At 42.9% G+C, this 260,844-nt stretch overlaps 5 protein-coding genes across 6 annotated transcripts in view; 2 read left to right on the top strand and 3 right to left on the bottom strand.

The window, feature by feature from the left end:
- stk32a (serine/threonine kinase 32A) overlaps nt 1-2,437 on the bottom strand; it is a 158,473-nt gene extending 156,036 nt beyond the window's left edge. Inside the window, exon 1 of the mRNA XM_056285080.1 lies at nt 2,386-2,437. Coding sequence (XP_056141055.1) covers nt 2,386-2,437 — 52 coding nt within the window. The remainder of the gene's footprint in view (nt 1-2,385) is intronic.
- A 16,337-nt stretch (nt 2,438-18,774) lies between these two features.
- On the top strand, nt 18,775-24,551 carry zmp:0000001268 (CYTL1 domain-containing protein). Its single transcript, XM_056284291.1, has 5 exons — nt 18,775-18,927; nt 19,410-19,454; nt 20,118-20,264; nt 21,780-21,822; nt 24,184-24,551. Exons 1-5 carry the CDS (start codon nt 18,775-18,777, stop codon nt 24,549-24,551), a joined length of 756 nt encoding a protein of 251 aa, XP_056140266.1.
- Nucleotides 24,552-32,930: 8,379 nt separating this feature from the next.
- Nucleotides 32,931-132,595, top strand: stk10 (serine/threonine kinase 10). Its single transcript, XM_056284548.1, has 20 exons — nt 32,931-33,368; nt 59,493-59,657; nt 78,454-78,502; nt 82,563-82,712; nt 90,788-90,860; nt 93,053-93,247; nt 96,611-96,692; nt 105,628-105,762; nt 109,794-110,150; nt 110,500-110,949; nt 117,212-117,342; nt 121,509-121,632; nt 123,240-123,419; nt 124,019-124,111; nt 124,918-125,047; nt 125,678-125,802; nt 126,674-126,862; nt 128,507-128,632; nt 129,561-129,674; nt 130,559-132,595. The coding sequence occupies exons 1-20, from the start codon at nt 33,210-33,212 to the stop codon at nt 130,697-130,699; spliced, it is 3,168 nt and encodes a 1,055-aa protein (XP_056140523.1). The 5' UTR covers nt 32,931-33,209; the 3' UTR covers nt 130,700-132,595.
- A 4,415-nt stretch (nt 132,596-137,010) lies between these two features.
- On the bottom strand, nt 137,011-211,520 carry sh3pxd2b (SH3 and PX domains 2B). Of its 2 annotated transcripts, XM_056284564.1 has the most exons (14): nt 211,077-211,520; nt 205,124-205,204; nt 187,497-187,572; nt 169,625-169,701; nt 160,609-160,700; nt 152,246-152,271; nt 151,378-151,413; nt 149,833-149,964; nt 147,609-147,710; nt 145,872-145,989; nt 143,612-143,790; nt 141,064-141,110; nt 140,737-140,862; nt 137,011-140,596 (listed from the first exon to the last, which is right to left on the bottom strand). In XM_056284564.1, exons 1-14 carry the CDS (start codon nt 211,146-211,148, stop codon nt 139,058-139,060), a joined length of 2,703 nt encoding a protein of 900 aa, XP_056140539.1. In that variant the 5' UTR covers nt 211,149-211,520; the 3' UTR covers nt 137,011-139,057. The 2 variants fall into 2 exon arrangements, with proteins under 2 accessions (XP_056140539.1, XP_056140540.1); XM_056284565.1 differs by lacking the exon at nt 151,378-151,413.
- Nucleotides 211,521-225,406: 13,886 nt separating this feature from the next.
- LOC130117291 (leukocyte cell-derived chemotaxin-2-like) lies at nt 225,407-242,300 on the bottom strand. The gene is made up of 5 exons (XM_056285501.1): nt 242,239-242,300; nt 233,787-234,092; nt 233,429-233,519; nt 232,334-232,479; nt 225,407-227,008 (listed from the first exon to the last, which is right to left on the bottom strand). Exons 1-5 carry the CDS (start codon nt 242,276-242,278, stop codon nt 226,842-226,844), a joined length of 750 nt encoding a protein of 249 aa, XP_056141476.1. The 5' UTR covers nt 242,279-242,300; the 3' UTR covers nt 225,407-226,841.
- Between the last annotated feature and the right edge of the window lie 18,544 nt (nt 242,301-260,844).

Raw genomic sequence — 260,844 nt, 5'->3', positions numbered from 1 at the left:
CTATCTATCTATCTATCTATTTCTGTCTGTCTGTCTGTCTGTCTGTCTGTCTGTCTGTCTTCTATCTATCTATCTATCTATCTATCTATCTATCTATCTATCTATCTATCTATCTATCTATCTATCTATCTATTGATGTCTGTCTGTCTATCTATCTATCGATGTCTGTCTGTCTGTCTGTCTATCTATCTATCAATCTATCTATCAATGTCTGTCTCTCTCTATTATCTATCTTTCTCTCTCTCTCTCTCTCTCTCTCTCTCTCTCTCTCTCTCTCTCTCTCTATCTATCTATCTATCTATCTATCTATCTATCTATCTATCTATCTATCTGCCTAGCATGAGGATGGATAGATAAGGTTGAAGTGTTAAATCAGTATATCCGTGTGTGCGTGTGAGTGAGAGAGAGAGAGAGAGAGAGAGAGAGAGAGAGAGAGAGAGAGAGAGAGAGAGAGAGAGAGAGAGAGAGAGAGAGAGAGAGAGAGAGAGAGCAGAGAGACGTGACATGGACTGCTGTAGTGCAAAGCATGATTCAGTGACGGACGGAGATGACTGTCGCTCACTGACATTTGCTGCAAAGCATACCATAGCAGACTACACTGTAAAAAACAGATGTTTTTACGGTTAAAAAAAACAAAAACTGGCAGCTGCGGTTGCCAGAACTTTACTATAATATTTACTGTAGAACTTTTTCTATTATTAGGGTAAAAGGATTGTACTCGTTTTTATGGTAAAAAACAAAACTGAAACGGGCGGTATATTTCTGTTATAAAAACAATGCAAGGCTATCTAACGGTGGAGTAATGTATTTTTCCAGGAAAAGGGATGTAAAAATTATTGTTTTGGCTGATATATATATTTACTGTGTCTCACTGAGACAGAAGCTTCACGGTCTTTTACTGTCAGGGTTTGACAGTTTTTCACAGTAAAATCGACATACATTTTTTACAGTGTAGTTAGAGACAAGAAAGGAAAAAAAACAAGAATAACTTCTTTACTTCTTCCTGAAAGAGTTCCTACCACAAAGAAAATATAACAGATATAGCTTTTTTTTAAATAACAGATTTAGCTTTGCAGTAGTTCCAAACAGTCCCAGGGTGAGATGTTTTGAGACGTAAACAAAATGATAGAAGATCATATTTTGGCTGACAGACAGTGAAGTTTGACACCAAAAGGAGTCACGATGGCTGGATTGATACTACACTTTCACAACACAGCAGGAAAGCACCAAACTACTGTCGGAATATTCCCCCTGGGTAATTTGGAAATTTCAGAAGCCGCCGAGTTCTGCAGACATTACACCACAACTCTCCACATCCCTAACATGGAACAAATCTCTACTCATCCATAATTCAATATAGGCTACTAAGTCAGGGGGGAAAAAACTAACAGATTTTGGAATAATTTGGAAATAAATTTAAAAAAAGAGTGAACTTGACACAGCCGCGTGTATAACTTGGTTATGTAACTCTGACTTATTCAAGGTCTTTGCAGTGAAACTGGCATCTCTCCCAGGTCAACTTGTTCATATTACATTTTGTTATTAAAACGCTTCTCAACAATCACCGCAAAGAAAAACTTTGATATTGAGGGTAGGAACCCCTTTGATGCTGACTTTGATGCTCAATAACTAAATTAATAAATAAGATAAAGTTAGGCAGGGCAGCCAAGCCTTCCTCAATAAAGGACCTAATTAGAAACATGTATTCTGACTTCAGCGAGGAAGCAAAAGTGAATTCCCCTGGGACGTTTTGGAGGATAAGAGCAGAGAACCTGGAGAGTCAAAGCTACCGCACGGTTACTCTATTCTATTCTATTCTATTCTATTTGATGCCATGCGGCGCTGCTATCGAACACTGCTATGATCCAAGAGCATTTCAACCTTATGGGTTTTGAAAAATGGCTCGACAATATTGTGAACACATCCAAAGTGACTGTACAACTATCAGAGCAGCAGAGGGGAACCCTGCTTCTGCTGCGGGGAACGTCTCGGGAATGTCATTGTCTTGAGGCAAATCTGGAATTTGTAATATTGGGTTATACCAATAAAATTGACTTGACTTGACTTGTGCCCAAACTAAATACCATTTAATTTTCCCACTTTAATGCTATTGGTAATGCTTTGAAATATAAAAAAATAAATGAATTTTTAAAGAAAGGATAAAATAACACCAGAGCGAATTTTAGAGAGGAGGGTCATCTTGGTGCCTCGTTGAGAAGTGCATATAGCATCTAAGTGCCTCGCTCTCATAAATTCAAAACCCATTCACAACCTTTTTTTCCCCCCACTGACATTTCCGTTCACCTCCACTAAGTGTGATAAAAACGAGACAAACAACCGCATAGACATACTGTCATATTGTAAATCCACGTATCCTACACTCACCCTCGTCGGAGTCATCGGTGACGGGAGCCTTGCTGGACTGTCCGAGCCCCATGGCTGCTCCTCTTCTCTCTGAACACCTCCTCTTCTGCTCCTTTCAGATCAACTCAGCATCGGACAGCTCCGTCGCTGCGCTCATAGCCCGTCACACGCACGCACGCACGCACGCACACACCCACGGCACTCTGCTGCGTCCTGCGCGGAGCCCCCTTTATACCTCTTAAGTCTTCACCGTGACACTGTCAAACATTTTTGTTCTCTCTCTTTCACACACATACACGCGCACATGCACGCACACGCACACACAATAATAACCCAGGGCCCCTTGTCCGGATGAATGTAAGCGGACAGGTGCCTCTCGGGTCCCGGGAAAATGTGTGTTGATACGACTCGGTGGCGGCGCTAGCCTCCACTCACTGGATGTCTAACCTATGAAATGAGACAGGGACAACGTGACACCGGAGGGGGGGGGGTGAGGGAGGGACGAGAAAAGGAGAGTTGGAGCGGGAGGGGGGCAAAGTGAGAAAACATGCACGGGCATCAACTGATAGCCTCTCGTCTACCATCGACCCATAGACATTTGAAAAACAGTCCAAATGCAACCTTAAACTGAAGGAAAACAAATGGACCGAAACTTTAAAAGCCCCCAACCTGTATCTGATCTGATCACAACTTAGGTAACGCAGCTTTAAAACGCAGCTGTCTAAACAAGCAGGAAAGGGCCGCATTCACCTGCCGCCGCAACGCAAGACGGAGTCTGTGCCGTTGGGTCTATTTAGATAAACAGTCCGATGACGTGAGGGGGGGGGGGTCACGTCCCTAAAACTGCTCTTTGGCTCGGGCAAAAAATGTAGAAAACGTCAAACCTGATGAGCTGCAATGTACAGCTTTTTATCCCCCGGGACAAAAATCAAGACTGTCATGGGACACGTTCATAAAGCAACAGAGCAGGACGAAGCTTTTCTAAATCCTCCAGCTGTTTTTCTCTTATCATCAGAAGGCAGTATGTCATATGGTAGACCGCAACATCTGGATAAGAATCCCGTCACATCCTGCGCGATAACGACGTCTTAAATACCTAATATAGTTGCCGAAAAGGGGAATTACTGACTGAATCCTGTTCTCCAAAACAAGCTCACTGTTTCGCCCTGCGACTCATGGTAAGGTCACCCTATAGTCGGGGTGAATATAACGACCGACACATTCAAACTCCTTCCAGTGAGCGCCCGAGTGAGGAAGCCGCATTGGCGACTCCCGTAGAGGACATTCAGATGTGAACCAACTGGTGAAACCTGCGCTGCATAGAGAGCAGACACCCTCCGCACCCGCACGCAGAGCAGACCTACCTCCCGGACGCCGACGGCTACTGAATGAAAACCAGTTCCCAGCCCCTCCGGAGATGGAGAACAAAGCAAACGGCGCAGTCCGGGGGCGTCTTGTCCGGACGAGCCGCGGCGGGGACACCTACCTGCCCGTCAGAGAGACAGGCTCAAATACACTGAAAGACTCGCCGGGACGTACCAACACCGATGTGCGACGTTGAAACTCCTTATTTCTTCAGCTCGTGCGGAATAGAGAACTGTTGTTATGAATGAAAAGCCAACAGTTCACGCGATACGACACATTGTTGCGGGAGACGGCAGGCGTGAGCGTGCTTATCTGGGGGGGGGGCACGGTTCCGCTTACATGCATACGCACGGGAGATCCATGAAGCCGTCAGGTGGTATTTCACTATTAATGTTCGTCAAGAGCGGCTATCTCGGACTTGACGATCCCAGCCAGATACCCCGAGCCCCCCACCCCCCCACCCCACTTCCCCAAACACGTGGGCTCGGGCAGGTTTGATCTGTCGTTATAATACGCTACACAGCCAGCCGCAGATATGTCCGCGTATTAACGACGCCTTAAGCTTGTTGCTGCTACCGTGGACAAGTATTTTTTTTTGAAGAGCCAATATTGGAATATCGCTAATGTAGCATAATAACATCGAGTTACACGGCAATCAAATTCATGCGCGTCACCTTGCATGTATGTACCCTTATTTATGTCTCCATAGGATATGCTTCTCTGTTGACGCACAGGAAATAGACGAGTGTGGGCCGATAAACATCATACTGTAACTTCTCCCCGGCACTTACAACTAATGCGACGGCCCCTCCCCACCCCACCCAAACACACGCACGCACGCACGCACACACACACACCACTACTGAGTGGGCCAAGGTCAAATAACTATATTAACACCCAAGTGTGTGTGTGTGTGTGTGTGTGGTGGGGAGACGATATGCTTACAGTGCACACTGCACATTTTCCTACCTCGTGCCAAAACACTGTCGGTCCGGGCCATCAATCTCCATATGACATTGGGAAGGAAGGGAGTTGTACAAGGGATGTTCCTAATGCACGTTTTGTGGTGCAGGCCATTTTCCTTTTTACAACATTTGACAGCGATTATGTTACAATCTGAAATGGGGTGAGCGTACACCTGCAGGGCTGCGTCACGTACAGGTGGTCCACTTGGTGCGTCGCCGCTGTCCTACTCTCGTCGGTGAGGGGTGTTTTAGCTTGCAAACAGAATCGGTCCTGGTTAAGTATGTCGCCGTACATTATACAGACTTGAAATAACGCAAGGCCACTCGCAAATTCTCTCAACCGAACTTTTACTGTAGGTTACCCACTTTGGAGATCCTCAAGGAAGTGAAAAACGGCACTCTGGGAATCTAGCCCCACCCTGTGGACAAAATAACAAACTTCATCTTCTCCACAATCAATGAGGTTGCATTTTACATAGCGCTGCACGTATATATATAGCAATGCCCTGAGAGAACTGAAATTTAGTATATCTCACTAACCACGTCCACACCCATTTTGCACGCACTTACATGCGAAGACAATCAATCACACACACACACACACACACACACACACACACACACACACACACACACACACACACTTTACTTAAAAGTGTTTACTTTGCGCGGATTAAAGGAAAAAGAATTTTTAGTTACAGCATTGTGTTGTAATTACATCTTTGCTGATGGGGCGGCACAAGGGCTCAGTATTTAGCACTGTCACAACATGTTTGTGTGGCTGTGTGACGTTCTCCCAGTGTTTTTGTGGGTGTCCTTCGGGTACTCCGGTATCCTCCCACAGTCCAAAACAGACGTCTCAGGTGAAGTGGAAGCGCTAACTTCCATTTAGGTGTGAATTGTGTGTGGGTGACTTAGGTGTGTGGGCCTCAAATGAACCGGTGATCTATCCAGGGTGTGTCTCTGGCCTCTGCCCAGTGCCTACTGGGATAGACTCCAGCTAAAGATAATGGATGAATCGGTGGATAACATTGCTGATTTTACTAATGTTAAGATCCTGAATCCCATTGTGCTGAGTTTCCCAATGAAGGATAACATGAATGAAAAGATGGATTATCAGATCGCCTGTGGCACAATGGAATGTGCACAAAGGATATTTGGTAGGTGAGATGCTCTTGGATGTGGATAATTACCCAAATCAACATTGTTTGGAGGATTTAGGAATTCGCATGTGAATAGCTAGTGTGTAGAATCTTGTTTTCCTCACACTGGATGGGAATGCTTTGCTTTATCTCTTATCTTGCAGCTTTATCTCTTAGGGCTGGGGTGGAATCTCATAAACGAATGACAATTTGTCAGCTCTGTTTGTATGTGATTGTGATGACTAAAATCCCTATTAGTATGCTCCCTGCATCAATACTTTACTGGCTGAACTATACCAATTTCATGTCAAAATACTGAATTATAAACTAGTCGGATTGCTTGACAGGCATGGGTGCAAGTCCATCAGTACTGGGATGGCATCCAGGAAGGGCATCCAACATAAATTTTGCCAAATCAGTATGCAGATTGAAAGGACCATACCAGATCGGTCAAGGCCTGGGTTAACAGCAGCTGCCATTGGTGCTGTGCCCTCACAGGGTACCGATGGAAACTGTAAAATCTGCTGTGGCGACCCCTGAGAAACAGGGAACAAGCCAAAAGAAGGAGACAGTCAGATTGCTCTCTTTGTAGACCAAATTGAATGGCGATGAGCCTCAGGAACTCCTCAGTTTGTTTTCAATCAATGTTTAAGAACATGATATCTCTGCCATGCTGAGAAAGTCATGAGCCAAGATTCTGCTCCGTGATGACTCATGCAGTTTTATGTCAATTCGATTTGAGTTTGGTTATTTAACACAAAATCCTAGTTACAGTCTCAGTGGGCTTTACAGTCACACAGTGAAAAACAGTTTAGCTACAGCAAATTACAATGGATGACACGCCAGAGAATTAAAATGAAAACTCTCTCAGTATAAAATGGGAGAAACCACAGAAATTGTCCCAAAGATGCATCCATCCAGCCATTATCCAAACCACTTATCCTGCTCTCAGGGTCACGGGGATGTTACAGCCTGTCTCAGCAGTCACTGGGCGGCAGCCGGGAGACACCGTGGACAGGCCGCCAGGCCATCACATGAGGCCCACACACACACACAACTAGGGACAATTTAGTATGGCCAATTCACCTGACCTACATGTCTTTGGACTGTGGGAAGGAAACTGGAGCACCCAGAGGAAACCCACGCAGACACAGGGAGAACATGGAAATTCCACACAGAGGATGACCCGGGATGACCCCCAAGGTTGGACTACCCCGGGGCTTGAACCCAGGACCTTCTTGCTGTGAGGTGACCACACTACCCACTGCGCCACTGTGCCACCCCCGAAGATGCATGCACTCAAAAATACTTCAGGTACAGAGTGAAAGAAATCAAAATGGATCAGAGAAACAGGACTCACACACTAAATCAATTGCTCCAAAACAGATTTGTTCCAGCATGGTCAACATTTCAATGAAACAGTCTTCAGTAGAATCTATTTCAATTGAAGACTTCTGATGAAGATTATTTAGTCGAAACATGAACTGTCCTGGAATGAATATGTTTTGGAGCATTTGATTTACTGTGCAAGTCCCATTTCATTGAAACCTCAGGAAGGGCATTGGAAAAGGCATCCCTCTCCCATGACAGAAAGATTATTAAGAAATAATTCACTTAATGAAATCATTCAATAACAACACTTAGTGTTAACGAAAAAATCAAAAAAGAAAGGCAGATGCCGAGACAGGACTGTGTGCAGAAGTGCATGACCGTGAAGCATTGTCCCTTATTGTTGCCACAAACGTGCACTGTCCCATTCAGTATCATCATCTGAGTGTTAGAGAGCCCTGGGAATAAAGACTAAAGCTGTCTCACACACACAGCAGGCAGACCCAGACACATCAATCACACAGACAGAGAGAGAGAGAGTAAAGAGCAAAGATGATGCGTGCAACCAGAGCTGCTACAAATGGTGAAGAAGCAACCACGAATGAAAGAAAAAACAAAAGGCAGACAGTCTCCAGAGAGGCCAGGGCCCGGGTCAGAGAGAATGGAGGATGTAGTGCAGACCGGAGTCTCAGCCCAGCTGTGACTGTACTGCTTTGGACCAGCACAAGTTCTCGTGCTGAAAAGAGAGAACAAAAAGAAAGAGCCTAGGTACAAAACAGGGATCAGAATCAACTTTATGGGCCAAGTATGCCTATGCACACGAGGAATATAACTCCAGTACACAGCAGCTTCTATCAAATGCAGACATCACTCACACACAAAAAACAAAACAAAACGACAACAAAAAGAAAGATTCAGAAGAAATTAATGCAACAACAACGGCACACCGGAGGCAAGCATATATGTACAACAGGTATGTCGCTACTATACAGAGTCTTGATATGGTTGAGTAATTATCAACCTGTGCTCATACCTTATGCCAAAGTGCTTACATACTACATTGCCCATACACTATACCATAAGTCATACTACAATGCCATCATGCCAATATATAATGCTATCTACTCCCATTATATTACACTATATTTTCTTATGTACCATAAGTATACACTACATATTCACCTACTATCCACCTCATAACTACATACTATATTATATACCTATATTACAACCACAACAATAACAGTAATAACTATTATTGTCATTGTGGTTACAATTATAATTGTAACCACAATTATAATTGTAACCAGCATACAGCAGTTGTAAGTGTATTTACAAATGTACATTTGTATTGCACAAACATTTGTATTGCACATCTAGTTTAAAGAGGTAGCGCACGCACATTGTAGATTTATGTAGGTGAGACATCTTGACCAGAGGGGGTTATTTACAGTGTCATATTCACAAAATAAGTGCCAATTCCTGCACCATACTGTTAAGTGTTCATGACAGAGTTGGCCTGTGGGAAAAAAACTGTTCCTACGTTTGGTGGTTTTGGTGCACATCGCTCAGTAGCACTTGCCAGAGGGTAGGAGTTCAAACAGACTGTGTCCTAGGTCTGTGTGTGTGTGTGTGTGTGTGTGTGGGTGGGTGGGGGGGTCTGTGCTGATTCTGTCCACCTGTTTCCAGGCTCTAGATGTGTACAAGTTCTGCAGGGTGGGCAGGGGAGTGCCAATAATTTTTTTTCTGCTGACCTTATTGTTTGCTGCAGTCTGTTCTTATCCTGTTTTGTTGCAGCTCCAAACCAGACTGTGATGGATGTGCACAGGACAGATTCAATGACTGCAGTGTAGAACTGGCTCAGCAGCTCCTGTGGCAGAAAGAACATCCTCTGCTGGGCCTTTTTGAGGATGGAGTTGATGTTGGTCTCCCACTTCAGGTCTTTGGAAATGATAGTTCACAGAAACTTGGAAGTTCTCCACGGTTGACACAGGGCTGTTGGATACTGTGAGGGGAAGCAGAGCTGAGGGGTGTCTCTTAAACTCTACTCTCATCACCACAGTCTTGAGCATGTTTAGCTCCAAGTTGTTCTGACTTCACCAAAGCACCAGCCTCTCAACCTCTGGCCAATATGCAGACTCGTTGCCATCCTGGATGAGTCTGATGACCGTAGTGTCGTCTGCAAACTTCAGTAGTTTAACAGCTGGGTCCTTGGAGGTGCAGTCATTGGTGTAGAGAGAAAAGAGCAGTGGGGAGAAGACACATCCCTGAGAAGCAACAGTGCTGACTGTCCATATACCAGAAGTGACTTCCCCCAGCCTCACCTGCTGTTTCCTACCTGTCAGGAAGCTGGTAATCCACTGACAGACGGTGGGGGATACAGCGAGCTGGGAGAGTTTGGAGGAGAGGATTTCTGGAATGATGGCATTGAACACTGAGTTGAAGTCCCAGGCATGACAACGGGTCAGGGGTGAATAAGGTGAGAAGGATAAGACCCTCTAGGGGGGTCCGGGGGCATGCTCCCCCGGAAGAAAATTTTGAACATTTTATATTTAAATTCATCAATCTGGTGCACTTTGAGAGAAAAACCAAGCATAATTACAAGACAGTATGTATATGTTCACATTATGCTGTATAAGAAACGAGACTGACAACTTCTCTCATGAAATGCGCAAGAACGCAGCTTTAATATAGGGTAATAGTGGCAAAACAAGATAGGAATACTAACAACATCTGTATGGGTGTAGTTTATATCTTTTTGGCAGAGAATGCACTGTGCAAATCCTTGTTTATTGATCTTCCGGAAGACATCTGACAGATGGAATGAGAGCTCTTGTTCTTTCACTCTTATTTTCCCTTCTAGTTTAAGCCACGACCAATTCCAGCTGCATTTGATGCCTGCATCCACTTGTTTTACAAGAAGAGCATCTTTCTCTCCAAACACACTCATTCTGGAAAAACAATGTTAACGTTAGTAGGGTTAACTTCTAGCTTAATTGATAAGTGGTGGTTGTTCACACTTGGATCTGACATAACATGTTATACAGATATCTGTCCACTTGAAATCAGATGTGTAAACGAGTGTTTCACAAGTTCAGATAAGTAACTTGGACTATAGGCCTAACGTTACCCTAACCCATAGAGTAAAATTGAAAATTGTTTCACACACAACGTTAGGCCTACATACATAGTTGGATTTCAGATTAAAAGGTATCCGGTATTTACAGTTACAATATAGTAGGTTAATAAGTAACATTACGTCCCTTCCACTGACTAACATTACTCAACATAATTCTGTGAATGTAAACTTACACGATGTATTTCGCTACGCTCGCCTGCGCTTTAGCGTGATCCTGGAACAGCCAGGCACTAGAGAGCCCCCAGGCTTGCGCCACTCATAAATCGACGGTTACAGTCCAGTTTTTTTATATAAGCCTATCCTGTGACACATACACATAGGACAGTGAAATTATGATATTGTTAACGTTCGCTAACGTAACGTTAGCTAATTTGTTGACTCAAGATTCTACAATGTGAGTTAGCTAACTTAGAACACAAAAAGCTAGCTAACATTAGCTAGCTAGCGTTAACGTTACCTCAGCCTCCCACCGCACCAGTTCCTCAGTCCACACGTAATGAAATGGGTTTTAGAGATTTTGAGAATTAGCCAACAGTTAACATTCGTCGTGTTTCTTTTTGTGGGATAACGTTAGCTATACAACCTAGTCTGCTGCGTATACGGTGTAAGCTAACGTTAGCTAACGTTACCCTGCTAACTAGCTAGCTAGCTAGCGAACAATTTTCCAAAAGACGCAATTCTCTCCACCTGTCTGTGTGGAATATATCTAATGTATGCGTCGATGGCACGTGGATTCTTTATTAAATCTCTAGCTAGTGATAGATTGGATACCTGAAATCCAGGGCTACCAAGTCTCACCCTTTGGGAGTGAGAGTCACGCAATTATGCCTCTTCACACGCTCACACGCCACACTTGCTATTTCACACGCTCATAAACGTTTTCCCTTCACTTCTATATAATATTTCCACAACTTGCTATGCTGCTTGCGGCTTGCCGTAGTTCGGGTCCGTCACTGGCTTTCCAGGGTGAGCTCGCCCTATTCTGCCTCTGATTGGCTGACCCAGATATTCTTACCCTAACGTTGACCAATCATCAGTCCTCATGCCTAAATCTAACCAACCCAATCAATGAAAGGCAACCACGAGTATCAACCAATCAGAGGCAGAGTAGGGTGGGTCATAGCGTCAACGCCACGAAATAAAATAAAATAAAAGAGCTCCACAAGAAGAAGACCCCACTGAAGAAGAAGAAGAAGAAGAAGAAGAAGAAGAAGAAGAAGAAGAAGAAGAAGAGGAAGAAGAGGAATAAGAAGAAAGAAAACGGTAGGTAACCGTTTCATTTTGATCATACGAAATAGCAAATATGTTAGTTTTATAGAATAAAATGTGTTATAGTCACTCAGTCCGAGCAGGAGTAACGTTACACAGGCTGCTGTGATATCTCGCAGTTAAAAAGGAAAATATTCGAACAGTCACTTGTCAGAAATCTGTAGAAGAACAATAGCTTTCTTTTTTGGTGAATGTCCTGTTTTGGTTTCTATTATACTTGGTTCACGGATAAATCTCTGAATGTGTTATTGAATGAAATTGATCTAATAGTTCTTGACATGAGTGATGATTTTTCTTATAAAAACCAGGATGTGATTTAGTTTGCCACATAGTCTAAATCTAAAATTCTAAACTTCTAATTTTCCAGAGCAGAAGTTTAGCTCAATGTCTGTGCCTGTTAGAACATTTGAGATCGGGTATGTCAATGTTTGTTGAAATGACCATTATGTCATTTGGTGGGTTTAACTAGGGTTGTCACCCATCCCCCAAAAAATCCAGTTTGCAATTAGTATATGGAAAATATGTCATATTTCATGTTTTTCTCATTAAATAATTGTGGTTTTATGTTCCCAAAAAGGCATTAAAGGGTTAAAATTACTTAAGAAATACATGTAAATTTAATAGTTATGATCAGTGAAGTTGGTCAAAAGATTTAATGCATTGAAAGTGAAAAAAAATATTCATGTGTAATATTTTTATAGCACTTTTAAGGAACTGAACATTTTTTGCATCGAGGGTAAAACGTCATGATTTTCTAGAGGGGTGCCCAAGGGTTAAAGGAACTGCTTGAATTCATAGTTTGAGCCTTGTGCTCTGAACAAACAAAGAAATGCACTTTATTTTATTTTTTATATTATTGTTCTGGTTCTGTATTCATTGACATTTTATAAATAAATTTATTTTATTTGTCTAAATTCTTCTTGTTACAACTGTTTTAATTTCTACTTGTGCTGGTCAATTATGAACACTATATAAAATAGCAGGAAACTGGTTTTTAAGTTGCACAAATAATTGGGTTGAGAGGAGCTCCCTGAATACAAATGACAGAATAAGACTGAATAATGACATCCGACAGTCTAATTCTAATGTAGGCTTGGACTCTGTGTATTCTATTCTTTCTAGCAATTGACAATATTTCGTATGTGTTCACTATTCCGAGTAAAGAGAGAGAGCATGAGGAGGAGCCCAACATCACATTACAACATCACAACAGTCTAATCCTAATGTTAATTTAAATTCAGATATTCCTCTAAATCCACCTTAAAAAAGGCCAAGTTTTTTTTTGCGGCAAAAGTCCCCTTGCCAGAGTCTCACTCTTAACTTTTGTTGAAACTTGGCAGCCCTGTGAAATCATGTAGGACTAGGCTATGTCAACAGAGCTCCTGAGTAACGTTATACATCAGAAAATATTGAAATGATTGAAACGCTTACCAAATTCAGTCAGGCAGGCATCAGTCAGCTAACGTTAGTCCAAAGAGTCGTCTTCCCTCAGCCCCGCGCGCTCCTCCATCAATCGCTTTTATTCAGCACAAGCACTCACTGCACGAGCACTTCACGAACCAATCGGGTAGCGGTACCTTCCCAGAGAAGACTGGTGACGCGAGGCCCCTCGCACTCGTAGGGGGAATATTTTGGTCAATGAAAAAGGCGAATTCGAATTCGATAGGCCAGCTCACCATGGCTCCGCGCTCTCGTGTATAACTCCATGTCCGGTCCATACAACCCCCCCCCCCCAAATATTTTTTCATCGGATCTACACGATTCACGTAGGTCACCTACCAAAATGGCGAATTTCGCTGAAAGGTGAGTGATTTTTATGCCTGAGTCCACAAACAGGATCCTTGCATATGTCGCTGGGCAGTCAAGGTGTTGCAGGATGTAGTGCAGTCCTATGTTGATTGCCTCATCCGCTGACCTGTTTGCCTGGTAAGCAAACTGCAAGGGGTCCAGCAGGTGTCCTGTGATGTTCTTCAGGTGGGCCAATGCCAGTCGTTCAAAAGACTTCATGACCACAGACGAGACGACAGAGCAACAGGCCTGTAGTCATTCCGTTCTGTGATGGAGGGTTTCTTTGGGACCAGGCTGATGATGGGGTGTTCGAAGCAGGAGGGGACTTCACATAGCTCCAGGGATCTGTTGAAGATCTGCATAAAGATTGGAGCCAGTTGGTCAGCCCAGGCTTTAAGACAGGATGGGGATGGGGAGACGCCATCTGGACCTGGTGCTTTCCTGGTCTTCTGTCTCTGGAAAAGCCGGCTCACTTCTTCTGAGTATTGGGGGGGGGAGTTGCCAGAGGTATGATGGGGCTGTTTTCGTTGGGCTGGAGTGGGTTGAAGGTGTGAATTTCTCTCTCTCAAACCTGCAATAGAATACATTCAGGTTATCAGCCCTGTCTTTGTTTGCCTCAGCATGGGGGGGGGGGGTCTTATGTAGTTTGTGATGTCTTGCAAGCCTCTCCACACTGACATAGGGTCATTAGCTGAAAACCTGTTTTTCAGCTTTTCAGTGTAGCTTCTTTTAGCCACTCTGATCTCCTTTGTCAGTGAATTTTTTGGCCTGCTTGTACAGCAAGCAAGTAAAATTTTATTTATATAGCACTTTAAAAACACAGAGTTACGAAGTGCTTTACACTCAATACACAAAATACGAGTAAATGCATAAATAAATTCAATGAATATAAAACATGGCATAGGGCGTAACAGACCAAGCTAAAAATGAAACAAAACAGAAGGCAGGGGTGGGGATCTATAAAAAGGCTTGCCTGAAAACACCGGTTTTTAGAAGCCGCTTAAAACAGTCCAAAGACTCAGAAAATCTAATGGATTGGGGAAGATTATTCCAGAGGCTTGGGGCTAAAATTCCAAAGGCAGTCACCTTTTGTTTTGTAGTTGGAGTGAGGGATGAATAAAAGACCGAGGTTTGAGGATCGGAGTGGCCGCAAAGTGGAATGAGAAGATCAGAAAGGTAACTAGGGGCAAGATCATGCAGTGGTTTAAATGTAATCAATAAGATCTTATAGATTGTTCTGAATTTTATGAGAAGCCAATGGAGGGATGCAAGAATAGGGGTAATATGGGACCTACGGTTAGTACTAGTTAGTAGTCCAGCAGCTGCATTCTGAAACAACTGTAGATGATTTAAAGTAGCTTGGCTGAGGCCAGAGTAGAGGCAGTTAAAGTAATCTAGACGGGAGAAAATGAAAGTGTGACTTAATGTTTTGATATCCTTAAAAGACAAAACAGTTTTGATTTTTGCAATATTTCTTAGCTGAAGAAAACAGGATTGGACAAGTTTAGTAACATAGTGATTGAAAGACATATTCTGGTCAAAGATGATACCAAGATTTTTAGCGGTAGGTTTGATGTTTGAATGAAGTGGACCAATAAACTGATCAACTGCAGTGGCAAAGTTCTCAGGACCAATTAAGAGAACTTCAGTTTTGTCAGGGTTTAGATGGAGGAAATTAAGGAAAATCCAGTCCTTGATGGCAGCTAAGCAATCATGGAGGGAGGACAGTTGATTCAGGTTATTGGGTTTGGCAGAGAAATAGATCTGAGTATCATCGGCATAACAGTGGTATGACATGTCTTGAAAGTGACTAAACAAATGACCCAGAGGAAGCATGTATAAAGAGAAGAGGATTGGCCCAAGGACAGTCCCCCTGAGGGACTCCACACAGTAGGGGAGCTGACAAGGATACAAGATTGTTAATACAAACATTAAAATATCTATTAATCAGATAGAGTGAAACCAATTTAACGCTGTAACCGAAATGCCAACCCAGTTCTCCAACCTATCAAGTAAGATGGCATGATCGATGGTATCAAAGGCAGTGGTTAAATCTAGGAGAATAAGAACAGAGAATTCACTTTTATCAGCATGCATAGAAAGTCATTGGACACTGTTAGTAATGCAGTCTCAGTACTATGCTTGTGACGAACAGGGCTCTATCCCCAATACTGTAGGCATCCTGCTTGGCTGTGAACCATGCCTTGTTATTGTTGTATATGCAGAAGGTCTTGGTAGGCACACACGTGTCTTCACAAAAGCTGATGTGTCAGTTAGTTCACCCAGGTTGGCAGTTGCAGCTTCAAATACACTCCAATCGGTGCGATCAAAACAGTCTTGCAGTTCCTGCTTTGTTTCACTGGTCCACTTCTTCACTGTTTTAACCACAGGCTTTGCAGATTTTAGCTTTTGCCTGTAGGTTGGAACAAGATGAACCAATCAGTTATCAGAGTGCCCCAAAGCTGCACAGGGGACAGAGTGATATGCATTTTTAAGAACTGTGTAGCAGTGGTCCAGTGTGTTATTTTGCCTGGCGGGGCAATTAATATGCTGTCTGTATTTTGGTAGGTTCATGGTTTAATTTTGCTCTGTTAAAGTCCCCAAGGATTATGAAAAGTGAGTCCGTATGGTCTGGGGTGGGATGTAAACACTGACCAGGATGAAGAATGAAATCTCCTGCGGTGAATAAAATGGCTTGCAGTTTATGAACAAAGTCTGCAAGTTCGGGCTGCAGTATTTACTTAACACTGTGACATGTGCATACCAACCTTCTTTTATGGAGAAGCAAATTCCTTCTCCCTTCGCTTTTCCCAATAGTGCCATAACGCGATCCTCTCAGTGTAGGTGGAAGCCCGGCAGATGTAATTCGCTGTCGGGGGTGCAGTCACTCAGCCAGTTTTCAGTGACCAAAAGGCTGCAGAATGTGCAAAGTCCTTGTTCATCCCGTTGAGGAGAAGCAGCTTGTCCATTTTATTGGGCATGGAGCGCAGATTCCCCAGGTGAATCGCTGAGAGTGCAGATCGAAATCCCAACAGTTGGAGCCTCATCAGCCCACCAGCCTGCTTCCCCCATCTGCATCACCTCCATGGCTCACAGAGAGCCGCTCTTCCTCCAACTAAGATCCCCAAGATACTTTGCGGCTTTACGAAAACTGGTGAAAAACTATCTGGAGTTAACTGCCTAATGTTAAGCAGTTCTTCTCTAGTGAAAGTAATCGGGTTTGAATAACCAGACGCACAGAGGCTAAACTAAAACAAAGTACTAGAGAGCGCTGTACCGAGGCTGCCATCCACGGCGGCATCTTGATAACATATTCTCATCCATTCATCCACTCACAGCAGCCATGCAGACAAACAGGTGGGCCAGAAGCAGTAGTCGGCTGGTGTCTGGACTAGCAGGAGATGTCTACTTTCTTTCTCTGTATCTGCTTAAACCAGTTTATTGTTGTAGGGAGGTGGCATCAGGTTGTGAGTGGAAGACGGCTAGAATCCCTGGACAGGTCACTAATTCTTCACAAGGCTGACACTCTCAAAGAAGCACAATCACACCTATGGAGAATTTAGAGTTTGAACCCTGGGAAAAAATGGGAGTATGCAAACTCTACACAGGAGGGCAATGCTAACTACTTAGCAACTCTGCCACCTTTCAATTTCTCAATATTGACTTAAAATCTATTTATATCCTTCACATGACCCAGTATGACCCAGTTTACCTACAGTGTTTGATAAAGTTCTTATCTTATCTTTTCAACTCGTTCCAGTTGGAGCAATAAGTGAAAGAAAGTGAAAATGTCTAATTTTGCTTTCTTACTCATGGCAACTGGAGATAGTTAATAATAAATTAAATGTATATAGCACTTTTCTAATACTCAAAGTTGCTTTACAATAAACGGCAGTGAAACAAGACAACAGATAAACATAGCATAGACATACAGGGGTGGATGGGAAGGGGGGGCTACGAGAGGGAGAAGCGGCAGCCACACACGACGCCAGCAGTACTCTCCAACTTAAACAGATACAAAAGGGCAAGAAAAACAAAAAACAACAGCACTGTGCATGTAGATTTTCTGTAGGAGTTTACCCCCGTAGCCTATTCCTCCCCCAAGGTGTCCACCAGGCAGTAGCACTATTCAACCCATAGCTGGGGGCTGGTTCGTGGGCATCAGGGAAAATCCCTTCACTGGTGGGGCTGCGTACCGCACGTCTAGGGGCCAGACCTCCTCCGAGTTCCTTGTAGTTCAGCCAGGGTCCAAGGTGTACCCAGTTACCGTGTGTCGCCACGAGGAGGCACTACATAGGGCTTGCTGTTGGAGAGGCTATGTACTGGCAGGGAGAGACTTACGTGCTCGGCTCTCCTGTTCACATTTCTGCTAGCCAGCGGTAAAGGTTGAGAGTGAGACGTGACAGGCACAGAACACTACACCAGCACACAAGATGCTTCACAACAACCCCACTTCTTACACAAGAATGTCAGTTGTAAATGTCTTCCCGGTCAGGGAACTAAGATTTGGGCAGCATGGTGGCCACGTGGTTAGCGCTGTCACAGCAAGAAGGTCCTGGGTTTGAACCCCGGGGTTGTCCAACCTTGGGGGGGTCATCCCAGGTCGTCCTCTGTGTGGAGTTTGCATGTTTTCCCCGTGTCTGCGGTGGGTTTTCTCCGGGGGCTACGGTTTCCCCCACCATCAAAAGAAACATGCAGGTTAGAGTTCATACTCCTTTCTGTGCCCCTGACCAAGGCAATGGGAAAAGAACTGGAGTTGGTCCCCGGGCACAGAATGAAGGTGGCAGCCCAATGCTCCTTGCTACACAGATCACAGCTAGGATAGGTTAATTTGCAGTCACTGAATTTCCTCAAGGGGATTAATAAAGGAAACGTAATTAATTAATTAATCAATGTTCACTATAACTGACCGATTTATTTCAAAGTAAACCAATACCTTATTTGTCAGTCACAGTTTAAGGGTATTCACATTCTTTCTTTAAAAACAAGTATCATGTTCTTCTGAATCTGCCTGTAGTTGACAAGAGTTGAGACAGGAGAGAGAGAGAGAGAGAGAGAGAGAGAGAGAGAGAGCTTATTATCCAGGTCTCTGTCTGCCTGTCTGTCTCTTGCTCTCTCTCTCTCTCGCACACACACACACACAAACACATACACACACACACATACACACACACACACACACACACACACACACACACACACACACACACACACAAAAAGATAAATCAATTAACAATAGACAGAAAAACAGACAAAGAATGCTATTCTTTTGCTATTGCATAATCCATTTGGAAGTAAACATGGGCATGTCTGAGTTTGTGTACATGCATTTTGTGGTTGCATGCCTGTGTTGATGACATATAAAACCAGATCTGCCTCACTGAGACAGTCTGCCACAAAGTATCAGATGGTGATGGCTACTTTAAAGCATTCACTGCTGGTTCTGGTTTTGGTGCCGTTGGTACTGGGCCTGCCCTACCATCCACCAACATGCTACACCAAGGTACTCAACATGGCACGAGAAATCGCCCAACGAGCAGCAGAGTTAAAGAGCAACCCTGAAAATGTAAGTCGGAGTGTGATGTTGTTCACAACAACGTTTGTTTTTGTTTTTTGTTCTTTACAATGACTTAGAGCTATTGGGCCTGGATGCTTTCATATGCACTGTTAATTGTGCAATTAAGTGTATGTTTGTAGCTTGCATTGACTGTCAAATTTGTTCAGCCAGGACCACATTAGAAATGTCTTTTTAATTCATGTGTATGCATGTATGATGTTATAAAATGCATATTGCTGAATCAAAATAAGAAAACAAGTCAAAATGCTCAACCATTACAGGGGGGCTTAGATGCAATTCATTTTAGTTAGGTTTTGCTTTAGTCATGCGTGACATGATTTTTCACGAGATGCTACAGAGCCTTTTGTTCTAAAATATCCAGTGCCAATTTCTTACGAGGGAGGACAATGTTTCAAAGAGGGTTTATGGTATGATCTTGCCACTGACATGTTTGAAAACCACGTTTTATACATATTGGTCTTGCCTTTCAGAGAACCTGTCTGAGACACATTCCAGATCTCTACATGGACATCCATGTAAGTAGGACTACTTCATGGTTTTGTCCAAAATTACTGCTACCATTTTCATTATGATGCAATAAATGATTATATCTTTCCTATTTCTATCCTTTTCTATGTCTATCCTTTTTCTATTTTTCTGTTTCTATTATTTTATTTTATATTTATTAAACCTAAATAAATATTATATATAATGTTATATGATATTATAAATATTATTAGATTAGTATTTAGGTTTATTTATTTATTATATTTTCTATCCTTTTTCTATTTCCATCCTTTACTAATGTAAAGACCAGATTTGGTCATTGTAAACAGCAGTACAGAGATGGTAGACCTGTGAAGATGAGCATGATAACAGTTAATTTTTTTTTTATGTTGACAAAGCCATATCAGCCAAATAAAATGTTTTCCTATATTTTTAAAAGACATTGTGACAATCAGTATTTTTGGTGTTAATGGCTATGTATGTCCAGACAGTCACGTTGCTATGTATTCCTTTCATTGCACCCATTGTGATGCCAAGATTTTGATGCCAAGCGATGAGATGCCAGATCTGGTAGATGTTAACAGTTGCACTGTGTGACCTGCGAGAAACACATTTAGTTTCATTTGAATTGTACGCCTGTATGACTGCAACGACCATACTGCATAGATGCTAACTGTTATTCATCCCGGCAGAATGAGTGTGTCATGTCGAAGATGAGGACCTATGTCTCCCAGTTGGAGGCCCCGCGGGTACGACGCTGTTCATACACACTGGAGGTGAGGAAGCTGGCCCTAACCGTGAGACAGCTCTTCATCATAATGTCGCAGAAGTGCCATGGGGTAAGACCATAGATGCAATGAACAGCATACAGTAGCATAAAATAAACCAGACTATACAGGAATAGGAAGAATTTTACTGCTGAATATAAATTATTAGGTTGGGCTATATGTTAAACAGGAATAGAATAGAATATATTTATTGAGGGTGTCTCCCTGCACTCTGCTGAGCGCTTGTTGGGATAGACTCCAGCCCCTAAGGGCCCTGAATTGGATTAAGTTTGCATATACTAGAATGAATAAAGAATGAATGACTGAATAATGAATATTGGTAAGTCTTCATGAAATCTGAAATAGCATCTTTTTTATGGAGCACGCCATTTTCCTCCATGAATGAGAGACAAGGTCTTTGCTTACAAGTTTACCTAAACTGTGGCAGTCAGTCTAAAAGATCATTGCATAAAGAGTCTGCAACCTGGCTAGCTGGATGAATTATTGAAGGAATGAGTGAGCAAAAAATAAATAAAGGAATGAATGAACTAATGAATGAATGAATTATCGAACTATCTAATGAATAAATTAATGATTTCTACGTGGATTAGCTAATTTTTCTTTCAAAATTACCTAACTGAACGTTCTTCTCTCAGGTGCAAAGACTGTCTACAGAACAAACAGTCCATTAATTCAAACTTTCTGTCTCCATGACCTAGCATGCAACAGAATTGGGAAAACAGGACAGGCAGGCTGGCAGGCAGGCAGCAAGACAAGCCTACATCCCAGCAGAATAAAACACCATAAACAAACTAACACTGATGAGATGCACTCACACAGACTGATGTTTACTGGGTCAGCCAGTGGGTCATTTTGGGGGATTAAAGATTATGATGCAGATTATGAAAAATGCTGAGTGCTTTCTGGATGTTTGGTTCCGCGTCACCTGAATACAAATTCGTGGTGATAGTCCCACAGCATAATGCCATGACTTGCCTTAGCCCCTATGCCCATAATATCATCCAGGGCTGATGTTCATTCACTTCCATTACATTCCATACCAGGAAAGATCCAATAATTGAAATAGGCCGCACTCTAATACAGGTGAATTAGTGATCGGTTAACAACTAGAATTTGAGCTCATTGGTGAGAGAAGATTCATATTCAATCAGTAGATGAGCCACACTGGGTAACTTTTTACTGTTGACCTATATGATGATGATGATGATGATGAAGATAATGATGATTATGATGTTGATTATTGGTATTGTTTTTGTTGTTGTTGTTGAGTTTCCAAATGGTCTAATCTCCAATTTGAAATGGACTCCATCCAACTAGTTCTGATAAAATAAGTCTATTTTATTCAGCTTACATTTGTGGAGCAAAGGTATGATGAGTAATCATACCTTTGCTCCACAAATGTGTCTGTATTGGGTTGTTGTTTGGTTGACTACGGAAATGTGCATGTGCATGCATATGCTAGACAACACACACATGTTCACACATACACACATACACACAAACACATACACAAACAAAGCACAAACAATTATCATATGGTACACTCACATCTTTTTCTCCTCATAGGACCTGGTGTTCACAAAGAATGACTGTGGTGCGCTGGAACATGGTCATGTTGGAGCCTGACTAGACAATATTACCCATCCACCTGAGGAGGGTGGGGAACAAATAAAGCGAGAGAGAGAGAGGAGAGAGAGGGAGCGAGAGAGAGAGAGAGAATCAGTGCTTATACATACTGCTAACGCCTGGAAAAACAAGTTTCGTATGTTACAATTGAATAAAGAATTAAATGACATATTAATATAACAATTATACATTCAAATATATGGATGCATTTCACATTTGAATGAGAGAACATTTTCATCTTCTTTCAAAAGTGCTTCTCATGTCTGTATTAGCTCTACACGTTGCTTGCAACAGGAAAAAAAACCTGGTCATGTTGGTGGGCTGTGTATCGGCAAACCCTTGGGTTTTATGTTTGGAATTTCTACAGTCACTAAAAGATAGTAAGAGACATTGCTGGTGTCTTTAACGGGTATTTCTGTTATAAAATGGACATGAATTTCATTTGTAAATTGCAGGTTACAAGGAGTCTCTCAAGTGTGAATGTGTGGCAATCCAGTTTTATTCAAAATTAAAAAAATAATTTTATAAAAACAAACTAAGCATAATAAATGTTTGCATTTCCTCATTGGGTTCAATAAAATGGATGATAGGGCAGTGGTGAGAGAGAATGCAACATGGTGGGATCTGTGTAATGAATTCCTTCAGTTAAAATACCCCCCCCAAATGCAAACAGTAGCCCAATTGTCTTTTGTACATTTTTTTTCTTCACGTTCACTGTATTCACAATGTGTTTTGCTTGTGTCCGTGTATACAACATTTCAAAATATATAAAGTATATCCAATAGTGAAATGCGTCAAAGCAAAACTACCTTTATCAGAGATGTAACCTATGAAATGTATCTAAATAGAATTACATCATCCATCCATCCATTATCCAAACCGCTTATCCTGCTCTTGCAAAAATACAATTATAAAAATTCACATTCTTTCCTATTCTATTCACTCATTTGTAATTCACTACTATGCTGAAATCAGTCTAGTTGGCTTTATAACTTCGGTGTCTAAACCATTCTCGCTGTTTTGCACTTGCAAAATGGACTCACATTTACCGTAGAGTACATGTAGACAAGGCTATCGCACTGACGTCGCTGTTTTAATAAAATGGCGAACGACCTCCCTTGGCCGGCAGGCGCTAGCATAGGCTGACTAACTAACACTTAATCCACGCTATCTTTCAGTAATATATAACCCACAGGTGTTGGATGAAATTACCTGTTAAAACATACTGATTCGATTAGCAAGTTTATAAAAACCACCATATAAATGAACTGGAGCTGTAGACAGTAGTTAGCGTTGTGTATGAGCCCACGAGCCACACCTGTCGCGTCTGTGGTTGCCGCAGTAAGCGCGGCAGTTTTACGACAGGCTGCCGAAAATATGCTTGCGGAAAAAGACGTAAAAAGAGCGGTTTACGTTTTTTTTTTTGTGAAAAGGAAAATACTTTTATTGGGGTTATAATTTACAGAGGATGGGCGAGGAAAGGGGACGGATGGGGCGAGTGTCGACTCCATACATCATGTTTCCATATTTTTCTGCTTCTGCTGTGACTGATGCTTACTTTGTGTCTGAATATCAATCTACTGTTGCCCCCACCCAAGCCCCTACCCTATCATAATGCGTGAAGTAGTGATGTCATCTGTAGTCGCAGGACCCCGAGCACATCCGGTATGGCGAGTAGATCAAGTACCGACAACGGCAACAGACGGGTGAGTCAGTCCACCTTTACGTAGCCGACCTAAGGGGCCTTACCATCCTCATTAAGTTTGGGGAACTCGAGGATGAACTAATAAAGGACCAGCTAGCTGAACACACTGATAACCTTAAACTCAGGAAGAAACTTCTAATGTCCCCTGATGATTTAATCCTGGCAAAGGCTGTTGAAATAGCATTTCAACTTGAATCTGCGGCTGGTTTAGAGTCGCAACTAGCACCTTCCAGCCCATGCTACTGACATAGACGGTGCGGTCATCCACCGGGTCTCCGAGCCCAGGGTGGCCCCGGAGGACAGCCCCGAGGTGAATTTTGTCAGACGCCAGAGTGCAGCAGCACGCCGGACCTGTGGTAATTGCGGCTCCTCATCGCACCCCACCCGAGCCCCGACCTGTCCTGCCAAGGGGCAGAGGTGTCAACGCTGTGGCAAAGAGATCCATTTTGCCAGGGTCTGTCACTCTGCCCCCCAGCCGCCAGGCCAGCGCCACATTCACTTGGTCCGCCAGCACCAGTGACCATTCATTCGGTGAGCGCCACCTCCCGGCTGTTTAAGTGGTGCACAGTGGGATTAGATAGGGTGTGCCTGCCTGCCACTACTCCTGGATATGTGAGCTTCCTAAGCCGTCCTGCCCAGCTCAACTGGCATACGCCACAACCACTGCCCCACTACGAGAGCTCCTGAAAAAGGATGCAACCTGGACCTGGACTCATGCCTGCTCTGCCTCTCTTCGCCAACTGAAGGCACAGCTCACCTCACTGCCCATGCTTGCACACTTTGACCTGGCAAGCCCCACAATCCTGACTTGTGATGCCTCCAGTACGGTGGTTGGAGCTGTGCTGTCTCAACTCCAACAGGGCACTGAACGCCCAGTGGCATTCGCCTCTCGGTCCCTCACCTCAGCTGAGCAGAAGTACTCAGTGGGGGAGCGGGAACCACTGGCTTGTGTCTGGGTGTGTGAGCAGTGGCACATGTATGTGCATGGACGGCACTTTACACTGTGAACGGACCACCAGGTCCTCACAGTCCTGCTTGCTATGACTGGGTTGGGGCACAAACCACTGAGGATCCACTGCTAGTCGGAGAGGCTCCAGTAATACAACTTCACCATACTGTTTACTCTCGGCAGAGAGAACATGGTGGTGGACCTGCTGACCTGCTCTCTCAAGCCGCCCCCAACTCCACACCAGACCCAAGCCCAGACACAACAGAACCGGAGCTTATCCACATGCTCCACACCTCACTCCAGGCCGCAGTCTCCCTTCAGGACCTCCAGCTTGCATCAGCGCCACGCTCCCCAAGCTCCGCACCTTCATCCGGGAGGGGTGATCCTCGAAAGTCCCAGAAGAGCTCGTGCCTTACCATCGAGTCAGGGACGATTTGTCTTGCTGGAACAATGTCTGTGTGGCCCAGGGACTCGGCACAGTCATCCCCAGCACCCTGAGAGCGTGTGTCCTTTCTATGGCACACAAAGGTGACCTAGGCATTATGAAGGTGAAGCAATGCTGCAGAGGCTTAGTGTGGTGGCCGAGTATTGACAGAGATATAGAGACTATGGCAAAAGACTGCACGGCCTGCCTTGCCAGTCGGAAGACAGGCCCACTGCCGCTGCCACCTCTGCAGCCTTTGCAGTGGCCACCCACACCTTGGAAACACATCCAGGTGGACATCTGTGGTGAGCTCCATGGCGTCCACAGTATCAGTGCTTCCTCATGGTAGCCTATGACCGCCATTCGAAGTGGCCGGAGGTGGTTGCAATAGGGTCCGTTACAGCTCGGGTGGTCACAGACTTTCTCGCGTCTGTTTGCTTGGTGGGGCATCCCTGACACCATCACTACAAATAATGGCCCTCAGTTTGCACCCTGCTGCACTACCGGGCAACACCACACTCCACGAGTGGCAGCTCCCCAGCCTTTTTGATGATGGGATGTGAGCTGCAGCTTCCCCTGGATTAGCTGCAGCCACCTGCAGCGTTGCAGTTGTTACACCAGCAGCAGCACCCCAACAGAGCAGCAAGGTCACAGATCATCAGCGTAGAATGAAACAGCAGTTTAACAGGAGACGGAGGGTGAGACCAGCTCTCTTTGCTGTGCTTGACTGGTTCCGGGTTCGCCGACCCAGCTGGAACCATAGACTGCTCTCCTTTTGGGCCACACTGATGCAGGTCACCGATCAGTTGGGGCCAGCCACCTTTTGCCTGTCTAATGGATCACGGTGACATGCAAGCCGACTTCGGAAGGTGGCACCGCCCCCCTATCACAGACCCAGGGACTAAAGAGGACTTGGGTTCTATGGTTGGGGACTTCAATTTCCCAAGCTGAGCAGCTGCAGGCTCCAGCTGGATGCCCACGTGAGTCAGCAGAACCCCTGGCTGACCCAGAAGCCTATCTGGCCTGAGTCCAGGTCAGGCCAAGTTACCTCAAAGACTATGTCACAGACTTTTGACTTCCTACACTCGTGCTCAGAGCATAGTCTGTCATGTAGCAGATTAATCCACATGGCTATGCTGGTAACTGGCAGTCTACCTGATTCTCTAGTTAGTTTGGGTTCAAGTGCAAGCACAACTGTGTTGTTTCAGTGGTTTCTTATGGGGGGTGGGTGGAGAAACATTGTGTATGAGCCACACTAGTCGTGGCTGTAGTTGCCGCAGTAAGCGTGGCAGTTTTATGACAGTCTGCTGAAAATAGGCTTGTGGAAAAATACATAAAGACGGCGGTTGAAGTTGTGATGTGCAGCACACAATAAAGTTGAAGTGTTCCAAATGAAGTTGCGGTCCACAAGTTATTCAGCATAACAGTTAGCTCTGATTAATTTGTTAGAATGAGTAAAAGGGCGTCATATCCTGATCTGCTCTGATAACATTGCAACAATTGCTTGCATCAATTGTCAAGAAGCGGTCTGCTCTTCGATCTGCTCATGCACCAAGTGTCATTTTGGATTTTTTTGTGGGCCTACAGTCATCTAACTATCCTTGTCAGCATCTCACATCCAGGGCAGGTTTAGCTGGACTATTGTGAAGAGGGCAGCCCTGAGTGACGGATTGATGAATTCACTCACAGGTTGGATAGTTGGAAAGTTGATTTGGCTTAATCTCGGGCAGACAGACGTCACAGTGGTATTATTTTCTGAACAACAACCCTCTTTGGGGCACAATGTCCAAGCTTACCATTGGCCTGAGGCCCAGTTCAACACTATCCCGCCTTTCCCCCTGTTGCAGCAAGGCCGAGGTGATTTTGGTGGCCCTGAAATTGGCTGTCCAAAATGTGGTTTGTTGGCCTACACTGGGACCTACTGATGCAGGCGGGTGGAAAGATTTTTCACCTATTCTCCGAAAAATGGAAACTAGTTGCCACCTTGCCTCTGAGCAGGAGTGTTTGTACATTATCATCTTTCTGTGATTTCCTTACCTGGATTATTGAGCATGCATAAAGACATTTTGTACATTATAGGTGTAAACAAGAAAAGGAAAAATGCTCCATTATTTCTACATTTTAGTCCCTGTGAATAATGATTTTTAAACTTAATTTACGAGAATGGATGCTCCATTTAAGGGCTAAGCACGGCAATAGCTCTGGTACGTATGACATGAAGATGTTAATGAATATTTGACTGTACGAGAATGGACGATAAACATGTAAAGAGCTTGGGTGTGGCTGACTGTTCCAAAAAGGGGTCACAAGACTTCAAACAGCACGGTTTGCAATTGAAAGTCAGATGCCCTTATTGTGTTCACAACCACCACCACACATACAGTTTGTCTCTCAGTCAGGCGGGAGCCTCTGTGTATCATCACACTGGCAGAAAAGATAAAAACAAAATTATTGTCAAGACAATTCCAGTTTTTGTCTCCTCCTTACTTCTGTACATAAACATCAAATTAAATTACAAGCTGATCAGTTACAAGCTGATCATTAAAAATCACAGTATACATATTGCCTTGTTCAGATTTTCATACACATGTAATGCTGAAAAAGGAGCGGAGGCATAAAGCATTTGGCCAGGCTATCGTAAATAAAAAGGAGCAAGGAAAAAAAAATCAAAAGGAGAAAATAAAGAAGACACTGGCAGAGTGGTGAGTAATCTGACAAACTTAAAAAATCGGGAATCAGGAACACTTTATTTGTAATTTCATTTCATGCACTTGCACACATGAAATGAAACAAAACATTTCCCCCAGCCCACAGCAGTGCAACACAAAGACAAAAATACACATCCAAAAACTACAAGAATTACAAGAACACATATATCCAAACTAACACATATATCTAAACTAACATATCCCCAAACTAAAAAACTAAAAAACTAAAACAATCACTGTCCAAGAGAACAAACGCAGGAGGACTGTCAGGACTGCCGGTCTGCATGGGCTAGCAGTTAGCTCAGCCTGCCCTGCTTCCACGTCCTGTCAGACCGCCCTCGGTGTTTCCTCTTTGGGCGCAGCTCTGGGCAGGGCCGTGGTCCTTGGGCCCTCCGGACAGGCAGACCAGGCTCCCTCAGCCGAGCCAATGCTAGCTCTCCCAGCCAGACACCTTCGACTCACCTCCCCACACTTCACACAATGACACTACAAACAAAGCCAAGGCTAAGCAAGGCCGCCGCCAGACCGCCCTTGGTGTTATCAGAACTGTGGGTCTGCGTGGGCCGTTAGCTTAGCGTGCCCCGCTTCCGCATCCTGTCAGACCGCCCTCGGTGTTCCCTCTTCGGGCACAGCTTCAGGCAGGGCCATGGTCCCTGGACCTACAGGATGCAGCAGACCAAGCTCTCCCAGCTGATCCAGTGCCAGCTCTGCCAGCCATCAAATGAAGACAAATTTAGATGCAGATGTGGACAAAGACACTGCATGGACGGTACTGGGTGAGGCCACTGCAAACGTGAATTCGCGCCCCCATCTTCCCACACTGGAAGCGGATAAGACCACCCAGTGAACAAGAATAAAACAAGACAAATTCACCCCTATTACAAAAGCATCGGCCTTCGGTCTTCATATGAAGTGATTTGGTGGGCCTCCTCTGTATAACAGGGAAGTGAATCTGTCATTGCTACATAGCTGCATCCAACTGACCTTAATGACAGAGTCGGAGTATTGAACTTGGTCGAAGTCAATAAGCTGCCTTAAAGGGATACAGCGCCATAGTTCCTGAACTATTAATAGCTTAAAAGTTAAAATGCTAAAAAAAATAAATAAAAAAAAGTGTGGTTTGCAATTCAAAAAATATGCCGGATAACAAAGTTTGGTCTTTCCTTGAAATTACAAAACACCACAATGGGTAAATTTGGTCTTAAAAAAATATTACAACACAAAATCACATTGCAGGTTACTGTACATAGACTGTGGTCAGCCTGTGCAGCTACAATACAAAGAAAAATTCTGCAGTACTTATCTATGAATTCTTTAATAATGTGCCTTAAAGTTGTAAGAGAAGAACTATACGATTATTCTGAATGGTAGATCTATCTATTATTTGCTGTATCTGGACAACATTGCAATTTGAACTCAATGTTACAAACGTCGTTCTCTATGATATTATGCTGCTCTACCTGTACAGCCCACATGTTGCTGCTCCATTGACAATGAATTATTTCTAATGCTACGTTACTGCACTAGAATTTGCACAGATTTGCTATTTGATTTTTTTTCTTTATTTAGTTTACCTTTGTATTTTTCATTTCATATTTTACACGGTCATATCTACTTTTTATGTGTTACTTTTTATCTTAAATCTTTATTTCCATCCTATTTGGAGAGCATCGGTAAATAGGTTTTTCATTGTTTCTGGTTTCACTGGTTGCAAACATCAAGAGAACGTCAAAACTATTCAACAATGCCCCTGATACTGTTGAATGAATGAAAACCTTTATTGCCCCTAGGGGAAGTTGCTTTGCACAAAGAGTATAAAAGAATATCAAAAAACATCAACAACCGTACATGACAGCACATAATGAAACATAAAGCTTCTTCTTTCAGCTTGTTCCCTGTTTCTCATGGGTCACCACAGCGGATTTTAGTTTCCATCAGGACCCTGTGATGGCACAGCACTAATGGTGGCTGTTGTTAACCCAGGCCTCGACCGATCCGGTATGGTCTTATCAATCTGCATAATGATTTGGCAAAATTTTACGTCGGATGCCCTTCCTGACACAACCACTAACCCTATGGGCGAGGGCACAGATAAAGCGCTGGATACCATCCCAGTATTCATGGACTTACACCATGCCTGTTGCCATACATAATATAATAAAGCATAAGCATTTTACAAACATCATAAAAAAGTATCATTGCAGAAATTGATAAAGGACATTAAGTGCAAGTACAAGAAGTGCCAGAAAGTGCCAAATTCAGACCATGTGATCAGAGCTTGTTAAGCAGCTGAATGCTGTGTGAGAGAGACATAGGATGCAATGCCTCTTGTAGTCCGCATCCTGGGCATGCTATACCTTCGCCCTGAAGGTAAAAGTACATGTTCACACCACAGACTGTGCAGTGGATCTGCTATGACCTCATGAGCTAAATTCACAGTGTACTGGTCTGTCATGTACGTAATACTGTACATCGGTTCCCCAGTCATCTTGTCACCCAGTTTAACAACCTGTCTAGTTTGTTCTTGTTTTGTACAGACAATGCCCCCCCCCCCCCAACACTGAATACAAAAGGTCAGTATGCCCTGAATGAAGGTCTTGTAAAACAGTGTCAGCACAGTTTGGTCTACATTAAAACTTCCAAGTGTCCTTGGAAAGTAGAGATGTTGTTGTGCCTTTGCAAACCTAGCACCGGTGTTAGCATTCAGTATCAGTTTGCTATCAATAATAGTGCCCAGGTACCTGTACTCTTGTACACTTTCAATAGTTACATGGGACAGAGTGTAGTTTCTTCTGAAGTCAATGATACTTTCTTTGGTTTTCTTTGTGTTTAAAATCAATGAGTTGTCTGAACACCAGTTGCAGAAGTGGTTAATTTCAGCTCTATAGCTGGTCTCATTGTCGGTTTACCAGAGCCACATCATCTGCAAATTTTTATCATTGTGCAATTATGTTATGCCAAAGAACACTGTTGCTACCTATGAAACACATATTACACGACATGCATATTTGATGTGCTCAATTTCAACATGTAAAAAAACATGTTTTCAAAACAAAATTAACAATTATTTGTGAAACCCATATTTGTTTGTTGGGATGGTAGAAGTCTTAATATTGGAACTGAATATGACATGGTAGCACTCAATTTTCAGCAACTAACATTAAAAGAAATGTAAAAGTTTCTGGAAAAAAAGATTAGAACTCAATTAGAAAAGGTAATTTCTATTTCTGTTTTTAGATTGAAATGTAAGCTTATAATATTGAAAATCTCTCTCTCTCTCTCTCTCTCGCTCTCTCTCTCTCTCACACACAGACACACACACAATCAGACACACAGACACAGACACAGACACACACACACACACACACGCATGCACACAGACACACAGTGACTAAGTAACACATGGCTTTAGGCTCAGTGTGTATCAGTGGGGCACCCTGTGGATTTCTCATGGACTTGCATGAGCTTGTCCTCTGTTGAAAATTAGCCTCAACAGACTCTGGACTGTTCCCAAACTCAGTCAAAACAACAGGTAACTGCAGTAAAACCCCTTCTGGTGTGCATAATCTTATGTACGTAAAACATTTTTCTATATTAGATGTTCTTAGTTTTGTTCTATTCAAAACATTGCACTCATGTCTTTGTTTCTTTATGTTGAGCATCCCACCAAGACAAGTTCCCAGTATGTGCAAACTTACTCAGCTGTCACATAAACCCACAAACTTCAACTTGAATGTTAGGGTTAGAGAGACGGTCTCAGGGGGACTTCAAAATGAGACCATAGGGAATATAAAGCAGCTATGTGTGACAAACGGCTACCCCTGAAGTCAAGTGATCATGTAGATACAGATTTCAAAATGGGTTTTGGGCTTTTGATTAAACTGAAAGTTCTGAATCAGTGGAAAATAGAACTTGGTGACATCAAAAGGTAAAACAATATTCATTCATTACCAGAGGTACTGTCATAGATCCCTGTCACTTCCCATCTAATATTACCCCACTTTTCAATATTACCAAGCCCACAAGCAATACATTTTGACCTCTAATTATGTTTATTGAAGAGAGAGAGGTGTGGCAGGTGAGGTCAAGACAGAGATGCACTTCCTCCTAAATTGTGAGAAATTCCAGAACATAAGAGAAAAATAGCACGAGAATTTTGAAAATCAGATTCCAAATTTTCTACTCCTGGATGAGAAAGAACAATGGCCACTTATTTTAGGAGAGGGCCAAAGTGCACACCTTGCGGCACAACATGTGTGAGAATGCTATAGTCTAAGGGTCAGTGAGTGACCAAAACACTCCCAATTAGTCAGTTGCTTTTCAAGTGCTGTTCTGTTTCTGCCAGTTCTATCCCTTTTTCAATTTTTCTTTTTTTTTTGGTACTCCGTTGACCTGTTTTGCTGTCACCTGCTTTGGCATCATTGTAATTAATGCAATCATGCCAATAAAACACCATTGAATTGAATTGAACTGAGAGAGAGAGAGAGAGAGAGAGAGAGAGACAGACAGACAGACAGACAGACAGAGAGAGAGAGAGAGAGAGAGAGAGAGAGAGAGAGAGAGAGAGAGAGAGAGAGAGAGAGAGAGAGAGAGAGAGAGAGAGAGAGAGAGAGAGAGAGAGAGAGAGAGAGAGAGAGAGAGAGAGAGAGAGAGAGAGAGAGATACACAGACATTGACTAGTAACAGCAAAATGCCACATTGGGCCTTTCATACAGGGTTACTGTGCCACTAGGGGGCGATATAGCTCTAACTACAGCCATGTGAGCCACTGCGGTAAACAGGCTGCCGTTAGTGGAGAAGAAACTATGGATAAACTACGCGAAGGCTGATAAACATATAAATTTTATGGTATATGTGAGACCTCACAGGGTGGAATGTCAAGCGAAGAAACATGCAGTGTTTGTTTAATTTTGGTTCTTCCGTGTTCTGCACTGACACAACGGTTGATCAAATTACTATTATTCCCCACGTCTCTGTAGCCATTATCATAACTTGTCACACACGTTGGAGGTAAATGGTTGACTGGCGTGTTTTGTCATTAGATTACCTTCAGCATGGTAACGGCCATCTACATGAAGTTAAGGGAACACGCCCCCACATCAACACGGAAATGAAGTTTTGTTTAATGCCGTCATCCCTTGAGAAACAAAGGATTCATCTTACAAAAAGACTACATTTCCATGAGGGCAGCGGCAGGGCTGTGAGGGAACAGGGTGGGGCTTTTGACAGAGACGTGACCAGGAGCAACAAGTTAGAGGCAGCGTCTAATAGTTGGCTGTTTCCAGCGGCAGGTGGTCGCCGTGGGTCCAGCGCTCTTGATGAACGGGGGCACGACTTCTTTCTGATATCGAAGCCGTCGGGGGTCTTCGAGTTGAAATGGACGGTGTGGAAAAACTTGACTGAAGTCGATTCTTTTGATTTTTGTTGTGGATTTTTTTTCTTTTTCTTTCGCAAGGACGTTGAAGTTGTCTGTTAATTGGCGGACAAGTGTTGACGGACCGCGCTTCGGACACGCGTCTCCGGTGTTGCGTGGGAGCGCCCGTTTTTAGTCGAGTTTCCCCAAGTTTTGAGTTGACACTGAACAATGGCATTCGCTCGATTTAGCAAAATACTTCGCCTGCCCTCTCTTGACATCAAAAAGAAGGTAAAGCAATACGAACACGTTCATCGGGATATCAACCCTAACGACATATGGGAAATCGTCGGCGAGCTGGGCGATGGAGCGTTTGGGAAAGTGTACAAGGTAAGCTCCGCCAGGGTGACGCGAGATGTGCGCGTTTTGCCGCTCATGTCTTCGTTAGTAAGCGTTTCCTTCCTGCTACTAGTGAGTTTTGTTACGATGACCGCATGGTGACAACACAATGCTGTGATATAAGACGTCGTTATTGCTGCTGCGGTCCCCCCCCCCCTTAAAACGCACCTTATGAAGGGAGGAAAAAAAAAACGAATTCCTGTCAGTCACTCTTAGATTCAGATATGGCAAAAGCTTGATGTTGTGGTTGCTGTTTTCGGTCAGGTTTCATTTGCCGTTTGGAGTCTCCCCCCCCCCCTTCTTTCTGTTGTCGCTAGTGGCTCTCTGGCTGCCACTGGGTCATAGTCCACTGTAGAAGAACCAGCTGGGAGGGTCACCAGCTGCAGGTACCATTGAGTAAGATGGTTGCCACACTCGATGGAGAGTGAATGTACCTGCACGAAGAGGATTAAATGAGTCCGCATTCTTCTTTAAATCTCACTCTGAGGACATAAACATTTCCCATTTTTTCTGTCTAGGCAAATCAACTGTCAGTTTGTTGACGGATCGTTAACTTTAGTGTGCATCCACGCCAAAAGTAGGCTATGCTTTCTGTGTTTTCTGTTAATGATACTAACTGGGTACAGGCTACCCTGCTGAAGCGTTGCCTCCGTTCCCTAGTTCCTAAATATGGTAAAGTTTAAGCAGCCTCTTACAATTTAACGTTTTCCTTACTTTTTTTTAATAAAAATCTTAAAATAAATTGAAAGGAAAATGGCACGTTGAGTTGATAATAATGTAGTTATGACGAACAGCCTTCTCCCCCTGAAAAAGCACTCTGAAACCACTTAGACCATCAGTTATCAAACTGGGGTCCAGGGACCACAAGGGCTCATTGAAGGGGTTCCAGAGGGTCCCCAGAAAAATGGGACTATTTTAATTTCACTATTTTTTCATTGACTAGAAGTTAGCCTAATGAGAGAATATATAAGAATGACTATTCAGTTAATAGGTTTCAGACTCGTGACCGTTAATCTGCCAATCTGCAGTATAGACCGTTATAGAATAACTCAGTTTTATCAGATGGGGATCCCTGAGACTAAAATATGGGTCCATGGCCTGATGTGTATCAAATTTTTGGGGGGGGGGCAGTCCTTGACACCAAAAAGGTTGAGAACCACTGACTTAGACTGTGGTGTGTGAAAGCACATTTTATTTTCAGAGCAAGCCTCTCCCTGTTTCAAATGAGCTATTTAACCTGGATCTCTGCTAGTTGGCCTCCTCTGTGTAGTATGCAGAGGTCTTTGCTGTGCCCACTGGAGTACAGTGAGTGTCTTTGACTGTGGACACACCAGCAGCCTCTATGGAAGAAATGATTCCTCACTAGAGGTCTGTGTTAAAACAGAAAAGGCACTCTTTCTCAAGGGGTCCACCATATTTAGGTATTTTGTTTTTGTTGGAGAGTACACATGTGCCTGTGGGAATGAACGGAGGATACAGGCTTGGGAGAGAGGGATGTGGCAGTTTAGCACAGTTTAAAACTCCTGTGCTCACAATATGGGTGCTAAACAGGTATAGAGGATGGATGGATTGATCTCTAATTTGAGGTGAAATCTGAGATAAATGCATATTTCCTGATCCCTTACACAGGGCTCCCTCTGTCACACAATTTATTGAGTTGTATTGTATTGAAATATAATTATACTCGTTAAGTTAATCATTTATGTCAATGGTATTCATGGCATGTTGATTATTTCATTCAGTCTTAAGCTGCAGAGCTCATAGCTTGTTATTTATCAATGGGACATCAATAGCAGACAAGGGTGCAATGGATCACAAAACACAGTTTGGATCGTATCACGGTTTTGAGTAATGGATCTGGTCATTTTTCAGCTCAGCAAAAAAAAAAGAGACAAATGAAAATTTGCTTTTCATTTATTCTGTAAAACACTTAAAGCAATACACTTTTGCTCATGGTCTTAAATGAAAACAGCATTCAAGATGTCCAATGTTTAAGTTAAATCTTAAAACATATAAAATGTTCAACACTCAATTGCTAAATTTAAGTGCAATATGAGGCATGATTCTTTCTTCCCTTAAATGATGCGGGAGGCTTTTCAAGTTCTTCTGCTCCTCTGCCATGACTGTCACTGCGGTTTTTGCAATGCAAGCAGCTCCCTGATTGATTGCTGGGATTCAACATGCCCTCTTCACATGAACACACAATGGCTTATTTTGCATAATCAACCAATCATTGCGCTTCACAGTAAAACACAGCACGCATTCGTTTGTCTATATTTACCCTGCTATTCTGCATTGAGATTTAGGGCATTATTATTTATTATTATAACAGCTGCAGTAAAACTGTATCGCACTATGATGGTTAAATTTTGCAATTAATCCATGGTTCACATGCGTGCCGAACCGTGTAGGGGAGTTGGCTTGGATCACAGATCAACTGCGTTCCATTACACCACTAGCAGACAATATCTGGTGACAACAGAAAAAATTAAAATTCCCCTAAATCTCATTTTGAGAACATTTACATTTCCTTTTTTTTTTTTTCCTGTTTGGGCAACTTAACTATCAGTATTTTCTGAAAAGAGTAACTGAGTACTGAGTGAATATAAGCTACTTTGCTAAAGCAAAGCATGAAATGTAATGTTAAGACTTTGCCATGGTGTAAAAAACAAGGGTTTCTTATAATCCTCTAAAAGTAAATGGTTATCTTCTTTGTAGAAATGGGATCCTTGGCTCAAAGCCAATGCAGTCTAATGTATTACAAACTAGATTGCAACACTGTTCTGCAATATTGATTCTTTATCCAACAGAAGCATGGCCACATTGGCATAAGAATTCAATCTTTTATCTAACTGGAGTTGTACATGTCTGCTGCTGCACCAGTGTTCATGCGACCCGGTCCTAGGTTTCAATAGTGATTTACTATCGATTGGATTTTTTGGATTTACGATTGGCTTGGAGAGGGTCTCCAACTATGGTAAAGATGCCAGTTAGTATTTGGTAACCTGACCCCATGGTCCAGGATAGATAAAATAATTATTTATTTATGGAGATAAATCCCAGATTTCAACTTAAATTTTGAGCAGCATATTGAGCTGTTATACTGTAACTACTTGAAATTCGTGAATATGTTCAAAAGCAACTAGACCCCGTGCCACTTTTGTGAGTTTGCTACCATATAAAGGGGAAAAAACATCTGTAAATGACAGGCTGATTTTGGGACCAAGTGATGTAAGCATAGCAGGATAAACACAGCTGCAGCTTATAACATTAATGATGGCTCCATTTAATTTAGGTGCAACAATGAGCAAGTATTGCCAAAACTGACTGCTGTCAATGATTGCTCGTTGCTACACCTAAATCAAATGATAACTGATTATAGATGATAGATGGTTTTTCACCTTTAGAAACATGGCAGTGACTTCAAATACAGGATGTGTTACACATAATTAGCAAGTCAGCTTTTTGCAACAGGTGTGTGTAAGTTCAAACTTAGCCTAGTTTTAATGTAAATTCTTACTAAGTTGTGATTTATGCATTGCTAATATAAAAGTGTAAAAAATAAACGAGTATAAAGTTACAATGTAACTCTAAGTAACAACTAAATAGTTACACTTATCCTAGGGTAGGTGTAAATCGTACAATGTCAAAGAATTATGCTCAGTAACAGTAATACAGCATTTTTCTGCCACAGCATAATTTTTTTAATTAATTGCATGCCATTTTGCAACACAGTGATCTAGTAGAGACCTAATTTATTTTAATATATTTGAATATTGATCTAGCTTACTACGACATGCTACTATGACAAGTGGCTCATGCCAGCCACCAAGCTAATGCATATGGTAACATTATAACATTACAACAATGTTCAACACGCTCATAGTTATTTTTAGTATGATGGCACAGTGATTAGCACTGTCGCGTCACAGCAAGAAAGTCCTGGGTTCGAGCCCCGGGGTTGTCCAACCTTGGAGATCGTCCCAGGTCATCCTCTGTGGAGTTTGCAAGTTTTCCCCATGTCTGCATGGGTTTCCTCCAGGTGCTCCGGTTTCCTCCCACAGTCCAAAGACATGTAGGTCAGGTGAATCGGCCATACTAAAATTGTCCCTAGGTGTGAATGTCGGCCCTGTGATGGACTGCCAGCCTGTCCAGGGTGTCTCTCCGCCTGCCGCCTAATGACTGCTGGTATAGGGTCCAGCATCCCATGACCCTAAGTTGGATAAGTGGTTTGGATAATGGATGGATATTATGTATTAAATATTATTAAAATTGAATATTCCATCCATCCATTATCCAAGCCACTTATCCTTACCCATGGTCGCTGGGATGCTGGGGCCTATCCTAGCAGTCATTGGGCGGCAGGCGGGGGAGACACCCTGGACAGGCCGCCTCTCCATCACAGGGTTTATGAAGAATAACCACCCATCCATTATCCGAACCGCTTATTTTGTGCTCAGGGTCACTACTAAGCTTTAAAAATTAAATAGAATTATATATATTTACAAAATGTGATTTACATATTTTGAAGTTAGGCCTTTGTGTTGACTTTGATACCCCAGTGATAGAAATAATGTGATATCTTCAGGATTGCAACTTTAACTTGAATATCTTCATTGTAATAAATAAGCTTTTCAGTATTCAGCTTGAACCCCTGGCAACCATACTTGTTACTGACAATTGCAAGAGAGAATCCAGTGTCTCACCTCTGTTTACTTCTTCTTGCCTTCATGTCCTGTCTTTCTTCCGCTAATCTTTTGCTCTCCATGAGTGTGGAGGAGTAGGGCTGAATCACACCTGCAGTTGTCAGGGCCACTTAAGCCCAACGTAAGGGAGATAAAGTGGGAGCAATGGGTGGGGAAGAGCAGGAAGTCGTGGGCAGGAGGTAGGGGACAACTTCCTGAATAGCTCCCAGACGTCAAATCTAATCTGCTTGTCTGTGGGAGGGAGAGGCCTCCAAATGGTGATAGAATCTCAGATGTTTTTCTAACATTAAGGTTCTCCTCCCTCTTCATAGCATTTCAACAGTCAGTTCAAGTGTCTTGCCCAATTAATCGGTGGAGCAGGTCTGAAGAGAGGATCCTTGCAATTTTCATTTCCTACATTTCCCACGGAGAGGTTTTTTTTGTTTTGCCTCTCTAACATCTGACTTGGAGATGATCCTCCAAACTTGTAGGCTTACTTAGACAGGGAAGTACAATTTAGGGAGATTCTGTGATGCTGACAAGCTAAGTAAATGTCAGCGGCTCTAGTTGTAAGGGAAACACATTTCAATCTATTGCTCTTGGAGATGTGTGTGTGTGTGTGTGTGTGTGTGTGTGTGGGTTGGTGTGGGAATTGTTAAAAACTGAAGGCAACTATCAACAGTGCCACACATTCAATTCTACTTGGCTATGCTGAAGAACCGATTGACAGACCATAGTGTAGACATTTTGAATTGCTAGTTGCTACTATAGGGCGTTTTTGGGCCCGCAGATAAATTATTGTTAAATAGAAATTGTGAAAGAGGGAGCTGTTATGACAAGATATAATTTTTTTTGCCTCGGTTTCTGTTATGGATGAAACAATACCAGGGTGAAATAGAGCATCGGTATTAGTTTATCCAAGGCTAAAATCCAATGTCAAAAGCTATGAGTGCCATGACATACATAAAAGCAAAATGGCTTGATTTAACTGCATTTTTGGCTCATGGAAGCCTGTATTTCTTTAATGGCGGAAAAAACCCCAGCTGACTCCATCTCAAGTATTTTGCCCATTGACCCCAAACTACAGGTAATGGTCTGAGTCTGTACTGTTAAGTAAAAGTAAAGGAACAGATCTTATTGGATTTTTACACAGTATCAGCCGATACTTAAAGAGCCGTACTCGGAATTGGTGTTGGCGACAGGCATGGGTGCAAGTCCATGAATACTGGGATGGCATCCATGGACGGGGATATTGGGATGTACCCCCATCCATAGGGTTAGTGGCTGTGTCAGGAAGGGCATCCAATGTAAAATTTTGCCAAATCATTATGGGGATTGACAAGACCATACTGAATCGGTCAAGGCCCTGGCTAACAACGACCGCCATTGGTGCTGTGCTCTCATGGGTACCGATGGAAACTGTAAAATCCACTGTCGTGACCCCTGATAAACAGGGAACAAGCTGCAAGAAGAAGACTCGGAATTGGTGTTGGCACTGAAAAAGTAATTTGTGCGTGCTTCCGTAGTTTCTGTGTGATTTAAATGGCCAACTGGGACCCAATTTGTGCTTCAATTTTCATAACTGGCCTTTGGAAACATCAAAATTTTAAAGCTCTGTGGCTATAAATTAGTGCGTGAGCTCCTGGAAAAATAACAAGGGTCGTGCATCATCATATGCATCAATCTTTTAATTTTGGTTGATCCTTTCACTGAACAAAAGAACATGGAACCCATCATTAATTTCAATAGTATTTAACAGATTGTAAGTGGAAATTGAATTTCATTGAGTTGACATTCAAGCACAATTATTAAACATTAGTTATCACAAATTCTTAATGAAGCTGATGCAGTAGTTTTTGCAAAAGCAGATTAATTAATTTCCCCATAATCCTTTCCTTATTTCTACCACGGCATAGCTCACAGTGTCATTTGTTTCTCATCGGTGCTGTTGACATGTTGTGTAACTCTGGGAATCAGGCCTGGTCCTCACCACTTACCTGTACCTGTGTGTAACGGCTGCCTGAACTGCTTGCGGCTCACACTCGTCTGGTACATTGTTCCTGCTGCCAGCCCTATCTTTCTACATTGAGTTTGCCTTTGATAATCCATCCATCCATTATCTGTGCCTCTTATCCTGCTCTGAGGGTCGTGGGGATACTGGAGCCTATCCCAGCAGTCTTTGGACGGCAGGTGGGGAGACACCCTGGACAGGCCGCTAGGCCATCACAGGGCTGACACACACACACAAATTCACACCTAGGGACAATTTAGTACGGCTGATTCCTGACCTACATGTCTTTGGACTGTGGGAGGAAACCGGAGCACCCGGAGGAAACCCACGCAGACACGTGGAGAACATGCAAACTCCACACAGAGGGCGACCTGGGACGACTCCCGAGATTGGACTACCCCGGGCTCGAACCCAGTAACTTATTGCTATGAGGTGACTGCGCTAACTGCTGTGCCACCACCTTTGATAATGGCCATCAATAATCAAACATTTAATTTCATTATACATTTTTATTATTCATTATAAATTTCAAAAATATATTTATATTTTTGTCATGCCTGTGGCATATTCCCATTATGCAATGTAATGTTGCTGGTGTGATGACAGTATGACTACAGATTATTTTCACTGTCTAATTTTGCTGAACCGCGCGCCTCACGCAGAGAAAAAGACGGTCCACGGCGAAGACGCGCTGCTCAGTCAGGCGGTGTGGCCTGGGCCTCACAGTCAATATTATTATTAAAAAAAAGAAGACTTATTCCATTTCACAACATATACAAAAGGAAAAAAAAGTTAAACAATGTTGTTATTATTATTAAAAACGATTTATTACATGTCCATTTGACAGTATATACAAAAGGAAAAAAATGTTAAAAGGGTGAATATAAAGCATAGATAAGGTAAAGGCCAAGTGTATGAAAAGGAGTGTGCTGATGTACAATGTTGGACAAGGATTCAGACCTGAGTTAGACCAGGGTTGTAATGTAATTTTACTAGCGTGACTATCATGCAAGGATCAACTGGAATCACACATTGACTTGTTTTGAGTTCCAAGTCCTGACCCCCAAAAAACACCAAGTCAGGACAAGACATGATGTCAGGGCTGCTGATGCACCATCACCTGAGTTTGCCGTGGGTGGATTCAGATTTAGTTTCAAGTGAGCATTTATGAGACTGTTAAAATAATCATTGGGTACTACACTGCCAATAGTTGGTTTGTTGGTCCAGTCGGAGTTGCTCACTACAATAGAAAAACTGCTGGTAATGACGGTGATGACCCAGTTTTTGACATTTGATGCTGCTCATAGGACATGCCATTATTTACCTCAATACCGTACTGTGATGTGTGACAATACTTTACAAACATGCCAGTCTGATGGGCAGTTCTGCTCGCATTGTGTTGTGCATTGCATTGTGTATCCAATGTGTACTGACTGTGGAATGCCTGTGGTGCATTAATTGAACGTGAATGTTGTTGAACCTTCAATTAAAGGATTCGAAAAGGATTAAACAAAATTTCACAAGTGTAGAAAAGAAATTGCTGCTGACAAATTGGTCATAAAAGTAACCTCTGGTGGTTTTTACACCTTTAATGTTGATAAAGTTTCACCATCAGCGAGACTTAATGTTGAAAATTGTGACTGTTTCCCATTAATTATCTCTCTTTATATGTTACAAGGGCCTTAGCAGCCACAATACTGAGTCTCTCTCACAATACTGAGCTCTGTGTCTCACTGAAATGCCACTGAAATTGTCCCTACCGATGGGATCTTTGGTTGACCATCTGTGAATGTGAAAACTACAACCCTTATTCCTGGTTTGCCACCACCTCTGGTGGACAAAATAGGCTATATTGTGTAAGAAAATATGAATAACAACACTACATACAGCTGTTGTAGTGAATGCCATTCAAAGACGATTCACAGATCAGTTCTCCACCACGGACACTTTTCTGCAGAATTTTGACTAGGCATGCACGATATGGGGAAAATTTGCGACGTGCAAGAACATTGTTCAATATTGTGATGACGATATGACTTGTGATAAAATATTGAAGTGTTTCAGAGACACAGAAGACTGCTCTGTATGATAGCTGCTAATGTACTGTTATCCATTCCATACTGTTATATAGTTTTCTCTTTTGCTTTCTCTTCTGTGGGTCTTAATTAGAGAAGTGTGCCTTACCCTTATTCCTTTATTTACATCTACACTAATAGGCAATTTGATGGGTGTGCAAAGAATTGCACTATCCAGAGAGGGGTTTTGTTAAGTGTCAATTCGTCACCGCTATTCACCCGAATTCAGGTGAAATATCTCCTTTCACACAGGAGTGTGTTACTTCCCATCCAGTGTCACGTGATGTGGCTCTGTGCTCATGCTTTTCTTGTGGCATATAGTAGGAAATGTTTGCATGTGTCTGCATGTACGTCTTGAAGGGTGCAAATAAAGCATGAAACCAAAGTTGTTAAATGGTGCACTTTACTTATTAATGACCCATGTGCACGCTTGCCCTTCTGCTGTTTGTAATGTAGTCCCCAGAGACGAATGGGGACACACACACACACACACACACACACACAGAACAGTGTACCACTTGAAAGTTTTTCTCCTAGAGGGAGAGAAAAATTGCAGAATAAAAAAATGAAGGAAAACTGTTTAATTTCTCCCAATGCCTCCATTGGAAGAGACATCAGGTAAATGTGAGTTAATGTAAGGAAGACTACTTTTGAACATCCTGAATGAGTTTTTTTTCCCGAATTAGTTTTTTTTCCTGAATTCGTTGTCCTGGCTTCTGTTTATAGCAGTAAAGGGTTTCTGAACCCAGGGGTAAAATACCTTTAAATCTGACCGGGCTAATTGAGAGCAGTTAGTGCAAAGTGAGAAACCACATAGTTTCTACACACAGTTGCGCTGGCATCACACCACAATGCCGAAAATAGTCCTGTACTCACACACACACACTAACTCTTGAGTTATAGTTCTGCTATAGGAGTTTGAATAAATCAGTTTTTGTTATTATCTAGCAGGCACTAAAGCTAAATGAAGACAACAAGAGAGGGAAATTGCCTGAATTCTGAGTAGGTTATTCTGTTAGAAACAAAGCTTTTGGGCATAGCAGTGTGTTGGAGAACTATTCAGTTGTGCAACCGAGCTCCAGTCCCCTGTGTCAGCAAGCATTTGCCCTGCCTGAGCTTCCTTAAAGGGAAGTTTACTGGTTTTCAACCATATCTGTGTCTGTGACAGGGATAGCACATGATAAAGACCTGGAGTTCTTCCCAATCATTTCTGTATATCTGGAGTTGCAGTGAACCTGAGGGTTTTTCTTTCCAGCCACCAAGTGACGTATCATGATGTCAGTCGGCATACTTGCAGGATTTCTAATACCCTTATCTACTCTATAAAGATGCCGTTGAAAAAAAAATCCTCATTCTCTCGACTTAGAGAGGTTTTCACTGGTGTAAATAACATCCCACAACATGAGTGCAGATGATTTTTATGGACAACGATACAGATATATGCATTCTGGTATGTGTAGGCGCCTGCATCAATATAGTACACAGTGAAGACTTTATCATCTCAATCCACTACATTACCAATCAGTACTGATTACACATAAACAAAACCATTGGTGACGTTTCTTTTTGAAGATGGAGGAGAAAGAGCTGAAGAAATTGCTGTAGGATTCTCCATGTTTTAGAGATAAATAACAACCTGCCTGTGGTGGGAGGTGAGCGGACATGCAGTTTCTCCATGGAGGTCAATGTTGGACTACTTTCTTATAAAATAAGAAACAGACAGCCTATAATGTCTCCTTACAAATTTCAAATACATTGTTGATCATACAGCATTTCATAGTACGCCAAGGAAGCAAATTCTTCATGACGTAAACATGAAATACCCTTTGTCCATCCCTTGTTTTGGCTGTCGTTGCAGCTTCTGGAGCCACGTGTAGCTTCCTCTATCTCCAGGACCAGCTGGTTCAGGGTTGCCTGATTAGAGCAGTTCTGCGTGGGTGTGGGACCTGCAGCACTGGAGTACCCTCCAAGGTCCTAATGACATTGTCACTTATAACATGTACAGGGACATGCTAAAGGGCATTTCCTCAGTGCTTTACTATAAATTGCTAAAGGGATGGATCAAGATTTGTCTATTTGTTTTTAACTGGTCAAGACTGTAAGTTTACCATAGATTTTCATTCACACAGGGCATAGTTTGCATAGCAGTGTTTTCTTCAGAAAATACCCTGTGGGGTGCTTCAGAAAGCATGACCGGCATAAACCAGATATTAGGGTGTTTTTAATCATTGTCTAGCTAACGGAATAACCAAGATTGTTGAAATGTGCCCATGCTCTTCAGCAACCTTTGTTTAAGAAGGGGGGGGGGGTCCTTGACCTTGATAACTTCTATTGTGTTGGCAGGAAAATGGTCTTGGTCGACCAAATACGACTGTGCAGTATGTCAAAAGTAAGCGCTAACAAATCAGAGCTGAGACAGTTCCCACATATAACATCTGCAATTTGTATAATAGTGATACTTTTAGATTATTTGAACAGACAGGCACTACAATTAAACTTCAAGGCTTCATGTTGCATATGGGCACGAGCCTTTAAATGATCTGACTTACTGAACAGCCAGTTCACACGTTGCGGTTTTGAACGTGGGGCATTTTGCAACACTGCTCTAAACTTTCACATCCTCTCAAGATTGCACATCTTGAACTGGTCCAAAGTTTCAACTTCCCTTTGTCATGTACCTCACGCCCATGTTACAGAGCTAGATGCATGACTTTGTGCCTGCATGCAGGATGTTGATTATTGAAGAGAAAATCTTTTTGCTGGGTTGATGTGAAAAAAAAAAGAAGGGTCATCTTCGGTCTCTCGACCACCAGTTCAGCTGTTCTTCTAAGAGTGAAATAAAATGCCCTGCATTCTTCAGCTGGGGTAGCCAGTAAACCTTTTCAGTAGTGCACCTTTTGCAGCCTTGAAGTTTAAAAAACAGCCAAAAATAAGCTCTTTCCCCAGAAAATCCCAACAATTTTCATGTTCCTTTTCCATCTTAGTTTGATCATTTCAAGGTCATGGTAAAAGTTTTGCAAGTACTAAAAAAAAAAAAGAAAAAGAAAAATCAAACGAAAGCAATGAAGAAAAAAAAATCATCCAATCCAATTCCACATCACTAGAATTGTTATGAAACAGCACATTTACTTTCACTTTCACATTTTGGAAAGCTTGAACCTTAGGGCCACATGAAATCTTTTTATTTTTTCCCCCAAATTCCCCCCTCCCCCATTTTAGTTTTCTGTTTTTTTTATTTGATTTTTTTTCCTTTTCATTGTACAAACTTTTGTCTGTTCAACTACAATGAAAAAGCTGAAAATAGCATTTTCAGCTCAGCGTAATCAAAGTGCTTACATAAGAGATTAGCGGTATAATAAAACAAGTATAACATTTACAACATAAGAGATAAGAGGGCATGAATTTAAGTGTCTTTTTATTACCAGTGAGTACATAATCAACTCTTAGCATCACACATACTGATGCTTTTATCAAAGCATCAATATATGGCCTGCAAGGTAACCCTCCGTGTTTGCATAGAAATGTGCCAGTTAGCGAGATTTACCTGTAACCCCAAATTAACCCTAAACTTAACCACTACCTAACCTGTATGTCAATAATAGTGTAACAGTGTAACGACCGCAGATGTGTAGTCTCGCTAGCCCTTGGCTAACGGGTCGGGTCCTTTAGTTGACTGGTTAGTGCAGTAGCCCGTAGTGCGGGGAACCCAGGTTCGATTCCCGGCCGCCCTCTGAATTCTCGCTACATTGGCGGCAGCGGTGAGATGTATATGCGTTCAGAGGCATGAGGGAGCTGGTATGCTGAAGCGCGGGGATGCGCTTCCCGAAGGAGGGGGGTAGTGTAACAGTGCCAGGAAATCAATCCGGGTTCCCTGCACCACGGGCGACTGCGCTAACCAGTCAACTAAAGGGTCCGACCCGTTAACCAAGGGCTAGCGAGTCTACACATCCCTGGTCGTTAGACTGTTGCAATATTCATATGTTGGGCCAATTGATTCTAGGAGAAAAAGATATCTTCAGTGATGCTTGTCACTTGACATTACCTTCTCTATCCCATACAACAAACCCACTTGCATTTATTGACATGTGCACATTATGATACGCACACTCGCATACACAAAGACAGACTTGCGGCAGGATTTTATGGTCTAAGGGCAAATTATTTGAAATTCCTTATATATTAATAAACTTTGTTATGATCTCCCCCAAATCTTCAATACCGTGCACTTCTGTGTTTATATCTGAAATCTGTTTTTATGTCTCCGTTCCATGATCCTCTTCATGTTTTCTGCATCCTCGACATCACGGGGCCCTACTTTATGTAGTGATACAGCCAAGCTGACTGTCATACTGTCCTGTCGCTATTAACACTGATCCTATGCAGCACCAACCAAAATCTTCAAATCCACTCAGGAAATTAAGGTCTCGGAGGGGGTAGTCTGGGACTTTCAAACGGAGAATGTGTGGGAACACTGGTCTAAAGGTCACAACAAGCTAGACTTAAGCTTATGTTAAATTTCAGGACAAACAATAGTGCGGTACAGCATTAGAAACAGTAAAGGATATGGAAAACCTCTCGGCAGCATTTATCACTTTGTCATTTCATAGGAATCTCCTGTCGATAAAATTCTGTCAGCAATGTTTAGGATGACACTTATAATTGAAGAGAGCAATATATCAGTCATCAGTTTTGAAAAACTATTTAACTTTTGTAAATTACTCTGTCATTTCCTTTCTGGCATGAGATACTATATGGATTCAGAACAACCTGCTGTTTCAGATTTTAAAACACTTCCCTACAACCATCTTGCTCTGCAGTTGTTATGCATCTGTCCTGTGTGTCAGTTTCTGCTGACAGGCATCTAAAGTAGGCTGAAATAAAACGACAAGAAAAAAAGCCAATGTTTATCTTTTTATGTACAGATAGGATTTCTCTTATCCATTGTAGACTCATTTATGTTATCATTTACCTGCACTATTTTCTTTTTTACCCCCACCCCCCTTTTTCTCCCCAATTGTACTTGGCCAATTACCCTATTTTCCGAGGCGTCCTGGTCGCTGCTCCACCCCCTCTGCCGATCTGGGGAGGGCTACAGACTACCACATGCCTCCTCCGATACATGTGGAGTCGCCAGCCACTTCTCTTCACCTGACAGTGAGGAGTTTCGCCAGGGGGATGTACCACGTGGGAGGATCACGCTGTTCCTCCCAGTTCCCCGTTCCCCCTTAACAGGTACCCCGACTGACCAGAGGAGGCGCTAGTGCAGCGGCCAGGACACATACCCACATCCGACTTCCCACCTGTCTTTAGGGACGCCCGACCAAGCCAGAGGTAACACGGGGATTCGAACCGCCAATCCTCATGTTGGTAGACAACAGAATAGACCGCTTCGCTACCCGAACGCCCCCATGTATTTAAAACATTTTTTTTTTTTTATAATTTATTTGTTTAATTTCTTTGTAGTGTCTTCAGTGTTCCAGGAAGCAACTCCTAAAGTCAAAATCCTGATATGTAAAAACCTTCTTTCCAAATAGAATAGTTTCTGTTTCTGGTTGATTTCCAGTTTTTGATCCAGATCTACTGGCTTTCAGCTGCCGAAACCAGAAGTACACTTCCATTGTCTTAGCGAGTGCACCTTGTTCAGGTGCTGAATGAGATGTCAGCTCTGTCATAGGCATTTGCCAGCGGAGGTCAGGTTTAACTAGCAGTTGTCATTATAGAGGATTTGAGAACCACATTCCTTGTCACAGACTCATGTATCTGTAGGGGTTTACGATGGGGCAAAGGTCTTACATACTCTCAGTTGAACATGTGCTCACACACCCAAATAAGGGTGCACACACACATTAGTATGCTCATGCGCGCGCGCACACACACACACACACACACACACACACACACACACACACACACACACACGAATTTATGCACACATAAACCAACCAACACACACATGAATTTATGCATACATAAGCAAACCAACACACATATACACACACACAAACTTGCTCTCTTCTTTTCACACCTCTCCTTTCTCGAAAGGAAGAAGATCTGTTCTAAACTGTCGGAACAAGGAGTATGTGGGTTTAGTTGGACAGTACATCTGTGCCATTTGGGTTTATACTGACAGTAACACTTTGTAAGAGTGTTTAAAAAAAAAAGAAGCACGTTTGAACGGCCTGTAGCAGCAAAGGTTTAGCCTGGAGGTGACTGACCACTAGGAGAATACTCCCCGTCCCTGCAGTTATCCGTCCCGTTGAACCCCCTGAGCCCCGGGACCAGTTTTACTGCCCAGTCATTTAAAAAAGAAAAAAAGAAAAAAGATGACTGCTGCCAGATATGAGACTTAGAATGTCATTGTGTGTCTTTGTTTGAAGGACCACTCTCTTAGAAGCCATTTTCACCTAGCATTAAGATACATCCTTGGTGATGGGAAAGCAATACACTTGTATTTATTCCCATGGAGGAAAATAGAAATGGATCCAAATGTAAATGCAGCCTTGATGCACTGGGGATGGATCATAATCTAATTGCTCAAACCACCTTGGGAAGTGGCTTGAGACACATCATGGCTTGTAGTAAACTAATCCAAAGTCAAACAGTGTCTCCAAAGTATGTGTGTTGTGTCTCTATGGCTACATTCAGGAGGTAGAATCTGGGGAAACGACATCAGTTACAACCTGGATATCCATCCATCCAGCCATTATCTGAACCATTTATCCTGCTCTCAGGGTCGTGGGGATGCTGGAGCCTATTTCAGCAATCATTGGGCAGCAGGCGGGGAGACACCCTGGACAGGCAGCCAGGCCATCATAGGGCCGACACACACACACACACACACACACACACACACACACACACACACACACACACACACACACACACACACACTCATACCTAGGGACAATTTAGTATGGCCAATTCACCTGACTTACATGTCTTTGGACTGTGGGAGGAAACCGGAGCCCCCGGAAGAAACCCATGCAGACACAGGGAGAACATGCAAACTCCACACAGAGGACGACCTGGGATGATCCACCAAGGTTGGACTACCCCGAGCCTCGAACCCAGGACCTTCTTGCTGTGAGGCGACCGTGCTAACCACTGCGCCATCGTACCGCAACCTGGATATACATAAGTTGCATAAATTGCAGAGTGTAAATAGGGGTCTTGGTTTACCAATATATATGTTGGTATAATTACATAGCGAACGTTAACCAAGAGATTGAGAAAGGGACTATTTTCATTGAAACATGATGCCAATATGGCAATTCGTCTTTTGGACAGACAAAATTACTGTTGAAAAGTGTGATATAGTATGATGTAGTTTCCAATACATTAGACTGCCTGTGTTGGCTTTGGTCCAACGATCCCATTTTTCCAAGAGTGGCGAAAAATGAGTTGCATGTTAGTTTTTTTAATGATAGGTAACTTCTCATATTTCCACAGCTACAGTGGCTTCAAGAAAGTATTCAGACCCTTTCACTTTTTGTACACTTTGTTTTGGAGATTTCATTTTAATGGATAAATTTTGCCCATCAATCTACACTCAATGGCTCATAATGACGTGAAAACATATTTTTGGAAATTTTTGCAAATTTATTAAAATTAAAAAACTGAAATATCTCATAAGTATTCAGACCCTTAATTCAGTACTTTGTAGAAGCCCATTCGGCAGCAATCACAGCTTCGAGTCTTTTTGGGTAACTATAAGCTTTGCACACCTGGACTTATATCCCATTCTTCTGGCTGATCGTCTCAAGCTCTGTCCGATTAGATGGGAAGCGTGAACTGTGAACTGCCATCTTCAGGTTTCTCCAGTGATGTTCTATGGAGTTTAAGTCAGTCAAAAAAAGTGAAGGGGTCTGAATACTGCCTGAAGCCACTGTAGGTTGTATTTCAGAGTTTAGGAGCCCCAATGTTGAGTGCTCTGACACCTTGACTTTTATCTGGAATTTGGCACATTCACCGCCCTTTATATTTTGTCTCTGTATCTTGGACAACACTTTAGTAAGTAAAGAAATAAAAGCTCCAAGATCAGGAATCAGGAACACTTTGTCATTTCACTTCATGCACTTGCGTCCATGAAACGAAAGGAAATGCCATTTCCCCCAGCCCACAGTAGTGCAACACAATGCCAAAAACACATCCAAAAACTACAAGAACACACATATCCAAACCAACACATCTATATAGCCAAACTAAACAAAAATTGACTGTTTAAGGGAACAACGCCAGTCAGGATGACTGTCGAAACCGCCGGCCTGCACGGGTTAGCAGTTAGCTTAGCCCGCCCTGCTTCCGCATTCCGTCAAACCGCCCTCGGTGTTTCCTCCTCGGGCGCAGCTCCGGGCAGGGGCCATGGTCCCTGGGCCAACCATACGAAGCAGACCAAGCTCTCTCAAGCCGATCCAGCGCCAGCTCTCCCAGCCAGACACCCTCGACACACCTCCCTCAATCCTCGCACTCCTCACGACAACATAAAAAACACCACAGTCAATGCCAGATGAGGCCACCGCCAGACCTCCCTTGGTGTTATCCGGAACTGCCGATCTGTATGGGCTAGCAGTTAGCTTAGCCTGCCCCACTCTCCCAGCCGATCCAGCGCCAGCTCTCCCAGCACATCAAACGAAGACAAAACTTAGACATGGACAAAAGACACTGCATGGACAGTACTGGATGAGGCTGTCGCAATGTAAATTTGTGCTGCAATCTTCCGACACCGACACCGGTGAGACCACTGCAAATGGTCTTTTATTTATTTATTTATTCGTGCAGCCATCTTCCCACACCGGAAGCAGAAACCATGTGAAACCATGTGAAAGCGGAAACCATGTGGGTAAAGATGTGTATGAACAATTAAAAGCGTTTAAAAGGAAATTAAATAAAATAATCTTGATAGCCCTACAACGAAGTGTAAACCATTTTAGAGACCTGCTTATATTGAAATGAAGCAATTTCTCCTTGTAGCTCTTGAAAGGATCCTAGATGCTTACGATATCATATATGCAGTTTGATATTGATGGCTCCATGGGATGTCAAAATTAGAATGAAGGCGTAAGGTATGCACACTAAATTGCTCCCACAAGCTATTTTATTTGACAACTTTTTTATCAGTTATATCTTTCTCAGGCCTGAGGAAGTTCTTGACTGTTTTACAACCAACTGGAAACCCAGTTTAGATCAGAAGCTCATCCTTAGGCCTAAGGAAGATCTAACTGATCGGAATGTTGCCGAATAAAGTAGCTTTTGGAGCAATTTAGTTTGCAGACCTTCTTTATTCTAGTTTTGCTATTTTTGTCTTGCACCTTAATATTTTCTGGATGTGTGCATACTTGGTTCCTTTTCCATGTGATGTCAAATCAGAGTAACTGCACACTTGGCTTAGTTTTGAGTGGGAAAACTCAAATGTAACCCAATACATCATTTCAAAAACAGACGTCAGCCCTGTATGAAATATCCTTCTCTACAAATGTTTTTGGCATTTCCCTTAATAAATCTGCCAATGTTGCACCCCTACTGACTTAACTGCCATGGCATGCAGTCCCGAATGCTTATGTGTCCCAAGTCCTTTTGTCCACAGACGTAACCCATGCAAAAAACAAAAACAAAAAAAAAACAAAAGTATGAAGGTGACTGCCTCCCCTGGTTAAAGACGGTCTGATCCTAATCTTTGTCTGGGGTAGGGCTGGACCCAAACATTCAACTATTTGGATTCATTTGGTAGGTATTCGGTTTTGAGATTTGGATATGTGGGTTTTTTGTTTTTTTGTTTTTTGTTTTTGCTACATGTAGACTATCAATAAATGTGAACTGCAGAATACATTTTGTCAGCACATTCTTTTTCTGTATTTATACTTTTTAATTGCACTGTTAAAATGTGGAAATATATGCCATCTCAGCTTGGACATTCCTCTCACTCACAGCAGTGACATCACTCTTCAGTTCACCTTGGCCGTTAAAGGGAAGACAAAATGCCGAAGACCTGAGCTCTGTAATGATGTCTTACATGCAGAAGACAACGTTAAATTTCAGTGTATGCGAGTACTGAGAAATGGCAATAAAGAAATTATAAATGAATATAAATCTTATAAATATAAATCTCAAACCTGTAATTTGTAGGAGTTAATATACTGTTTCTGTGCTTCTGCTTCGCAGCGCTTTGTTGGGCGTTGTCTCGGATTCAGAGCCTATTGTAATGAGCATTTATTTATTTATTTATTTACCGTTTTTATTTTTGGATTTTTTTCCCCCCTTTTTCTCCACAATTGTATCTGGCCAATTACCCCACTCTTCCGAGCCTTCCTGGTCACTGCTCCACCCCCCTCTGCCATTCTGGGGAGGGCTGCAGACTACCACGTGCCTCTTCCGATACATGTGGAGTCACCAGCTGCTTCTTTTTACCTGACAGTGAGGAGTTTTGCCAGGGGGATGCAGCACATGCACACCATTCCCCCCCAGTTCTCCTCCCCGCTGAACAGGCGCGCCGGCCGACCGGAGGAGGCGCTAGCGCAGAGACCAGGACACATACCCACATCCGGCTTCCCACCCATAGACACAGCCAGTTGTGTCTGTAGGGACGCCCAACCAAGTCGGAGGTAACACGGGGATTCGAACTAGGATCCCTGTAGAATAATCCATCCCTCCATTATCCAAACCGCTTATCCTACTCAGGTTCGCGGGGATCCCGGAGCCTATCCCAGCAGTCATTGGGCGGCAGGTGGGGAGACACCCTGGACAGGGCCGACACATTCACACAACATTCACACCTAGGGGCAATTTAGGACGGCCGATTCACCTGACCTACATGTCTTTGGACTGTGAGAGGAAACCGGAGCACCCTGAGGAAACCCACACAGACACTGTAGAATAACAGAATCCTTAAAAATTAATGCCTTTAGTTAAACTGAAAGACACGTGTTGCAGCACTGTTCTGTCCATCTCATTTGAGAATGGAGAAAAGTCTGGCTGAGTCATGTTCAGCCTCCTTGGCCGAAGCTTCGAATATTCGCTGTTGATTACCACTGATGCTCCGGAGCCCAAAAAATGGTGTCTGGGACAGCCCTAGTTTGGGGGAGTGGTTGTTCCCATATGTATTTTTTGTGTGATTTGTCTGTGGACAGAAGTACTTTAACACCCCCCCCAAAAAAACAACAAAAAAAACCCCATATATTTTCCAGGTGAGTAAGGGAAGCTACATGTTAATATGGTGTTAGCAATGGTGTTAACTGTTTAACTGTTGTATTGTTGGGCCCTGCTGTACCCGTGGTGCTGCACAGCTAGCAGAGCAGTAAGAGTGGGAGTGTCAGAGAGGAGGTGGATTGAGAGGATAGAGGGAGGAGTGAAAGTGACAAATCGGTGTGTACTGTCAGGGGCTTGTTAAATGTTTGACTGTGGTAGGAGGCCTCCTTTTGGCTCACACGGTTTAGACTTGTCACCTTCAGAGATTGTTAGATATGCACACACAGGCATTCATATGTACATACATACACGAAACATATATACTCACAAAACAATGTAAAAAAAAAAGAGAAAGTTTAGCAGGCATGCATTTGTTTGCACGCCTGCTTTGTTTGTCAAGATGTCTTCCCACAGAAATGCTAGGCATTAGACCCTGCTGTGGTCTTCGGTCTGAGAATCTAGAGGTCACTGGGTGGACACGCACACATGCATGCACGCACGCACACACACACACACACACACACACACACACACACACACACACACACACACAGTTTCAGTGTCACAATGATGAATCTCAAGTTATAACTAGCCAAGATTAACTCTCTCTCTCTCTCTCTCTCTCTCTCTCTCTCTCTCTCTCTCTCTCTCTCTCTCTCTCTCTCTCTCTCTCACACACACACACTGTCAGTACCACACTGATGTCTCATGTTGTAACTAGACAATCTGAATCATCTCTTTTACACACACACACACACATACAAACAGACTCTTGCCAGTATCTCCCATATAAAGAAGAATGAAGTGTTCTCGATTAAAATTGAAAAGATTCAAGTTTCATGATTCCCGTGGTTTTTGAATATACTTCATGATAGAGCCCAGAAAGTTGAATCAGTTAATATGGACACCATATTTACTGGGAGAAATGTTTCATCACTCGTCTAAGTGACTTCATCAGTCTCAGCTGACTGCAGGTATCCCCACCCTTATAAACACTACAGATGTGTAATGACCCTAATTGCACCTGTACTATTAATAAGGTTGGGAATATCTACAGTGAACTGATTCAACTTTTCTGGGATTTCTACACCTAAATTATTGAACGTGTATCGAGCTACTTTATGAAAGATATTCGCAAAGTGTACCCTCTCTCTAGTCATACACCCAAAATTATGGTTCAGATAACAATGTGAGTGTGGGCATACACTCATGTCCTGTTTATAATTTCCTCAGCCGGCTTTCGTTCAGCATTCTAGCCATGATATACAGATGTGTATGTGACGTTCATAACTTTGGGTGCATGTGTCTGAAAAGGAGCAGTTGAGAGCTCTCTCTCTCTCTTGCTCTCGCTCTCTCCCTCCCCCTATTAGCTCATGTATCTATCTCCATCTCACATATCTATCCATCTCTATCTCATTTTAATTTAAACGAACATGTTAACCTACATATGTGTGTGTATGTGTATGTTTGTGTGTGTGTGTGTTGGAGAGAGACAATCTCTGAGACTGTGTATACCAGTCATCCTCAAAGTCCGGACTCCGAAACAGATCTGGACTGAACCACAACTGTCGCCGGACTCTGAGAAAATTATATTTTTCATATGTATTTCATATGTATTATCTGCAAGACATTGCCACGGCGCAACGAGTCAAAATATCCGCTTTTTCCACTGCAAGCAGTGCTCCAAATGTCCGACTGCTCCACTGTCGGTGTGAGGATGTCTACTATGCTTTGGTTTGGTACAATCACATTCAGCGTCCCGTCATCTCCATGACAACGATGGGTTGACATGGCGTTGGGTTCACTGAAAGTTGACAACGCAGATTGAGTTGACAGCACAGCTAGTTTCGCTAGCAGTTAGCTTGTAGGCTAGTTTCGCCAGCAGTTAGCCAGTAGGCTAGTTTCATCAGCAGTTAGCTAGTATGCTAATTTCACCAACAGTTAGCTAGTAGCCTATATTTCGAACAAGTATCAATCAAAAATGGCATGTTCAGAGGTGTCCAGTAAAGGAAAATTCGACAGTGAAAATCAGCAATTCAAAGGGGAATGGATTGAAAACTATCTAACTATCTTCCTCCAACAAACATCAAACCGATGTGCCTAATATGCCAAGAAACAGTAGCTCTTGGCGATTTGAAATGCCATTATAAAACGGTTATTTCAAAGCAAACTTTCCTCCAAATTCAGAGCTAAGAACCACAAAAATGAATGGAATGAAATTGTCATATCAAGCTGCAAGCAGAATACTTGTTACATCTACAATGAGAAAAAGAAACAGTCCTCACTCAGCATGGCATGGGTGCAAACACAAGAAGCCATCTCTGATGCAGAAATAATAAAAGAATATATGACTGAAGTAATGGAGACCATGTTATAAGGCAAACAAAAAGGGGAAATGACAGGTAAAATCAAGTAAATCCCCCTCTCAGATTCCACAGCAACCAGAAGAACTGAAATACTGGCTGGCGATTTGATTTAACAGATTTGCGATGGACTAAAAAATGCACAGTGCATTTCCTTAGCTGTGGGTGGGTCCACTGACACCACTGAAAATGCTCAGTTTCTGGTGTTTGTGAGGCGTTATGATGAGGCAAAGGGGGAGTTTGTTGAAGCTGCATTGGGCCTGACAAACCTCAGTGGACACACTAAGGGGGAAAACATGTATGAAGCAACAATGGGGAATGCTGAATGAAAGAGGAATAGATTTGAAGAAAGTGGTGTCAAATTCTACTGATGGAGTTCCAGCCATGATGGAGAGAGAGAGAGGACTGGTTCAATGCCTGAAAGATCACACCCTGATTTGATATCTTACAACTGCATAGTCCACAAGTCTGTCTTTTGTGCAAGTCTTGGAGAAGTATTATCATAGCAACAGTGATGAGACTCATAAACTTTTTGAGAGCATCAGCTTCACTGCAGCATCGCTTGTTGCTCACATTCCTAACAGAGGTCAATGCAACCTCTGATGATTTGCTCCTGCACAACAATGTCAGATGGCTGAGCAAAGGCAAGGTGCTGGAGCATTTTTGGGCCATTGGGAAAGAGCTGTAAATTTTTTCTGTCAGAGCAAAAAACTGCTAAAGCAGAACAGTTCATGGAATTCATGCAAAAAGAAGAAAAGATTGAAGCTGTTGCATTTTTGGCTGATATAACGTCTCATCTCAATGACCTAAATCTCAAGCTACAGGACAAGAACAACACAGTGTGTGAGCTGATGTCAGCAGTGTGTGCTTTCCAGAGGAAACTGGAGGTTTTCAAAAGTGACCTACAGGTAAGCCTTTTTAATCTTTTCTACCACACACATTCCCTAGATTCCAATGAACACCTTTTCAATACTTCATCATACCCTTTTAAGCATTGGTCCTTATTCCTTTTTATTTTTTACCTACAGGTGGGATTGCTCCACTTCCCAAAACTTTTGGATCAGACTGAATGAGAAGAACATCCTCAGAATCATGTTGAATTCCTGGAGAGGCTGATTGTAAATTTCAAGACTTGCTGTGATGATTTCACATTAGGAAAACAAGTCTTACTGTACATCGAAAACCCATTTCTGGTCTGAAAATGTTAGAGTTCTCGGCATAAGCACAACAAATCTTCCCATGGGCCAGTGCTGCTTCTCTGCAAAGTGAATTGATTGACCTCCAGGAAAACCTTATAACTGCCTGATCCGTACCAGAAACTCTATTTGTTCTACGCATGTGTCACATTATTCTACACATGTGCCATGCTGTCACTGTTGGCTCACGCAGGTGCAAGCATGGTTAGGTTGAGGTTGAGGTTAGAACAAACCTGGTTTCTGGTACGGATCAGGTAGTGACAAACCTTGCACTGAAAAAGGCTGACTGTGATGCTGACCTTCTGGACAAAGATGGTTACTGCAGCTAATTTCCCTACTGCATAAGATGGCACTTCACATTCTCACAATGTTTGGCTCAACCTACAGCTGTGACTCTGCACTCTCAATAATGAACATGGTGAAGAACAAGTACCACAGCAGACTCACCAATGAACACGTGGATCAGCGTCTCTGCCTGGCCATCACCGTTTTGTGCCAAAGTTTAAAGTCTTGGCAACAGACCAAAGGTGTCACTTCTCTCACTGAGCAAGAGTGTTTGACACTATATATATATATATAAAACCATTTTCCAAGCCGCTTATCCTAATTAGGGTTGCAGGACGCTGGAGCCTATCCCAGCATTCATTGGGTGGAAGGTGGGGAAACACCCTGGACAGGTTGCCAGTCCATCACAGGGCCGACACATTCACACCTAGGGACAGTTTAGTATAGCCAATTCACCTGATCTACATGTCTGGACTGTGGGAGGAAACCGGAGCACCCGGAGGAAACGCACGCAGACACAGGGAGAACATGCAAACTCCACATAGAGGACCTGGGATGAACACCAAGGGTGGGGGGGCTACCCCGGGATTCAAACCCAGGACCTTCCTGCTGTGAGGCAACAGTGCTAATCACTGTGCTGCCCATATATATATATATATACATACATAGTGCCAAACACTACGTGAGATATTATAATTGTTTAAAAGCTTGACTAACCTTAATAAACGGACCTTTGTCTTATTGAAAATGTCTTTGTGGACCCTTGAGATTGTATTTGAGTACCCCAATGTATACTATTCTTTTATGGTAAATGATAATTAAAACAACAAATATGTTAATTTTGTGTGTGTGTGTGTGTGTGTGTGTGTGTGGCATGTATGTGGGCCTAACCTCAGAAACACTTCTTGGTTTCTGTGGTTTCTCCTTTTTCCAAATTGCTCAGAAAGGGCGTGGAGTTTCCCTTCCTGTCACACTTCTTAAATGGTGGTTATTTGACATTTTAATGATAGCCCTCACCTTTGTGTGTCACTCTGCCCTTGTTATTAAGTCGGGGCATGGAAGAGAGTCTTGCTGTGTCTGACTGATAGATAAAAGCATGCAAACACCATTTGGTGTTTGGAGTCCAAGAATTCGCTAAGTTGATGCTTTCAAATCTTGTCCGGTGAGTTTATTGTCAGTTCATCCAGTTAAATGGTTAACCACATTGTGATTGCAATTCTGTTTGCTAGTAAGTCTAATCTAATTTCCACATTTTCTTAAAGATAGATTTCATGAGTATTTGATTGTAATTTATTCTAAAAACAATTTAATTTTGATAAGTTTAACCAGCCGTGTAAATGAAGAAGCATAAAATTAGACTAGGGTGTTAGGCTTGCTAATTGTGGCTGACACTTTTGCTAGAACACAACCACACCCCATGATATCTTGTCCTTAAACTTCTCTGTACAAAGGAGCTTATTACAACTGCAATTCTGCAGTTCATTAACCATATTTAAACCAAAGAGTGAGGATTTGTGTTTTGCACATGGGCAGAATCTTTTTTTTTTGTTTTGTTAATAAAATATTATGAGAAGTAGTTGCAGCCTAACCTGTTAGCTTATTGAATGATATATTTCATTTTGACAGTCATCTGAACAAAGTAGTTGAATAACAAGAAAACTTTTGTTTTTGCTAAAATTGTCAACTCGATCATTTAGACTACACATCTTCCACCTATGATATTGTTTTCTGTGTGAAATTTAAATTTCTCTTTTCAAGTTTTGAAGTTAAGAAAAGCTACCTTGTGTAAATGACATACATGAATACATGGGGAATATGTGTGTCCTGTGGACAACAAGACTTGGACTATAAATCTATCTCTTGTACTTTTGTAGGATGAAGACCAGCACAACATCCAAAGTGTGTTGTTGACCATCACTCTGCACTTGAACACAATCGATAACCTTGATGTTCTATCTGAACAAATATTTAATACAATTCATTTCTAATCAACCAGGAAAAATAGCATGCAGAAAATCTTAGAGATGATTTCCCTCATTCACTTCTCTTAAACATTTGGTTTTCGATAACAACTGGTGGAAAGCTTTTCCTAAAGAAGACAGAAAAGTGCATACCTGTAGGGATATTTATTTGACTGTGACTATTGAATTAGTAATGATAGAGTAAAACAAAAGAAACCGCAAGAGAGATCTTAGGTGCTACAATCTTCTAGTTAAGGATTAAATCCTTTTAAGGCAGTTACATGTCACCCTGACAGTGGCAGAGGACCTGCCAAGATAAATAACATTTAGCTCTGGATTTTTTTTTTTGTCTATTCAGGCCAGGAACAAGGAGACGGAGGTTCTTGCAGCAGCTAAAGTGATCGAGACGAAGAGCGAGGAGGAGCTTGAGGATTACATGGTGGAAATTGACATCCTGGCAAAATGCGACCACTGCTACATTGTCAAGCTGCTCGATGCATTTTACTACGACAACAACCTCTGGGTGAGTAACGACATGGTGCAAAACATTATTATTAATACCTGCTTAATGACACTAGGTTTCCATTGGCGTGTTTTTAATGCAAACTTTTAAATTATGATTAAGGAAAGCTGAATGGAAATGACGCTTGGTGAAAATTGCAAATATCATTAAAAGGCTTGAGATGGAAAAGTTGACAAAGGAAAGATGCAATAAAGGGTGACTGAAACTGAATTAAAAAATAAATAGATAGATATGGCCAGATAGATATAGATAGATATAGTTTTTATTGTCCCGCAGGAAATGTATTTTCACAGCCAGTACATGTACAGAAACATACTGATAACTGCACCGCAACATACAGATATACATAGATACATAAACACATAACATCCATAAACACATAACATTCATGCACACTCACAGATAAGTTTAGCTCTATGCTAGGTCAGCGAGGCAGTTTGTTTAGTGCTGCTATGGCAGAAGGGACAAAACTTCTGCCAAAGCGAGCTCTTCTCCAGAGTCCTGCATCTGCAGCCTGATGGCAGTAATGTGTAATATACACTCACTGGCCACTTTATTAGGCACACCTGTCCAACTGCTCGTTAATGCAAATTTCTAATCAGCCAATAACATGGAAGCAACTCAATACATTTAGGCATGTAGACATGGTCAAGACGATCTGCTGCAGTTCTAACCGAGCATCAGAATGGGGAAGAAAGGTGATTTAAGTGACTTTGAACGTGGCATGGTTGTTGGTGCCAGACGGGCTGGTCTGAGTATTTCAGAAGCTGCTGATCTACTGGGATTTTCACGCACAACCATCTCTAGGGTTTACAGAGAATGGTCCGAAAAAGAGAAAATATCCAGTGAGCGGCAGTTCTGTGGGCGAAAATGCCTTGTTGATGCCAGAGGTCAGAGGAGAATGGCCAGACTGGTTTGAGCTGATAGAAAGGCAACAGTAACTCAAATAACCACTCATTACAACCGAGGTATGCAGAAGAGCATCTCTGAACGCACAACACGTCGAAACCTGAGGCAGATGGGTTACAGCAGCAGAAGACCACACCGGGTGCCACTCCTGTCAGCTAAGAACAGGAAACTGAGGCTACAATTCGCACAGGCTCACCAAAATTGGACAATAGAAGATTGGAAAAACGTTGCCTGGTCTGATGAGTCTCGATTTCTGCTGCGACATTCGGATGGTAGGGTCAGAATTTGGCATCAACAACATGAAACCACGGATCCATCCTGCCTTGTATCAACCGTTCAGGCTGGTGGTGGTGGTGTAATGGTGTGGGGGATATTTTCTTGGCACACTTTGGGCCCCTTAGTACCAATTGAGCATCGTGTCGACACCACAGCCTACCTGAGTATTGTTGCTGACCATGTCCATCCCTTTATGACCACAGTGTTCCCATCTTCTGATGGCTACTTCCAGCAGGATAACGCGCCATGTCATAAAGCTCGAATCATCTCAGACTGGTTTCTTGAACATGACAATGAGTTCACTGTACTCAAATGGCCTCCACAGTCACCAGATCTCAATCCAATAGAGCACCTTTGGAATGTGGTGGACCGGGAGATTCGCATCATGGATGTGCAGCCGACAAATCTGCAGCAACTGCGTGATGCTATCATGTCAATATGGACCAAACTCTCTGAGGAATGTTTCCAGTACCTTGTTGAATCTATGCCACGAAGGATTAAGGCAGTTCTGTAGGCAAAAGGGGGTCCAACCCGGTACTAGCAAGGTGTACCTAATAAAGTGGCCAGTGAGTGTAAATTGAGGGTGATAGGTGTCAAACACTATTGTGAGTGCAAGGCTTGTGATGGCTCTGTCGTTCATGTCTGAGAGATTGAGTGTAGGGCAGAGTTTACTGTCTAAAGTGAGTCTAAGATCATCATGACATATACACAATCAAGTACATTATAATACTGTCCTTTGTATTTCCTTATTTTCATCTTTGGACAGCAAGTATTATAACGAGGTATAGCTGACATAAACATCCAGTGATAATGTCCTTAAAGATTCAGTTCAATGATTTTAATTCAGTTAGACAATTTTTATTGTGGAATATTCATGTTAGAAGTGTCATTTTTATCAGCTTCGGAGGTATCATTTAATTTGTATAGCTGTTGTAGTGTGCTGTCTCTCAACATAAGAAGGCTTAAGGGGCGGGGCCCTGAGTTCACAAGATTCTTAATTGATAGCTAGCTAGCTGGCTTACTTGCATGATGTTGTTGGGTAACTATTCATAAACCAACCAAATGACAGTCTGATGATGACAGTTCATTGATTGTCTGATCAAATCAGTGTTTAATGATCTAATTTATTACCAGAAGCATAATGGTTTTCTGAACAGTTTAATTATATTGACAATCTGGAGGGATAGTTGGCAACAGGGCTTTAGTCATAGTTTCACAACAGCAGCAGCTCTAACAATTTGGAAAACTTTGAATTTACAAACCATCTGTTTAAAAAAATACATTGAGATTAGAAAACCGATTTTCAGTGAATTGGGTCTTTAGGTAGATCTCAGAAAAATCTAAATTTCTCTCTTGGGAGTTAGCACTTGTTAGCTGTTTTGCTAGCTGTTGTTGTTTGCCTTTTCTTTTTCAGAAAATCGCCTTTTCTTTTTCAGACTTTTCAAAAAAATGTCTTATAATTTTGCCCTATGTAAACATGGTTTGTGGCACACTTTAAAGACCACCTGAAAGGGCTCTGTGTTCTGCTACACTTTTTACATGCATGTGATGGTAATGTAACATGTGGGTCAGACATGGTGAACTTTCACAAATCTCTGCTTTGTGAAAGCCCACCTATGTGACAACAGACAGGGTATTTTAGGGAAAGAGGTCAGGGTTTACAGAGAACCAAAATGATAGTGCAATGTCAGAGCATTATCATTTATGACACTTGACAGAGACACTTTACAACATCATTGTAAAATGGGTGGAAGTGAGGACACATTTCTATGTGATAAGGATTTTGTACAGATAGCTTTGATTATAATTGGTTTGAACCTTGATGCATACCCGTGAGTACATGATGACCCAAGAAACACAAAACATGTTGATTGAGCTATAATAGGGCATGGTTAAATGGCTAAATGGATGAAAACTACATCTTTTTCCATAATAGTGTGTCTTGTAGCAACAAAACAGTGCTGTCAGTTTAACAAGGGAAAGTACTTCCCTGTGATGTTGTGGGTTCCAATCTGGTTTTTAGCCTTTATTTCATGTCTGCCTTGTATCCTTCCTGTCATTCTTTGAACTACTCACCAAAGCAGCCAATGGCATGAAAAACTGGATGTATATAAATATGATTTTTTTTTTAGTTTGCGTTTTTCTGTCTATCTCTAGCTATTTGTAATTAAAATATGTACTTCCTCATAAGAATATATATATTTGTTTGAAAAGACTGCAGGCAGACAAGGTGGTGATGAGTTGTGAAGTGTTTAGACTAGAACCAGTGAGTAGTTGCAATATGGCGGATATGGTCTGAGACTGCAACAATGATGGCAGTGATATATGTTAAAAGAGGACAGGAGGACTGTGTTCTCTCAGTTGTGTAATGTTTATCGACCAGCATCAATCTCTCATCAGGTTGTGCAGAAGAGTCTGTTACCCTTTTTCTTTCTTAAAATCAACATGTAGCCAGTGAGTGTGCACACTTCTCTCACTATTTGAACAACATTTTAACTAGTCAAACATTTGCCATGGTATCCAACGACGGTCAATGGCCAAGACAAGATGGTCAGTGGAGAGAAGTGCATTTAAATTCACTCAAGAATGGTGCTGTCTGGATGGAATGCAGCAGGAATTAAGAGCAATTTTTAGATTAATTATCACATCCGTAATGATATATTGTTTTAAAAAATGTTTTTTTTATTTATGTGTATCTGTTGTTGTTTTTTCTGCAAACCTTAGGCAGGCAGTGGCAAAAAACCTGAATGGAAGGGCTTAGACACTGGTAGCAACCTTAGATAATATCAAATGTCTCTTGCTATTCTACTGGGCTTTCATCCATAGTTTTACTGTACACGGATGTCTTCATGAGACATTTCCCAGACAGAAAATGGATTATATTAAAACCATAAAACAATTACTATAGTAGTACCCGTTTCTTTTTTGTCACATTACAGAAATACTATAGTGTGTATATATATATATATATATATATATATATATATATATATATATATATATATATATATATATCATACGGGCAGTGTTGCTATGATACAGGAAATACTTGAAGTAATTTTTTAATTTTCTATGGTTTGTAGTCCTTATTTGTAGGGCTGCTCCCTAAGTCAAACACATGTTAGTCGATGAGAGGAGTCTCAGTCGACCAAGTTTTCACTGGTCCCAGAAAGAAAAACCCAGTATGAAATGCTTAAAAAAAAAAACCCTGTATGAAACATAGGACAGACACAGGAAGTGGCAGCGCTCATGTCAGTCAGGGTCACACATTCACATGTACATGGCTGGTCCCTGGGGTTATTAGACTGTTTCTTTTAACAAAGCTGTTCCATTTATTATCTGTTTTATGAAGTTATTGTGTTGGTGTTACAAGTTCATAAGTTGTGTGATGTTATAGGCTACTCTGTTGAAATAAATTAACAAAATGTTCAGTCTCTTTGCTGGTTGTTGCGACACATTCAGAATTATTACCATCTTTGCTGGCTCACTTTGTGCATGTGCTTGTAAAATTCACATTTTAAAGGATAATTATTATGGTTTTGCATTTCTCTGTGATGTAGAGCAGTGTTAAAAATGTTACTTATGGGCGTCCGGGTGGCGTAGTGGTCTACTCCGTTGCCTACCAACACAAGGATCGCCGTTTCAAATCCCAGTGTTACCTTGGTCGGGCATCCCTACAGACACAATTGGATATGTCTGCGGGTGGGGAGCCGGATGTGGGTATGTGTTCTGGTCACTGCACTAGCGCTTCCTCTGGTCAGTCGGGGCGCCTGTTCAGGGGGAAGGGGGAACTGGGGGGAATAGCGTGAGGGGAATATGTGTGTCAAAAGAAGTGGCTGGTGACTCCACATGTATCGGAGGAGGCATGTGGTAGTCTGCAGCCCTCCCCGGATCAGCATAAGGGGTGGAGCAATGACCAGGATGGCTTGGAAGAGTGGGGTAATTGGCCAAGTACAATTGGGGAGAAAAAGAGGGAAAAAATCCGGGAAAAAAAAGAAGTTAATTATAACATTCTTTCTCAGCCCCGGAACTCAAACCTTAAATTCTGATGCAACCAAAAGTATATGTATATATACACACACACACACACACACATACATCTCTTAATATTTGGCTGCTCATTTGTTGAGCACTTTCATCAACACCATTGACTGTTTCCGGAAAAAAAAAATAATGTCATAAACGTGTGACGACTAGTCGACAAATGGCTTGGACTAACGACTACTAGCTGACTGGGAAAATCTTTGGTTGGAGACAGCTCTACTTATTTGTTTGAGTTCTTACACACGAGACCTCTTTAAGGGGGAAAAAAAAGGGAAACCTGACACAGCTAAATGGAATCTGAGAGGGAAACGTTGGTGACATTATGAATCGATGGTGACCTCATCTTAACCTTGAGGTTATCCAAAAGCAAAGATTGATTCAGTGGAGTGTCTTACATGCTGGAGTTATTTTGCCTCTCCCTACTCTCTCATTGAGGGAACTGTTAGCTCTCTACCTCGCTCTGTAATCTCCTCATCTACCTTGCCAAGAAAAATAATGGCGACCCTATGAATCATGCTGAGTTTGACATGGAATATCTTAGGAATTGCAAAACGGTGCAAAACTAAAGATAGGTCTTCATTTTCTCTGGCCTTTCCCGACCCTATAGCACCTTTTGCTGTTATCATAAACTCTCGAGGAATTTGGACAGTGTGTTTGTTTTGTTGTTTATATATATATATATATATATATATATATATATATATATATATATATATATAATGTCTTTTTATTTGCGATGACCTTTAATACTATAAAGGGTGCTGGTGATTGCTCAGCTGACAAACTTGAAGGAAACTGTTAAGTTGGGTAAAGAGAACAACCATATTTCATCACATCTTCAGAACATAAGAAGTTTGCCTATATGTATATGTATGTGCCTGTGTTACTGTATATGTATGCATGCCATTGTGAAAGCTGGGTCAGGGCGTTGGCTCTCAACAGACTAGACTGCTATGTGGTGAAAATATGATTTTGACATCATGTGTAGAGCTTATGGTTCTTCCGCACTAGTTTAAACCTCTGTGAAGTTGAGCTCTGTTAATGTTGTGAACAGTAAGTCATAACCATTCATTTGCACAACCCATTTCTCCGGGTCAGGTCACAATAGGGCCAACAGAGAAGCTCTGACATCCTTCTCTCTAGGAATTTCCACCAGCCCCTCCTGAGGGCTTGCCCGGCATTCCCAGGCCAGCTGAGAGATATAATCTCTCCAGCGTGTCCTGAATCTTCCCCCTGATCCACATCCCAGCTGGACATGGCTGGTATACCTCCACAGTGAAGCAGCCCTTTTTTCAAGAGGCACTCCTCTCATATCAAAGGAGCAGTGGCTTTATTTGAGGTCTTTCTAGATTTCTGACCTCCTCGCCCTACTGCACAGGGTAAGCCCTGCCACCTTGTGGTGAAATCACATTTCCAATGCTTGTTGTATCCCCAATTTCCCTCTTTTGGTTACTGCCCATAAGTTGTGAGCCTGTGACCATAGTTGTGTTGCAACCCAGAACTGTTTTCATGTCTCAGCTTCATCTACACCACGAGTCTGATACAGCTGCTGCATCACAGCAGCTGCTATGATTGACGGCTAGTCTCAAGATTGGTTTGACTTGGAGCTTTGACTTGGAGGTTCCTCAACTCTTCACCTGGGAGATCTGCCTGCTGAAAGGGGCGACTTGAAACCCGAGGAAGTCACAACATGTAGGACCTCGTCAAGACCCTACTCATGTAACATACGGTTGCTAACCATCCAGAAGAATCACCCCCATTGATTTCTCTGAGCCTTCAGACCGGTACTGAAGTTCTCGTATACATGAGTGAGCATGCTTTTGTGTGTGTGCGCCTCTGTTTTGTTTCACAAGTACAGTGAGGCCAATTCACTCTTAAGATGTTGCAAGAAGGTTCAGAGTATGAGTTTCTGGCAACGCCCTCTTCATGTGGGCATTCAACAGGGCAGTAAAAAGCTTCATGCTTCATTGCTGTTCTTGTTGTTTTTAACAAGTAAAAACATTGTGATTAAGTGACTGCAGTGCTTTAAAAGAAAGTTCACATTTCATGGATTAGATTCCCAAATGAATCCAAGGGAAAGCTATGATCCCTCGTGAAATCAACTAGAGCAGATTTAAACACAAGGATGATTTCCACTATGATGAATGCAAAGAAAATCAAAGCTTTTTCTACTTCACAATCCATGTTGTCTTCTGAATTTGTTTTCCTTCTACAACTAGGACTCTTCTTCAATCATTTGGGTACCTTATCAGCTCTCCTAAAACATCAGTTCAATGTATGCATGTCCACTCCAGATTAACCATAGTTTGTGCACACACACACACACACACACACACACACACACACACACACACACACACACACACACACATGAGTTATTTCCCAACCCTAGAAGCAGAGTTGGTCATAGCTGGAATTCCTGAGCGCTGTGACAGCTTGTAGTGTTTAGTAGTGAAAGGCCCGAGCTCTGCACACAACAGCCCTACCTTGAAGATCCAGGCAGCAGCTTTCCTGTTTGTGTTTCCGTATGTGTCATGTGCCTTTGAAATTTCAGGTTTCACTTTGTATTCTCTGGGTTCAGGTGATGTACGATGCAAAATGAACATCTTTCTCTGTCACACGACAGGGCAGTCCTTATCCGCCCTGTGAGAGGTATATTCCTGTTCTTCAGGACAAGAAACATACATTTAGAATGTTTTTATGATATTTCTGTCATATCTTTAAACATCTGATCGTTTTAAAGCCGCCAGAATACACATCCTACATTAGGATGTGTATTCTGACGGCTGCTAACAATGTGGCAAAGTGGCATTCGGGTGGCGTAGCGTTCTATTTCGCTGTCTACTAACACGGGGCTTGCTGGTTCGAATCCGGCTTGGTCAGGCCTCCCTACAGACACAATTGGCTGTGTCTGCGGGTGGGAAGCCGGATGTGGGTATGTGTCCTGGTCGCTGCACTAGCACCTCTTCTGGTTGGTCGGGGTGCCTGTTCAGGGGGAGGGGGTACTGGAGGGGATTGCGTGATCCTCCCACGCACTATGTCCCCCGGTGAAACTCCTCACTGTCAGGTGAAAAGAAGCGGCTGCCGACTCCACGTATTGGAGGAGGCATGTGGTAGTCTGCAGCCCTCCCCGGACCAGCAGAGGGGGTGGAGCAGTGACCGGGACGGCTCGGAAGAGTGGGGTAATTGGCCAAGTACAATTGGGGAGAAAAAGGGGGGAAAATAAAAAAACAAACAAACAAACAAAAAACAATACGGTAAAGTGAGTAACTTGATTGGAAATATCAGGCTGGCAAGTGTGTTGCCTCACTGCTGATTGTATGCCTGCTTCAAAAGCTGGAAAATTATCCCGGTGAATAGCAGCCAGGCCTCATGGCCCTTTTCCTACCAGCTGGAGAGTTGGGGTGAACCAACGTGGGGTGGCACTTGCATTCCAGTACCCAGCCACCCACCCGTCCTGCTTCTCAGAAAGAGAGAGACAGACAGACAGAGTGAGAACAAGACAGCCAGAGAGAGGCTGTTTGTTCCTGTTAAGGAACAATCCGGTCTTAAAGCTGGTCAGCCCCCGCAGCGTGAGAAACAAGGGCCCTTTAACACAGGGACAGCACTGCTGACATTAGCACACTGAAAAAAATGGACAAAGTGTGTGTGTGTGTGTGTGTGTGTGTGTGTGTGTGTGTGTGTGTGTGTGTGTGTGTGTGTGAGGGTTGTGAAAAATATATATATTTTAATGTATATCAATTCCAAATTTTTACAGCGATAACAGTCTCCAGTGTGCTACACATTCGGTGTCAGCTTGGCTGAAGCCACACTGGAGGAGTTGAAGCTGCTCGTCACCACCGCCTCCGTTCACTTTGGATGGGATGTGGCTAACTGCTTGGATAATTCGCGGCATAAGACAAGCTGGCGGTGCGGCGACAAAAAAAAAAGAAATCAAAATGAAAGTTGGAAACTTTGTTCCCATCTTCACAAGAAATGCGCATAGCGGCAACCAATCAGATTTCAGAAAAACAGCCGTTGTGAAAATTCTCTCCTTTTGCAAAATGTGAGTTTGCCTTTTTTCAACAATGTGGAGGAGAAACTGAGTAACTGTCGAGTTCTCCTGAACTGTATGACTTGGTTCTGTCCATGAGCAGACACACAAAAGAGACACTGTTTGGTGAAAAGTGCCAGAGATTGTGGGCGTTTCTGTGTGAAAATAATGTACAGAACGATCTTATCCGCATGCCACAAATACTATATGCGTTATCTTGGTTAGTTTTTGATCTTATTTAGGCTGTTTTCATTTATTTTATTTGATTTGTCCAGAAACAAAAATATACAACAGATTTATTTATTGACAAGACGACACGCTCACAGTTTAGCAAGCAGTCAGAATGAAGACAAGTTTTCATTTGTCTGAGATTGGACTGGCTGCTCAGGCTGTACCAGCTTCACTATTCTGCAGTTTATGTTCAAAAGATCCAAAGTTGCTTCATCAAGGGTTCAAAAAGACACACGCACACACACACACACACACACACACACACACACACACACACAGGCAGAGAGGCGAGAAAGAGTCGTCTCTCTCTCTCCCAAAAATCCCCAAATTCCCAGTGATAATAACTAAGATATTTTTCCACTATCAAAACTTTTATTCAAATTGATTAATGCAAACCTGTCCTTGGGTTTGCATGGAGCCCACAGGACTCTAGGGCAGCATGGCTCAGGAGGTAGAGTGGGTCGTCTAGTAATCGGAAGGTGGTTGGTTCGATCCCCGTCTCCTCCAGAGAGCATGTCGGAAGTGTCCTTGAGCAAGACACTGAACCCCTAACTGCTCCTAAGGAGCAGGTTGGCGCCTTGCATGGCAGCCTCCACCATCAGTGTATGAATGTGTGTGAATGGATGAATATGAGTTATACACTGTACAGCACTTTGAGTGGTCGGTAGACTAGAAAAGCACTATATAAATGCAGTCCATTTACCATTTTTCCACATATGTGGATGATGGCACAAATGAGTTAATGATGGCACAAATGAGGCGGCACAGTGGCGCAGTGGTTAGTGCGGTCACCTCACAGCAAGAAGGTCCTGGGTTCGAGCCCCAAGGTAGTCCAACCCTGGGGGTCATCCCGGGTTGTCCTCTGTATGCAGTTTGCATGTTCTCCCCATGTCTGCGTGGGTTTCCTCCGGGGGCTCCGGTTTCCTCCCACAGTCCAAAGACATGTAGGTCAGGTGAATCGGCCATACTAAATTGTCCCTAGGTATGAATGTGTGTGGGTGTGTGTGTGTGTGTGTGTGTGTGTGTGTCGGCCCTGTGTGATGGCCTGGTGGCCTGTCCAGTATGTCTCCCGGCCTGCTGCCCAATGACTGCTGGGATAGGCTCCAGCATCACCACGGCCCTGAGAGCAGGATAAGCGGTTCGGTTAATGGATGGATGGATGGCACAAATGAAGAAGGTTTAATCAGTAAATTAACATTGTATTCATATAAGACTGGAAAACCCTGATACTATTAATATTTTTCATTGTGGAAAAAAATTAGATGCTGGTAAATTGTAGCCTAACCAAGGTAAGAGAGAATGAACAGATTCATTAAATTATAAATTACATATTTTTTATCACTGTGCAAATAGAAAATGATTATATTTAGTAAGAAAAAAACTGCAAAATAATTTGGAATATTAATTCGCATTCAAAGGCTTTACATACCAATACATATATACAACTTGGACCCTGGATCTGAGTGTACCTTACATATACAATTTAGGATGTAGCCCCATGTGATTTGAGCTCTTTGTAACCTCATACCAAAGCGCTGAAGTCACATATGGGGCTATGTAGGATTATTATATGGATTATCATATTTAGAATACTACTTTAGTATAGGGTTTGATTCAGAAATGATAGCTTGTGTGTCATTGTGTTACAGAACCAGTCCGTACACTAGAGATGGTCCCAATGGTACCTTAACATGTCCTCTTTCCCCTGCAGAGTGCACAATAAGCAAAAGTGCATGGTATCGGTCTGAGTATCATCCATGCATAGAAAAACACAATAGAAGCCTCACACACAGTACAAAGATCAAACAAAGCAACTCTGAATCACATGTTGTAATTTTTTCCCACAATTCAACTCAGGAAAACTAAAGAAAAGCACATAAACATAGACCGTTAACTGGCAATGTTGATATCGTGTTAAAATCCTATACAATAGTGTGTTGGTGCACGTATAACTGCAAATGAAGGCTAATTTAGCATTAGCGGGAGCTAGTTAACCTAATGAAAAACAGCAGTCTAAGTCAACATTAGCTTGCAGGTGACTCATTTCATCAACAGAGAAAAGAAAGCAATTTAAAAACCACTTGTAATTGTGCTTAAGTCTTGCCTGTTGACACCGTCAGCACATAATTAGTGGGTTGAAGGAAATCTAAAAGTTAAAAGCAATGCCCTCTCAGACAGCAGGAATAACAATGTCCACGCTGCCTTGTGAACGACAGGAGTGGAAGCATCGGTGTCTAGCGTGCATGAGCATTCACGTAAGACGCTCGTCGACAATAATATTTTGTTTGTTTTTTTAAATTGGACTTGATTTAAAAAACAAAAACAAAAAATTGGATCATTAAAAGAATTGTTTTTGCACTTGCATGATGCTGGCTTGATGAGCGGTCTCTGCCGCAATCTAATGACGTAATTTAGCTGACCTCTTTCTGGACACGCCTCCCGCCCCCGTGGCAAAAGACGGCCGCCATGTGAAAGGCAAAGAAAAAAGTTTTGGGAAAAAAAAGTTTTGCAAATCCAACAAAAGGGCCCAGTGGTGTGATTAATTTATTGCAAACATCAAATAAACTATTCCAAGCGTGTTTGTTTTAACTATAACGATTACAACTTCACACTTGGTCCATATCGTTCTTCTTTTTTCAGTTCTTATGTGGCCTCATCTTGACTTAATAAAAACAGAACTCGTTCTGTATGGCACAGAGAGGGATATGGAAGGTTTTTATTTTTTCAGGTGGGGAATTACAAATCTCAGACAGATTTTTTTTATGAGATCTGTTGAAGAGTTTTACACTCTTTACAAAAACAGGACTGTGTAGACTCTGCACAATATAAGACAGGAACTCGCTGTCAAGGTGCAGAGCTGTAAACCAGTGTAACAGCCCAGTGTGAACGAGCTCTGCGCAGGAAAGCTTGGTGGAAAACGTTTTTGGATGTTACAAACTGTACCCAGCTCCGTTTGGCTTGGCTGAATATATGCTGACTTAATCCAGTGTGGTGTGAATTTGATAAAACGGTGTCTTTAATATGTGGGCTGTCAAACAGTGATCCATGCCTTGTCAGCTGATTTCACTTTGTAACACCTTCAGCAAGATGGGGGAAAGTAAAATTCCCGAAATCAATTGGCTTGGGGTTTGGCTGCTGTGAAAACCAGCCTACTGTTTGTATTCAGTAAATAACTGACAATTATTATTTTATTTTTTTTATCAAATAATTATTATCATGTGCACCAATCAGCCAAAACATTAAAACTACTGACAGGTAAGTGAATAACAATGGCACCCCACAAGTGGTGGGATATATTACAATCTACAATTTACAATTTCATTTAGCAGACACACATCTGAGAGTTAACACAAGCAAGGATCTAGTTAGGGGGCGACAACTCAAGTAAATGCCATTAAACCAGGTTCAAGTCCGATAGGACATAGTTGTCAACAGGCAGTGCACAAAGGCAATGCATAGGGATGCATATTAAGCAGCAAGTGAACAGTCAGTTCTTGAAGTTGATGTGTTTGAAGCAGGAAAAAATGGACAAGCGTAACGATCTGAGGGACTTTGACAAGGGCCAAATTGTGATGGTTATACGACTGGGTCAGAGCATCTCCAAAACAGCAGGTCTTGTGGGGTGTTCCCAGTATGCAGTTGTCAGTACCTACCGAAAGTGGTCCGAGGAAGGAAAACTGGTGAACCAGTGACAGGGTCATGGGCGCCCAAGGCTCATTGATGCATTGGGGAGCGCAAGCTAGCCCGTCTGGTGTGATCCCACAGAAGAACTACTGTAGCTCAAATTGCTGAAAAAGTTAACGCTGGCTATGATAGACGGGTGTCAGAACACACAGTGCACCACAGCTTGCTGTGCATGGGGCTGTGTAGTCGCAGACTGATCAGAGTGCCCAAGATGACTCCTGTCCACCGCTGAAAGGCCCTACAATGGGCACGCGAGTGTCACAACTGGACCATGGAGCAGTGGAAGAAGGTGGCCTGGTCTGATATATCACATTTTCTTTGACATCATGTGGGCGGCCAGATACGTGGGCATCATTTACCTGGGGAAGAGATGGCACCAAGATGCACTATGGGAAGAAGGCGAGACGGCAGAGGCTGTGTGATGCTCTGGGCAATGTTCTGTTGGGAAACCTTGGGTCCTGGCATTCATATGGATGTTCCTTTGATACGTACCACCTACGTAAACATCACTGCAGACCAACTACACCCCTTCATGGCAACAGTATTATCTGATGGCAGTGGCCTCTTTCACCAGGATAATGCACCCTGCTACACTGCAAAAATTGTGAACATGACAAAGAGTTCAAGGTGTTGCCTTGGCCTCCAAATTCCCCAGATCTTAATCCAATCAAGCATCTGTGGGATGCACCGGAAAAACAAGTTCGATTCATGGAGGCCCCACTTCGCAACTTACAGGACTTAAAGGATCTGCTGCTAACGTTTTGGTACCAGATGCCAGAGGACACCTTCAGAGGTCTTGTGGAGTCCATGCCTTGACGGGTCAGAGCTGTTTTGGCCGCACAAGGGGGACCTACACGATATTAGGCAGGTGGTTTTAATGTTTTGGCTGATCGGTGTATTTTCTAATAGTGAACAAAAGTAGTTGAGTTAATGCACAGCTTAAATATGACCAAAAAGGCTTGCTTTTTAGTATTATTGCTAAATTATTTTCTATCGGAAGTAATTTGTATATGTGTAGCATTGGCTGTTCTATGAAATTTTTGGAGGCAATGCCCCCACCTACCACCTGATAACCAGAGAGAGAGAGAGACATCAAGAGAGTCACACTTTCTGCTGACAAGTGAAAACCACTAAAGCATTAGAGAACAATGCTCTAAACAGTTTGACTGATTCCGCGACTTCATAAAATCGATCATTCTTAACTGAAGATAGTTTTAGGTGAAGGAAAACGGTGCATATTTTTCTGTCCAGTGTAGAAAAATGCGACAAAATGAGGAATAACTCCACCCCCCCCTTCCTTCCCAATTGTATCCGGCCAATTACCCGACTCTTCCGAGCCATCCCGGTTGCTGCTCCACCCCCTCTGCCGATCCGGGGAGGGCTGCAGACTACCATATGTCTCCTCCGATACATGTGGAGTCACCAGCCGCTTCTTTTCCCCTGAGAGTGAGGAGTTTCACCAGCGGGACATAGCATGTGGAAGGATCACACTATTACCCCAGTTCTCCCTCCCTCCCGAACAGGCACCCCTGGCTGACCAGAGAAGGCGCTAGTGCAGCGACCAGGACACAATACCCACATCTGGCTTCCCACCTGCAGACACGGCCAATTGTGTCTGTAGGGAGGCCCGACCAAGCCGGAGGTAACACGGGGATTCGACTTGGCGATCCCCGTGTTTGTAGGCAATGGAATAGACTGCTACACTACCCGGACGCCCCCAAATGAGGAACATTGATTGACTAAGACACACCCACACTGATCCAGCCATCCACCACCCATACATACATACGTATGTATTTACATATGTATGTATGTATGTATGCTTGGACAGTTTTATTGTTGGAGAATCCTTATTTGAGCCAAATCTTTTTGTGCATTAGCATTAGCTCCATATATATAATTTTATATGCATTATCTGCCCTTATAATGAACAATAGTTAAATGAGAGAGAGAGAGAGAGCGAGAGAGAAGAAGTCCATAATCGGTATGCTTTGCATCTAGCCTGACCGGTCAGACCACATCATTAACCAGAACACACTGTCGACGTCATCCACGATATTCCAAGAATTCCTAAAGGCTGGGGAGAGAAATACTAGCTGGAGAGACTCCACTGAACACTTTTACTGATGGATACCTCCACTGTTGGAGGCTAAACAAGTGTGATTAATATTGAGTTGCTATAGTGTTGTGGTGGTGTACAGCTTCTTTTATAGCTTAGGTTTTAAGCTTACAATTTTGCATCACAAAATATTATTCCTCAGCAAATGAACCCATGTTAGAAATTAAAATCACACATGGTGATTGAGATAAATGGTAAAACAAGTTCATTAACATTTACTATTTACCCTTTTTTAAATATAGATTCAAAAGAAACTGACCACAAATATGTGATGTATTGCAAATTTCCCACAACCCTCAAAAGAGTCTTAAGACTTGTAAAGCGTCAATGTAATTGAATTAAGACTGGTTTATTTTGCTCGAGTTGTACATGGTTTATTTTGTGTCTTTCAAAACAGGCCAGACTCTTGTCTCGTAATCTGTCCTCTGTCCAGCCATAAGATTAAACATCACAACTTAAATAGTAACATCCAGACATGTTTGGAAGCAAGCATGCAGCCCCTTACATGGCAGCCATGCTTGTAAAACAGTGTGCCGGGGACTTTATTGTTCTACAGACCTGTGACCGTCGAGGCATGCCTGAAGATATTTGACAAAACTTCTCTCTGAAATCCTGCAAATCTCATAGCAGGGCTTTGTTTTACCTTTGAACGCTCGCCAAGATTGACATTCATTGCCTTCTTCCTGCGGTTTAATCAAGTTTGTTTCTGTGTGTGTGTGTGTGTGTGTGTGTGTGTGTGTGTGTGTGTGTGTGTGTGTGTGTGTGTGTGTGTGTGTGTGTGTGTGTGTGTGTGTGTGTGTGTGTCATATGGGCAGGCATGGTTCATTTGATACACAGTCTTGTTGTTTCTGTAAATCTTTTCATGCTTGTTTGCTGGTATCAGAGCCTCCGATGTGTGTGTCTTTGTCCGGGTGAGACTTCACACCCTGCACAGTGGCAGGGTGACACTCAGCAGGGAGACAAAGGAATCGCAAGGGGCGAGTCCTCTGTCGTGTGTGTGTGTGTGTGTGTGTGTGTGTGTGTCTGTTTGACTGAATATATAAATATTATGTGTTCATGGGTGTGTGTGAGAGTTACTGTCAGACAGACAGTAACTCACACACAGACGTGCATGCAGACTTGTGCATGCATATAAGTATAGATTGAAGTATGTGTTAGCGTGCCTGCCCTTGATTACATAAGTATGAGATCATGCAGCAAGGTGTTCCTTTAAACCGCCATGGGTTGATACTCGGTGATTGTTATGCACCAGAAAACAAAGCTTGTATTGAAATAGTGCCTGGCATTTTATGCATTTCATTGCCATATACTAATGCATCAACATGTCATGGGTGAACTGCAAGCACAAACACTGTGTAAGCCAACCCCCCCCCCCCCACTCACACACACACACGCATCCAAAACGTATTATAAAATGCAGGAGTGAGTATAATAAATATTATGAAAATTGGGCCCCATGTGGCTGTGTACGACACATTTAGAAGTTGCCCTTAATGGGAGTTTTGTGTGTGTGTGTGTGTGTGTGTGTGTGTGTGTGTGTGTGTAATCCCATGTACATGAACCAAGACAGACTGACTATGTAAGGGGAGGAAATTAATGGTGATTGTTCGAAGTTAGTCTTGGACAGCGCGATCCCCTTTAGGGAGGCTACTCTCACAGTCTTTCCCCCTTTATTTCAATTTACATCCCCACTTCTCACTCCCCTCCTTTCTCTGTTGCGCTCTCCCTCTCTTTTTTCTGTCTGTCATTCTCTCTGTGTTTTACTGCAGTGCAAGGTTGGCATTTATTAGGCCATGAGTGTCAGGAGAGTATAGAGCTACAAGCCGACTGTTTACCATATACATCACTGTGAATTGAACACTTCACTTTTCAGGTTCCTCTACATGCGTGCGTGTCCCTGCATAGCCCTTTACTGTGTGCATAATATTTTCAGTACTGATGTTTTAAGTGTTGGACTCAATTCACAATAAGGAGTGTTCTCCAGCTCATGATGACAGTTTAACATTAACTATTTGCTAATAGATTTGGATTGAGTTGCTTAAGCACTTGAAAAGTTGGTGAAATTTTCTCTTTTTTCTTTTCTTTTCTTTTTTTTTTTCTGTGCACTTACGTGTTGAGATTGCTATTCCCTTGTGTCAACTGGGTTTTTTAAGAATTCAACAAGGCTGTGACTCACATCAATGCTCGGTATCAACTGAGAAATGTGAAGGCTTGAAGTATGATGAGACGTTATTTCAATTCAAAACAATGAGGACAAGAATATAGCTGTGAAGAGTATTTCTTGGTGCACAGCTCATCATAAATCATCATTAGCTTCAAGTCATTTTTTGATAGCATCCAATGTGCTGTTTTCTGTGTTGATCTGTGTGTGTCCCCTACTCAGTCTCGATCATTCCAACTGGCTCCTGTGCCGTTGTTTTGTCACTTCTCTGGTGCATGTTCACATAATTTCTTTTTACACACAGTAAAACGCTCTTACAATGTCGTAACCTTTTGACAAAGATGTTGTCATGAGTGAAACAGGTTTTTATGCTCAAATCGTACAGTTGCGTAACACGGATAAGGTCATCTTCTGCACAGGTTATGGTTACGTTTGTCCAGAACATTCCCATGGATGAATTACTGTAGACTGACGCTAATGGATGACATTAAACAATAACAACCTGCTGAGGGGCAATGTTCTCTTTCACAGTCGGGACTGTCAAGTCAGCTCTTGTCATTTAGGACGGTATAAATATATGTCTTTCCTCCCATAGCACCTTCTTCCCCCTCCTGAACCTCCTCCGCCTTGCCTTGCCAGAGTGGGGAGGAAAAAATAGCCTTCATCAGGTTGTGTGCTACGCTGATGACGGATAGCGTTCCCAAAGACATGGGAATGTTTTTACACTTATTTTGCTGATTTAGGGGCTGTTTAAAAAAAAAAAAAAATTATTCCTTGCGATCCAGTAATACGGAGTGTTGTTGATGGAACTTATTTTGATGGTTGAATTGGTGCAGGACGATATGGAAAATATCAGTATAGTAATTATGGCGACAGGCATGGGTGCAAGTCCATGAATACTGGGATGGCATCCAGTGCTTTATCTGTGCCCCTTTACATAGGGTTAGTGGTTGTGTCAGGAAGGGCATCCGATGTAAAATTTTGCCAAATCAGTATGCGGATTGACAAGATTATACTGGATCGGTCGAGGCCTTTTGTGAGAAATTTTAGATAACAGATTCTCGTTATTATTAGACTTGTTTTACAACCATAAAAGAAAAGATACAAAAAAGGCCAAAGACCATTGCAGTAAGTGGTTGAAAAGATAAGGGGAAATTGTCTCTGACATGATATTGTGTAAATGCAGTGTTGGTACGTCACTCCTGCTTCTAGGAAATAGATCTGTCCATGCTGGTTGATGTGCTAAACTCCCCTGGGAGGAGATGGTAAAAGTTATGTAATCTCTCTCTCTCTCTCTCTCTGTCTGTCTTGCTCTCTGTGTCCTGCTCTCTTTCTTCAGATCATGATCGAATTTTGCCCTGGAGGTGCTGTGGATGCCACAATGCTAGGTAGGTTGTTCTCGCTCCCTCTCCTTCATATCTGCTCTGTCTGTCAACCCCCACTCATCCCTTTATGTCGCTCAAACCATCTCTCATGCTCAAGTCAAAGTGCTTGTTACAAGTCCACTTCATGTGCATAAACGTTTCATCAGTAAAATTGTCAGTGTTGAAACAGAATGATAAAAAAAATCATATAGAATATGAAAACAAAATATGATAACAGATAATCAGGTGGGGGGAGGGGATAAATTATTCTAAACATATACAGTACCGTTCAAAAGTTTGGGATCACCCAAACAATTTCGTGTTTTCCATGAAAAGTCACACTTATTCACCACCATATGTTGTGAAATGAATAGAAAATAGAGTCAAGACATTGACAAGGTTAGAAATAATGATTTGTATTTGAAATAAGATTTTTTTTACATCAAACTTTGCTTTCGTCAAAGAATCCTCCATTTGCAGCAATTACAGCATTGCAGACCTTTGGCATTCTAGCTGTTAATTTGTTGAGGTAATCTGGAGAAATTGCACCCCACGCTTCCAGAAGCAGCTCCCACAAGTTGGATTGGTTGGACGGGCACTTCTTTGAGCAGATTGAGTTTCTGGAGCATCACATTTGTGGGGTCAATTAAACGCTCAAAATGGCCAGAAAAAGAGAACTTTCATCTGAAACTCGACAGTCTATTCTTGTTCTTAGAAATGAAGGCTATTCCATGCGAGAAATTGCTAAGAAATTGAAGATTTCCTACACCGGTGTGTACTACTCCCTTCAGAGGACAGCACAAACAGGCTCTAACAGGTACTATTTAATGAAGATGCCAGTTGGGGACCTGTGAGGCGTCTGTTTCTCAAACTAGAGACTCTAATGTACTTATCTTCTTGCTCAGTTGTGCAACGTGGCCTCCCACTTCTTTTTCTACTCTGGTTAGAGCCTGTTTGTGCTGTCCTCTGAAGGGAGTAGTACACACCGGTGTAGGAAATCTTCAATTTCTTAGCAATTTCTCGCATGGAATAGCCTTCATTTCTAAGAACAAGAATAGACTGTCGAGTTTCAGATGAAAGTTCTCTTTTTCTGGCCATTTTGAGCGTTTAATTGACCCCACAAATGTGATGCTCCAGAAACTCAATCTGCTCAAAGAAGTGCCCATCCAACCAATCCAACTTGTGGGAGCTGCTTCTGGAAGCGTGGGGTGCAATTTCTCCAGATTACCTCAACAAATTAACAGCTAGAATGCCAAAGGTCTGCAATGCTGTAATTGCTGCAAATGGAGGATTCTTTGACGAAAGCAAAGTTTGATGTAAAAAAAATCTTATTTCAAATACAAATCATTATTTCTAACCTTGTCAATGTCTTGACTCTATTTTCTATTCATTTCACAACATATGGTGGTGAATAAGTGTGGCTTTTCATGGAAAACACAAAATTGTTTGGGTGATCCCAAACTTTTGAACGGTAGTGTAACTAGGAACCGTTTTTGGCCTACCAACACAGGGATCGCTAGTTCGAATACCTGTGTTACCTCTGGCTTGGTCGGGTGTCCCTACAGACAAAATTGGCCGTGTCTGCAGGTGGGCAGTGGGATGTGGGTATGTGTCCTGGTCACTGCACTAGCACCTCCTCTGGTCGTTCGGGGAGCCTGTTTGGGGGGGAGGGGGAACTGGGGGGAATAGCGTGATCCTCCCATGCGCTATGTCCCCCTGGCGAAACTCCTCACTGTCAGGTGGAAAGAAGCAGCTGGTGACTCCACATGTATCGGAGGAGGCATGTGGTAGTCTGCAGCCCTCCCCGGATCAGCAGAGGGGGTGGAGGAGTGACCAGGATGGCTTGGAAGAGTGGGGTAATTGGACGGGTAAAATTGGGGAGAAAAAGGGGGTGGAAATCCAAAAAAAAAAAGTTTTTAATTTACAGATAGGTATTAGCTCACACACACACACACATATATATATATATATATATATATATATGTGTGTGTGTGTGTGTGTGTGTGTGTGTGTGCATATATGTATATGATGTTTTTTTAATCAAACTTACTTACAACAGGGGGTGGGGAATATTGACTTCCTTATGCATCCATATAACAACTGTAATAACTTCTTGTCTTCACACAATTCGTGTATTGGAGGACCGACCACATTGGGCACGTTTGCCGATTTTCTTGGTTGGCTCTTCTCTTTTCTAGAGACGGACATGATGGAGTTTCTGTCTGAGAAATACCCCAACCCCAACCTTGGATTGATTTCATTGGTTGATCTATCTTCTCATATACCTTTGTTACCCCTTCTAGGGGCAGAAAGCAAACACAGCAGGGGTACGTTCTACATAGCAGGGCAAGTTTGTACTTATAAAGCTTTGTCTGATCTCAGGTTATCGGTCTAATGACACTAACTTAGATCAACACAATTTAACATAGATTAGCTACACCCCGGTTCAGAGAGGTTTTTATACTTACTATCCTCGTTTAAACACTGCAGTGCTTTCTGATGTAATTTTTATGCTGTCTTCAATGTCTTTAACATTAACACAAATGTTATGTGACAGTTCTACAGAGTTGTGATAAAAAGTGTGCAGATGTTCTCTATAGCTGTCTGGTATGTCAATTCTACAGCCCACGAGAAAAACCCGTTGGACAGAGTCGTGCGCACAGCTTCAAAAATAACTGGCTGTGAATGCCCTACCATTTCTGAATTATACCATATTTGTGATCAGTGGAAATGGTTTTAAAATTTTAAAGGGCTCCTCACACCCAGTCAACCCCCTGTGCAATTATCTCCCTTTGGGTAAAAAGACTCCACGGTATCTAGACCAGAACTTCTCACTTCCACAATTGCACTTACCCTGCAGCAATCTGCATCCTAAATGCTTCACTGATCGTACAGGTATAGTCTCCTTAAGCACATGCACTTTACTTTGTCACTTTAAGGGCTCTGGATGTTTGGTTGCATTAACTGAATTATAACTGTAACAGTATGTTTTTGTGGACACTCCTTGTGTGTATTGGATGGTTATATGTTTACTATTGCCAACTGTAGAGATGATATGGCAATAAATTATTCAATCTTGAATTTCTTGAACCCTTTGTATGTTTGTGTGCACATGCTAAATAGGAAATGTGAAATATGTACAATATTCCTGCCATATGAAATTAAGTGGTTGACCATTTTGTGTTAATAAGACTAATTTTTAGCAGTGACCAAAATCTTGAAGTTAACATCCTGAGGGTTTTAGTGGATGTACTGAAGTACACTACTGAGCAGTCCACACAAACCACAGGGATCCATTCAGAAATGAATGAGGTGGGAAGTTGCTGTTGTCAGCATCTGACCCCACAAGAAAACAAAGATAATGAGTAAAACTGGGTTTGAGCCATTGATAATGATGTCGTATTTGTAAAGGTCTTTCGTGAGCTTGTTCTGCCATATCTGCTTATAAGCCAATCCAGAAGAATAAGATGGGTAGCGGTGAGTTTGAAAAGGAAGTGAGGTTGTTGTGGCTGTCATGCAGTAGACAAAACATGTAACTGTAACTCTCTTTTTTTTCCCCCCAACTCTTTCCTCTTGCTGTTCACTTCTTGTCATCTTTTTTGTCTCTGTCCTTCTCCTGCTCTCTCTTCTTCCTCTTTCCTCATTCCCCATTGTCTGCTTCTCGTATTTCTTGATGTCATCCATTTTTTCCTTTTTGTGTCTTTCCCATGCTTCATCACTTCCGTTTCTCCCATACTCATTTCTATGGCAATTGATGTAATAGGTTAAACTATCCGTAATGGTTATATGGATAAACATGAGATCAGTTGAACTGTTGTGATAGTGCTGTTTGAGTTGACAAAACATGTTATTGAGTGCATATGTGAATTATAGTTTGGTGATGACCAGGTAGGCTTATCCGTGTGCATTTATGTATTTCTATCTACTGTGTTGATGTGTATCTATCTCACTGTGGACATGGATTTCCCCCATGGTGACACTAAACTATATTTTGATAATACTGAACACACTTATCCCCTTTTCTCACCTGTCTGTTTCCCCGTTCACTATCTTCTCTGATTGTCTGGTGTCTCTTCCTGCGTAGAGTTGGACCGCGGCTTGACGGAGCCTCAGATAAAGGTGATCTGTCGCCAGATGCTGGAGGCCCTTGTCTACCTCCACAGCATGAAGATCATCCACAGAGACCTGAAGGCAGGGAACATCCTCCTCACCCTCGACGGGGATATCAAACTGGGTGAGATTTCACAGTTTTACTGTTAAAAATAAAACAAGACATCCTCGTGGTTTAACCTTGGCACCCATGGCATGCAATCTCATTTGTGACGGTGACGTTGCAGGTTCAAATTCAGTAAAGGACCGGGGATGCATCCCACCCATTTTCTTAACCCTTGTTCCTGTCAATATTTACTGTCCCTTTCAAAATAAGCAAAAAATGGCAAAAATATATTACAAAATTGATATACATATATACTGTGAATGGTCAATAAGGTTTTTGGAGGCTACCTTTGCTGCCTGTGCAGCACTATATTTGTATTCATTTTGTTTTAGAAGTATTTCACCTTTCTTCTTGAACTGTATCATTTGTGGGAAAAAAGATTAGCAGAGAGGTTAAGCATAGTGCCAGCAGACATTTGGGATTGTCGGTTGGTTTTGGACTAAACTTTTGAGGTCTGGCAATTTCTAAGATGCCATACTAATCTCTCTTTATTCTCATGCCTGATCGTATTTCATTGAGCCAGAGCAGGCCATCCCTAGACTAAAGCTTGTATAGCTTATTCTCAGATAAACAAAACATTCTCATTGCACATCAAAAGTTATCCTTGGAAAGAAGGTCTGTTATCTTTTTGTCTCACGTTTATGTTGATACAAATCACCATGAACCGGTCATCAACCGCTACACACATGCACAATACACACTCACATACTTACACACACCTCTGAGGCACTACAACAAGACTAGGTCAAACCTAGTAGTATATGGCTGGACCATTTATGGCCAATGTTCTAAATTGTGGCCAGTTTGTTACAGGGATATTCAGTGGTAGTGTATATAATGTGAATTCCTGGATATTAAATGTTCATCTGCAATGTACTGTAGTGGTGCCAATGATGTTGTTAAAGTAATTGTATCTATGCTAATAATATGTTAACTCAGGGGTCGGGAACCTTTTTGACTGGGAGAGCCATAAAAGCCAAATATTTCTAAATATATTTCATTGAGAGCCATATAGTATTTTTAACGTATAATAAATTAAATATGTCTTACTTTTAATGCGACTTCTGGTGCTGCATGGTTTTGCTGATGGCCTTGTAGTCTGGTTCATACGTGGTGAGGTTGAGCTTCATGCAGGCGTTGAGGCTTCCATCAGTTAAACGTGAGCGTAGGTTGGTCTTAATGTTCCTCATATGCGAGAAAGACTGTTCACATGCATATGTAGAGCCAAACATGGTCAATACGGCAATACTCACACGCTGCATTGTGTGGTATGTCACAGGAAGCTCGTTCCAAGTTTTAAGAATCAGCTGGTCTTCAGGTTGAAGATTTTTAATTTCTGTCCACTTGTGTTCCCTCGCCAGCTCTGCTCGCTGTCGCGCAAGACTTTCCAACTCTCCATTAAGTGACTTGAACTTACTCATCCACATGTCTGATGCCTTCAGGTCAGCAACTTCCAGCTCAAAGTCTCCGATAGAGACCCCGGGGATGCATGTCAGGTCGATTTTGTCCACTGCACACTCATGTGGATGAGTGATGAACTTGAAAAGACCAGTGCGCGCACGAAATTCTCCAAAACGTGCTTTGAATGACTGCAGGAGATTGAACGTAAAGCCAGCTAGCTGCTGGAGATCCAGATGTTGAGTGGAGTCACTTGCTAAGCATGCATCTCTAAATTGTTGCAGTCTTTCAAAGTGCAGAAGACGACCTGTTTCAATGTCCCTGAGAAAGACTTCCAGCTTGCTTTCAAATGCAAACACTGCTTGTTGAAGGGATGAGATTGTATTTCCAATACCTTGCATTTTCACATTGAGCTGGTTCAGATGGCCAGTTATGTCCACGAGATAGTGAAACTGCAGGAGCCAGTCAGTGTTGTCTAGCTCAGGATGCTTGACGCCTTTCATTTCAAGAAAAGTCCGGATTTCACTCAGGCAAGCTGCAAAACGGCTGAGCACCTTCCCCCTTGACAACCAACGCACGTTGCTGTGTAAAAGCAGACCGGGATAATGATTCCCAACTTCTTCTAACAGAGCTTTAAACTGGCGATCATTTAAAGCTCGGGCAACAATAAAGTTGACCACTCGAATGACCAGAGACATCACCTCGCCAAGCTCCTGGCCACACGTCTGAGCGCAAAGCGCCTCCTGGTGCAGGATGCAATGAAAACTTAGGATGGCTCTCTTTTCATGTTCACGGAGAAGCGCTACAAATCCTTTGTTCTTCCCCAACATACAGGGTGCACCATCAGTACAGACAGAAATAAGTTTATCCATCGGTAGTTTTTTTTCTTTAGCAAACTCCATGAAAGACATGAATAAATCCTCTCCTCTTGTTGTCCCTTTCATTGGCAAAACAGCCAAGCTTTCCTCACGCAGTGTGTCACCTGCAGCAAACCTGGCAATGATACTGCACTGAGATAGATGGCTAACGTCTGTTGACTCATCTAACGCGAGAGAAAAGTATGTCCCGGCGTTTATGTCCTTAATTTGTGTTTCCTCGACTTGATTTGCCATCATGATGCTACGATCGTGCACAGTTCTTGCTGACAGGGGCATGTCTTTTATTCGTTTGATTTTCTTGTCTTTATTTGGGAAGTCATCAAACAGTTCATTGGCCACATCAAGCATGAATGTTTTGGCATACTCGCCATCTGTGAATGACTTTCCATTCCTTACTATTGCCAAAGCCCCCGCAAAGCTAGCGGAATTCCCGTCACCTTGCTTGGTCCACACACGTAGTTGCTGCTGACTCGTCTGCACTCTCCGCTGTAGCTCCTCGCATGCCCTTTTCCTGCTGTCCCCCGCTGGATATTTCGATGCAAATGAAGCATGGTGCGTATCGAAGTGCCGCTTTATATTTGACCGTTTCATCGATGCAATTTTATCATTGCATATTAGACATACCGCAGATCCTGCTCTCTCCACAAATGCAAATTCCTCTGTCCACGCAGCCTGGAATGCACGGTAATCATCGTCTTTTTTCTTTTCGCCATCTTTTCCGTTACAAGGGTTGAAGCGGATAAACTAGTTGGCTATCTGATAAAATTGATTTCTTCACCTTTACAATGACCCGGACATGCTCGCGAGCCATTGGTTCCCGACCCGACCCACGGGTGACCCGTGACCCGTGAAATTTATCTTCAAAACTAATTTCTGTTTACTTTAAAATGACACAGTATTATTAAGAAATATCACAAGTATTTTAAAATCAGTTCCAAACTGATTTTTTTGAAAAAAAAATAATTTTCAACTCAAAATTGTCTGGGAGCCATATGCCGTCACCGGAAGAGCCATATATGGCTCGCGAGCCATAGGTTCCCGACCGCTGTGTTAACTCCTTCTTCGTTTTTCATCTGTTTCTATCTGCGGATGTCTCATTTTTCTGAGACTCGGCCACTGATGGCATCTTGAAATGTGCATTACTTTCAACTGCTATCTGCCCCATCTCAAGGTCCGAGTCACAAAAGATATTGCACAAATGATATTACACACACCCATAAAGTTTTGCAGCTGAATGCAATTTGCCCTTGTATTGTGTCTGATTGCAATTGTCCACGTGGCAAAGTATAAATGGTGGTGATGCGCCAAGAACACAGTAGGCAGGCTAAACGTCTTCCTTGATATCATCAAGTATCGCAAGAATTGTTTGACCTAGCAACCTGTATGATTTTGGTCTCAGTTAAATCAAAAAGTGATATTCTCCTGTGAACTATCCGCTCACGAGCACACCTGGCATGAGGATGCCTTTGCCTGGCTACAGTCACTGCTGTCATGATCACTGGAAAGTCTTGGCGTCAGTTACCACCAACTCTCTGAAGACGCTAATAATTTTCACTCCAACTGCATGTGGCTATTAGCGCTGGCGTCTGTGTTTGTGAATTGGACTTTTTTGCAGTGAGGCTCATTTGCATAGAAAAGGGCCAATTTTGTGTCAAATGTAAGCATATTACCCAGTTTAAATATGTGCAAATAGCGCTGGAGCACCAAGACTCTATGTGCTTTGCAGGACAGTTAGGGGTGCATTTCACCCTTTATGGGTGCTCTGAGAATTACACGGCTTCTTTTTGTCTTACTTGTGAAGATTTAGTGGTTGCAAAGGCTCCACAATCCTTTTGTGAATTCGCCAGTGAGTGTTTTGTCAACATAATTGTTAGGGGTGGTTTAACTGCGCACTCTCCCTCATACCTCTCCGCACTTTACGGAGCAATCGTGTAACTCCAGTGACATTGTTGGTCACCTGATCCAACAGCCCAATCGTATAACTTGATCACTCATTCAGTCACTCTAAACATGATCACTCAGTCACTCTAAACATGTTCACTCAGTCAGTCACTCTAAACATGATCACTCAGTCACTCTAAACACAATCACTCATTCAGTCACTCTAAACATGATCACTGAGTAACTCTGAACATGTTCACTCAGTCAGTCACTCTAAACATGTTCACTCAGTCAGTCACTCTAATGTAGCCTGTCAGTCAGGGTCATTTGCATTTGTAGGGCTGGCCTGCTGGCTGATCCAGCCAAAAAAGGTGAACATAGACATCACTAGTTATACACATCAAGGGATTTCTGCAGGTTTCACGGCTTTTCTGACATTGCATGGATAAGGGCTTGGATCTAGCCAAATGACCAGTATAATTTATTTCAAAAATTTCAAAAGCATAGCTCACTAGGCATGTTAACACTATGTTGGGCTTTAATAGATACAGTACGTGAGTATAGAAGGGAGAGGATTATCTTGTTTATGTAGGTTTTTTTAAATTGACTGTTAGGGGGAAAGGTCCTTACAGTGAATGCAGTATAAATAAGTGAAATCCCAAAATAGTAAGTTTGTGATCTCTAAAGTGAAACAGGTTTACACATAACTTCATTCATTGTCTTTACCTGCTTAATCCGACTCCAAACGTAAAAGGGCCGAAGTCTAACCTAGTGGGCAGGCAGACGTCATGGACAAACCTGCAGCCCATCTTAGTGGAACACACACACACACACACACACACACACACACACACACACACACACACACACACACACACACACACACACACACACACACACACACACACACACACACACAAGTGTAAATCTATGGCCAGTTCAGAGTCTCAAAATCCAAAATAACTTAAAATTCATGTCTTTAGCATGTCAACCCACGTTCACACAGCGAGAGCTTACAAACACAGAGCAAATGGTGGGAACTGAACTCAGCCTCTCCCTGTAAGACAACAGTGTGTGTTAGGGTTAATACTCCTGTCTGTGCCCCTCACCAAGGCATAGCAAAAAGAACTGTAGCTGGTCTCTGGGCGCTACACGGAGGCTGTCCACTGCTCCTAGCTACACAGTTAGAATGGGTTAAATGCCAAGGGTGAATTTCCCCACGGGGATTGATAAAGTACATCTTCCATCTTCTTCAGTGTCAAAGGCATAAATTAGGGTTACTTAAAGTAAAAATGTTTGAGTGCAAAATAATTGTTTTTCTTTATTGCACGTTTAAATGCATGCTTTAAACTGAGCATATTTTACTGTACTATAAGTATGTATATAATATATTTTGGCTTCATAAAAAGTGCTACTTTTTTGTGCATTTTATCACAATTTATTTTTTTCCCAGGCACTGTGCTCATTGATTTTGAACAGCCCCTTCTCTTTCCAAGCCTTTTCTGATGCCTCACATACTGAGACACCACAGAGAAACTTAAACACAGGGAGCCGCCTCTCCTAACTCATTTAGCCATGACACTGGGCCATTTAAAGCTCCCACAGTTATCTAACTACAACATGATTTGCTTCAAGGCGGCGGTTCACAGTTCCTGAGCTGAGCTCAACATATCGGGCCATAGCAACAACAAATTCAATAGCAATGCTGATAACAGGTTATCCAAAGGAGTTGAATCAAGTGCAACTGGACTAGGTATATATCCGTGAAGACGTTTCGCCTCTCATCCAAGAGGCTTCCTCAGTTCGCGCCTTTCTGGCTAGACCAAGCTAGTCTGACTGGCTGGTGATGAGTCTCAGAATTTATCCTCTAGTAGTCGTTGTCAGAGCTATTGATATGCGTGGCTCTTTGTGTCCCGATGTTTAACAACGCCCGTTGCTGATTCAACTCCTTTGGATAACCATGACCTGGATGAATGAGAACATTCACAGACCTGATAACAGGTTGCATTTTTTTTTGTCAACCTTTCATTCCTTTTTTCAACTTTTTATTCTTGTTTTTCAACTTTTCCAAATTAATTAGCTTATTGCAAATGATTCCTGGGATCAGATTTATGAAGATCCTCAAAGTTGAAATGTTGGTTTATATCAGTTCAACTTATTCAACAAACCATCTCAAAAAAAACCATATTTTTTGCTTTAATGTGGCAAATATGGTCAGGAACAGTAGCAAAAAAATCTCTTGTATCAATGTTCTGGCCTTTGTGCTTCAGTTATAGGAATGTGATGACTGACACCGGAAGGATACTTCCTAAACGTAATTAAATAAGAGCCTGTTTGTTCTGTTTGATTAGATTTCTACTCGGAATGAAACATAACAAATCTCAATTGTGAGTTTAGTACAGTTAGGCTGTTTAAGAAAGTCACTGTAATTGAAGGCTTTTGGGATTACAGTCGGTACATAACCTATGGCCTCTTTTGCATTTCTCTCTGAAAAGACCTTGATGGTCCTCTGATTTCATGCCAGATGTCCAGGTGCATCGTGAGGCCGCCAGCCTAAATGTAGTGCAGGATGTTTACACGATATGGGAATGCATCTTTGGTCAAACACATGGAAATGAAGCTACTTTGCAGAACTTTTTGTTCTTGCTGCTTCCTTGAGCAAGCATTAGAAAGTAATGCTAAACACGGTGACCTTTTGTTGCAGAAGAATCTCCCTCATGTATTGTTGCATTAATTACAAAGAAACCATTTTCTAGCAATTAACTATTGTGAATATTTTATAGAAATTTGTACTTCGTAAATGTACTTCTCACCTTGGGGTCAAACGTTTCTTGTCCCTGGCAATGTTGTCCTGTCAGCTTGCCCCGGAAAATTACCTTGTGTGTTACTGTCCATCATGTGTGTGGACTTAAAAATCTCTGCATCAAAATGTGAAGTCTTGTCATGTTCTCTGTAGGGTGAATGATTCTCCTTCATATTAGTCCTACACCAGTCATACTCTCACTATCAGTGACAGTAAGGGCATTGGGTATTGCCCCTTGAACTCCAGGTCGAATATGGGGCATTAGTTAGGGGCAGGCTAAGCTAACTGCTAGCCCATGCAGACCGGCAGTTCCGACAGTCATCCTGGCATTCACTCTCTTGGACAGTGATTTTTTTTTTGTGGATATGTTGGATATATGTGTTTTGGAGTTTTTTTTGTAGTCGGGTTATTTGTGTTCTTGTAGTTTGGATGCATTTTTATCTTTGTGTTGCACTCCTGTGGGCTGGGGAAAACAATATTTAGTTTCATTTCATGTGCACAGGTACATGGAAAGAAATGACAAATAAATGTTCCTGATTCCTGATTATAAAGTTTGCCTTTTCAATACAGTTTTGTTTTTGCAAAGGCCCAGCCTGCAGGAGACCGAATTAGTGCTAGATGTTTGACCGGGAAGACATTTGGATCCTAGTACATCAAAACTACCCTGACGGTCACTAAGCTCCCTCATTTAAATGACCATGCTGGGTTTTGTTTGAAACAGCTGATGTGAAGTCTGAAGAATGAGTCACATTCAAGGGTTCTTCCAAACACTTAAGGGCTGGCACTATCTCTGTTATGACAGAGAGGGGTGTTCAGCCAAATTAAAAAAAAAACAGAAACATCCCTATATGCCCAGGTTCACACTGGGGAACCAGGACAGCTTGTTTGGGAATACAGGGTTTAAGTCATAAATTCAACAAGTTGACTTTGCATCGCTCTCTCTATGTCTCTGCCCATGGTGTCATGACAGCTTTACGTGTTAAAGTGATCTCTCTCCACACCATTAGAGAAGAAAGATGAGGAAGAGGGATTGTAAACTGTTGTCAATCATTCTGTCTCAGGAAGAAATATCTGTGGAATGTCTTTGAACTTTCCCAAGCATGTTCTTATCCAGTCTCTCTTTTTCCCTGTAGCTGATTTTGGAGTGTCTGCGAAAAACAACAAAACTCTACAACGAAGAGATTCTTTCATTGGAACACCATACTGGTGGGTATGCACAGGGCACATGACAACACCAGCTAATGAAAACTCTTACTCAGATTGGGGCTTGTTAACAATAGATGCAATACAAATGCTGTTAAAGAATATACCAACTGGGGTGTCCGAGTGGCATGGCGGTCTATTCCATTGCCTACCAACATGGGGGATCACCAGTTCGAATCCCTGTGTTACCTTCGGCTTGTTTGGGCATCCCTAAAGACCCAATTGGCTGTGTCTGCGTGTGGGAAGCCGGATATTGGGTATGTGTTCTGGTCGCTGCACTAGTGCCTCTGGTTGGTGGGGACGCCTGTTCAGGGGGAGGGAGAACTGGGGGGAGTAGCATGATCCTCCCGCGTGCTACGTCCCCCTGGTGAAACTCCTCACTGTCAGGTGAAAAGAAGCGGCTGGCAACGCCACATGTATCAGAGGAGGCATGTGGTAGTCTGCAGCCCTCCCCGGATCGGCAGAGGGGGTGGAGCAGTGACTGGGAAGGCTCTGAAGAGTGGGGTAATTGGCCAGATACAATTGGGGAGAAAAAAAAAGAAGAATATACCTACTGCTGCCAATGTGCACAGCTCCCCGTAGTTTACCCCACACATACACAATTTAAAGAGCTGGCTTAAAGGCCACATTGGTGTGGCCCTGACCCTTGTTTCATTGCTCTCGTTCTTCCATCAATGTGGCTGGGCACAGTTAACCATTGACCAGAGCACATTATCAAATCAGCCAGGAAAACCCTCACAGTACATAAAAAAAAAAAAAAAAAAAAACTTAACGCAGCCCTTTCGTTGCACAATACCAAATAGTTTCAACTTCAAAGAGTATTTGTTTGCGCTGATCAGGAAAGTTATTTAAGATGCAGGAGTAAATCATTGATTAACATGTCACTTCTTAAGTAAATCCAGACACTCAGATTGAGTGCCTTTGTGATATGAAAACAACTACTTTGCAAATTATCAGCAAACATGAGCTCACTTGAGTGAGAAGTGTGCTCAGTGTTGACATGATGTAAATAGTAACGAGTGTGGAAAACTCAGTTTGCATTAGTCATCAGCTTGTCACAAGCTGTTATCAGATAAGATATAAAACTGTTTGAAAACTGAGATAGGACAAACACCATAAACTGCAAAGCCATCTTGAGGCAACTTTCGCTTCATAGTTAGAATATTTCTTTTGAAAGCTATTTTTCAAAGTTTTCCCATTGTTGTCATTGAAGCCTTTGGAACATTATTATTTTTTCACGTTATTCATGTGTTGTGTGATTGGTCTTGGTCTCTATTGGGGCCAAGAACACAATAATTCACATTCATTTTCTGAGCTATCACAGTTTTATACACCTGGGCACAACTTTTGCGATTATAATAATTTTGCGGGGTTTTGAATTTGATTTATTTGATTTACAAGAGATTTCTCTCCAAATGCCTGAATAACCTTAGTTATTTAGATCAGATCAATTAGGGGGAATGGTGGCACCCACTAATTGCAACAAAATTAGATTTTTTTTGTTTTCAACACTGTTGAAAAACAGTGTTGCACTGTGTTTTAACTCTCTACACCACATTTTTTGTTAGGCCTCTGGCTACATGGGCTGTGCTGTCTGTGGCCCATAATGAAACAAATTCTGATTTGTTTTGGTTTTGTTTCACTTTTTATTGTTAGCATTCTACTTTTTTCTTTTTTTAAAAGGTTTATGATGCTTTACTATGCTCTGATATTGTCATCCAACAATTGTGTGCCTTCTTATTTTATCATATCTGTATTTATTTAAAACCATTTTAATTAGGACTCAGTGTACATTATATTTCACATATGAAGGTGATACTCACCCATTCTGCCTGAATAAGAAGTTCCTCTGCATAACAGGGACCCCATGGAGAGGGAGACTGTTATGCCCAAGGAAACGCCAACATGGCAGATGGTTGCTGTCACACAGGCTTGATGGTGCAGACTTGATTTTTAAAGGGCTGCACCTATACTTTTACTGCTCTCAACCTGATCATTATGAACTCCTCTGCCTAAAAGCTGAACCTTCTGATTTGTGTGTGTGTGTGTGTGTGTGTGTGTGTGTGTGTGTGTGTGTGTGTGTGTGTGTGTGCGTGCGTGCGTGCGTGCGTGCGTGCGTGCGTGCGTGCGTGCGTGCGTGCGTGCGTGCGTGCGTGCGCACACACATACATGCATGTGTACGCCTGGGTGTCTAGGATGGCTCCTGAGGTGGTGATGTGTGAGACAATGAAGGATGCCCCGTACGACTACAAGGCCGATCTCTGGTCTCTGGGGATCACCCTGATCGAGCTGGCCCAGATTGAGCCTCCGCACCATGAGCTCAACCCCATGAGGGTCCTGCTGAAGATAGCCAAGTCAGAGCCCCCTACCCTTGACCAGCCAAACAAATGGTGAGAGCTGTGTTTAAAATGTGGCCAATATCAGACTGAAGGCACAGTTCAGGTCAAAGAACCTGGCTGTATTGTCAAGGGAGCAGGTGGGGGCAGGGTGGGGATTAAAACCTTGGAATTTGAATCATTGGAAGTATAATAGTATAGTATAGGATAATCCATTTCTCGTTGATTTCAGGGTGGAATTTTACAGGTGCATTCAGCACATGGTCATAGCTTTGTCATGATTTTACTTTGTAAGTCCTTTTTAAGAAATGATCAAATGTTAAGGGCTGCTGTATACTTGCACGGAAGAGCTTTTCCGAACGCGGAAAGTAGTTTTACAGCGTTATCTGATGGTCAGATTGGTAGGGGGATCTGCACCTGAATTTATTGTAACTTTGCCAAACCAGCATTTCTAATCTATGCCCACTTTCTGCATTGATTGGCCAGGTGTGAAAATGGGTGAGGTCTCAAATGGCCTGCAAATTCTATCTGTTCATTCGTCACACAATTCCTTAAGCAACTATGTTGACTGCTCACCATTCGCCATTAACAGCTTCATGAACAAACTCTACTGTTTGTGGCGTGATTACAAAGACTTCCTTTTTATAATTTCACCCCTCTCTAAGGTTTGACAGATTCTCATCCCATCTTTGACTTTAGGTATGATTGACTTTGCTGCGGGCGGCACGGTGGTGCAGTGGTTAGCACAGTCACCTCACAGCAAGAAGGTCCTGGGTTCGAGCCCTGGGGGTAGTCCGACCTTGGGAGTCGTCCCGGGTCGTCCTCTGTGTGGAGTTTGCATGTTCTCCCCATGTCTGCATGGATTTCCTTTGGGAAGTGAAAAAAAAAATCAATACAGCTCAGTATTGCAATATTTTTTTCCACAATATTTTATTGATTTTACAGCCCTTTGTATCCATCCATCCATCCATTATCTTAACCGCTTATCCTGCTCTCAGGGTCGCGGGGATGCTGGAGCCTATTGCAGCAGTCATTGGGCGGCAGGTGGGGGGACACCCTGGACAGGTCGCCAGGCCATCACAGGGCCGTATCGATACATTCAAAAATTATTCATGTATTAAACATTTAAAATGTGTTTAAATATCCCTCAAATTCCTGTGATCAAATAGCCTACGACCTCCGTTCCTGTAGATGTCTCTGTGGGCTAGTAGTAGGCTAGTTGCTTCCTGGCACTATTTCAGAGGCAAGCATGGTGGGAAAATATTAGAGCAGCGCCTTTGTCTTTCAAAGCTGACGTTTGGGTGCACTTGGGTTTCAAAGACAAAACAGGGAGTAACGATTTGGATAAAACTGGTGCTGTTTGCAAGCTTTGTCGTACTACGATGAAATATTCAGGGAACACAACCAACTTACGATCTCACTTAAGAACACCACGCAGATAAAATAGCACTGCAGTAACCTCATCCAGAACCTGTGGACCCAAGGCAAACTACACTGGATAGTAACACCTACAAGTTTCCATCCACCTCAGCTCATGCACAGAAGATTACAGAGTCGGTGGGGCTTTTTATTTGTAAAGATTTGTGCTCTTATAGCGTAGTTGAAAACCCCGGCTTCAAACATATGTTAAACACTATGGAGCCGCGCTATGTGATCCCAACTCACTGACACATGATGGTTATAGCAGTGCCCAGGCTTTACGAAGAGGTGAAGAAAACTGTTAAAACATCTCTTACCTCAGGGTCCGTGGTAGTGTAGCGGCTTTGTGTCGATGCAGTTGCCCACTGGGGACTGGGGTTCACGCCCCGGTCTCGTCAGACCTGACTATGGCCGGATTCGATAAAGCAGCAATAATTGGCAACGCTGTCTTCGGGAGGGGGGCAGAGTCGGCTTGTGTTCGTCACATGAATGTGTGTCTGTGTGTGTCGGAAAAAGCAGTGGTTCGGCCTGGAGTCACCTTCCTTCGAGACTACCGGCCGGAGAGATGCAGTTGGCGAACGCATGCAGTACGAGGGTTGGTGTTTGAATTAGAATAGGGAGCGATTGGCCACTAAATTGGGAGAAAAATTGAAAAATCAGAAATAAATTTAGAGAAAAAAAAGAACATCTCTTACCTCTGCAGAGAATGGCGCTGACGTGTGACAGATGGCCATCAAGAGCCACCGAATTGTATGTTACGATTACGTCCCACCATGATGTTATGGCATCTACATTTCAGTTCAGGATGTTCAGTGACACAGTGTGCACTGTGCAATGCAGAGATACCATTCTAATAAATTGGGATAGAAATTTTGAATTAAATAGTTTTGACTCAATTTGTCCGCTGAGTTATCAAAATATAATGTGATATTGTGATATAAATATTAGATTGCTCAGGTGGTACACAAGTTGTATTTTCAGCTATATTTTTTAAATTTTCAGTAACTTGTGTAGAGCATTGCAATGTATCGCAATATGTTTCGTATCGCGATGTATCGTGATACAATTGTGTCGTGACCCATGTATCATGATACATGGGTCATCATAGTATCGTGAGGTCCTCGCCACTACCCAGCCCTAGGTTTCCTCTGGGTGCTCCGGTTTCCTCCCACAGTTCAAAGACATGTTGGTCAGGTGAATTGGCCATGGTAAACTGTCCCTAGGTGTGAATGTGTGTGTGTGTGTGTGTGTGTGTGTGTGTGTGTGTGTGTGTGTGTGTGTGTGTGTGTGTGTGTGTGTGTGTGTGTGTGTGTGTGTGTGTGTGTGTGTGTGTGTGTGTGTGTGTCGGCCTTGTGATGGACAGGCGGCCTGTACAGAGTGTCTCCCCACCTGCCGCCCAATGACTGCTGGGATAGGCTCCAGCATCCCGTGACCCTGATTGGGATAAGCGGCTTTGATATTGGATGGATGACTTTGCTGCCCAGTGTGGTCGGGATGATGAGTCATGGAAACTAGTTCGTTTGAGGCGTGTAGAACACTTTTACATCCCCACACACATCAGTTGGAAACTAGATGCTATATCTCAGTTTCTCTTCTACAGCCATATTCCATTTTGGCTGTTCCAGGCCTATAATCATAACTCAGTGAAGACAATGCTTTTGCCAACTTAATGCTTTTTAAGTGGCTTATTCGCTCACTTTGATTTGTAAGCGTTGCATTCCTCTGCAGAACGTATAGCACAGTGGATAAGGTGGAAATATCAGTGCCTGGTGCTGCATACAGTGCTCACTCATCAAGGGTGCTGAAAGCTTTATTATAAAGTAATATGGCTGTGCTTTAAAACTATTAATAACCTCAAGGAGCTGGTCAGCCAACTGGAGCAACCTCACATTCCTGGAAACAGTCCTGCCCTTTATTTTCCGTGCCCTGACATTATCTAAGGAATATCTTCCCGCCCTCTTTGTTTTGATTAATGTCTTTTCCCTGTATTCACTTTAGGTCACGGGACTTTAATGATTTCCTGAAGAAAGCGTTGGATAAAAACCCGGAGAGCCGACCGACTGCGACACAACTCTTGGAGGTACCCCCCCCCCCCGACACAATGTGGCTGCAACCACATAAATATCATACAACTCTGTGCGTTTGATGCATGATGGTGCATTGTCCTTCTCGGCGAGTCCTTATCTGACCCACACACACATTTATACACACACCTTATCTGTACATCTTCTATTTTAAGAGATGAATGGAATGGTTTACTACAGGAAAATGGGTGTTGGGGTGTGGGGGGCCTGGTAGTGTGGAAGGAAGGGAAGGAGAGAGGGGTAGAAAATAAATATTTGGTAAGGCCATGCGTAGAAAAGTAAATAGACTAATATAGAAGTGTGTGGGAGTGTGTTGGCAAGGGAAGGAGTGAGCTGGTGAATTGAGAAAGAAGGTAAAAGACCAAAGATAAAGAACCAAGGATGAAAGGGAAGGTCATTGTTAGAAGTCCGTTCCAATAATCACTATTCAATAATTTTGTTAAGCCACGTCTCTAAGGGAACATTTGTCAATACAAAGTTATCTCTAGTGAAAATTACCAATAAGTCCTCTGGAGCATTTCCATTTCTTTTTTTATTGATACTAGTGGGCCATCGGGCCACTATATACTCGGCTCGACTAAAATAATATGAAATATGTGTTTTCATACAGTGACTTGCTGGCAAATGCTAAGATGAGGCTAGTTCCAGCTTCTCTCAATGTCTCTAAAATGCTTAGGTACTGTACAGCTTTTTGTGTTTCCTAAGGGAAGGTGTGACCAGTAATACGGGGATTGGCTTCTCAAATTCCTTAAACTCCCCTTTTAAAGTTAGGGGCAGCAAAGGGAGAGAGGGAAGAAGAAGAAAAAAAAACAAGTTAACAGGGTGTGGATGAGAGGGGAAGAGAGCAGCATCTATTAAAATTCAAGAGCCACAGTTTCCTGCCTGCGTCCCACAGCTGAGAGAATGCCAGCTATTTACATTCCTGCTCTCAGCCAATTGCATGTCTGGATTGGTCTGAACTCACCACCTCTGGCCAATTAGAGAGAGGGCGAGATGACTATCTTAGACCAAGGCCTTCTGGGAATCCTGCATGCACACTACTGTGGAGGGGGGTGGGGTGGGACGGGATGGGTGCGGTCTAAATTTTGGTGCCGTGCTGGAGGTTTCAGATGTTTATCCTGCCTGCTGCCTCTAACGCCTGTCAGATGGCATTTAGATAACTTACAACTGATGGAAATGAATCCACCTGACTTATCGCCATCATCACATGGAAGTCAACAGCTGTTAGTACGATTTACTGTACACGGCTCTCAGTGTATGTCATGTGTAGAGTTTGAACAAGGACTCATTAAGTCGTTGTTGAGCATCCTGCGATGCTCAACTTGAAAGTAAATATGTCTCTCAGAAGGAAAGTTAGGCAGAGTGCTGGATCACACGATGCATAGTAAATTGTGTTGGTGGATGTACTGTACTATGTGTAGAGAAAGTGTGTGTGTGTGTGTGTGTGTGTGTGTGTGTGTGTGTGTGTGTGTGTGTGTGTGTGTGTGTGTATGTGTGTGTGACTGTTAGGGGGAAGAAATAAAAAGAAGGTAGATCAAGTCTTTGAACTCTCTCTCTCTCTCTCTCTCTCTCTCTCTCTCTCTCTCTCTCTCTCTCTCTCTCTCTCTCTCTCTCTCTCTCTCTCTCTCTCTCTCTCTCTCTCTCTCTCTCTCTCTCTCTCTCTCTCTCTCTCTCTCTCTCTCTCTCTCTCTCTCTCTCTCTCTCTCTCTCTCTGTCTGTCTGTCTTTCTCTGTCTCTCCCTCCCTCCCTCCCCATGCATTTTGCATTTATGGAATGTTGTAAACATGTAAACACCATGACATGACACAGCTCCAGTCACTGTGGCAGACCATCTGGACTGACTTGTAGTCATTATCCAGTGTATAACTACCCATCCCACAGCATTTTCCAGGGATAAGATTTGTCTGAGGTTCTTGACCACATAATTCCCATTTATGTGTGATGGAAGGGCACCATTGTCCTACCTTTTTCCTGTTTTTGATTGTATTCCAGGTCATGGTATTGGAATGCCTGTTTGTAGGGTAACAGCCGATCGTAGGACCATGTAAGACACAATAGGGCCGTCAAAACTGACCAAAAATAACATTCCATTATTCCTTAAAAAGAAAAAAAAAACCCAAAATAGGTTTGAACCGTTTGGATATCTATTTTTGTGCATTGTGTCCATAAGAGGGCAAACCAATACAAGGAGAGATGCATAACTACTTGTATAGGTATATTTATTTCAATGTAAACATGTCTTTTAAAAGATCTACATACCTACACACTACAAAATAAACACATAAAATAATGTCCTATACGTAAAACTTGATTTAAAGACTCTCTCGCTCTCTCTCATTCTTTCTCATTGTCTTTCTCTATCATTCTCTCTATCAGTCTCTCTCTCTCAAGGTAACACTAAATCGAGATCATATGAATGATTCATAATTGATGTTATTTGATAGCCTAATTTTTATACAGGTTAGGTAACATTCATACCGGTTCAAATAAACAATTATAGTATTTTGCCATGTACTGTCCAAAGACATGTAGGTCAGGTGAATCGGCCTTACTAAATTGTCCCTAGGGGTGTGTGTGTTAGTGTGTGGGAGGGGGGGCTGTGATGGCCTGGCAGCCTGTCCATGGTGTCTCCCTGCCTGCCGCCCAGTGACTGCTGGGATAGGCTCCAGCATCCCCGCGACCCTGAGAGCAGGATAAGCGGTTTGGATAATTGATGGATGACCAAAATCCGAAGTATTTCCAAACGGGGCTTTTTAGATTGCTCAGAGTGCAGATCACCCTCTCTGTGGCCGAGTTGGGTTGTGAACTCTCTGCCATCTTTACCACATGGTTGTTGTTGAATTATACTCTCATTTCAGCTTGACCTACATTTCATTTTCAATCAATGTAAATCAAAGTCTGCTGTGACTCCTGTCTGTCATTCAGTGCAATGGTCCAGGCCCACGCGAGAACTTGCGAGGCAGACAGCCATTAGTGCTGCTTTTTGTTTTTTAGTCTAATATTAATTTTCACAATCAAATGTCGATTTTTTTTTTACAATTCGATTATATAAACAAATTTAGAATATTCGTACACACACACACACACACACACACACACACACACACACACACACACACACTTCATTGTTAAGCAGGTAACCCAGTCTTCCTGCTTCTCTCCTCTCCTTCTCTTCTTCTGCTCTGGACCCTTTATGGTTCACATTTAACCATTTCACATCTTGTTGCCAGATCCAAGATCCAAATTGGCCAAACTTACTTGTTTCGAAAGCACCATCAACATCAGAGAACGGCTCTGAGCTCTACTGAGCCCTACCCAATTTAGAAATGGCAGTGAAATACCTAAACTAAATCCAGCATGCTGCTGTACTTCTGTCAGCCCTTTTCGCTTTGATTGGCCACTGTGAAACTAGATGTAGCTTGAGCAAACTTGGTCTGAGCTCAACTGTAGTAGAAAGCAGTTTGAAGTTAAAACAGCAGACCTGGGCTACTGTAGGTACTTTAATGTTTGCTGAAGGGAGTGTAGTAATGATACATTTTTCACTGCCAATGCCAATTTGGAGTACTCAAGGTTTTAGACCTGGTGTTGGCCAGTTCAGTAAGGAGAATTCAAATTGAGTCTAGATGCTGGTGGTGGTTGAGACTCTGTAGGTGGATAGCCTGGATGGCACTGTTGCCTCACAGCAAGAAGGTCCTGGGTTTGAACCCCAGGCCATCCCAGGTCCTTTCTGTGTGGAGTTTGCATGTTCTCCCGGTGTCTGCGTGGGTTTCCTCCGGGTGCTCCGGTTTCCTCCCACCATCAAAAAGGCATGCATGTTAGGGTTAATACTCCTGTCTGTACCCCTGACCAAGGCAATGGGAAGAAGAACTGGAGTTGGTCCTCCGGCGCTGCAGCTGCCCACTGCTACTATACAATAAGATGGGTTAAATGCAGAGAACACATTTCATTGTAACCTGTACACTGACAAAAAATAAAGCGGCTTTCTTCTTTCAAATGAAGGCTTTATTTAGGCGGTGGTAGGGGCGGAGGTGGGTTGCACTGCGTAGGGTTCTGCAAATGGAGAATGACAGACTAGCGACGACCTTTAAATTTCGGCATGCAACGGCTGATTAGTTTGTGAAGGGCGAGGAGAAAGGTGATTGGTTAGCTGTGATGAAGCACAGAATTGGTGAAAGAGACGTAGAGATTTGACAGCATGAGAGATTGACAGTGTGGGAAAGCAGAAGTGATGGAAAGCGAAGTGGTGGTGATGCTTGAAATTTGTGGATGAATGTGATGGAGCGAGAAAGTGGAAAGAGCATGATAAAAGCTGTGGCACTAATGAACTCAGACATCTCCTCAGTCCGATGAGACTGGTGTGCTGCCACCATTGGGCACGTGCAATGTTTACTCACATGTCACTTTAAGCCACTTTATATCTGTCCACCACTGCTTTATTTCATTTTTAGAGATATGTTTTTGCACCTCATAAGTTTTAATTTATTGCTAACTTGTCCCGGGGAGAGCAGGAACAGGACAGCAGAGACAGGCTGGGATAAAGCAAGGCCTTAAGAAACAAAGGTACTTACAGAAACTGAGGAAATGGGTACAAAATAACAAGGAAGGCATGAAGCACCCGGCCAACATGCGCTAACAAAGGTAACGCTTCTTTATAATCCGACAATGAGATGGGGCAACCAGGGGGAATATATACTGCTGGGGAACCAATCAGGGAATGGGGGACAGGTGAGCAAAGCAGGGGCAGGAACAGGCGGCAAAACCGGTGAGCCTTCACAATAAAACATGAAACAAAAACTAACATGACATAACTCTATTGTATTTTACATTATACTGCTTATATCTTGCACTTATATTGTTTAGACTCTGTGCTCTGCACTTATATTGTAGACTCAATACTTTGTATTGCTGATATTTTATATGTCTTATTGGTTATGTACGCACCATTTTGAGGTTGACACACCTGCAAGTTTGTTGTGTCTGGCACAATGACAATAAAGTTCTTTTTGCATCTTGAATAAAACTATTTGATGAATGAAAAATGGGAAAAGTTCAGTAAGGTAGAAATTATCTTCCTAATTGAAGTTTTGCACAAGCCTCATTTAATTCATTACTTTATTGAGCAATATAGACCTTAACCATTAGTTTTGTCCAAAATGATAGAAACCATCTCACACCCTTGTTTAACCTTTTTCTGAGAAGGACCCTGCTAACCAGGCTTTAGTAAAACTTAAGACAAAATGCTATGTTGTCATCCATTAAAATGAGCAACTAAAAGATCGCTCCTGTTATTTGTGAATTAGCTATTGTTTCAAATACAGCAGCGATAGAAAGAATGAAAAAAGATATTTTTCTTTACATGTAAATATTCAGGGTTATAGCTTCAGTTGCATTTACTCTCCCATCCACTACCACATGCTTTCTGGGAAAAAAGAATAGCAGCTTAGTGTATGTAGTAAGTACAAACTCAAAATCTGGGATTTTTTTTTAACCCAACTGCCAAATATTTTATTGGCAATCACAATTTTTTTTGTTACTTATGTTTTTTGGAGTGTTCCTGATAACAAGTCTGCAGCTTGTTTGGTTCAGTCAGTACCACCCCAGGCTGGTGTGGTTTTGATAGTCTGGTGGCTGGTCTCTCCCAGCCTGTACGAGTCTTTTCAGGAAGTGGTGTTGGTGGAGTCGACATCATTTCAGCTCCCCTCCCCTCCTGCTTCTTGAGTTACTGCTACTCCCCCCATTGGCCTCAGAAGCTTGGTGCCTATCTGAATATGCTTGTGCAAATTATGATGTGTCAAATTAGAACGACTGAAAAGAAATAGGAAAATTTCAAGTAAAAACCATCCACCGTTATCATAAAAAGGTTTTTATACTCCTTTTAAATTTTGCTAAGCGCATGTAAATATATCTTTAAACTTCATTACGATGAAGCTTTGAGACATGTCATTATTTTTGGATGTGTTTTCTGGCACTATTCATCCATTAATGGCATGGCGGCCTATCCAGGGTGTCTCCCTGCCTGCCGCCCAATGACTGCTGGGATAGGCTCCAGCATCCCTGCGACCCTGAGAGCAGGATAAGGGGTTTGGATAATGGAATGGATCCGAACCGCTTATCCTGCTCTCAGGGTCGCAGGGATGCTGGAGCCTATCCCAGCAGTCATTGGGCGACAGGTGGGGAGACACCCTGGACAGGCTGCCAGTCCATCACAGGGCCCCGGCACCTACATCTAGAAATCAAAAAGCTATTCTCTTTGCTTAACAACATCTAATGACAATGCACTTCATTCCCAATTTATTTTTTGGGACATTTCAAAAGGTTCTTTCAGATTCCCTGGACAAATGGATAAAAATATCGCTATTGGTATTGCTGTAGAATTGGAAGATATGCTGCATTAGGAAGCCAATTCTTATGAACCACAAAATGAGAGCTTAGGAGCCAAAACCTGCTATTTGTTTACTTGCATCAATAAATCTGCTATTGATGACACAATGCCCCAACATTACAGGCAGTCCCCGGGTTACAAACGTCGAATTTGTATGTAAGTCAGAACAATTACCTACAGTTCGCATCTAGCGTCAATTAGTCAAATGTTTGTCTTAGTATATAGTATATATTTTACCTAAAACATCATGCATATAATAATGTAGTAATAATAATAGATACAACAACAGTACAGTATTTATAATTGGGAGAGAGAATGAGTGGATAGGTATAAAAAACGTTAAAGAAATGTTTCTTACATTTCAAACTCCCCCACCTGCCACCGTCCCTGAAAGCAGGTCGTGACCGGCTGTTTGATGCCGGAAACGCGAGCCCGCTCAGGGCTCGCGTTTCCGCCTCACAATAAGAGCATTTCACCTCCCTCTGAATGCCGCATTATTTCCACTTTCGTTTCAGTCGTGATGGTTTTCCTTTTCTTTGACGCATCACCATCACTTGCATGAGATTTACACTTCGAAGCCACGATTATGATGGTAAACATGATCAATTCTAAGTCAAAACACAATGCACAGTGTTAACGCGATCAGACAAAATGGCGACAATGGCATGGCGTTGTTCTCCCTCGGGCTGACGAACTGCCTAAAACACGCAGTGTTTTGAGCGTCGTGCAAAGTAGTCCGTCCATTTGTTAGTATTAACCATTGTGTGTAACTCAAATTTTTAAAAAAATAAAATAATAGGCTTTACGGAGGTCGGTTCGTTAAGTACGGGCCTTTGCAACCCGGGGACTACCTCTACACTCTTCAGGCAATGTTGCCAAAAAGCTGTCCTCTGTATCACTGTTCCAGTTTTGGATTAAAGTTTCTCGGATGCATATTACAGTTGTCCACAACTTCCTGTATCTGTCATGCACATAGGGGAGGGATTATGCAGTAAGCAGTGGATGGATGGATGGATGGATGGATGGATGAATGGATGGATGGGTGGATTGCATTTATATAGCAGTGCTGTGGTATCGCAGCAACATCACATTAGAAGTACAGTTTGTCTCACTCTGCTCTGCAGTTCGCTAAATGGCGAGGTGGCACTCAGCGTTCACCTGAGACATTAGTCTCGCTGAGTGTTGTTTGTCACTGGAGAAGTTAAAAGCTAAGGGCTAATGCAGTCCACTAACACACACACACACACACACACACACACACACACACATACACACACACACACACACACACACACACACACAGCCCTACCTTATAATCCATCTCCTCTTAAGGCTTTCTCCTTTGCCAGCTGTACCAATTAAATTACACTATAGACGAAGTAGCTGAATAATAGATGATGGCTCTTTTGTCCCTGTTATACTCACCTTTTAATTTAGCTTTTATACTTGGCTCTTTTCTTCCTCTTGTTTTGTACAATGGAAAAAAATGAACTTCCCCTCTGTGTTTATAGGATGCACATTGTAATTAGATCCTCCCCCCCTCTATTTTAATTTTGTTCTAGTCAACACCTTTAGTATTTTAAGTACCTGGGCTTGTTTCAGGTGCTTTTTTTTTAGCATGGCATTTATTGTTGAAATGTTGCTGCTGGAGCTGTAGGGACTGCCAGGTGGTGGAAAGGGTTTCCTCCACCCCCAAGTGTTGCCTTTTTTTGTGTTTAGTCTTTTATCCTCACGCTTTCCCCCCTGTAGCATCCTATACTGAAGGTGAATGCTGGATTCCGGCATCTTTTTTCTTTTATTGGACATTATTTGTCTGATGTTAAACTGTGGATTCATGATTTAACTCATTGCATCAACCCAAACTTCAGCAAAGAAGAACACGGCAAAAGGCACAGTATGTTTAAGGCAAAAGAAAACAAAAAAAAAGAAAACAAGTGTAGTTTAAAAAAACAAAACAAAACACAAATTGTATTAATTCATTCAATCTGACAATGCCTGATAATTTTTTTTCCCTATCCGAACAGCTCACTCTTAGATGTGTTAGATGTGAAGACATTTGCATAAATATCCCTCAGTGTGTCATTAATGAGGCCTTTCTGGGTGAACCACTTCAAACACTTAACCACCAAATTTGTCTGCTGTATTTTCATTGCCCTGCGTTTGTCACCACATTGTTCGACATGTCAGGATGTTCTCTTTTTTCCTGCCTTGTATAGACTTCCTATCATAGGCCTCCTAATATAGTCCACTGTATTTTTGACTATCGTAATTGTGGTATACAGCATTCTTGCCACAGCTATCAACCGATGAGTGAGCCGATCAGACTGACCTGTTCTCATATCTATTTTTAGCTTATTTTTACCCTTTTTACTGTGTCTATGCACTTCTTTTATACTATTATTCTTATTTACATATTCTATCCTATTTACCTTTCCAGTTCTGCGGCAGTTCAGCTTCCCCACCAAGATCAATAAACCAATCAAGAATGTAGTAATTGTCTGATTGATGATGCTAATCTCACCCCTTCTCTCCCCCGTGTGTGTCCACAGCACCCTTTTATAAGCTCGGTGACGTCCAACCGTCCTCTGCGAGAGCTGGTGGCAGAGGCCAAGGCTGAGGTCATGGAGGAAATAGAAGACAATAGAGAGGAAGGGGAGGAAGACGAGGCCATGGATCTCACCACGGTACCCACAGCCTGGACCTCTTTTCTTTCTTCAGTCCCTTTTTTTGTTCTGTTTTTGTTTCTTCATGGAGGGTGGTGACACCACTCCCCTTTTATAGGGTTGTTTCTTTCCCGTATGGAGGCAGTAAGAACACTGAGAGGGAGGCTGAAGTGATGCAAGGCTCTGGTCGGATTGAGGACAAAAATAACAGATAGATAGATAGATTAGGGTTGTGCAATATGAGCAAAATCTCATATCACAATATTGGTCATTCATATCACGATAACAATACATGTCATGATAAAGCACTTTCTGTAAATTCGTGAATAAATAATTTATATAAAATGACCACATGGAAAGGCCTATTTCTCATTACATTTTGAATTATATACTCGACAAATAAAAAGTACTCATATTTGATTATTTTTCTCCTTTTATTTAGAACCTTTGCGCGAATTGACATGATTCTTGCATAGGTGGTAAGAGGCTAGTGGTGTTTGAGTCTGTTTTGGGGACTGGCGTGTGGCATATTTTGCAAAGTACGGTTTTCTGGTCCGTGTCAGACTTTTCATACCCAAATCATGTTCATACGATAGAAGTAGCCCCTCTTTTAGGTACAAGCTACTCGTTTTGTCCTGGCTGGTGGGAGTCCTTCTGTTTGGAATTACCCCGTTCTGCATTACGTTCGCTGTCCTGTTTGTTAGTATTGCCTTCATGCAAATTTCCTGCCTGCATCTGTGCCGTGCAAAGAGCGGAAAGGGTCGTACAAATGATGAGAAATATTCCCGTAAAGAGTGTGATTTGTAACACAATGAAATAAACGAAGGTACTTAGTATGAAATGATTGTTTTCTTTAATCACACGATATATATCATCATATCGCACAGCCCTAAGATAGATAGATAGATAGATAGAGAGATTGGTTTGGGGTTTGTCTGTTTATGGGCCATTCATTGGACTGGGCAGTGCATACTGGAATAGGCTCTGATCCTATGGTTTTAAATGGCAAAAACAGATTAATGAACTTGACTATTGTCATGGACGATTTCATCCAGCTAGCTATCATCTGTCTGTCTTTGTTGTCTGTTGCCGTTGTATTTGTTACTGCTCTTCTCTCTCTGATCAATCACGGACTGATTATCAATATTCATTCTAAAATAATCACTTGATTAAGCGGTGGAGTCTTACAGTCGTTTTCTAATGAGTGAAGAAAACTATCTGCCATGACGGTGAGGTGTTTGTTTCCAATACAAATCAACTCTTTTCAAGATTATTTTATGAATTTCTCACCATATTCTCAGTACAGGAGCATCATCTCCATCAGCCTCATTTGTAATGGATCGAAAACAACTGCGGTTGTCTCACGCCGCCAGGAGAGGTTTTATATCTTTTTTCTTCTTTTTTTTTAAGGAAAATGGAAGTGTAAGATTCAACACGTAACTTGAATGTCTTGTGAAAATGGACTCTTTGTGCAGTGTATGTGTTTGGACTTTCTGTGTGGTCTTGTAGCTGAACGAGACAGTCAAGGTTCAGTGGTTTCAGAAAAGCAAGGAGTTTCTCTTTGGTGTTGAGTGTTAACAATTCAGAGAAAGATTTAAGATGGAGCACAACACAAGAATGTGCACAAACACATGCACGTTGACTGAAACGCACACACACACACGCTACACTTTAAACACAAACTCGACTTTCCTGGCTTTTGAAGTCCTCGCTTGTTGACCCCTTAAGACGCTCTCAGCAGCTTTTCATAAACGCTGTCTTGCTGCACTCGGTTTGCCAAAAGACTCCGAGGTCTGCTCTGCAGTGAGTGTTTATGAATTTATTGTGCGTGTCCGATATAATTGTGAACCAGCATCCTTGTGCACCTCAGCACCGACAAGGGAAGAGAGATCACAACACTGGCATTCACCCACACCGACTCGACACCACTAAATATAGGTTCTGCCCTACACCTAGTTGCTGCGTAGAAACCCCCTCACGTCACAGCTTTGGACAGAATGAATTATTTAAGGTCTGACATTGTTCCACCGTCAAAGTCTGACCCTTAACTAAATACCCACTGTAAATATCACTGGCCCTTAGCCTTTCAGGTCCACAGAAGGACGTTTTTTGTGTTGCTGACGAGAAGACCGTGTTAAGCGGGGGCGGGAATTCTGTTTTTATCTTATAATTCGGCCTTAAGGGGCATCCGGGTAGCATAGCGGTCTGTTCTGTTGCCTACCAACACAGGGATCGCCGGTTTGAATCCCTGTGTTACCTCTGGCTTGGTTGGGGGTCCCTACAGACACAATTGGCCATGTCTGCAGGTGAGAAGCCAGATGTGGCTATGTGTCCTGGTCGCTGCACTAGCGCCTCCTCTGGTCGGTCGGGGTGCCTGTTTGGGGGGGCGGAGGGGGAACTGGGGGGAATAGCGTGATCCTCCCACGTGCTATGTCCCCCTGGTGAAACTCCTCACTGTCAGGTGAAAAGAAGTGGCTGGCGACTCCACATGTATCGGAGGAGGCATGTGGTAGTCTGCAGCCCTCCCTGGTCCGGCAGAGGGGGTGGAGCAGCGACTGGGATGGCTTGGAAAATAGGGTAATTGGCCAGGTATAATTGGGGAGAAATAGGGGTAAAAATCTTAAAAAAACAAAACAACAATATTAATTTTTGTCACGAGATTTTAGTTTACATTGTCTCTCGCTGCTCGTTTGCTATCCTGATGGTGACTTGTGTTTATTAAAGCCCATGTCATGAAAGCTGACTGACCAGCATGGGATCAGATTTTTTTTGGATCAAGTCTTAGTTCCTCAAATATGAGATTAATTTGAGACATTCTGGTTTAATACCTACTTGCCTAGGTGACTAGTACAACTGCAAAAAATTCCAGCCATACCCAAATGAATGATCATTCAGTGGCCAATGCTCATTTCTAGCCCAGTATAACTGAACGGGGAAATTTGTGTTCCACTCCCCTAAACAATTCCCAGCTATATCTGATGGTGTATTTCCTGGAGTGTAGTGATGGAGTTAAAGGAGTTGAGGCTGTCTTGTTGACCTCAGCTACTATAAAGTTTATTGGACTAAGAAAAAATATATCGGTACCCATTTAAGATCAGGGGGTCCAGAACTGGTCCAGGAAACACTGGAATGCCAAACCCGAACATGACATTGAACTCGGATAAAAAAGGAAAACTGTAATGTGTCTTGTAGCTAGAGCCTCCTATTCCTTTATTTTTCTCACAGAAGACAAATGTAGAGATATTCTCTCTCTCACTCTCTCTCGCTCTCTTTGTCACACAAATACACACGCACACACACACATACACACAGGAGGAAGCTAGTCCAGTGTTGTAAACACCTATCAAACTCCTGGCCGCCAGTTAGCCGGCCCTTCTTCTTTAGCTATAAATCACATGCAGCCTGACAGGGATGTTTTTGGGGGCTGTTTAAAACGGCCGGGCCCAGTCATAAAGATGTATGATGGCTTTGTACACCCACACCAGGGGATAGCAGAGAAGTATTTCAAGCAACATAATTGATTAGCGGGCCACATAGCTGTAAACATTATCATAAAATAACCTCTCAAGTTCTGTGGTGATAATGAACATCATCCTTTTTTATGGCAGCATGCACCTATGGGTCGATCCAGGGAATTATTTTGCAAAGGCAAAGTGATCGGGTTAACTGGGTAATTATCTCTGAGATACCCCTAAGGTCCTTCTCTTTCTGCACATAGGCCCTGATTTAAACAGGTTTTTTGCCCTGTGCAGTTATTGGCACTGTTTGTAATTGATGGTAATCTCAGCCCAGGTGCAGCCAGAGAGGAAAGGAGCTGTGCAGCACTAACTGCATTCCTACAAACAAGAGGTCAAGGTTAATTCACCCTTAGTGGAGAGCAAAGAGCACTTCTGTCATTAGCATTTTAGAGTAATGCCAAATGGCACTAAGGCTAAAGCCATAAACCTTCAGACTGAGGTTAAAACCATTAATGTCCTCAGGCACATTTACCTGTGAAAATTACCCTCGGTGTTCATTCTCACTCTTTCCTTCACTCCTCTTTCTTCCTCCAGTCCCCAGGCAAGGAGCCATGCCAGATGAGTCAGACTAGTTTGGAAGGAGACCACTCTCCGGACAACCAAAGCCCCACCACCCCCTCCCCCACCACGCCCATACCTACCCCCCGGGTGAAGGTGGAGGTCCAGCCGGACATTCCAGCGGAGGAGCACCCAGCCCAGGTTGAGGTGATCCCAGTGCCCTTGCCGCGCCAAAAGCGGCACCAAGAAGAACAGGGGGAGCCTGGCGACAAGCTACCTGACGAGGTCATGTTGGAGTCGGACAAATCTGAGAGCGAGGTCTCTACTAAGACCTCCAGCTCAGACTCCGGCATCGAGGACGGGAAGATCACCCCCACCTCTGAGGAAGAAAAGGTCCTCTTTGAATCAGTTTAGTTATTTGTCTTTGATTTTATAGCCTTATTGCATTGCAAACTTTTATAGAAAATGTTACATATGCACAAATTTCTCAAAAGTTGAACAATTTCTTTTGCAGCAAAGTACTTTATAAACTTTATAATAATAAACTTTATTTATATCTCACCTTTCTGAACATTACAAGGTGATTTGTAAATCAAGTAAAATGTTCTGATCTCTCATTCATTCCACCTATCTGGGATGTTTAAGGGGTAGCTTAGGGAAATAGAGATTAATCAGCAGCCTAGACAGTATGTCTGATATTTTTAATGTATACAAGTAAGGCTAATTGTATTTAATATTCCAGGTTGTTGTGGAGACCCCAGAGACTGAGCAGCCGCCACCACTCGTCCAACCCAAGGTGTCAGAGGAAGTAGTTGACATCATTACAGTAACCACAGATCCAGAGGTACCCAAGATTGAGTTGGCTGAGGAGGAAAGAAGCATTATAGGTAATGGGGAGTCGACAGCTACAAGCCACAGTTCAAAGACCACCCCGACCGTCTCCCCCATCCCAAGTCCCACACCTACACCAAGGCCGATGTCAACTCCTGTCATGATGCTAGCCCCTTGCTCTGGGCTTGATGACAGCATGAGGAAGGGTACCTCGGAACGAGGGTCCATTGGAACTAACATGGACAGCCCCTCAACCCATGTTAATGGAAGGATGAGCAAGCGGTACTCGGACGTGGGCAGCATGTCCTCGGAGAGCATGGACATGTCGGTCAACAAAGACATTATCTCGCTCTCTGTCAGCGTAAGTCATCAAAGAGCAAAAATAATTACAGATTTGTATTACATTCAAAGTTACCTGGTAAATATTTGTTGCATATACACATATATATATATATAACACGGATTTTAATACATTGCGGTACAGGACTGTTTCGTGCGCCTCGCACACATCAGCTGCTAGTGTCATTAGCAGCTGATGAGTACGAGACGCATGAGACAGGCCTGTACTGCAACGTATCAAAATATTTTTTCCTGTGTCCGTGTTGATAGTCCGCTCCTCATTAGTTGAGCACTCATAGCACCATTGACGGTTTCGGAAAAAAAACGCTATATATATAAATATATGCATATACTTTGATTATCAGGGAATTCCCAACAATATTATTTTATTCGGTGTGAGTGCAACAGACTTGTCAGATCAGTCTCATAAAATCATTACCCATTATTTTGGTGTTTAATATTTTATAATTAAACTGCTAAAATTGATGGAATAATCAAAATAATCAAATCAGTCTCAAAATTATTAATCATTAGTTGTGGTTTTCAGTCGTTGTAATTGAACCAGTCAAGATGATGAAATAATCAGTGTTGCACCAATTGGAGTACCCAGCAGAGGATGGCTTCAATGAATACTGCAACACAAACAGACAGGGCAACAGCTTATTCCAATAAACAATTTATTGAAACAACACTATCAAACTAATACTAATCAACACCAATTAACTAATACTGATCAGGTACAATCAGTGGTGAGCAGCAACATAATGGTCAAGGCACAAAGGGTGATATGAGGTAGCGAGGCTATGCAAATATTGTATGGGTGTGTGTGTGTGTTGGGGGGGTGTACGCCAAAGGGAGGAGGTGTTTGTGAGAGGGAGGATGCGCAGAGGAGATTGCCCACAGTGATAGGAGTGTGGTAAGATTGAGGCAAAAGAGAGTTAGTGAGAGAGAGAGAGAGAGAGAGAGAGAGGAAGAGATAGCGATCACACGCACAGCTTAGCTACCTGAAATAATTTTGCAAACAAAGAAACAAAAATGAAGTAGCAAATAAACAAAAGAAAAGTAGATGGTCTGTCCACCAGCTCTGTAGATCAGTGTGCGCAGTTAGTGAATGAATTTAACCAATAGTACTTTTCTCAAGTAACGAGAAGATTCAAACAAAAGAAAAATTAAAGGAAAAAAATTAAAACTAACCATCTGCCTATGTAACACGTCCTACGTGAATCATGGTGTGTGTCTAGATCACAGATGATTTCAACTAACAAATAGACTGTTTATATAGGGCTTTTCTAGTCTACCGACCTCTCAAAGTGCTTTACAGTGTACGCCTCACATTCACCCATTCACACATACTTCCATACACTGATGGAGGAGGCTGCCATGCAAGGTGCCAACCTGCTCATCAGGAGCAGTTAGGGGTTCAGTGTCTTGCTCAAGGGCACTTCAACACACTCTCTGACGAGCAGGGGATCAAACCAGCGACCTTCTGATTACTAGATGACCTGCTCTACCCCCTGAGCCATGCCGCTCTGACAACACTTTTCTCATGTGAAATAATTAAATCGACTACTAAAACTAACAAAGCCCAAATGTAAAGCCTTATTTGATGATTGCTGTTAAGGCGATCGGGGTCCTCGTTGTCTGACGAACAGTGCGGGGCTCGGGATCGGGGTGCAGCTCGTCAGCTGAAAAGCCTCAATGCTCCATCCATTGTCGGATCTTGAAGGAGTTTTAGTTGCAATTTTGTTGACGTTTAAGAAATAAAAGGGATCCGGTCACCCTCTCTTTCTGTGGAAACTGCGTGGCTTGCAGGAAAACCTAACAAGTTATAACAGCTGATTAACAGATGAGCAAGACTAGGTTAACGTCCAATAAAACCATGGCCGGCGGTAATGTGAAGAAACGTGGTCCTTTGTTCTCGTTGTCCTTCTGCAGAAAGGTATCTCTGAATGTCTTGATGCATGCTCAATAATCCAGGTACGATCATCAAAAATGGTCGAATCAGTTCATCTGGATATGTTTATTGAATAAATGTTAATAAACATATCCAGATGAGCTGATTCGACCTTCTTTGGCCTTTCTGAATGCTTGTGGGTGCGTGGTCCACAGTGAGAGAGCAAATTTTGATTCTACCACGGTTTTCGAAATTGTGTCACCGGATACAGTATTACTGTAACCAGTATTATTACAGTGTAAGGCGAGACAGTGGGTAAATCACCTGTGAGGGTGAGCAAGAGGCTATGGGTATTGTAGTCCATGGGCAGCGCCGGTCCCTACCATCGGGCACCACTTAAGTGCTCAGTCAGCATTCTACTGTAAGTTAGAGATAGCATTATCCACTTTGACTCACCCAGTAATAATCTACATAATATGTGGGTGCATTAATATTTCTTTTAGATAAAATAATATATCCTTGTGACTGGTGTCTGCTGTTTCTTGATGCATGTCGAGTGATAATTGCTTGTTGATTAGCAATCTACATGGATTCAACTAATTGAAAGTGCACTGAATGGCGCACTACAACGCTTGGTATGATTTTATTTGACAGCTGAATTTTTCAGGATTATTTCTGGGAAGTTTCTCTGAATATTTTTTTGTTAACTTTCACCTTTATTGACAGGATAGTAGAAGTAGACAGAAACGCAACGTTTAGAGAGAGCAGGGAAGAAACGTTATCAACGGTCCTGTGCCTGTTTAAATTTAGGACACTGAGGCACTCAGGCCTGAGCCCTGGTTTAAGGCCACCCTGTTCTAGTTCTGTTCAATCCGATTTACTTCAGCGGCAGGCAGTTTTACCTGAATCATGTTTATTGGCCATGTAGGTTTGCACAAACATGGAATTTGACTCCGGTTTCGTGGCTCACTCTGTGTACTTAACATAGAATAACAACACTACAACACAACAATCTTCAGATACATACACAAGGATTGACTATATACATGTAAACTAAGAGGTGATATGGTGCAGAGAATATGTCAGAGAGGCTGAAATAAATGTTGGCAGGTTACTTACATACATGCTTGGACTGAATTACTGAATTTATTTAAGAAGAAAACTAATTTGTTTCGAGGCATTTGTTTAAAATTGGGCATGTTGACTTCAATCAGGTTTCCTCTTTCAAGGTTATACTTACGATTTTTTTCTGGTGAAGTCGGGTTATTTTTAACCAATGACGTTTTCTGCTGCATATCTCAGTTATTTTATGCCAAATATCCTGACGTGAGGGGTGATTTAAATGTAATGCTAAAGACCTTTTTCCCAAGGATGTCAGTTTTTGCAGCGTATGCATTTGTAAAGGTTGGGTGGATGTGGTTTATAGCCCAGTCCCTCATTGAACTGAAGCGCTATAGCACAGCGTGTCTGTTGATTCTGACAGGAAACTTGTCGAGGTGTTGATGTGTACAAATGGGCCACGGTAGCCGGGCAGCTCTACAGGAGGCTCCCTCTTGGGGAAAAAAAAAAACTGCCTCTAAGCACCAGTAGAGGAACTGAGACTGTGTGTTGCTGTGTGTTGTTCTCTGGGTGTGTACCCTTTTTTAAACAGAGGATCGCCTGTCCTCCGTTAGGCTCGGCCCTTACATTACTCACACGGAGGCTCCGGTATATGAAACTAGTCAACATACTCAGAGCTGACGCAGTGCAAATATTATTTAACGGTCGGTTTCCATTTTTTATGTCCGCGATATTTTAAGATGAATATGGGTTCAGTGAGGTGATGTTGGAGCAGGAATGAGGTTGAGGTGTATGGATATTTCTAAAAATGAAAATATTAAATGGCCTCGGAAAAGTTGATTGGAGACCAAAAAAGAGGCAACAACAACCTTAAGTAGTTGGAACTGGAAGAAGGGAGAGAGATGGAAAGGTATGGACAGAGGCAGGAAGAAGAAGATAGGAAACAGAAGAAAAAGCTTGAGGAAGGGAGAGGGAGAGGGCAGAGAAGCCATTTTATCTCTGGACACCGAGCCTTTCTGAGGCAAAATTTGCAACATTTTCCATTCACTGGGACCAATGGCAACCATTGTGTGGGCCCCTATTCAATATTCAGTACTGTGAATGAGAGGTTCTGTGCAGGCCATTGTCAGCGAGTGGTTTCTGGTGGTTTATGGTCTGACCTTGATTGGAATTCTATTGAGTGTGAATGTTGACTTCTGTCTATATGGGATCTGTAAGTTTTTCCAGAACTCATTATTCAGCAGGACTCACAGCCAGCAGCCCAGAATGAAAGTGAATGAGCCATCTATGTTTCTAGATAGGACTCTCTCTCTCTCTCTCTCTCTCTCTCTCTCTCTCTCTCTCTCTCTCTCTCTCTCTCTCTCTCTCTCTCGCTGTGTGTGTGTGTGTGTTTCTGTCTGTCTCTCGCTCTCTCTCTCTCTGTCTCGCTCTCGTTCTCTGTCTGTCTTTCTGTCACTGTGTGTGTGTGTGTCTCTCTCTCTCTCCATCTGTGTGTGTGTGTGTGTGTGTGTGTGTGTGTGTGTGTGTGTGTGTGTGTGTGTGTGTGAGTGAACATGAGAATTGGTACCAAGGTAATGACTGAGCGTGAGGGCCCCCTGTGAAGGCAGGTTCTGGTGCTTGTGTGATTGCAAGGAACCTCTTGAAATCAGACACACAAAGTCGAGCACAGCAGCCAAGCTAAAGTCGGACCCCTAGATCCTCTGAATACACTGTCCGTGTGTACTTAATACTTAACACACACACACACACACGCACACACACACACACAATGTCAATACGTACTTGTGTACTTAACACACACATGGTAACACACACCTACATGATAGCACACCAAACACACACAGGTATGTCATTATTTAATGTGTCGGAAATTTACATTAGCAAAGATGTATACACAACAGAGATGAAAAGACACACAGGGGGAGTCATCAGTAGCTCCCTTCCCCTGGTGATAGACTCACACAGAGACTCAGATGGAGTCTATTTGCTCAGCTGGCCTGAAACACTGCCAGTTTCTCCTTACTGATGTCCTGACTTTGGCTTTGTCTCGTGCACGCCATGTTGTGTCTCTGCTCGTGTTTGCACAGCTCAGCCAAATGCAGTAACGTGGCGGTAGGGTGGCCTAGTCTGACAGAAGGCCCTGCTACCTGTCCATAGTCTTGTTGAAGCTACCCTGAATAAGACGTAGTTCATCTGAAAGCATGTTGGCAGGATGAGTTTGTTGTTGGTGTTTGTGGGAGCTCAAACGAAAACAATCTTCTTTCGCCTAAACAGCGATTAGAACCTACGACTTATCTCTCTCTTGTGTCTTTGTTTCCATCCTTACTTAAGAAACATTTGTTTTATCTTATTTTGAAACTAGGAAGTGATGAAAACCCCATGCGGCTTACAATGTAAACTGTGTTCCAGCATAGTAAATACTGTCAGGAAGAGCAGGTGTAAGCCATCATGCCAAAGGGTTATCTGGTAAATACACCCAGGCAGACATGGTAGTGAGTCAACCAGCCTTGTGATGTGGACGTGCCTGTGGATACTGGGCCGTGCAGAAGGCTAATACGACAAGTATTCGCTCACGTGTTGCTGCCTTGCTCAATAGTGCAAAGAAGTGCTTATAAATTGTAATTTATTTATTTTTTAGAGAACCGAAAAGGTCATGGATCTGTTCCTCCTAGAGCTGGAGTTTGAATTTGTTTTGCAGATTTTGGTTTGAAGTGTCTTTAGTTTTGTTACCCTATTGAAAGAGAAGACAACTCAAGTTACGGGTGGTTAATGTCACGTTGCCATGTAAGCATGACTTACAGTGTTTCCTGATGCACTCCCTCCACCCCCTCAGCATGGCGCACACACACACACACACAATCACAGACACAATCACAGACACACACACACACCCAGAGGACAGAGAGAGCATGCCTTGTTGATTGTTTCAGTGGAACCAGATTAACAGGAATGGCGTAGATTCCTCCATACACACAGCCTTCCTGCATCAGAGCTGCTGCGCCGTCTATTTAATCAACCTGTGACAAATGGAAGTGTGAGGAAGAAAATCACACGCTCATACAAAATCACAATTTGTGCAAAGACATTAATGGTCCAAGGTGTACTTTTTGGACTTACCTGAAGAATAATGTGACTAATAAATATCAGCAGGGTCATTGACCGAAAAAAAAGTGTGTGACTCAAGGCCTCTAACTCTGAATTTCCACCTGCAAACACAGAAGACCCAGGCAGGAAGTTGTTCTGTGGTTGTTTCTTCCATAAACACAACTGCCTGATAATTGTCTTGCAAAAAATTTCATATCATGACCTTCCTACTACTGTCCTCCATCAGGATTCGCGCTTCTCCAGCAAGACACTGAAGCGAACCAGGAAGTTTGTTGTTGATGGCGTGGAAGTTAGCGTGACCACCTCCAAGATCATCCGTGACGATGAGAAGAAGGATGAGGAGATGAGATTTCTCAGGTAAAGGAGTGGCTTTGTTCATTTGTCCCTCTCTGTCACACATGTATAGTACACAGAAGTACGTCCATCTGTCCAACTCTACCCGTTTTTTTGTTGTTTTTTTTGGGGGGGGCTGTGGTTCTCATTGGCTGGTTGCCCATTTGGCTTTCTGTCTATCTGTAGCTCCTTTTTTTAGACCCAAATCATGGTATATTCTTTTTTCTTTTTTTTAATCTTGAGATTGCTGATGTCCCCTTTGTCAGAATTCCAAACTGATTACAGCTTTTCCCTAGAAAGTCCCATTTAAGATGCATCCAGCATATCTGCTAATGCTGCGTTACGGCCACTTCCTCTCCAGTGATCGCTTTTATGACCTCCCTCCTGAATAAACTAGGTTATTTGGATGTGTTTCCATTTTCATGTCTTCCCAGTTAATGACACATCATGCTGTTGATTTTTTTTGTAGTTTTTTTCCTCTTTTATTTTATAGAAAAATCATTCAAAATACAAAACGCATATACCAAACCAATAGGGAAATAAAAAATTTCACAAATCCATCAAACTCCACAGAATCAAAGAGGACAAGAATTAAAAATTACAACACAGGTAGACAAAACAGAAAATAGTGAGGTAACGTAGGCCTTGGCATGGCTTCCAGCCTACAGACCCCCCCCCACCACCACCACCACCAAATCAAAGAAATCTAACAAAAAATACACATATACCACACACAGTATCCTGTTTAACCAAAATCCAACATTGCCCTCCCTCCCTTCCCAGTCACAACAAAAGTGCTCCCCTCTACAAATCCACCAACAAACTCTTCTTCTCTAACATAACCATACAACAATTTTACCCATCATGCTAGGATTACAATGCTGTGGCTGCGGTGTGGTAGAATAGGGAGGTATATTTGTCTTAGAAAATGCCAAAGCCTTTGTTTTTAGCTTGGCCAATAGAATATGCATGTGCATTTTTATTGGTTGCCCGTTTAACGTAATGATACAGACCACAAACCTGCAAACACAGTTGCTGGGATGGAGTGAGACCCTCTCAGCCAGACAATGCTGTGCCATACCTAGGAAGACTGCTGCATTGGATCCAGGACCAATTACTGAGAACTTTGAGCCACGGATCCTTTTATTACTATTATTATTAGTATTAGTTTGACAATGAGAGTGGCATCTGACTCCCAGCTCTCTGTCCTGTTCCCTGAGTCCTGGAAAATTGAGTTTTTTCCTCTCACAGTGAGGATCAGGAACTCGGGGGTCAGCTCTTTCTTTGGCTCAGAGTTTGGCCTGTATGACGGCAAATGTTGCTAAACAGACTATATCAGGAACCTCGCTCTTTTTTCTCTGTAGCCCTTTGGGATTTGCACAAATACTAACAGACTAACAGAGGTCGTAGTCGGCCACTTGAAAAGTAAATGTCTGTGAAGCTACTTTTAGATCAGGGTGAAAATTAGTAATTGAGACATGTTTAGAAAAAAAAGTAAAGAAGGACTCTTTACGATTATGACATTTTTATGGAGATATTTGCATGTATGTATTATAAGTATATTGTTGAAAGCTCTATAAAGCATGGATTTGGGGATGAGAAATAACTCGGTGAGCAAACTAACTCATTTAATAACCGAAGTACAGAGAATCTGCTTCTCTGTGTTGTAAACCAAATGGCTATGGTGTTACCATCCTTTTTAAGAGTGTCATGTCTTGTTTTTTTGATTTTGTGCCTTATAGTTAATTGTTGATGGCTTACTTCATAGTCCTCGTATACAGTAGTGTGTTTCACTAGCCCCATCTAGTGGTATAACGTTAGCATTGCATGTTTTTTAACTACTTTATTAATCTATCCATTTTACTATCCGAACTGCTTATCCTGCTCTCAGGGTCACGGGGATGCTGGAGCCTATCCCAGCAGTCATTGGGCGGCAGGCGGGGAGACACACTGGACAGGATGACACACACACCCTGGACAGGCCCACACACACACACACATTCATACCATACCTAGGGGCAATTTATTTAGTATGGCCAATTCACCTGACCTACATGTCTTTGGACTGTGGGAGGAAACCCACGCAGACACAGGGAGAACATGCAACCTCCACATAGAGGACAACCTGGGTTTACCCCCCCCCCCCCCCAAGGTTGGACTACCCCGGGGCTCGAACCCAGGACCTTCGTGAAGTGGCTGTGCTAACTACTGTGCCACCGTGCCACCTACTTTATTAATTCCTGTGGGGTAATTATTTTTCTGCATTTAACCCATCTTAGCTGTGTAGCTAGGAGCAGTGGGTAGCCGCCGTGCAGCGCCCAGTGACCAACTCCAGTTCGTCTTGCCATGCCTCAGTCAGGGGCACAGACAGGAGTATTAACCCTAACATGCATGTCTTTTTGATGGTGGGGGAAACCGGAGCACCCAGAGAAAACCCACCGTAGACATGGGGAGAACATGCAAACTCCACACAGAAAGGACCTGAGTTGACTGTAGAATGTGTAGTGTTGCATCTTATAAATTTTTGTCTACTTGGGCAAGAGTGCATGTAACTTTCTTTAGCTTACTGTTCATTGGCAGTAAACTCATATGCCATCTGACAGTCGAATTTTTTCCCCCTCTCCTATTCTCTTATTAGGAGGCTAAAAGCTGGAGAAGGTTATAAAAAGCTTGCCAATGCTTTTTACCTTCCTAAGAGTACCGTAAAGTCCACTGTAACACCACCAGCAATGCTTCCAAAAAAAGAAAAGAAAAGAAAAAAGCCATAACTGGCATTACCAAGATTAGGCCATCCTACCAAACTGAACAACTGGACAAGAAGAGTAATTGTCATAGGAATGACCAAGAGACAAGCTCAATCACTTACAGGTTTGCAGAGTTCACTGGCTAAAAGAGGAAGCTTTCAGACATCGACCGTCTCCACAGCACTTCGCATTCTGCCTGTCGTGGAGAGTGGCTAGAAGGAGGCCATTTCTGAGAAAGGCCCAGCGTTAAGTCCTGCTTGGGGTTTGCTAGAAACCATGTAACAAAATCTGAGACTTTCTGAAAAGAAGATTTGCGGTCTGATGAGGCTAAAGTTGAGCTCTTTGTCTGTGAATCTTCTCATTCATCCAGGTCATGGTTATCCAAAGGAATTGAATCAAGTGCAACTGGACTTGGTATATATCCGTGAAGACGTTTCACCTCTCGTCCAAGAGGCTTCATCAGTTCGTGCCTTTCTGACTAGACCAAGCTAGTCTGACTGGCTAGTGATGAAACTCAGCCGCCGTGATGAAGCCTCTTGGATGAGAGGCGAAACGTCTTCACGGATATATACCAAGTCCAGTTGCACTTGATTCAATTCCTTTGGATTGAGCTCTTTGGCCTGAAAGTGTTATTAGCCAAACTCAGCCCAAAACCCAGGTAACACTATCCCTACCGGCAAGCATGATGGTGTCAGCATCATGCTGTGAGGTTGCTTTTCAGCAGGAAGGGCTAGAAAGCCTGTCACCATCAAAGGTGAAATGGATGGAGCCACGTACAGACAAATCCTTAAGGATAACTTGTTTAGGTCTGCAAGATCTGTGTTTAAGGTGAAGATTCGTTTTTCAACAGGACATTGACCCGAAGTACAAAAAAAAAAAAACTTCCAAGGAATGGTTTTAAAAAAAGAGGGTTCGTACCCTGGAATGGCCTGGCGAAACCCCAGACTTAAATCCCATTGCAAATCTGTGGTTTGACCTGAAAAGTACTGCCCGCCAACACGCTCTGTTCAACTTGGCAGAGTTGGCACTCATTTTCATTGAGGACTTGACAAAACTTTCAAAAGCTAACAAATATTTCACACAGATATGAAGACCCACAGCTGCGATTGCTGCCAAAGACCTGTCTACAAAGTACTGACTGTGTGTGTGTGTGGGGGGGGTGGTGGAGGATACTTTGGAACTTGAATCTTTTATTCAAGAAAAAAAATATGATTAAAAAAAATATCCTGATTGTGTGTAAGTTATTGTGTTAGTGAGGGGAGAAAAATATCACATTGTGAAAGTGCCTCACGAGCAACACACCAAGTCACATTCCTGGTTTGGGAAAATTTGGCAAAAAATGAACTCACTCTCATCCTGTGTGTGTGTGTGTGTGTGTGTGTGTGTGTGTGTGTGTGTGTGTGTGTGTGTGTGTGTGTGTGTGTGTGTGTGTGTATGGACGTTTAGGCGCCAGGAGCTTCGTGAGCTGCGCCTCCTGCAGAAGGAGGAGCACCGTGCTCAGGCCGTCCTCAACACCAAGCTGGAGGCTCAGAAGGAACAGATGCAGAGACGCTTTGATCAGGAGATGAACGTGAGAGACACATTTACACACACACACACACACACACACACACACACACACACACACACACACACACACAACCACACACATCCAAAGGAGTTGAATCAAGTGCAACTGGACTTGGTATCTAATTCCAGTTGCACTTGATTCAACTCCTTTGGATAACCATGACCTGGATGAATGAGAACATTCACACACACAAACACACACACAACCACACAGACATACTTTCTGATTCCTAGGTAGACCTGACTTGGAGCAGGGGTGTTGATTTCGCTGAAAGAAAGTGACACAAATCAATAATGAAATGAAAAACTAAGTTAAAAATCACCTGTAAACCAAAGCTTTTGATAAAATTTACCGTCGCCTTTCACTAAGTCATTGAGGAACATTTCCCTTCATAGTTTCCAGTAGTGAAAATAACATGTTGGTTATTTCTTTGATTAGGGACAGAGTTATGCCTGCCGGGCAGCCGTTTTCTCCAAATCCTGATTAGAACCAATCAAACGCGAATTTTGATTTAGTGATCTGCTCTTTTTGCCCCTGGAAAAAAAAAGTAGTTGAAGAACTTTTTTTATATATACACACACACACACACACACATATATATATATATACACTTAGCACAAAAAGTAAGGAAATTTGTGTTTGGTAGATTATTTCTTTGTTGTAACAATGCTTCTTGGCAATAAATCTTATATCAGGCAGCTGATTGTCAGCACCTGGGGTACCAGAAGCTCAAAACAAGAGTCAATAGCAACAGAAAAATAAGCTGTTCGGCATTGGCAGAGAAGATTTGACAAATTTTTCATGGGCGCAACCCACATACTCAGCTCTGCTGCTCATACCACAAATGCATGTTCCTTACAGATGGGCACCATTTAAAAGGGAAATAAACAGGCTTTCCAACGGTGTAAGATTTATTGCCAAGAAGCATTGTTACAACAAAGAAATAATCTACCAAACACACATTTTCTTACTTTTTGTGTTAAGTATATATATTTTTCTCAACAAGAGTAAGACTGCAGATTAGGAAACAAATTTGGTTTAATTTTTATTTTTAAGGTCATTTTTACATACTAAAGTTTCCTATCTAGACTAGACTATCATTCACTCATTTTACTACCTACAGTGGAGATTAATTTTGACTCTATGAAATAAGGCAGATATCTGACAGTATTGTAAATTTTGAGTGAAATACCATTTGTAAAATAATGATTGACACAGCAATCCACCAATCAGCACTATGCAATCATCTCCACTTCCAATGATATCCGACTCCCCACTAAGGTCTCCCCCGCTCATATGAGTCTATATGTTACTGTTGATGGGAGATTTAGGTCTAAACTAACCAATAACAATATCAAAGCTCACATTGAAAGTTTATTGGATATTTTTATTTGGACTTTTAAATGCATTGTTGAGATGAGATCTGAAAACATCATTCATCTGACAGTTCAAAACATACCAACGAGGTTTGGCTTTTTGAAGGACTCATTTAATGAGCAGACCGGCCAAAACGTGACCCAGAAGGGAGACTCATAGACTGAAATGAATAGCAGGCCATCTCTCTATCGCTGGTCTGTGCTTCACTAAACTAGTCATCATCTTCGTAGGCCAAGAAGAAGCACTATGATACAGAGCTGGAGAGCCTGGAGAAGCACCAGAAGCAAACCATAGAGAAGATGGAGGCTGACCATAATGTCAAACACCGAGACGAATCCAGACGCATTCGAGCCGAGCAGGAACGTGACTACCACAAGTTTCAGGATCAGATGAAACACAGAAAGAAAGAAGTATGTAAAAATTGAGTGTGCGGACATGTGTCTGTGAAAAAGTATGTTTTGTGTATGAGTTATACAGGAAGTGAGTTATACAGGAAGTGTACAAAATACCAGGGCCAACCACCTTCTCCATGTAATCATCAGATCAGTTTCACTTTCATCTATCAAATTAAATTACATTAAATTAAATTTCTTCTTTATTATAGGAGGATGCACATGATGGGGTAGTGTGTGTGTGTGTGTGTGTGTGTGTGTGTGTGTGTGTTTGGTGGTTGTGTTGGTAGTCTTCAAAGCCTTGAAACAACTGAAAGATGTATTTATTTGTATAGCTCAATATCACAAATTACTAATTTGCCTCAAGGGGCTTTACAGCAACACAACATCCTGTCCTTAGACCCTCGCATCTAATAAGGAGCAACTCCCTAAAAAAATCCCTTTAACAGGGAGAAAAAATAGGAAGAAACCCCAGGGAGGGCATGAGGCCATTCAGCACTATGAAGAGGCTGCATCTTTATTACCTGCCTGTCTTTGATTACAGCAGAAAGCTTGCTTAGGTGAAAACATGTAGGGATTTATTTTTTTACTGAAACCGTGTTTCCTTGTTTCCACAGGTAAAACAAGCTGTTGACAAGTTGCCTCGAAATCAACGCAAAGAATCTATGAAACAGAGAATGAATGACTTCCAACAGAAGAAGATAAGTGAAGTAAGTGCAAGATGAGGTCGCTTTTTTTTGTGTGGATTTTAACCCCCTTTTTCTCCCCAATTGTATCCGGCCAATTACCCCACTCTCCCGAGTTGTCCCGGTCGCTGCTCCACCCCCTCTGCTGATCCGGGGGGGGGGGGGGGGGCTGCAGACTACCACATGCCTCCTCTGATACATGTGGAGTCGCCAGCCACTTCTTTTCCCCTGACAGTGAGGAGTTTTTCCAGGGGGATGTAGCACATGGGAGGATCACGCTATTCTCCCCTCCTCCCCGAACAGGCGCCCCGACTGACCAGAGGAGGCGCTAGTGCAGTGATCAGGACACATACCCACATCCGGCTTCCCACCTGTAGACACGGCAAATTGTGTCTGTAGGGACTCCCGACCAAACCGGAGGTAACACGGGGATTCAAACTGGCGAGCTCGGTGTTGGTAGGCAACGGAATAGACTGCTATGCTACCACGATGCCCAAGTTCACTTATTTTTTTGACATTGGTCCAACTGCAAAGCTGGTCAGCTGTTTCATAGACGTCAACTTGGGAACAGTTTACTTGGATTCAGTCACTGCCATTCTGCAGCTCCTGCTGATATGTACTGGCTTCAGCAAGGGGAAAATGCTGCTCATTATCTGCTTGGCCACATTGAAAGCATTGGTCTTTCCGTCTCTCTTCACATCCCTCCATGGTTTTTTTTCTCTCATTGTTTCTTCATTTTACTTTATATTCTAAAGTGGCTTGTGAAATTGAGTTAAAAAATGCGATGCAAGTAATGATTATATTGTTATCACTTGTGTTTTGTGGTTCAGGAGCAGGAATTCTTGGCAGCCCAGAAAAACTACCTGGACACCACGCTAAACAGAATAACCTCAGACAACAAGAGAGAAATCTCAGAGATGGAGAGAGATTGCCTCCAGAAAAAGCAGCACCTTATCCGAGGTAAATTAAGTTTTTGGTAGAAATTCTAATCTCACACACATGAGCATTTTAACACCAAGGGGCCGTTTAGTTGGACACTTACTGAGTTTATGCTGGATTCCACCTTTATGATTTTGTTAAATTGAGATATGAGAGGCTTAATTGTTTTTCAACAGACATTTGGCAGCATACTGAAGTGAATAAGGGCTTTAGCGGATGACAAATCGCCCTTTAATCTTACCGGAAAGGAGTTGCGAGGTTACAACACCGAGATGTTATTTGCTTGACGACTGAGGGACTTTCCATTGGCAGTTCATTAAGGAGGACTGGTAGTCTGTGTTTGAGATGGTCTTTTAGTTTCCATCGAATGAAAAGAAGATGCAGATTGAGTCCTCAGCAGATGTTTGTTTTGAGACTTGGAACTATGGTCACTCATGGTCACATGTTAAGGGTTTGGATTTGGTTTTATTTATTTCATACATGTGTTTAAGTTGGAGTCTATTCAGATGCAAATTTTATGTCTCAAACTTAAAAACAATTTGAGACTACCCCTTTGTCACCATTACCCCCACTCGGCCCCCCCCCCCCTTCTTTTCAAAGTTCATCCATATCTGTCTCTGACTGTCTCCTCCACTTCCTTTATGCCGTCAGAGCGGGAAGCCACAATTTGGGACCTGGAAGAGAAGAATCTCCATGAGAGACACCAGCTGATGAAGCAGCAACTCAAAGACCAGTACTTCCTTCAGAGGCATCAGCTCCTCAAGAAGCACGAGAAGGTAAAGACTGTAACTCCAAATACCACAAGAAGTTCTCAATGTGGGAGTCAAGTGCAAATTGTCTTACTACCTTTTTAACCCCTTTACTGTTGTTTTTGCACTCAGTACACAAACAGACCTATAATTCCTCAATTTGTCTATTTTTGTTTTGCACACAGGCAGACAATCACATCACTGATTCCTCTTTAAGCATCAAACACTGATCAATAGTTAGATACCATTTCAGTATAGATAACATTTATTAGAAGGATAAACCCCTTGAAGGTGAACCATCTCATTTTCAAGGGGGTCCATAACACGAATATACAGAAAATACAATACGTAAAGCAAGACGACACAAATACACTCACACATAACAGACAAAAGCTCTCCCAGGCCTAGCCGCTCCCAATACCCACTGGTTCCCCTAAAATGCCAAAATACATACAGTAAATGTACACATACCCGTACAAAGTTATGTTCCTTTGCAGGTTTTTTCCCCGTTATGCGATGCATTTTCAAAAAAACGTTTAATCATTTCCCAAATCCAATGTGTAACAAACGGTGTAGTGATAGTTGTTAACCGTGCGTGTTTGCCTTGGCTATATTAAACTGATGGTTTACAGTCTGACATGTGTGAGCTCCAGTTGCCTGCATATACATTACATCACATTTATTCAGTTTTATCTTGGCTCTTATGAAATGATGTTCACTCTCATCATGCTTGCTCCCAAAAACTCCAGGTATGTACGTGACTTTTGACAGATATGGGAATCGAAATGGATTCATCCTGCAGTTGATGGGCGACCTCATTGATCACCAGACCGTCCTGCCTGCCCTAACAAATTGTAAAGACTGACACTGTTTTGTTTTTTTTCCCGTGTTATCACAGGAGCTGGAGCAGATGCAGTGCTATAACCAGCGTATGATTGAGCTCCTGAAGGCTCGGCAGCAGCAGGAGAAAGGTCGGCTGCCTAAGATCCAGCGCAGCGAGGCCAAGACCCGCATGGCCATGTTTAAAAAGAGCCTCCGCATCAACTCCACCGGCAGCCCTGCAGAGGACAGAGAGAAGATAAAACAGGTAGGGCGGGGGGGTTGAGGACATAGAGAAGGATGGGAGATTGAATTAAATTTGGTTAGATCAGAACTTGAACGATGCCTGAGGGGAAATTGGATTATTGTAGCAGTAAAAAGGTCAATGGAAAGCTAAAAAAAAAAAACACATAGCCAGAATGAAAAACAATAATAGAATCATAAAACAAGTATACAAGGATTTGCAATTAACAAGTTATCTTAAAATGTGTAAGAATAAGCATTAAATTAAAAAAAAAAAATTAGATTTAGTTAATTATTTTCATTGAAAAATTAAATAAACATAAGTACAGCTTGTGACTATATAAAGAAGAAAGAACACATATGCAAACTTTGCTGCTACCATCGTAGTGATAACCTGCCATTATCTAACACTACTGCTAAAGCTCTATGGCAAAAAAAACAAAATAAAAAACACAACAACACACGGTTGAATCTTGATTTAGCCATTGACGCTGTAGCATCTGTTGAGGTGCTATTCTTTAGAGTATAATTTTCCCAGGGAAGTCCCACTGTACCATATATAATATATGAAAATGAGCCACAATCAAAGTGTTCGTGATTTGAACATCCCTGTAAAATATCAGGGTGCATTTTTTGCACATCAGTCTTCAGGATTATATTTTCAAAGGGACAAGGATAGTAAATGTAAAACAAATACATGCTGGGTTGGTAACTTGTATTATTAGGAACTAATAAGAAAAGCTTCAGACATGTTGACCATAGAGGAGAAAGTTGCAAGTGGTTCTGTATTTATCTTCTACTGCCACTAGGAGGCGCCATGTTCTCTGCTGCATGCTGTCACATAGACTCAATACAGAGGGGTTCACCATATGTCTCTGTCAAGTACAAAAGTGACAAAACACATCAACTAAAATCAGCATACGCAGGCAAGCTGTCAGAACGGAAGGCAGCAACTATAAATTAGACAAACGCTTCCCATTATCACATGACAATTGTGCGAAAATGTTAAGATTTAATGGCATGCGATCCCATTACTTTTAAGTCTTACCATGAGCTGAGCTTACCTGACGTCACAACATTTACATGACTGGTCTGGGCGATTTCCCCAAGTGGTAAAAAAAAAAGTGTTTAATGGCGGCATCCTTGAAATCGCTAATTCTGCTGAAAAACAGCCTTGGTGATGGATATCTTAGTTGTATGAGCTCTTTATTGTCAATTATTAGCATGAGCTCTTGAGTTTACGTTTCCATAAATGTGCTTCTTGTCAGTGAAACCTCTAACTGTGGACACCACACAAACATGCCGATTCCCAGAGACTCGTATAAGGCAGCGGTGTCACTTGAAAAAAAATCCTACACTCAGCTCTACAACTAATTGTGGGGTCTGATCAAACTTTGGTTTGTTCCTTTTATGATAGAGCAGTATATCCGAGGCACCTTTCTGATCCAGTTGTCCTCTTCCATAATCTATAATTATCCCATCCATTCTCAAAGTGCATTTGATAAATACACAAGTTAATAATAAACAGTGGCATAGTCATCTTTCATTTCATGATTGATAAAAATAATCACAACTTACAAAAGGTGTGTATGAAATGATATTGCTGATTCTGTGCGCTGATGGATGTGTTTAAACTAAAGCTTTCTCTCTCGTGCCTTCCTCTCGGCAGTTTTCTCAGCAGGAGGACAAGAGGCAGAAGGCAGAGAGGCTGCACCAGCAGCAGAAGCATGAGAACCAGATGAGGGAGATGACCGGTCAGTGTGAAGCCAACATGCGTGAGCTCCAGCAGCTGCAGGTGACCACGAGCAACCACCACCTCTTCCATTTTACTGACCTACTTGCTATCGCTACCACACCGCAGGACAGATAAATACAGTGCCTTTAAACTTATATAAGTAACACAAAGTGTTCCAGATTTAAATACTGTACTGTTAAGGACCACATTTTGATTTAGTCGCCACTTGTGAAGGCTCAAACATAAATGCCTTTTCATGCTCTTAGAAAAAAGTTTGTTCAAAATACAGAAGAGGGCAACATAGCCGCCTATTGGTTCATCAGTGCTCATGTGTTATACCATCAGGGTCCGGGTTTCGATCCCTGTCATTGTGTGTGTGTTGTTTGCATGTTCTCCCCATGTTTTTGTTGGTTTCCTCCCATAGTCCAGAGACATTCAATGAATTTAAGACTCTAAATTACCTCTTGGTACTACCAGATGCCTGTTTAAATATGGTGTTGTTTGGGGACTGGGGTTCGCGCCCCGGTCTCGTCAGATCCGACTATGGCCGGACTCGACGAAGCAGCGATCATTGGCAACGCTGTCTTCGGGAGGGGGGCGGAGTCGGCTTGTGTTCGTCACGTGAATGCGTCTCTGTGTGTGTCGGAAAAACAGTGGTTCGGCTTGGAGTCGCCTTGTCACGAAAGTGGCGAGGCGGTCTCCTTCGAGACTGCCGGCCGGAGAGATGCAGTTGGCGAACGCATACAGTGCGAGGGTGGGTGTTTGAATTAAAATAGGGATCGATTGGCCACTAAATTGGGAGAAAAAAGGGAAAAATCAGAAATAAATTTATTTAAAAAAAAAAAAAATATGGTGTTGTTGCCCATCACAGTCCTGAATTGCAGTTAGTGGATCTAGAATGAATGAACGAGTGAACGGATGGATGACTGGTAGTACAGGGCAGCAGGTAGTACATGTCTTGCTAACGTTTCCTTCTTGGATGTTTCAGAATGAGAAATGCCACCTGTTGGTTGAGAATGAAACTCAAAGGCTCAAGTATTTGGATGAGCAACACAACCAGCAGCTGAAGGAATGGAGGGATCAACTAAAACCAAGAAAGAAGGTAAATATGATTGTGAGAGTTACAAAAATACACAGAAGATATATTTTTTAAGAGGTTGTTCTTAATATGAAGTAAGTTAAAGGATCCCTAGACGTCAATGACAAATGGTTATTAAAACAAAAATCCATATATAACAACTTCGTATACAGTACGTAGTTGCAAATATAATGACTAACTCATATTATGGTATAGGTTAGAAAAAATATGAACACTACCATCATTCTAGTATCTCAAGCAGAACATATCAATGGGGAAAAAATGATCATTTGGAACGACTTCCTGTTACTTCAAAGGAATAGAGTTTCTAGGGTTGCTTATGAGTCAAATTGGGGACATCTAACGATGCGTCAAAATATAGTTTATCACTTCTTTTTTTATTTTTTTGTGGATTTTTGCCCCCTTTTTCTCCCCAATTGTACTTGGCCAATTGCCCTATTTTTCCAAGCTGTCCCGGTCGCTGCTCCACGCCCTCTGCCAATCTGGGGAGGGCTGCAGACTACCACATGCGTCCTCCGGTACATGTGGAGTCGCCAGCTGTTTTTTTTCACCTGACAGTGAGGAGTTTCGCCAGGAGGACGTAGTGTGTGGGAGGATCACGCTATTCCCCCAGTTCCCCCTCCCCCCGAGCGGGCGCCCTGACCGACCAGAGGAGGCGCTAGTGCATTGATCAGGACACATACCCACATCCAGCTTCCCACCCGCAGACACGGCAAATTGTGTCTGTAGGGACGCCTGACCAAGCCGGAGCTAAATGTTGGAGATATGACTGGTGTATTTGTGAACCTTGTAAATAGTTAAGAGGCATAAGTCTAAAACTGTAGCCTTGCTCATTCATGATTTCTTCCCTCTCTGTTTTGTAATTCTTCCCCTCCATTTTCTCCCAGGCCCTTGAAGAGGAGCTGAACCAGAAGAAGAGGGAGCAGGAGGAGTTCTTCAGGATGAGCATGAGTTCAGAATGCCCCAACCCCAGTTCACCAAACAAGCTCTCCAAATTCCTGCCTTATGCTGACTCATCCACCACGTAAAACAGTCACCACCCTGACTCCATACAATGCTGATTTGCTACAGCACACACACACACACACACACACACACACGCTTGATGGCTGAGATTGCCACCTGGCTCAGTTTTTTTTTCTTTGTTTTTTTTTACTCTTTTACAACCCAAATATACTTTGCTAGTAATGGCAGTATCCCTCTGCTGTTAAGTTTTTATAAGGAAATATTTGTTTTGATTCATGTTTTAAGTTCGTCCCTTCGATTGACACAGAAATGTGTCATATTATTTAAAGGACTCCCAGTTCATTGGGCGCTTCAGGTGACGTGATCATTAAGTATCTCCCATGCAGGGATTTGGTTTTCTTTCTGTTTTAATCTTGTTTTATTAATGCGTACCAATGAAACATGAGGCTAGCTTGATTCAGTGGCCTTTAAAGTGGGCAGTCAGAAGACACACAACCCATCGATGATTTCAAAAATCAAACACTCCATATGTTGGTTGAGAGATTATTTATGGTATGGGGTGACCAGCGTGGGGACGATCCCTCGGATCAGGATAGAAGTGCCTTGTTAAATGATGGTGAGGGGTTAGGGATTTTTTTGAACCCCAGGAAGTCGCTGGCCTTTTCCAAAACCTATTACAACTACATTCACAACCCACAATAATCTCATATACCAATTTATGACCGCGTTTGTGTGCCTTGGTTAAACCACCTTTTATTTACAGTACAATCCTCTTTCTCCAGAACCTGGATGCATGCCTTGCATCCAGCTGCCAAATTTTTTTATTATTATTATTTATGTTAACTGTTAAAAGATGTCACACGGTAAAATCCAGGTCCAGAAAATCCTCACTGTAAATATTGATCTAAAATTTGGGGGTTATATACAACAAAGGACAAAGGGTTTAAATTATCTGGAAATTGAATTTTATATGTTGTGTGAAATGAGAAAGTGGAGGGATGTTCTAAAGTTGTTAACCCCCTTAGATTCAAATTTAAAATTCAGATGTTTTAAAAATGTACTTTTAAATAGTTTACTTAGGGGTGATATTTAACCGGGGGGAATACAAAGTATCTGAAGTCAGTATTTCTGTAATATTATTTTAATTTCCTTTTACTGTAAAATCTATATCACACTGGATAGGAACTGACCAAGCCAAAGCGAAATACTGTTTTTTTTAAGGATATTAATGAATATGGGGTTGAAATAAATAACTTTCCGTGTTTAATTGTTAAATGTTTTATATGAGATGCACTGTCTCCTAACCAAAGTGCAATATTATGTCTTTGCTCAGCTTTAAGAGATTTATTTTTCAAAATTGTGCCTTTCCTTGCACTGAGACGGGGGAAATAATACAAAAGTTTTCACTCCGAAATGCTATAGGTCTGGTTTTTGGAAGGGGGGAAAATGTTACTTGAAATGTATCCCTCAGTAGTTCAAACATCTAGTTTATTGCCGACATGAAAAACAAACACGGAAAACATAAATTTCTGAAAGCATGCTTTTTTTTCCTTTTTTTTTTTTTTGGACAAAGCGCTTAAGTTCTGAAAGGGATTGAAAACTGTTGGTCTTTTGTGTCATATATATTTTTGAAGGGCTTCTGTAGCCACAGACTTTGAGTTAGAAATAGTGATTTATAGACCTGTATGGCCTGTAGATTTACACTGAATCAGGTATATAACCAGGTACAACTTAAACTGAGCTCTCTCTCTCGTTCACACTCTTCCTCTAAGGAAATGCTTTGTTTTGTTTTTTTCTATCTCTGTTTCCATACATACGTAATGGCTATTTGCATGTCTTCCCCTCTGCTTTGGTTTACATAACATTAGTTGTATGGAGGGGATGTGAGTGTGAATGAAACTGTCATCAGAAGAAACCACTTCTGTAAATAATTAATAAATGCAGATTGGAATTCCTAACCTAGCAGACATTGTGGTCCTTGCAATATGTTACTGTGACAAGGCTCAGTCTTGAACTAGATGTGGCACTGTAGAGGGCATATTGTTTTCATCCATAGATAGCTAACAAACAAATAGTGTAGCACATCAGAACAATTAGATCCTCGCTTTACAGCTCTCATCCATGGATGGATCACCAAACAGGCCTACAAGGCAAAGATCCAGGGACCCAAGGGGTCAGGTGGCTCCACAGCTAGAGCCTCTACGTGTTGTTGCTGTTGTTAACCTTTATTTATGACCACAGAGTTGAAAAACTCAGTCAGTCATATAAACAACAGCTTTCTATCACTGTTTTATTATATTTTTAAGCTGTCTATGTTAATATTAAATGTTGCTTTATGGAATAACTAAAAACCAAACCATTTAAGTGAGTTTGTTGACATATACAGGTTAAAAACCATCTAAAGGTCAGGCTTGTCTTGGTGTTCTGTGATGTTAGCAAAGCAGGATAAACACAGCTGCAGCTAATAACATTAATGATGGCTGTGTTGATGTAGGTGTACCAAAGAATCAGCATTGACAGTGCTATTGATCATTGTTGGTGCTGGCTCTTTCTGTCTTTGTCTGTCTGTCAGTGCTGATCGGTTATTAGCAGATGTCAGCAAACAAACTAAAATGGTATAGGGTTGAGTAACTCTTTAAATTATATTTTTGCGGTTGAGAAGTACACTGACTTGCCAGTTTCTGGCATAACGGTGGCCCAGTGGTTCGCACTGTTGCTTCACAGCAAGAAGGTCCTGGGTTCGAACCCCAGGCCATCCCAGATCCTTTCTGTGTGGAGTTTGCTTGTTCTCCCCGTGTCTGTGTGGGTTTCCTCCAGGTGCTCCGGTTTCCTCTCACCATCAAAAAGACATGCATGTGAGGGTTAATACTCCTGTCTGTGCCCCTGACCAAGGCAATGGATAGAAGAACTGGAGTTGGTTCCCAGGGGCTGCAGCTGCCCACTGCTCCTATACAATAGGATGGGTTAAATGCAGAGAACAAATTCGTTGTAAAACTACAATGACAAAATAAAGTGGCTTTCTATCTTTCTTAGGTACACCCCCACCCATTACACAAATGGTACATTCCAACATGTCATGCATCATGTGACTGTGGTGTGTGGTATAAATCAAGCAGACCAGTGTTTCTAGAACCAGTTGGTGTTCAGTTGAGCATTGGAATGGGTAAAATTAGTGACCTTAGTGACTTTGAATGTGGCATGATAGTTGTTGCTTGGTGTGCCAGTTCTAGCATCTCCCAGATGGCTGTTGTCGTGGGCTTTTTACCCACTAGTTTCAAGTGTTTACTGAGAATGGTGCGAAAAGTATAAAACTACAAATGATTGGTAGTCCTGTGGCCAAAAATAGCTTGTGGGCCAGAGGGGTCAAAGGAGAATAGCGAGAATTGTGCAAGCAGACGGGTCACGACCAGGCAAATCATATCCAAATTCAACATTGGTGTGCAGAGTGTCATCTCAGAATGCACCACCTATTGGACTTTGTCTCAAATGGGCTACAACAGCCGAAGACCATGTCAGCTGCTGATGTTGTCACTGAAGAACAAGAAAGGCTGTTTCCATGGGGCACAGGAGCATCAAAACTGAACTGCTGAGTGGAAAAAAGTTGCCTGGTCACATGAATTCAGGTTCCTTTTACATCATGCTGATGGAAGGGTTGGAATTACGGCACTTACAGCATGGTGGCCCAGTGGTTAGCGCTGTCGCCTCACAGCAAGAAGGTCCTGGGTTTTAAACCCTGGGGTTGTTCAACCTTTTGGGTCATCCCAGGTCGTCCTCTGTGTGGAGTTTGCATGTTCTCTCTGTGTCTGTGGTGAGTTTTCTCCGGGTGCTGCTGTTTCCCCCATCATAAGACATGCATGGTAGGGTTTATACTCCTGTTTGTGCCCCTGACCGAGGCATGGCAAGACGAACTGGAGTTGGTTCCCGGGCGCTGCATGGTGGCTGCCCACTGCTCCTAGCTACACAGCTAGCATGGGTTAAATGCAGAGAAAGAATTGCACCACGGGGATTAGTAAAGTAGTAAAAAAAAAAAAGAATTTGGCATGAGCAACATGAGTCAGTGGAGCCATCCAGTTTGATGTCAACAGCACAGGCCAGTTGTGTGGGGGATGTTTTCCTGGCACACATTAGGGCCCCTGATACCCATTGAAAAATGTCAGAACAGCATGGCATATGTGAACATTGTTGCCGACTGAGTTCATCCCTTCATGGCTACAGTTTATCCACACTTGGATGGATAAACAGCAAGATAATGTACCATGTCACAAGGCATATGTCGTCACTCAATGGTTCCAGGAACATCACAGCGAGTTTTCATTGCTTCAATGGCCTGCACAGTTCGCTTATCTCAACCCCATGTTTAGGATGAGGTGGAAAGGGCTGTTCACATTAAGACTGTGCAGCCATGCAATTTGCAGCAACATCGCAATGCCAGTAATTTCCACATGGTACAGCAATCCTGGACAATGCCTACAGCATCTTGTAGAATTCATGAATGTTGACTGCTGAATGTGACTATTGAATTTTAAGTCAGAGAATGAGGCAGTAATATGTTTTCTACTCTTTAATGTGAGTTCAGTTATCCCATTATAAGGGGATGCTCCTGTGGTGCAAGTGAGACACTTGCTAGCATATTAGTGTACATTTATCTGATCTAGCTAGCGACTCTCGGGGATGCCAACAGTAATTTTTCTTATAGCAGTTAGCAACATTGCCTACCACTACCTCACAATGGTGTTCCACACCAGTTGCCAAAGCCAACAATAGTCACCTTTTTAACACAAGTATGGGCGGCATGGTTGCACAGTGGTTAGCGCTGTCGCCTCACAGCAAGAAGGTCCTGGGTTCAAACCCTGGAGACCGGGGTTGTCCAACCTTGGGGGTCATCATCTGTGTGGAGTTTGCATGTTCTCCCCGTGTCTGCGGTGGGTTATCTACAGGTGCTCCAGTTTCCTCCACCATCAAAAAGACATGCATGTTAGGGTTAGTACTCCTGTCTGTGTCCTTGACCGAGGCATGGCAAGACAAACTGGAGTTGGTCCCCGGGTGCTGCACGGCGGCTGCCCACTGCTCCTAGCTATACAGCTAGGATGGGTTAAATGCAGAGCGTAATTTCCCCATGGGGATCAATAAAATATCTAAAAAAATCATTATTTGAAGTTATTCAATTGTAAGAGATAATGTAATGAATGTATATTCAGTTTGTCCAAAAATTACTTATGCATGTTGGCCACACAATGTTAGACTAAGCCTACGTAGGCCTATATGACAGAAGAGGACACACCCATGCTTAATGGCCAAACATTAATCATATGTCCATCCTACCTGCTATTACTTTGCAAGTAGTGTAATCCACAATTTACAGTTTTGGGTCCTGTCTATGAAACAGACAAGCTGATATTTTTGTGTCGCTGTGTGCATCTACTTTTATTAGTTTACTTGAAACTGTTTAATGGTGATGTTTGATTTTGTCAGAACAGCCAAGATGACAAAAAGCCTGTAGGCTATTAAGACAGCTCCCACTGAGTTTTTGATCAGCCTACATCTAACGACTTGGGCAACGGGGGCGTGCACCGACTGAGAACTGAGGTAAAACTCATGATTTTATTCTGACATTGGAGCGCAGTGGTTAGTGCGGTCACCTCACAGCAAGACAGTCCTGGGTTCGAGCCCTGGGGTAGTCCAACCTTGGTGGGTCATCCCGGGTTGTCCTCTGTGTGGAATTTGCATGTTCTTCCAGTGTCTGCGTGGGTTTCCTCCGGGGGCTCCGGTTTCCTCCCACAGTCCAAAGACATGTAAGTCAGGTAAATCGGCCATACTAAATTGTTCCTTGGTATGTGTGTGTGTTTGTGTGTGTGTGTGTGTGTGTGTGTGGGCCCTGTGATGGCCTGGCGGCTTGTCCAGGGTGTCTCCCCGCCTGCTGCCCAATGACTGCTGGAATAGGCTCCAGTATCCCTGCGACCCTGAGAGCAGGATAAGCGGTTCAGATGATGGATGGATGGATGGATACTTGAAACTGATTGAGGGCTGATTAAGGTAAAACTAGTCAACCTCATGTGATGATATCAATTCAAGATACCTAAATATTACATACACACAGGGCTCCAGCAAAACAGTGGGCCGTGTGCTAACGAAGCTATTTGGGGTAGGGGGCAAGGAGATGGAGCAGAATGATGAGGTTTAGACAACACATTAGCTAGGCTCATCTTTAAGCTCTAATTCTTGTGCAGAACTCTGCTGAATTGGCCATTTTAGCCCTCTTTTTTTATCGAGCAGTCCGTCCTCTGCATAAGATACAGACAATACTTGTGGGCATCAATTAGTTTTCTGTTCCACATTAACATTTTACATCAATACACAGACCACATGATGGCTGAAGACTTGAAAATGTTTATTGACTTTATATGGACGTTAAGGAAGAGTCGATGTAAAGAAATACATAAGAGAAAAGCAGAGCAAACAAGATTACAGTACTGAAGAAATTATTTAACCAACATCCCATACTTTATTGCGTTCATTGTAGTGTTAAACCTGCCTGCATCACTTTCACCTTATTACATTGATCTGTACTATGCAAACAATTTAATCCACCTACTTCCCAAGTAGATTTATCAAAATTAAAACGTTCAAAATGGCCATCATAACATACATGTTTAAGTGCAGAACAGAAAAAAATTATCAAATCTGCAATAACATCTGTTAGTCTCGACTACCGGCCTTTTCAGTGACCTTATCCAGGGACATCCATCCTTAGCTACACTTATATTTTCCACTTTTAGCCATGATGTCATTTGTAAACATTACTTGAAAAAAAAATGCATGTTCAATTTTTGCACCACTAGTGTGAAATCAATTGCAAAATGTTTCAGGTACACTTATATCCACGAGTACAGTGGTGAATTACAAGTTGGTCTCCTGGGTGCACAAAATTATTCTGTTTCCACCAACGATGAGTTTCCATTAAGCACTTCCTACCTGTCCCTTTCTTTTTCTTTCTTTTTTTTAAAATCCCTCAACACTATAGAATAAAAGACAAAGCAGGTGGACCTTCAGAGAGAAGTGACAACATTCAGGATAGGACTCTCGTTATTATACAGCAAAAACTATTTTGTTAAGCAAACCATGCTTGAAACCAGTCAAGCATTGATGTAAAAGTTACTTTAATACAATGGTAATATTTTGCTATGCCATCTGAGCACCACGGTTTAGTTTGTAAAGAATAGACTGTACATTTACAATACTGTGTATTATTGCACAAATAATTCTGTGGATCTCCCATTTTTAATGCAAGGTCAGATATCTGGTAGGGTATGTATTGAGTTTCTGTTTTGGGCGGCCCTGTGATGGCCTGGCGGCCTGTCCAGGGTGTCACCCTGCCTGCCGCCCAGTGACTGCTGGGATAGGCACCAGCATCCCTGTGACCCTGAGAGCAGGATAAGCGGTTTGGATAATGGATGGATGATACATTTATGAAGATATTGACAGAAAACCCCTCTTTTCAACTTCTCCTGGTTGCTGTCCTAAACCTAAACCTGACATTAGTGTAATGCTCTGAGGAGAGCAGCAAACATGGGTACTATAATGGGTAATAAATGCACCACAACATTATTCCCCTTATAAGCATGTGCAAACATGGAACTCTCTCTCGCCTCATCTAAAATGGCTGGAAATGTGCATATCTGTTAGAAGTCACTTAAACATTGTTAAAGCAGTCATAGAAAGGGAAAAAAAATTACACTGGCAAGAAAATACAAAAGTTTCTACTATATAAGCGCTTAAAATGTTCTTGGCAGACATCTCTAGTAGTAATGCTAGTAGCACTTGAAAGCCCAAATATCCTTTCTGAACTCCCTCAGTGGGTTCAGATGGTGTCTGTGCAGAAAGTGAGTTTTTTTCGTGTTTGATGATAGGAAAACTATTACCTAGATCTAAATATCTATCTTGTGGATTTTTTTTTTGTGTTGTTGTTGTTGTTCATAAAAAGTATTTTTGAGAATCCAACAGAGACTGTCACAAGAGTTGCATATATCTAAGCACTGAAGCACTTTGCATATTATATTGAGGCACACTACCATAAAAGGCTTAGGAATAAGTACACGTACTGCTGTTCTAGGCTTGAAAATACGTAATTGTAAACGTGACATAGGTGTGAGTAACATGGCACAATAAGGGTGGACAAATGCTAAAAATTGGTTTATAACTGATATTTGATTAAAACAAAGAACTAAACATTACAACAAAACAAAACAAAATGTGTTATTGCTAGTTCTCTTTCACATGTATAGAAATGGAATGCAACAAAAATGCCTCAACTAAAAAAAGAGTACCTATAAATAAGACTTATTAAATATAAAAGTGATTTTTTTTTTTATCCTTATCATAATTTTTTAAAAAGGGGTGTGAAATGAAAGAACTTTCAGTACCTATGGTTTCTTGCTCAGATAATTTGAGGGGATCCAGCCCTCCATTTCCTCACTTACATTTTTACAGAACCACCAACCACTGCTGCTTTTTTCCAGAACCTCAAACACTGTGCCTAACTTGAAGCTGGATGTTTGCTCATCGCCTTCAAAGTCCGCCACAGCCAGATACAGCTCATCCTTACTGGGCTCCTTGATCAAAGGAGGAAGCTTGTCCCTGGGAGGGCCTGGCTTCTCACTCTTCACCTGTGGTTTGGGAGGGATAGGGACTTTAACCTTGGGCTCTTCTCTCTCCTTGTCTCTAGCAGGGGGTGGGGCAAATGCTTTGGGTTTAGGTGGAGGGGGTCTGCCAAGTGGGGGCGGTCCAGAGGCGGACTTCGGGACATCTTGGGCTTCCTTCAGGGCTTGTGGAGGTTTGGTCTCAGTTGGGCTGGATGGGTCGGTCTTCTTTGGAGGAGGAGGTCTCCTTGGAGCCAAGGCAGGTGGTCTCTGGGGGGCCTCTTTATGTGGAGGCACAAGCGGTTTTGCAGGGGGTGGTGAGCTCTCGTTGCCATGACCATTGAGTTGTTTTGGTGGGAACCTTGGTTCATCAGTGAATTTGCCATTATTGAGAGGAAAGGCATGGCTGGGGGGAGAACTGGGAGGTGAGCCGTGGTGGGAGTCGTTTAGTCCTGAGGCGCCATTCTGTTGGTTTGTTTCTAGTGATCCAGAGCCCACTTCTGTTGGCTTTGCAGGCCTCAGCTTACTCCTCAGGTTGGTGATGTCCAATTTGTTCTCTGCTGGTGGTTCTGGTTTGGCAGCTGGAGTAGGTTTGGGCCGGATCATTGGTTTGGGCTTAATAAACATTGCTGGGCCAGATGCCTCCATTTTCTCCTCAGGCAGGTCTGGTTTGGGTTTTGGTGGCTGTTTAGGGACAGGCTTCAGGTTAAACTTCTTCACCTCCTTAGCAGAGATCTTGTGGCCACATTCAAGCCCCATCTCATTCCTCAGATGAAGAGCCTTGTTCTTGTCCTCTTTCTTGGGCTCTGGTGGTTTCTCTGGTTTGAACAGGGGTGCCTTGGGAGTAACCAGGGGCATGATAACTCCTGGGGTTGGTGGTTTTGGTGGGAGAGGTTTGGAGAGATCAGACCTCGGTTTCTCTGCTACCTCCAATTCAAAGCTCTTATGAATGGACTCTCTGCGAGGAGGAAGGGCTGGTTTCTCCTCTGCTGGAGGGGCCGAGGGAGCCGGAGGTAAGGGCCCTGAGAAGACGGATGCCCCTTTGCTAGCAGTGGACTTCCAGTCTCTGAGCTTGGGACGGGCAGAGGACTCTACGGCAGATGGCTCATCTGGTAAAGGCTTAGACCAGCTGTCATCTGTGGCCGAGACGCTTAATGAAATAGCAAGGTCCAGCTTCTCCATCTCATTGGGCAGAGGGGCCAGGAAGTTGGGTCGCAAAGCACTGCTGGTCTTCTTGTATTTGTCAATAAAGGTTGCTGGGGCCCAACCCTCTTTTTCGTCAATCTGGATGTACCACCAACCACTTCCATTCTTCTCAATAACCTGGTAGGAAGAGGAGGAGGAAATGTCATCCTATTAGTCTTTTAACTTGTGTTTTTTTTCCAAGTGAAAAGAGTGTTTCAATAAGAAAACATCCTTATTGTTTTCAAGATATTATTTTCAATTTAGTAAAAAAATCTCACCTCTACTTTAACACCAGCGTGGAAGCTAATACCATCTGGGATGGTGGTCTGGAAGTCTGCTATAGTGTAGAACTCTTCCTCTACTTGCGGAGGGGTGGGTGGCTTGGGCAGGTTTGCGCCACGCGGCTATGGAATGTATGGTACACACAGAGATGGCATGGAAGATGGAGAAATGAGAGACGGGAAAACAGAAGAACTGCATTGTCGTGGAGGAGGAGTAACACTAAAGCATCAAGGTTATCTCATGGAAAACAAAATGCTGCATACCAAACCAATAAAAAACCCAGTTGGTTCAAATGGGGAGCATTCTGCATGGGTTGCACTTACAATGGTGAGATCCCTACGTGGAGGAGGCCTCTGCCTGGATCCAACCTCTGGAAAACAGAAAAGGCACACAAACAATTAGGAGGTATTTCTTGTAATTTCACATGAGCAACACATACCACAAATGAGCAAGACCTATCACAATCCTTGGATATGCAAGTCTTAACAGGATTCTTGCATACCTTACATTTTTTCATTTTCAGTTTACTTTGTTTTCATTTTGTTCCACTGGATTTTGAGATTTAACTTTGTTTAAAGCGTAGAGAAATAAGTCTAGTGCAGAAAATTATTCCTTGTAATAAAGTATTTCAACACATGAAATGTCAATGGATTTAAAATTAAAATGTTTAGGCGCTTAAAAATACTTTTTAACATGTAGTAAGTAGAATGGCATAGATCCCTGGCATTATTTAATCACAGGTTAAATGTTTAGATCTAAAGAGACAACTGAAATGGAGATGATATATATATATATATATATATATATATATACACTACCGTTCAAAAGTTTGGGATCACATTGAAATGTCCATATTTTTGAAGGAAAAGCACTGTACTTTTCAATGAAGATAACTTTAAACTAGTCTTAACTTTAAAGAAATACACTCTATACATTGCTAATGTGGTAAATGACTATTCTAGCTGCAAATGTCTGGTTTTTGGTGCAATATCTACATAGGTGTATAGAGGCCCATTTCAAGCAACTATCACTCCAGTGTTCTAATGGTACAATGTGTTTGCTCATTGGCTCAGAAGGCTAATTGATGATTAGAAAACCCTTGTGCAATCATGTTCACACATCTGAAAACAGTTTAGCTCGTTACAGAAGCTACAAAACTGACCTTCCTTTGAGCAGATTGAGTTTCCGGAGCATCACATTTGTGGGGTCAATTAAACGCTCAAAATGGCCAGAAAAAGAGAACTTTCATCTGAAACTCGACAGTCTATTCTTGTTCTTAGAAATGAAGGCTATTCCATGCGAGAAATTGCTAAGAAATTGAAGATTTCCTACACCGGTGTGTACTACTCCCTTCAGAGGACAGCACAAACAGGCTCTAACCAGAGTAGAAAAAGAAGTGGGAGGCCGCGTTGCACAACTGAGCAAGAAGATAAGTACATTAGAGTCTCTAGTTTGAGAAACAAGACGCCTCACAGGTCCCCAACTGGCATCTTCATTAAATAGTACCCGCAAAACACCAGTGTCAACATCTACAGTGAAGAGGCGGCTGCGGGATTCTGGGCTTCAGGGCAGAGTGGCAAAGAAAAAGCCATATCTGAGACTGACCAATAAAAGAAAAAGATTAAGATGGGCAAAAGAACACAGACATTGGACAGAGGAAGACTGGAAAAAAGTGTTGTGGACGGATGAATCCAAGTTTGAGGTGTTTGGATCACAAAGAAGAACGTTTGTGAGACGCAGAACAAATGAAAAGATGCTGGAAGAATGCCTGACGCCATCTGTTAAGCATGGTGGAGGTAATGTGATGGTCTGGGGTTGCTTTGGTGCTGGTAAGGTGGGAGATTTGTACAGGGTAAAAGGGATTCTGAATAAGGAAGGCTATCACTCCATTTTGCAACGCCATGCCATACCCAGTGGACAGCGCTTGATTGGAGCCAATTTCATCCTACAACAGGACAATGACCCTAAACACACCTCCAAATTGTGCAAGAACTATTTAGAGCAGAAGCAGGCAGCTGGTATTCTATCGGTAATGGAGTGGCCAGCGCAGTCACCAGATCTGAACCCCATTGAGCTGTTGTGGGAGCAGCTTGACCGTATGGTACGCAAGAAGTGCCCATCCAACCAATCCAACTTGTGGGAGCTGCTTCTGGAAGCGTGGGGTGCAATTTCTCCAGATTACCTCAACAAATTAACAGCTAGAATGCCAAAGGTCTGCAATGCTGTAATTGCTGCAAATGGAGGATTCTTTGACGAAAGCAAAGTTTGATGTAAAAAAAATCTTATTTCAAACACAAATCATTATTTCTAACCTTGTCAATGTCTTGACTCTATTTTCTATTCATTTCACAACATATGGTGGTGAATAAGTGTGACTTTTCATGGAAAACACAAAATTGTTTGGGTGATCCCAAACTTTTGAACGGTAGTGTATATATATATATAGCGTTTTTTTCCAAAACTGTCAATGGTGTTGAGTGCTCGACTAATGAGGAGCGGAATATTAACACGGATACAGGAAAAAAAGATTTTAATACATTGCAGTACAGAGGCCTGTTTCGTAAGTCTCGCACTCATCAGCTGCTAATGTTTTTTTTTTCACAAAGAGTCATACAGTAACGTTGCCCAGCGTCACGCCCCTAATTTCGGTTGGACAGCAACCAATCAGATGGGGAAACATGTTTTGGGGCGTGACGCTGGGCAACGTAACTGTATGATTCTTTGTGAAAAAAACATTGGCAGCTGATGAGTGCGAGATGCACGAAACAGGCCTGTACTGCAATGTATTAAAATCTCTTTTCCTGTCTCCGTGTTGGGATATATCTAAGTCCAAATCAAAAGAAGCTGAACTCTTTTATTTAATATCCTTACTGCGCTTGTTATCAGGGAAAGGTGAAAGTTTGTTGTCCTTCTGGCTGTTGTTCTGTTTGGAAGACCCGTCCAGATCATTTGTGCTGGCATGGGCTGCAGCACCAGCCGACTGCTTTTGAGCCTGAATGTCAACCTTCTTCAGGTAGGATGCCGGGGCCCAGCCCTCACGTCCTTCATACCTGGACGAAGTAGAGATGTATTTAAAGTCACTGGCTTCAGTGTTTACAGAAATAAGATGAAAAAAAGGCATAGGCACAGTAAGACTAAGTAGAATCGCTCTGACTCTATTCGCTCTATTTACCAATAACAGGATGTGATGAACTAACCTATGTGCCATACTCGAGAGTGAGCAGTCACACTAATGACTAACTCAGACAAAAATAAATAAATAAATAAAAGAGTATCTATTTAGGTTTAATCTGATACAGAGAGGACATCAGGCTACGCCGTCACAAATCTGTGTCCTGTCTCACAGGCAAAGTCATTTAGTAGACCTAAACCAGCTATTAGATGTTTGAGCCTGTGTGCTGGGATGTCATTGGTCTTATCAGAAAAGACATCTTCATTAACTGTTGTTTCACTGACTTAGGCCCACACCTACTCAACAGCGCAATCCAGTGTCCTGGAACTACATTTACTCTCACCAGACTCATCAATGCCTACATTAAGGATAATTCCAATTTCTTTACAATCTGGCTCTTATTTTCATACTTTATTGCCATCGTGCACATTGATTATGATATAATTTTACTCATCAGCTTTATTTTAGAGATCTTGGACATGGGACCACCTCTGGACACAGCTTTATAATGGCGTCTTATGGGGCCACAGAACACGAGTGTCAGACATATTTCACCAAGTCCAATTTAACAGTTATCCAAACCAGGTATTTGGAAGTGAAAACGAAAGTGTAAGATAAAATGTATTACCCAAAATATCCAATAATATCAATAATGGCTCATCACATCACTGACATGCTACGTTCTGGTTCAACTTGCAGGAATGACCGTTTTACTTGCTGTAGTTAGTATTAACCATAAATAAGCTACCTGGCCAGCACAGCTGAGAAATCATAGATGTGGGGACATCATGTGTACAGTCTCTACTACTACTTTTGGCTTGGCTGCTCCCATTAGGGATTGCCGCAGCAGATCATCCATTTCCATCTCTCCCTGTCCTCTGCCACACCAGCCACCTGCATGTCCTCCCTCACAAAATCAAATATGCAGATCATGTCCACAGTCTAACTGATGCAATAGTTTTTTTTTCTTGTTGTTTAAAGGACAGATTTAAGGATTGTTGTAAATCGGTGTCCAGTGGAGTCCTCTATCCAAGATCTCCTGAATAAACCTAATGAGTAAAACGATATAACCGAAGTCACTTAGATAAGCGATGAAACATTTCTCCCACCAAACGTTGTGTCCTGGTGAACTGATTCAACTTTCTGGGATTTCCTTACCTGGATTTTTTGAGCATGCATCAAGACATATCATAACCAATATACACAATAGCAAAAACTACAAAAACAGGACCCAGGTTGTAAAAAAAAAAAAAAGAATTATCCTTTGATTACTGCCTACAAAATATATGGTATTTCCTGGACTATAAGTCACTGGTTTTTTTTTAGTTTTTTTTTTTTTTTTTAATCATCTGGCTGGTCTTGCGACTTATATTCCAAAGCGACTTACACAATGTAATTTTGTCGGACGAATACGCTGCATTTCAACTACGGCCACTAGATGGCTCTGTTTAATCTTATTACTCAACTGAACATACTGTACTGCCCATAGAAATTGAATGAGAGTAGAACGGACATCGAACTGTTAGCTGTGGTCATTTGAGTAGTTCAAAAGAAAATAGAAATGGTTGTTAGTTGTTATGGTGCCAACACACATCATGTCTACTGTCATTCAATTTCTATGGTACCATCATATAAATGCAACTTATACACTTAAACAACCTATATGTTTTGTTTTTTTTCCTCACAACAATGTATTTTTCACTGAGTGCGACTAATTCTCCGGTGCGACTTGTAGTCCGGGAAATACGATACACCTCTCCATAATACTTATAAAATACATATATTGTGATACTGTGGTGAACTTGTAGCCAAGTCTCGATGTGACATCACACATTTTTGATATTAAGGTTGCTAGCGAGACAACCCTGAGGAGGGGTGGCTTTCTAGAATGCACATGATAAGAGGGAAATAAAAAGAAAAGTGTGAGTAAAGGCATTTTCAATGTAACAGTTCACTTACCTGATCTTCCACCAGCCCTCTAAGTTCTTTTGGATCACCTCCACAATCATCCCTCTTTCCAGATCAATCTCATCCTGGTCCCTGGCTGAGTATGGGTAGATCACCGAATACTTTTCCTCTAAGACAGTAGGAAGGAAAATAGTTAAACATGATATGGTTCTTTTTTTTTCTTCCCCTTTTAATTTTAAAACTGCTGGTTCATAAACAGGAAAGCAACAATAAGAGGGGGCGGGGAATCGAACAATAACATGGCTTAAACCAGTTGCACGGGTCATGTAGTTTTTCTAAGTAAAGCCAATTCAATTTACTTACAGCTTTGAGTGGAAAAGATCAAAATCCTACTCTATCCTGAAACCCGGACTGTGTCTAAGTACGATGAAGGATAAGTTATTTGCCCAAACATGGACTGGTTTATGTTAGGACTATGGTTTAAATGAGTCAGAGTTTGAGCAGCATCTTGTGGAGTCAGAAGATGTGAAATTACACACATGTGCAACACATAAACACACAAACATCTTCCACAAACATTAAAAAGTTAGAACTACTCTAGAAATGCAGCCATGACTATAAAAGTCATGTCCTACATGATACGGATTAACTTGTGAGAAGGATTCTTTATATTGCCATCTCTATGTGAACTTCTCAAGGACTACCCACATTATCAAAGCTGGTTATTTGTAGTTATCAAAAAATATTTTTCTCTGTGCATGCAAGAAATAAACACAGTCCACTGTATTTGGCATGCAAGGGTTTAATTTACATGCTCGGATGTCTCATGCCACAAACATGCATACAAACATGGACAAAATGATGATATATGCAAAGGGACACAATTACACACAGATGCAGAAATATCATATAGGGGGAAAAGAAAGGCGTGCGCTCCACCTTGCCCAAAGCCTGTGCTGAATAGATCCCCTAATGTTCTGCGTCGACCCATGTGCCTCGGCAGTGACCAAAATCTCCGAGGCACTGACATCGCAGTACAGTGGGCAGGGTAGGAAATCAGCAGACAGTAAGTGAATGTCATATATGCCATATGGTGGATATATCTGTATTCATTGTCTTCCATTACCAGTGAAAATATTTCCAGTATAAAGAGTCTCCATTGGAACCAAACTCCTGAAACAAACGTGCTATAGCTGAATGAGCCACAGAGGACTAGTCAAAGTCTGTCAGTCATGGTCTTACATGTGGCATTCATGCAAACCTGGAGTGCAGTTTCTTAATGACATGAGTTCCCCTTTCATTCTCACTCACAAACCATGATTTGTGTGCTTGCCAACTTGATAAACAGCCATAAAGCCTAATAACAAAATGAAAGTGTGCCTCTTGATTTAGATTAAAGATGGCATCTCAACCACAGGTAGAAATTCAGCTGACATCTTCTCAGTTATAACTGGTCAGAGATTGGCAGAGAGGGATTTGAGCTGTGTTAATGACTTTGTGAATACACTGGAAAGGCTGCAGACTTCATATGCTCAAATATGGGATTCTGGATCCATCCACATTTCAGCTTAATGGTAAATCTACATAGGAATGGTTAAAAGAAGTGTCTCAGGCCTATTCTCTATATTGCTTTCGTTTAGGTCCAAATAAGCCAGAGTCCCTTCTGACAACCCCCTCCACCACTGTTCTCCTTACTAGGTTGTGTGTTATTCTGGCAATATCAATCAGCAATGCTTACATCTCTTCGTATAAGACGAAAACAGAAGCACTGAAGGAAAAGCTCCATACCTTCTTCCCCTGGCAGAGAGAAGTCATCAGGGTCATCCTGAGCCTCCAGGCAGGTGGCAGGGACCCAGCCCTGGGCATCCTCTGAACTCACAAACCACCACCCTGAGTGAACACAGTGCAAATAAAAACATTTATCCTTAATCACCTGCCTACATATTTGCAAGCAGCGCTCACATATGACCTTAAAGGCTGTGTCACAAAATATACAGGGACACCTGAAGGAATGCAGACAAAGAAACAAGGAAAATTAATAAAAGAACGAAACAGTGAAAACCATAGGTACATAGCCATTATTTTGTTCATTGTGTTGAGTTGGCCCCGCCCGGAGCTGCACCTGAGGAGGAAACACCGAGGGCGGTCTGACAGGATGCGGAAGTGGGGCAGGCTAAGCTAACTGCTAGCCCATGCAGACTGGCAGTTCTGATAACACTGAGTGCAGTCCGGTGGCGGCCTCGCCTGGCGTTGACTCTAGTGTTTTTGGTGTCGTCGTGTGGAGTGCGGGGAGGTGTCTCGAGGGTGTCTGCCTGGGAGAGTTCGCGTTGGATCGGCTGAGGGAGCCAGGTCTGCTGCAACCGGTGGGCCCAGGGACCACAGCACCTTGCCCGGAACTGCGCCCAAAGAGGAAACACCGAGGGTGATCAAACAGGACGCGGAAGCGGGGCAGACTAAGCTAACTGCTAGCCCAAGCAGACCAGCAGTCCTGATAGTCATCCTGGCGTTTGTTCCCTTGGACAATGTTTTTTTTGTTTTGTTTTTTTTGGATGTGTGTTCTTGTAGTTTTTGGATGTGTTTTTGTGTTGCACTGTGGTGAGCTGGGGGAAAAAAGTGTTCCTGATTCCTGAGTTGTCTTTCATTCTGTGTTGTGTCTCTTTCGATTTCATGTCACTGGTTTCAAACCCGGACTGTATCTAGGTACGATCAAGGACAAGATATTTACCCGAACGTGGACTGGTTTATGTTAGGACTATGGTTTCTATGGTTTGAATGAGTCAGAGTCATGTCACTGTTTTGGTTTCATGTCAATGTCCCACTGCTAGAAATACTTCCCCACTTGACTTATCGACATTCAGTTTAGGCCCATGGACACCGTCAAGGTTGCTGAGATGTTAGAAGTGTGCATGTCTTTTTGAACCATGCTTACCCAGAAACCCTGTTTGCTAAGGTGTATCTATGCAGAAGCACGCTCAAAAGTTATGATTACATTTGTCAAGTCAATATTATCTACATAGCCCATTATCACAAATTACAAATTTGCCTCAGTGGGCTTGTCCGGTACATTTTCAGTCATCTTTGAAGACTTTTAAAAACAAATGTTTATTGACCTGTATTATTTTCCACCAATTCCATCTCATTCGTTTCTTATTTTCATTTCACTATTGATTTTTTTTTATTATTATATAAATTGTACTCACTTGATTTGTCTTAGAAAGTGTTTTTACAAAAGTATTCTCTAAATTAGGATTATAGTTATAGTGGTGAACGTTTTAAGTATTCAGAGGTCGGTGGCTTTTTCCTGTCAGTCGCAAACTTAACTTGAGCTGACTTTTTTTCCAGTGGAAAAACAATGTGGTTTGGGGCAGTGAATCATCCACCATCTTGTGACTACAGTACGTTACAGCAAAATGACCTCAGAATGGACTGGTCTATACACCAGCAAAAGAAAGCATCAAAGGTGGATTAGTTTTCATGTAAAATTTCTGGAGCGTCCAGCTAGCGTAGCGATCTATTCCGTTGCCTACCAACATGGAGATCGCCGGTTCGACTCCCCATGTTATCACTGACTTGGTCGGGTATCCCTACAGACACAATTGTCTGTGTCTGCAGGTGGGAAGCCGGATGTGGCTATGTGTCCTGGTCGCCTCCTCTGGTCAGTCGGGGCGCCTGTTCGGGGGGGAGGGGGAACTGGGGGGAATAGTGTGATTCTCCCACGCGCTACGTCCCCCTGGTGAAACTCCTCACTGTCAGGTGAAAAGAAGCGGCTGACGACTCTACATGTATCAGAGGAGACGTGGTAGTCTGCAGCCCTCCCCGGATCAGCAGAGGGGTTGGAGCAGTGACCGGCACGGCTCGGAAGAGGGGGGTAATTGGCCAGGTGCAATTGGGGAGAAAATAATAATAATAGAGAATCAGGCATTGCAGATTCTAATATGAAAGCATCTAAATATGTGTTTAAGGAGTATTAAAGGAGGGTGAATACATCCTGTGAGGTGTATTGTGGCCTCACCAGACTCATTCTTTTCGATCACTTCCACCACTTGGCCCACATGCAGGCTGATCTCGGTGCTCTCCTGCTTCTCGTAGTCCGTAACGGCCACGTACTGGTCCAGGAGGAGTGGGTCTGCTGAGCTGGAGTCTCCTGTTACAGAAGCAGACATAGGAAACGTTCCCTTTTATTATTTTTCTATGACCCAGTCAGGGATGAGATCTCAGTAATGTAGCAAAGCCTGCTCTCCGTATCCTCTCGTTTATTGAAACTGCGTTAAACAATTTCATGGTATTGGATTTATAATGCTTACAAGTCCAAAATCTCAATTTGTTCAAACAATGGTTTCCAGATTTCGTGAGATATTGGGCAAAATGAGATGGAAAGGAGGCTTATGTACAGTATGGAGTTACACCAAGGCAGGATGCAGATGAGGAGGTAGGTGGTGTGATTGGATTGTTCGATTAGGGGAAAGAGGAGGGCTGACGATGAGGGTCAGAATGAAGGACAGATAGTGGTGTTATGAAAATGTAAAGATTAAGAAATGGGGGGGGGGGCAGGTTGTACCAATCATCAACATGGCTGTGACTTCCACACAACAGCAAACCAGCACCACAAGAACCCACCACCAATGTTAGAACCAAACCAGATGGAAAAATAAAACGAAAACACCCATCGTGAACTCAGTGCTCCCATTCGGCCAGCATTAACATCTCATTATCGAGTCTTAAATCTTTCAGGTAGAGCCAGATATGAAGAGTATTGGCAAATTTCCTTTGCTTTAATCTGTTCTTATAACAAACAGTTTATAGGCAAAATCTGCGAGATTTAAATCAGCCCAACACTATATCACACCTTTTGGAAAATATTAAAATTCAATTTGCCTTGTCGGCATGACAAAATTGATACATTTGTATTGCCAAAAGCACGGTCAACATGAATATTAAAGTGTATTTTTAAATGTATGAAAATCAAAGTATCCAGCAGCCTGTTGTACATTAGCCCTCAACAGTTCGATGACTTGTTAAGCTGATCAAGGGTAGAGGATAGGACAGGAATCGATACATTACATTGCAGGGAGCCTTGTATATCTCCAGGGTCTGCAGCATCCATCAAACTTAGTAACTCCAATATTTGTGGTTGACTCTGATGTGCAATATAAAGTTGTCGTCTTTTCTTTTTTCACATAACTGGAAATGTGAGGTCGATTTAATCAGATCTTAACAGTAGGTGGGCACATTGTCCCTTTGAATGATCCTGCCGTCCCTACCGTAGACGATCATTCAGGTCCATAGTAAAAGCCTGCTGCTTTCTCCACTCCTCTACTCCATGACAAAAATCCATAACTCTAATCCACCTTAACACCTAGTTTGGCCCTGGAGTTCACAAAACATTCCCTGCTATCCCTCATCCTCCCCTAGGGTACCAGGGCAAGCGCCAAGCTTTCCTCAGCGTCAAGTCCCACATGCCTGGTCAGGGAAGGAGAGTAGGGGAGGTCAGGCTATTAAGCAACCCGGGGAGGTGGTCACACACACAGCACAGCCAAGCATGACAATCTGTTACTACCTCGCTTTAGGAAAGTAGTCGCTCTCTCCACAAGGCCTGATAGGGAGGAAAAAATGAACGGAGAGGTAACAATGAAACAAATGGCATGGATGCAACTTAAGAATGTTAGATGAATGGAGAGGAAAGGGAAAATAAGACAAGAAAACAACGAAACAAAAGTGAGACGGCTCTTTGGTAGACTGACGCTTTCCAGAGCACCAAGAAAACAGTCTTTGGGTGTTAAAACCACTTTATACTCAGAGAAGACGTTTGTTTTGTATTCATGGAATAGCTGATATCAATGAAACGCAGTCTTTGGGTGAACAGTTGGGTGTGTGATACTACTTCACCAATAGATGGCGACAATATCCCATATTAGTTATAATAAACCGGATACAATAACAAGGAAAATTCTGTTATGAATCTGAACTCTGGTTAAAAAAAAGTATTTGCTAATATAATTTATATGATTTGTTTGCTTAATTTTCTAGATCAATTGCCACGGTGGTTATTGTAGCAATTTCCAGATGATAGATGCAATAATATTTAAGAATTTGAAAGCAAAGCCTGTGTTTTTTCATGTGCTCTTATCAAACACTATGAATTGTCTTGGTGCACGTTAGCCAACCCATCTGGTATTCCACCCAGGTTCAAACAAGTGCCAAGAATTTTAGCAAATACTATTTGAGCCAACTCTGATAAGATTATATTGTTGCCAAGTAGCACTTTCTGAAGTCTCTTGGCATCAATGAAAGAACAATTAACTTAATAACACATCTGAATTCCTTTCTCCCTCCATACTCACCCCTTTTAAAGACAAAATAAAATGATGCACCCGAACAGCACCTTATCAAGTTCAAATGAATACATAAGTACAGCTCGGTCTTACCTGATTTTTTCTTTCCGATTGCTTCTCTGGAAAAAAAAAAGAGGAAAAATCACAAACATGAGCACAAGGAAATGTAAATCATATTTCACTACTAAAGAAGCAATTTCTAACCTACAAAATTAAATCCAATTTTTAACATTTCCAGTAATCTGTGGGGACTACCTGTGAGCATATATGGTAAGAGTATGTGATAAGTTGCAATGTTACAATTTCCTTTAGCAGACACGTTTATCCAAAGCGACGTACATCTGATAAGTGATCCTTGAATTCCTTGAATTGTTTGCTGTGTTTGTCTTGCACTGTTTGGTGAATCCACAGCCCTCATTTCATTTTTAACATGTGCCTGCAAATTGTTTTTAATGACAATAAATTGAATTGAATTGAAATTGAAGTTTAACATTTACCTCTCTCTATAAGGTCTATAACAATGCCAAACACTTAACAATTTCCTTTCACTCTCTTTTTACTCGCGCACGCACGCACGCACGCATGCACACACATACACACACACACACACCCTTCATTGGCTTCCTATCCATGTTAGATCAGACTTCAAGGTGCTTCAGCTGACTTATAAAATGCTAAATGGGCTCGCCCCATTATACCTGTCTGATCTCCTTAAACCGTACAGTCCATCTCAACCTCTTTGCTCTCAAAACACAGGCTGCCGTCAGACAATCAAGAGTCTGCTGTGTCCTCTAAATCTAAATTTAAAACTCATCTTTTTGCCTTAATGTACAATTAGCTGCCTTTAAATTGAGTACTTAACCTGTACTGCTTGGCGGGTGGGTTTCTGTCTCAATGACTTTACCAAGCACTGTTCTGCCAACGTGATTATAGAGTATAGATTATTGACTATTGCAAAGTGTTCTCTTCTCTCACGTCTTTTCTCTCTCTCTGAATGATGTCTTCTCCTTTCTCTTCTTGTGTGTGTGAATGGTGTTATGTGAGTCTCCTCTGTGTGCACGTGTAGTAGGTCCTCCTCCCAGGTCTCCATGGTGATGGTGGTTGCCACCTGGACACTGCTTGGCATCCTCATCACATTTTCTTTTTATACCTCTTATAAATTCCTATTCTATTTTAATGTTGTATCCTTCTCTCAGTCAGATGTGTGACCAATGTCTTTTCTTGTCTCTTCTCCTGTGTATGTGAATGGTATGATGTGGGAGTCTCTCCTGTGTGCATGTGTAGTCTGTCCTCCTGTCACATCTACATGGTGATGGTGGTCACGTGGCTCGGGTCCTGGGCTGTTCTGGTGGCATCTGGACACTGCTTGGCATCCTCCTCATCATATTCTTCATATATTTTATAATTCCATTATAATTCTGTCATCCTCTTGCATTGTTGTATTCTGTAAATTGTGTTTTTTTTCTGTACACACAACATCCATTGCACATCTGTCCGTCTTGGGAGAGAGATCCCTCCTCTGTTGCTCTCCCTCAGGTTTCTTGCTATCTTTTCTCTCTCTTAAAGGGCTTTTTTAGGGAGTTGTTCCTTATCCGATGTGAGGATCTAAGGACAGGATGTTGTGTTGCTGTAAAGCCCACTGAGACAAATTTGTAATCTGTGATATTGGGCTATACAAATAAAATTGACTTGAATTTAGATGTACATATTTTCTTTTTCTACCTCTGTGATTCTGTTTTAGACATACTTTATCTCTCAAGCAGAAACTCTCTCTCTCTCTCTCTCTTTCCAGCTCTCTAGTAGGGTAAAGGTGGATAGCTGGTCTGTAAAAGTGGGGCTCCAGTTAAGTGTGATAAAGCATCTGCTGTGTCTGGTTGATTCATTAGCAGAGTAAATACTCCATGAGTTCACAGCAGCAGCCAAGAACTGATTTAATGTCCAGATGCCCAAAACAGCCACTGAGGGTTAATGGGGAGTGATCTGCCCTCTCTCCCCCTCTCCCTGTCTATCCCTCCGACTAATTCTCTCTCACAATCTTCCTCACTTTGCGATCAACGTACCCCCCCCTCCTTGCTTTATAGCCTCGTCTCTCCTTCCTCTTTCCATCCTGAGTATTATATTTCTCTTCCTCACCCTTCCATCTCCCCTTCTTCGCTTTCTTTGGCAACTCCCCCTCTCATTTTCCTGCATTTAATACAAACACTCTCAATCACAAAAAAAGCACTCCTCAATTGGCAGGACTGTTAATTGGCACGGCTCTAGTTTGTGATAAATCTTACACCCATAACACTGCACCCAACATGAAAAGAAGGCAGACCCAAGCTCCACTAGTGATTTGGACTATCAAAGGGAAGCTGTGTGTGTGTGTGTGTGTGTGTGTGTGTGTGTGTGTGTGTGTGTGTGTGTGTGTGTGTGTGTGTTTTATACTGAGGTGAACATGGGGTCGAATAATGCACCAGACCAGAGACTCAGGGAGTCAGTCTTACAAAATTAATTTAACCAGTTTACAGTCCGCCAAACTGAATAAGCCCACCTGCTCACTTTACTTTGATGCTATTCAGGGTCTGGTTAATCTAAACCATGTTTCCACAAGAACCCTTTATGATGCCTCCTCACCTTGGGTGAGTCAAGTTTTAGAGTCAGATGTTGAATGGGCTCACAGACCATCATCACAGGAAGGTTGTGGGAGCAGACTATCAAAGTGGCTTTTGTGTGGAGTCACTGTAAGGCTCACTTGTCAGGAATTCAAGCAAACCAAGTCTTCTCATCTCAAACAAAACCCAGCTCAGGTTGATGCCTATTGAGACAGGAGTGGTTTGAAAGAGAACCCAATCGCTTTTCTCATCTGCCTAACCTTCCACTTTTCTGTCCCTCTGTTCCCGAACACTCCTCTCCCGTCCGACCACCAATCGTTTTTCTTCCATCGTCTCTTTCTTTTTGCTCCACTTCCTTTCTTCCCCCCACTCGTCCTCTCAACTCCTCTTCTCTATTTTCTTCCTGCATGATCTCACCTTATTTTCCCTCTTATCTCCTCTGTTGTGGTCTACTTGGCTCAGCTTCCTCCTTTCTTCTCCTCTTTACAATTTTTCATCTTCTCTTCCTGTAAAAACATCCCTCATTTCCCTCTTATCTTCCCTCTGACTGCACACCCATTCCAAAACTTTTCCCCTACTCTCACTCCTTTCCCTTCTTCTCTTCTCAGATCCTCCTCTCTATCGGCCATTGTTTCTTCTCAACATTTCCGCTGTGTACGGCCTCTCGTCTCCATTCCTCTCCTGTTGTACAGCGACTTCAGTTTCTTGGGAGAGACAGGCTGAGACGACCCCCCCCCGCTTCCTTCTGAGTTATAACCAGTGATAAATCCTCCTCCACATTGACTTGTGTGTCTGTAGACCAATCCGGCTGTCATTCAGCCAACTGCCAGGCAGCCTTAGCAGAGAGCCATAATCCGATTTCAATAAAGACAAACCAAGGTCTTTTCTATATTCATCTGCCTCCAGTAAACGCTCCCTTCTCTTTCCCTCCCTCTTCCACCAGACGCTTGGGGTTTTGTATGAGGAGAAGTAAGGCATGTGTCCTTGGCGGCTCTCTGCCATGGAGAACTGATGACTTGCGGTGGTGTATGTGTCTGTGCGAGTGCATGTGTGTGTGTGTGAATGAGGAAGTGTGCAGGCCACGACTATTCACACACGCAAACAGCACATTGACAGATCTGCCATTCCTCTAGAAACATTGCAGGTCTGTTTCTCAAACAATCGGGCGCTAGGTTGTGGACCTTGGAGATGTGTCTAGGTAGTTATGACTGCACCAATAAGACTGACAAACAGCCACAGAGAGATTAAGTATTTCCACACAGACACGTGGTGGTTGCTCACTCATCATGTGGCTGTTGTTACTTCATTTGTGCAAGTTGTGTGGATTTGTCAGGTCAACAGCGGGCGGCATGGTGTCGGGATGTGATAACACACTTTTTTGGAAGCAGATGTATGAAAATTATTATGCCTCATCTTAAATAACATATCAATGAACAGATTGGTTTAGAAATTAAAAAAAAAACTTTAATAATTTATACCACAGAATAGAATAGAGTACTCTTTACTAGTCATTTTGTACATACATACAAATGAAATTTACTCTCTGCATTTAACCTATCCTATAGTATAGGAGCAGTGGGCAGCCACCAGGCAGCACCCGGGGACCAACTCCAGTTCGTCTTCCCATTGCCTTGCTCAGGGGCACAGGCAGGAGTATTAACCCCAACATGCATGTCTTTTTGATGGTGGGAGGAAACCGGAGCACCCGGAGGAAACCCACACAGACACGGGGAGAACATGCAAACTCCACACAGAAAGGCCCTGGGACGGCATGGGGTTCGAACCCCAGACCTTCTTGCTGTGAGGCAACAGCGCTAACCACTGGGCCACCGTGCCGCCCATGATGTAAGAAACCTCAATTTAAAACTCTAAGACAAAGCACGCACTTTTACATCGTAACTTGTGACACAATGGACTCAGATGTGAAACTTGTTTTGCTTTTCGAGGGGTAGACACAATAGTACTATATTCTTAAATAGGCTATCAACCAGTCCATCTGTGTGTGTTATAGAGAACACTTGGAAGAATGGTGGCCTTAGTGGTCATGATGACAATCAACGAGTCTTGCTTTGCTCCATATGCAGTATGAGTAACAGAAGTCCGACGTTCGTTAGCTTTATCTTAATCAGACCCTCTATCGAGTCCACAGCCCACATGTATGTTCTTTTTTTTTGGGGGTGGCCCTCCTTTTTCTCCCTAATTGTACTTGGCCAATTACCCTATTTTCCAAGCCCTCCTGGATCACTGCTCCACCCCCTCTGCCGAGCCAGGGAGGGCTGCAGACGACCACATGCCTCCTCTGATACATGTGGAGTCGCCAGCCGCTTCTTTTCACCTGACAAGTGAGGAGTTTCACCAGGGGAACGTAGCGCGTGGGAGGATCACGCTATTCCCCCGCCCGTCCCCCCCCAAACAGGCGCCCCGACCGACCACAGGAGGCGCTAGTGCATTGACCATGACAGGCTTCCCAACCACAGACATGGCCAATTGTGTCTGTAGGGATGCCCGATCAAGCCGGAGGTAACACGGGGATTCAAACTGGCGATCCCCATGTTGGTAGGCAATGGAATAGACCGCCACGCTACCTGGATGCCCCCACATGTATGTTCTGATGAAGGTCTGATTGATGGACAGCTCAGCTCATGAAAATAAATTTGCGCAGATCTAAAACTCAGTTTTCTCTTCTTCTATGCACAAAAAGCTTGAGAAAACCTATCAAAAGAATTTGCTCTCAAATGGACTGTAAGCTGAAATATCAAATACACATAAACGGGCATATTACAATTTTGCATTTAAATTGGCTCAACGGTGTGTCTTTGTCTATCCATGGGTGACTAAGACTAAGACTAATGCGAAATCCTTGGTTATCGAGGTGAGTTGATGACAAATACATTACAGCAACAACTGAGGGGAGTAATTTCAGGGGAAGGAAAAGAGCATGCGTAATGACACGCACGCCACCAAGAGATGCCCAGTACAAACATTCCCAAAACGCTGCATTGTTCACCCACTAATGAGTGACGAGACAGAATTAGACCACTGTGAGCCAAGTTAGTTTTACCCTACTAATCACGCTGTTGCACTAGTAACCCTAAACTCCCAGCCCAGAGGAAATGCCTTACTGAAGGAGCTTCAACAGAGACTAGTTAAGAGAGCGGATGGTATTACCCATTCACTTAACTAGCCTCATTTTACCAGCCAGCCAAGCATTTCCAACCAATAATCTTCAAGCCCCAGCTCACCCTTCTCCATCCAGAAGGGTACTGCTATGCTTATGTGTGTGGTAAACATCACAAGACGTATCAGCTCAATTTCCTGCAGAGCGACGTGACCTCTCAACATCTGGTGCCAGACATCAGTATGTGATGACGGAGCAGTTAAGGCTAATGCCGCAGTTGACAGCTGTTGGTGCTGAAAACATCTCATGGGTTGGAGCCTGTATCCTACATTATGGTCTCTGGGAAGTCAGCCACCCTTAACCCAGGCTGAGCAAAGGGGCTGCTAACCTTCAGAACAATGCACTGGTGATGGAGAGTTGCAGTGTGTGCATTGCCATACGTGTTTATATGTGTGTGTACGTACAAGTATACATGTTTGCATCTATTGTTTATGCTGGTGGGGGAGTTCATAGTGCCTTTGTGACTTGGTTTTGGCACATCATAGCTGTCAACACTGGGTATGATGCAATTGTTTTGGATGAGATTGAGTGTTTCTTTTAACAAAGTTATATATATATATATATATATATATATATATATATATATATATATATATATAATATATATCCATCCATCCATCCAACCATTATCCAAGCCACTTATCCCAACTGGGGTTGTGGGATAGCTGGAGCCTATCCCAGTAGTCATTGGGCAGCAGGTGGGGAGACACCCTGGACAGGCCGCCAGTACATCACAGGGCCGACACATTCACACCTAGGGACAATTTATTATGGTTGACTCACCTGAACTACATGTCTTTGGACTGTGGGAGGAAACCCATGCAGACACAGGGAGAACATGCAAACTCCACACAGAGGATGACTCGGGATGACCCCCAAGGTTGGACAACCCCGGGGTTTGAACCCTGGACCTTCCTGCTGTCCAGTCTTGCATATCCAGTGCATATGGGTGCATGTATGTATGCATTTATATATACATATATATCCATCCATCCAGTATCCAAACCACTCATCCTGTTCTCAGGGTCGCAGGGTTGTGTGTGTGTGTGAATGTGTGTATATATCTCAACACGGATACAAGAAAAAAGTTTTAATGCATAGCAGCACAGGCCTGTTTCATGCGTCTCGCACTCATCGGCTGCTAATGGCCTGTATCCGTGTTGATATTCCGCTTCTCATTAGTTGAGCACTTACAACACCACTGACGGTTTCGGAAAAAAACGCTATATATATATATATGTATATATATACATACACTCACTGGCCACTTTATTAGGTACACCTTGCTAGTACCGGGTTGGACCCCCTTTTGCCTTCAGAACTGCCTTAATCCTTCGTGGCATAGATTCAACAAGGTACTGGAAACATTCCTCAGAGAGTTTGGTCCATACTGACATGATAGCATCACGCAGTTGCTGCAGATTTGTCGGCTGCACATCCATGATGCGAATCTCCCGGTCCACCACATCCCAAAGGTGCTCTATTGGATTGAGATCTGGTGACTGTGGAGGCCATCAGAGTACAGTGAACTCATTGTCATGTTCAAGAAACCAGTCTGAGATGATTCGAGCTTTATGACATGGCGCGTTATCCTGCTGGAAGTAGCCATCAGAAGATGGGAACACTGTGGTCATAAAGGGATGGACATGGTCAGCAACAATACTCAGGTAGGCTGTGGCGTTGACACGATGCTCAATTGGTACTAAGGGGCCCAAAGTGTGCCAAGAAAATATCCCCCACACCATTACACCACCACCAGCAGCCTGAACCGTTGATACAAGGCAGGATGGATCCATGCTTTCATGTTGTTGACGCCAAATTCTGACCCTACCATCCGAATGTCGCAGCAGAAATCGAGACTCATCAGACCAGGCAACGTTTTTCCAATCTTCTATTGTCCAATTTTGGTGAGCCTGTGCGAATTGTAGCCTCAGTTTCCTGTTCTTAGCTGACAGGAGTGGCACCCGGTGTGGTCTTCTGCTGCTGTAGCCCATCTGCCTCAAGGTTCGACGTGTTGTGCGTTCAGAGATGCTCTTCTGCATACCTCGGTTGTAATGAGTGGTTATTTGAGTTACTGTTGCCTTTCTATCAGCTCCAACCAGTCTGGCCATTCTCCTCTGACCTCTGGCATCAACAAGGCATTTTCGCCCACAGAACTGCCGCTCACTGGATATTTTCTCTTTTTCGGACCATTCTCTGTAAACCCTAGAGATGGTTGTGCGTGAAAATCCCAGTAGATCAGCAGTTTCTGAAATACTCAGACCAGCCCGTCTGGCACCAACAACCATGCCACGTTCAAAGTCACTTAAATCACCTTTCTTCCCCATTCTGATGCTCGGTTTGAACTGCAGCAGATCGTCTTGACCATGTCTACATGCCTAAATGCGTTGAGTTGCTGCCATGTGATTGGCTGATTAGAAATTTGCGTTAACGACCAGTTGGACAGGTGTGCCTAATAAAGTGGCCGGTGAGTGTATATATATATATATACACATACACACACACACATATAATATGCATACTTCAAATGTACATGACTCTGTTGGGGAACACTGCACATGTGTGTGTGTGTGTGTGTGTGTGTGTGTGTGTGTGTGTGTGTGTGTGTGTGTGTGTGTGTGTGTGTGTGTGTGTGTGTGTGTGTGTGTATGTGTGTGTGTGTGTGTGTGTGTGTGCGTGCTTACTCCTTGGGTGGGTTGAGGTCTTCAGGTCTGGTCTCAAAGAACACTCTGACCTCTTCGCACTGGGAGATGTAGACCGGAAGCTGGATCAGGGCCTAACAGAACAGAACGGAGATTAAAAAAAAAAACGGACAAACAAAATCAGTTAAACTACTGACTCACCACACATAGAGAAACGATGGCGTTTGAGTTCATTTTGTTGAGGCCGCTATAGTTACTGTGAGGTGGCCTGGTGCAGTTGCACCTGTGTCTGATCAGTGTAATTGGTTCGAGACAGGTTCACATCATGGCCACATCTCCATGACAACACATACTGAATAAATAAGTCTCGGACATTAGAAGGAGAAAATACTAAAAAAAAAAAAGAAAAAAGAAATCTCTACACCTACTTTGCCTTTGCTGATAAATGTTATCCAAAATCAAAGCACAGTTGTAACTCATATGTATTGCAGCCCGCTCTGCTAACGATGGAACTGACATATGAAACATTTAAGAAGAGAGTTAAATGATTTGGAAAGCCAAAAGCATATTAGTGACGAGTAAATGTAATAACCCCCCCCCCCGGCATTAAATACTGCTGAGTCATAGCATTTCATCTTCGTTTTCTTCCTCGGCTCTAATCTCTATTCAGTTCTGTTTAACCCTCCTTTTTCCTCTCTCTCTCGCTCTCTCTCTCTCTCTCTCTCTCTCTCTCTCTCTCTCTCTCTCTCGCCCTCGCCCTCTCTCTCTCGCTCTCTCTCCTGGGGATCTGGAGATGATCACTGGAAGAAGTAACAGATGAGGTCTGACATAACCGCTGGAGATGAAAGACAAACAACCTTCCTCATTTCTTCCTTTATTACTCTGATCTCTGTCCAACGCTCTCTCTCTCCTTCTCTCTCACAACACACAAGACTACACACTACGACACATCCTCAGTCACTCTCCCCCCTATCTTTCAGACACATGCATACACACACACACACACACACACACACAAGGTAACACAATTGAGCTCTCTCTTATTGATATAATTCATCTTAAATATTTAAAGAGACACGTGCAGGATTACACATATTACACCGTCTTAAGGTTTCCACATGATTCAAATAAACTAGTGCATATGATGTGCCGTCCAATCACATGGGGTAATAACATCATTCATCCCTTTTCTAAATGGCCAAAGTTAAAGGTGGGGCGAGAAGCTGTCTATCAGAGAGGTATGAAAATATAGATTTTTTTTCTTTTTTAGAGACCCCCCCCCCCCAATTTTACTTTGGCCAATTACCCCACTCTTCCGAGCCGCCCTGGTTGCTGGTCCACCCCCTCTGCCAATCCAGGGAGGGCTGCAGACTACTACGTGCCTCCTCCGATACATGTGAAGTCACCAGCCGCTTCTTTTCACCTGACAGTGAAAAGTTTCACCAGGGGGACATAGCGCGTGGGAGGATCACACTATCCCCCCCAGTCCCCCCTCCCCGCTGAACAGGCGCCCCTGACCGACCAGAGGAGGCGCTAGTGCAGCGACCAGGACACATGCCCACATCCGGCGGCTCCCTCCCCCCCGAAGACACGGCCAATTGCATCTGTAAGGACGCATGACCAAGTCGGAGGTAACACGGATTTGAACCAGCGATCCCCATGTTGGTAGGCAATGGAACAGACTGCTACACCACTTGGATGCCCCAAATTAATGCAATTCTAATAAAATAATGAATGCACATGAGAGAGAATGGTAGATGTGTTTCTTTATCTCTATCTAAATATGGATCTTCATCCATGTTATTCATGGTGAGCAGTGAGCCGTCAACAGCAGGACTTACAGACCAGCTGAAATCCTGCCCGATTTCACACCATTTTCAGCACTTGGTTTTAAGCGTGAGGCGGACCAAAGTCGTCTCTCTCTGTCTCTTAAACAAGACACACATTGGACGAATTCTCCCTGTCTTTCCGTCACCTTCAGCTCAGGCTTCGAAAAGGGCAGCACAGAGCGAGATAATCACCTTAACAATCCACCCCCCCTCCCCCAATCCATCCAGAATGGCTGCATGCTGCTATCAGACAGGTGTTTGTCGACTGCACTGTGATTATCACTCAGTGCATGGTGAGTTGGGCTGCTCTGTCTTAGCTACTGGCAAGCACAGCTCTACACGATCCATCAAGACTTCCACTGCTGGCCTCTTCCTCACTCTTTAATATTCCTAAGTGCATCGATACTGTCCTCTAAAAGGAGAATCTCTCTCCCTCTCCCTCTCTCTCTCACACACACACACACACACACACACACACAAAAACACTGACCTTGTAGCTAATAGAGAACACTGGCCCCACTTTGTTCATGGCAGTGGTCCCACTCCTTTTCTCCAGCATGGGCCATTGGCATGGACTGATACTGGTATACATTTTGTAAGTATGCGAGGGCATATTGACTTGTCTTTGGCTGCCTTAACACAGCCATCGCCCCAAATTTTACTTGTGTGTGTGTGTGTGTGTGTGTGTGTGTGAGACAGAGAGAGAGAGGGGTAGAAAGAAAAGACCGGCGTGTGTATGAGAGAGAGAGAGAGAGAGAGAGAGAGAGAGAGAGAGAGAGAGAGAGAGAGAGAGAGAGAGAGAGAGACACACACACACACACACACACACGTGCGCATGCGCATGCAAACGCCAATGATGAATTCCAGTTTGAAATGGCTGTTTTATGACTCAATTTCTCCCATTTTCCAGCTACATATGCCCCAACAGACAGAGAAGCTCACTAGTCCCTGGCTGATTAAAGTGTTTTTACTGGTGACCTCCAGAGGACCCTTCGTGGTGTGAGCCTCATGCCCCGGACCAGAAACTATATCTGGGGTCAGGGTGTACTTAGCGCTGGCCAGTCTCTCTGTGGATTTATGCTCCCGTTCCAGCCAGCCTGTGGCGTGTCATCTCATTACAATTCTCCCCAGACAGGATGCGGTGAGGCTGGGGGTGGGGGTGAGGTGCAGTGGGGTTTAAGGCACATTACGACAAATGGACTTTATGGTGTTCTTTAAAGCAGAGAGCATTAAGGTAATTGTGTGTGTTTGCGCGTGCGCGCGTTTCTCAGACAGAGGACAAATAAGTCTTCTGGATGAGCTCCAATGAGCACAGTCATGTTGTGACTGAGCCTGTGTACATCCCCCACCCTCCTCTTTCTCAAAGGAGGCAGAGGAATGTTTGGAGCCCTGATGAAAATGAACAAAGAAATGTCAATCTTTTGTGCTTTTTATTCTCATCTGCACCGGCAACCCCCCACCTCTCCGCACTTTTATCATTCCTACCAAAAAAGGGTTTGGATATATGCTTATTTTCATCTACTGGATGTGTCTTGATAAAGACTACACAATATCTGTGCAGCTGGGGTAGGCAGTTTTTTATTTCATGGTGTCATTGAGCAAAAATTCCATAATAACCTTAAAGCATATTGTAATTCAAGTGGTCCGAGGGAAAACTAGACTTCTGTACCTCCTCTGGGATCTGCATTCAGGTTTTTTTTTTTAATCTAGCCTATGGAAGATTTTAGCCAATCACTAGTCATTTCAGAGAGAGGGCGTTCCTATTGGTTGGTCTACGTGCGTACACGATCAATTTGTTTCCGCCCCGCTGGCAAATTTCCGAATTTCAGGGTGGCTGCCCTGCCGGTTGCTTGTGGTTGTAACCTTAACCCTAAAAAATCAGCAAGACCAACTCAAAATGGCTGCTTCACATTAACAATATTTGTGCAACTAAGAGATTCGCCGAATAAAATCATATTTTACATGGATAGATTATCGACTACGATTTCCTGGCTGTAGAACGTAAAAGGCTGAAGTGCGACGTGGAGCAGCAGAGGTCACTTGGTGGGCGGGGCTTAGCGGAGTGCTACGAGGCACCAGAGAGAGGCGGAAGGATTTGCATTGGAATGTTCAATGATACCTACTGCAGCTTTAAGGAATGCCAGTGTACGTGTGTTCGTCTGAAGCCAAGTTTTTATTAAACTGCACTGAGAATCATGTGAAGAATTTCATTCCTTTCTGTGGGTTGGTAGAAACTGTTTTTCATGTTTTGTTTTTTGTTTTGTTTTTTCAGACTGCATAAGACTTAGGATACTTTTTGGTGTTTTGGATTGTTTGTTTACTTCCTTTAATGAAGTGTGGTCTAAAACTGATTTTATTTTCGGAGCGGGATACAAAAAAAAAGAAAAAGAAAATGCAACAAAGTAGCAACTTTGAAACTTCCTTGCTGGTGAAGCTAAACTGTCTATATATATCACCAGAAAGAACAAGAGGGAAGGGAAACTGTGTGAGGAAATAGTCCCTGTGTTCACCTCTCTCGTAAAAGCCAGAATTTTGATTTACGTTTCATAAATTAATGAATAGCATGGTTGTGCTTGTAAATCAGTGGTGATGATGAATTAACGTTTAGTGATGTTTTCAGATAATGTTATTTCTGTCTGTTTCCATGAGTCTGTTTCGAAGCTGCTGTAAATTTGTGACATTGTATTAAAGTTGTTTTTTTAAAAGTCAAAGTCATTCCAAGGTATACTATCAACATCATATATAGTTTGTTAATCAAAACTATCAATACTTTTACAAAATATCATAAGAGAGTTGTAAAAAATCATAACCCTGGGGCGTCTGGGTAATGTAGCGGCCTATTCCGCTGGCTACCAACACGGGGATCTCGGTTCAAATACCCGTGTTGCATCCGGTTTGATCAGGCATAATTGGCCGTGTCTGCGGGTGGGAAGCCAGATGTGGATGTGTCCTGGTCGCTGGACTAGCGCCTCCTTTGGTCGGTCGGGGGTGCCTGTTCAGGGGGGAGGGGGAACTGGGGGGAATTGCGTGATCCTCCCATGCGCTACGTCCCCCTGGCGAAACTCCTCACTGTCAGGTAAAAAGAAGCAGCTGGCGACTCCACATGTATCGGAGGAGGCATGTGTTAGTCTGCAGCCATCCCTGGATCGGCAGAGGGGGTGGAGCAGCGACCGGGACGGCTTGGTAGGGTGGGGTAATTGGTCGGATACAATTGGGGAGAAAAGGGGGGGGGATCATAACCCCTTCACCTTTAGCATAAGATCATCCATATTTCTACAGCTTTACTTCACACAACATTTTCTACTAAGTGAAAGACTGTGTGACCGGACTAGTGACCCTGGACCGGTGCAGTTTATGTTGCTTTGTGCCCACAATCGTAGTTTTTCCTTCACTTAATGTGGCTCCTCACTGGTGCAAAAACAACATGAAATTTCACAACCAGGGGAAAATCCATATGAGTCAGGCCGAGGCTGTAATCTTTGACAGAAAGTCTGAGACGACGTCTGTTCTTAGGAAAAGAGGCATAATTGCGCTCCAATTTCACACCATCAACCTGACTTTGCATTGAGGTGGGTGAGATACACAACCAAGGCTGCTCCTGGAAAAACAGAACTATTTACCTTTGACCCTCTGGATGAGGGATTCTGATAAGAAGATCAGTGAAATATGGCAATGAGGGGGGGGCAGGGGGGGGACGGGGGGTTGACATTACGCCGGAGATGTCAAATGACCCATCAGCCACCTGGGGGATTTTTTTTCATGCCACTCTTCTACGGGTAATCTCATCTTTTTACCATCACATAGCCATTAGCAGCTGCTTTGATATTGTTGGAACAAACGTTTGTGAAATGCATATTTTAGTGACAAACAACCTCCCCTGCTCTCACACGCAAGCAAACCTCAAACCAGCATGATAACAGATGAGCTTATGCCCTGTCAAATGTTAAAATTAAAAGTCTTTTTATGGTGCTTCCTTCTGCCTGCCAGTGTATTTTGTGGCGGAATATGAAAAAATAACAAAAAAGCCGCACATCAAGTCCTATTACTGGTATGCGAATAGTTCCTTGATGAATTAAACAGATTCTGAATCCCATTCAAAATCTCTTAAATAGAATCTGATCGATCACTCGATAACCGACAAAACCACTTCTGATGTGAGGTTGAAAATTCCTCTTAACAATCTGCAAATGAGATCCCAAAGCAAAAAAAAAAGATAAAAATAAAATTAACATACCTTCATACACTAACAACTACTTTGACCTGAGCACCTAAACCCTTTACTTAGAAGGGGCAAACTATTCCCGTAAACATACCACACCCATTTAAGACACAAACCTATTTTTCATTAAAGTGGTAAAAGATGTTGCCTAAACCGGCTGTACGTTCCTTTAACCTCGTAGGACCCTCAATATTTAGTGGAGCCATAGCCCCCGGTCCTCAGCGCAGTTGATGCATATTGTAACGTGCATGGATAAGTAGACACGTTGGTCCTTGACTAACGGGTCGGACCCTTTAGTCGACTGGTTAACGTTGTCGCTTGCGGAGTGGAAGATACGGGTTCGCATCCTGGCTGTGGTGACGGTCTCCCAGACGGCCCCCCGAATTTGCTACATTGGTGTCAGAAGTGGGATGCTGAGACCGTGAGGTCATCGGAAGCGTGTGCGCCCAGAAGCGTGAGGGAGCTGATATGCTGAAGCGCGGGGATGCGCTTCCCGAAGGAGGGGGGTAGTGTAACGTGCATGGATAAGTAGACATGTTGGTCCTTGACTAACGGGTCGGCCCCTTTAGTTGACGTTAACGTTGTCGCTTGCGGAGTGGGAGCCACGGGTTCGCGTCCCGGCTGTGGCGATGGTCTCCCGGACTGCCCCCCGAATTCGCTACAATATAAACATAGTCTTCACTAAGCCTTCAGCGATGCTGGTTTTCATTGGGGGGGGGGGGGTTAAAGGTGAACAAAAAAGCACAACTTCAGAGTTGTGTCACTCGGTGATGACAGTAATTTGTACAGTGACAGTTTATTGAGGCCGTTTTGCCGGTCGGTTTGGATAATAACAGGTATTTTCTTATGAATGAGAGTTGAAAAAAAAAGAAAAGAGCAGCCGTGGCTAAGGATATGGCCCATACTAGCTTGCAACAACATTCCCAAATTTCCCTCTCTTGGAAAACCTTCAAAAGGCGCTTATGGTTCACAGGCTGCTGTAGCAGGCCTTTTAAAACTAAACAACAACATGGGCTTCGGGCTATACTGCTGACTGGAGCGACGTCAGCAGCACTAGCTAGCACTTCCCCATCGGCTAAACTGCCAGACAACCAGATGGCTGATACCACAAGATGAGTGAGATACTTACTCATACCCCACCAAGTAAAAAGAAAAAGGAAAAAGAAAAAAAATCAAAGAAATGAATGAAAACAAATTGTATAAGCTGATTTTTCCACACCTTGCTTTGAATACAAATGATGCTTGAATAAAATGTATTAGCTGATGTAGAGTTGGGTCACATCTATTTGTGAAGCATGTCACAAAAACATATTTTTGTCAAATATTAAAATGTCGCATTCATGTCCTCATGTCTTTTTTTTCCTCATGTTTTTTAACTTTTCCCCCCTTTTTTTCCCCATTTGTATCCGGCCAATTACCCCACCCTACCAAGCCATCCCGGTCGCTGCTCCACCCGCTCTGCCGATCTGGGGAGGGCTGCAGACTACCACACGTCTCCTCCGATACATTTGGAGTTGCCAGCCGCTTCTTTTCACCTGACATTGAGGAGTTTCACCAGGAGGATGTAGCACGTGGGAGGATCACGCTATTCCTCCCAGTTCCCCCTCCCACCTGAACAGGCACCCCGACCGACCAGAGGAGGTGCTAGTGCAGCGATCAGGGCACATACCCAAAATCTGGCTTCCCACCCGCAGACACGGCCAGTCGTGTCTGTAGGGACGCCCGACCAAGCCGGAGGTAACACGGGGATTCGAACCAGGATCCCAGTGTTGGTAGGCAACGGAATAGACCGCTGCGCTACCCAGACGCCCCCTCATGTCTTTATGTTTAGCATCCCACCAAGACAAATACCTAGTATGACCAAACTTACATGACATTAAGCAAGTTTGCTCAGACTATTAAGTGCTATACAGCATGAACTTGAACTCTTAAAACTGGAATCCCCGTTGTCAGATCACTTGTTGTCAGCATCATCATATACTTGTCTTGATGGGTGCTATAATACAAATGGCGTTAGAGGACCACACTGAATTTAGATTCATACAGGTGAACCTCAAGTGCAGATAGCAGCAAAACAGTGCCATCCTTATCCTGTTTAGTTAAGCGGAACCACAAAAACAAAGAAGGAACTGGGCTAGAAGCTAACTAGTAGACAAAAGTGAATGCAGACTATTTTTTTCTGGTGCTATTCTCTTCAATCATAACACACACACAAAAAAAAAAACTGTTTTCCCTTCATACCCCCTCAAGCATACAGAGTACCATCCTTGAGGTGGCTTGTGCCAAGTTTTATACCAGAAATGTTCACAGTCTTGCTGATGCACAACTCGGCATTGTGCCACTTGGCAAGACAGGGTCTTGAACCCTCAACCTTTAGTTCAGGTGTGTATCTCTCCTCCCTCTGCTGCACATTACACAGCATCAGTTTAGAAGACCAGGATATATAATGCTTTACGAGCATTCTTGAAACACCATAATCATGAAAAAAATTGAAAAAAAAAAGTTTGAAATCTTGTAGTTTCTAGTAGTTGATGTAGTGCTTAGTTTTAAAGGATGTTATATCTCCCAGGGTGAATGGAATTTTAAAAAGCCAAAGCAACCGTCTCACTTTGACAGCCGAGTTATCCGAGAGGAGAAGAAGAACAGGTAGCGTTTCGGGATTTGAGGAGAATGGATGCCAAGAGGAATATTCGACTCAGCCACAAAACAATGGTCTTCGAAGCAGATGGTCTTGGTTATGCTCAGTGTGAAACATCATATCCTCAAAGAGCAGGAGAGGCGCCCATATCACGAACAAGATAACATCACATTTTCCGAGTCAAAATTAATGCGAAGGGGTGGGATATGTGTTTTTCTTTTCCATTAAACAGTTTGCATGCTTTCTTACCTTCGGATATTTTATTAGCAGTCTGTGTGAAAAGACTAAGTGTGAGTTCTTGCTGGTCACTGTAATGTAAATGCATTTTCAGTGTTTCGGGTGAAGTGCAGATGTAGTAGCCAGTGTACTCACCCTACAGTACTCGTTGATAGGCCTCAGGCGTTTCATGGCCACATCTCTGATATGGCTCCTTCTAAACAGAATTTTCCCTGGAAACATGGCAAAAAAACAAACTATTAGAGACCCACAATAAGATCAGACAAACTTTGGAACACTTTCAGTTGTGGATAGATTCATGGATAATGTCTTAATATCACCCGCAGGAAATAAAGCTAGTCAATTAGCCCGCACTAAAGAAGTCTCATCAATAACAACACTAGGACAGTGAAATAAACAGGGTTAAGAGCTGGGTGAATGCTGGCCTTTCTCACACATGAACAAGGGCGCACATAACTGGTGTGCCGGTATACATATGCTGGTGTTGTGCCGACATTTCACTCCTCGCCAGGATCCCACCCTCTTTCGTTAACACACACAAAGAATCTCTGCCGTTGTTCAGGGTGCCATATTCATCCTTACTTCATTTCAGTCCTCTGCTATTATTATTATTATTTATTTACCCCCCCCTTTCTCCCCAACTGTACTTGGCCAACTACCCCACTCTTCCAAGCCACCCCAGTCGCTGTTCCACACCGCCGAGCCAGGGAGGGCTGCAGACTACCACGTCTCCTCCGATACATGTGGAGTCGCCAGCCACTTCTTTTCACCTGACAGTGAGGAATTTGGCCAGGGGGACGTAGTGCGTGGGAGGATCATGCTATTCCCCTCAGCCCCCCCCCCTCCGAACAGGCGCCCCAACCCACCAGAGGAGGCACTAGTGCAGCGACCAGGACACATATCCACATCCGGCTTCCCATCCACAGACACAGACAATTGTGTCTGTAGTGATCCCCGACCAAGCTGGAGGTAACACGGGGATTCGTAGTAGTAGGCAATGGAATAGACTGCTATGTTACCTGGATGCCCCTGCAATTCTCTTTTTCACTGAAATAAAAATAGTTTCAGATGGACTCGGCTGTTGTCTGTAAAAGGCTCACTAGCATGATTACTTAAAGAGAAATAGACTATCTTTACAAGAGATTCTGGTTTCTTTTCTAACTGCTCATATAATTCTGATGTACATCGAACCAAAGTTTTAGTCTGATACATCCTGATCTCCATTACGCACTCTTACAAGTACTCCAACAGCAACAGGTACAAAATGAGAAGTGGGCAGCAGCCTACTGAAACAGAGAAAACGAGATCATTGCAGCCTGCACAGCAGGGGAAATCTTAAAATGTGTGTGCACATGAACGGGAGTGGGATCCTGGTGGGGAGTGAAACTTTGGCACAACACCAGTGCCTGCATGCATGCATACTGGTGTACCAGTTATACACAACCCTGCTCGCGAATTAATGATTTGGACACAGCTAATTACATCTGTTTAGCAACTTAAATCCTGATCCTCTATTTCAATCTTCAGTAAAAAATAACCATAAGGATGGAGGACTTAAGGTCACCATAACAATAGCAAGAAATGGCTACAAATAGCCCTCTTAAAACACTTATGGCATGCAGGAAATGTGAGTATGTTTTCTCCTTGGGCTCTCCATTAATTCACTGAGACAGACAGAATGTGCGCATGTGAGGTGGGCATGAAGTCAAGGCTGTAAAAAATGATCTTTGGTACCAAAAGGGACATGATTTTTGGTGTTTCTAACTGTATCACTCCCATCTAGGGCTTAAGGTATTTGTTGAGATTTAAGATGAACTCATTGAAACATGACTATCACACAGGAGATCACCTCTGACAGGTCAACCTCCTCCGATTCATAACTCACACTGCTGTGAAATGCTTCCTCTGCTTCTTTATCTATAGTGCCAAAAACTACAAATGTCTCTATGTTTTGTGTCTGTGTGTGTGTGAGAGAGAGAGAGAGAGAGAGAGAGAGAGAGAGAGAGAGAGAGAGAGAGAGAGAGTACATGCACAGGAAGAAAAATAGATGGTTAGGTAAACAGAGAACAAAGAGTAATAGATAGAGAGCGAAAAAAATACTAGTGACTAACAGACAACGAAACAGTGATGCTTGTGATGACTGTGTGAAAAACACTCAATTATAATAAACATTTTGTGCGTTAACCACAGCATCCACCTCCACCCATGCATCCACCTTAATCCCATGCACCAGTATCTCTGCCCTGACCAAAACCCACCAGCTGACTCAGCTATGTGTGCGAGAGAGAGGGGAGGGGGCAAGAGGGGAGGGGGCGGGGCAAATAAAGGCAGTTAAAGCCTCTCCTCACTTAAGGTCCCTGCCTTGCTTAATATATTGTGTCTTAATAGATATGATCTCTCTCTCTCTCTCTCTCTCTCTCTCTCTCTCTCTCTCTCTCTCTCTCTCTCTCTCTCACGCACACGTACACATTATAAAAACAGAGTTAATGTCACATACAGCTGATTCACATATTGGTGCTAAGGAGGAGGGCACCCATGGGCATGTTAATACATCTAATTTCTCGACATGTTAATGCAGAGGTGCAATATGGTGCATGATATGAACTGGAGGATTAGACCACTTCACCTGCCTCATCGAAGGTGGAGACGTGTCACCCCAGTACCCAAAAGCAAACCCTCTACTTTGTTATCGTTTGTGAATGATTTCTAGAGCCTGGGAGTTAGGAGACTTGAAAGTCACCCTCCCTTTACCCAACTGCCATTTCTCCTTCACCTCCTCTGTCTGTCTCGCCCTCTCCCCTTTTCCTCTGCCTTCTTTGCCGTCATTCCTCAAAAAAGAAAAGCTTTCTTGACATTTTCCCAAAGTTGTCTAGGGTCAGTAGAAAAGCATTGACTCAACACTGGCCACTCTGTAGGCAGAGCTTGTTTGGGGAGGGGACCCAGGAAACCGCTGCCTTGGAGCCAAGGCCTCAGCAGGGCAGGGCCCACTGCAAATGTGGGAGCCAGCACTGACACAGGGTATCAAACAAATTTTTGTGCACTGAGAGAAGGGAGGAAAATACAGGGGGGGGGGGGGGCAAGACAGAGAGAGAGACACTTGCATTGAGGAGGCTATGAAGGAGACAAAGAGGAAACAATGAATGAGACAGTTAAAAAGAGAGACAGAGATAAAGAGACAGAGTGAGAACTGAGAAGGAGACAAGAACAGATTCTTAAGAGATAGAGACACAGCGAGTTAAAGGGAGAAAGATAGAGAGCGCGATACAGACACAGCCATACTGAATGGAGACAGACAATGAAGGGTGGTACTGAGAGAGAGCAAGACAGAGAGGGAAGAAGAGAAGTCATAAAGAAATAAACAGTGAGAAACTGGTAAAAAATAAATCATTTCCTGTTGCTTAATCACTAATCACCACTTCCAGAAAGAAGGGGAGATATTATACAGAAATATAGCCAGACAAACTGACCACGAATCAGAGGGCTACGGTTAACAATGCTTGTTATTCACTTCTTAGTCAACACACCACTGGATAAATAAAATGAATTCCTCCCGTCACTCAAAATTTTCTTTCTCATCTAGAGGCTTTGGCAGATTGAGATGTTCACACAAAGCAAGGGAAATAAACACAATGAGTTTTGGGAGAGGGTAGAGGAGATACGCAGAGCATGTGTGCATTGTGCTCCTGTTATTAATGCACAGTAAGGACAGTGTTTTAGACCCAGATGCTAACTAAGGGCAGACACAGACACTTTGCACAGAGGTGCCATAAAAGACAGGAGTCCTATTGGTAAACTCAGCTGAACAGGAGTGGCACACTTGAATGAGACAAGGAAGAAATGAAATGAGGTCGTTTCATAAATTCACACAGCTCCTTCGTGTCATTTTGTGGCAGGTGGCATTGATGCTGAATTGCTGTGGATTTACAACAGTATCTTACTGTACGTCATAACAATTGTAAAATATTGTTAAATATTCTTTCTTTGCATTTAAATTAACAGTTAATGCAGTCGGTTAACCATAACAGTAGATAACTGTCATTTATCAGCATAAAACAGTATTTTCTGTCAAACAGTAGAAATACGCGCTAGCATCCCTTTACAAGTCCAGTCACTAAAAAAGAAACATTAGCCTACAATCATCAGTATGATGTTGACAACATCATACTGATGATTGTAGGCTAATGTTTCTTTTTTAATGATAACACTTTTTTTTTAATTAATCAAACTTCTCATACTATTCATTTTTGAGTGACAAGACATGACCTGCTAGTCCCGAACTTGACTTTGGACAGCCCAGCTTTTGTAGTCTACATCACATTCTAACGAAAGCAGCCCATGTGGAGTTCAACCCAGAAGTATACATTATGCATATCTCCCGAAATAGGCAGTGTCCAGTATTGTTTTTTCTGCATAATTATTGAACTGTTGACATTTCAGATAATGTTTCATTAGGTCTGCTTCATTAGGTCAGGTTGCTAAGCAAGCTCTGTAGCTAGCTCGAGCTTTATTAGCCATAGTAACGTTAGCTAGCTAACAGCAACAACGTTAAGCTGTTGTTTCGGACCTTTGTAAAGTTTGTTTGAGGTCATCTTATCATTTATTCATTTAACTTAGTTTAAAAATTCTTACAAGTATGGGCTAGCACAGCAGTTTTTCAGCCTTTCAGCCTTTTCAGTTCTGTAAATAAGGTAGGGCATTCTTAGACTCAGTTGAAGCCAGCAAAAATGGCATGTAAAGTTAACGTTATTAAAGTTAATTGCCAATTACAGTGTGAAGATGTAGCTAACTCGTGTTTACTTCTGCTATTATAGACCAATCGTACAACTGCAAACGGGAAGGAACAGGAAGATTTTCAAAAGGGAGTGGGGACCTAGAATCACCAAAGTGTCTCTCTCAGTAGATGGAAAATTGAGGTGTGTCAGTGTGTTATTCCCAGAAACAACATTAAAACCAGATCAAACACATTTTATTGTGTACTCCACTGTAGTAATCTCATGGAGACTACATACAGCCTTCAGCATACCCACATAAATCAAACGCCAGCATCCTCCATTGAAGATCTAAGATGGAAATGGCCATGTACCTTTTTACTCAGAGGGGCATCTATGCTCATTTTGAGCTGCTGACGGATATCAAAGTACTGCAAGTTTTGGAGCTTTCTATTTAGGAATGTGGACGAACAATTGTGGAGTAGTTCAGGACCAAATCAAACTACCGTGATTGTACAAGCTATTGTTTGCCAGGGTTTCGATGGGGGGGGTTTGACGCTCCATGTAGTTCAGAATTAGAATCAATTTTATTGGCCAAGTGTTTATGTATATGAGGAATTTGACTCCGGTACGTAGCAGCTTCTAGCACTTGCAGACTTAACTCACACAGAAAAGGAAAAAAAAAACAACAAACAAACAAAAACAAGAAATTAATAAAACAACAGCAGGACATTGGAGGCAACTATACAGAGTTTTGTTATGGTTGTATAATCACCATATTATACCCATATATTATACCATATTGCTTATATACTATATTGCCCATACACTATACCATATACCATATCACAACTCCACAAACCATCATGCCCATATACAATGCTATATACTCCCCCTATATTACACTATATTATCTTATGTACCAGAAGTATACAATATATATTCACCTACCATCCACCTCACAATGACATACTATATTATATACCTATGTTTCAACCGCAACAATAACGGCAATAGTTTGTAACCCGTATACAGCAGTTGCATATGTATTTACAACTGTGCATTTGTATTCCACAAACATTTGCATTGCACATCTGGTTTAAAGAGGTAGTGCACATCGTAGATATGTAGGTGAGACATCTTGACTACAGGGGGCTATTTACAAAGAGCCATATTCACATAATAAGTGTCTATTCATGCATCATACAGTTAAATGTTCATGAGAGAAATGGCCTGTGGGGGGAAAAAAAACTGTTCCTGTCTGGTGGTTTTGGTGCACATTGCTCTATAGTAATTGCTAGAGGGTAGGAGTTCAAACAGATTTTGTCCTGGGTGTGAGGGGTCTGTGCTGATTCTGCCTGCCTACCCATTGACAGGCTCTAGAGGTGTACAAGTCCTGCAGGGTGGGCAGGGGAGTGCCAATTATTTTTTTTTTCTTCTGCTGTCCTTACTGTTCACTGCAGTCTGTTCCTATCCTGTTTTGTTACTGCTCTGAACCAGACTGTGGTGGATGAGCACAGGACAAATTCAATGACTGCAGTGTAGAACTGGCTCAACAGCTCCTGTGGCAGACCAAATTTCCTAAACTACCTGTAATGGACTTTTCCACTACATTTGTATCAGTACCAAGGTTACAGCAGAACCTGTATAAGTTTGTATCTTTCCATTACACTACCGCAGACACAACATCCTCTGCTGGGCCTTTTTGAGAATGAAGTTGATGTTGATCTCCCACTTCAGGTCTTTGGTTATGGTAGTTCCCAGAAACTTGAAGTTCTCCACAGTTGACACAGGGCTGTTGGATATTGTGAGGGGCAGCAGTGCTGAGGGATGTCTCCTAAAGTCCGCCGTCATCTCCACAGTCTTGAGCATGTTCAGCTCCAAGTTGTTCTGACTACACCAGAGCACCAGCCCTGCTCAACCTCCCACCGATATGCAGACTCGTTGCCATTCTGGATGAGTCCGATGACTGTAGTGTTGTCTGCAAACTTCAGTAGTTTAACAGCTGGGTCCTTGGAGGTGCAGTCGTTGGTGTAGAGGTAGAAGAGCAGTGGGGAGAGGACACATCCCTGGGGAGCACCAGTGCTGACTGTCTGTATACCAGAAGTGACTTCCTCCAGCCTCACCTGCTGTTTCCTGCCTGTCAGGAAGCTGGTGTTCCACTGACAGATGGCAGGGGATACAGTGAGCTGGGAGTTTGGAGGAGAGGATTTCTGGAATGACAGTGTTGAACACTGAGCTGAAGTCCACAAATAGGTGTTGCAAGATGTAGTGCAGTCCCACGTTGACTGCAACATCCACTGACCTGTTTGCCTGGTAGGCAAACTGCGGGGGGTCCAGCAGGTGTCCTGTGACGTTCTTCAGGTGGGCCAAGACCAATCTTTCGAAAGACTTCATGACCACAGACGTCAGAGCGACTGGCCAGTAGTCATTCAGTCCTGTGATGGAGGGTTTCTTTGGGACCGGGATGATGGTGGAGCGTTTGAAGCAGGAGGGGACTTCACACAGCTCCAGGGATCTATTGAAGATGTGCATGAAGATTATAGCCAGTTGGTCAGCACAGGCTTTAAGACAGGATGGGGGGACACCATCTGGACCCCAGGCTTTCCTGGTCTTCTGTCTCTGGAAAAGCCGGCTCACATCCTCTACATGTATCTTGAGTGCAGCCTGAGTATCAGGGAGCGAGAGTAGAGGGGTTGCCAGAGGTGTGATGGGGGTGTGTGAATTTGTCTCTCTCAGTCTGCAATAGAAGACATTCAGGTCATCAGCCAGGTCTTTGTTTGTCTCAGCATGGGGGAGAAGGTCTTCTATAGTTTGTGATGCCTTGCAGGCCCCTCCAGACTGACACAGTGTCATTGGCTGAAAACCTGTTTTTCAGCTTTTCAGTGTAGCTTTTCTTTTAGCCACTCTGATCTCCTTGGTCATTGAATTTCAGGTCTGCTTGTACAGGGCTCTATCCCCACTGCTGTACGGGATCCAGCATCCTGCTTGGCCTGCCGAAGTCTTCCAAATTTGGCTGTGATCCATGGCTTGTTATTGTTGCATGTGCACAAGGTCTTGGTAAGCACTCATGTCTTCACAAAAGCTGATGGAAGATGTCACAGTGTCAGTTAGTTTGTCCAGGTCGCCAGTTGCAGCTTCAAATACACTCCAATCAGTGCAGTCAGCTTCTTAATGCTCATTTTGGTGAGAGCCCAAATGGACTGATGATTCTTGCTGATGTGAGTATTGATCAGGGATTGTTAAATGATTCTTGTGATTGTACATGTACTATAATATTACTATTTTGTTCTACTTTCTCTTAACTTTTCAGGTGTCTGCCACATACACTGACATTGACAGAAGGTTCACTCTACTAGCCAATCCTTGGCTCAATTTGCTCGATACATATTTTGGTGTACATTTTGAAAGAACTTTATATTATAATGAGAATGAGGTAACAATAGAAAGTGCTTGTGTAGATTCCATGTACATCCGTGAATGACATGTCATACTGAAAAAGAGTACATTAATTGTATATTTAATTAAGATACATTTTGTTCAACTGAAACTGAAATTACTGCGAAAGAGTTGAAAATTGAGGAGAGTCTCCGGCTCCAGAAGTATTTTCTGCCCTTGTAGAGTCCCATCTGACAATCCAGGCAACCACCTTATATTGCAGTCATCAATCAAAATGGTGTCAGATGGCACTAAACAAGGTAGAAGGTACTTCAGGAACTGGAGACTCCATCTAATTTTAAACTCTATATTTCATAGGAAATGAGCCCATGACAAACAGCCAGTGCATGATCAGCATCGAGGGGCATGTAGTTTGTGAGGGCAGTCAGCCAACCTTTGTGTCAGGACTTGCTGCACTGTTTGCAGTGTTTTACATTTTCAACCTCCAAGACGAGTCCTCCAAAACCCTGGAATTCATTCAAAGGTAGCTATTACTGGTGTAAATGACAGGTAATAGACCAAGCTCAGTAGTACTGTGTGTGGTAGTGGTGATGGTTAAGATCATTTAGAGGCTGATACGATGACTGGAGGAGGAGTTCACTCTTAATATTCACCAATATCAAGGCAACAATCGCAACACCTCAAAGTGCCAAACAAAAAACAAACACAACACAAAAACTATTTACAATGAGACAGAAAAAAAGTGACTCATCTAAGTGACATCTTCAGTCTCAACTGACTGCAGGTATCCCCACCCTTATAAACAATACGGTAGCATAACAACACAAACCAATGATTGGTTTCATATGCAAATGCCATGACTATTAACTAGAGTTACAATGGCCATGAGTTCTATCCACAGAGGATTGTTGAATGCTTGCAATCACAGCATTGTAAGATGGCGACAGGTGTACTTGTACCCTGCTAGACACAGACACCAGTTTGATAAAGTAACGATAACAATCGACAACTCTGTGGTTTCACAAAGTGTGGCAGCCTAAAATCTTGGTGTTACGTTTGATCCCAGCCTTTCCTTTGATAAGCACATTAAAGGACTCACCAACACTGCCTTTTTTCACTTACATAACATAGCTAAAATTCAGTCTTTTCTCTCCGTGGCTGACGCAGAGACTCTAATACATGCATTTGTTTCATCCAGACTTGATTACTGTAATGATCCGTTTTCAGGTCTGCCACATTCTAGTACCAAAAGTCTTCAGATGGTTCAGAATGTTGCTGCTAGACTCCTAACTAAATCTAGGAAATTTGACCATATTACACCAATTCTTGCCTCCCTTCATTGGCTCCCTATCCATGTTAGATCTGAATACAAGGTGCTTCTGTTGACTTATAAAATCCTTAATGGGCTTGTCCCATCTTACCTGTCTGATCTCTTTAAACCGCACATTCCATCTCGAGCTGTTTGCTCTCAAAATACAGGGCTCCTGTGTGTACCCAAAGTTAAAAAGAAGTCAGCTGGTGGCAGGGCCTTTTCCTATCGGGATCCGTTCTTGTGGAATAACCTGCCTGCTGCCATCAGACAATCAGTCTGTTGAGTCCTTTAAATCCAAACTTAAAACTCATCTTTTTGCCTTAACCTACAATTAGTTGCCTTTAAGTTGAGTGCTTCACAACCTGTACTGCATGACGGGTCGGTTTTCTGTCTCAATTAATTTATCAACCACTGTTCTGCCGACGAGATTATAGCGTATAGATTATGACTAATTGATGACTTAATTTATTATGACGAATGACTATTGCAAACTGTTCTCTTCTCTCACATTTCTTTTCTCTCTCTGAATGATGTCTTCTCCTTTCTCTTTTTCTGTGTGTGAATGGTGTCAAGTGAGTCTCCCTTGAGTGCACGTGCAGTCGGTCCTCCTCCCAGGTCTCCGTGGTGACGGTGGTCACCACCTGGACACTGCTTGGCATTCCCCTCATCACATTTTCTTTTCATATATCTTATAAATCCATATAATTTTTGTTATCCTGTTTTTTGTTATTTTTGTTTTTTACATAGTGACACTGGTCGCCTGGTTTCGGTCCTGGGCTGTTCTGGTGGCGTTTGGACACGGCTTGGCATCCTGCTCATCATATTCTTCATATATTTTATAATTCCATTATAACTCTGTTATCCTCTTTCAGTGTTGTATTCTGTAAATTGTGTAAACACAACATCCATTGCATGTTGTCCATCTTGGGAGAGAGATCCCTCCTCTGTTGCTCTCCCTGAGGTTTCTTCCTATTTTTTCTCCCTGTTAAAGGGTTTTCTTTAGGGAGTTGTTCCTTATCTGATGAGAGGGTCTAAGTACAGGATGTTGTGTTGCTGTAAAGTCCACTGGGGCAAATTTGAAATTTGCGATATTGGGCTATACAAATAAAATTGACTTGACCTGACTTGGGATCCCCCGGGATCAGGTCCCCCGGCACAAAGAGAGTAATATAGTGTACGCTGTTAAGTGCTGGGAGGATTGCCGTGATTTATACATTGGGGAAACCAAACAGATGCTGGTCAAGAGGATGGCACAACACACAAGAGCTAACGTGTCAGGCCAGGACACCACAGTCTACACCAGCGGTCGGGAACCTATGGCTCGCGAGCCATATATGGCTCTTCCGGTGACGGCATATGGCTCCCAGACAATTTTGAGTTGAAAATTATTTTTTTTTCAAAAAAATCAGTTTGGAACTGATTTTAAAATACTTGTGATATTTCTTAATAATACTGTGTCATTTTAAAGTAAACAGAAATTAGTTTTGAAGATAAATTTCACGGGTCACGGGTCACCCGTGGGTCGGGTCGGGAACCAATGGCTCGCGAGCATGTCCGGGTCATTGTAAAGGTGAAGAAATCAATTTTATCAGATAGCCAACTAGTTTATCCGCTTCAACCCTTGTAACGGAAAAGATGGCGAAAAGAAAAAAGACGATGATTACCGTGCATTCCAGGCTGCGTGGACAGAGGAATTTGCATTTGTGGAGAGAGCAGGATCTGCGGTATGTCTAATATGCAATGATAAAATTGCATCGATGAAACGGTCAAATATAAAGCGGCACTTCGATACGCACCATGCTTCATTTGCATCGAAATATCCAGCGGGGGACAGCAGGAAAAGGGCATGCGAGGAGCTACAGCGGAGAGTGCAGACGAGTCAGCAGCAACTACGTGTGTGGACCAAGCAAGGTGACGGGAATTCCGCTAGCTTTGCGGGGGCTTTGGCAATAGTAAGGAATGGAAAGTCATTCACAGATGGCGAGTATGCCAAAACATTCATGCTTGATGTGGCCAATGAACTGTTTGATGACTTCCCAAATAAAGACAAGAAAATCAAACGAATAAAAGACATGCCCCTGTCAGCAAGAACTGTGCACGATCGTAGCATCATGATGGCAAATCAAGTCGAGGAAACACAAATTAAGGACATAAACGCCGGGACATACTTTTCTCTCGCGTTAGATGAGTCAACAGACGTTAGCCATCTATCTCAGTGCAGTATCATTGCCAGGTTTGCTGCAGGTGACACACTGCGTGAGGAAAGCTTGGCTGTTTTGCCAATGAAAGGGACAACAAGAGGAGAGGATTTATTCATGTCTTTCATGGAGTTTGCTAAAGAAAAAAAACTACCGATGGATAAACTTATTTCTGTCTGTACTGATGGTGCACCCTGTATGTTGGGGAAGAACAAAGGATTTGTAGCGCTTCTCCGTGAACATGAAAAGAGAGCCATCCTAAGTTTTCATTGCATCCTGCACCAGGAGGCGCTTTGCGCTCAGACGTGTGGCCAGGAGCTTGGCGAGGTGATGTCTCTGGTCATTCGAGTGGTCAACTTTATTGTTGCCCGAGCTTTAAATGATCGCCAGTTTAAAGCTCTGTTAGAAGAAGTTGGGAATCATTATCCCGGTCTGCTTTTACACAGCAACGTGCGTTGGTTGTCAAGGGGGAAGGTGCTCAGCCGTTTTGCAGCTTGCCTGAGTGAAATCCGGACTTTTCTTGAAATGAAAGGCGTCAAGCATCCTGAGCTAGACAACACTGACTGGCTCCTGCAGTTTCACTATCTCGTGGACATAACTGGCCATCTGAACCAGCTCAATGTGAAAATGCAAGGTATTGGAAATACAATCTCATCCCTTCAACAAGCAGTGTTTGCATTTGAAAGCAAGCTGGAAGTCTTTCTCAGGGACATTGAAACAGGTCGTCTTCTGCACTTTGAAAGACTGCAACAATTTAGAGATGCATGCTTAGCAAGTGACTCCACTCAACATCTGGATCTCCAGCAGCTAGCTGGCTTTACGTTCAATCTCCTGCAGTCATTCAAAGCACGTTTTGGAGAATTTCGTGCGCGCACTGGTCTTTTCAAGTTCATCACTCATCCACATGAGTGTGCAGTGGACAAAATCGACCTGACATGCATCCCCGGGGTCTCTATCGGAGACTTTGAGCTGGAAGTTGCTGACCTGAAGGCATCAGACATGTGGATGAGTAAGTTCAAGTCACTTAATGGAGAGTTGGAAAGTCTTGCGCGACAGCGAACAGAGCTGGCGAGGGAACACAAGTGGACAGAAATTAAAAATCTTCAACCTGAAGACCAGCTGATTCTTAAAACTTGGAACGAGCTTCCTGTGACATACCACACAATGCAGCGTGTGAGTATTGCCGTATTGACCATGTTTGGCTCTACATATGCATGTGAACAGTCTTTCTCGCATATGAGGAACATTAAGACCAACCTACGCTCACGTTTAACTGATGGAAGCCTCAACGCCTGCATGAAGCTCAACCTCACCACGTATGAACCAGACTACAAGGCCATCAGCAAAACCATGCAGCACCAGAAGTCGCATTAAAAGTAAGACATATTTAATTTATTATACGTTAAAAATACTATATGGCTCTCAATGAAATATATTTAGAAATATTTGGCTTTTATGGCTCTCCCAGTCAAAAAGGTTCCCGACCCCTGGTCTACACCCATCTACAGGCCAGTGGCCACTCTTTCAAGGATGAGGATGTGCACATCCTTGATTAAGGACGAATGCTGGTCTGAACAGGGAGTCAAAGAGGCCATCTATGTGAAGAGGGAACGACCATCCCTGAACTGATGGGGGGGGGGGGGCACTACATATTTACGTGCAGACAGGCGAGACGGAAAGGCAGAACAACAGACTGACAGACAGACCACTCTGCTTATATGACGATACCAAAGAAGCAAAAACACAGCTTAGGGGCCTTGAACAAACTTGGCCATGACAGTAAAACTGTATCTGTTCTTTGTTAGTCTGGTCTGGACCAGTGAGGACACTGGACTTTCACATCACCAGTAAAGGATTTCGGCCACTACATGGCCTCAGCTGTGAGGGGAACTTCATGTGCAAATCAGACCTCTGGGCCTAGTACCTCTCAAGCTTCTAAGGGAAATGCTGATATAACAAAACAAAAAAAAACACACAGAAAAAAGCTAGAAATATTCTTGCTCAGCGCTCTTACTGAAGGTGGCCCCTGAAAAAACAGTAAATATGCTACAGAGAGGAAAGGTTCTCGGGGGCCTGTGGTGAAGCACACAGAAGTGTGGGAAAAGTGGGAAAAGAAAAAAAAATAGCTGGGAAAACAACCATTCCCAGTTTAGAAATTTGCATTCCTGATTTTCAAAAAAAATAATAATCACAAAACAAAACATAGGAGACCCAAATCTTTAAGCTTGTTTATTTCGCTTTACACTAAAATTTTCATAATATTCCAACATTTTTTCTGACATTTTTTCTCAAACCTGGCCAAACCTTCTCTAAACATGAAGTAAAATCACCCAACTGACATCACTCACTAATTTTCTTAGACTTAAAACCGCTTGCTCTAGGGACAAGCTATGTAATACTCCACAACAGGAATTAATTGGTCTTGACACCTAAAATCAGGTAACTACCCCTTTAATGTTAATTCTGAAGTCTGAAATTGGTCTTACAAAAATGAAAGACTGATTATTTTGACTTTTCCCTAATAAGAGCAGGGGAAAATGTGAACTTTGTAATCACTACTGGGTGAATAGAGACATTAGCATAACATGGTTGATATAGACAGTACTCCTGCAAATAACCAGATGACAAGTGTATAGTTATGGACTATAGTAGATAAAGGTAGACTACTTTTTTGTCATACTGGCAAAATAATATTAAAAAAATTTTTTGCAGGATGTCAAACAGCTAGAGAATGTATTTCCTGTCAGTTCTTGAAATGAGTGGGTGTAAGAGGAGAGATGGAGAGATCTGAGAAAAGGTAGTTAAACAAGAACCACCTGAACAAACGTCAGTTCAGTCTTTTCATCCAGGACAAAAAGAAAGGAAAAATAAGAGAGCAGAGAGAGCAAGAGGGAGCGAGAAAGAAAGCAGAGAGAGATTTGTCACGGGAAGTGGAAAGCATGCAGAAGAGAGAATCTATTTTTCTTTCAACCCAAACAGTAAAAGGAGGAAGCGAGCTAAGAGTTTAATGTGAGTGTGTAGGTGTAACAATGTCCACTGTCAGTCACTCTGACTGCATCCACATCTAACCTCTCTCTCTCTCTCTTTCACTTTCTTCCTCTCCCCAGTCTCTCTCTCTTCTTGTTTCTCCCTCTCTCTTGCCCCAACCCCAATTCAGAGTTCGTAAAAAAGTAAGAATGTATGTGTCTTTGTGTACATGTGGCTCTGAGATATCCTTCAATTACTTCCAGACCTCCCCTCTGCCTCACCCCACCCTCCACCCCCACATCTCTCCTAAAGTGCAGCAGGGAAGAGGTGGATGGGGTCAGCAGCAATGGGCCATCAACTTCTCTCTTTCAAAAGTTAGTCTGGTAACAAAGCCCCAAATCCAAAAATTAAACCCAGCACCACTTTTAGAGTGGAGGGTATTGAAAACCCCGGCAAAGTAGCAATCTAGCTCTTTAAAAGAAAAAAGGAAAGAAAAAAAAAAAGAGAAAATTGAGTGGATCGATTGACCGACTTCTTGGCTGAAATGTTGTAGGTTTCATTGCCGCAATGGGTCCTGTTTGCTCACTTGTCGTGAATGTCAATGAGATGGGAGTGTCGCAAAAGGGCCAATATGTAGCATGGAAAAACATAAATGAGCTTGTTCCACGGAAAACATGAGGTCATGACAAGTATGGTTAAGCTGCTAAGTTCCTTAGCATGTGCAAATGTAGCAGCTGCATTCTGGGCCTGTACTAAATGACCGTGTTCATATTTTTAAACTCTAGAGTACGTGGGTGGGTGAGAGAAAATCAGTGAGGGAGTGAGTAGGTGAGAGAGATAAAAAGAGGGGAGACGAAAAGAGAGAGAGCCAGAGAGAGTCCAAATATTACAAGTAAAAACCAAAAAGAGAGAGGGAGAAAGAGAAGGGGTGGCATGGCTCAGGAGGTAGAGCAGGTCGTCTAGTCATCAGAAGGTCTCCAACTCGATCCCCAGCTCCTCCAGAGAGCATGTCGAACTGTCCTTGAGCAAGACACTGAACCCCTAACTGCTCCAGATAAGCAGGTTGGGGCCTTGCATGGCAGCCTCCTCCATCAGTGTATGAGAATGTGTGTGAATGGGGGAATATGAGGCATACATTTTAAAAGTGTATTTAGACTACAGAAGTGCTATATAAATACAGTCCATTTATCATTGAAGGTGTGTGGGATAAAATGTGCAATAAAAGCCTATACAGAGAGAAAGCCAAACCACTGCCACTGACTGCAACGAGACAAAAGAAAAAAAATGCAGCGCCATACTTTGACCATCAGGGGCAGTGCCGAGCGTCTACTAAACAGAGTAACACGTGACGTTGAATGGAGCTGAATGCTGAAAAATGTAAAATTTTCATGACTAGTTTGAGTACTACTGTCTTTGCTACATGGCCTAATATCTGTATTGAATACATAATTATAAGCCAACATGGTTGTGATGGTTGTTCACTTGTAGAAATGTAAATTATATAAGGATGTATATTTCACTTAACGGCCAACTGTCTGAAAATTGCAGATTGTATATTTTTAACGTCCGATATATTATTTTGCCCTGTGATGGCCTGGTGGCCTTTCCAGGGTGTCTCCCTGCCTGCCGCCCAATGACTGCTGGGATAGGCTCCAGCATCCCCGTGACCCTGAGAGCAGGATAAGCGGTTTGGATAATGGATGGATGGATGGGTGTGATATAATCTCACTTTCAGAACATTTCCACTTGCATGAAGCTACACAATGTTGTTTGGTTTGCTGGCTAATGAATATTAATGATGCAGTCTGCTCTGGTTGGAACTCAGTAAAGAGGCATTTCAATGCATTTTGCATAGCAAAACTCCCTCCCAGATGATTACCATGGCCTTAACCACACCAAACTCATAACACTATCTAAATTTAACAATCTCTAACATTCTAATCTTACATTTTCCAAGCAAAATATCCTGTTTTGCGGTGTCCCATTTGGCGTTGGCTAACTAGCCGGCTGCTAGTAAGATAGCAAGCAAGCATTATGACAGCGGTGGTTTCCTGGAGAAAAAAACTACAGGTAACTTAACGTTAACATTAGTGATAATCACCTTTGACCAACACAACACTGTGTTGATGGAAATGTACTGAAAAATGATAATAAAGTAATCTTACTGTGTTGAAAAGAGTATTATTGGGAGTATATTATCAAGATTTTCATTATTTTGAAAATAACGCACTTTGCCAAACTAAAGCCACTTGAGTAAGGTAGTTTATCTACATCCAAATCCCAATATGTAGGATAGTGGGAATCAAGGCAAAACCCATCCAAGCCTTTTTATTCCCCCCAGTGAGAATTTAAAACAACTGCTTCATCCCTGCATCCACGGCACAGTAGCCCAGTGGTTAGCATGGTCTTCTCACAGCAAGAGGGTCCTGGGTTCGAACCCCGGGGTAGTCCAACCTTGGGGATCATCCTGGGTCGTCCTCTGTGTGGAGTTTGCATGTTCTCCCCATGTCTGCATAGATTTCCTTCGGGTGCTCCAGTTTCCCCCCACAGTCCAAAGACATGTAGGTCAGGTGAATTGGCCATAATAAATTGCCCTAGGTGTGCATGTGTCAGCCCTGTGATGGACTGGTGGCCTGTCCAAGGTGTCTCCCCGCCTGCCGCCCAATGAATGCTGGGATAGGCTCCAGCATCCCCGCAACCCGACTTCGAATAAGCGGCTTGGATAATGGATGGATATTATTAAGCGTTGTGATGTGCCAAGAGCCCCAATAAATACCTGCTACAGACCCACAATGGGATGTTTCTAAGGAAATGTTTTTTTGTAAAACGTCTAGCAGAGTCCTGAATCAGGGCTATGCAGCCAGCAGATTGTCAAAGACACCAGATCATTAATGTACCACTGGTTCGCTGATTGCACTAACCTTCTTGTTGTTCATGACAGCAGTCATGAATATTCATGATACATTTACATACGCAGGAAAACAGTTTTCCAAATGGTTCACGATTAAAAATACATAAATAAATAAATGGATCACGATTTCATGACCATAAGAGAACGGAATGGAGTATCTCTTAATCCAACATCTCCTAATATTCTACAAATCACTATATAAAAATATATATATATATATATATATATATATATATATCTCATAAAGTTGGTGTTACAGAAACATCTCATTGACCTCAATTCATTGCACTCTATTTAGCCTGGTTTTAGTGCTCACATTCACCCCACAGAGTTGGCTTCAGATATTCGTTTAGGTGGAACCTCTCTATTCTAGACAATCTCTAAATCTAATTATAATTGTGTGTGTGTGTGTGTGTGTGTGTGTGTGTGTGTGTGTGTGTGTGTGTGTGTGTGTGTGTGCGCGTGTGTGAGTGTTGCAGGGGCATCAGGGGTAGCTGTGTGGGACCCTTACCCGGAAGGAAAGGAATGATTCTGCGCTTGGGGTCTTTCTGGCCTCCTTCCACTGGGAATTTATCCAGCAACTCCATCTGAAACACCATGATGAATTAAAATTAAAACACATTACATACACAGACGCACATACACAAACAAAACACAGACACAAACACATCTGACGTATCACAAACAGACATAAACCAATCAATGAATACAGGCGTGTGCGTATGCACATGCACGTGTGCGCGCGCGCACACACACACACACACACACACATCTATCTGTAAGCTCCTCCCATTATACAGAGCTACATGAGTTGGGCAGAGTTGGAAGGGTTTACATTTTTACTATTCAGCAGTTCCTAAATGAACATTTGCCAGTAAAAGGAGGCCTGCCAGTGAGTAGGAATGTTCTGAGCAGATGGTATTTTTTTCTGCTTCCCAGTACATATGCTGCGCTCTGCTGACGCTGCTATGGGGCCATCAGCAACAACACGCCACTGACATAGTGGAGTGCATCTGATCCTCTCCTTTGAAAAAAAAAAGACATGAAGGAGCAGTTTCCTTTGTGCTCTCTCTCTCTCTCTCTCTTTCTGTTTTTTCTCAGCCACTCCCTCTCCATCTCTTCTTCACTCTCTGTGATTATCTCACTCATTCAACTTTATTTGGGCAAATAGTCCCCAATTCTTTTCCTCAAACTGGTGAAAGTTGTTTTGTGCCTGGAAATATACAAGTGTGTATGTGTGTGCCTGCATGTATTCTGTGTGTGTGCATGTGTGGGGGAGAGAGAGAGAGCGAGAGAAAGAGAGAGAGAGACAGAGAGAGAGAGAGAGAGAGAGAGAGAGAGAGAGAGAGTAGGTGTTGCGCGTGCACTTGAGTTTTTTTCTTGCTCCAGCTGCTGACACCAGGAGACTGGAGTTCAGTGAAATGTCACATGGCAGCATCGACCAAAGAACTCCAAACATTCCCACCCACTACTTTCTCATCTTTTCCCCTCTATCTGTCTTCACTTGTCTCTCAGTCCTCAACCTTTTTCTCTTCCTCAAAATCTCCCCTCTCTGTCACGCCACCCCCAACCACCTCACACCTTCTTTCACCCTTTTTTCATCTCTTTCTCACTCTCTCTCTCCCTCTGCAGAGACACGCTGCATTCATTAGGTACTCTGTCACTCTTATTCCAGCTGAGCAGACCATTCTATGCTCACCACAACAAAGTTGCGAAAGGTTTGACCGCAAGCTATTTACTGCACTTTCTTAAAAAAAGAGAGAAAAAGACTAAGGGCCAAAAGCTCAGTTATATCAAGTCTGTCTATAGAAAGAGCAGAATTAGGAAATTCTCTCACATCTCAAAGCAAAACTGCTACTCCACTTTGGTGAAATACTGCAAAGGTCAATCAGGGGAATGCTAATGCTTGTGGTATTTTTCCACTGTGCTATTCATAATCTAGGGGTACCCTCAGCCTGAGGCTAGAGGCTGACTTGGTGGTAAGTGAATCTTCTGCTCTTACTGCTTAAATAACTGGCTTAGGATGTATTTCCAGAATTGTATTACAAAGTGTTCAAAACAGGGCTAGTTCCAAGTCAAGGCTCCCTATTACCCAAACTAAATGTGAGGGTTCAGGTCAATTAGGAAAGCTTCATTCCTCAACTCAAAGCTAAGAGCAAAGTAAGGCCAGACCTCAAGCCAATGAGACGACTTGAAAGTCTGAGGAAGCTTGCTCAATCTTGTGTTGTTGCCTCTCCGCCTGGATTCCGACGGCAACATTTTGATTGGCTGCCCTGGCTGTCAATCACTGGCAACTTGAAATCTTGTCACAGGCTTTTTAACTGTAATACTACTCACAGCCTGTCTCATGCTAGATTTCTATTTGCTCTACTTTTCTCTTCCTCCTTTTATTCTGAAATATCTTAACACTAATGTTACGAGGTCAAGAACAAATCAACTAAGGAAACACAATAGGTAGCCAGTGAGTGCATGTACCCGTCTTGGGTACATGGTGAGACAGCTTAATTTTGGTGAAAGGAATGCCCTTCTCTGGCTTCGTATGGTTCAATGTGAACCTGATTAAAATAGTATCTATCAAGGCTGGGTGCTGAACAGGCATGTGAGGGTCATAATACGTTGGCAGGCTGCCTTCCTGATAAACCGGGATGTTTCTCATTCCCCTTTGTGAGAAAAACCTGTGAATCACGACTGGTATGCAAGTTTAAGAGCCAGGCCCCTTCATGACTGAGGTTAACGGTCTGCTCATTTCCTACACAACCAGTTTGGGGATTGCCAGGTAAAACAAAAGTTTGAAACGTTTTTTCCCCCCCATTTAAATTTTGAGTAAATTTTGCATACATTTTTGTAGAGAAAAAAAGAAAAAAAGAAAATCAGTGTGCTTCCACAAACTGAGGGAATAAACAATCTGGTGCACATGACTACAATGTCTACAAGGAGAAAACAGGAAAGGGCTGACAAGCACTACCTGGTATTGAAAAAAAAAACCTGCCTTATTTCTTTATAAACAACCCATCTTTTCCACCTCAGAAGAGCATAACATTTTATTTTGCAATTTTAAGATCCCCCCCCCCCTCCAAATCAGCATGGGGGCAGCATGGCTCAGGAGGTAGAGCGGGTCGTCGTTGGAAATCATTGGTTCAGAGCATCCAGTTTTCTTGCCCTTGTGACATATTCCAACAATATTCCTTATCAGTATATTTGCAGGCTATCACTTTGTGTCAACACTTTGCATCAACCTCTCACTAGAGTCAAATCAAATCGTCAAATTAGTCAACCTCAACCCTAACCCCCAATCATTTACATTGTGTATCGATACTGCCCATCAGCACTCTGATATATACAAATACATACATGCACATGGCCAATACCGCAACCAGTGGGTTGCACACATGCACACTTCACAGACTTTCTTATCCTTTGTATAGGTAAATGCTCATCTCTTCCTTCATTTTAATTGGCTCTCGTATAAAACATATTGCATTACATGTATGAAATGGGAAGTAACATTTGCTTGATTGACAGCTGTTAGTTGAAAACATCAACTAAGTGATCCACTTGCTTTTTTTTATTGAGGGATTAGTGAAGATAGAAACAGGAAACAGGGTAACAGGGGCGTCCGGGTAGTGTAGTGGTCTATTCCGTTGCCTACCAACATGGAGATTGCCAGTTCGAAGCCCCATGTCACCTCCGGCTTGGTCGGGTGTCCCTACAGACACAATTGGCTGTGTCTGTGGGTGGGAAGCCAGATGTGGTTATGTGTCCTGGTCGCTGCACTAGCGCCTCCTCTGGTCGGTCAGGTTGTCTGTTCGGGGAGGAGGGGGGAATAGTGTGATCCTCCCACGCATTATGTTCTCCTGGTGAAACTCCTCACTATCAGGTGAACAGAGGCAACTGGCAGCTCTACATGTATCGGAGGAGGCATGTGGTAGTCTGCAGCCCTCCCCACATTGGCAGAGGGGGTGGAGCAGCAATCTGGATGGCTCGGAAGAGTGGGGTAATTGGCCAAGTGCAATTGGGGAGAAAAAGGGGGGAAATCAAAGAAAAACAAAAAACAAAACAGGGTAACAGGGTGGAAGAGAAGAAGACATGAAGCAGGAGGTCCTAAATTGGAGTCAAACCCAGGATGCTGCAGCCGTGTCTGAGCCTACAAAGTAGGTGCTTATCTGCTATGAGCTATCAAGGCTCCCCTAATCAACTGATTTCTTAATTCCATAGTGAATCTCTCATTCCATTCCCTGCCCAAAAGAGCCCAATTTTCCCTTGAAATATCTCAGCACTTGATATTCTTTTAGTCATCAGCTTAGAGTCAGCAATTTTTAATGGAAAATTTCTTGCTGTTATATTACTATTGCATTAACTTCTTCTAATTGCATTTCTTAATATAGCTTTAGCCCTTGCACTCTGCAGAATTACAGCACCAACATGCACACACACTTGTATAATTGAGATTTAAAGCCATGGGATTTGGCAATTGTGTAGGAAATGAAAATAGTCTACAGTTAGATTAAGCCAACACAGACAAAGGAGGATGTCATGTGTTAGCTGGCAAAGTTAGAGAGAGAGTGTATGGAAAAGGATCAGGTCTATGTCAACTAATTTTTCCAAAATACTCCCCCCGCCCCCGAAAAAAAGAAGGGGGGGGTGTTTGGCTGCTAAGGTGGTGGGCAAACAGGAAACCCTATATAGAAAACTGGATGGCAGTTTAGATAACCACAGGTGGTGCACAATACAGTTTTTGGTGATAAACAATTTTGCTGACATTACTGGAATTGACTTGATGTTGTTAACCTCTCTTATTTGTTGCTGCACGCCCTGCAACAAAAAGATTATTTCCCAAGTTTGGCCAAGGTGTAAAATGACAAGCCACCAGCTTGTGTTAGGAACATCTTGATACCAAGTGGGATTATACCATTCCAAATGTCTTGCAAAGCTTCAGCATAACCTTAAAAGGAGAGTATGCCTTCCTTCACTCGTCTCCATTCTTCCACTCCTCTTTTTCATCAATCAGCACATGTTAACTTCTAATGTCTTTTAAGCCCTAGGGTCTTTTTTATCATTTTGTGTAAGTGTTGGTTCATGTAAATGGGAGTTCAATGGGCAAATTTAATCAATAGCCTAATTTATGAAACCTCCTGAGAGCCTTGCAGGCCTTTGTGAGCTCTACAAATTATCAAGCAGGCACAAAGAAAAATGTACAGGATATCTATCTTTCATCTTTTATCTAAATGTCATTTTTCATTGATTTTTGACTTATTAACCCCTGATTGACATCCCTGTGGGACAGCTGATAAAGCAGGCAATGCTTAAATTGACCAGAGCAGGCCAAATGATGAGACACGGTGCATTGTTATAATGTATTCAAAGAGAAAAGAAATGAAAAAAGTGCAATTACCTCATTTATAATAATGATGAAAAAGATTTATCGTGCCCTCTTCAGATTTCCATCATAAAAACATTTCAATTAATAAGGAAAACAACAATTACAACCATATTTGAGTAATGCAAATATCAGTTTCAGTTTGATATTTTGAATATTGATATATTCATAAACAAAACTGGTTTAAAAAAAACATTACGAAACTACATGTTTTTCAATAACACTGCTGACCTGCATTTTGTTGTGAGCATGACTGAAGGACAGGAATCTTTCAGGCAAAAGTATCAGGACGGTCCTTAATAATCACAAACTGCAACCACCCTGATATATGTTACACAACAGGAAAATAATAACTGGGCGAAAAGAGATGAGGGACTGGCAAAAAAGCAGACTGCTGAACTAACTTTCCTCTCACAACATGGGCAAGCAAAGGGGAAATGAGACACGTACAAGAAAAAACAGTCAGACATCTTTGTGACGTCTCCTCGGACCCTACGCTGACAGAAAGACAGAAGAAAAAAGGAAGAGCTTGGAACAGAGAGGATGGTAAGAAGAGCTGTAAACCCACATGACCTCCATTCATCTGGCTAAACGGTCAGACGCCTTGTCTTGGAGACACAGTTTCTATGAAGGGAGAGAGACAGAAACGAGAGAGAGAGACTCCCCATCCTGACACACCCAGGATAGGCTCCTAGACTTAGGACTTGCAGATATGTATTTTAATTCTGTAATTTAATATTCTCATTAGTGTTACTATGGCATCATCGTTTATTATTATTATAGAAGCAGTAATAGTAGTAGTCGTAGTCATAGCAATGATGGTAGTGATAGTAATGGTGGTAGTGGTAGTAGCAATGGTTGTAGTCATAGTAGTAGTAGTAGTAGTAGCAGCAATGGTGGTAGTGGTAGTAGTAATAGTAGTGGTAGTAGTAGTAGTAGTAGTAGTAGTAGCAGTAGCAATGGTGGTAGTGGTAGTAGTAATAGTAGTAGTAATAGTAGTAGCAGTAGTAGCAATAGTAGTAGTAGCAATGGGGGTAGTGGTAGTAGTAATAATAGTAGTAGTAGTAGCAGCAGTAGTAGCAGTAATCTGTTGTCTTGTTTCACCCTGTTTATGGTAAAGTGATTTTGAGTGTTAGAAAAGCGCTATATAAGTTTGATTTATTATTATTATTAATAATAATAATAGTAGCAATGGTGGTAGCGGTAGTAGCAATGGTTGAAGTAGTAGTAGTAGTAGTATAGTACTAATAGTAGTAGTAGTAGTAATGTGGTAGTGGTAGGAGTAATAGTAGTAGTTGTAGTAGTAGTAATGGTGGTAGTGGTAGTAGCAATGGTTGTAGTAGTAGTAGCAGCAAAGGTGGTAGTGGCAGCACTAGTACCATTTATCTATCATTGTTAGAAGACTCAGTTCTGAATTTTAAACATTCAACAATGTCTATAAAACTCTATCAGTTCTCCTGATATTATAAACAGGGCTGAGTTTATTGATATTCACCTCTGGTTTGAATGGCACACTTTCTCTTAAAGTTGAACTCCAAGGTTCCTCCTCTGTAATCTGAACGTCACATAAGCGAATGAAGCACACCGGGACTGTTCTCTTCAGTGTTATGTGTGAAAAGCACAGACCAGGAATTTAGATATGTCAAGAATCCAGACATCATCATTCTTAATGAGACACGGTGTAGAGATGATGTGCCCAGTAACCCAATAACCCAGTAACCCCCTGACCCACACCACAAGGCAACCCAGAGGTCATAGTACCTTCTGCCAAACTGAACACAGACCATCTTAGCAGAGATTCAAGGATGATCTCTGTGTGTTACAAACAAACTATTGTGCAATTATAACCGGCTTAAAAGGATGAGGAGGGTAAAAGGAGACACTGTGGGGGTTCACATGTTGTTCAGCTATTGGAGTTCGTGTAGATGATTATGCTCTCACTGGCACGGACCCCTCATCCATTACTGCATTCACAAGCATGCAATAAAATGGATTATCAGACCATAACCCAATTCAGATCAATCTAAAAGATTGACCTAAAATTGATACATAAAAAAGAAAGGCCTACCTAAAAACAAAAAATAAAAAATAAATAAAAAAACATGCCTATCAAAAGCTTTTGCAATCTTTTTAATAGTGTAATCCAGCTCATTGTACTGTATGTAAGTATTGGATCTGATCAGTCAATTTAGCCGCAGAATCTCTACATGCTGAATTTGGTAGAAATATTAGTCCAGTGGAAAAACTCCAATAAAACAAATGTTGGGCAGAATTACCCTGATTCCCAATAGTAATAAATATTCTTTTTTTTTAGATCCCAAAAATCTAAGACAAATTTAAATATTTCCAGTCCAAATTCAGTTTAATGACAAGCAATAATAACCCAAGAGCTGAAGGGAGAGTCCTCAGTCAGCTGGTACTGAGACACATGAATCAGCCACGAGGCAGTACCCGACCTGAACTGATCTCAAACAAAACAGAATCAAATCAGAACACCAAAACAAGCAACATGTCTTATTGGGATGACAGCACAATGAAACCAAACCACAAAGTAGATCAGAGTGTAATCTGGCCCTAAAAAATACTATAAATGACAGAGTATCTCCTCACTATCAGAAACACCAGATGCCAGACACAGGCTCATTGAGCTCAGTCTAGCCATTGAGAAAAGCAAACACAAAGAAACACGGTTATCAAGAGAGGCAAGAGTATGTGGTCTCTGTGCGGCACAGGAAGTTGAAGAACGAGCTCCACTTTTTCTTACAATGCAAAAATCTGCAAAGTATACATGAAATGTTTATGCGCAAATTTTATCATAAACCTCAAAAGAGAAATGGAGAAAATCAAAATCCCCTTTTTGGAAGGGAAGCACTGCTGGCTCAGACGCTCAGTATGTGTCAGCCTTGCACAACCAGAGGGCGATGTTAATATGTAAATAGATTTGTTTCATTTTAACCAATCAATCAATCAATTTATTTTTTTTAGATTAAATCACTATTTTAAACATTTCCCTTGACTGGTTGATATGATCTCAATGTAAAATTTGTACCTGCTTTGGCAATACTGTCGTTTTTTATGGTCATGCAACTAAGTAAAGCATCTTGATTTGAACAGAGAGAGAGCAAGAGAGAGAGAGAGAGAGAGAGAGAGAGAGAGAGAGAGAGAGAGAGAGAGAGAGAGAGAGAGAGAGAGAGAGAGAGAGAGAGAGAGAGAGCACGAGCGAGCGAGCCAAGACCCCACATGCTGTAATTGTTCCCATGTGTCCGACTGGGAGCGAGACACACCCAGTCTCTGTGTATTTTTTACCATCTCTACACCCTGTATCTACTCTGTAATCAAAACCTCTACAGGGAGAACATGGAATCTAGATGATGTAAAGATGTCCCTTTAAGCACCCACTTACATCATGAACACAATGTTAAAAATATTCATGCTTTACAGGCCACGGGGTTAGAGGCAAATACCGGGCAGGGTTGAGCCTCATGTGTTTGTTGTTTTTAAGTTATCTTTAAATGACCTTAAATCATTCCCGAATTAAAGAGACATTGGCTGCACTTTGCAAGGTTTGCATTTTTTTCCTCTTCTGTCTTGTTGTTACAGTCTTTACCATTGTGGTGTGTACTACAATATGCTCTCTGTTGCTCTTAATGTGTGTCTAATGGGATGATGGTGTGTCTTTAATGTGTTTGCACTGGAGTTGAGCTGTATTACTGCGCTGTACCCAAAAAAAATCCCACCAGGCTCGGCTATGCGGTCATTAATGCATTGAAGTGAGTTGACTTAGAGTTAATATCAAACAGATGGGCTTCATAATTGATTCATACGAAAATCTTTTGATCGTCACCTATCAGGAGACAAGTACGAAAAAGTAGGCCTACATCCTAACTAAGGATGTAGGCCTACTTTTTTTTCCCCAAAGTGAGCATTGTGGACTTTGTACCCATCCAATATATAAATTAAGTTGAATTTTATTTATTCCCAGGAGGAAACTGGATTGTGCAGGAGAGTCATTAAGAGAAAGTCCAACAGTACAGACTCAAACACTGCAGCAAATTAAAAATAATAAATAGACATCCGAGTGCTATAAAAAATGCAACTTGATTGATTGACTGATTGATCCATTATCCAAACCGCTTATCCTGCCCTCAGGGGTCGCGGGGATGCTGGAGCCTATCCCAGCAGTCATTGGGCGGCAGGCAGGGAGACACCCTGGACAGGCCACCAGGCCATCACAGGGCTGACACACACACACACACACACACACACACACACACACACACACACACCTCTAGGGACAATTTAGTACAGCCGATTCACCTGACCTGCAGGTCAATAAAGAGACAAATAGATTAAAAAAAGGAAGCTAGGCTACTTCACAGTCTATACATAGTATGATGTGGGGAAGGACATCCTTCAAAAATGATGTAATACCCATCAGAGTAATGAACAGACAAGCCACCAGTATCCAACACTAGCTTTAAACTCCCTGTATATATATATCTATAAATGATTGTATGTATAGTAATTTTAAAAAAAACCACGGCAATAAAAACAAGTAGTTTTAAAAGAGTATAAAAGTAATAATGGGTCATTAAAAGATGGGTATCTCCTTCAAACGGGATAAAAACTGATTAGTAGCCCAAGGCTGTAGGTCTTGTTGGAGAGCGGCATCACAGGAAATGGAACAGGACTTCCCATTGTTGCCATATAACATGACCAATATCCTACTGCTCCAGACAGCGCAGTCATCATTCCTGTAACCCAGTTGTTCTCATTCAGGCGGGTCCTTGGGTGTGACCAGGGCTGCTCATTTTTTATTCTGCCATGTTCCACATCTAAAACCTCCCTGATTGGCTGACCGGAAGAAAATATGGTTTATCTGAATAAGATACAGCACTTGCCATCTCATTTGCGAGCACCCTCTAACACTAGTAGCGTACACAGCATCTTAAATGAATGGGTAAGATAGGGCTGAAAATGTACTTTACGTGACCCTACAAATGTGATTTTGTTTTGTGATATTGGGCTATACGAACAAATTTGACTTCGACTTGACTTCTAGGTTCTGGAAGGTGCTATGTCCAAATACTCTCAAATTCCATTAAACAAAAAAGGCCACTCGAGTCTTAAACTTTACTTTTTTTTTAAGAAACCAGGTTCTGTAGCCGTGAGGCTAACAATGCCAATAGGCCATGTTGATTGAACAGGATGCAATCAAAACCGACGTTTATATCCTTATATACTGTGACATGTCATGCCATTTGCATTTGATAAAGTCCTATTTCATAGGAATCAGCAAATACAGAGATAATTCTGCAAAATGTTGAGGGTTTGTGATTTTGTTAAAATCCCCCTTCACCCCCATGTATTGTACACTTACTGTGATTAATTAAAGTGCCCCTAGTGGCCATCTTAAGAGTGGCATACCTTTCATGAGGGTAAAGTGCCTTTGGCTGGAATGAATGGATCAACAGGTGAATGTGGCAGGTGGCAGAATTGACAGCCATCATTACTGGTGATACCTGAAGATGGGTTGAGAACCAATGCTGTAAGCCATCAAAATGGTTTTGTTCAGCAAATTCTCACTGGCTCAGAAGCTAAAGTCGTTCTCCAAGTGGCTATAACTTGTCTGGTCCAACCAGCTATAACTTGTCTGGCCCATATCCTCTGCAATCACATCAACCAGTCTTTCAACAAAGATCATATAAAGATGAGGCAAAGGCCTCCCACAACTTAGAACACACAAGGCTCTGAAACAATGGCTAATATCTCTAACTTCAGACACAGTCTCAACTGCTAACTGATTCTTACAGTCACTGCGATTGGAAATCACCTTATCAAGATCGACCTTGGCTGATGAATTTGTACTTATGAGGACTCCACCTTGGTTAGGCTGCTTCCAAATATCCCATTTAACCTAATGTAATGAAACTAAATTTTAGAAGTGGGATAAACAATCAAGAAAAGAAAAAAGAATAAGATGAAAAATCTATTCAAATCTCATACAAAATGACACCAAATTTTACACTATCAGGGTCCACGGTGGTGCAGCGGTCTAAGCATGGGCTTTGTGTTGATGCAGCTGCCCACTGGGGACCGGGGTTCGCGCCTCGGTCTCGTCAGATCCAACTATGGCCGGACTCGATGAAGCAGCAATAATTGGCAATGGTGTCTCCGAGAGGAGGGGCGGAGTCGGCTTGTGTTCGTCACATGAATGTGTCTCTGGGTGTGTCGGAAAAAGCAGTGGTTTGGCCTGGAGTCGCCTTGTCATGAAAGTGGCGAGGCGAATCCTTCGAGACTGCCGGCCGGAGAGATGCAGTTGGCGAACACATACAGTACGAGGGTGGGTATTTGAACTAAAAAAAAAAAAGGGATTCATTGGCCACTAAATTGGGAGAAAAAGGGAAAAATCAGAAATAAATTTAGAAGAAAATTTTATACTATCACAGTGAAGCTTTGATCTTGTCATTTTCTTAAAAAGTGACATCGTGTCATTTCTCTATTAATTTATTAAGATCTGGAATGTGCACACAACAAATTGAGACCTCTGAAGCTTCAATACACCACTTAATTCCACTGCTATCACCTCAAATGATCTGGTGCAACCACTAAAAACAACAAAAAACAACAACAACAAAAACAACTAAAACCCCGTGTTCCTAAGTGTAAACAGAGGTTTAAACAGTTATGACGACAACAGTCAAGAGCAAAGATGGCTGTTTCAAAGAAAAGTCATGTCATAAAACATGCACTCCAATGACGCAGGCATAATTAACATGCCAGTGTGTGTCTACCTGTCATGGGAACCTCTTCATACTACAGCATGTGTCTTTGTCATTGTAGTTGTTCAGTCTTCCAAACTGTGATCGGACAGCCCACTTTTTGAATGCACCCGTCTTTTTGAAATTACCAGCAATGACAGAAAGGCCAGACCCAATCACACAAAATATCAATGTGATGAAGCTGCTAGACTGGTCTACTTGAACCCTTGTCTTGCAGTTGAGGGGGTGTTACCTGCTTCTCCGTGTCCCCCTGCTGACTAAAATTACTAGCCTAAATAGGTATGTTCAAACATAACATGTCATCAAGAAAATGCCTTTTATCCAGAGCATTGACCAACATAGTCAGCTCCAGTGGTAATCTGTCCCCAGGAGCAAGGCTAGCGTTGTGTACCATCATCAGCTGCTAGCAGCCTTCAGAACTAGCATGGTCACGTGACCTCCGTCAACATCCCAGAAAGGGAGACTGGGTTCAGACTTGCATTTCTGTGCTCTCTCAGCACATAGACGCTATATGATTATATCACAGAGATGGAATGAAGGATTTAGTCCAAATACAGTTTATCTGTTCCAGAAAAATATTACCCAATGCATGCTGCTGATTTAGTGCTGGACAATGTTAATGTCAAAATGATATACATTTTCATATCACACGGTATCAGTTTTTATGATGGTGTATATGAAAAAAACACTTTTTCCATCAAATCTAAATGTTTAAAAGCTACAATCTGCATTTGGTGTGTACAGCTGCTGTACGCCCCACTTCTGCCATTGTTTTGATCAGACTTTGTAAACTTTATTACTCGCAAATGAGAAAACCACCAGCTGTCGCATTGTTTTCGATTCCTTTTGAGGCTTTCAGTTGTCTCAATTTGTCAAACAAATTCACATTGTTGACCTGATGGCGAGATACGTTTCTTTTTGTCAGTAGAGCGCTCATGGCATCGCAGTACTCAACAGAGCCATGGGGGTGCAATACATTACGGATTGCACCTTTAACTTTCCAACTATGAAAACTGAAAGCTGAATAGTCAAGAAAGTCAACTGTTTTTAAAACACTTTTGAAGAGCAGATTATACCATTTCTAAAATCTGCGCATAACCACTGCTATTAATGCAGAACAACAGAGTAAATGTTACAAAACAGCAAGCAGTAAGAATAAGAAATGGAACGTCTGCACACTTCAATCCGTGCAGAATGTCCTTTATTTGCAAGCATCCGGTCTCACATGAAGCAAGCATGCCTTTTTTGTAGTATGTGTGTCCACATCTCTGTGCAAGGTCTTTACTCATTACCTTATCAGTTAAGAATGTGAATCATTAATAACAATTTTCAAGCACTTATTTTTAATCACCAAATGCAGAGGTGCAACCTGCTGCCACCTTACAGAGACTTATACTCGTATTACTGCGAACTGTTTTGCTACTTGTGTAAATATTGTTCTGTTGCCCTTTGTTGTCATGTCATCAATGTTTAACTACTTTACTGTGATTTATGTGTCCTGCTTTTGTTTTCAATCATGCATAATCTTTTTATCCTTTATAGAACTGCTGCAAAACTGCCTAAAGGCTATGTTGCTTTTATGTTGTCAGGTCAACTCTTTAAATGATCTACTTCAACTTCCGAGTCTTACTTTTAACTGATCTGTAACAAACTCTATGTATGTTTTGCTTTTATTCGTAACTGTTGCAAGCTATATTTCATTCTCTCTGTTTTCCATTGCCCAAATAATGCACTGTTGCCCTGTTGTCATACAGTGGATCCCCCCCCCCCTTTTTCTCCCCAAAAGCACTTGGCCAATTACCCCACACTTCCGAGCCATCCCGGTCATTGCCCACCCCTTCTGCCAATCCAGGGAGGGCTGCAGACTACCACATGCCTCCTCTGATACATGTGGAGTCGCCAGCTGCTTCTCTTCACCTGACAGTGAGGAGTTCCATCATGGGGACGTAGCACACAGAAGGATCTCGCTATTCCCCCCAGTTCTCCCTCCCCCCGAACAGGTGCCCCGACCGACCAGAGGAGGCACTAGTGCAGCAACCAGGACACATACCCATATTCGGCTTCCCACCAGGAGACACGGCCAATTGTGTCTGTAGGGATGCCCCACCAAGCCGGAGGTAACACGGGGATTCGAACCAGCGATCCCCATGTTGGTAGGCAATGGAATAGACCGCAATGCTACCCAGACACCCCCATACAGTAGATTTGTTTTTGCTGATTTACTATTACTTGTAAATTGTCTTTCTCTTCTCGCAGGCTTTTTGTATTCTCCCTTGCTTGTTATTATTTTCTTTTCTTTTCGAATTTTAGAGAACCAACTTTAACATTTGGCCAGGGACTTGCAGATTAAAATTAGCCGCTTTTGCCCAAATTGCACACACTTACAGTAATGTGAATTAATGTGTACTGTCCCTGTCAAACCATGACTACATAAATAAAAAGTAGCTAACCATAATTGTAAATTAAGCTAGGCTTAAATGCCAATAATTATTCAGTGTCAGGGTCGTTTTTTTGTTTTTGTTTTTTGTTTTTTTAGTGGATGTGTCTTTTGGAAGAAAAGCCCTCAAACACAAAAAGGAGACAGATGGTTCAAATTTCAAACTTGGTAAAGTGAAGAATTTTGGGACGCACTGCTATGAAAGCACTTTCATTCCCAACACACATTACCGAAGAGACAGTAGAGTCCAAGCATGCCTAGCAAGAGTCACACTTGTAAAGTGCTTGGCTGACTTTATACATTTTTCTCCAATGACTCCTAAAATTGCTGAAAATTCCTTTTTTTTTTCTTTTGTAATTTATTGAAAATGGAATTTTGAAACCTGAAAAGCACAAGTTCAGATCAACTTTACAGAAAGGACTGCAACTCTTGTTTGACTAAAACTTATTTCACTAAAATTAAAAGTCTGATTGAGATCATGACCTCACATATTCTGAAAACAGGATTTTATTTCATCCTTTTGAGTTCCTTCCAAAGCAATCCACAGGTAAACACATCATTCAGTCCACAACTACTAACTTGCATAGCAATGCCTATGTGATTTATGACAAAATGTCTAACTTGCTGTGCACTAATATAGGCCTGTTTAAAGGCTCACAACAGGCAGCTTCTCTGCTCTCAGTTAAAGTATCATGTCATCTCCCTCCACCATTAAAAAAAAAAAGCCCTGTTACTTGGTGACTGCACATGAAAAGTATGTGACAGCTGTGAAAGTTTGGACGGCCAAGTAGAAGCATATTGGATTTCAGAAAATGCTACAGCATGGGAATAAAAGGTTTGGTATCGAAAAGAGAGATCGGGGGAGCAGCAAGATTTGGGCTTGTGTGAAGTCAACTGGACACGTGTACAGCATGGAAACTGTTCTCAATGGCATGGAAATACAATCACAGTGTTACTAGGACAACCCCTTGGCAACATCCCCTTCACTCCCCATCTCTCTGAAGCAATCCATCGGTCAGCTTTTTGTACATTTTTTATGCTGAGATGGTCACAATGAAGCACAGGGAGAAAAAGGACACTTTATATGTTATGATGCAAACTGATTCATACTCATTTTCTCTCTAGTTTGCTAAATGCTGAATAGTCCTCACAATAGAGGACATGACCGAGAACCCAAATCTTATAAATACATATTGGAATTCATGCTGGGCTGTCTCTATGGGCATCGTAGACATTCACCAGTGCACATAATAGGAGGAAAATGTTTGTTGTGCTATTTACTGTGTGGTGAATTATAAACCCTGTCTTAGATGTTGAGGAGAAGACGGTAGTTATTAGAAGAATCCTCAGAAGATTAGAGGAACTTCTGGCTCTTTGTCAGGGAGTCTGACTGGGTGTGTACTGTTAGACATACAGCAGTAATTAGCATGACATAGGGCTTGTTTTCCCCAAGTATTTATTTGATGTGGTGGAGTAATATGCCATTTTTGTTTATCACCTTCATCAACAGTGACCACTTTAATCTGAGTTGGACCGGGAGGTGTTAATTGTTAGCTAGCTATGCAGCATAAGCCTTAATTTAAAAAGGGTAAAGAATGCAAGTTAGCATGAAGGCTATTATTGTTTAAAGACTCTGTCTCAGCATTTTCCACCCCTCATTATCAGCATCAGTGTTTGCTCCATGTAACTACTTAGTATCATTTCTGGTTGTCCAATTAAAGATAAATAAACCAAGATTTTTGGAGAAGGAAGTGCGTGTGTGAGCTTCAAGAAAGTTTTCGCAATCAAATATTTTGATGAAAAGTAATCTTCTCTGTAAACAAACTCTAGCCTGTGGCCAATGATCACTTGGAAAACCATGTATCCCCAATTCAACTTAAGCCTCGGATGCTTAGCCATTCTACTCTGACAGGATATGATGAGTAGGACTTCCTGTCTAGCTCTGACGTTTTGATGTCAACAGGGACACTTCATGTTCTCATTAAACCACTCCTTAAAACCACCAAAGGCTGTGCAGGAAGACCAGTGACATCAGAGAAAAGGAGATTTCCCAATCGGAAGGGAGAGAGGGATGTTAAGCGAGTTGACACAAACCAAGAATATGACTTGATGCTTTAATGTGTTTAAAAAGTTGGGAGACAAAGGCTCAGTCCTTTTCAAACAGCCCCCCCCCCACACACACACACAGGTTTTGTTCTAGATACCACAGCCTTGGGCGAGTTTCATGCCTTAATGCCATACCTGACAGGAGATAAGAGATCCGCCAGTGATATATGTCTAACTGCACTTATCGACATCTCCCCAGAGGACTGAGAGCCCATCCCATATGCTATCAATGCAACAGGAAACAGCTGGGTGGTGCAGTGGGGGCAAACAACGCTGCGGGGAATGCCCTGGCAGAAAATATCATCTGAGTTGGTGGTGGTCATTAACACTCATCTAGATCAGAATACCACAAATCTGGAAGCTTCTCGGTGATGTCCCCTGTAAACTGTGCAATATGATGGCTTAATCTAAAGAAGATGTTAGTGAGTGACATTGCTGAGAATGACAGACTTCACCGAAAGCTGTCTTTATGTCCGATACCCATTTGTGAATAATATCTTTGGTGCAACACCTGCGTACTTTACTTTCAGATCGTCACAAACTGTAGATGAAAAATTACTTTGGCAAGGAGAAAGGTGCCATGATTCATAAGAGCAATGAATTACATGAGCAAGGGGAACTGGTCCATAATAAGACCCCTGGCAGCTTTTCCGGACCTGAATTAACTTAATGAAATTAGCATTGAGATGACACAGTTTGTATTCTTGTTTTTGCCGTTGCAGAAAAAAAAGAAAACTGGAGAAGTTGTTATAATTCCACAGCTGAGCAACAGCCCAATGTCAAAGCCTTGACAATGTTGTTATCCCAATCAATTACAAGGAAAATAATCCAATTAGTGTTGACGGTGTGCTGGTGAGCTCACATGAGCTCATCCAAAGAGGATGCAAATAGCAGCAAAAAAAGAAGAGCTTTTTAGTCCAAGTTTTCCAAGCTGACACAGGAACAGGCCCTAGATCCATTAAAATATATTATAGAGAGGGAGTGAAAATGGGATACTGATGAGATTCCCTCCTTGTGCAACACACAACACCAACTGACGTTCAAGAATGATTCAGACATTTCTGTGGTCACCAATATGGTCATTAAACTCATTTCTGTCCTCTATTACTCTCATCGGGACTTTTTTTCTTCAACTTCTACCTCTCACGCACAGTGTAGTTATCACATGGGTGAGGCAGGGAGCACTTGGGGTCTACAAGGGGAATTTGTTATATGTATAAGTGTGATATTATGTCAAGTCCCTGCCTTTGTGCTTATTATGTCGTCATCAGCAAAGGGTTTTATGACCTCTGCTGCACGCTTTGGCTGTTCAAACTTACACTTGTGCATAGATGTGCATGTACATAGGAGAACACACATGCTCAAACAAATATGCTCCAGGACATACACATTAACACGAGCCCATACTGGAACACACATAAAAAACACACACTTACCTGCAAGTCAAAGAACTTGCTGTAGCGTCTGAAAATGATTTCGGTGCTGCCATCACTCCAAGAGACTTTGATGATGTAAACCTGGAACACAAATACACATCATCAGAATTGGGCTGATCTGATCTCGCAAATCCACAGAGCAAAGATGGGAATAATCAAACCTCCTCAGGACCTCAGAACTATGTCATATTCTCATTAATTGATAATGGTGGGATGCAAGAGGATGGGCTGAAAACACCATTTGTCAAGGTAACATTAATCAGCTTTAGGTGGGCAGATGTTGTCACGATCTATTCCCATCATCATTAACAGGAATTGCTGATGATGTAATTTCCTGCATCACATCAACCATTTCCTGTAAGAGAGGAAATTACTATGCCCATGCAGCAGATTTGATCATCGACACTTTTGAAAATGAATCAAGAAGTGTCACAGATCTACAATACAATAGACCAGCTGTAGCATATACAAACAGCTGTACCAAACAAAGAAATAATCAAATAGGAAACAAAACAGCATTTACCATACCTTAAATGAGTATAAACATCCCAACACCTTTGCATTGCAGTAGAGACTTGAGCACCTTTGCATTACAGTAGAGACTTGAGCTTTGCGTCACTCCTAGCACTCAGTTAGCACTCAGTTCAGTTAAAATTAAATCTCTTGTACTTATTTTATTGTACCACAGTCATTTAAGCAGGCTTCAGATTGCAAACCCTGCACAATGAATGAACCTAGAGCATTTAAAGCTCAGAATCAGACTCAGAATCAGCTTTATTTGCCAAGTGTGCCTATGCACACAAGGAATTTGACTCCGGTAAACAGCAGCTTCTTGCACTTGCAGACTCACAAAAAAAAGCAAAAAACAAAAAAACAAAAAAAACAAAACAACAAACAAAAAAGACAAAAAAACATGAAATACCCTGAAAAACAACAGGGCATTGGAGGCAAGCATGTATGCACAACAAGTATGTCACTACTATACAATTATGTTATGGTTGAGTAATCAACAACCTATGCCCATATATTGTTAAGATATTGATTATATACCAACTTTTATACAGTGCACACTAGTAGACTTACAATATTAACTGTTTATGAATGCACAGAGCATCTCACACATAACGACAGAGTGCATGGGTTATTTGTCTCAGTCGTAACCAAGGTATCACACACTTAACATAATGGTCTTATATTATTCTGTTGATTTCTGATATGCAACCTGTGCTTTGACAGGAACTGAAGAATGGATGCACAACCCCCCCCAAAAAAAACAGTTGACTAATTATTTTGTTTGTATAAATTGACCTGATTATTTTCTAGAGCACTGTCTTAACTCTACCATCTAACCTAATCATCCCAGTCTGTTGGGCGGCCTTCAACATGACCACAGTTTTTTTGTTCTCTCCAAGAGGAGAAGAGGAGAGGCAGGGAGGTGATGGGAAACTCCCCGGTGGCTGGCCTTGCCTGGATGAGTGCTTCTGTTGGCCCTACTCCCAGACCTTCTCTGGCCTCTCTCTCTCACTCTCTCCAACTGGAGTCAGATATAGCATTGATGGTTCACTTACAGGAGCTCTGTAAGCTAACCAGCAGGCTGATCATACCAAATAAAATGAGTACTACAGCAAAAATGGTATGGATCAATTTCATAAGGTGAAAAAAATATATATCTTAAGTTTATTATATTGAATCTCTCATAAAATAAGGGAACCATCTTTTTTTTTTGTCCATTTCCCCCCTTTTTCTCCCCAATTGTATCCGGCCATTTACCCCACACTTCCGAGCCGTCCCGGTCGCTGCTCCACCCCCCCCCCTCTGCCAATCCGGGGAAGGCTGCAGACTACCACATGCCTCCTCCAATACATGTGGCATCGCCAGCTGCTTCTTTTCACCTGACAGTGAGGAGTTTCACCAGGGGGATGTAGCACGTAGTAGGATTATGCTATTCCCCCCAGTTCCCCCTCCCCCCGAACAGGTGCCCCGACGGACCAGAAGAGGCGCTAGTGCAGCGACCAGGACACATACCCACATCTGGCTTCCCAACCACAGACATGGCCAATTGTGTCTGTAGGGACGCCCGACCAAGCTGGAGGTAACACGGGGATTCGAACTGGCGATCCCCATGTTGGTAGGCAACAGAATAGACTGCCACGCTACCCAGACGCCCCAGGAAACCATCTTTTAAGGATGCAATGTATTGCTGTTGCAAAAAAAAAACCAAAAAAAAAAAACCTGAAGCTCACAAAACAGTGAACCTCTCAACAATAAAACACTACCTATTCACAGGGATTCTTGATTCTCAGAGGTAATTTCTGAGCTGTTTTTGCAACAATTAAGATCTTCATTTCCCTACTCACTTTTACGAGTGTGTGAGATGAGTGTGTTCCTAAATACGCTTGCATTTTTAAGTTTTTGAATTTGATTCCCGCTTGTGGAGAGGGAGTACCAGAGGCCAGATACTGTCCTCCACTGACCAGACCCATAAATACAGGGCCAGATGGAGGAGACGCAGGACCTCTAGTACTCTCTGTCCTCCACCGCTGACGGTCACACAGTAAAGGTTCGTGGGTTCACTGACCTGATTGTTGACTAGAGGCAGACACACATATTCACTGTCATGCATGCACACACGCACACGCAAACAAACAATTGCATACACCAAGTAAGTATGCACTTTCCCGAAACATAAACTAACACTCATGCCCGCTGGGTCTTTGGCAATGACCCTCACACTTGGCTATTTTGACCAAATGATGTAATATTTGTAGCTGTAGATGGACTTTATGGAGGAAAAAACACTTGACTTTGCAGGAATAATCACCCGCGTTTTAACTCCTACTACTTGTTGTTTGTCAAGAGTTGAGAAATAGCTCTATTGTTTCCCCCAGTTGAAGAAAAAAAGTGAGAAATAGGCCTTTGTCTTTTTGACATTTCTGCCTCCCACACAAGCTTTGTATAACCAGCAGAGTCTGATAGCTGATGTAATAAAATCACTATTTCTAGACAAAGCTCCTTAATTGCCAGAGGAAATGTTGACATGAGAATTATCTAATCACATCATTATCACCAATCATATTCTATGTGTGCATTACTGTTTGCATCCATACCCACCCCCATACAGCCGGTATGCATTATGCATAACTTAAGTTCTAGATATAATGTAATTTTGTTACCATCAAAAGTTAATTGAATAAAAAATGAACATCCCCATGATACAATATTTGTTCATTTCATAATATCCCACTTTACACCTGCCAGCAGCAACATCCCACTCAGTACTGTATACATTTATATTGTGACATATTAATTGGCATGAAATTAAATTTGACATTTAATGGTTTGTATTAAATAATTGCTTGAGTCATCGCTGAAATGTGGTCAGCCATCCCACCAATATGTCCCAACAGAAAAGTGCAAACCTACCACTGTGCTACCATGATATAATTAGGTAATTCATGTTGTTGTGGTTCTATGCGTCATTTAGTTTAATACTACCACTGTTAAAAGTATTCAGCATGAGTGTGCATACCATGTAAAAAAAGTTCCTGCAGGCCACACTGAGTGAGCCTGGCTGAACTAACCTAAACCACTTTAAACCTGAGCTAGTCTCTGCATGCAAGTGATGAATTAATAAATATTTCACATATGCGATTGGTGGAATTATTTTTGTCTCATGAGACTTATACTGTAAATTCATCATCACACAAAGCCATAGTATATATCAAAATATCATTAAACATGGATCAGAACTATCTCTAATTCCAGAAAACTGTGTGTTATGTGTGCTTCCTTTTTGCTGATGACTTTGCCAACAGATAACACAAAACAAATCTAAAACTAAACTGCAACCATAATTACTTCCATCATCAAGGGGGAACAAATGTAAAATATCTTATAACTGTACTGCCAATGAGGATGTCCTCTGGGATCAACTTCAAGTTCATTGGAGAATGTGTGTGTGTGTGTATGTGTGTACACTGAGATGCACTGCTGAGTCTTCTTGAAGTGTTGTAGCCCAAAGCTGCATTTATGCTTAGCATTTATGAGTATGTGTGAGGCATTGACACTGATCTGATGTGCATATAGGCATTTACCTACTCCTACATAATTGATAATGCCCACATCCGCCCTAGCGCAATGTTTCCCAACCCAGTCCTCAAGTAACCCCGCTCTGCAAATTCTCTTTGTAACTATGAATAGGTGGGCCTGCTTGTGCTGACTTAACCAACCAGCACTTAATTATGTCAGATTTGTCACACCTGATATAATAAAGTGCAATAATATGATTGGTTGAGTAACTACTTACCTATTCAGGGTTACAAGGAAATCTGCAAAACAGGGTACTTGACTGGGTTGGGAAACACTGACCTAGAGGGCAGTGTTGAGCGGAGGACGCCAAATTATACAAATTATGTTCAAGATTTCTGCAAATGGAAAGAGGTTAAAAAAAAACAGAAAATGGAAACCCTTTTTTTCTCTGTTGTTTTAACGTAGAACGTTGAATCAGTTCATCTGGACACATTGTTTATTGGGAGAGTCGGTTTTAGTTTTCATTCTGCGTTGTGTCTATATGTGTATTGAATCAGCTCCTTTGTCCCAGCTACTGTATGGTTTTGTTGAGCAGGGAAGGCTATCTGCTAGCTAACAAATGGCCTTCCCTTCTCAACTGACCGGCATTCTGATTATGCATGTAGCCAGACGGACAAGGTTGACGTACCGTTGGGATTTTGGAAGGCTGCACGTCAGCAACACTGCGAGCCTTTGTGAGCCACAATTTTCCAAACACCTCTTTGCTGTGATGCAACGCAGTGACATTAACATGTACCGAGGCAGACACATGTCCTGGCCTACTCAATAAAATGTCTGTGAGAAAAAGTGGCCACTTCGTCACCTCTCTGACACACACGCTAAACACTCTCCTGACTAGCTTGGGTTGTTTAGTATCGCTGCCTAGCTGTGAGATGGTCCACTTGGTCCATGACGATGTAGCTTGATGTCCATTGTGGTGACCAGTTACCACTGACAGGTTAGATTAGGTCAGGATATGAAGTAATAGAATAGTTTGAAGTCTAAACTGGTCACAAGTAATATTTCATCATATTGTTTGTATTAGTAAATGGGTGGAATACACTTGTTAGGCCCATGAATGGGGAGAAATTTTGTTTTTATTTGGCCTTACTTGTCAGGTGGGCAAGACTGACCACCAACCTGCAAATCATCTCAATTTGCATGTATTTAGATTTGGGCCGTTGTATGCGAGTTTCACCCATCTGGGAAAACCGTAAAGATGAGAACAATGCAGATATTCCCTTTCTGGAGTTACGCGATGCTGAATCATCAAAAGTTGCAGGCTTGATATTTTGACGCCAAACTCAACGCAGACAATGGATGGATTGGTCAATTATATTTAATCGCTGCTTAAAATGCCCAGAGGGAGAGAAAAGCAATGACCTCAGTCACCTCAGGGGGGAAAGCAACGTTTAACCCGTGCAGTTGATTCAGCCGAATAAGACTGTGACACTCTTCCTCGTTCCCAGTAACTTTCCTTTACGTACCAGTTGATAAAAAAGAAGAAGAAGAAAACCCCATTGAAAACCGACATACTATTATGTGTCGGCTACTTGGACGTTAACCACGTTTGTCTTACTAACTGTCCTTTAAACCCGTGTAATCGGCTTTTTCATGTTTTCGTAGAGACAGAACCAATACAAACAGCATGGCACAAAAAACTCCCACTCCAAACCTTCAAAAAAAACGGTTATTCTGAACTAAGCCTGAATATGGATTTCAGTTATTTTGGTAAAAAAATGTAACTTGATACTCCCTTTGTTTTCACTTTACCCCCCGACAGTCCGCCCAGGAAAACACACGGAGATCAGTTCCGACGAGGGTCGGTTAACCCAGACCCCGGCACTTTAAGACAATAAAACCCATAGCGGACTTGTTGACTTACATAGTGTTTATTGGGATTCCTCCGCTTCTGGACATCTTGCACGGTTACTTCGTGCACGGTCCGCCGTGGCATGATGTCCTCTTTCTGTGCGTCTCCGTCTCTTCAAAAACACACAAAAAAATAAATACCAAAAAATAAAAATACAGATATCCCGTTGGGTTTTTTTTACAAGCGATCAAACCCGACTAAGGAAAGTTACACGCTTGAGATTTTGTCATTCGCGCAGGTCAGAGCGGCGACTTGTAAATGCAACAATTGCGATTTTTCCCCCCTCTTTCCCCCGAGTCAACGGCCAACGTCAGATTTCCTGTCCCACATCCAGTCGGCCAGGAATTATATAGTTAGTAGGTTGGTTCCTCTTTTCCCTCTTGTGCCTTTCTCCCGCACGGCGGCTCCAACCAAATTCCCAGCCTATCCCAGCTCACCTACTCCCATTTGAACAACTGGGAACGACTCGTGTCTCATAAAACGACACACAGTGGGTAAATGGTTCACACACACACACACACACACACACACACACACACACACACACACACACACAAAGAAAAGCTTAGTTGGATGCTTCCATGGAATACGGGGCGTATGGGGAGAAACACCCCGAATATTTGAGCATGACTGCATGGTTTATTAGTGATACAAAGTTCTGCCAAATGTTTTCATCCATGTAAAGGGCGTGGCATGAACAGCCAACTATCATTCCTCCATGTATGTCATTTAGCGACTCCTCTTAGGTAACGGTCAATTTTAAAGGACAAGTAAACCCGAGTTAGAAAGATAATTATGACATAAACTAAGGACATTTGCGAATGATTGAATATAAAGAGCACATACAACTCAGATATCCATCTCCAAAAAATCAGTTTTTAAGCAGACGGTGATTTCGATGGTTGCCGCCATCGAAAAATTCGCGTGCGTAATTGCTCTGACGTCACGTAGGCTCTTCACACGGCAACTCTATTGTTGGGACCCAATAGACTGTTGTGGTGACTCATCTCCCAGAATCTGTGGTTAGGCTTATTTGTACTTAAATTGGAAATTACGTACCCAAATCCAACTGAGCAGTTATTTTCTGATATTTCTTGACTCTTTAAACTAAAAACAACTATCCAATAACAATAGGATCGTTGTTCCTAGTTTGTGGTTCCGGGGAGCAATTAGAGTGTGACACAAACCTTGAGCGACACTGGATTGAAGGATTTATGTTAAAATAACGAGTAAGCAAGTAAAGCTTTAACCAGAACGGAACAGAATGAAACATGGTCGCAGCGGTGTACAAGTTCAGTTGCCGTTAGATGCGAACAAGTGCTGCTAGCTAGCTAACGTAAATTAGTTTCGAGTCGACTGACGAACCGAAATCCAATTCGGGGCATCACATTGCTCAGCCTCCCTGGGAAAGTCTACTATAGGGCGCTCGAAAGGAGTCTCCGACCGATTGCCGAACCTCGGATCCAGGAGGAACAATGCGGATTCCGTCCTGTCCGTGGAACAACGGACCAACTCTTTACCCTTGCGGAAGTGCTGAGGGGGGCATGGGAGTTTGACCAGCCAGTCCACGTGTGTTTTTTGTGGACTTGGAGAAGACTATTACGACCGTGTACCCCGGGGCACTCTGTGGAGGGTACTGCGGGAGTATGGGGTACCGGGGCATTTGCTACAAGCCATCCGGTCCTTGTATAACCAAAGTGAGAGCTGTGTCCGTATTCTTGGCACAAAGTCAAACACGTTTTCGGTGGGTGTTGGACTCCGCCAGGGTTGCCCCTTGTCTCCGATTCTGTTTGTGACATTCACAGGATCTCAAGGTCCAGCCAAGGTGAGGAGCGTGTCCGTTTTGGGAACCTCAGAATTGCATCTTTGCTCTTCGCAGATGATGTGGTTTTGTTGGCTTCATCAGAAGACCTCTAGTGCGCACGGGGGCGGTTTGCAGCTGAGTGTGAAATGGCTGGGATGAGAGTCAGCACCTCCAAGTCTGAGGCCATGGTTCTCTACCGGAAAATAGTGAGATTGCTCTCAGAGACGAAGTTTCAGAACAGGCAAGCCAGGCAACTGCTTGGAGCCTCAGGCAGTAGGGGGCCCCCGAGGGCTGACAGAATTTACTCCAAAGCAGTGACCGCACCCCCCCCTCCGTCTTAAATAACCAAGGGACGATTTACAATGACATGACATCACAGTAGAAAACCTCCCTTGTAGGGGCTCCATGTCATTTGCATTACACGTGCACTGCGTGCGCTCTTCGAAAGTGAGTCACTCCCAGCGTCCACACCAAGATGTCTCCATGTCATATTTATAGTGTGACAATGTTCTGGTTTCTGTTGTTCTTTATATTTTGAAAGTTACATTATGTCCACATTTGGAATAAAAAAAAGTTTATATTTTGTATATTTTTGTTGGTGTCAGATTATTTATAACATAATGGCGATGAACGCTGGTTGGGGGCCCCTCCTGAGAATTTTTGCCTAGGGCCCCAACAGACCCTAGCGTCGCCACTGATGCTCCCTCTGAGTTGGGGATGGGATGAGTTGTTGCCTCAGGTGAAGGAGTTCAAGTATCTCGGGGTCTTGTGTCTTGTTCACGAGTGAGGGTAGGATGGAGCCGGAGATTGACAGGCGGATTGGTGTAGCATCAGCAGTAATGCGGACGTTGTACTGGACCGTTGTGGTGAAGAAGGAGCTGAGCCGGAAGACAGAGCCCTCAATTTACCAGTCAATCTTCGTTCCAATTCTCACCTATGGTCATGAGCATGGGTAGTGACCGAAAGGGTGAGATCGCGGATACAAGCGGCTGAAATGAGTTTCCTCCGTAGGGTATCTGGGCTCAGCCTTAGAGATAGGGTGAGGAGCTCGGAGTAGAGTCGCTTCTCCTTCGCGTCGAAAGGAGCCAGTTGAGGTGGTTCGGGCATCTGATTAGGATGCCTCCTGGGCGCCTTCCTTTGGAGGTTTACCGGGCACGGCCAACTGGGAGGAGACCCCGGGTAGACCCAGAACTCGCTAGAGGGACTACATGTCCAATCTGGCCTGGCAACGCCTTGGGATCCCCAAGGAGGAGCTGGAGGGCGTTGCTGGTGAGAGGGACGTCTGGAGTGCCCTACTTAACTTGCTGCCACCACGACCCGACCCCGGAGAAGCGGCTGATGATGAATGAATGACTAACCGAACGCCGCAACGGGAGAGCGGAATGGATAATGGTCGTCGGGATGGATGGACTAAAACCTCCGGCAATACTAGTGTTAGACTCAAGCAGCCTAGCCAAGATATGGAAGAACTGGAAGGAGGAGTTTATATTCTACACGGACCTTACCATACTCGATGCAGAGGAAAGTACAAGAGTCAAGCTATTCTACAGAACAGGATCAAACACAACTGGCTAGCTAGATAGGTAGTTAAATATCAACGTGTTTTCATTTCATGCTTTCAATGTGATTTTGTCCGACATCTTTTTCCACGCATCCTTTCTGTCATGTACCTATTATCTGCTAAGACGAACATTATGAGGTACCAGAAGCCCGGAGACAGTGGTGATCAGTTATTCCCCCAATCGGAACGAAAGTTGAGTAGTGACCATGTTGGGCATCCATTTCTCATTGGGACTCGACAAAGCGCTAATGAAAAGTTTGCTTGAGTTGTCACGCCTATGCATCATGGCACATTTGCATAACGTTCAACGTTTCTCAATTTCCCCTTGATGCCTTGCTGTGCGTCGCGCTGTTTGTCGCTGTCGGCGACGTTTGCATGTATCGCGAGGTGCCACTGGAAATGACTGACTTCCTGTTGCATATGGTTGTTGTTTTGTTTTGTTTCTCATAGTAATGATGTGAACGACCAGTGAAACACGAAGCAACAGGATCTCAGGCATTAAATCAACTGTTTTTTACACAACTCTGCTCGCTGCCATGTTGTCTGACGATGTTGATTTCAACCCCGTGTACTGAACACTGACACCAACCATTTCTCAGCTTTGAGCTTACGTGACGGCAGACAGTAGAAAACACGGCAGCCCCTTTTTGGTATTATGGGGTGTTCACATCATCACCCAAAATAGATTTTGCACACGAACCGGTAATTAATTTGAATGGAATCGTCTTTCTTCTTTTTTTACTGCTCATCATCCTGCGCTGCGCTGCAGCAAAAGTTCAAATTTGCTGAACTTTAACCCACATGACGCGTTGACCTTTGACAGCGCAGCCAATACCTGTTACATGACAGTAGTGCTTCAAGCTGCCATTCAAAATGGAGAATTTAATAGCTTGCGTGTCTGCATTTCCAGAATTGTATTACAACAAAATAAGGTCATAAACAGGCCATACTATTTTTGCATGGCAAAATGAAGAATGTAAGCCTTTGAACTGAGCTACCAGGTTTGTTACAAAAACATTATTTAAGTGATTGATTTAGCTACTGCTAGTGGGAGCATGCAAAATTTAATAGCGCCACCGAGTGTGCTGGAGTGAGTGGTCAAACATGTGTAGCCCGTGGAATGAGATACCACACAGGACACAATTACTTCCGGGGTTCTTGTAGCTTTAATTTTGTTTGAACCTTCGAATGCAGATCGTTTTACTGAGTGCATAAATTCCTGTGTCTTTCGAGCAAACAGCTCATAAATGTTCACATATGTGGCAAGTTTAACAGAAAAGATTTTAAAAGGAAAATAATACAAAATACGGTGCAAAATACGGCAGTGGACTATGTATGTTGAACAGGGTTTAACAAAGACATGTGGAACTTCCTGAAGATTGCGCAACTTCTCACTCTGTCAGTTACCTTTAAACAGAATTAAAATGCATATAAAACCTTTACATTTCCCTTACTACCCAAATACAATGGCATGGTGTGGCTTTATGCACGCCAACATTACCTTGTCATGCATGCAATGGCGAACAGTGGTCGACGGCTCGCGCCCAAAATCACCTTACATCAACTCCAGTCGCGTCTAAATCAAACCATCTTGTCAAAGTACCGACATATAATATTGTTTGGAATAATGTTACAGGTATATTTCACAAGATATTTACACCTACTTACTACGGACTCAGAGCACCGTCACACCGCAATCTCCAGGTGGATCACACGTAAAAAAGAAAGAGTACCCAAGATGCACTTGGATAACTTGCACGGAGTTGCAATAAAAGTCCGCAACACTGCCACTTACTGGTCAAAACATGCAATGACAACAAAAAATATAAAAATACACTCACAATCTGCTTCACAATTTAAATACATCAAATTACATTTTACATGGCTTGACAGTGTAACAATTACATATATTAACAGTTAAACTATACTAAATTTAAGTGGAAAATCATTTAACATATTTAACAGATTTACCACCCAGCTACATACTCCCCTGCAAATATAGTCAACGTCCTCGGTGACTACGAAACATGAACTGACTCAAATGCTCCCTGCAAGGCCTTTTCAAAGAGAGCAGCTCCCAGGCTTGTCAAAACCTTAGAGACCATGTCTGTGCTGACTGAGACTGCATTACAGGCTGACTTTGGCAGATGAAATGGGTTTGAATGAGATCCAGCCATTTCCCGCTTGCTTTTCCTAACAGCAGGTTTAGGTGCATAGGTTCTACGTCCGGCTCCACCAGCATCATCTGTTAGTGCGGGCCTGTCCCTGTTTTCAATAATGGGCAAGTCACTGTCGCTAACGTCTGGATAAACATCATTAACACATTCTGTTTCTGTGCCACAATTTCTCATATCTGAATAACCTTCCTCAGGTCCTTCAATGTCACTCTCATCTGTGGGTGCTGTCACATGTAAACTAACTCTTTCTGCTGCAAGAGGCAGATTAGGTACTTGCACAAGCCGGCAAGGGATGACTTCCTCAACAATAACAAAATCAGCATCAGGTGACTCAGGCTCATCCTCAGCTACAGGCTGTGTAGTGGTCTGTAACCTAGTTCTAGTTCTGGGTTTGGGAACTGGTTTTGCACAAGGTCGCAACTCTGACCTATGAACTCTTTTAATGAGACCTCCCTCAAAAGGTTCAACAGTGTGTGTGGTACCCTGGATGTCAACTACCTTGTAGACTGTTGAGGTCCATGTGTCCTGAATCTGGGGGTCTGTGACGTAGGAAAACCAACTGACCAATGTCTACAGGAGAACAATATACCTTCTCATTTTGCAGTGAGATCCTCTCAGCTGCATTCTGCTCTGAGTACTCTCTGGCTCTCTCGTGTGCCTGTCTGAGTCTCTCCTGATGAACAGACAACCAATCCTGTTTCCTGTCTGACACACACTCACGCCCTAATAAAGCATCTACTGGGAGATGTGGCTGTACCCCGAAAAGCAAATAATAAGGCGAGTACCCTGTGGTGGAATGAGGAGTGACATTATAGGCATATACTACTTCAGACAGATGCTCTGGCCAATGCTTTTTTTTCTCTGGTGGGAGTGTCCTTAACAAGTCATGGAGTGTGCGATTGTATCTTTCACACTGACCGTTTCCCTGTGGCCTGTAGGGAGTTGTCCGTGTCTTTTTAACCCCATAGAGTTTGCACAGCTCTGCTATAATTTCACTCTCGAAATTTTGACCTTGGTCTGAGTGCAGTCTCTCTGGGACCCCATATTTCATGAACCACTCCCTGAGCAAAACTTTAGCTGTAGTGTCAGCCTTCTGGTCTTTGGTAGCATACGCTTGTGTGAACTTTGTGAACACATCGGTCACAACAAGGACATTTTCACGGCCATCTGAAGCTGCCTCCAACACTGTAAAATCAACAGCCACCACTTCTAGAGGTCGGGAGGCCAGGAATGCCTGAACTGGAGCATGGATTTTTGGCTGAGGCATCTTGGTCAAAATGCACCGCTCGCAGTTTTTAACCCAGCTTTCAACATCCTCACATAGCCCTACCCAAAAACACCTCCCTCTTAGCAAGTTTACAGTGCGCTCTATGCCCTGATGTCCCATGTTGTTATGTACATTTTCTAGAACTTGGTCCCTCAAACAACTAGGCAAGAGTAACTGCCACACTTCTCCATGACGTGGGTCTGTGATAACCCTGTACAACAACCCTTCTCGTTGTTGTATGTATCTCCATTGTTTCAACAATCTTTTCACTTGACTAGACAGGGCTGCTCTCTCTGGGACATGGCCTCCTCCCCCGATCCCAAAATGCCCTAAACTCTTTTAGGGTGGGGTCACTGGCCTGAAAACCTACCAGCTCCTCTCTGGTATAACCTGGCAGTGTGGGGGTGTTGCCCTGTTTAGTACCTGTCTCACCAGACCTCGACTCCCAAGCACGGATCTGTCTCACTTTGTAACACTCCAGACCTCTAGAGACAAGACCAGGATCCAGAACTGTTCCTCGCTCAATCAGGTTACACACAGCGAATCAGTTGTCAAAATCTGAGTCAGGGTCTGTTTCAGGCTCCCCTGCAAACTCCTGCCTAGAGAGAGCATCTGCGGCAGCATTACTGCAACCAGGACGGTACTTAACCTCGAAATCAAAAACAGACAGTTGCGCTACCCACCTCTGCTCTATAGCACCTAACTTGGCTGTCTTGAGGTGGCAGAGGGGATTGTTATCAGTCAGGACAACAAACTTTGAACCAAGCAAGTAACCCCTGAATTTTTCAGCAACTGCCCATTTCAAGGCAAGCAACTCCAACTTCATGCTACTATAATTACGGTCATTCTTCTCAGCCTGGCGTAGTCTGCGGCTAGCATATGCTATGACACGTCTGGTGTCACCTTGCTGCTGACACAATACAGCACCTAATCCATGCTGACTAGCATCTGTCTCAACTACGAATGGTTGTGTGAAGTCGGCAAAACCCAAAATGGGAGCAGAGGTAAGTTTTCCTTTAACTGCTCAAAGCAAGAGTGACACTCTGGTGTCCACATATTGGTCACAAAACTGGTGACCTACTTTCCCTGTTTTCTTGAAACCTGAACATTTGTTGACTAGGTCATGCCGTGGCCCGGCAATCTGTGAGAAGCCTCGAATGAATCTCCTGTAGTAACTACAGAAACCCAAGAACGACTCCAGCTCTTTGGCAGTGATTGGGACCTTCCAGTTCATAACAGCAGAGACCTTGGAGTGGTCAGTTCCTATACCTTCTGCTGACACCTGATGACCCAAAAACTTTACTGACTGTTGTAGAAAAGCACACTTCTGCAACTTCACCTTAAGGCCCGTCTCTGCCAGTCTCTTAAACACAGTCTCAAGTCTCTCCAAATGCTGCTCAAATGTCTCTGAAAAAACCAAGATGTCATCTAGGTAGACCAGGAGTATCTGAAAAATGAGATCATTCATAGTAACTTGCATAAGTCTCTGAAATGTAGCTGGACTGTTACAAATACCAAAAGGCATTCTCACATACTCATACAGACCAAACGGTGTAGTAAGTGCAGTCTTAGTCCGATCTCTCTCATGCATAGCTACCCGGTGGTATCCGCTTGCCAGATCTATGGTCGAAAAGAACTTTGCCCCTCTCAGCGCATCAAAACTCTCATCAATTCTCGGGGGGGGGGGGGGAATGCATCACGTCTTGTCTTTGAGTTGAGTTTCCTGTAATCGACACACAGCCTCAGACTACCATCTGCCTTTCTCACTAGTACTATGGGCGAAGCATAAGCACTGGAGCTTTCTTGAATGACCCCTTTTTTTAGCAGCTTGCCAATATGTTCCCTGACTTCACTGTACTGTGTGGGTGGGATTCGTCTCTATGGCTGTGTTACAGGTATGTCATCTGTAAGATGGATCTCATGTTGTACTTTGTCAGTGTGGCCTAGATCTTCATCTTCTGTTGCAAACACAAAAGAGTACTTCTCCAGTAACAAAGTCAGCTGTGCTTGCTGTTCTGGGCTACCACAAAAATTGAGCTTGCCGAGAATTTCCTGCACATCTGTCGGTGTTTCAGGGTGTTCACTGATACTCACTTGTTCAGTGTCTGCTGAGATTCTCTGGAACTGTACCTCACAAAGCTCATCACTTTTCACACAGTCTACCTGAGTCAAAACCCCTAGCCTAGTCCGTGGCCCTAGCCAGATATCTTCATCAGACATGTTCATGACTCGGACTGGAAAAATGTGATTGCCCGATGAAACCAAAGTAGGCACAACAACCAAACCTCCAGGAACGGGGACACCCACAGACTCCAGCAACAAAAAAGAACCATCCTCACTCACGGTCCTGAGTCCCCTAGCCATAACTGTAACAGCAGATGAAGCAGGGATATGGACTACATCCTTACCGGCTACCCTAGCAAAAGAGAGTCTGTCTGTTACATGTACTGCATGAAGATGATTAAAAGCCTCTCTCCAGTTTGAGTCAAACCTCTCCTGCAGTGTGGTGTCAAACTCAGTGTGTACTAGCTCTCTGCATTTTTTGACAATGTCCATCCCTATTAGACCTGGAACAGAGGAAGAGTGTTCAGAATCTTTAACTATCAGAAAACCTCGCTCTGGGATAGTCAGACCCATGGCTTCTACATCAAGCTCCACATAGCCCATATAGGGTATGTCTAATCCATTAGCTGCAGTGATCTTTAACCACTCAAATGCCGGGTGAATGTCTTCGCCTTTCACTGACAGGTGTTCCCTGAAAAAACTCTCAGAAATTATACTGACCTGGCTACCAGTGTAAAGTAAGCAGGACACTGTAACACCTCGTAGTTTCACCTCAACAGTTTTACATTCTCCGACTGCACGTTCTAAGATCCTGCTTCTGTCTGGTGTCTCTTTTGGTGAGCCAGCTTCCTCCCCTCGAGTTGTGTGGCTCATGACAACTGAGGGTGCGAGTTTTCCTGCACTACAGAAGAACTAGGTGTTGTGTCCCCTTGACCCCCTCTGGCCTGTGGGCATTTTCTTGCAATGTGACCTATGCCTCTACACTTGAAACAGATAGGCTGACCATCTGGTGTGAACTTTGGCTGGGGTCTAGGTCGTGGCTTGGGCTCTAGGAATGTCTGTTGAGTGCTGTGCTTACTCAGTTCACCTACAGCAAAGGCTAGATCAGCGAGTGTTTTGCCTAACTCTGCTAGCTGTTTTTCCTGATGGGCTACTGCTCTCCGAACATCATTTAATGCAGTACCTTGGTCATTGTTTGTTTTAATAGTAGAGCACTGGGTTTCTGGAACCTCTGATGTAACTTGGTTGCTCTTTATGACCCTGGGACGATGAGACCTGCTGTCCTCCATCTCCCACAGGAGGGCCTCGTTCCTCACATCTAGAAGACTGCTCTCTGGTTTGTCCCTAACCATTTTTCTGAGTTCACGCCTGAGTGCTGCTTCTCTTAAACCCTCAATAAACTGGTCTCTGAGCACAGTTTTCTCATTAGGTATTACATCTGTGGACTGTTTCACTACAGAGCTCAAAATCTGGGATAGTGCATGGGAGTAGTCACGGAGGTCTTCTCCATCAGTTTGGTTACGGTTGTAAAAGGTCTGCAAAAGCTGTGTGGAACTGCGCTTTTCCCCAAATGCATTTCTCAGGTAAGAGTATAAATCACTGGGCCCCACTGACTGACCCCTCATGCATAGTCTCACCTTTTCTAATGCAGGGCCACGCAATAGAGATAGTATATAGTCACATTGTTCTTCTGTTGTTTGCTCTCTGGGTCTTAAAACCCTTTCAACCTCTTCAATAAACTCTTTGACAGATCTCCTGTCTGTACCACACTCCCCACTAAATGCTTGGATCTGGCGTTCTCTTGGAACGTAGATGTATGAACGTGTGGGTGCACTGTTATCACTTGCTCTCTGAGCCCTTGCTTCACCATTTAACCTGGTGAGCTCATCTCGCAGTCTGGCGAGCTCTTGCATGGTGGTCTGCATTTCTTCTGTAGCACCTTCACCTATACCCGTTATGCCACCTGAGGTGTGGCCATTATCATTGCGTGAACTCCCTTCATCACCAGAATCACTAGACATAATGATATATTAATCTTTACTCAGTCCAGTATAAATGAGGATATTGAGTTCAAAACCTGGTTCAAGGATACTACAAGGACAGTCTTTAACTTGGAGCCTTGCTGGATCTTGGTCTTTGTAGCTGAAGTTAGCGCTGGAGTCCTCTGCGCTGGTACGGCTGAGTCGTGTGAAACAGGAAGCACCAGAACCTCTTAGAGCCCCTCACGTCGTCTCTCGCTGGTCACCACCTCCACAGCAGGATGGCTTCAGACTCAACACCAACGGACGTCACCAGCAATCTTCACCACTGCCGTATTTTTTATTTTTTTTTAAGTAAAAATAAGCCACTCTGTTGCCAATTTTTAAAATTTTTTTTAGCTACGCCCCACTCCTGGTACCAAAATTATGTAGCCCGTGGAATGAGATACCACACAGGACACAATTACTTCCGGGGTTCTTGTAGCTTTAATTTTATTGTTTGAACCTTCGAACGCAGATCGTTTTACTGAGTGCATAAATTCCTGTGTCTTTCGAGCAAACAGCTCATAAATGTTCACAGATGTGGCAAGTTTAACAGAAAAGATTTTAAAAGGAAAATAATAAATACAAAATACGGTGCAAAATACGGCAGTGGACTATGTATGTTAAACAGGGTTTAACAAAGACATGTGGAACTTCCTGAAGATTGCGCAACTTCTCACTCTGTCAGTTACCTTTAAACAGAATTAAAATGCATATAAAACCTTTACATTTCCCTTACTACCCAAATACAATGGCATGGTGTGGCTTTATGCACGCCAACATTACCTTGTCATGCCTGCAATGGCGAACAGTGGTCGACGGCTCGCGCCCAAAATCACCTTACATCAACTCCAGTCGCGTCTAAATCAAACCATCTTGTCAAAGTACCGACATATAATATTGTTTGGAATAATGTTACAGGTATATTTCACAAGATATTTACACCTACTTACTACGGACTCAACGCACCGTCACACCGCAATCTCCAGGTGGTTCACACGTAAAAAAGAAAGAGTACCCAAGATGCACTTGGATAACTTGCACGGAGTTACAATAAAAGTCCGCAACACTGCCGCTTACTGGTCAAAACATGCAATGACAACAAAAAATATAAAAATACACTCACAATCTGCTTCACAATTTAAATACATCAAATTACATTTTACATGGCTCGGCAGTGTAACAATTACATATATTAACAGTTAAACTATACTAAATTTAAGTGGAAAATCATTTAACATATTTAACAGATTTACCACCCGGCTACACATGTTTTCCCGCGATAATGTGAATCCGTTATAATGGCAACACAAAAATGCCCCAAACTCTCAGAAATTGTCAAACACGCTTGAAACTTTTACACTTTGTAGCATGTGTGCAGAGTTCCGTGATGACTGTGTAAACAGGAATTGCAGTTAATTTTGCTATAAGACACACCCTATCTGTTTGCATTGGCAAAAGAATCCCATTTTGACCTTGATTCCATTACTGTTGTGTAATAGGTTGGTTGTTGATTGACTAAAGAGGAAGTCAATTGGTAAATTAAGATTTAGGTACAAAATGGCAAAAAAAAAATCCATCATAGATAACCATGATTATCCTGTGAAAAAAAGTTTAGAAAGTTGAGATGAAGATGTGTGTTTTCTGCTTATAGGATCCATCCATCCATTATCCAAGCTGCTTATCCGAATCAGGGTCACGGGATGCCGGAGCCTATCACAGCAGTCATTGGGCGGCAGGCAGGGAGACACCGTGGACAGGCCGCCAGGCCATCACAGGGCCCACACATTCACACTTATGGACAATTTAGTGCGGCCAGTTCACCTGACCCACATGTCTTTGGACTGTGGGAGGAAACCGGAGCACCCGGAACGCTGTTGTCTTTTAAAAAATTAAAAGAACAAGTCGCCATTTAAAAGCGAAGGGATACTAAATTATAGGATAAACTTTGGTTATAGGATTTGCTTATAGGGCAAACAAGCTAATGGGTCCTTTTGAAATTTGAAAAAATGACCTTTTACTTTGCTAACAGATTTTCAGCTTTACTTCCACAATCAAGCAACATGCAGTCCTAACTTGACATTGACATTAAATCTACCATTCCATGATAATTATATATTTTTCATAATGGCGTTGTGTAGTTACTGAAAAATTTAATAAACAACCATCAACCAGAAATATAAATCACCAAACCAACAAGCCCGAATAAGTAAAGCTGTCAAAACGCCTTGTGTTTTAATCAACAAATAAATCATATAAACCAATAAAACACCCTTTCAAAAAATTCAAGAGTTCAAGTTTCAAGGAAAGAGACTACTATAAAGTTACTGCAAACATACTAAATAAACTGTGTGGATTCTGTGAAGCCAAATCAATAAAGCACTACTCCAGAACTTCAAGACACCACCCATTCTGAGATGTCCCATAAGACGAGCCTTTCCTCAAAAATATCGATAGCTAATAATGATAAATTATTTGCAAAAGAAGCTTAAACTGATACTGGGCCTTATTTCATGAACACAGTTTACAGTTCATGAAAGAAGCACACAGAAGATGATTTAAATGACAAAGTCTATGACTAATCATTTTGTTGAGAAGCAGCTCTAGGACGGTCGGTAGCTTAGTAGTTAACTCTGTCTCCTCGCAGCAGGAGGGCCCTGGGTTCAACTCCAGCCCATCTGTGTGGATTCTGCATGGGTTTCCTGCAGTTTCTTCCCACAGTCCAAAGACATGCATGTAAGGTGATTTAGAGTCCCTAAATTGCCCATAGATGTGAATGGTATGTGGGCCCTGTGATAGACTGGTGACCTGTGTGTCTCCCTACTTTCCATCCAATGCTTGCTGGGACAGACTCCAATGCCCCATGACCCTTAATTAGATTAAGTGGGCATGGATAATAAATGGCTGTGTGGATAAGCAGCTCTATCTTGTGGTGTTCTATGCTCATTACATCAATATTTTCTGCATAAAGTCACTCTTCATGTGCCCCCCCCCACACAAAATGAATTGTTTACTTCCGTTTAGTTTAGTTTTATTTTATTCAGTTCAGACCATAATAAACTACCAGAGTGAGATAATAATTAAGCATTTTGATGGAAAGAAAAAAGAAAAAAAACTAATTAGAGATAAAGAAAATTGCTCTAATTAAAAAAACTCTCAAATGTCTCATTTAAAACTGATATGCTGCAAGAGTAAAATTACTGATACATTTTAGGGGTAATTTCAACAATCTGGTTATATAAAAAAAACATTACACATGCACATTTTAGCGTCATGTGCTTCTTTCTAGTATACATCTATCAAGAACACACTTCCAACTAGCTGTGACAGCAAAGTCTCAACTTGCATTAGTAAAAAAGTGTCAAGAGCAGCATTAAAAGAAAATGAATAAAAAAAAAGAATAAAGTAAAAATTTGTTTATATAGTTAACGCTAAAAGAGGAGTCGTGAGCCACAAGAGCGCGTAAGGCTAAACCTGTAAAAATGCTGATGCAAAACACAGCAACGCATGTGTTTTCAACAAAATAATAGTAATGCTCAATAGAAATGAAAAAAAAAAGTTAATCAAAAAAAGACCAAGAAGCCATTGGGTCATATGAAATGTCAGGGGTTCAATGTGACGTGAGTCACAACTATAAGTATAGCCACAAGTGGCAGTGGACAGAGTGCAAACACATAGCACAATATGCTTTAATACGTAAGCTTGGTGAAAACTCCTGAACATTTGTCTCAAATTTCAGGTTTATACCTAAATGTGTTCATTAGTTATTGCAAATTTTGGAAACTAAGCTATTTTGATAATAAATCGATTGGCTTGTATATTCAAAACCGTATGGAATATCAAAAAGAAAAAAAGAAAAAACATGTTCTGGCTTGGTCCAGAGATGCTCTGTAGCAAATTTGGTGACAATTGCTCAAAATTTGTACGAGTAGCAAAAAAAAAGAAAAAAGAAAAAGAAAAAAAGATTTGGACAAAATTCAAAATGGCGGAAAATCTTTCCAGGCTCAGATGGGTGTGGCTTCTATCTTTAGAGTCGTCTGTTCCCACAGAATCCTGGAAAAAATAAATTTTCAAAAGTTATAGGCCAAAACGTAAAGTTTGAATTTACACCGCCACCATCTGCTCAATTGGTATAATCTCTTTTGTCTGAGTAGCGGGTGAGATTTCCAACCTCTCTGGCAAGTTTGAGAGCTGTAGCTGTTATGGGTTCTGAGACCCGGATACATTCAAGGCAGAACAATAATAATAATAATAATAATAATAATAATAATCCTAACAGATACAATAAGGTTGCAGCAGCTTTGCTGCTTGGACCCTTAATAATGGCTGACTGAATGATGTTTAAAGGCCCTGCAAAAAGCTATTAACTAAACAAAAGTAACAGTAGTAATGTGTTTTTTTTAATACATTTTATTTTATTGTAGGTTACACAAAAGATGAGCCTTGAGAGCTTGGGTGAATCATAATTATGGAACTAAACATAATTTTGGAAGTGTTACAAAGGGCTATCAAGTAAAAAAGGTTTCAAATTAGAGGACCGATTGTGAATAGCTGGAGTTGTAATATAAAAATTTTATGCCTTGTATGTCACAATGAATGGGAAGAGCTGGAGGGGTTGTGTTAAAGGGTTGTAGGCAATGGGGCAGACCAAGAGTAAAGACTGTCTCGTTAAAATTCAAGGAATCTATGCCACATTGAAAAAATATGAAAGGTTGTATCCATCATATGAAAGGTTAAGGCTTACAGGAGACGTAATATTTGAAATGCCACACCTGTAACATAAAAAGTGATGTGATGCTCGTTCCAAAAGCTAACGGTTGAAGATATCATGCTAAAGCTGCAGAGTCACAGGCAGGCTTGCACGTAGTGTCAGAAGTCATAGTTCATATGAAAGGTGAAGGGTCAGAGCCATCACACATTTGCAGCTCCATGTGTGAGGTGATGCCAGAGAAGCGCTCCTGAAGGGGCAGCAGGTAGCCCAAGACTTCACCCTGGGACACCGGACCGATGTAACGGTAAGGACGGATGTTGAAGATTTTTACACAGTGAACTGGATGAGATAGAAACACATCTATTAGAATACCTGGAAATAGGACATATGAACTCTATCTATCTATCTATCTATCTATCTATCTATCTATCTATCTATCTATCTATCTATCTATCTATCTATCTATCTATCTGACCTTATAGCACATTTCAAACGTAAAAAATGCATTGCTGTCTACTCTGTGTGTGTGTGTGTGTGTGTGTGTGTGTGTGTGTGTGTGTGTGTGTGTGTGTGTGTGTGTGTGTGTGTGTGTGTGTGTGTGTGCGCGGATGGGCAGTGTGGAGGCAGGTTGGGAGCGTGGGTGAGGGGTGAAGGGGGGTTGGTAAGTTGTAGTCCCAGTACTGGTCCTAAGTACAGTAACACTACAGGGCTGTATCTAAGTTATTTTATTGCATTCTCCAAATATGCCTTGTATTATTGTGTTCTGCAAATAAGATTGCACTGCACTTCATTATCAGAACCTTATTGTTGAGTATGTTGATGGCACAACTGTAATTAGTCTGACAGGCTTGAAGGATGATTTGCCTTATTGATGGAAGAGCCATAACTTGGTTGGTTAGCTGGTGTGACTCTAACAATCTCAATCTTACCATGCCTAAGACAAAAAAAAAACAAAACAAACAAAACAAAAAAAATGAGAGACTGTAATTGATTTTAGACATAGTACTGTCACACCGTCTGATGAGCTCAACTGGTTTAATTAACAGCGGCTCCTTTACTAAGAAATGGAGCTCGTTCTTCTTGGGGGAACTCAAAAGGGTTCACACAAGACTGTTGCATACTGGATTATTCTGTTATCGATGTACCACTGAGGATGTTTTCACAAATACTGTGTGCAGGAGTGTAGGTACTTGGAGACAATTGTATGGGGAAAGTGCATAGGTTAATAGGCATCAGCCTTTATTTTGTAGGGGAGACATACAACTCCGGATGCGACAGCGTAAATGACCATCTCTCAACCTCCATCTAGGCTCTCCGTCTGGTTTGTTTCCAGGTGCTGTACGCAACCTGGACGAGAGAGCATCCTCAGGCCCTCACACTCCCACTTCTTTGCCACCTTGTGGATTGTACCTCTGTATGTTTTCTACGATGTGGACTTGTCCTGTACTTTCATTTAATGGTTTTATTCTTCTTATATATCTTTATATCTGTGTAAAGTTTTTACTAATGTGTTTTCGAGCTCTGCACTTTGAAATTATGGTTGCACTGCTTATGAAAAATAATTTGACTTGACTTGACTTAATGGATACTATGCAAAAAGCATCACAAAACACATAAATGATGATTTATAAAGTTGCAGAGCACTCTTTATGAAGATCGATAAAGACACATCGACAAACCTAACTTTCACTCTACTTAAAACATCCGAAAAAACTCATAAAGCTTTAAAATACACTACAGCCATGTAGTGTATTTTACTCGATACATATCAGATGTTCCTTCAGACATCGCTTCGGAACTGGTGGGTGGGTTGTTGCACTTTTTAACTTACATCAATAAGCCTTTATTTATGCGTTCGGGTAGCATAGCGGTCTATTCCATTGCCTACCAACACGGGGATCACCAGTTCGAATCCCCGTGTTGTCTCTGGCTTGGTCGGGCGTCCCTACAGACTCAATTGGCTGATTGGCTGTGTCTGCGGGTGGGAAGCCAGATGTGGGTATGTGTCCTGGTCGTTGCACTAGCACCTCCTCTGGTCAGCCGGGGCGCCTGTTCGGGGGGGGGGAACTGGGGAGCATAGCGTGATCCTCCCATGCGCTACGTTCCCCTGGTGAAATTCTTCACTGTCAGGTGAAAAGAAGCGGCTGGCGACTCCACATGTATCGGAGGAGGCATGTGGTAGTCTGCAGCCCTCCCCGGATCGGTAGAGGGGGTGGAGCAGTGACCGGGACAGCTCGGAAGAGTGGGGTAATTGTCCAAGTACAATTGGGGAGAAAAGGAGGGGGGGAATCCCTGCCCCCCCAAAAAAGAAGCCATATTTATGAGGCCTTATAGAGTGGCATATAGCCATTTAGTAATCAGTATACACCCTCCTAGTGTCCTATCACTTTACAGACGTGTTACAGTATATGATATTTACATTAATAATAGTTTATAAACCATCATCTCCTTTTTCCATGTTTAGCCCTACATAACCCTCAAGATGTTATTGTCAACGCTATGCATGTCAAGAGCAGACCCTGATCTTTTTGGTAGTCGGTAAAGTGTTGTTGGGCCTCAGCCAGTCAGTAAGGTGCAACACACCACTACCCCCAACCCTGCTCTATTTTGTGTACTCTCGTCTATCCATCTGGTGTACAATGTTTCCCGCCATTTTTATGATACTTTATAGTTATACTGAATGCTGCTCAGAAAAAAACCAGGGATTCTTAAGCTCAAGGTGATGAATTCCTGATTAAACATGGGTTTATTAAAATGGGCCTCTAAATTCCTGCCATGTAAGTGCACGTATATTATTCTGTAGAGGTTAAATTGAGCTCAAAAACCTCAAATCACCCCTTCCTCCCTCCATACCCCCCGATGATAAAAAGATACAGAAGGCTATTTTGGAAAAAGGACATCAACATGAATTCCTGTGAAGGCTGGTAATGAATGCACACCTAAGCCATAATGTGAGTATCACCGGAAGATAATGTGTCTCCATGATGTCTAATCATATCTGTGGTGTACCCAAAGATGAAAGGGCTTGATGGTACGTGTGTTCTCGCTCATAATACTGTTCAATTAGAGGGAGAGGCACTCTGTGGAATAATGATGTTTACAAATCACTCTGCTGTCTTATCTGCTCCGGATGACCTCAAAACATATTGGCTTGCACGCCAATGTGCACATACACATCACATGCACATTAATCTACCCAAATCTATGCAAACATTTATGCATGCTCACACGTACATACACATGCAGGCTTACATGTGAAAACACAAACCGACAATGCATACACAGTAAGTAACATGCAAATATATACACACAGAAAATATGCACACAGATACATAAACACACACAGGCTTACATAGTCACACAAACATATATGTACAAAAACAACACATGCACACAGAAGCAGCACATATGTAGCATACATGCAACTCAGCACACACTTTCCACAGAGAGGCAACCAAATACTCACAAACACACACACACACACACACACACACACACACACACACACACACACACACACACATATTGTGTTAATAACATTTTGGCACACATGCTTGGGCTTATACACACATTCTTGCCACACAATCTGCACACATGTTAATGCCATGGCAGCCTAATGACGGCCTTTATTGGGGATCATTAAGGATTATCAGCCTTTGATGGGGTTTCGCACAGAGCTAGGTCCCGGTGTCAGAGGCAACCAGAAGTTCACAGGTGTCCCAGCAAAGGAGTCTGCAGCACCGTGAATAATCTCCTTGGATCACATTCCCCCCAATACATCCCCTCCAACTGCCTCCGCAAAGAAACCCCAGCCTTCACCCCGTCCCCCTGGGCGCGGTGCTGACATGCTGGAGTTTACAGGAATTACTTGCAGGGAGAACAGAGGAGGGTAGAGTGGCTTAACAAAGCAACACATTTCCTTTTTCAGAATCAGAATCATGTTTATTGGCTATGTAGGTTTGCACTATATGGAATTTGACTCTGGTTTTGTGGCCCTCTCAGTGTGCTTAACATGGAATAACAACACCACAACACAACAATCTTCAGATATATTCACAAGAATTGACTATATGTACAGGCAAACTAAGGTGATAAATTGCAATGGTGCAGAGAATATACACTTTTGATGTTTTCAATCCCTGGCCTTATTTATAGTTGCTCTTTTGAATGGTTTTCAATGGTTAGTCAAATCGGTTTTATTTGTATAGCCCAATATCACAAATTACAAACCTGCCTCAGTGGGCTTAACAGCAACACATCAGGGGTAGTGGCTATTTATTCAAAAATTGACTCGGTGAATTGGGTTTTTCGTCTTTACCATAGCAGCATATTGCAGAAAAACAAGTCAGGTAGTGCCAAGTTTGGAAAAAAGAAGCAAAGTTGATGTGGTTAAGAACAGCTTAACTAACAAATACTACCAACAACGGCAAAAAGTCAGGTTCAATTATGTTATTTTTTTTTCCAGTGATGACAAAGGGAACGAAACAAAAGCACAAGTGACCCTGTTTCATGTCGAATAGATCTCTGGCTTTTAGAAAGGTCAAACATTATATCATTATATCGTTATATCACCATGGGTGTCAGTGAGTCAAACAAAGTTGAGGACCTTTAGGATTGTAGTTTTAAGGCTCTGGTTCCCTGAGCTCTCTCGTCATTAAATCCAACTAGAATCAGTGTGATCCGGGCTGCTGTGAGGAGCCGGCTCCTCCTTTGATGGGATTCTTGGGGCGATGATAGTTCAGAAAATAAGGCTCAATCCATGTTCTTAAGTTATTATAAATGTACAGTATACGAGGCCAACCATTAGTGGGAAACTAGAAATGAAGCCCCCCCCCTTTCTCTTTTCTTCTTTTTTCAGACCGAAGTGATGCAACTTTTTTTTTAAAAAAAAACCCCTTCTCTCCCCAGTTGTATCCGCCCAATCACTGCTCCACCCCCTCTGCTGACCCGTGGAGGGCTGCAGACTACCACATGCCTCCTCTGATACATGTGGAGTTGCCAGCCACTACTTTTCACCTGACAGTGAGGAGTTTCACCAGGGGGATGTAGCGCATGGGAGGATCATGCTATTCCCCCCAGCCCCCCCCCCAAACAGGCGCCCCGACTGACCAGAGGAGGCACTAGTGCAGCATCCAGGACACCTACCCACATCGGCTGCCCACCCGCAGACACGGCCAATTGTGTCTGTAGGGACGCCGGAGGTAACATGGGGATTCGAACCGGCGATCCCTGTGTTGGTAGGCAACGGAATAGACCGCCATGCTACTTGGACGCCTTTTTTTTTTTTTTTTTAAGATATGTGACAGACCCTTCTAGAAATGTTTAATTCAACATTTGCTGAATTGTGACTACACCTGAAGATGTCAGCTTTTTTGAAGAAAGGCAACATCTAACACAGCCGTTGATACAAAACCTTACAAATATGTTCCTAACAAAATCAGGGCCGATGATGAGACTTCCATAACAGTATTTGCTTAGCAAAAAAATAACACTATTAGAAACTTGAGCTTCAGTTTGATCTTAAATCAGTTGCCAAACTTGAGTATTCCTCTTCTCCCAAAATAGATGCATTACTTCAGAAATAAGCTCTTACAAGTGGAATGCTACTGATGGTCTTCAACACAGTTAACTACTGTTATCATGGATGGCATCCGTCTCGCCTACCATCATTGAGAAGCTTGACCCCATCATATTGGATGCCGTTGGGTCCTGTCCGGCCCACTGGACCTGCCAGCGAGCCTGAAAATGGAGCGTTGACTGTGGCGTAGTCCTCACACACCACATCTACTGCCTTGTGGAGGTCCTCACCTCTGTCAAAAGAGCCACCGAATGTGCAACAGCAGGTTGGGGTTATGCTGCATTTCATTCAAATTTGGAGGTCAGGATTTCGTACATCCTAGTTTGCTGGGAAAAATTTGTCTGAAGTCATGAAACAGGAAGGTATTGTAGCGAATTCAGGGGGGCAGCCCAGGTACCGCCACAGCCGGGACGCAAATCTATGTCTCCCACTCCGCATGCGGCAATGTTAACCAGTCGACTAAAGGGTCCGACCCGTTAATCAAGGACCAACGTGTCTACTTATCCATGCACATTACAGTATGGAATGTGAATTCTAAACAGCTTGTATTTATCTTAATTAAAGTGTAATAATAAATTAAAATGTAATGATATGACTAAGCTGTAGTTCTACACTGGGTGGTCTTTACTTTATCAATACACGGGTGTGCTAATTGGCCAATAGTATAGTAAATTTGGAGCACGATTTGTTAAAGTGGCTCTGTATGCTTGCCAGGCGGTAATTTAGCTTTCGTAGGTAATGACAGTGCTAGGTGTGCCACACAAACACCTCTTTTTGGAGCGTTTGGGGTGCTGCTTGAGTTCTCCAAACCGCTGCGCCGGTCCGACATCCAGCTGGACAATCACAACTTCCTCAGTTTACAAGAATGCAGCATTTTTAGAGGCATTAGAAAGACATATTTGTTTCAAGCGTTTTGTTGGGATCTAATTTATCCACGGATTCTTAAAGAAACGGCAGGAAATAATTGAAGTGCTCATGCTTGTCTTTACAACAGCAAACCTGTTTGAATAGGCGGAATAAACCTTTCAGTCTCCATAATAAATCTAATGAGAGTGTGACTAGCTACACATTCTCTCCCAATTTCAGTGAGGCCTTCAGGCATTATTAATCCATCCTGAACCACGTGGTAGTAATTGTCAAAAACCTCACCATGAAGGTCATGTCAGATACTGTGGAATCACCTGTTGGAGTTGAAGGCTCCACAGCCGAACCCATCGCATGCCCTCACTCGGTTGTTGTGGTGACCAGCACAGAGGATGCTCCAAGCCCCAGCTATGAAGACAGGTGCACACATCAACATCAGCAATGCACCACAAAATGAAAGTCAGCACTGCAAAACACCTTACACTATCTGTTTGTTGCACGTGTTTGAAACTACAAGTCCATAGCCCAACTTGCGACACGTCAAATAGTTTTTGCTCTGTGGGGTGTTTTATAGCTGTCTGGGAAGAACCACCACCCGCTAGGGTGGAACGCCCTGCAGTAAAAGCCAACAAGAATGTGTGCAGGCCTGCTGGTCTCTTTGGTGTGTTAACTCACCTGGCATACAGCACTGTCGTGTACTGGCCCCTGAGCACTGGTCTTTTAGGTAGTGGCCCTGGCAGACGTAACGTCTGGGCTGGCAGATACCTCCCAGTCTGATGCAGCCAGAGTCGGCCCTCGGCCCCGCACCACTTCTCTTACTCCCTCCCCCCTTGGCACTTTTGCTTGAAGTCGAAGCCCGAGTTTTCCCGTCATCCGCTGTCGTGTGATTCCTCCTCACCTTGATGGCAACTTTCTTTTCATTTTCTTTGAATCCTTTGGTCTTTCTCCTGTCACTTTCCAAAGCACAGCTGAACAGGAGGTCTGGAGCAATTGGTGGAAGTGGGTAGGGAAATGGAGTTTGAGGGAGAGAGGCAGAAGTTGAGAGAGACAGGGAATTATGAAATGGATTTTTTTTTTCGGACAATGTCCCACTCTTAGTGTGTGTATGAGTGTGTGTTCTTATTTATGTATGTGAGGGTACCCTTTTTTATCATTTTGGACTAGGGATGTCCCGATCCGATCTCAAGGATTGGGATCGGGGCCGATCCAGGCATTTTTAAGAGATTGGATCGGATCGGATTGAGCAGAAAATAAATCCAATCTTTTGTTTAATTTTGCGACACCTCCGCTCAGTCCGCTGTCACGCAGTTGTCGTAAACAGGGAGCACAATTTGCGGCACGACCAGGACGTAGCTAAAATGTCTCAAGTGTGGCGTTATTTTAAAATAGAAACTGAAAATAGCCCAACAGCCACTTGCAATGCAAGCATTTCGCGGGGCGGTTTATGTAGAGCTGCGTGCAATACCACTAACTTGATTAGGCGCCTAAAAAAACACGAAACGGAATTTAAGGAGTTCACTCGGCTAACCATGGCGAAAGCTGCACCGAAGCAACTCACACTGGAGAGTACTTTTAGAAATTTCCTCCCGGCAGCGACAAGGCCAAAAAGATAACTGAAAAAGTAGCTGAATTCATCGCTTTGGATGACCAGCCCATCGCTGTGGTAGAGGACACTGGCTTTCGCTGTCTTTTGGAGCTGTTGGAGCCACGTTATGTCCTACCCTCCCGACACTACATGTCATGCACTCATTTTGAGTGTTCTAGTTTTAATACAGTGCTGCACTAAGGAACTGATTGTTGTGACCGAATGTCAAAGTTAAGCTTCCATTTTGAAGTGGAACTGTGACTATTTGCACTAAGTGGAATAAGCTATATATTTTAGTTTGTTTACAATTACTTGGTTATTTTGTTAAAGAACAAATTAAAACCAATGCTGCACTACAAGTGGACTTGTGATAAGAGGCATATTTATACTGTTTGACAATAAATAAAAACCCATTAAGGAACAGTTTGGATGCAGGCATTTTCTTTCTTAATGCATTGTAGAGCTATTCAATTGTCAAGCATATACACTACCGTTCAAAAGTTTGGGATCACCCAAACAATTTTGTGTTTTCCATGAAAAGTCACACTTATTCACCACCATATGTTGTGAAATGAATAGAAAATAGAGTCAAGACATTGACAAGGTTAGAAATAATGATTTGTATTTGAAATAAGATTTTTTTTACATCAAACTTTGCTTTCGTCAAAGAATCCTCCATTTGCAGCAATTACAGCATTGCAGACCTTTGGCATTCTAGCTGTTAATTTGTTGAGGTAATCTGGAGAAATTGCACCCCACGCTTCCAGAAGCAGCTCCCACAAGTTGGATTGGTTGGATGGGCACCTCTTGCGTACCATATGGTCAAGCTGCTCCCACAACAGCTCAATGGGGTTCAGATCTGGTGACTGCGCTGGCCACTCCATTACCGATAGAATACCAGCTGCCTGCTTCTGCTCTAAATAGTTCTTGCACAATTTGGAGGTGTGTTTAGCGTCATTGTCCTGTTGTAGGATGAAATTGGCTCCAATCAAGCGCTGTCCACTGGGTATGGCATGGCGTTGCAAAATGGAGTGATAGCCTTCCTTATTCAGAATCCCTTTTACCCTGTACAAATCTCCCACCTTACCAGCACCAAAGCAACCCCAGACCATCACATTACCTCCACCATGCTTAACAGATGGCGTCAGGCATTCTTCCAGCATCTTTTCATTTGTTCTGCGTCTCACAAACGTTCTTCTTTGTGATCCAAACACCTCAAACTTGGATTCATCCGTCCACAACACTTTTTTCCAGTCTTCCTCTGTCCAATGTCTGTGTTCTTTTGCCCATCTTAATCTTTTTCTTTTATTGGTCAGTCTCAGATATGGCTTTTTCTTTGCCACTCTGCCCTGAAGCCCAGAATCCCGCAGCCGCCTCTTCACTGTAGATGTTGACACTGGTGTTTTGCGGGTACTATTTAATGAAGATGCCAGTTGGGGACCTGTGAGACGTCTGTTTCTCAAAATAGAGACTCTAATGTACTTATCTTCTTGCTCAGTTGTGCAACGCGGCCTCCCACTTCTTTTTCTACTCTGGTTAGAGCCTGTTTGTGCTGTCCTCTGAAGGGAGTAGTACACACCGGTGTAGGAAATCTTCAATTTCTTAGCAATTTCTCGCATGGAATAGCCTTCATTTCTAAGAACAAGAATAGACTGTCGAGTTTCAGATGAAAGTTCTCTTTTTCTGGCCATTTTGAGCGTTTAATTGACCCCACAAATGTGATGCTCCAGAAACTCAATCTGCTCAAAGGAAGGTCAGTTTTGTAGCTTCTGTAACGAGCTAAACTGTTTTCGGATGTGTAAACATGATTGCACAAGGGTTTTCTAATCATCAATTAGCCTTCTGAGCCAATGAGCAAACACATTGTACCATTAGAACACTGGAGTGATAGTTGCTTGAAATGGGCCTCTATACACCTATGTAGATATTGCACCAAAAACCAGACATTTGCAGCTAGAATAGTCATTTACCACATTAGCAATGTATAGAGTGTATTTCTTTAAAGTTAAGACTAGTTTAAAGTTATCTTCATTGAACAGTACAGTGCTTTTCCTTCAAAAATATGGACATTTCAATGTGATCCCAAACTTTTGAACGGTAGTGTACATTGGTTTGGTTATTCTAGGAAAATGTATCGTATCGTATCGGATCGGATCTGTATCGGCAGATAGCAATATTAAATGATCGGAATCGGATCGGGGCCCAAAAAACTTGATCGGGACATCCCTATTTTGAACAGTAAGGGAGCTTTCTACCAGATACACCAAGGCCTTCTGTGCCGAAGGTTCATGTGTTTGGACTTAGTGGGATGGCCTGGCAGCCTGTCCAGGGTGTCTCCCCGCCTGCCGCCCAATGACTGCTGGGATAGGCTTCAACATCCCACAACCCCAGTTGGGATAAGCGGCTTGGATAATGGATGGATGGATGGGAATTGTCCCTAGGTGTGTGTGTGTGTGTGTGGGGGGGGGGGGCTGTGATGGCCTGGCGGCCTGTCCAAAATGTCTCCCTGACTGCCGCCCAATGACTGCTGTGATAGGCTCTAGCATTCCTGCGACCCTGAGAGCAGGATAAGCAGTTTGGATAATGGATGGATGGATGGGGAATTCTAATACAACACAGGGTAACAACCAAACAGGTAGAAAAGAGAATAAGAGAGCAGTGATGGAAGCATTGGTAAATGTACATACTTCAGTCATGGTTATGCTTGCAAATATATTACTGTAAGTCTGTGATATATCTTTATGCTTGCTCAATGATCCAGGTAAGAAAATCACAGAAAGTCAATATGCGACGGATCCTGTCCAGCCCACCCACTGCACTGATAAAATTAAAATAAAGAAATAAAAACAAGGACAAAATGTCATGATTAACTGTTAGGGTTAGTTTCATTAGTTTCAATAGTGGAAGGCTACGTTAGCCTACCCATTGTGATGTTCAGACTTTAATAGAGAATACCTCTAAGAGAAGCAAGGGGTTATGGGGCGAGTACGGAAGTAGGAGGGAGAACGAGCATGTATGCGGGACACACAGCATGGATGTATGAACGACAGAATGAGAGGGACAAAATAAAGCCCGTCATTCGCTCACACAGTCGTCCCGTGTATTTGTGGACATTACACCCATGATCCTCAGCGAATTTGAAAGTCGTGCTGAGTGTCATGAAAACAAATGGAAAATTCACGTCCATGTCCACGTAAATGACACGACTATTTCACGAACTGCCGTGAGACTGAGCTGTTTACCTCCTGGTTTACCTGCATTAAAAAAACCCGCTTATACACCCTAAATGGATGAGTGATGAAACGTTTCTCTCTTAATAAACGTTGTGTCTAGACCAGGGGTTCCCAAACTTTTCCATGCCAAGGCCCCCCAAATAGCAATAATAACCACATTTATACTTCAAATTGTAATCTTTCCATTATATTGAATATTTCTGTTTTCCATTATAAGCATTTTTTGTTATAAAATATATTTGATCATAATATACATAATAATTCAATTTATTTTTCCATTTTTTTTTAGCATTTCCCCTCATCTTCCCTCCAATTTGCTGAGGCCCCCTTGGCGGCCCCTGGCGGCCCTCTACGGGGCCGCGGCCCCCACTTTGAAAACCACTGGTCTAGACGAACTGATGATGCAACTTGTACTATGTACTATGTCACAGACCGTAGAATTCACTCACAGGGTTCGAACAACCCAACTACAATGAAAAAAACTGAAAAAATGTATCTTTTTTATTTGATGTAGCACAGTTCCTCATAACCGAAAGATAAAGATAAGGATATCTTTATTGTCATTCCAGAATATTTTATACATGAAAGGGAATGAAAGATTACAACGACTCACTAATTCCCTTGTTGCAAGAGAAAGCTACAAGAAAAGTCAATGCAAAACCCAACCATAATAAACCCAAAACTAGTCTAAGAACTACCAGACTACACCACCAAACTATTGGAAAACCTCACACACTTAGCTTTTAATAATGTCAGGGCATCGCGTTTGTTTGATCTGAACATTTGTAACATTTCCTCAACATGTGATCCAAATGTGAAGGCACAGTGTGGCTTCCTGTCTGCAGAGCCGCTGCTCCACCTGAGCAGGAAGTGAGAGCCAACGTTTGGCTCTCTGTGGTGTCTCCTCATGCTGACAGCAAACTAATCACAGAGCCCGGACCCAGACACGAGTCTCTGATCCTCATTAACTCTATTAACCTCAGAGGCATGGCGGATATTTCAATCACCCTGCCCTGACGCAGGAACACACAACCCCGCTGTTTGGGACTGAAACGAGCTGCTTTACCGCTAGACGACCGTAATGGTGAGAAAGTAAGCAGACTGGATGACTTGCAGTCGCATGGAAAAGCAATTTCCCTCTGCACGTGCACTGCCATGGCTGTTGAATGTGAAGCAAAGACACTGAGGTCTTTTGGAAAGACTGCGCTTGCAAAGGGCTCAGTATGCGACGCAGACTAAACTATAAGCAGGCGTGCACTGACTAACCTCATTCCACTGCTGCATACTACCAATACAGGGCGTTCCCTGGGTTACGAACGCCCGACTTACGAACAAAAAAAATATACCAAATTGTCTCTAGGTATGAATGGGTGTGTGTATGTGTGTGTGTGTGTGTGTGTGTGTGTGTGTGTGTGTGTGTGTGTGTGTGTGTGTGTGTGTGTGTGTGTGTGTGTGTCTCGGCCCTGTGATGGCCTGGCAGCCTGTCCGGGGTGTCTAGTGCCTCCTCTGGTCGGTTGGGGCGTCTGTTCAGGAGGAGGGGGATAACGTGATCCTCCCACGTGCTACGTACCCCCTGGCGAAACTGTCAGGTGAAAATAAGCGGCTGGCAACTCCACATGTATCAGAGGAGGCATGTGGTGGTCTGCAGCCCTCCCCGGATTGGCAGAGGGGGTGGAGCAGCGACCAGGGAGGCTCGAAGAGTGGGGATAATTGGCCGGATACAATTGGGGAGAAAAAAAGGGGAGAGAAAAAAAAAGTCTGATCGTGTAAACATTGTTGTGTGCGTTGTGTTTTGACTTAAAATCCACTCTGTGCATAACTGTAGTCCACTGACTTCCGCTTTCTACTGCAGCGATCATACCAGTTTCCGGTTTGTTGGCGTGCGCTATTGACAATGGCATAATTTTCGCGATGCCTGCAAGATTTATCATGGATAAATGCCAAAGACATGCACAGAATTGTTGAAAAACTTTCACCTGCACCTACCAGCAAACGGGTGAAAAGTTCATAAATATTGTAGCGAATTCGGGGGGGGGGCAGCTCAGGAACCACCGCAGCCAGGACGCGAACCCCGATCTCCCGCACCACGGGCGATAACGTTAACCAGTTGACAAAAGAGTCCAACCCGTTAGCCAAGGGCTAGCGAGACTATTCATCCGTGCACGTTACAATATCAAGTTAGGACCGGACGGACGGACCGACGGATGGAAGCATCTGATTGGTGATTGGGGACCTTCCTCCATAGCATCAGTGAATATATAATCAACATGTGGGATGTCATACTGGGCTATTTAGTGCATTGCATGAGTTAGATGGATTGAGGAGCTCAATGTATCAGTGATTCAAAATCTCAAAAAGCGCACAAGTTTAAACCATTTAGACACCCAGACAGAGATCTGCCGATTAAAAAAAACCAAAAACAAATACGTTAAGGATGCCATATCGTCAAATATCACGTCTTTTAAGGTAAGATGGCCGTACGGTGAACGAGACGTCTTGACACCCCAAAGGTTAGATCAGCATGACCGAAACACCATGAAATCCAAATCAGTTAACTTTACTTGACTTCCAGTTTCCAAAAAAAACAATTTAATGTTGTTATTTTTATCAAATTATAATGTAATTATAATTTAAGTAACCAAACAAATGTAAACCTATTTCATGTAATGCACCTTTTCAAGGGTTGTTAAACTAGGAAAAACCAAACGAATGAATAAAACAGCCAGAGTATTGCTCTTTGTGTCAATCTTGGGTCAGCTATTGGTGCAAAAAGGACCCTGTCTGTCTTTGGTGATCTCTCAGTCGGCAAGTGACAGATAGCACGATTTTCCTTAAAAGGAAAGCAAAAATTACAGACTAAGTGGCTTTGCCTGCATTGGCAATCATTTTCCTTACATGTCCCTAACTTTGGTGCCTTATGTTTTCATGCAAAAAAAAAAAGATAAATAATAATAATGTCTGATACAAGTCTTCAAGAAAAAGCATTAGTGGCAGACAGTGCTTTGTTTTTTGTTTTTTGTTGTTGTTTTAAGTTTTTTTTTTACCCCCTTCTTTTTTTTCCCCCTCACCAACTGTATTCAGCAAATTACCCCAGTCTTCTGAGCTGTCCCGGTCGCTGCTCCACCCCCTCTGCTGATCCGGGGAGGGCTGCAGATTACCACATGCCTCCTCTGATACATGTGGAGTCGCCAGCTGCTTCTTCTCACCTGACCGTGAGGAGTTTCACCAGGGGGATGTGGCGAGTGGGAGGATTGCGCTATTCTCCCCAGTTCCCCCTCCCCCCTGAACAGGCTTTCCAACCGACCAGAGGAGGGACTAGTGCAGCCATCAGGACACATACCCACATCCGGACTCCCACCTGCAGACACGGCCAATTGTGTCTGTAGGGACGCCCGACCAAGCCGGAGGTAACACGGGGATTCGAACCAGCGATCCCTGTGTTGATGGGCACCAGAATAGACCGTCACACCACCCAGACCCCCCCCCCCCGCATTTGTTAAGCTATGGAAAATGTCAGGATATTATTTACCAGTCAACCTCCTTGATTTATTTAAGCTCATCAATCAATAATTAAGGTCAGAGAAGAAAAGCAGTCCATAGCTTATTATGCTATGGCAGGTTACACAATGGACTTGTTACAACAGAATCCTCAATTCTGATTGGCTGGAGTTAGTCCATTAGTGCCACTTAGTGCACCGGACAACAGGATGGCTTCCATGCAACTTTAGGATCTGCATAATTAATTACCAGAGTCATAACAGAGCCGCATCCACTGTGTGACATGAGACAGTTCATCTCTGGAACAAGACTGCTGCTTTGTTTTCATATTCCTCAACAGTCTTTCGGAGCAACAATGCCTAAAGCTTTGTGGTTAGATGCAATTAATCTAATGTTGCGTGAAACGCTCAATCATGCTTTAAATGCCCCTAACAGTTTATTCACTCCAGCAGTAGGCCCAGACCCCCAAGGATTGTGTTTAGAGGAGTTCACAGTCGCCTAATAAGGTTCAGTTCACAGAAATCCCCACAGGCAGGCTGAGTTATCCATGTAAAAGTTATTGTTCCTATAATGAGAACTCTATTAGCATAATTTGCTGAATGGTGTATGACGTGCGATGCGTAGTTTGTTATTATTTGCATGTCTTAGTGTGAGGGTGAATGTCAGTGAACATTCATGCATGTGCAAGCGTGCATCTGTCTGCATTTTTTTGCTGTTGTGCATGTGCACACGTTTTTACGGTTATAAACATTATTCATTGGTTACACCGCATTTTAACTTGTGTGGCAAAGCTGCCATTAGCCATACTCACAGCACGCTAATAAGGCTGCAAAAAAGAGGATCCTCTTCATCGTTCTCAGTTTGAAATACTCCAATACCTGTAGAACATGCATACAATCAGTATGAGACATCGACTCAGGCTTCCACAAAAGGGAACAAGACGGTATAAAATAACATCATAAGTGATCATTGGAAAAACTTTATCTGAAACTCAAGAATTTACTTTCAATAATGTCACTGCATTACTTTTTTGACCCAGAGTTTCCTGATATAAAATTGCTACACCTGATGGCCCAACAGATGTAGTCCGGCTACTCATACAAGTTATGATACATAGTCTTATAAACTGCTTCTTATACTGAGAGAAACCTGAAGCCTACTCACCCGTCTGACTGTAGCAGCAGGTCGTGCAGAACCGCTTGCTGCAGTGAGGAGACACAAAGACGACAGTGTTTAAAGTAGCCGGCTTGCTGTGGAAGCTACATTGGCCCTGGCCACGGGCACATTCCACAATGGTCAATATTGATGTTGGGCCTTTGAAAAACACACACCCTTCCTCTATTTTTGCCCATAAAACGGACTTTTTAAAATTTTAATTTTTTTGTTTAAAGCCACAATCCTGAAGATTTACATGTGAAAAAAATGCCTCTTTGGACTTTTTAATCACTAGTGTATTCAAGACAATAGCTAATCCACTAATTATAATTGTGAACACCATTTTAGAGATGCTCATTATTTGTTACTGTCCTGTTGACCTCCATAGGGAAGAGAAGTTTGAAGAGGAGGGGACAGTGTTGTGTCTAACAAGCAGATATACTGTACCAAGCTTTACATTTACCAAGACAAATGGCAATACGAATAGCTAAAATCTGGGTTCAACCCATTATTTTTTGGTCTGGTGGCGGGGAATCAGGAACACTTTGTTTTCCCCAGCCCACAGCAGTGCAACACAAGACAAAAACACATATCCAAAAATTACAAGAACACATATGTACGTATATCAAGCTACAAAAGAAGAATCACTGTGTCACGTTTACATCAGTACCGATCGGTGGCAGAGCCAATAAATACCTATGACTACTGCAGAGTCATTTGACCAGGGAGTGAATGCTGATTTCCTTTACATTGACCACCAAAGGCGGATGTTAGCGGGGTTTTTTTGGCCAGTGTGAAGAGAACGAACACAGGTTGACTGTCTGAACTGCTGGTCTGCATGGGCTAGCAGTTAGCTTAGCCTGCCCCGTTTCTGCATCCTGTCAGACCGCCCTCTGTGTTTTCTCCTCAGGCGCAGCTCCAGCAGGGCTGTGGTCCCTGGGCCCACTGGACACATCAGACCAGGCTCCCCCAGCCGATCCAAAGAAGACAAGCACAGACGTGGACAAAGACACTGCATGGGCGATACTGGGTGAGGCCGCCGCAAACGTGAATTCGCGCCGCCATCTTCCCACACCAGCACTGGGAGAGGCCGCTGCAAATGTGAGTTTGCGCCGCCATCTTACCACACTGGAAACAGGAAGGAGCTGGCGCGACAACACCAATGACTCCTTCTCATTTCAAATGGGTCTGGGGGATTAATAGTGGTCATGCACAAATGCAGTTAGCAGCATCACCATATGGTAGGTCTCAGTAAATTGAATATAATAATAATTATCAGGATTGTAACTTTAACTTGACTATACAGAAACTCACCCAGAATCACTTAGGTCATTGAAAAACTGCACAGCGAGGCACAACTGTTCAGTCATATAGGACATGAAACATCAGTGACATCATCCTCCAGTGACATCAACCTCCCCTTCAACGACAATCGTCAGTCTAAATCTCTTTCTTATGAGTGTTTTACACCTAACATCAGTTATCATAATATCTGAGGCTACTGTGAAATGTTGTCACTTTGCTCAGTTGTAGCAAATACTGCACCTTGATTGTAGTTCCAAAGCTGTGTTTGATTTCTTCTAGGATGTTATGCAGTAAATCAAAATTTGCAAAGTTGAAACATGAATGCGATGCCTTAGCGTGCCAATACCTTTATACTATTACTGAATCTGTGTCTTTTAATGGCTGAAAAGACAATACAGTTAGATAAAGGGATCCAAATTGACTCATCTGGGGCGCAATGTATTTTAGTGGTTACCAGTTGTTTCATGGTACGAGGGTAATGGGTTCTGTTTTCCCCTCTTTGTTTTGCTCTGGGTACCGAGGTTTCCTCCACAAGCGTTAGGAGAACTGGAGACCCTAAATTGCCAATACTGGAGGCGTGTGTGTGTGTGTGTGTGTGTGTGTGTGTGTGTGTGTGTGTGTGTGTGTGTGTGTGTGTGTGTGTGTGTGAGTGTGTGTATGTATGTGTGTGTTCTCCTGGATCGCCACTGTGCCATGGCAGAGAAGCTTGTGTGAACTAATGATCCCAAGAGCTATGAGGTCCGGAGCTTGGGTCCTGGTAGAGTCACTCAAGGCAGACAGGTCTAGGGGGAGGTTCCAGATGAAGTGCAATCCAACAAAGACCTCAACGGCAGAACTGATGGAAGATGTCTCCAGGTCACGACGGCAGTGAAGGTGGATGAAGGCTGCAACAGAGGGTGCTCCCCAATCGTCTTGGTTCTCCATGCCATTGGACTCTGACACCCCCTGCCAAGGACCGTGTGGTGGCTGCAGGTGCATCAGCCACTCCACATCAAAAGCTGTCACACGCAGGCGTCCTCCCGTTACGCAGCTCCAGGATCGGCCTCTGAGGACTCAGAGGGAAGACGGTCATATTCAACCCCAAGTGACCGCCGATGATGATGATGGTGTGTGTGTGTGTGTGTGTGGGGGGGGGGGGCTGCAAAGGACTGGTGATCACTCTCCTTGCTCTCTGTCTAAGGCCTGCTGGGATAGACTCAGATCCCCTCACTTCTCCAAATTGGATTAAGTAGGTAAGTTGAAAATGAATGAATTAATAATTCCTTTTGGGGTAGGCACAAACAGCACAAATGTGTTGTGGGACTAATATTGAGACTACATGTATCTCATATTATAGGCTTGTGCGTTCCGTCATTGTGTTTCACATCCGGTTCATGCTGCAGTAACGTTGGTATTGTGAGGGACGCTTAGCTGTAAGCTGACACCTCACGACCTAATGTCTTATCTCCTGCTCCTCTTGCACTCTGTTATATGTTTCCCATTGGCCTTAATATGTGCAATACCGTCAGCGGGCAGAGGAGACTTTTGTTTCGAGTGTCTTTTACCACAGCATGCCCTCATCATTTTGTCAAATCCCAGCCTACACCCCCACCCCACCCCTCTTTTAACAAGATAAAAAATCCATTATTCGCTAAGCACAGTGCTCTCCGCATCAGCCTGGCATCTGTTAGGAGATAATTAGCTTTAAGCCCCAGACAATGCAAATGGGAGTCAATCAGTGGTATGAGCCCCCCCCTCTCCCCTCCACCCCTCTCTGTCTGTGTGATGGAGTCAAACTCAGACATGTGGGTGAGGGATGTGAGCATTGCGGATGGGGGTAGCTGGGGTGTCTATAATGTCTGTGCCAACGTTCAGACACCGAGTCCAATTTAGTCTGTTGTTAAATGGTAAACCAAAAGCAATCTGCAGAATGAGGAAACTTGTGAAACGGCAGTGTGTCTCTCACTCTGATTGGATGCGATAACCCCCGTTGGAGTAGCAAGGTCCCAAACATGAGACTATCTGTCTACTCTTCCAGAATGGTTGCTGGCATGGAAATAAAACTACTGACATTTTCAGAAGTATAAACTATCTTGTGTGCGTGTGTGTGTGTGTGTGTGTGGGGGGGGGGGGGGTTGAGAGTACTAACTAGAGTTCAGCCTTTCCTGCTCGCCAGCTTTGATAATCAAATGTATGCTGAGAGGATTACAATGATAGACCATATGGCTTGGAATGTGTATGGTACAGAGAAAGAGAGAGAGGGGGAAATAATGAGGGAAAATGGAGAGAAGAGGTAAAAGCTCCCAAATGAGGCAACAGTGTGAGCAAACGAACATGCAAAGGAACGGAAGGAGGGAAGCTGTGTGTGTGTGTGTGTGTGTGGGGGGGGGGTAACCGAGTAAAGAAAATACCGAGATAGATGGAGAGGGATACAGATAGTGAAAGTGATAGCAAGAGAGAGAAAGATGGAGGACACAGAGAACAACCACCAGAGTGAGATATCAAGAAGGGGGGGGGTGAGAAGAAAGGGCAACTATAGACAGCCAGACACACACAGATAGATTGATAGAAACAGAGAGAGAGAGAGAGAGAGAGAGAGAGAGAAGCGGGGGGGGGGGCACTGGAAACCCTCCAGCGCTGCCTACATGCTAAAATAGAAGACAAGTCTGTGTTGACTCTCTGAGAAAACCCTTGATAAACACGGCCTCTTAAATAAAAATACGCAACACATCCCTAAAACTCCTGGGAGGATATAGAGCTGACATTTCACTCTGGCTTCTCTCTTCGTTTCTCCTGACATTTTAAGTAGGCGGAGGAAGGATGCCACAAGTGTTTCCTAGCAACAGTTTGCGGCAAAAGAAAACCCTCCCCACTCCCACCTGCTTCCTAAATACCCCCCCCCCACACACACACACACCTTCACCATCCAGCTTAAGATTCCTCCCTCCCTGAAATTTGAGCTGCAGCAATGCACCACTTGCTACGGACCTGAAATACATTTTAATTCGCCAGACTTCCTCTCTGTCTCTCTCTGTCTCCCTCTCTCGCTCTCAAGTCTATTTTTCTGTCATTCTGTTTCTCGCTCTCGCTCTCCCTCCTTTCCCGTCCAATAAACTGCCAGCACAGCATCAAATAACATCGAGGCCACTGTCACCTGTAGAGAAGAAATCATAAGGCGCGGTGAAGGCTGAAAGCACTGCCACGGACAACCAGCGGCAGACAAAAACACAGAACCGAAGTGATAGTTTAACCCTTTTACAAGCTTCCCGGTCGCCTGGCAAAGGGCCGGGCTGGACTTTTTCCCCCCTTTTTCCATTTCATCCCGTTTGATTTTCTTTCTATTGATCAGGCAGAGAGGTGGAAAGAGCATCTCACAAACACAAGGGCTTGTGCGAGGGGCTGCACTGCGATGATGGATCGGGGCGAGCTCGGGCGGCCATAAATCAGCTTTCTCAACACATCGGCCCAGTCATGCACACTTGGCTCTGTCAACTTGTAAACATATTTGAGGGACTTAGGGAATGGTGGTTTAGCCAGCTTGAGCAGACAAACAGAGTGCCTCGGGGCAGGGATGAACTCGTGGTGATACTGGTGGAGACAGATAGGGGGCATTAAAGTCTGTAGAATGACTCTCACTCATAGGCTTTCGCTGTTGCCTTGGGAGGGCCCTTAAGGGCTGAGAGTGGATGGACTTAAGTCTGCTCACACGTCTGAGTCTCTCTGGCTCTGCGGGGGGGGGGGGGGGGTTAAGAAAAGAAAGCATCTAAGCCGAACCTATCCTTTAAAAAGATATATAGGATGCCCATGTCCTTCAGAGCTCCTATGAGCCTCAGTGTAAAAAAAGAGAAAGAAAAGAAAACAGCTTGATCAACAAGCAAAGCCCACAAACCAGAAGATTTTATGTGACTTGTGTATCAAAGGCTTTTGACTCTCAAGACGGGGGTAAGGAAATAAACAGGAAACATTTGCCAATGTGAACTGTTGGGATTATTTTAACTGGCTTTCTTATTGGCTGAGCCTTTAGCTCCATTAAAGCTTGCCGTTTCCTCCGAGTTATAGTTTCATAATGACAAAAAGGAAACAAAACATCACCACGGCAGAAGACACATACCCTTTAGATATTCATGAAAATCTCTTTTTGTTCAAGAATCTTTGAATTAAGCGTTTTTAAAATCGAATATCCCCAATCTGTCCCACCTTCTGGCAGTGAGAACTGCAGTCAAGGTGTAACAGCCATTGTGGCTGGTGTCGACGGCTCAGCAGAAAATGCTCCCACTCTTGTAAAATTTGCATCCTTGGATGAAAGTTCATACACGTAATCGGTCTAATGTATTACAGACTACATCAAACTATATGGGAACACTGTTAAACTGTAATATTGATTGTGTTTTCTCCTGGATCACCACCTCGCCAGGGTGGAGAAGCTTGCATGTACCAATGATCCCAAGAGTTATGCCATCCAGAGCTTGGCTCCTGGCAGGGTGACCCAAGGCGGACAAGTCAAGCGGGAGGTTCCCGACGAAGCGTGATCCAACAAAGACCTCAACAGCAGAACTAGTGTAAGGTGTCTCCAGGTCACAACGGCAGTGAAGGTGGATGAAGGCTGCAACAGAGGGTGCTCCCCAATCGTCTTGGTTCTCCATGCCATTGGACTCTGACACCCCCCCCCCCACACACACACACCAAGGACTGTGTGGTGGCTGCAGGTGCATCAGCCACTCCATGTAAAAAGCTGTCATGTGCAGGCATCCTCCCATTATGCGGCTCCAGGATCAGGCTCTACACCCACCTGAGGACTCAGAGGGACCCAGAGGAAGGACAGTCATACTCGACGTCGAGTGACTGCCGACGATTGATTGTAGATTATGTAATTACCTATCCAAAAAAGGCACCACCATATCGTCTTTACATCTCAAACTTTTTCCTGTTTGAGGAGGAACATGTGTGCCGTTGCGGCAGTGTTCATCCTACCCGATCAAAAATTCAACAGCAGTATATGGAGAGTGTCTCCAACCAACGTAAAGATGCCAATTAGTATTAGATCCAGATGGCTAAAATAGCTATTTGTTAATAGAGGAAGATATCAGATTTCAGTGTTAATGCAGATGCAGGTCTGGATGGACTCAGAGTGATTGGTCAGGTCCTTAATCTCCAGGTATGCAGGGTACTTTCTCCAGCATGGGATGTATATAATGTGAACCCTCACCCCATTGCCTCCACCACCCTGTGACAATATCTCCTCACGCCACCTCGTGTCTTCGCTGCATACCTCTCTCTCTCTCTCTCTTTGCTGCTCCATCAAAGCAGAGGGATCTAATTTACCCAAGCTTCCCGCTGAGCTGCATGTTCTCGCTCTCCCCCACATGGATCCATCCATCCATCCATCCAGGACACGTGGTGCCTGACTTAGATCCTTGTCTGATTGGCTTTAACGTGTGACATCCATCCTTCTCAGTGTGTCTGCTAGTGCACAGCGAGAAGGCCTAAGTCTTAACACCTCGCTCTCTCCTTCTCCTTCTCTCTCTCTCTTTCTGTCTGTCTCTTTTCTCTCTCTCTCCCCCATCTTTTTCCCTCATCTTTTTTCTGTCCCTTTTATCTTATCTCTTTGCCTTCCATCCTCCCATCTATCCCTTTCCCTCTCTCTCGCTTCTTCTTCTTCTTTTTTTTTATTTCCCTTGTTAATCCTTGCCTTTGCGGAGTCCTGGGCTCCCCATTGATTCTCTCATCCGAGGTTGTCAAGCAGCATCAGCAGAATGTCGAAGGTTGGAGTGTCAACTGGAACTGTTTGTTTGAACAGAAAAGATTAGATATGCCTTCAGCAAACCGTCTTCCAAATGCCAGCTGTTGTTACACTGAACAGTGTTAAAACCGAAATCTGGGATTTTTCTCCATTGATGGATAGTTATTCTCTCCATCTGGAGCATGGAGTCAGGGTATGATACTAACTCTCAGGTTGGAGACACTCTCCATATGCCGCTGTTGATATTTCTGATCAGGACGAAGACTGGTGCAACGGCAAGCACGTTGCGACTGAAGCAGGGAAAGGGATTGAAACGTGGTGACAATGTGGGGATGTTTCTGTTGGATGGGTCATCTACCAATCCTACAATCAACGTTACAGTAAACATGTTCCCATGCAGTCTGTGTAGGTCCATTTCGGCCATCTAAGTAATAAACTATCCAGGAGAGGTTTCAAATCTGTTCACTGGAAGCTAGTTTTCAGTTTGAAGACGTTTCACCATTCACATCCAACCCCGGTTGCGTCCCGAACTGCCAGTCATCCGTCTTCCCATCAACGGACTTGCAACTACCACTGTTGTGCTGCAGTGTTAGTTTTGGCAGATTATGTTTATCGTATCTGCAAACCAGTTAGCACTTGAGCAGATAAGTGAGAATGGTTATGCAAATTTAGCTGATCGCCGCCCATATCAAGTAGCAGTGACTGAACCGTGAGCTTGTAGGTCATTTCATCCAGTTTATATTCTCCCGGTTACACTCTGCTATGCTTTCGTCAATAGGTTCCTGAATAATCAGTTTTCCTTAATTAACTTTGCGCTTGTTTCGTGCAGCGCTAGATATGTTTATTTAGTCAATTAATCACATTCCTGTACATGTGTGTGTGAGTGGACTTGTAGTACAAATGGAGTGATTACTGTCATAGCTGAACTGATGCACTTTTACTTTATAAGACAGGCCCACAGTCACACATTGGTTACTGCAAAGCCAGTGCCCCAAATAACAATCTTAAAACTCTAATTACTTCGCTGTCTCACTCCACATGTTCATGTGGGTTCAAACACCCCAACATGCTGCAAGATTGTGCGCGAGAAGGAAAGAAAAAGAGAGGGGAAATGAAAGGAAAAGGAAAAAACACATCGAGAGAAGTCTGCTTCGTCACCCTCACTCGCATGTTCTCGCAGCCGGGGGCTGGCTCCGAGGACAGAGGAAAACATTTGAACCTTCTGCTCTGCCCCACCAAGGGGCTCTCTGAACTCGGGGGGCCTGTAGCTATAATATCGGTTCACGCCGCAGCTTCCCAGCGTGGGAACAAGCGGGGGGCCGTTGTCACAGCGGCGCTCCACAGCTCCACGTTCTCACAAAGCGCAGAACCGCTTGGCCCATTTTCCACGACAATGGCAATTATGGATGAACACTCAAAGATTCTCGCCCTTTCTCTCTGTTATAAACCAGTGACCAAGCTCTACTGCGAGCCAAGCTCAGACTTTTGCATCAGTTATAGACCCCTTGGGTTGCACGGATGAAGACAGTAACAAGAGCCCTGTCCGTTTTTTGTCAGCAAAGATCACAGCTGCAGCTGCACACTACCCACAAGTGTGAGAAACAAACGAGGAAAACGTTAAAATCATCAGTCAAGTATCCCCTTTCCTTACGCTGCCTCCCTGTCTATGCGGCACCTCATTTAAAACTGTGTTCATTAAGAAGTAGATAATTACACCCACATAATCTGTAATTACTGTGTTTTTACATCATGCTCACAAGATAAAACCCCTTCCGTGCAGACGCTGCATATAATTAGCCTCACTGAACACCTATCGCAAACATAATTAGAGCCGAAACAACAACCGGTAAACCACTGCGCTGCTCGAAACAAACACCAGAACCTACACAACCATTAACTAGACCTTTTCACAGGGATGACTGTTGTTAAACCGACTATGCTGCCATCCTGCCAAGCTCGCAGATGGCGAGGAGCGGAGACGCGGAGCAGAACTAAACAACGAAACAGGAGCATGGCATGTCGCCTCTTCAACGTGACACGCGCACACACATGCGGGCAGAACTGAGAAGAACAGAAATAGAGACAGAGCTGGCACCACACGGCCACCTGTTGGTAAAACCAGACTTTCAGCCCCAGCAAGCCGATTTAACACCTGCAAATCAACACCGTGACACCATAGCTGATAACTTTTGCCGCAGAAGCAAGTGTTTCTCAAAAGGACGGTGAATGTGGAGTACGATCTCAGCTGGCTCGTGTAGTTTCTGTCATCTCATCCTGTTCGTACCGCAGGAAGACCGTGCTGTTGTTTTGTCCGAACGCTAGATGGCAGTAAGGATCCACCGCAGGAGGGCGTTCAGGCGAGCAGCAGGCACGTTGCAACAGCAGGAAACTCATAGGTTAATTACATAGCACTCTCATGCCAGGGAACGTGATCATTCAAACAGTAGCTAACTGGAAAGAAGCACACAGAGACAGACAGGGTTACACAAAGAGAAAGAGAGTATGAGAGCGACAGAGAGACAGAGACAGACAGACAGACAGACAGACAGCGACAGAGTTACAAAAAGAAAAAGATAAAGAGAGTATGAGAGCGGGAGAGAGAGACAGAGACAGACAGACAGACAGAGACAGAGATTTACAAAAAGATGACGATAAAGAGAGTATGAGAGAGACAGACAGACAGAGACAGACAGAAAGACAGAAAGAGACAGACTTACAAAAAGAGAGAGTACGAGAGCGACAGAGAGAGAGAGAGACAGACAGACAGACAGACAGAGACAGAGTTAAAAAAAGAGAAAGATAGAGAGTATGAGAGCAACAGAGAGAGAGAGAGACAGATAGACAGAGACAGACAGACAGACAGAGACAGACAGAGACAGAGTTACAAAAAGAGAACGATAAAGAGAGTATGAGAGCGAGAGAGAGAGAGAGAGAGAGAGAGAGAGAGAGAGAGAGAGAGAGAGAGAGAGAGAGAGAGACAGACAGACAGACAGACAGACAGACAGACAGAGACACAGACAGACAGACAGAAGAGACATTGTTTGCTTACTTGTAGTCTGCACACGTCTTCTCGGTTCTCATTACAGTTTCTGTGCTGATCTTTCAGTTTCTGTCACTTTTCAGGTGTCAACAAACAAGAGACGAAAGGGCCAGCAGCATAAGCAAGAGACGGTTGTGCATTGTAATGCATATCCCTTAGGGATACAGCACACCCACACACACACACACGCACACAGAGCCATCTACATATCTACAGATCAGAGCACAGGGTCATAATGCAGCAATCTTGGAGCAGGTTTAGTGCTCAGTGCCTTGCTCAAAGGCAGAACATGGCAGTCTAATTGAATGCAAGACCAGCTTTTACCTCTTGCACAACTTGCCGATGAACGTAAAGAAATATTAAAGACAAATCTCAATGTGGGATCACCGCCCAGCCTGCACAGCAGCAGCAGGTGATGGTAGCAGCCATTTCTGGGCTGTTATGATTCTGTCTTAGCGACCACCCCCAATGTGCCTCAGATTTAGGAGCTAGTTTTAGAACAAATAGCACTCATAAATTACTTTTAGCTCAAAAAGTGATGAGTAAAATCACAAATGGCACAACCATTGTTTTTTAGGATTTTATCTCGATTCGGCAGTTTGGAGCTACTTGTAACTTTAAGATGTTTCATGGCGGTGTGGTGTGCCTTCTTATTTGGCCTAAATATGGATACTCATCTCGGTATGCAATAGAATCTGCGGGGTTTTTTTTGTTGGCTGCTTTCTATCAATCTCTGCATATTTCTTATATTTTCTATCGTTTGACTGCATCTGGACGTTGTAGATTTGCAAGAAGAGCAATGCAAGCCTTGATCACATCCGTATTTCAAGTCTGAACATCTGACAGCAGTGTGAACTAAATACAACTGTTGTGTTTTCAGAGCTGTCACTTTTTTGTTGTTGTTGATTCCCCCCCCCCCTTTTCTTCCCAATTGTATCTGGCCAATTACCCCTCTCTTCCAAGCTGTCCCAGTCCCTGCTCCACCCCCTCTGCCGATCCGGGGAGGGCTGCAGACTACCACATGCCTCCTCCATACATGTGGAGTCGCCAGCCGCTTCTTCTCACCTGATAGTGGGGAGTTTCACCAGGGGGACGTAGCACGTGGGAGGATCACGCTACCCCCCCCCCCGAACAGGCACCCCCGCCTACCAGAGGAAGCACTAGTGCAGTGACCAGGACACATACCCAGCAAATAAAAGGACGTCCCCAGCACGTCCCCTAAAGGTCCTCTCCGGATGCCCGGTAAATGTCATTGTGTAGGGTTTTCATTACGTCACAGGGAGGTTATTGCGAGACATTCAAATAACGTCCCACAATAACATCCCCGTGGCATCCTGGGGAAGTCTAGTAGACTTTCCCCTAACGTCCCTGTAATGTCCTTGGTACATTCCATGAACATCACGCAATAATGTCCCCGGGACGCCACGGGAGGTCTAGAGGACTTTCTGCTGACGTCTCTATAATGTCGCGACATTACAGAGACATACCGCGAACACGTCCCTGTGACATAATGAAAACCCTACACAATAACATTTATCGAACGTCCTGAGAGGGCCTTTAGGGGACGTGCTGGGGACGTTTTTTGTTTGCTGGGTAACCACATCCGGCTTCCTACCCGCAGACACAGCCAATTGTGACCGTAGGGATGCCTGACCAAGCTGAAGGTAACACAGAGATTCGAACCGGCGATCCCCGTGTTGGTAGGCAACAGAATAGATCGCTATGCTAACCGGACGGCCCAGAGCTGTCATTTAACACAAAAGTTTAACACCAGCCATGTATCGTCAAGGCCGCAGATCGAGATTTTCTCATTCTAGTTCATTACTGCAATAGCCAAAGAGTGAATTCAGCCGGCGTAGTGTTTGGTTAGAATGGTAATTTGTAAAACGTGGGGGGCACGGATGGGACTGGATGTGCCTTGGCATGGTTAAATGATAAAACTGGCGCTGAATCAATAAATGGCTTTGGCTCACATCTCAGCAGTACAGGTCACTGAGCCAATGTGTCTAACCATCCTTGACTGTCAGAGTCAAGAAAACCTCTTCTACATCAGCTCCCCAATCTAAAGCCCTCTCTGTACCCTATTAATTTTACCGGGTAGGTTAATAATTTGATTTGGTCCATGTCAAAGTCAGTCAGCCAGACGGTATTCTAATACACCGGGGAACCGTGGTAATCCATGGATATGCCTATATGGAAATGTGTCAGCCATTATCACCTGCCTTTTATAACTCTGGGGTTACGCACCAGGACTTATTAGCAGCACAAAACATGCACACGTGTTTCCAAAGAGGCCTTGGTAATTAAGGCGCCTTCTGCAGATGATGCAGAGGAGACTAAAATGAGAACCGGACATCAAAACAATGTCCAATGAAATAAGGTTAAAATAAAATACAGTTTAAAAATTTGTGTGAAATACACCACAGTTATAAGTTTTTATTATTTTGGTAGAATCTTGGTAGAAGGTCTGAAAACTGGAAAAACAATCTGACTTTTTGTTCAGGCGTCCCTTAAAATGCAGGTCGGCGTGATGAAGGAACAGTCTTGATAGGTACCTGTTGTAACCCTGGGCCAGTTTGAACATCGACTCAGGGTCACTGACATTTAATAAAGTCCACATACAGTGTTTAGCCCTGTATTTAAACCTACGGCTACTGAAACTCGAGCAAGCAGCAAGCATTTCAAGAAAAAAGGATTTTGCTTCTGAACGAGAAAAAGTAAATCCTTTGAAATCAATCAAGAATAACCTCTATGGATCGCAGAAAGGGAGTACTGACCAAACCAGCCTTGACAACCATAAAAACCCATTCCAGATCCACACTTCCTCTCTAGATGGTTAGGAATAGTTCCTTTCATAGATGGGCAAAAGCCAAGTAAGGCTCATACCCGAGTTTGGGCCAAGCGTTTTTTTGGCTGTGGGATGTGTGTCGGCTGGAGGCGGACAGCCTGGAGGTGCTCCGTTGCATCAGCAGCACACCTGCAGGGGCACTGCAGCCAGATACGGAGGAGGTGTATATGGCATTCCCTGCACCCAAATATGCTGGATGAGTGCCGCATTTCAGCAAAGAGTCAAGTCAAGTCAATTTTATTTGTATAGCCTAATATCACACATTTGCCTCAAGGGGCTTTACAGCAACACAACATCCTTTCCTTAGACCCTCGCATCAGATAAGGAACGACTCCCTAAAAAAAAAAAAAAAAAAAACCTTTAACAGGGAGAAAAAAAAGGAAGAAACCTCAGGGAGAGCAACAAGGGAGGGATCTTCCTCCCAAGACGGACAACGTGTAATGGATGTTGTGTTTACACAATTTACAGAATACAACCCTGAAAGAGGATAACAGAATTATAACAGAATTATAAAATTTATGAGGAATATGAGGAGGAGGATGCCAAGCAGTGTCCAGACGCCACTGGAACAGCCCAGGACCCCGAGCCACACGACCACCATCACCATCCATTATCCAAACTGCTTATCCTGCTCTCAGGGTCGCGGGGATGCTGGAGCCTATCCCAGCAGTCATTGGGCGGCAGGCGGGGAGACACCCTGGACAGGCCGCCAGGCCATCACAGGGCCCACACACACACACACACACCTAGGGACAATTTAGTACGGCCGATTCACCTGACCTACATGTAGGAAAGAAAATAGCAGTCACACGTCTGAGTGAGAGAAGGATATAACATCGAAACAGGATAACAAAATTATATGGATTTATAAGATATATAAAAAGAAAATGTGATGATGGGGATGCAAAGCAGTGTCCACCATCTCCATTGAGACAAGAAAAACTTGTAATCACATCGGTGTTAATGTTGAACCAGGGTGATGGTGATAGGTGGCCAGTAAATGATGTAAGTATATGCATACTGTGTTGGAGTAAAAAACCAAAAACCAAAACACTGGCGTGTTTGGCTCAACGTCCGAAGTTTTCTTTATACAGAAAAGTAGCAGATGCTAAGTATATGTTTGCACAGAAAACCACTCAGATGGCCTGGCTCCTGTTGTTTCTTAGGATAAGAAAAAAACAAAAACAAAACAGTTGGGGTCTTCAGTCAGAAGACTGCCCATCAGAAACCCCCTGCTGATACTCACTAGTCATTATACTTCAGGAAGCTGACATCTTGAAACATTACATACAACCTTTTGACTTGACAAGCCCAAAATATCAAACTGGGACTGCCATTTGGAAAGAAAGACCTGCCAACCATTGTAATAATGAGCTAGGTCAAATAAGGACTGCTATAGGATGTGGAATCAGCAGTCTTGAACGGATGAAGAGATGTACCACTGTTTCCTAAGTTGTTTCACAACAACAAAAAGTCAGTGCATCTTAAATATTCAAACCTGCGTTCTCTCCGTTTGTGCAACGTGTTGAGCATTTCCTCCCCTCCAGACAAAAGCCGAGTTATAGATTCGGTGCTGGCGGCCGGTCAGAGGTCTGTGTTGTCGATTAGACAAGGTATTCTGACCGCTAGCTCTAGCTAATCTGTAGAAACCCATCAATTAGCTGACCATTTACTTTTTGATGACCAGGCCTCTCCTAAAAATAAGCCAAATAAATCGCTTAAAGGTTGGTGTTGCCATCTAATAGACTCCAATACAGTTTGAAGTCAAAACATGTTAAACGAAGCCAAAGAAATCAGAAAGAGAAGGCCCTTTGGATCCATTCACACCTGCTATTATGTGTCTCGGATGATCAGGCCACAGCTGGAAAAATAAATCCAAGATGGATCTGAAAATCTGACCACCTGCACCACATTTGAGGTGGTCAGAGATGCACGGGACAATGCTGGTAGTCTAGTGTGAACACACATGAGTTTCCTAATCACTTAAGGCCGTCTTCATCATCTGCATGAGCAGCAATGCATGTGCCCACCATTAAAACAGTATGTCAACTCCCCATTAAGATATTTGCAATGAGGGGGGCGTCTGGGTGGCGTGGTGGTCTATTCTGTTGTCTACCAACACAGGGATCGACGGTTCGAATCCCCGTGTTACCTCCAGCTTGGTTGGGCATCCCTATGAACACAATTGGCCATGTCTGTGGGTGGGAAGCCAGATGTGGGTATGTTTTCTGGTCGCTGCACTAGCGCCTCCTCTGGTCAGTTGAGGCGCCTGATCGGGGGGGGGGGGGGATAGCCTAATCTTCCCATGCGCGATGTCCCCCTTACGAAACTCCTCACTGTCAGGTGAAAAGAAGCGGCTGGCGACTCCACATATATCGAAGGAGACATGTGGTAGTCTGCAGCCCTCCCCGGATTGGCAGAGGGGGTGGAGCAGCGACCAGGACGGCTTGGAAGAGTGGGGTAATTGAACAAGTACAATTGGGGAAAAAAAAAAAGGGGGGGGGCATTTGCAACAATGGACACCTGTGGCTGAAGCAACACCAGGCGTCTACTTTCTGTCTGGCATGAAGAGTCAGTTAAAAAAAAACCCGAAGATTTGTAACGAAACGTGTTCGAGCACATTTCTAAAGCTACTTTTCACACGTGCTGGATGGTGTTAAGTGGTAAAGCAAATAAGTGGTCAGTGGAGACACACGAGACGCATATCATTGGGCTAATTTACACCTACATCTTTAAGTGGATAATCCCTATCCAGACCCTCAAGACACATGAAATGACCAGGTGAAATGATTAGGTAGTTGATATGAGGTGTGAATGGAAAACAGTAAAGAAATGATATTCTGTCCAAACACAGCCATTAGCCTGCCTGGAAGAGTAAGCCTACCACCTCGATGCCTTAAATACATTTGTCTTGCTCATTTTTACCGGTTGTTGTTTTTCACAACTGAAAACAGAAGGGAAACCTTCAAGTTGAAATGCACATGGCACCTTTAAATTAATTCTTTATTATGCATCATCCATTGTGTATGTGCTTTTTAAATTAGTTTTCTTTGTACTATTACACCACAATGGAAAACATCACAGATGCATACAGAGCCATCGTTTGATAAATTCTTTAGCAAGCTACCCTTAATGTGATTTCAGCAAAGTGAGATGGAAAAAAAAAACCTAATTATTTCAATACGACATTTCAGATAATTCGAAATTGTCTCCAAGAATAAATTGCACATTTTCCCCCCCACATATAAAATGCCACTGCAGTGTGATTTTTTTTCTTTCTTCAGTCGAACCACAACTGCGCAGAAAATAAAATATGCACTTAAGGTCACTGTACACAGTCAATGCACGGTGGAGAAATAGGCAAGAAAACAAAATGCAAAGACAATAGTATTGATTATCATGCCAATGATCTTGGGTCTTGTGTACGTGCATGCATCAGTGATGTTTTAAGTTTCCAACATATAGTAAGAGATCATTTTTAAACTTTTCCAAGACATTTCAGCTGTGTATTTTGTTTTTATTCCAGACCTTTGCAAAATAGGTACTTTTATGCATTTTGTCAGATTTCACTCTCCAAAAATGTAATTCGGTAACACAGTGCTTTCATTGAAAGTTAACCTATTTTAATGCTACCTTGGTTTAAACAACTCAATTAATCTTCATTATCACACTAATAAGAATTGATTAGACAAATTTCCCACAGTCCAAAGCCATGTAGGTCAAGTGAATCAGCCATACTAAATTGTCCCTTGGTGTGTGCGTGTCAGCCCTGTGATGCCCTGGCGGCCTGTCCAGGGTGTCTCCCCGCCTGCCGCCCAATGACTGCTGGGATAGGCTCCAGCATCCCCACAGCCCTAATTAGGATGCAGGATGGTAGTTCTCCAGGAGCAGGGTTGGGGACCACCAACCTATGTTGAATGCCATCACTTTTGTGAAGTCACCTCTAATTTTACAATAAAAAAGTGAAAAAAGATGATAAATCAATTAAACTTTAATACTGATCAACCATTTTCGATTATCATCAGATCATTGGTGGAATTAATGAGCATTTTTTTTTTAAGTTTAATTTCGTTGGTTTACTGAATCACATGATTTTGATTCTCCAAGTGACATTCATACTTTTCAGTAAATAATTCAATGTCATATGGCAATGTAAATTGGATCACATGTTGATGCAGGTTCACAAAATAGGAAAAGACGATCCTTCAAAAGTAAATCACAGCCAAAATAATACTTAAAAAACAACACTTTAATGTTTCATGTTGAGTTACAGGTGGTTCATCATGTGCGGGTCAAGGGGGTTCCTCATAATAATCAGTAGATGCTCACTGTTCGCTTCATGACTGCTGCCATTTGCTCTAGTCTTGACCATCTGTTTCTCCTCTCGGCTGCATGTAAGGCTTGTGAAGATAAAGGAAAGTGATCAGTCCTGCCACCTTGCTTCATTTGGCAGCAGCCAAGATATAATAAAAGAACATTTTAACACATTGGCCAAATTATACCTTGACTCTAAAACTGAAATCTAATTAACTTGTGGAATATTCATGCTAATGTAACAGTCATCATTACTGGTACCGGGTGCTGCTGCATAGCCAAAATAATCCAGTACATTTTACTTAATTATCTCTGTCCCTCTCTCTCCAGCGACAGGCATGGGTGCAAGTCCATGAATACTGGGACAGCATCCAGCACTTTACCTGTGTCTCCGTCCATAGGGTTAGTGGTTGTGTCAGGAAGGGCATCTGATGTAAAACTTAGTCAAATAATTATGCGGATTGACAAGACCATACCGGATCGGTCAAGGCCCGGGTTAACAATGGCCGCCATTGGTGCTGTGCCCTACAGGGTCCTGATGGAAACTATAAAATCCACTGTGGCGCCCCCTGAGAAACAGGGAACAAGCTGAAAGAAGATCTTTGTCCTTCTCTGTCTCTCTGTCCCCCCCCCCCACACACACATACACACAAGCACGCACACACATGCATGCACACACAGACACACAAAAAATATCAAGGGATACCTTAAAATGCAAAGACATTTTAAGGAGAGAAAGAGGGAGACATCATGACAACTATCTGGGTTTGACTAAACTGTGTTTCTAGACACTATATGTACATCACAGCTTGAACCGTCAACCACCAAGACTGCATTGCTTGATGACAAAAAACACCGCGCGTGAGCCCTTGCTAGCCTCCCCTCCCGTTCAACAGGATCAGCCCTCAAGTTCATCCGGCAACGGGTGCATCTTTCTTTAGTATCATATATCAGAATCATGTTTATTGGCCATGTAGGTTTGCACTACATGGAATTTGACTGGTTTTGTGGCTCTCTCAGTGTACTTAACATAGTG

Source organism: Lampris incognitus, chromosome 8 (assembly GCF_029633865.1).
Source record: "Lampris incognitus isolate fLamInc1 chromosome 8, fLamInc1.hap2, whole genome shotgun sequence".
Taxonomy (NCBI): Eukaryota; Metazoa; Chordata; class Actinopteri; order Lampriformes; family Lampridae; genus Lampris; species Lampris incognitus.
This window is presented reverse-complemented; position numbering and strand designations above follow the sequence as displayed.

What these genes read in the sequence shown, in the direction of transcription:
- zmp:0000001268 (XM_056284291.1), top strand. Translation starts at nt 18,775, where the DNA reads ATGGCTACTTTAAAGCATTCACTGCTGGTTCTGGTTTTGGTGCCGTTG. An exon ending in ATCTCTACATGGACATCCAT is followed by an intron (nt 19,455 to 20,117) that starts GTAAGTAGGACT and finishes TCATCCCGGCAG; the next exon opens with AATGAGTGTGTCATGTCGAA. An exon ending in CTGTGGTGCGCTGGAACATG is followed by an intron (nt 21,823 to 24,183) that starts GTCATGTTGGAG and finishes CGTCCTGCCCAG; the next exon opens with CTCAACTGGCATACGCCACA.
- stk10 (XM_056284548.1), top strand. Translation starts at nt 33,210, where the DNA reads ATGGCATTCGCTCGATTTAGCAAAATACTTCGCCTGCCCTCTCTTGAC. An exon ending in CCACCTCTGAGGAAGAAAAG is followed by an intron (nt 110,151 to 110,499) that starts GTCCTCTTTGAA and finishes TTAATATTCCAG; the next exon opens with GTTGTTGTGGAGACCCCAGA. An exon ending in AACTAAAACCAAGAAAGAAG is followed by an intron (nt 129,675 to 130,558) that starts GTAAATATGATT and finishes ATTTTCTCCCAG; the next exon opens with GCCCTTGAAGAGGAGCTGAA.
- sh3pxd2b (XM_056284564.1), bottom strand. Translation starts at nt 211,148, where the DNA reads ATGCCACGGCGGACCGTGCACGAAGTAACCGTGCAAGATGTCCAGAAG. An exon ending in GGAATCCCAATAAACACTAT is followed by an intron (nt 205,205 to 211,076) that starts GTAAGTCAACAA and finishes TTTGTGTTCCAG; the next exon opens with GTTTACATCATCAAAGTCTC. An exon ending in GACTACTTTCCTAAAGCGAG is followed by an intron (nt 149,965 to 151,377) that starts GTAGTAACAGAT and finishes CTTCTGTAACAG; the next exon opens with GAGACTCCAGCTCAGCAGAC.
- LOC130117291 (XM_056285501.1), bottom strand. Translation starts at nt 242,278, where the DNA reads ATGAAGAGGATCCTCTTTTTTGCAGCCTTATTAGCGTGCT. An exon ending in GGAGCCTTCAACTCCAACAG is followed by an intron (nt 232,480 to 233,428) that starts GTGATTCCACAG and finishes CTCTTTTGACAG; the next exon opens with AGGTGAGGACCTCCACAAGG. An exon ending in GGTCAAGCTTCTCAATGATG is followed by an intron (nt 227,009 to 232,333) that starts GTAGGCGAGACG and finishes TATCTCATCCAG; the next exon opens with TTCACTGTGTAAAAATCTTC.